The sequence below is a fragment of the Miniopterus schreibersii genome (assembly GCF_964146895.1).
Source record: "Miniopterus schreibersii genome assembly, chromosome: 11".
Classification (NCBI taxonomy): Eukaryota; Metazoa; Chordata; class Mammalia; order Chiroptera; family Miniopteridae; genus Miniopterus; species Miniopterus schreibersii.
Window position 1 is genome coordinate 16,769,501 of NC_138111.1, and position 274,276 is coordinate 17,043,776.

The 274,276-nt window shown below is 39.2% G+C and overlaps 2 protein-coding genes across 12 annotated transcripts; one reads left to right on the top strand and one right to left on the bottom strand.

Annotated features, from left to right (window-relative positions):
* Positions 1–25,113: 25,113 nt before the first annotated feature.
* LPAR1 (lysophosphatidic acid receptor 1) lies at positions 25,114–120,192 on the top strand. 8 transcript variants are annotated; one of them, XM_081152093.1, is made up of 5 exons: positions 26,790–27,079; positions 27,767–28,116; positions 66,820–66,975; positions 78,338–79,085; positions 117,720–120,192. In XM_081152093.1, the coding sequence occupies exons 3-5, from the start codon at positions 66,931–66,933 to the stop codon at positions 118,019–118,021; spliced, it is 1,095 nt and encodes a 364-aa protein (XP_081008219.1). In that variant the 5' UTR covers positions 26,790–27,079; positions 27,767–28,116; positions 66,820–66,930; the 3' UTR covers positions 118,022–120,192. The 8 variants fall into 8 exon arrangements, with proteins under 8 accessions (XP_081008220.1, XP_081008218.1, XP_081008221.1 ...); XM_081152096.1 differs by having other exon boundaries at positions 26,874–27,079; positions 27,767–28,058; XM_081152097.1 differs by lacking the exons at positions 26,790–27,079; positions 27,767–28,116 and adding exons at positions 40,441–40,515; positions 41,346–41,430.
* A 37,519-nt stretch (positions 120,193–157,711) lies between these two features.
* On the bottom strand, positions 157,712–229,589 carry MUSK (muscle associated receptor tyrosine kinase). Of its 4 annotated transcripts, XM_081152099.1 has the most exons (15): positions 229,399–229,589; positions 218,844–218,970; positions 217,947–218,098; positions 215,236–215,363; positions 213,894–214,035; positions 205,015–205,044; positions 195,156–195,185; positions 192,157–192,281; positions 183,930–184,089; positions 170,888–171,158; positions 169,592–169,767; positions 163,923–164,121; positions 163,225–163,416; positions 161,955–162,103; positions 157,712–160,847 (listed from the first exon to the last, which is right to left on the bottom strand). In XM_081152099.1, exons 1-15 carry the CDS (start codon positions 229,475–229,477, stop codon positions 160,165–160,167), a joined length of 2,643 nt encoding a protein of 880 aa, XP_081008225.1. In that variant the 5' UTR covers positions 229,478–229,589; the 3' UTR covers positions 157,712–160,164. The 4 variants fall into 4 exon arrangements, with proteins under 4 accessions (XP_081008225.1, XP_081008227.1, XP_081008226.1 ...); XM_081152101.1 differs by lacking the exons at positions 195,156–195,185; positions 205,015–205,044 and adding an exon at positions 168,919–168,942; XM_081152100.1 differs by lacking the exon at positions 205,015–205,044.
* Positions 229,590–274,276: the final 44,687 nt, after the last annotated feature.

Sequence of the window (274,276 nt, forward strand, 5' to 3'; positions counted from 1 at the left end):
TACAGATGAGGAAATAAAGTGGTTCAAGAATCCATGGCTTGTGTAGAACTGGAACTAGAACCCAAACCCTCATGTTCTTTCCATAGAACACAATCATTCCAACATTCCTTTAGTTATTTAGCCCAGTTTTTGTTTTTCCCCTTTCTCTTACCTGTTTAAGAGAATAGATGTCAGAACTTCATTGTGAACCATTTGGTTTTTGTTTCTTAATTTTACAGCTGAGTTCCTTTCACTGGGAGTCACAAACCACATAACAAAGATAAAATAATGTGTTTGTTTTACTCTTTTTCTTGGTGAAAGATCTTGGCTTATGGGATAAAGTTAGCTTTGTTTGGCAACTTGAGGTAATCAGAAATTGATTACTTGAATTGTTTGAATCTCTTTATCATTTTAATCTTTCATGCAGAATTAAAGATGGTCACAGGTCAGAGACTATATTTGAGAAGCTTGCATTAGATGTTTTTCCTAAAAGTAAAAAGAAAAAGAACACAATCATTGGAAAGAACAAGGCTTTGGAGTCTGGGAGATCAGCATGAAATCCCACCTCAGCTACTTAGCCACTTAACTATTTTAAGCCTCAGTTTTTACAGTTATAAAATAAGGATATTAATAAGTACATGAAAGGGTAATTCTAAGAATTAAATGAAATAAGGAAGGTTCCCAGTGTAGCAACATCATGTAGTTGATGCTCATAGCAACCATCATTATTATTACTATTATTAGTATTACTTTAATACTACAGAGAATCCTGGTGCTCTGAGAGCAATGTCCTAACATTTTCCTCTGTGTCAAATCGTTTTTCCTAGGCTCACTAAAGTTCACCAGAAAGAGAATCAGGCCCAAAGCCCTAGAAAAGCTGCTTGGGCTGAGATGGTGCCCCTCTCTTAGCCTGAAAACCAATAGTAGCTCTGAGCCCTTGTGTGCAGAAGATGTCCTAAGCTTCCATTTCAACATTTATAAAATAAGGGTGGTGATAATAAATGTATGTGCTTACAGAATTAGTTAAAAATGAAAAAATAAGATAATTTTTGTAAAATTCTCAGTGACTAACAACTGCTGAGAACTCCAAAAAGTGCCGTTTTGTGTTGCTTAAGTTGAAGGAGAACCTGGTGTGAGGTGGAGAATGGAGACAGCTTCTCGGTTTTCCACGAACTCTGCGTTTAACTCCTAACATGTGGGGGTTCCCAGCCATAATGAACTAGCTACCCATCAGCTTCCCTCGAATGCCTAGAATATCTTTTCTTTTCTGTTAATTTTTTGTATCTCTCGCGAGCTGGACTGGCTCTCTCTGGACTACAGAGAAGGCCCCTGAAGTTGTAGTAGGTAAACGCAATAGGTCAATGCTATGCAGGGCAGACTGGTTCTGGGTAGAGGCTGTGAACCCCAGAAAGAGAAGGAGGAAACCACTGAGCTAGAAAGTGCTGCCGGCAGAGGCTGAGGGGCGCGGGGCGCAGGCCAGAGGAACCCGGGCCGTGTGCTCAGGGCAGCGGTGGGAGCGGAGGTTCGCAGGAGCTGAGGGTTGCCATGGGTTTCAGGGGAGAAATAACAGCGTGTCTCTAGGCCCGAGAATGGCAACATGGGTAAAGGAACTTGAGGAGGTCAGATGATACATTTAGCTACCGGCAGCCCAATGGGGATGCCAAGTGGGAAACAGAAGAGTCACAAACCGGCCCGCCGCCCAGACATCTCGGGGGGAACCTCCAATCGCTAAGCAGCTCTTATGGGCCAGTTAGTGTCGTGCATATGTCACTTCCCTTCATTCTCATGCAACTCTGTGGGGCAGGGACTGTTATCAAATCCATTTTGAATAGATGTGCAGTAATGTTTCCAAGGTCATGTGACTAGTCAAAGTTAGAACTAGCCATCTTATATGATTCAGTTTGACATAGTTACCTTGCCTTCTGAAATCAGTGGAATAATTTCAGTGGAGATGTCAACAAACTTTTATAATCACAAATTAGATATATGCATATTACTGAATATGACCAGGTCACTAAGAGAGTAAATGCAGCTGACAAAGAGAAATGAGAAATTATGGATAAGCTAGGAATCATATGCACTGTAAATGCCAACATGGAAATAATCTAAAATTATTTGATTGCTTGAATGAGGACTACATGCATGAGAATGGTTTTTAATACAAAGTTTACTCTTTTCCCCCTTCCCTCAACATGAGAGTAATCCCTACTATATCTGGAGTCTTAGGAATCTAGACTTACGGACTTTTTCCTAGAACTCTTAAGGAAACCATATGGTTCAAGAGGCACTTCCCAGAATTTTCCATCAAACTCCCAAGGAGTTCCTGCTGATCACACATGGTGGCCTCTATGAGCTCAATTTCTTCCCTCCATTTTAATCAAGAGCAGGCCATGGGTATTCACCAACTTTTAAAATCCATCCAGATATTTGGCTTGCCTTGGAATCAACTCCTGCCTCAACAAATCCAGCCCAATGAGAGAGGCCTGGCCAAGGCATTCTCTGCTGCCATGTGCTCTAGGAAGTTGGGGGGAATCCCTTACCCCTAAAACTTTTAACAGGCTCCTTCTCTAAATAACTGCTAGTCTGGCAAAGTGACCTCAGAATTGTCCTGAAGCCAGCAAAATACCTCCCAAGAACAGAATTCAGCCCTGAAGTCATCACTTTCTGAAAAGAGGCCACATAGATGCATTGGAGGATCTCTGGGGACCCTTGAAGTAGGCATTTAAAATTTGATCTCAAAAACCTCTTATTGATGAGGCCTCTTTACTTTCTAGAAGCCATGGGCAATGTACTATCATCAGCTCTCTTTTGAAAACTACCCTGCCCCTACAACCAAGTTCATATTTTCTATTTCTATAGTATCTGCCTTTCTCCTGGATCAATTTCCCCAACCATTCTCTAGCTGAATTAGATGTTTCATTAGCTTTTTCATGTCTCTCCGTAAGTGCTTAAACCAATGGGTTTAACTGCCCTCAAAGATTTCCCTCTGAGATGGTTTCCACAGCCACACCATTTATTTCAGGAAGGACAACACTTTCCTCAGTTACCCCTTTCTGCCAGCCATCTCCAAATAGGGTGTTTCTGTTATTCATAGCACTGGGCATTCTCTGCAGTTCTCACTTCTTAATTCTTCCTTGGACAAGGTTATAAATTATCACAATATCTCAGGGTGTTAGTGCAAAGGGAAGTGTGGGGTAGAAACAGCTCTACAGTTCCCTTCTCGTGGGATATTACTGGTCACATTCTTCAGTAACTCCCCCCCCCCCCCCATACCGAACTCATCGGCAGCTGGAAAACTTTCAGAGAAATCAGTTGCCCCACCAAAGTCTCCTACCGGTGGGATTTTGATGTGCCCTAATTTTCCACTTGAGCAAAGAACTGTCTTTCATATTTTCCTATGGTCTGCAGCTGAGAGACTGGAGTTGGGCATGAGAACATTGGGGTCTTCTTCTCTGCAGCAGAGAAGCTTTGTGGAAACATGGTGAGCCTACATTTAGGACTAGGTTCATTCTCGTGCGTGATTTAGCAACTTCTTTTTCTAGGAAATGGGAAGCCATATACTAAGAAGAGTGTTTGGCTTATATAACCAGCTCTAAACATTTAACGAGACACCAGTGTTGAGATCATGAGTGTGCACAGTGCTGAGGTGGTTTCTTTTAGTCAGTGACAGGTCCCTGTGGGCAGGGTTTGGACTGTGATCCCTGGTGAGCAAGAAGAGGAAGTGAATAAGAGAAAAAGCTGATGAGGAGAGAAAGAGTGGTATGTTCCAAATTTCCTCTGTTTGTCTTTCCTTTCCTTTCTTTAGGTCAGGGTGGGAGGGAGGTAATCATAATAATTAAGAAGTCCACAAGTGTTGTTATTATTGAAGGGCAATAGAGAGGGAAGCTTTAAAAATAAGTAAAAATTACCTAAAGGAGATGTCTTTTGGGAATTTCAGTTCATGGGAAGCAGAGATAATTGTAAGATCTCTTTTCCATCTGACCTAAAGTATTCTTTTACTGCCTTGCCCCGCACCTGCCAATTCCTTTAACCCACATTCTAATCAGTGGTAAACTTCAAAGTAAAATTGTTCAAATAAAAAATAGCATAGCAGCATAGCTACAGTCAAATCTGAGAAAGTTACCTTTCTTACATATTCCATGGAGTTCGAAAGAAATAGGCATATAACATTGTGGAAAAATAGATGTCTTGGTATGAGAATAAATTTAACAGGGGAAGGTCACAACCTCTGGGATTTGCTACCTAAGGAGAGGGAAATCATCTGCTGTGTTCATCTCAGGGTCTGGCTCCCCTTGCCAGGCCAAGTGCTTGGCTGTACTTATTTCTTGCTGAAAGGCTGCTGAGGGAAAGGGATCCCACAGTTTTGGAGCTTGGTTCCTAACGGAAACGTTGCCAGTTCAGAGCTTTCAGCAGTTCTTTGTGTGTTTTTGTGTGTGGGGGACATTCCTTTGTTATGGGAGGACCACCACAAATACCTTGTTTGGACCGTGTGGTTTCCAGGAACTCAAGTCCTCTGCTATTCCAATAAAAGGTTGACTTCATTGCGGGCAGAGTTGGATCTTTGCAGATTTCCTTTCCTTTAAGAAAACACTACTTTTCTAAATATGATTTAGTCTACATTGTTATTGAAAATTAGTTGTTATTCCTATGAAGTATGTGTGTGTGTGTATGTTTTCACAGCTATGTACAGGCTATATGTACATGGTATAATATATATTGTTTTATATATAGCATATGTTATAGATACTGTTATATATGATATATATTCGTATATGAATACAATTTGTTTAATGAAAATCAGTTGTCTGCTAGGCCAGTGAGGGGTCAGGAAATTACTTTGCTTATTTTAACTTTTTCTCAAAAGACCCCTAACGAAGGCTGAAATTTCAAGAGCCCTTAGCTTACAAAAAAGGCTCAGAATTTGGCAAATGGTATTGGAAAGTAGAGCATAATCTGGTAGATGTCAAAGATGGGAATGTGGGGACATTGGAATAAAAAGGGTAGCAAGAAACGTAGCCAGAAAGAAATGAAGATTTTATAAGAGAGAGCTGCCTGGCGAGAATTAAAAGGGGGATATTCAGCACATAGTGCTGGGCTATGTGTGTGCAGTGAGCTGTGTGATTTGCATAAATGAATAGGTCTGAACCTTGGAATTTATAATAGAATCTATATTTTAAAGCTAGAAGAGAATTTAGAAGGGAAAAGAACATTTATCAGGCACTAGCTGTGTGCCAAGCATAATGCTTTCATGCATGTACTTTCAGGGGAGGCAAGAGTTCTGAGGCCAAAGATTCAAATCTTGGCTCTGCCACTTTTTTTGCTCTGTGACCCTGAGCAAATTAATTAACCTTTCTGAATGCTAGTTTTCTTTTGTATAACATGGGGAGAGAAAGCCTTCCTTTGCAAGGGTTTGTGTGAATAAAAATAAAATAGTTCTCTGAAGTGCATGGAAATTTTAGCTACCGTGTGAATGTTAATTTTCTGCTATCCCTTTAATAGTGTAGAACACTGAGATTCAGAGATTAGGTGCCATCTTTGAGAAAGAGATTTGGCCAAATTTAGGTTTCTTTTTCTCTGGTCTGATCCCCCACCCCCAGTATAGTTTGTTACCACTCAAGTTTGAATGAACGGCTACCAGGCAGCCTGGACACACTGGGTGATGCCAGGTCATTAGGCAGTTTGTAGGAAGGCAACGACTCCTTTCTGTTTCCTAAAAAAGCACAAAAATTAGCACTATCATGGAGATAGTGAGGCAGATGGCCAATCAACTGTCCCAGAAGGTACATAATTCAATCCAGTGGTTGAGTTAGGGAGAAAAGAATTGTGAGATGTTACACAGTAGTTAATGGCAGCCGCTCAGCAGATCTGAGTGGAACAGTAAAAGTATTTATTAAGGAAAAAGTGTTTCTTGATGAGCCACTGGGATGATAAAGCTAAGCTTTTGGGTTTTCACAGATATAAGATGAAAGTTGTTTCAGCTTTGAGATAATATTTCCCCTGTCATTTCCTGGCATAATTATCTGGACATTAACAAGGCACATGACTGAACTTTGAACTCAATGGTTGGGAGTCACGGCAAGCAGAAGCTCCAAAAAATCTGTGAGGTCTGTGTCTGTTCTTACCTAAGCATTCTGAGGCTCCCAAGCTGTCTTAGTCACTCCGGATAAATTTGAAAGGGCGTAGGCCCAAGCTCCTTCTCTTTCCCCATTTGTTTTTTATAGCAAAATGTGTGAGGGTGATTGTGTCTGTGTATTGTACAAGTCTAGAGCCATGTGACTTGTGGTTTTCTGAACTTAACTGGTAGCTCTTTCCAATGTGTAATATCCACCCTGCTCCTAGGAATACACCCTAGGAGCAGATACGTAAATTTGTTGATGCGCAGACACGAGACACAGGACCCTGTCCTGGGGCTGTGGCCCCGGTGGGCAGATGGGAAATAGACATGCTGAGTGGTGTGCTCTCAGACAGTTCCCTGGAAAGACTGATGTCGTTTTATGGTCCATATTTCACAATAAGGCGCTAAGCCTAGCTCTCTATCGTCTCGGAACTGAACCATGTGCACAAGTTTAGAAAAGGAAAACTGAAAGCAGAACATGAAGAATATGTTCCATTATAAGCTTAGGAGGGAGGTGAAAAGTTTAAGCAAATGAAAAACAGAATCATTGTCAACGGTTGGATATCGTGGTTCAACATACAAACGTACCCAGCCATTAACGAACTACTAACTGTCTTTTTGGGGGCAAAAGAAAATCCTACGTGATATAAGATGGATATTTAGCTCTTTTTCCTTTGCATGGTAAAATGCAGGCGTTCAGTCTTTTACCAACTCTTATATGCTATGGAGAAAGAGCTTTAATAGGGAGTGAAATACCAGACCCCTGCCACAGGGGCACAAAGCTGGTATAATCAGAGGAGGGAAAAGACCGTATTATTTAGGATAAACAAGAAGGGGAGAGCAATTTAATTGGTTCCTGATGTCCCATATAACACAGCCCAGAGCTCTTAAAACCTAGTGGCTTATTTTTATTTGTGAATAGATTTGATTTTTTTTTTTTTTTTTAAATGGTTTTTCCATCTGTGTTTTTGGAATTCCAGTCAAGGAACTCCAATCCTGGCTGCTTTGATCTTGTGCTCACCTTTCAAAGCCATAAAGAGGTCTTCTCTTTCCTTTATGTAAAAGTACTTCCAGCCAATATTTAATATGAAAGAGATGTTTATCAGGCTTGGGATGGGCATATTGAAGCTATTCAGGAGTTGGCGTTTTTCCCCCCCCATCTCCTTTTTCTCATACACACTCCCCCCCCCCCCCAGCCTCTGTCCCTTGACTATATTTCCTGTTGTGAGTTTGTACAGCTGTAGGAGGTATAGGTGGCAATTAATCAGGTTATTATAAAAGTGAGAAGAAAAAGAATTAACGGGGGTTGCTGTGTAAGGGAGAAATGTGCATGAATTCGATCGCAAGGCCTGTGACTGACAGCGGGCCCCGGTTGTTTCGGAGAGCTGACAATTTCAGGACCTTTGCCAGATCTTGATGCCGAGTCTAGACTCAGAGGCGGTATTTGGAAGATAATTCTCAGTGGGCGCTGCGGCCCCTCCCCGCCCCTTCCTATCTCTAGGAAAGCTATCTGTCTGCGAATTATTTAAATTCAGCAATCAAATAGGTCTCCGTGAACTTCTGCAAATAAAATGGAATTTGTTACTTTCAAAACCAATGAATGATGATAAAATAGATCTTTCTTCAAGTGAAAGAAGTTATCTAGTTCCTACGCACAAAGTCTAGTCACCTGAGGCAATTTTAGGGCAAACTAACATTTTTTTCAGTCCCTTTCCCACATTTTTAAAATATGAACGCAATGCCAGTTAACTTTCATATAATTAGCATTGCTTTTGAAGCCCAGAGAATGTGGTTATGGAATTTGTGTTTCTCTCAACATCCAAAGCTAAAACACTCAGTGAGACACAAATGTCCCTGCTTTAAGGAAAATGAGTTTTTGATCAACCTAGATTTGCAAAATAAGACGCAGTAGGGTGACCATTTGCACATCAAAAAGAATTCATTATTTGACAAAAAAAACAAACACCCACTACTGTAAAATTCTTTAAAATGACAAACTCTGAAAATATCATTTAAAGATAACTTTATTAAGCACCCTCTAATTGATACGCAACTTTTAAGTAATATCAATGGCAATCAAAAACAATACATTTCTAGACAGTTTTCTTTTAGCTCTTTGTTGTTAATAAAACCACCACCGCAGGCTTTGTCTGCATCACCCACTTCTGCAGGCAACAGGCTCTGAAGAGAGTTCTTCATTTTCTACGGCCACAGAGCTCTAAAGCCACACGGAGGCACTACGCCTTTTTACACAAGGGCCATAGGCTGGGAGCTTTCTTGAAAAATAATTAGTGAAATTGCGGTGAAGAATAAATGAGGCAGGACAGTGTCAGCTTTTAAATATCCCTTTATCACACATTCCAGATGATGGGAGAGAAATGCTGGAGCAAGCAGGTCAGCTGTTTTCAAGCCTCTCCCTGAATCAAAGAGGGGGGAGGCTTTATGGATCCCAGCTGTGCTTACTTTCGGGTTTCCTGGCTCTTCACTGTTCTGGAGTTTGTAGTCTACGTGTCCAAAGCTCAGGGGAGACTTCAGTCCAGCAGCTTGCTCGAGTTAGTTTTCTTTTCTTTTTTTATAAAGCGTATCAGATACTTGCAATGCTCAGCTTGCTGCCGAGATGCACTTAAGTGGCAGGCCACGGTAGGAGAGGAGGGACAGAGGGGATATGAAGGAAAAATGGAAGGGTTGGAGGAGAACGAAGGAACCGAAGAATCAGGAATTGAGAGGACAGAAGGCCTTTTCCATCTTTGCCTGCCTAAGTTTTGTTGTGCATCATCGCCATCTGGAAAGCGTGTACAATGAAGAATCCCAAGACTTGCTGACAGGTTTTGATTTGTCCGGGGCCTAGGAATCTGCTTTTTTAACAAGAAACATGTTAATAGTCATCATAATGTTGACGGGCAGCTCCTTCCAGGCATTGGGGCCTGTAGCGTTGCCTGAAGATGGGCTAAACGCGCACAAGAAGGTTGCACGGGCAGAAAGAAGGGTGAACGTTTCCCAGGGCAGGAGGGGAACAGGTCAGGGGCGTGCGTGGTGAGCAAAGCAGAAGGGACTGATGAGATGTGGGAGAAAGAGGGTGGAAAGAGAAATCGAGGCGCTCCAGGGGTTCTTTTGCGCTTATAACATCCAGACTTGCTGCAGAGATGAGATGGAAGACAGGAAAAAGAGAGGCAGAAGGTGACCAAGTTGCTGTTTACTGGCCCAAACTGGCGGTTGGGTTCCCGGGTCACGCGGTCAGCACACACCCCCTGCGCAAGAGGGAGCTCGGAAGAAAGGACCATCAGAAATAAGGGACTAGCTGGTCACTGTCCTTATTCCTGGAAGTTTTACGAGGCGCCTACTGTTCGTTAGGGCGGAAGACACAATTTTAAAGCAGCCGAAAGGGAATGGGACCCAGAAGAGATAGGATCTAAAATTACCCATAAAAAGATGGAAGCCTGCTATTCCTTCAGGAAAGGAAACTTCCACCCGGCCGGGTGTGGCTCAGCAGATGAACGTCAACCTAGGGTGTAGAAGATCACGGTTCGATTCCCGGTCAGGGCACATGCCTGGGTTGTGGGCTCCATCCCCAGTGGGGGGCTTGGGGGGCGTGCAGGAGGCGGCCGATCAATGACGACTCTCTCATCACTGATGTTTCTACCTCTCTCTCCCTCTCCCTTCCTCTCTCTGAAATCAATAAAGATATATTTAAAAAAAGAAAAAAGAAAAGGAAACTTCCAAGTTCAAGTGCACATTTTAAGAGCTGAGAGTTCAAAATGGTATCTGGGTAGCCGCTGACGGTTACAAAATTTCTAGGTATGGACTTGGAGGCAGCAGTAGGTTGGAAGGAAGCCTGAGGCTGGCTTTGCATGAGCACTTTGCGCAAGCTGGAGCAACTCAGCTGTTCACCTGGAACAACAATGGGCGATGGAGATTATTGGTGGAGGGGAGGGGCTGGCAAAAGCTATCCCAGACCCTTTTTTGATGAGTCAGCTCTGAGGCTACTACTCCCCGAAGCAGACTCACATAAGGTCTCACTAAAATATCTATTAAACCACAGAGAAAGTGAAGACATGAGTTTTAAAGAGACAGACAAACTATTGCCTGCATCCTGGAGGGGACTCAGCTGACTACAAAGACCTTGAAATAACCTTTGCACATCCTGCCGCCTGAAACGAAGCAGGGTGGGAAGTCCCCACCACTGCAGCCTCTTTGTCTCAACAGCAGACACTCACTGGCCTGCCAGTCCATTCAGTGCCCTTGGGTCATCCCTATGAAGGCACGTGGGGTGTCTGGTTTCCCCGCATGGCACACACGGGCATGGGAAGCCATCTCTCCAGCCGCCTCCTTCTGCTGATGGTACATCAGGGCTCTCACACAATGCTGAACACCAGTCGCCTTGAACTAGTATAGATAGGGCTGCCCTAGACCCAGGGAAGCAGTCACTAGCTCCAGGCTCCTCAGTTTCCCTGACACTTGTCCTGGATGTTTTTTATTGATCTGTACCCTAAGAGGAGGAAAGTGAGAGCCCTGGGATCTGACTACATACATCTGATCTACTCTTTTTCTCCAAAATCCAGTAGAAAAAGAAAGGATGAACTTCCATTTCTTCCTGCATAGCAGGGCCTTTGCTTTCTGAGCACTGGCTTCTTCACACTTGGAGGGGACCCTATGATCGGTAGCGATGATGAAAGTGAGAGCACAAAGAATTTGGAAAATCCTTTTCTCTCTGGGCAAAACCATTTGACACCCAGAAGCTAACCGCTGACGGCTTGCTTTCTCTCGCATTCCTGCTGTTAACAGTTTTAATTGCCCCTGACCATCAGTCAAGTTAGATGGATGCTCAAAAAGGGAAAACCACATTAAAATATTTCAAAAAACATTATTCGGGTTACACAGATATTTCCCCAGATAAGCATTTTGAAAGAGTTGCTTGTTTTTATTTCTAGGCATTTTAAATAGCTGTGTAATTCCCTGATCAAATAAGGGGAGCAGACGGCTTTCTCAGGGCTGTTGTACTGACCTTCCCTCCTACCTGGAATGCCCACCCCCACCCCTTTCTCATTCCCTTATCTGCGTTCCTCAGGTCTCTGTTCAAAGGCCATCTTTACAAAAGGTCTTTCCTGACCATTCTGCCTAAAATAAGTGCTCACCTAAAAACTCTGCATTCCTTGCCCCCTAATCTTTGTAGCACGTATTGCTACCTGATGTATTATTTGCTTATTGGTTGATTTTGTCTCCTCCCAATGGAATGTCAGCTCCTTGAGGGAGAGCTACACTATATTTTGTTAACTGTTGTATCCCTAAGGTCTAAAAGGGGACTTTTCTGCATTTATTAAGATGAATTTTTTTTCTCTTTTAATCTCATTTTGGCATGACTTATGAATGAAATCACAAGTCATTTTTAAACTTATAGAAGTAATTTTTATGTACTTATTTTTGTTATTATTTATTATTTTTTAAATCCTCACCCAAGGATATATTTTTTTCCATTGCTTTTCAGAGAGAGTGGAAGGGAGAGAGAGAGAGAGAAACATTGATGTGAGAGAAACACAACGATTGGCTGCCTCCCGTATGGGCCCTGACCCTGACCAGGGCCTGGGATCAAACCTGCAACTGAGGTATGTGCCCTTGGCTGGAATTGAACCCCGACCTTTCAGTCTGTGGGTCGATGCTATAACCACTAAGACAAACCAGCTAGGGCTATGTACTTATTTTTGAAATCTTAAAATATTTCCACATGTTCTATAATGTTGCTTTTAGAATATTTTCATCTATATTTATAAGCCCAATTGATCTGTACTTTTTTACTGTATTAAAATCTCCTTGCATTTGTAATAATTTTTGCTTTAAATAGTTAATGCAATATTATTTGATATACAAAGATTCATTACTGCATCTTTTTGATAAATCATACCATCTATTCATATGAATTATCCATCTTTATCTCATTTAAATTTTCCCTTGAATGTTACTTATTCTGACCTTAATAATGCCATCCACGAAATTTTAAACTAGCCTTTGTCTAGTATTTTCCCATTCTGCTTATTTCTAAACTTCTATTTTTTGTTTTAGGTCTGCTTCTTTTAAACAGCAGGTAATTGCTATTTTATTTAAACACTCAACCTTTAAAATTTTTTTAAAAATATTTTTCATCAATACTTGTACCCATGTGTATTCTCTGATTATTTAGAAACAATTCTCAGACAATATTTCAATATTTCAATGCATATCTCAAAAAGAAAAGAGCTGTTTTAAAAATAACTGTAACAATATTATCACATCTAAAAATTAATAATAGTTCCTTAATATCATCAAGTATCCAGTGACAATTTATATTTCCCAATTGTCTTATTTTTCTTTCCTTCTTTCTATCACCCTTTACCCGCTCCATGCCCTCTTCCACCTCCACCCAATTGTCTCATTTTTCAAATATAATTTATTTGTTTGCATCAGGATCCAACTAATGTCCATACATTGCAATTGGTCAATGTCTCTTAAATTCCATTTAATCTAAAGTTCCACCTCTGTGTTTTTTCTCCTTACTCCTCTATCCTATAGTCAAATCCCTCACCAAAAACTGTCCCAAGTTGAGTTGTCAAGAGAGTGACAATGAGTGATATTCTTCATGATAGTCTCTCACTTATTTTACATTTCTCAGGTCTCATCAATATGCTGGACTGAGTTGGGTGCAACAGGTAATCCATCCCTGTTGCTTCTGCCATGTCCATAGCTTAGTAGTGGTTTCACTAGACAAGATGTATAATCGGTGGGAATCACATAGTCATTTATGTAAACTCCCTGAAAAATCTTCACCTTCCTACTTTCTCCTGTTAGAGCTGGGGGTGGGGGAAAGGGTGCTGTTAATTGCTAGGGACTTGTGCAGTCTCTTATTATACCGTGTAAGCCCATCCCCACTTGCTAGTTCCTCTCTTTAGAATATGTGCCCTTGGAAACTCTTTACTTTCAGCTGTGGGCCTTAGTTACCCATTTATGTAAAACTGGAAAAGTTTTACTCAACATACTAATAGATACCTGTAGAATTTGACTGTCATATCTCTCCTCTAAGTTCTTTATCTTTTCTGTTAAAAATTCCACTTCCTTGCTTTTTGCTCAGTATTAATAACAATAGCTAACACGTAAGTATTTTATGTGTCAGACATTTCGATTTTGCATCAATTACCTCATTTAGTGCTCATGGCAGTCCATTAAAGGGATTATTGGCTCATTGTTATAGATTCAGCACCTAGAATCAGCACCTCTGATGTATTCGCTAAGGCTTGGAATAGATAAAACATTTGTCACAATAATAGCAAGACCCTGTTCGCATTCATGAGGACTGAACAGAGAGCAGGCAATCTAGTTTATCATGGTTCTCTCAGAACAAGCTGTATTAGTTGGGACTTAACGTATTGTGGAGCGAGGTGGTTAAGACTCTGAAACCTTTATTCCTGGGTTGAAATACTACACCTACCACTCACTGCTTACTTAACCTTAGGTAAGTCAAGTGATTTCACTATTCCTTAGTTTCTTTATCTATAAAGGGGAAATAATTATAGTATTGACCTCTCAGAGTTGATGTGATGCTTATATGAGTTAATATGTATGAAATGTTTAAAATGGTGTAAGAACTATGAAAATAATGTAAGAGCCACATAAGTACACAGCAAGAACTTTGTTAGCGATAATTATTTAGTTTTTCATGAATATTCATATATAAATTCAGGGAACAAAGTGAGGGAAGTGTTATTCAGTAGCAAGTTCCTTGAAGAAACAACCAGAGCACAAAACCCACATTTTCTTTTTATGAATGCTGCCTAAATGATCACATCTGAGTAGGAAAGTGGGAATGACATACTAATGGAAAAACAGGCTAACAAGCCTACCCTAGTTTCACATTCAAGGGGTGGGATAATTTATGGGAAAGCTCTTAAGGCTTCTAAATGCTGCAATCAAATCACTATATGGAGAAAGTTACAAAATCAAATTCCAAACAATGAAAACATCAGTTTCTTAATGGAACAGTTCCAACCATCTGGCATTCATATGTTGTTTGCAGGGGCGGCTATTGTACAGATATAATGACCCAATCCCACCTCTAGGCAAGAAGCTTCATGAAGGAAGTTTACCCTGGCCAGTTGAGGTTAGTAACATTACCAGAAGAGTCGTGTGTGTGTGTGTGTGTGTGTGTGTGTGTGTGTGTTTTTCAAGAGAACACAAAAAGAAGCTTCAAGAATATTTGTAGAGTGCAAGAGAGTGGGCATATTTTAACATCTCAGAAATAAATTTTTTCTTTGAGGCACTTTTAAAAAAAGTAGTGTCCTGTTACATTGGCTGGATACAGTCTTGATGATAATCATTTATCTTCTCTAAACAGATTTAAATTAAATATTGGATAATTTTTTACTACATTTTAAAAACTGGTTTTGAATAAAACTTGGAGCACAGAAAGGAATGACATTTCATTTTTAATTTTTTTTAGTAAACTGATAATTTTGTTAGCATATTTTCTTTTCCCTTTACTATGGAACTTGACTTACAGTTGAAGGTTCATCATTCACTTAAAATTAATTAATCCAACAAGTATTTACTAAACCTCTACTAAGTGCTAGATACTGGCTTAGGCATACCTATTTAATAGAGTGCAAAAAAACAAACTTTTGAGAAATAGGACCAGGTGTGTTATAACAAGGGAGGACTGATCTAAAATGTTTATGGCATGAGAGATTTTAAAAAGATAATTGAGTAAGATGAAAAAGAAAGCGGAAGACAAAAGGAGATGTGTAAGAAAATTTTAAATCCAATCTAAATAAAATATACATTGGAGTGATTAAAAAGAAAAATGCTATGGATAAGAGTATCCATAATGTGGATTTCAGACTTGATAAGGTCTCCTAGGATGCAGGGGGAAAGGCAAAGACATAAAATTATATGAGAGGAACTGAGTGGAGAACAGAGAATAAAGAGCCAATATATGGGTAAGCCTGTTCCTTAAGGGGACAGAACAAATGAAGCACAGGCAACAATTAACTGCATAGTATAAGAAAACTTTTCTCAACTTATTTTATAAAGGTTTATAAACCTATTATACAAAGACCTATTTTTGTAGATTTGAAGGGATTTCTAAGTGACTATATAGTTTTCTTTTTCTGAAAAGGACAGAAACATTCAAAGATATGCAAAGACTATAATATATACTAGCCATAAAGCCTTGTTGAGAAAGGTAAAAGTAGCCCAAGTAACTGAGTTGTGTACCTTGGCTGGGTGGCTCAGTTGGTTGGAGCGTCATCCTTACACCAAAAGGTTTCGTGTTCTTTTCCTGGTCAGGGGTCAGGGAACATACCTGATTTGTGGGTTTGATCACCAGTTAGGGCCTGTTTGGGAGGCAACCGATCGATGTTTCTCTCACTCACTCTCTCTCTCTCTCTTTCTCTCCCTCTAAAAATCAATAAATATATCCTCAGGTGAAGACTTAAAAAAAAAAAAAAGAATAAGTTAATTTAGCATTCAGCACTAGAAACTAAAGAGAATTATAGAATAAACCCAAGGAAATCAGTAGGAAAGATTTGCCTATAAACAAGACAATTAATAAGATACACAGCAGAAAATGAAGAGCATTGATAAATACACCCTAGATCTGTGGAGGTTTTTGTTTGTTTTTTTGTTTTGTAGAGAGTAATAAAAGACCTTTGGCAAAGCAAATTATTAAAAAAATAAAACTAATCTATAGTACTAGGAAAAACAAAGGCATAAATACTGTAACAATTATAGTTCAATAAATTTTTAAAAATTTATTTATTTTTTTAGTTCAAACCATTTGAAAATATCAACAAAATAGTAAGATAAGTTAAAGAGGATAGTTACTGTGAAAGAAACATTACAGACCGTGTTCTCTGGGAAGTAGATGCTGAGGCTGAATCAGGACAGAAACACTCAAAGATATGCAAAGACTATAATATATACTAACCATAAAGCCTTGTTGAAAAAGGTAAAAGTAGTCCAAGAGTTTATTGAGGGGTAACATCTATGACAGGAAAAGGTGGGAAGCAGGATGGGGCAGGGGGAGCTACCAGACCATGACACAGGCCCAAGAAAGTCTTTGCAAGCCCAATATGGATCTTGAGGCCAAAAATAGTCCATTAGAGAAGTTCCTCACTGGATAGAAATGGCTAGGTCCCCGTACCACCCCCTTGTCCAGCCATTGGCCATGGTCTACCATGAGAAGAGCATAATCTTGGCTGTCACTTTGCTCATTCATTGGCTGAAAGGATTTCCTAAGAAGAATGTGGTCTCAGCGCAGAAGCTACATAGGACCCTGAATGTGCTAAAAGCCATAAACCAACAGGTAACCATACTTCTTGCAGCTGGTCAGTGACTTGTTTTCTGAAATGGATCTGAATGGCACATCTCCACGTCTGCCATAGTCCACGCCTTGCTCCATGTGGATCCACTTCTCCAAACTTGTTGAGGTGGCGGCACCTCCCAGGTATCTTGTGGGCCTCTCTTCCTGAGGAAAATCTTAGAAAGGCAATGCCATCCTTATCCAGAATAGATGTCTATTTTTGTGGACATGAACCACAGGCCCTTTTACAGTGGAAGACTCCCAACTGAGTGAACCCGCCACCAAGTTGCCAGTTGGGCTCCTCAAGAAATAGTTCATACTAGGGACTCGGAGTTGGCGCAGGCTTATGTCCATATTTTTGGCTTTGAATTGGTCTCTGTTGCTGGCAGTTTGGACATTCAGAAGCAGCATGAGAGGTAAGTAGCAGTCTATGCTATTGGGCCCATGCATAGCCCTCCTCTCTGCCATGGCGGCCACTTCATTCATGTGTCCGCTGTGCTGCTCACAAAGGCTTCCTCAGTATTCCTGCTTGTGGTGATGAGCAGGAATTCTATCTCTTCCCACTCCTTCCCCAGTTGGAAGAATTATGGAAGGGGGAGGATCATGTTCATTCAAGTTCTTTTTGGAATAGATTATGATACTTAATGTAACTTACACTTGCCAAAACCTATACCTAATGGGCCAGATCCATGCTCTCTAAGTCTAAATTTCTACAAGTCAGTGCAGATCTCTCTGGGAAGAAGTTTCCAGTTATTGCTATTAATCTTTCAGAAACTTAAAGTCCCAGAAATGGGTTTTGAAGATAACTTTTCACAGATATTTTTACAGAGATTTTCTTGGAAATTAGAGATAAATTAATCTCAACAGCAGATTCTATCAAGGTTCAATTGCTGCCACTTTATCCCTCTGATCATACTGCATCTTCCCAGGACTCTTAAAGTGTCCTGTGTTACTGTTCAAACTTCTTACAGTCCATCTATACTCTACAAATTAGCAGTGACTTGTGTGAGGTGACCTCTTGTCTGCATAGTAATCCTACCAACGTTGTGGCCATATCTTGTGTGAAATTGGTTCCTATTCTAGGATTGTAATATTTACATGGTGTAGATAAGAGGTGGCCAAGGGTTCTTAGCAATCATGAGTGAGAACTTCACACTTTGTGAGTGTTATGAGCTGAATTGCATCCCCCCAAAATTCGTGTGTTAAAGTACCTCAGAATATGATTGTATTTGGAGATAGGACCTTTAAAGAGGTACAGTGAGCTTATATGAACAGGTCCGAATCTAATAGTACTGGTGTCCTCATAAGAAGAGGAGATTAGGACACAGACACACAGACTGAGGGGAGACCAAGTGAAGACACATGGACAAAAACCACCATCTGCAAGCCAAGGCCAGACAGAGGCCTCAGAAAAAACCACCCTGCCAACACCTTGATCTTGGACTTCTAGCCTCCAGAATAGTAGGACAATAAATTTCTGTTGTTTAGGCTCTCTGTCTATAGTACTTTGTTATAGCAGCCCTAGCAAACTAATATAGTGGGTTTGAATGTCAGTCAATAAATTTAGATATTCAAGAAGTTTTTTCTAGATTTCAGATTAAATTCTTATCTGAATCTCCCATTCCTCAGGGTTGGTGGGAAAGGATGACTCAGGTATTTTGAAGGTCTTTTCTATTCTTAGGGAATTAATTACACTCTCCTATGTAGATCAGTCACCATTCCAGAGTTTTATATCATGTCTGAGAGATAGAGAGGGCCATCTAGGACTGGTCCTTGGAGGCTGCCCCTGAGATTTCCTTTGTTCAAGTTCACTGCCGCTATGCCACCCATGGGACGTGAGCATCTTACTAAATTAATCTAGGTTCCATCTACCTAAACACTCCTTGCAGTCTTTTCTTCTCAAGGGTCTTGCTGTCTCCCCAGCTGCATTGCCAGGAAGCAGGGCAGAGGGACCCTCTGTTCTTGGGGCACACAGGCCTCTCTCTTTCCCTCTCCCACTCCACGAGTATTGTTTTTCCTTCAGGTGTGTACACACCATTCTATGCCTGTCAATCCCCTTCTCCTAAGAGTTTAGGTTTTCTGTAAAGATTTTTGGCTCTTCCATTTGCTGTTTTGCCACATACGTTCCTAAGCAATGAGCACAGAACATATGACGATTCAACAAAGAGAGAGAGGAAAGTGAAGCACAGGGAGAAGAAAACTTGGAATAAAAATCTCGAAATATAGTTCCATCATATAAGAAGTGTTATATCCCACTAAGGGCAGAAGTAACTATACACTGTTGATGATAGAAATACATTTTATGGTTATATAGAATTAGGATACTTACTAGCTATGGAAAATCACAGGCTTTATACATAGAAATAAATTACTGACTGGTTTATTATAAAGTTAATTTTTCTTAGGACATGTTTATAGTGTGTCTTGGTTTTATATTGGAGTACAGTCATTTTCTGCTCTTAGGTGGTGTAGTGTTTATATGTGCTTAACCACAACAGCAGCCCCCAAAGGATGTATGTGATAGCTGAACATTATTCCATAATAGTTTGTTTTAGAAATAGTATTGTATGAATAGATCCAGGTAATTTCACTTGCACTGAAAAATACATTATTTAGTTGTAATTTACAAACAGTAAATTATACCCATCTTAAATGTTCATTTCAATGAGCTTGAACAATTATGTACACCCATGCTACCACCAGACAAAGCAAGATATAGGACATTTCCCTCACCCCAGGCAGTTTTCTTGCGTGCCTTTTTAGTTAGGCCCCACTCCCTCGGCAATCATTCGTCTTCTCCTAACATCAAAGATTAATTTTGCCTGTTCTGGAATGTCATAGAAATGAAATTGTGTGGTATGCACTGTGCTGTGTCTGTCTTGTTTTGTTCAGCATGCTTTTTATGATTCATCCATGTTGTGTCTATCAGGAATTTGTTCCTCATATTGCTGACTAGTCTTCCATTCATGTCCACTTTTTTTTAACTTTTGGAATTTACTCTGCCTTTGGCAGAGTATATGTTGGCAGAAAAATGGGAGTGGGCAGGGAAGGGGGGTGGCAGAGTCATTCAGTTCAAGGTAATCAGTCAGAGCTTAATCAGGTAGAGTTTGTGCAAAGATGTAACATCTCTAACTTGCTCACTTTCGGTGAGTGCCCCTCCAGAGGGCAGTACATCAGAATCTGTCCTTTGTTCATATCAATCCACAACTAGGGTACATGGTGAGGTTACAGTAAACATGTGTGTGAATACATGTATTAGTTTAAGTCAAGGTAACTGATAGATTCCCACAATTTCGTGGCTCAAGGAACAAGAAATTTTTTTCACATAATGGTCCAGAGTGGGTGTTGACATCAGGAGAGAGGCTCTCCTTCACATGGATGCTTAGGTGTCAGGCCTTACATCTTTAATCATGGCCTCCAAGGTCGTTATATGCATTATCATCACAGTCAACCAGAAGGGTCAAAGAGCCTGAGGGGACACGTGTGAGAGGTTGTTATAGGGAGTCCTAGAATCGGCAGAAGTCATTTATGATCACATTTAATTGGAGAGAACTCCGTTATGTGGCCTCAACTAGCTGCAAGAGAGGCTGGGAAATCTAGTCTAGCTGGTGCCCAAGAAGGCAAGAATGGATATTGGACTTAGAGGCCTCTGATACAGTATATATACTCCACATTTATCAGTGGAGCTCTTTCATAGCTTTAATTAGGTTCTGAAAGGGGTCTACAGTCAAAAATGTTTCAGAGCCTTCTGTTCAGGGACCACTAGTTCAGGGACCTTGCTCTAGAAGGTGTAACAGGCTGTCAAGTCAAAACAACAGAAGGGACATAAAATACACAGGAGTTATTTTTTGCCCCAATAGAGTGGCACAATAGAGTTTGTATTCCTTGGAATACTCATTGCAGGTCACGAGGCAGACATCATATCTACCACTAGAACTCACAATAACTCAGCACATTAAAATCAGCCGTATTTTATTTGAAAGAAAGGAGCAGACTCTTTCCTGGTTTGTGCTTTTGTTACCTCGTGTAAGAAATTCTTCTCTACCCTGAAATGATGAAGTTATTCTAAAATCCGGAAGTTTTACCTTGTAAATTTGTGTCTTTACATCAATAAGAACTGATTTTTGTTGACAGTGTGGGGAAGGGATCCCATGTTGGTTTTTTAAATAGACAGTGTGTATGTGTGTGTATATATATGTGTGTGTGTGTATAGCCAATTATTTCAGCATTTGTTACTAAAGAGAACATCTCTGATGCACTAATTGGCCTTGACTCATCTGTCATTTACATGTGGTTCTGTTTCTGAACTCTCTTTTCTCTTTTGTTAGATTATTTAGCAATCACTGCACCAATACCACATTATTTCATCTGTTGAAGCGTTAGGATATTTTGGTATCTGTAGGGGAATTTCCCTCCTTGTGCTGCTATAGAATAGTCTTGGATATCCTTGGCCTCCTCCACTCCCATATGAATTTTAGAATCACTTTGTCAGGGTGTATGAAAACCCCTCATACAATTTGGAGTAGATTGCTTTGTGTTTATGGCGCCTTCTCCGTGAACATGATGTATCTCTTCATTTACTTAGGCCTTTTTATGTGTTTCAGCAAAGTTTTGTAACTTTCCTTATACTGTTACTATACCTTTCTATTAGTTTTTATCCAAATTGTAATAAAGATTTGTTGCTATTATGAGTGAGACCTTTAAAAATTTATTATCTCTAATGGCTGTGGCTTCTTTGCATATTCATCTTTTATTCAATAATGTTGCTAAACTCTCTTATTTGCTCTCATTCTTTATTGCTTGGATTTCTTAGCAGGCAACTGTATCATCTGTTCCTAAGTTTTAAAGGAAAATGTTTAATGAATTAACACTAGGGATAATGCTTCTAGAATTACATTGTTCAGGAAATTCCTCCCTTTCCTAGTTTGCTAAGATTAAAATAATATAAATGAGTGGCAAATTCATTTATATTTCCTAATATCAAACCATTCTTATATTATGGTATTAACCCAATGTGCTTATGACATATTTTTAAAAAACACATTACTGAACTTGGTTTAATAATAATATTATATGTATAAAACGTTTACTCCTTTTGAGATTGGCCTATAATTTTCCTTTCCATGTTTTTGTCTGAATTTGGTATCATGATTTTATTAGCTCATAAAATAATTTGGGTGCTTCCTTCTTTTTTCTATTCTTTGAAATTATCTGAATAAAGTTTATCTGTCTATGAAGATTTGACATCTTTCCCACCAGGCCTTTGACCCTTTCTGTGGGTAGGTTTAGAAATACAAGTTTGATTTATTTAATGGTTAGAAATATATACATGTTTTAAATTTTTTGAATCAATAATTTTATAATTTACATCTTACTAAAAAGTGTCTATTTTAGCTGTTGTAATTGTTCACAATAAATTCTTAGTATTACAAAAAAAACCCCAACCTACTGAAACTATAATTAAAATCTTACTCATAAAAAAAAAAATCTTACTCATAGTCTTGTGTCTTTTCTTCTCTCTCCCCCTCCCCCCCCATCAGTCTTACTGGAAATTTATCTATTTTATTGTGGTTTTATAGAACTAGCTTTTTGTTTTGTGACCCTTTCTTTGTATCTATGTCTATTTTTGTATCTATGTCTACTTTAGCTCTAAAATTATACACATAATGCACATATATTTTTTGTTCTTCACCCTCCCTTTGTTTTAGATCAAAGCCTTTTTATTTGGGTGAGGGACACCGCAGGATATGCTTGGTCTTCATCTACTTCAGTCATTACCCAGATTATTCATGCAGAAATATGAGGTAAGAAAAAAAGTGAGCACACAGTCTCTCTAGGGTTTACATTTCACTGCCGTCTAGTCCTCAGACAAGGTTGCTACACACACAATCCCCATTCCTGGAGCCTCCCTATGCCACTTCTACCCTGAAGTGTGTTATTTTTTTTTTACTAAATTGGGCTGCCTCACCCACCTCTGCCACTGGCCTTTTAAAATAGAAAGGTTTCCTAAGGAGAATGTTTTCTCTCTAGCCAAGGGGAAAAACACTGGAAAGGCACAAATACCCCATTTAAAAAAGGAAGACACCCATCCTGGTGGGCATCCGAAAACCTTTCCAAGCAGGCTGAATTCTCTTAGGGTATCATTTCACCAGAATATAGTCTTTGAATCAGTCTCTGCATCAAAATGGACTGGAGGGAACGTTTCCAACAGATCTTTTTGCTGATAGTTTTGATTACTCTCTAGTAGAAAATTTCAAAGGCTTTTGCTAGACGGAAGGGGACATGGGGAGGAGGGGAGAACTGGCACGACCAGCAAACCCTTCTGAACAGACAGAGCCCAAAGCAGTGACAACCAGTTTTTCAATCCTAAATGCTTCCCAAATTAGTCCTTGGACCACTAGATAACATCAACAATCTGACAGAGTCCTTTAAGATATTGATGTAAACTCTACTGGAAATGTCCCTCATTAAAATTCTCTCCATTTTGCTGAAAATATTTTTTTCTCACGTAGACGCATCAGCTGTCTATTTGGCTCTGCTGGAGTCATTTGAAGAAACATTGCTTGACAGAGGATGAGACAGGGAGGGTGGGACAGAGAGCGGGAGGATGACTACCCAAGAAAGGGAGTAAAATCTGAATGGCAAGAGGGCCGCAGACAGATGAAAACATTAAAGAAAGTGTACCAAGGTCTCCTTCACCTCTGTTGAAACAACATCATCCACTTCAGAAGCCTGTTCAATTATACAGGGTGTCCCCCAAAAATGTATACACATTTTGAGTGATTATAAAGTCAGAGTTTATTAACATACAGTTCACATTCAAAATGTCAAAGAATCTACAGAAATGGGTAACTATTTTGTCAATGCCTATTTTCAAACGATTGACGGTTCTGCTCCAGGCGCTGCTGATAACGCAAAGCAATGGACTCGCAAACATCAAGAATCATTTCATTAGTCAGAGAAAGACAAGTACCACATGATCTCACTCATATGTGGAATCTAATGAACAAAATAAACTGATCAATCAGAGAGATACAGAGATATAGAACCATGGAGCAGTCGGACGAATTTCAGAGGGAAGGTGGGGTGGGAGTGGGGGAGAGATTAATTAAAGAACTTAGATGCATATACATGACCTATGGACACAGACAATAGTGTGGAGAAGGCCTGGGAGGGGGCGGGTGGATGCCTGGTGGAGGGGTTCAATGGGGGGAAAAAGGGGTACATCTGTAATACTTTCAACAATAAAGAAAAAAAGATAAAAAGAGAATCAGTTCATTGGGTATTTGTGCACCCTCAATTAGTCTACTGTTGCCGGTTTTGTACGGTACATTTTATCTTTTATGTACCCCCATAAAAAGAGTCTAGTGGCACTTCAGGATAAATTTTCTTTGTTCAAAGCTTAGCCTGGCTTCACCCATTATTTCAAAGCAGTTAAACCTGAAAAGGAGTGAAAATTAAGTGAGTTATCAGCTGTTAAAGTGTGTATACATTTTTTGGGGGGACACCCTATTATCTTACTTTGATAAAGACAACTTGGAACCCAATAAAATACTGTACTAGTCTTATTATTCCATTTAACAGATTACAAAACTGGCTCATTTGGAACAAATACTAGTTTTGATGGATAAATCTCTGTGCTGAACAGGATTTGACTTTCAGGTTATTTACCTGAAGCTGGCTGCAGAGCAGATGCCTTTAGACAAGTCCACACTCATGAAAAAAACAGGTCTGTCCAGGCTGACCTTGTTTTGTTCTGCATTTCATTTTAGGACATGGTAGACCAAATAGAGAGGAAATAAAGTGTTTTACAGCAGATAACTCAGGATTCTTTAATACACGTCTTGTGTGGACAGAATTCCTTATTTGATGTTAGAAAGGACCATATAGAGTAATTAAGGACCACAGTTAATATAAAGTCAAAGCAGAAGCAGCCATATACCTTCAGACAGCCAGAGATAAAAATCAATATATTGGAAAATATCCAGGTTGAATAGTAGGAAAGAAACTCATTTTCACATTACCTTTGATTTTTGAGATAGGACTAAACATTGAAATGATTAATTATTAACTTAATTAAAAAATTTTATGTGTTGATATAATTCATAGTAAAACAATAATGTGATTACTTAAAATAAAAATTTAAAGTATTCTCTTCACTAGAAGATGTAGAAGTTTTGGTTTTGAGGAACTGAACAGCAAATAAAAAGAGTGGGTAGTAAGGAGGAGACAGGAAAATCCGCCAAGTGGTTTTTCTGAGTTGGATAGAGCTAGTTGAAATGAAAGCGGTTTTCAGTATATTCTTGTTTTCTTACCAATGTATAGTTTTATTATACTTAGATTTTAGAGTGGACATTTTCCTCTTTGTCCTGATATATTTTTTTAGAGTTTAGGATCAACTCCTCTCATTTGTGAGGTAAGAGCATATGCATTTTCTGCATGTCATACATGAGTATTAGCACTGTGCATATATTCAAATTTCATGCATATTTTCATTGGAGTATGGTAAAATAAATCATAAATCGGTAGGGAATCAGAGAAAGCCGAGTCGTTTAAAGTTGATTTAAAAAAAAAGGGTTTGATAAATTGTTTTAAAAAGCAAACAGCTTCAGATAGTAACTGACCCCCAGCCAGGGCTTAGCCTTGAGCATACTGTGCAAACCACAAGGGGACCTCAGTCGAGGTTTTCAGCAATCCCGGGGGCAGGAGGTGGTGGGGTTCTCTTCACCTACCTCCGGGAAGCCTAAAACTTTCCATCCCCTTCAAGAAGGTTTCCCCTCCCCCGAGGGCGGTTTACGGTCACCTCTCCTTTCTGCGAGGCCCAAGGCTACCGAGTGCCCGCCACCAACGCAGCCCTCCCTCGCCCCTCCGCATTTCTTTCTTAGATGTGGTTGCCTCAGTCCTGCCGGGTCCCCACCACTGTGCTGTCGTGGCCTCTCTGTGCCATTTCAGGCGAGAGTTCACGAAGCTTTTTATTCCGAAGCAGTTACTTTGGGTGCGTGGAGGCTTTAGCCGTGGAGCTAGAGGCAGAGAATTTGCCAACACCCCGGAAATCCTGGGAAACCGAGAGTGAAAGGTAGGTGGGGGGTGGCGCAGCTGGCGAGGCCCCCGACTGGACTGGGGGTTGCCTTAGGGCCTGGGAGAAACTCCTGGTGGCGGGGCTGCCACTGTCCCGAGCGCGACCCCGGCCGCCGCCCCGCGCGCTCCCGCCCACGCCTCCAGGTGTGCATTCCCCGCCCTTCGGGACTCTCCCGAAATTGCTCGTTTGCCCTTGCACCGTGTCACTGGGAAGGCGGAAGAGCAGTTTATAGTCACGGGCAGGGACAGCTAAGGGAGCACAGGCGCACTGGCTTCGGTCTGCAGACCCGGTCAATCGAAAACTCAGAAACAGGCGCGCGGGCACCTTTCTAGCAGCAGCGCCGCCTCTCCGTGCTTTGCAGCCTCGCCTTAGAGGCTGCGCTGGGAGAAACTTTGTGTCTCCTGGAAACTTTAGACGCTGAGTTACGAGGGGCCATACTGCAGGGGTGTTGCGAGCCCCGCGATGTTTTCCAGAGCTCTTCGAGTGGGAAGAGAAGAGCGACGAAATGAAAACGCAGCGTGTGGGGGAGCCCACTCGAGACCCTCCAGCTGCCGGGCGCCGAGGTGAGCGCCGGGGGGCCTGGGGGTGGGGATCCCGGGCTGGCGGCCGCGGGTCCCCCGCCGCGGGTGTCTGATCAGGGCGGGGGCGGCGAGGGGGGACTGGGAAGGTAATGAATGGGAGGCCTGGGCAGCGGCGCGGGAAGTGCGCGAACGAACGCGGGAAGGGGGTAGCCGTAGGGAGGGGCCCGGGGGTGTCACGCCAGGTAGGGGACTGAGCTAGGGGGATGGAGTTTGGGGTGCGGGCGTTGCTGACTCGTGCTACGTGGAGCAAGCTGAAAAGAAAGAAGGCGGGGGAAGGGGGCCGGCGTCTGCGCTGCTGGTTCGGCCCTCCCTCGGCGCCCCCTCTCCGGTGGCCCCGGCCCGCGCGCCAAACCCGAGCAGTTGGGACGGATCTGCGGTTGACTTTCCCGGGGTTGCGACTCCTCTGTCCCGGCGCCGAGCGCTGATCTCGGGCGGCCTGGGTTCCGCCGCCTCGGAGCCCTCCCGGGCTTCCCGCGGGACCCCGGCGGGGTGGGCGCAGGGGGTGGCCGGCGACGACCTAGGGGCGGGCGGAGGGCCGGGCTCGGCTGGCCGCGGGGCGGGGGCCCCGGGGATTGACCGCGCAGCCCGAGGCCAGCCCGGGGGTGGCGGGAACCGGACTCCAGACGGCGGCAGCGGCAGGCGCAGGTAAAGGGGCGGGCGCGGGGCGGGCGCCGGGCGCGGGGGGCGGGGGTTGGGACGGCGCCCCCTGGGCTCGGAGCCAGTGGCCGCTGAGCCACCTAGAGGCGCGTTGGGGTCGCACTGTCCTGCGGCAGACGGGCTTTGTGGCTGCGCGTGAGTGTGTGAGTGTGAGTGTGGGTGTGTACGTGTGGGTGTGCGCGCGCGCGCGCGCTCGCCTGTGTCGGGTGTGGGTGGGTGTGCGAGCCTGCGAGCCGGCCTGCAGGAGGCGAGGCTGGCTTGGCCTCCCTAACCAACCAGTTGACCGAGTCCCGGGAGGGAAGTTGCCGCAACAGCCCGGGCCGCCGGCCCTCCTGTCCCCCGGCCAGGTCAGTGCGTCCCGGGGCCCGCCCAAGTGACACGTAGGTGGCCTCGGGCTACCTGGGGCAGGGTGGGGGCTCGGGAAGGCTTGCCGGGGGCGCTGGAGATTCCCCCAGAGCCGCGCCCGGGTGGCCGTGCACCGCCCGGGGTCCTCGCGCCCCTCCGCTGGGAGCTCCCGCCCCACTCGCTCCTCGCCGACGACCAGGACCGCGGCCTCTCCTGGGCTGCGGACTTGAAACTTAAGTTTCTGTCCAGCCGCTTAGCCAACACGCTTAGCAAGTAACTGGAAAATGTAAGGCGAGGGAGGGACCTGGCTTTGAGTCGGAGGTTTTGAAATCAACGGGCTCGTTTGGTTTGTGTAGGACTAGTTCGTGTGGAATGGATTTAAAAGTTTTTCTCGTCTTTCTTTGCTGCCCCTTGGCCTTTGAAGCGTAAGAAGGACGCATCCAGGACGTGCTGCCTGCAGGCTGGGGCCCGAGATTGCTGCCTCCTGCTGCTGTGTCTGCTCTTTCCCTCTTTTCCTTTTTGTTGAAAGCCACGGAGGTTGCGTAAATGTGGGTTTACCAGCGAGTGCTCGCTTGTTAAACTTTCCCCGTGAATGCGTTGACTCCCACTGAGATAGACACACATTTGCAAAAGTGAATATTGAAAGCATGAACTTGCAGTTATTCGAGCAAACTCCTCTATTCCTTCAGGCCCTAACAGTCCGTGTTTTCCACCCATGTGACTAAGCATCGCTCGCCAGGCAGAAGCGTCACCGCGAGGTGAGCGGTGCAAAGCGATTCTGGCCAAAGGGAGGAGACCCTGCGCGGGGAACACCGATAACGTCTCGGAAGGAGATGGTCCCTTGTCAAACCGAAGAGTGAGCCCCAGTGAAAAAGGGTGTATATCCTGGAGTTATTGTCGTTTGGACAGAACTAAATTCCATTACTCACAACCTCCCTCTCCGCCGGCTCGTCGTGTCAGCCCCCGATCCTCCAGATCCGGGTAGGAGTGAGCATATTTGCCCCCAGCACAGGATTGTTACCAACAGCCAGCATTACAAGTATGTTAAGGCTGCTGCTTTCTTGCTACTTTCTTCCTTAAAGAAGCCGAGTAGCCAGAGAAAGAAGCAGCGGGCGTAGGGCGGGAAGGCGCGGGCTGAGTGGGGGGCGCGGCAGCGGGACCCGGTGTCCCACCCCAGGCCCGCAAGCGCACCGCGCGTCCCCTAGTGGCACAACCTTCGCCGGTCCGGTCAGCTCCTCTGTGTCTCAGGGTCCTCGCCTAGAAAATGGAAGGGGGTTTGATGATCTTTGCAGTTCCTTCCAGCTCCCCGAGTAACTAGAGACTGGTGGGTGCTTATCCGCGTTGGAACAGTGGGAACAGGGTAAGAGGAAGTGTGAAGGGGTGAGTCCTGGAGGGGAGTGGGAGTGAGAGGGCAGGAGGGCCAGGGAGGCAAGGAAAAGCAGCTGTAGGAGTTGCCTGGAGCAGGGAAAGCCTTGTGCTGGGAGTTCATTTTTCTCTTTTTTTCGTTCTTCCTCCACAAGGGCATCAATAACAGTCCCTCCCCCATCAATCTTTGATTACCCTTATTATTTAAAATGTGGGAAGCTGCTTAGCTTTAAAATCAAGGTGATCCCTGCAGCTGACCTCTGCGCCTTCTATTTGCATTATTGCCTCTTAGCAGGTCAGCTGCTGCCCCCAGCTTTGGATACTCAGCCTGGATCTCAATTTCCCTGTGAATGATGGGGAAAAAAATAACAGAGGTGGGGATGTGAGTGGCAGACCTTCCAGCAACTTGCATTTTGAAACTTCCATTTTTCATTTCAAGTTAATGTTTTCCAAAGAGTAATTTGATTAAAAAAATTATACCATAGTATTTTCAAGGTTTGATGGAATCTGTTCTGTTAGACCTACTGGAAAATTCACAGAAAGTAAAATCCTTGCTTGCTGAGTCTTTTTGATACATAATGACATTCAGTCTGATAGTGACTGTTAGGGCCAGAAACCTTATTTCAAATGCATTGCAGGGAAAGTTGCAATCTGGGCAGAATACACTCATTTTTATTGGGAAGCTCCTAGTGTTCAGGAAATCATAAGACTTTTGAAATTTAGTTTGAGGTCAAGATTTTAATGTCTGTACTTGATGTGTGGCCTGTCTTTTCTTTAATTTTTCTGGTACCAGTATACACACTCACTTGAGGAACATGATTTATTTTAAAAGTGAAGTGTGATGTAGTAAAAACTTGAACATAAGCTCTTGGTTTAAAGTCTGAAAGTCTGCTCTGGCCTTGCTGACTTGGAATCATGCTCCTGTTTGATTTCTTATTTTTACTTATGTTACCCAAAAAGTATTAGTTAACTGTTTCATGGAGAACTATTATGGATATCATAAAGTTGTGAGAAAAAAGAGGACATTTTAATTCAATGAGCAATTACTGAATTCTCCTCTAGTGGAGATATGAGTCTGATGAAAAGGAGGAATCAGTCTAGAAGGAGCTGCAGTGGGAGGGAAAAGATGCAGCTAACTTCAGTATAGCAGCTGGATTGCATAACTGGGCAGCAGCTGTAGAATCCAACGACCTTGGCATGCCAGGGAGTGGAAAATTAAATTCTGACTTTGGGGAAGACTTCTGAAAAGGACTTGAAAGATGAAAAAGATCATCTCTTAAAGATGAATGTTGGGGTAGGGTGTGTGTGTGTGAAGATGTGGTTGGAGTTTGGGGTAATGGGGGCTGGAAAGATATAAGGTGGTAAATTACGGGGGAACTTGAAAGTTATTTTAAGGAGTTGTGCTATGTGGGGATGGGGAGGGGAAAGTATTATTTAACCCCAACATGCAGGAAGACACTGAGTGACACATATTGGGGCTTAGTGAGGGGTGACATGATTGAGAGGTGATTGGGCTTTTATCCCATTAAATTCCATTGAAACTCATGGCTAGTGAGTTCTAGGGCACTGCTGCTAGTTTATCCAGCTTATATAAAGACTGCAGAATAAATGAATATGTGGTTTCTTCCTCTAGCCCCCAATTGATAGAGCTTTTCCTACTTTTGAGAAATTTAATTTAGTAAAAATTAATGATGCTATTGTGTTATGTCTGGACCTTTTGAGCATGTGAGTTAAAGTCACTCTCCAGGCACAGAGCTGACCAAGAGGCATTTTGTTTTGTTTTGTTTTGTTTAGGGAAGGGCCTGCTGGTTAATGCTAATTTAAACATGACTCCAGTGGCAACCAGCATTCTTGACCCTGTTTGCGTTACACATAGTATTTAACCACAGTGGTTGACTATTTGCAGCACAGAAGAGAAAGAATTATTATTAGTTTGGAATTGAGGTTAATGCCCTTGTAAAGCGAGGGGTGATGATGGTGGAGGTGGGGAGTGAGTAGCACCCCGAGTACTACGGTGAGGGCTGACCCAACCCTGGAAATCCTCTATGAAGTTTAACCTCCAATAGAAGTAGCCCGCTCAATACTGTAGACTAATACTTTTTAACAACCTTCTTTTTGGTCATCTGCTCCCTGTCCCCCCGCCCAAATCTCTAGCGCTCAGGTGTCTAGCTGATTATCTCTTATATAGGAAGAATGTCTGTGGGATCCTTTTGGGAGAGGTGCTTAGCAGCTCTGTAGGTTTCCTCTCACACCCCAATACCTCTGTCATGGGTAGGAATGGATGGCTTGTCAGGGGGCATGTCCAAGGTGGAGTTGATTTGGATAAATGTTTTTATTGCCCTTGATTCTGGAGATGCTGGGTTACCAAGGAGACAGATAATGAAAGGAGAGTAGGTCAGCTGCTTTTTACTATCTTCTGAATACAATTTGAATGACTGATCTTCCCAGTACTTTGCTTAATCTCTGCAAGGAAACTTGGGTTTGGCTTGTTTGGTCATTTAATTAAGTGAAGGAGCCCAAGGTTAGTATACTGTATTTATTAGAAGGATACACTTTTTTGGAGGGAAGGAGAGGGGTGTGAAGGGATTTTTTTCCCTGGCATTTTTTCCAGCAGGTTAGTATTATTTCAAAGTAGCATTGTTGCCATTGTTATTAATAACTTACAGGGATGGGGCAAAGAAAATTGTTTTAATACTTCAATGGTAGCTACTGTCATCTGTGCTATAGAAATTTTAACCTTGAAGTTCATGTAAAAGTGATTTTTTTTTTTCCAGAAATGAAAGAGGACTATTTTACTGCATGCATGCATTTAGGTTATAATTTATTTTACTTTTGTGGCACTGTTTTTAAAAAGTGGTATAATAGCAGGGCAGACTCTTAACCTTGGTCCAGTGCTAACACAAACATGTGTAAGCCTGAATGAGGTAGATCAGGCTGTGTTCATTGTGTTGAATATGGAGATAAGGGAAAATGATGTCAAAATCAGCCTCTTTCTCTAAAAGAGAAAAAGAAAGTTTAGTAACACTTGATCATGGATTTCTTTGGGGTGAGATTTCCAAGTGGAACTGTTAGTTAAAGGAAATTCTGTTTATTATGGCCATCCTGTGTGCCTATGCCTCTTTAGGATTCACTATACAGAGACTGCTACTATGAACCACTCCTTTTTATTTTCTTTAATTTAATTTTTAATTTTTTATATTTGATTTCAGAGAGAGGAAGGGAGAGGGAGAGAGAGAGAAACATCAGTGATGAGAGATAGTCATTGATCGGCTGCCTCCTGCATGTCCCCTTACTGGGGATCGAGCCTGTAACCAGGAATTGAACCGAGAGCTCCTGGCTCACAGGTCCATGCTCAACCACTGAGCCACGCCTACCAGACTGAACCATTCCTTTTAAAGTCTGCTATACTTAGTTTTCTTTCTCTGTGTTTAAGTGTTTGTCCTTGACCAACCCCTTAATTGCCTCCGTTCTGAAATTCTTTCCTCAACAGAAAAATATCCCTCGCTCTTTGAAAGGAGAAATGACTCAGGGGGAGAGGCAACAGGTTCTTTTCAACCCTAGCAGCACTTAGTTGACTGCCTGCTATATACCAAGCACTGTACTAGGTTTTAGAAGCAAGGAGTGGGAGTGAATAAGGCAGGATTTCTACCCTCCATGAGGAGCTCACAGACATATTAATAGATGATTGCTAATTAGTGTAACAAGCATGATAAACGAGAAAATTATGGGAGCACCAAGCATAGAGTACCTGACCCTCAAGGTCTTAGGGTGGATGTGGGTGCAGGAGTGGGGTTGGGAGTGGGTCAGGAAAGGCTCCTGGAAAATTAGAATCTGGAAGGACCACAAGAGATAAACCAAGAAACCTAAAAGAGACAAAAGGCATCACAATAGAGGGAATCAAGAGGCTTTTTACTTCCAATTTTGCTGTCGCTGAGTAAATCAAAGTTCCTCTCTTTTTGCATCCGTAAAGAAGGAATAAGAGCTAATATTACCTGCTCGCTAATTCTAGTTTGCATTTCATTGCTTCTTAGTTGAATCTTTTATGTGTACATTTATCTCTTCCACATTCAATAGACGTCTGTCACACACCTCCCATTACTGAGGAACAGTGGAAAAAAGGACACCTCGGGCCTCTTCTCTCAGGGAGCTCACATTCTGTCACATTACATTGATAACAGAAGTTCTTTTGAGATCCCCTCAGATCTGGAGCATGTTTGTGGAGCTGCTCTTCAATGTCAGGAATGTTTTGTTCAAACGAGTCTCGGTATTTTCAAGTCAGTTAGCTTTTCCTTCTTGAGGAAGAGAAGGAGACAGAGCCTGGCATTCTCATCTTCTTTATAAACCTGAAATGTTTTCTCTGGTGCCGGCTTTCATCTCATTTGGGATGTTCTTAATTTTGGCCCAGCTTGTGTTCGAACTTCTGTATTCACTGCATGACGTGCTTCCTGGGATCACCCAACTCTTGAGTTCGTGGGAAGCCAGGCCTAGCCTGAGGTCACACTGTCATGGCACTTTGCTTTGTTAATGCATTTCGCTTACCTTGTTTAAGTCACTCGGGGGTATGAACACAGTAGAGAGTGTTCCAACCAGAAGAAGGGAGCTGCATTCACTTATGAAATATGTAGTTTTTGTAATGATTCAAAAATATAGACGTGTCGAAAGTAAACGTAAGAATCTCCCTCTGCCGCCTCAACCTTGCCCGTCTGATGTAACCCTCTGTCATCGAGTTGTCACTTAGCCTTCCATGCTTGTCCTTCTGCCTTGGGAAACCTACACCAACGTCTGTGTTTATACATATTTACATATGTGCGGGATGTGTGTGGGTCTGTTTGTGTGTACCCGTAAGTGTGTTGATCTCCGCCTGCGTGTGTGTCTGTGGGTACCCCCACTCCTCATGCCCCGTTCTGTCTGGTTTGAGAGAGGCTGCTGTTGAGGCTGCCCCCATGGGTCAGAAGTTTCAAGTCCAAAGAGCCTTGGTGGCTCCTCTTTAATTGCTGCGGCATGATGTTACTCAATTGGGAGCCCTCGTCAGAGAGATGAATGTCTGGCTGTTATGAAGAGGCAACAAGGAAACTCTTTCCAGCTGCGTGAGCACCAAGACAACAAATATCACTGCAGAGAATGTTATTTCCACGAGGACTCTGCTTCATCTGGATCTCAGGCGGGGGGGAGGGGCACTTGGAGCACATATTTTGGCATCTGCGAATCTTTTGTTAGGTGGGAAACGGGCATTGGTGGGAGGCCTGTCAACCACTTCTGCAGGGGCAGGTAGGTGGGGTTACTCATTACAGGCAGGTTTCATTGGGGGAGTATTGGAGGACCCCTTAGACATCGGTAATCAGCAGAGGATCGGGACAGAGTGTTCTTACCTAGGGAGAAACAGAATTGCCTTTTGGTAAGGGGCTGCTTTGCCATGTTGGACTATGATTTGTTGGGAGAGGGATTATTGCCATGTGATGAGAATGAGGCAGTCATTCTGTACCCAGTATTTATTGTACCCAGAGCTTGCTTTACCTTCTGAGTAGACACAGAGACCTGAAGGTTCAAAGTCTGGGGCAGGATGACCGACTTTTTCAAGCTCACCACTTTATATGAGACCTTGTCAGTTCAGCTCGATGCGGCTGAAATCGTTGCGTGCTCCTGTGGTTAAGTCCCCGTGCCTGCCTGAGGACACTAAAAAGAAGAAGAAGAGAAACAGCCAAGAAAGGCTGGTCCCTGCTCTCAAGTAGCTCATAAACACGGAGAGCCATGGATGCAAATGCGCAAGATCAGGCAGACACGATGCATGTCACAGACCAAGGTTTAAACAAAATGCCATTGGAGTATCTGAGGATGGAGAGAGTAACTCTGTGCTGGAGTAAAGATTCACAGCAGGATTCTGTCCTCAGTGGACACGCTGGGTGAAAAGCTCATTCCACCAGAAGAGTAATAATTAAGGAAGGCCAAGTGCTGCATGTGAGTGGCAGGTTATAGTTTGTGGCACAGTGGTGGTATGCTTTGGATCAATCTTGAAGGACCACAAGAAGGGTGCTGGAAGCTGTTAGGGACCAAAAAAAGGACATGTTGATGCCATTAACAGAGAGGAGGGACGTGAGAGTAAGGGGATGGTTCCAGTGAGGCATGCGGGCCCAGGTTTTCAGCGTGGAAGCTTAGCGGAGAAGTCAGAGCTTGACAGAACTCAGGATTAACTGTTATATGTCAAAATAAATGCAGTCATGTGCCACTTAACACTGGGGATGCGTCCTGAGAAATGCTTTGCTAGGCGATTTCATCACTGTAGAAACATCACGGTGTACTTACACACACCTGGGTGGTATAGCCCACCACACACCTAGGCTGTATCTAATAGCTTATTGCCCCTAGGACAGAATCCTGTGTAGCATGTCACTGTACTGAATACTGTAGTCAGTTGTAACTCAATGGTGAGCATTTGTGCATCTAAACTTATCTAAACCTGGAAAAGGCACAGTAGGATTACGGTACAAAAGATTTAAAAATGGTACTCCTGTATAGGGACTTAACATGCATGAATGGAGCTCGCAGGACTGGGAGTTGCTCTGGATGATGAGTGGTGAGCGGATGTGAAGTCCTAGGTCATTACTGTATGCCACTGTAGACTTTATAAACACACTACACGCAGGCTATACTAAATTCATAAAACAACATGAGATTAAATCACGTACAAGAGAAAATGATGCAATCAAGAGACACAGTAAACACGAGATACTTGAGGCTGCTTGCTGGCCTAACACGGCATACTGTTTTACAGCAAACTTCTTTTTTTGTAAATAGAGTACTGTCTAAAATATCTTCTTAGATGAGGGAAGACATTAATTTTTTAAAATTTCTGTTTTATTCTCTGCTGTTTTCCTAATGCTAATACAAATACCTTGCATACAGTAAAGCTCAAAATTTTTGTTTGAACTGAAATTTTTTGAATAAAAGTTAATATATTTACCATCTGTTGAGCATATTATGGTAAATAAGATGTGGTCTTGGCTGCATGAGATTTGCGATCTAGTGAGGGAGATGGCCTCTGAACTGGTAACTGCAAGTGTGATTGGAACTGGGGAGACAAGCAGGGTGTCCTGGAAGAAAGAGTATACCAGGGAGGTGAACTTTGTCTGGGAGAGGTGAGGGAAGTTTCTCTGAGAAAGTAGCGTTTATACTGAGGCTTGAAAGATGAAGTGAATTAGTTAAGTGAAATTGAGAGGTGAGGATGGAAGACAAAGGAGACATTGATATAGAAAAAGAAGATATGATTGAACAAAATCAACAAAATAAACAAAAGTATGATTCTCACTTCTTGAGTTGAAATTAGGTCATTTTTTTTAAATGATGGCATTACATAAGGGTAGAAATTGATCAACTTTGTTGGCATTTTTGTTGCAGGGTACTTCATTATCAATAACTTTAAAATAATCAGCAGTGTTTTTTAAATTTTTGAGTCAGTTGTTATTGAGGGAGGAGGAATTTTCATCTGAAAATAGCAATTTTTAAAAAGTGGAACTAGCTTGAATTCTATTTTGTGCTAATACAAATCACTAAAAATAAAAAACAGTGCAGGGAAAGCAAACATTCTTGTTAATATCTGACTTCATTGGGAATACTGCTGGTTCAAGCTGACTTGGCTGAATATTGCCTTATTATAGTCATGTGAACTTTTGTAGAAATTACTGGTTTTATTTATCATGGTAACTGAGTGAGGGTTGTACAATTTCTATTTCTTGTTGATTAAGGGTTTCTGTGTCCTGATGCTTGAAAAATAGCATGATTTTCTCTAGGTGACAAGTACAGATATGTTTATGAATTCAGCCACTATAATAATATCATTCACATCCTCTATGCCCCGATTCTGTACTTGAGCTGTCATAGACTGATAATGGCCCTTTAGTCTCTCTCTATAAATGGCCTTTTGTCAATTTTTTATAGTAATTTTTATGTGTTAACATAATATTAAACACATAAAGGTTCCTGTTAGGCCTTCACTATGGGTTCGTTAATATAAAATAACCCTCTATGCTTTGGAGACTACATTCTACTTTTTTCCTGATCTTAGTGTTATCAATCCTCTCTCTTTTTTTTTTTTTCTCTTTGAAATGACTTCACTCATCCTTCTGATTTTAAACTTTTGGTGTCATTTTATTTAATATATTTTTGCCTGTAAGCAACATTTAATCGATTTTGTTTTAACATACTTCTTATAGGGAAACTTATTACTGTTACATTTATTGTTATAACCATTACGTTTGATCTTAGCTCTTACCCTTAAGTTTTCTCTTTGTTAGGAAAGGTACTATAGCCTTGTGTATAAAAGCACTGGCTTGACTTTTTCCACCAGTATTTGGTCACATGGCCTTCAGTAAATTACATAATGTCTCTAAGACAACAGTTCTCTATTTGTAAAAAACAACACACATACAAAAATATTTAATTAATGCTTTAAAAATGCCTGGCACACTGAATGTGTTAATTGCCGTTTTTATTGTTGTCGATAAGTTCAATGATACAGAATTGTTGGTATTTGACTACTTTTGACTTATAAAAATAGCATTTTCATATGGTTCAATCTAATAGTCTTCCTGGGCTTTTTTTTATTTCCTGTTTTCTTCTGTGTATTGTTTGTTTCATACATCCATAGTATTTTGAAATGGCCAAGTCTAGTGTTCAATCTAGGGCCTTTATGTTTCCAAATACTTTCATAAACCTATGTTTTTCTGGTCCCCAAAGTCAAAGAATCACAGTATATAACTTTTAATCATAATCTAAAATTTAAGTATAGTTTAGATCTTGTAATAAAATCTGCAGCAAATATTTCATGTGTCTGTGATTAGTCTTGACCTTCACTAGCATTTGCATCCGTTTAGGCCTCTTGCTTTGCCTGGCTTCACAGGTGCCTCCCTTGTAGTTGGAGGATGGCCTCGTATTTATCTAATCAGTTGCATCTTCTGCATTTCTGAACTAGACTCAGGATTTTTCATACATTTATCAGAGCATCTGTCTTGTTGAAGTTCAAAAGGTACAATGTACATCTTTCAGATTCATGTGGTCCAAGAATGTGTTTCTTACCCATCCTTTGCAGAGGGTAGTGGAAACAATGCCTTGGTTGTGGCCTTTTCCTTTCTGTCTTTCTAGTGCTGCTGCCTTTTTTTCTTCTTTTTTTTTTTTTCCTTTTTGTGTATCTTCTTGAGCATTTTGATGGGAAGTTCGAGGAGTTGTATTGGGACATTAGTTCATTGGCTTCCAAACTTTTTTCACTGTGACCCATAGTTACAAATGGTCATACACACGTGAATAAAACTAGAGTTTCATGTTGTTTACTAAGTACAGTAAACTCTAATCCCCCCCCCCTTTATTTTTTCTATGCTACTCTGCATATTTTCATTTTTAAAAAGGTGCTGGTCACAACTCAGAAGTTTCGAACACACTGATGTGGTCATGAACTGAAGCTGGGAAAACACTGATCTAGTCTGTTGCTGTTCTGTGTAGAATTAGGGTCGCTTGTTATTTAACATGTCTTCCTTATGTGCAGTACCAGTTCCTGTGCTAGTAGCTGGGAGTAGAGTGGCGAGTAAAGCATCCTTACCACTGGGGCATGAAGCGTGGAGTCTACTGGGAAGGAAGATATTGACCAGATGGTCGCTCAAGCACATATGTACAAAGTGTGATAAATGCTACAAGGGAAAATAATAGGGTGTTTCAGAAGAGATTAAATGGGGAACCTCATCTGACTTTGGGGTGATTCAAGATTTCTCGAGGGAAGTGACTTTTGATTAGGTCTGCAGAATGAGAAGGGGTTACCTCTGTGAAAGGACGTGGTGGGGTTGTGTGTGGGATTGTAGAGTCGTGGAAGAATTGAGTAATGGTAGCAAAACAGAGCGCTGGAAGTGAATGGCAGATGGAAGCTGTCCTTCCTGTTTGACCATTTGGCATTTTTTGGATGACATTTAATGGGCCTCCCTGTTTGTGGCTTTCTAAAAATTTTCACTTGACAATAGTAAAATAAGAATAGAATGCATATTTTTGGGAGGTGAGTCTAGGTATGTGTTGAAGCAGTTTTTTATTAAGCAATTTTGCCTACTGCTGAATAATAATAGCATTCATTGAAGGTTTGCTCTGTGTTAGGAACCAGAGCAAACTCTGGTTTGCTCTGCATGGATATGTAGAAGTAGTTTTGGTTGGATTAAAAATATTCCTTGTTCTTAACAATAAAGCATAATAATCAAATAAAAAATATATACTTAATCTAGTGTAGTTACCAATTTAGTAATTATGTGTAATTTGTAAAAAAGTACAATGCAGAAGTTAAGTTTTGGTAGGGGAAGACCAGATGATTGGGTATTTCATAGCTTCCTGTTAACTTAAAAAAATGGCTTGGAGTGATTGCTCTAGGCTTTTTATTTTTTATTTACTTATTTTGCCATGGTAGGATTTAAGGGCTCATTCCTTTCCCCCACTGTTTTAAAGCTGAGTGAAGAGTTTAAAAAATATTTAAAATTGGAAATTCATAAAGTAAGTCTGAGACTGAATGATACATGAGACTAGTGTTCGAGACTAATGAGACCATGATTCAATTAGTTAGAGACTAATGAGGCCGTGATTCCTGTGCCAGTTTTCCTGCTGCTGCCCGTAGGCCTCTGGCAGTACCCAACCTTTCCAGGCCTTCAGGTCTTTGTCCTAAAATAGGTGACTTAGAATCAATTTGCAAAAATCATTTTCCCCATTGTATTATTCAATGACTCTAAGCTAATTATTTTCAAGTTTGATCTGGCTGTTTAATCTTCAAAGAAATGATGTTCCCATGCCGTTGAGCAAATTCAGTCTAATAAGCTTAAACTAACCGTGGGAGGACTCCAGGTGTCTGCATCCTCATGTGCCTTGTAGTAAGACTCAGATGGCACAGACACCTTCATGTTTTACAACCTGCTACTGCTTCTCCTGGAAACCTTGAAGAGCAGGCAAAGCCCGAGACTTAGCTGGGCAAATACTTAAGACTTCAACATCATAGTTTGTTGAAATCAATTTTTTTTAACCTTTCAGATTCAGTAAAGATGAATAAAATCATAGGTTTATATGCTGGATGCTTGGTTTTAGGGAAATCTGCAGGCTCTAAGTTTTAATATGTAATCCACATTTTATGAAAACCCATTAAACAGTAAGGGATGCTATTTCACAGAGATTTAAAGAGCTAGGGAATCATGGAGGACGCATTCAGTTTCAATGACTATTCTTAGGAATATCTGATAAGGAACGGGTTTTATGTGGAAGGGAATGAAAGGTTCTTGGCAACTTGACTTTTTTTTTTTTAACCAGTGTATTAAATCAGTTGATTCAAATACATTATTTTTTGTAATTTCAAAACTTTTAATCTCTCAAGTTCACTTATTATAATATGAGCACTTTATTATACTTGTTCTTATTTTTGAGGAAAATACATTTGAGGAAAAAAGATGAGATGAATGCTTTTTTATTGAGCTCTATCTAATTCCTCATTCACTTTAGATATTTATTCAGGAGATCTGGGTGACTGTGGGTATTTTACTTATGGTGTTTTGGTGCTGATTCATCAGCTTATGTGCCTTTATTTTCTGTTGATTTTCTTCTTTTTAAGCTGATACTGTATGGAAATCTGGCCAGGACCACAGGCTCCTGATCTTGGGCGAGGCAGGTACCGGTCACAGTGTTTGGGATCATGCTGGGCGTAGGGCCAGGGCATAGGCACAGGCGTTGCTCAAGGCTAGGACTCGAAATAGGTTGGATCAGGAGGAGTTGGAGTCATGGGGTTAGGTCAGGTTCAAGGCCGACAAAGCCAGGAGGTGGCACAGGGTGTTCCGAGACACTTCTGGGTCGCCCTAAGACAGAAGCTGAGTAGCTGAAAAGCTAAAGCTCCCTGGAGAAATTTTATTTTCAGAGTTGGGAGCATCAGTTGAACTTCTCTGCTTGTTCAAGGGAACCTCAGCACTCAAGCAGGCCTTTGTCACCATGACCCTGGAAACACAGTCCTAGCGACTCTTCAAGCATTTGGCCACCTCAAAGCGGGGGACCAGGAATCACAAATCCTTAACCGATTCAGGTATTAGGGACCTCTTTGACTGCTTTCTCTAGAAGCAAGAATTAGGCCAGGTTTCATGTCTAAATATATTTATTATTCCTGCAAGAGATTTATGGGAAAACATATTTAACATTCCATTAATTTGGGGGGGTAAGTACCAACTCTGGCCAGTAGCTGTGGCGACTGAGGCGAGCGCAGTGCTGGGTTTGTTCTAATGCAGGCAGGATGCGTAGAATCACTTACCCCCTTTTTCCTTCATCCCATTTTCATGGTGGAATAACTCAGCGGGCAAAAGGGTAACATGTTTTTCAGTAAACACATCTTAAAGTATTTAAAACGATTTAATTCGTTTAAAAATATTTGTTTCTCTGTAAGAAACTGCTTAGACTATTCTTTAAAATGTTTGAAAAATTATTTTTGAAACCACATTAGGGTAATATTTAAATAAACAAACACATTTGCAGTTCCCTAATGTAATAGAGAACTTTTTATTTTTTAAACATGGTAGCTTTGGGTCTATTTCCTTTATGGCTTTTTTATGGTCTACTTCTATGTAGAGGCAACAAATGTGTTTTGTTCCACTGACCGTTTTTTTTATCTACTGTTATATATGGCAACATAGCCTGGGGCGTTATATTTTTAATAGTAATCCGTTAAGTTGTTAAACTGTTGTTCCTTCAGAGATTGCCTTAGTTTTGGACATCTAGTGTTATTTCTCATTTATTTACTACTTTAAAAACACTGCACCCAACCACATTTTTGAGAGTACTGTCAGTTGGTTTTCAAGTAGATTGAAAAAGATTATTAAGAAAACTTTTTTAAATTGCAAAAGTAATATGTGTTTATTGTAGGAAACAAAGAAAAATATAAAGAAGAAGAAGAAAAAAACCCCAGCTATAATCCCTACCTGGAGAGAGCCATTGTCAACTTTATGGGGTATTTCCTTTTAATATTTTCCCATTACATTTTATATGGCTGAAATCCTACTGGGCCCAATGAGCATCCTGTTCTTTGTCTTCGTAGTACATCATAATTAGAGGTGACCTTAATTCCATCCAGTAGCTCTACCTCCCCGCAGTGAATACCTTTGTGTGTGAAGCTCTTTCTGCATTTCAGATGATTTCTTTAGGATAGATTCCCAGTTACAGAATTTATGCCTCGAAAGCTGGGGATGGTTTTTATGAATAGTGGTGAGAAATGATTACATCTATTTTCAAAACAGTGATAACAGCTCATACTCCTACCAGCAGAATTTGAGAACAGTTTAAAGACACAGATTTGTGTGAATGAAATGTGGATTTGTAGACCTTGGAAAATGATCGGAGCAACAGGAAGCTTTACTACCAACCGGACCTGGATGATACAAGTGGAACTGACCCTACCTCGCTAGTGGACATGCTTCTGCCCACTGCGGCGATACCCTCCACTTCCCATAGCATTATACCCTGAGGGAGAACATCTTCTCAAGGCTTCCCTTGGCCCTCCTCTATCCTTTGTGTGTGCAGATTTTAATATGCCATCCAATATTTTGGTTGTAACTGCACTCACTGTATGAACTGATTGTGGAGTATCCCTGGATAATATACTTCTGCAAAAGAACTGGTTAGCTACTAGAAAATGGAACAAATACTATAAAAATGGATAGCAAAGAATTAGAAACTAAATATTATTTATACCTGTACTTGTTTAATTTGTATTCCTCACATTGGTTCCCATAAGCTTTGTTTTCTTCCAGATGCCATTGATATTGAGGTCAGGGACCACTTTTACTCCTTTGGGGAAATTAAGTTAGGTTCCTAAAGAAGTAATTGACCGTTTCACCCATAACTGGAAGTAATCACATGGGATGCAATTCAGTTTGACATTCAGTTAGTGATCACTTGTTAGACTCTGGAGATAAAAGGTGAGTAAGGTGGAGGCCCTATCCTCAAAAAACTCACAAATAGTAGAGGTGTGATAAAGGCAATGCTGGAAGTTAGTTACTGCGTATTTCCCTACTGAAGATAAAGACATTTAGTAAGCACAGGGGGAAATGCAGGGGGATGAGTGTGAGTTTAAGCAGAGACCAACACTGAGCGTCCACTTCAGGGTCCTACCCATGTATTAGAAGAGGGCCACATACTTCACTGTTTGTTTTTTTTGTTTGTTTGTTTTTTTAAATATATCTTTATTGATTTCAGAGAGAGGAATGGAGAGGGAGAGAGAGAGATAGAAACATCAATGATGAGAGAGTCATTGATCAAACCCACAACCTGGGCATGTGCCCTGACCAGGAATTGAACCCCGATTGCCTGGATCCTAGGTCGACGCTCGACCGCTGAGCCACGCCTGGCCGGGCCACTGTTTTTATTAATAGGGGACACAGTCAGCTGTATGACTCTGAGATCCTCTGAGGATAATGAATAAATCAGGGACACAACACTTCCTGGGGCTGGGAGGAGAGAATTTTATCTTCATTCTTTGCACATTAGATATGTTAATGGGATGAGCAATGTCTCCAAACACAACCTTTACTATGAATATAACTGAGGTTTTAAAAAAATTAATGTTGCTCAATATAGGCCAGTGGCTTGATGCCAAAGCTTATCTCAGAAAAGCAATTCTATAGGAACCCAAGCAAGACAGTTTAGACAAGCAGCTCGTGGCCGGTGTGGCTCTGTCCAAGGACAGACATTCCACACACCTTGTGCAATGATGGCCTCGATACCTTTCATGATATTGCCTGTGAAGGTTATTTCTCACAAAAGAATATTTTTGCTAAGTACTGAGTAGCAGTGAGTTCAAGGGATACAGCTCAACACTGACTCCTTTTCTTGCAGTCAGTGAAGTGGGCATCTGTGTGTAAACGTCAGCCCCACTGACGTGAAGGAGTAGTATGAACAAGGGTCAGCCTGTGGCCACAGGTATTTGGGCTGTGGGAATACCCACAGGCATGTTCTGTAGTCTTTTCATTTCAAGGAGCTGAAGGAAGAGAAGCGCAGGCTCTGGCATTTTACATCTTTGGCTAGAATTTGCAAAACTGGCAGCCTGTGCACCAAATGAATTTGGCCTCATGCTCTTTTTATTTGCTCAATACAAGGTTTTAGAAGATGACATAGCCAGGTTGGCACTATGACTGGATCTAGTGCAAGCAGAGTTTCTGTATCATGCAAATCTAAGATCTGTTTTCACTAGGGTAACTTTATTTATTTATGATGCCTCATTGGTCCCTATGGGTATTTGTGCTTGTGGCACCTGCCACACTGTGGTCACAGTATAATGTGAAGTATGTATAGGTTTCAGAGGCAGCATAGAACAGGTAGTGATTAATCTAGATGGGGAGGAGGGTCCTAAAAGGTTTCATTGAGAGGTGATTCTGAGGCTGGGACTGAAAGGACGAAGTAGGTGTTTACCCGACATAGAGTTTGTGCAAGGGAGGGTGTTCCAGGAGGAGCCACGTGCATGTGCAAAGACAATTGCATGGATCAGCGTTATGTGTTGAGTATGTTCCGAACAGATTCAAAGCACTGGGGCTTCATGAGCGAGGTAGGTTGCAGCTGAAGTAGGAAGTAGCTGGAGGACTCAGTATGCTGTGCTCGAGGAGGTTGGACTTAAGGCAGTGGTGAACCGTGGAAGGGTTTAAAACAGAGCATTGGCATGCAGGACTTCTATTTCAGCAAGATATTCTTCATACAGCCGAGTGGAATGGTGGTAGGTGGAAGGTACTGGAATATCCTAACAGAGATAATTAGGACCTGAGTCAAGGCAGTGATAGCGGGTTTGGAGGAAAGGAGGCAGATGAGAAAGATATTAAGGAGGAAGAAGTGACACAGCAGTAGATGAGCAGATATGGTAAGTGTGGGAGGGGGTGAGGTAATGGTGAATGGATGGTGATTCCATTGGCTAAGATGGAAAAGTAAAGGAGAGTAAGCAGGGCATTGGAAGGGCATGAGTTGCTAGGTCTGCCATCACAAAGTGCCGCAGAGGAGGTGGCTTAAACATGGAAATTTCTCTCACAGTTGTGGAGGTTAGATGTCTAAGATCAAGGTGTCAGCAGGGTTAGTTTTTTTCTGAGGCATCTCTTGTTGGCTTGTTAGATGGTCATCTCCCTGTGTCTTTACATGGTCTTCCCTCTGTATGTGCATGTCAGTGTCCAGATTTCCTCTTCTTGCAAGGACACTGATCATATTGAATTAGGGCCCACCCTAATGACTTCATTTTAACTTAATTACCTCTTTAATGACCCTATGTCCAAAAAAGGTCAGATTTGGAGTTACTAGGGGGTTAGGACTTCAACATATGAATCTTTGGGGGACACAGTTCAGCCCATAACAGGAAGGATGAAGAATGTAGTTGGTGTCTGTTGAGTTTGAGATGCCAGGGAATATACAGGAGGCAGTGGTAGTTCTAGAATGCATTTAGGTATGTGAGAATGCAGCTCAGAAGAGCTGGATAAAGTTGGGAGTGGATAAAGTTGTCTTGGTCAGTGGTACCCAAACTTAGTTTATCTTAAGAATCCCCTGGGGGAGCTTTAAAACTAAACCACATTCAGGGGCCCCTCTTCTAACCAATTGACCCAATCTTTGGGAGAGACACCAGGGCAGCCACATGGTGATTGTAATGAGTCCCCGAGAAGGTGAGCCAGAGAAGATGTCCACAAATGGCCCACATCATAAGGGAGAGAAGGACGGGAAGGGCAGAACTTAAAGAGGAATTTTAGGTTTTGATTTCTCCAGGGTGGCCCTGGAAGTTATGGAGCTTATCTGAGAGGACTAAAGGCCTAGAAGAGATCCCATGAGAAATGGACCAGAGCAGAGAGAAATGACAGCATTAAAACGCCTCCTCCTGGGGGCTCTGCTGAGATGAGAATATATTGATTAGCAGTGACATCTTCATCTCTTCCTTACGTGTTCTCCATGGGGCCTGGACAGGCTGTGAATGGGAGCAGAACAGGAAGTTTGGCGTTTAATCAGAACTGGGTGTTAGAGGGCAGGAAGGAGTGTGGGAAGCACCAGGCTGCTGTGAGGGGAGCTCATGTGATGGGCCATGGCATTTACGCTGGGCGACATGAGAACCGAGGCTGGACAGGGCTGATGAACGGGGAAAATGGAGCGGGCAGGAAGCTGGGTAACTTCACGTCCAAGGGCAGCTCTAGTGTGAGTGCGAACATCTGTACGGATGTACAGTTCCAGTTAGAAAGGGGATTTTGAAGTGTCACGGGCCAAATCTGCTTAACGAGGGGGTAAGCAGAGAGGTCAGGCTTTCAGATATGTTGAAATTGCCCTCACTAATGACTTGCTTGATGACTGAGTTGTTTTGGAGGAGGGAATGGAGGGTCAGGGGGATTTACTAGATAGCCTTTAATGTCCGTTCCAGCCTCATGATTTAGCAAGAGTGTTTTTCTCAGTCACTGCTAACTTTTTGTTGTTTTGGAATCTGGAAAGTTACCGTTCAACAATTCCATTTTTATTGATCCCCTTGTAATTGTAAATGTTTAACAGATTATGGCCTCTTTAAATGCCTTTGGAATCCATTAATGCATGTTTCACAGAGTTTACACAGACTGAAGTCGTACATTGGTCAGAAAATGCTTCTCTGTGTATCACTGATCTGTCTCCACCAAACAGCTGGCTTCTGAGGCCTGTAATGGGCAATTACGGCAGGAAGGAGAGGAGTTACCAAAGTTCTTTTTAAGGTAACATTAATTGGATTCATCTTTTACCACATGCCAAAGGTCATGGTCATTACATTTACCATTTAGGGTTTGGAGTTTAGCCTCTTTATTGTGGATTTGTCGATCCGGGACATTTTTGGATTTAGTTTTGTGGTAGGATGTTTTGTCTGCAGTTTGTATCTGTATTTGGAAACAGAATGAAGTGCTGTTTAAAAAACTGGGACCCAAAACAACGGAAAGAATTTATGGGCGCACTTTGTGTTCAGTGCTAGGGTTTTGTCTTGATATCTGAGGAAATAAATGTGACCCACAATATGCAAATGACTTCTGAGTTTTTGTTGTCGCAGCAAATGCAGACGTCAACTACTTCGACGTTGAGTTTGCCTTTTTGGGGAAGAACATTTCCTGAGTTGCATAAAGCTTCGTATTAATACGAGAAAATGTGAAAATTGAAATTGCAAGAGTGAAACTCCAGAACTTTCACGGAGCCTCGGCTGAATCCAACTAGTGTGTCCTGTACAGTCACAGGAATTCCCCGCTCTGCTGCTTGGGGTTTTCCATCCTTCCTTCCCTCCTCTCATTCCTTGCCTTCCCAGTCCTCTCCTCTTTTCTGGCAGGTTCCTCCAAACTGAACAGTTCCTCAGCTATTCACCACTTATCTGCAAGGATCAAGTGTGAGCGAAGAATTGTTTTAGGTGATTTCTTTTCCCTAATTCAACCTTCTCGAATAGTCTGCTCCCTCCTCATTTTACTACAGCCCCGGTTCTGTTCTTCTCTTGAGGGATAAGCTTGGATTGGAATTAAAAGAAGGGATTACCAGTCCCTGGTTCTAATCCCAGTTTAACCACCAATTGAAACCAACCCAGTTTGTTTTAGTCATTTCATTTCTGCCTTTGTGAGCTGCCAGGAGATAGAGATAGAGATAGAGAATGAATGAATGAGTTTGTGTGCGGTAAAGCAGTAACAGTTTGGCATCATAGAGTAAGGCACTGGTTTTCACTTTTTACTTTGCATTAGAATCACCAGAGAGTATATTTAAAATACAAAGTCTTGGGCCCTCTCTCGGAGATTCTGATTTAGGCAATCTGGGAAGGATCCAGGACTCTGCATTATTAACAAACTCTGCTGGTGGACCATTCTCTTTGCGAAACAGTAGGTTTGGGGACTCTAATTTTTGTAATTCTTAGTTTCATAGTAATAGCATTTTTCAGAACTGGACCCCTTTGAAATGGCTGTTATATCAAACTGTACACTGTATTTCATTATAGTCAGTTCTCTGAACAGTTAAAATGAGAGCAAGTGAGGTGTTGGTTTCACTGTATCCTGGTTGGTCAGAACCACCCAGCAAGCTTGCTGTATTGTGTTTTAGGTGCACCCTTTAAGAATTGCAGTGTTCTCATGGAGAGTGGAAAGGAGTGGTAAAGGATCTGTGAAATAGGACTTATCAGAAAGAGGAAAGAAAGAAACAGGTGACCTGACCTTTATCTTCATCTGCCTGATAAACCTTGAAGTGTTTGAAGGATGAGATTCAACTTGGTTACAGAAGAGCAGCTGGGTCCCTGGGATGGCTTTCCTATCATTAGCTCCTAATATATATTTTAAAGTCACATGAAAGTATGCTGCTTATGGTCTGATTTTTTATTCCTGAATAAATTAGAGATTAAAATCTGTGGTTTCAAGTTCAAGGATATTGTACACAAACACACAAATCGTATATCTGATGTGGATTTTGATGTCATTAAAGAGAAGTGCAGATGCCAAGCATTATTAGCTTTGCCCCCTTTCTCTTGGTTGCCTTGGTCTTTTTCTCTGATGTTGAAAGGCCATAGTGAATGTTGACTTTCCCCCTCCAAATGCCAAAAATTGTAAATTTTAATGTGTTTTAAGATAGGTGGTTTTAGCCCCTGTCTTATGTTCTCTTGCTTCCACCGCTCTGAGTCCCAAGACTCCAAATTGAGGCCAGATGTGTGTCAACACTGAGAAACCCTGACTGGCCCCCTTGTTCTCTCCTTCCCCAGATTTTAATGCAAGAAGGAAACTGCAACACTGGGGACAGCCACTGTTAACATTCTTGTATTATTTCTGCCCGATATTCCCCTGCAGGTTCTTTATGAGATCTGCACATATTTTTGTTCTGTGCTTTAAAGTTTTAACATGTAAAGGCAACACTTTCCCATAAAGTTATAAGTCTCTGAAAACATTATATATAAATATATGGATATGCCGCACATTTGATTTCAGTTTTGATTATTTTAAAATGGGGTTTTCTTGCACAAACTTTAAACCAGAATTCTAGATCAACTGCAGTTGACCCACCTATGTATCCACATGCATATGCTAAAAATATTTTCTTAATTGTGAAATAACAAATGAAATGTGTACAATGTAAGCAATAAAGCAATGAAAATTTGAAAAATACAAAAGTTATAAATCATGTAGTAACTTAGCATCTATAATAAAAATACTATTAATGCTTTTAAATATGAACTCTTTATTCCTTTGTATTTATACATATAATTTATTTGGTCATTGATTATATACTATAGGCAAAAATTATCCAAATTCTTACAAACTACAAATAGTAGCTGTTAACATTTTTAGTATATGTCTCTTCATATACTCAAATACATAGATATGTTTAGTATTATTTTCTTTTAATTTCTAGTAACTTTTTTAATAAAAACGATACGTATACAATTCAGAATCCCTGGAAAAGATAAAAAACATAAATAAAAAATTGACAGAAATCTTTCCCCTTAAAAAAGTAATAATTTAAACCAGTTCTTCCAAGTATGTACACATTCTGTAAATCCACACTTTTTACAAAATAAAAATGACATGAGTATATACTACTTTGTGTGTGTGCGCGTGTGTGTGTTTTACCTTAGGGATGTGTCAAACATTTTTGTGTCAATATATGCACTACTAAATTTGTATCCATGTGGATTTCTTTTTATTGATTTTGCTGTTTCCTGAGTCTGAGGATGTCTACCACCAATTCTGGGGCATTTTGCATCCACTGTTTCTTTGAATAACACTTCCCTCCTGTTCGTTGGTTCTATGGTTCTGAATCTCCATGTAGATGCCTTTGAGACTTTTACTATCATTCCTGCCTATGAATGTCACTTCCAAATTCTTACCTCTGTGCATCTGTCCTCCATTCTGTGTGATTTCTTTGTAGCCATGGTCCTGTTTACTAATTTTCTCATCAGTTGCACTTAATGTTTTAACTCACTCATCGTGTTTTTAATAGTTTGAAATACCATGTTTTTCTTTCCTAGAAACTCAGGTTGGCTCTTTTTCAAAGTTGTATGGTCATTTTTAATATATCATACTTTTAATATAGTCTCTTTTATTGCTACACATATTAAACATTTTAATTTCATCATCTGTATCTGATAATTCCATCATCCGTAGACTTTGTCCCATTCTGCTATTTGTTGTTTTTGATGATGCTTGTATGTGTTGGCTTGCTTCCTCATGTGTTTTGTGATTTTTCTTTTTTTATGTGAGCTCTCGTTTCCAGAAGCTTTTTCTCTGGGGATTATTTGAGAACTTAAGGTGAATCAGTTCAGGAAGAACTTGTATTTGCTTCTGCTGGATGCCTTAAGGGCACTGTCAGATCATGTCTACATCAGTTTAAATACTCAGCTTCAGATTTATGGGGTGACCACACCTATTGTATGAATTCAGGCTCCAAATCTGTTAAGGGCAAGTGTCATGATCTATGTTCTCAGGAGAAACTCTTTCCTACCTACATCCAAGTCAGAGATAGTCGAGTCTCCTTACTCACTCCCTGTGTGACATGGGTCCGTAGTTTTTCCCATGGTCCACCTACTGAGGGTGGATGTCCCAGGTTTTTGTAGAGGATTTCGATCTGCCTTTCACAATCCACTTGATTTCTGCCTGTAGAAGCCACCTGGGATTGGAATATAACCAATTGCTAGGTTTAGTGTTCTTTTACCTCGATTGATTTCTTGACCTATTTTGGCTTCTTAGGAGGTTCATTACTTTTTTTGGTGAACTTGACTAAGCATACACAAAAGTGAGAGGTGTGTGTGTGTGTATGTGTTTTAGATGTTTTTGTATTGGGAGGGTTTTCAGGGTAATTGGTCCTCAGTATTTCCAGAATGGAAGACTACGGTATAATTTTTTAATAGTATGAATGTGTGGATAAAGCAGATTCACTGGTGAGGAAATAAACTAAGGCAGTGGTGAACCTGGAGAAGAAGCAGGTGAGTGTGTTAAGAAAGACAGGGTGAGTTAAGGGGTGTGTTAAAGAAGGTTAGCTATTATGCTTACCATAGGGTCATCCTCCCACCTTGTGTGTATGTTTGTTTTCCTAATGGCCCTTGGGAATAGATTGTATGGGATTTCCTAGGAAGGCTCTTGCATTGCCAGAGTTTGTAGTGAGTTGAGAAAGCTGGGAACACTTTTTGTTACCAGCATGTTGTTTCTTGTGTGGTACAGCATTTTGTGTGCAGTGGGTGCTCAATAAGTATTTATTGCATGAACGTGTGAATAAAGGAGATTCACTGGTTAGGAAATAAATTAAGTTATGTTTAAATACTTTGCACTCTTGGGTAAACAAATTTTTTTTTTTATACTTTAAAAAAAATATATATCTTTATTGATTTCAGAGAGAGGAAAGGAGAGGGAGAGAGAGAGAGATAGAAACCTCAATGATGAGAGAGTCATTGATTGGCTGCAGCCAGCAACCCGGGCATGTGCCCCGACCAGGAATCGAACCCCAATCTCCTGGATCCTAGGTCGACGCTCAACCGCTGAGCCACGCCCCGCCGGGCGGGTAAACAAATTCTTTAACTCATTTTTTATTTCTAGTGGCCATATGCCTACATTAACTTCTCCCTTTGTTATTCAGCAAGCCTTTATTGAGGATTGTTTATAAGCCAGGCATACTGAGCATTCAGATAAAAAAATAATTGCAGCGCTGACTTTGTCCTCAAGAAGTTCAAAGTCCAGTAGTTGCTTCATAAAAGAATAGAGTTTAGTGTAATGAATATTATCTCTTACATGCAAGGTGCAGAGATGATGGCATATACGGGTGCACAACCAACTTGCTGCTGATGGCAGTGTGTGTATGGGTGACTAAGAAGGAGATTGCTGAGGCTTCATCATGAAAGACTAAGTTGTGGATCAGCACTGGAAGAGGGCATTTCATTCAGTGAAAGTAGAATATGAAAAAGTGTGAAACAACACAGTGTTTTCTAGGAACTCCAAGTCTTTTGGTTGGTAAACAATGGAGGACTTGCTCATGCATGAGGCAGAAGCCAGATCATGGGAGGTCTTACGGAGTGTGCAAAGAAATCTGAAGTTTGCCTCCTCCCTCCCAATTCTTGACAATTGAAAGGATTTCTTAAGTTTTGTCAGATCATTATGGGAGGTTAAATTGGAGAGGGAGAGAGAAATGAAATAAGATTAGCAATAGAAACCCTTGCAATTGTCCCTGGGAGATGACCCGAACTAAGTAAGTGACAGTGGGGGCTGGAGGAGAGAGAATGGATTTAAATCTATTGGAAAGTATGTAGTCAACAGGATTTAGTGACATGCTCAGTACAGGAAAATAGTAAGTTGTATTTGGCATATTTTTGAATTTGAAGTTGTTCAATGAAATGCAGGAGTGAGAGAATGTTCTGGAATGGGATGCATATTTAAGAATCATCAGCCTACAGGTGTCTGTGGGGTCCATTGGTATGGATAAGATGGCCTAGGGAGAGTGAGCTGCTGTGGAATAGAAAAGGGCTGAGCCCTCAGGGAGCCCCAGCACTTCCAGATCCTCAGAGGAAGAGGGTCTTGCAAAGACGCCTGAGAAGGAGCGGTCAGAGTTAGTTAAGAATCAAGGGAGCACAGTGTCACGCAGGGCAAGTTTAAAAAGAGTGATTAACAGTGTAACAGGCCGCTAAAGGGGCGAGTAAGATAAGGACCGAGAAATGTCCTTAGTTAGAGGAAAGTGATCTTCTCTCAAAATTTTGAACGGGGAGGCAGAAACCATGTGCATTATATAAGGATGCTGAAGAAACGAGCACAGGCTGTTCCTTAAATATTCTTGGCCTTGAAAAGAGAGAGAGAGAGGGTGGGTGGTGGGCAAGGAGAGGGGGAAGAGGAAGCATTAGTAGTTGGGGTCAAGGGAGTATCTTTTCCTGTTTTCTTTTTAAAATAGGGTTTATAGCATGCTTTTATTTTGAGGGCTGGGAACCGAGGTGAGAACAAAGCTGAAGGTGCAGAAGAGAGTATAACTGAATGAAGCAGACTTGAGTTCAAAGCTAGATAAGGCCAGCTGAGGACCAGGATGAGAGAAATGTCCTGCAGTGTCGGCCCAAACTGGTGACTAATGTCATTGGAAGATACAGTTTTTCGAGGCATGCATTTCACAACTACTTATGGCATGAAGAACTGTGGCCTCTGTCTACCGGGTGTATGACAGAGCCTTGATTATGTCTTCATGGGACAATTGTTTGGGTATTTCCCTCTAAGTGTGAATTGTTGGGACAAACTGTATTGAAATAATGAATATGCCTTTGATATTATCAACACTATATGATTATTACATGTTGCTTGAAACAGTGGTCAAAGAATATGTAAAGAAATTCAGTATTTTTGGATTGTTGCTGTTTAACGTAATTCTGGTTTCCATTACATTCTTGTTTCTGTGAGTCACGAGGACCTGAAGTGCAATCAGAAGTTTGGGGGGCCAGTTACTAGGGTAGGTGGTCCCAGCATCTCGCCTTCACTTCCACAGGTACTTGGCTTAGTTTCCATTTTCCAGTTGTGTGGGCTGGTGCTCTCGGGAAGGAAGAGGGCTCCTCTACCATGTTGCATTGGCATCTAGGTGACTGCTCATTCTGTGATTGCTGCCACCTCTTTTTTGTCCCGGCACCCCAAATAATAGTTTACTTGATGCCATTCTCTCACTCCCCCACCCCCAAACAGAAGGAAGTTTTCCTTTCAGGTAGGAAGACTCTTGAAGGAATCCTCAGAGATGACTACATGTTTATAGAGATAGCCTTTCTCTTTCAATGTGTGATACCTTCTGCTAAGCAGATTGCATTAGGTTTCCCCACAGGATAGACTCGAGGATGATTTGTCTGCCCCCCCGCTGGTCTCTCTCGTGCCAGCCTTTGTCTGAACAGGCACGTGAGATGCTGGTGTGCACATACTCACTCTCTCCTACCTTGGACTGTTCTGGCTGCCTACTGAACTCCAGGGCTGGAGCAGCCAGAGTCTTTCTTTCTGTGTTTGAGAATGAATCTTTGTGGTTTAAATACTTTCTTATTGATTCCACAGAACTTAGGGATTCCCATTCTAAATGGGCTTCTGATGACCGGCCTGGATTCCCAGAGTGCCTGACTTGTGTGTGCAAATTAGGCTTCCTGTAACCACACTTCCATATTTTAAAGAGAAGTCACACACCCCTAGTACTTTAGACTTGGGGTGGACACATCTTTCTAGAGCCTGACTCTTATATTTCTCTTTTACTGTTTTAATTGCTTTGCTCTGTTAGCTTTGGCAGGAAAAATCCTATGTGTATTTATGGCTTTAGATCCTCTGGTTTATCCTGTTTTGATTAGGGGTAAGAGAATGTCCACCTATCCAGCTCTCAAAAGGTGAAGGATATTGGTTTACATTCATCTTCACTATTCCCCCATTGCTCATATTATATGATACCATCCCCCGTTATAAAAGATAAGTTCTTTCTGAAATATGTTCTCACATAATTTCATATAATTATATATAATATAATTATATATCTATAATTTCATATAATTCATATATAATGTCATATAATGTGTGATTAACTTTGACACACAGTAAATATTTTCTGGTAAAATTAAATTTATTTATTTTGCCTCAGGGTAATTATAATAAATATACAGGGTGTGGGGAAATTAAGTTTATAGTTGTGAGTATGCAAAACACAGAGTTTATTATAGTATTATTATTTATTAATTATTGCATTATTTTCCATAGGAATAACTGTAAACCTGCCCCACCTTGTATATATTATGGTGACTTACTGTTTAGTGTGCAGATTGGGGTGGCTTAGAAGTAAGTTTGAAAATTGATTTCTCAAGGGAATTTACTAGAAAAGTATAATAGATGAATATGCCATTAGAACCCTATTTCTTTTTAAGGCATATTACTTAAGACAGACCAGTATTTTCATGTGTTTGATTCTAACATTAAAATTAGAAACACACAATGAGCAAAAAGATGGACTATTAGTGTATTATAACCATCTTATTGCATACCTTGTTCTAGATGCATTTAGTTACATTGCATTCTGACTCCAAAAAGACTTTAGATCTCTCTGGAGACTACATTTTGCAGAAGAAAATAATATCACTTCCATTTTAGTTAAAAAGTGACAAAGCTTTTTCCACTTCATAGTTTTTGTGGCAGCATGCCGGCATTGTCCAATGGAAAGTTTTGCAACGATGGAAATGCTTTATTTTTGCACTGTCTACATATGGCATGTGACGATCATATTGGACAGTGCAGGCCTGGATTTTGGAGTTAAAATCATCCCCCATTTTCCAATCGTGTAGCTCCGGAATGATTTCAGAAGGCTTATTCTTTTGGGCGGGCCCAGCTCCCCACTCAGGCACGCAGCTGGAACAGTGGTGCAGCGTTTGCTAGATTCCAGCCCTGCCTCCCCACCCAGCCAGGTGTTCTCCTGCAGTGAGCCACTGACACTATCCACGAGGACGACCCCCCCCCCCCCCCAGGACCCCTGAGGCTCAGTACCTTGACTGCTGAAACAGGAGAAAACCCTGGTCCCACCCCCAAAGAAGTCTCCCCAGTCAAAGTGGAGCCCATTCTTTCCTGAGCTGCAAATCAGTCCTAAGAGACTTGGCTGGTGACAAGGAAATTCTTCTTGTTAGAATTCTCTCTGTACCCAGATCTTTTAAAACCAGACTTCTGTTTTTCCTTACTCAGGAGGCCATGAACCAGCCAGTGGATTATAGATGGTGCTTACTGATTTATGAAGAAACTTCTTTGCCCGGCACTTCTGCAAGTGCTGGGAGAAGGAGAGTAGTGGGTCCCTGTCTGGTTGCTTCAGGAGGCGGAGGTGCACAGTGCTGGGCTGCTCCCTGCTGCTCTCATTGGTCCCCGCTCTTTATTCTGGAAAAGGAGGCAGTGGGGGGGAGGGTTGAACTTTCTTACTTCCAGCTTTTCCTTTTCAGCAAGCAAAGCATTCATTGGACACTGCTTTTAATTAAGCGTCATCTTCACTGTATGAAATAGATATTATTCCCATGTTCTTATGAATGGCTGGCTGTTATTCTTGGTTTCAGGGCCATTTTGAGTTTAGTCTTTTTGTTTGTCTTTATGTGTATTTTAACGGGAAATTGGGTGGGGAAATATCAAGGGCTGATGTCATCTTTATTCAGAAGTCAGCTTATGACCATTTGCAAGATTTATTGATTTAAGTACAGCTTTGATTCTAATGAAATGTCTGGGTTGAACTGACTGATTTTAGACTTTCATATTTCTTTAGACTAATGCTTTTTGAGAGGATTGATACAGCCATACTGAGAATCATTGTAAATCATAAAGGATTTACCTTTTGACAGAACAAATTTTATTTTCAAATGATGTAAAGTCTAACTGTGTCCACATCTCTCCTCCTTCTTTTAAATTTATAATTTAAATTTATAATTCAAGAAAATCTTTGAGTGAATGAGATATTGCCTTTCTAGTACAGCTATCCTATGATCTTATGCTCATGAGCAGGAAATGAATTTAAGAAGCCTCAGGCCTATTGGCCATTCCTTTTCTTAAAGAAGACCTTGCTATTGACTTTGTCAACACTAAAGCTGCTGCTTTTGGCAAAACCCTTCACCAGTCAGATGGGCAGCATGAAATAGTTTCATTCCATGGGTTAATTCATATAATGATGTGATGGGTACATTTTGCAGCTCTGATTCTTGTGGACACACACTGGGATGGAATCCTGTTCAAAAATAACATGTTCCTAGTAGCTTTGCTAAGTGTGTTATTTTAATGCCCAAGGTTTATAAATGGTAACACAGGCCCTCAATAGTCTGATTCAGTAGGGCCCAGGGATCAGTGGCCCTACTCTTATCTATATGATGCTCTCGGTGGGTTTGTCACATATGGCCTTTATTATGCTGAGGTTATATTTCTTCTATTCCTAATTTGTTGATAGTTTTTATCATGAAAGGATGTTGAATTTTGTCAAATGCTTTTTTTGTACCTATTGAGAGGGTCAGATGATTTTTACCCCTTACTAACGTACTGCATCATGCCTATTAATTTGCATAAGTTGAACCTTCCTTGCACTCCAGAGAGAAATCCCACTTGATCATGGTGTATGAGCCTTTTAATGCTGTTGAATTTGGTTTGCTAGGATTTTGTTGAGAACTTTTGCATTTGTATTCATCAAGGGTATTGGCCTGTAGTTTTCTTTTCTCATCAGGTCCTTATCTGGTTTTGGTATCAGGGTAGCGCTGGCATTGTTATGAGGTTGGGAATGTTCCCTCCTCTTCAGTATTTTTGAAGAGTTGGAAAGGATTGGCATTAATTCTTCTTTAAATGTTTGGTAGAATTCACCAGTGAAACTACCTGGTCCTAGTCTTTTATATCTTGGGATATAATATTTCCATCTACTTAGTTGTTATGTTCGAATTTTCTGTTTCTTCCTGACGACCCAGTCTTGGTATGTTTCTAGGAATTTTTCCATTTCTTCTGGGTTATCCAGTTTGTTGGCATATAATTGTTAATAGTCATGACTCTTGTACCTTTATAACTTTCTATAACCTGGTTGAAACTTGTTTGGAAATGGATGGGGTCCAGAGACTAAGTAAATAATAAAATATCTGCCCTTTGCCATGAAACGAGCTTTTTGTTTGGAGAACCTTTCCCAGCTCTGGCTCAGGGTCTCCTTATATCTTCCTCCATATGATGAATCCATTACAGTCGTCAGTACCCTGGCTGTGAAAGAGTTAATGTTTCCCATTACCAGGCACTGACATAGGCAGTAGGGGAAATCTGGTTCGTTTTGTTTCAAAATACACCATACCTCAAATAAGTACAAACAGCTGCAACGCAGGATTGGAGCCAAAAGAAATCAGTGTGGTGCTACGAACTCCAACTGAGAAGAGTTCATGTAACATGGATCTGAGATCAGGCTCCAAAACGAAACCATCAGGCCCCAGCAGGAGAAGGGTCCTTGCTTGTCACCCAGTCACCCACACAGCCACCACCCAGAGGAGCTGGGGTGGTTCTTCAGAGACGTGGCCTCCTCCCTTTTCCCGTTGGAGCCACTTCTCTGCAGTGGATCCACATTCAGTTTCTTGGAGCCCAGAACTCCAGTAGTGTGATGGAGAATTCCTGGAATATGAAGGAATTATACATATGCTGCCTGCTTATTTGACTTAAAACAGCAATCACATTAAGCCCCACTCTACAACCCACGCCTCCCTTTTCAGGCCTCAGGAAATTCTTGGTAGAAACTGCATCCACCGTCTGTTTGGCTGTCCCTTCTCCCAGATTTTTTAGGTAATGTCAGTTTAGCGAAACTTTTTTTCTCCTTCTGATTCCTTTTATACCAGAATTGCCTTTCTAATCTTATAATGCCTTGTCTCCTTGGGGTGGCCATATAATCCCGTTTCACACTGTTTAGAAGTCTTCTGAATGGCAGTCTCCAATCTCTACACGTTTGGGTGCCCCCTTTCCCCACGCCAGGATTTTCTGGACATGTAGGACAGCATCTTTCAGGCTAGCAGTTATACGGTTAGAAGTCTTTAAAGTGGTGCCTCCCAGCTGTTTTTAGGTCTCCCATTGGTTTTGGGGTCGCGTCTCAGGCATGGGAGCTTTGGGGCCACTTTGTGGTTTTACTCTGTCGTCTCAGTTTATAAAAAGGCTTCTTTCCTTTCCGTTTCTTTTTGCTGCTTTTGTGATAAACAGCTTTCAACAATCATTTTTAAAAGATATCTCCTGTAACATTTAAAACCCTTGAATAAAAGGGAAACAGGAGTTAGAATACCATTCACGAAAGTTCGGGAAGGGCCCTTTTTTTGTTTGTTTTCGTATAGTTACTAACTCATGGTGCACAGAGAGGAGTCATTGAAATCCCTTTGCTTCAACAGGGGTGATAATGTTTGAAATGTTGCTCATAGAACTGTTGTATTAATGAATGAGGCCAGCCTTTTCTTGCTGACCTCTCAAGCTGGCAAAAGCATGTATGTGAATTGTCAGGAAACTATGGTATTTACATATCCACAGCCCAGCTGGGACTAATTCATCCTCTAGCACAATACTAGTTTTCTTTAGATTTCCCTCTGTACTTACTGTTTTCAAGAGATATTGCCATGAGGGACTGCTTAGGGGAAAAGTGCTGCATAGTGGGAGCAGGAAAGGAAATGAAATTAAGTGCCTCATTATTTTTCCCATGGCAAAGCAGATACTAGGATTGTATTTAACAGGTATAATTGTTTCCCCCTCAAAACTCTGGGCAGGATGTACACGTCTAGACTTGGGATGTACACTGATTTTTTTTTTTTTTAAAGCTAACTTATCTCCAGTTTTATTAGAGATTAGTGAAGGAAACTAGGTTTCTTATTTGGCTCTTGAATTTTGAAAATAAACACAACGTTCATATTTTGAATAGCACATTGTGGGCCAAACAACATCTGGAAGAGATTATTCTCACTGCAGGCAGAAGAAATTTCATAATCCACCATCTTCAAAGAACACGGTACCTTTTCACAGTTCCCTGTATCCTGCAAACAGAGGAGACAGATTGCTGGGGCTTCTGCCCCTTTCTTTGTTTCATCCAATGTCAGGGTATCGCTCTATTACTGTCATATTTCTCTAGCTTTTGAAAATAGAGCAGAGCTTGGTGGCGCGATGGTGCCTGCACTGTTTACTGTGGTCCAGACTTCTCCTTTTTCAGAAGACCTATCTGACTCTTGGCAACGTGCCTGTTACACTGTGCGATTTGTCCGAGACGCTTTTCCTGTCTTCTCCGGAATCAGGCACATGTGTGTCTGGGATCAGCACGCATTTTGTAACAGTAACTTCTAACTAGATTAAAACATTTTTTAAATTAAATTTATTCTTGGGCATATCATGTAGTGACACATGAACACACTCTTCTAATGAAACACATTTATTTTAGGTGATAGGGCTTCGTCTCTTGCCCCGGCTCCCCCCACCCCCCAAGCCTTCTCCAAAATTTACAGAAAAGCTGCAAGTGCAGTGCACAAGTCCCGAGAACCTTTTAGCTCACAAGACAATGAAGACTGAATTGCTGACATTGCTCTCACAAACCTCAGATACTTTATACTGTATTTCCTGCTAACAAGGGTGTCCTTCCACATAGTCACAAAACCACCGTCAGAATTAGGAAGTTAACATCATTACCTTACTCTCAGCTGATTTTCACATCCCATTCAGGTTTTCCCAGTCATCTCAACACTCTGGCAAAGGACCTTGCGTTTTATTTGTCATGCCTCTTCTTAGTCTCCTTTCATAGGAAACAGTTTCTCCCTTTTCTTTTTCTCTTATGACCTGATGTTTTGAAGACTAGAGGACAGTTATCCTGTAGAATGTCTCTCATTTTGGGTTTCACCCATGCCTCCTTTTGAATTAAGTTCAGATTTTGAAACTTTGGCAGGAGTATCGTAGAAGTGATGCTGCATTCTTCTCATTGCACCCCATGAGGTGGTGCGCAAGGTTGACTTGTCCCAGTTTCCGGCAATGTTTACTGTGATCATTTGGTTATGGTGGTGTCTTACAGACCTCACCGCTGCAGTTACTATTTTCCCTTTGTAATGCATAAGAAATATCCCATTTCTTGTCAAACTTTTATTAGTTTATTTATATTAAAATGAATTCATGACTTCCTCTTTTATTCAAAGGGTTATAAATTTGTTCAAAGAGTTATAAGCTCAAAAATTTCCATTTAGGCCAAGGGGGGGTGGTGGTGGTGGTGGGGCACCTCCAAGCTAGTTTCCTTGTCCTTTTAACGTGTCTCCTTAATTCTTTGGGTGCTGTTGTTCTTTCTGGCACAAGATGTTCCGAGTCATCATGTACCCCTCTCTTCCCAGCTCTGGAAAAAGACATTTCTCCAAAGAGCCTGGTTCCTTGTAATAGAGAATGGTAGTTAGAGACCAAGATCGAAGTGCTAAAATATTTGTTGTTATTGGGGTGTCACTACTCCTAGCCTCTCACTGAACACACGCACACATGTACTCTTACACCTATTTGTATTTCTGTAGCTATTGAAAACCGTGGCTCTATATCTCTCTCTTCTAAGACTCCTCCATGGGTTATGTTTGTAAGAGTCTGTGTGGTTATAGAGGTTGTAATTTTCTTTTCCCCCCAGAAATCCATGGGCTGCAAATGTTCAGCTTGGCTCAGAGGATTCTTCTTCAAGCATTCCTCAATAAAAATATATCCACCCTATGATGCCTTAGGTGGAACTCTTAATTTCCATTAGTCTTTGCACTGCTCTGGGTCCCTATGCAAATGGGTGAGGGTCATGGCTGCAGATACTAAGCTGATCAAGAGTTTAGACATGTGGACCCCAGCCAACAGAAATAAACAGGGCAGTAGTCAGTCTGTCTCTCATCCAATTCTTCTAATTGTCCTACCTTTAAGAGGATTTTCTCAATCCTTTTATTTAACTCTGTTCCTTAATTCCCATCTTTTCTTGTTATCTCCCTTCGTGATTGAGCACATTCACTTAGTTCATTTTTCTTTAACTCAAAAATCTGTAATTCCAACTCATTCCTCATCCACTATTTCTAAACTACAGATTTCCCCCATTTCCTAAGCAATATAACATAAAGTATCTTAAGATTGAGACTGTTAAGAGTATTGCCAATATTATTCTTTGCCCTAGTAGTGACGTGTTTTACAATTCCTAGTTATTTTGACAAGCTTCAGGCAGGATAGCTTCTCTCCCCATCAGGAACACTGTTCAAAAGTGAAGACTGCATGCCTGTCAACACAGCCTTTGAAATCAGGACAATGAGCTTATTTCAATAATTTTGGCCAGTTTCTTCATTCTGTAGGATACTGGACTCTGAACTGATAAAATACATGTAAAATAGTGAGATTGTGGCACTTGAGTTTCTCTTTCTGCAGGCAGCATGAGCAGGATGGGCTAGCTGCATTCCTTCCTTTGAATGGATCAGCTGAATGCCATGTAGAAAGAATGATAGGCTTTTTAGGCCAAATGTAGAATAAAAGGTCTGATTGGAAAGCCTTGGTTGCTGTGGCTCAGCTGGTTGGGTGCTGTCCCGGGCACTGAAAGGTTGCCAGTTTGATGCCTGATCAGGGCACATACCCAGGCTGTGGGATCAATCCCTGGTGGGGCATGTGCTGGAGTCAGCCCATCAGTGTTCCTCTCACATTGATGTTTCTCTCTCCCTCTCCCTTCCTCTCTCTAATTCAATTAAAGAAATCTTCAAAAAACAAAACAAAAATGAAACATCTTTCATCAACCAGTAAGTAAATAAAAAAAAAGAAAAAAAAGAGAAAAGCTGGAGAAGCAAATGGAAAAACTGATTCTGTGTGTGGAATAGGAAAGATTTAAGAACATGAAATATATTGTCTTCTGTGAGTAACTGCAGCAAGATCTTGGCCGCCACAGGTAGAGATGGTACTTAACAACAAAACATGAGGAAATTATTTGGTTTCCCAAGGGCTTCTCTAATTTCTTTGTTCTAACTGCATGGGAAGCAGATGGCCTCTGAAAGTGAGCACAGCTTGCTGCAGCCCAGCCCGACCCTTTGCCTCCCTGGTCACAGGCCGCAGTGGTGTGGACAGGAAGCTCAGATAAAAAAGGTAGCCTGGCCGTTCCTTTGTCACCCTTTCCCCCCCTTTCCCTTCCTGTCTAGATCTTTAAAGCCTGAAATTCTCTTTTTATCGGCTTTAGAAATAAAACAGTATTGATTGGCTCCTTTTTCAAACGGTGAAAAATTTTTCCCTTTTTCTTACCATTTCCTGCAGTTTATTACACACACGCACATGCATGCGAGCACACACACACACACAGGTGGGCAAAAGTAGGTTTACAGTTGTTCCTATGGAAAACAATACAATGCTCGATCAATAATAATACAAGAATAAACTCTGTTTGATGTACTCCCAACTGTAAACGTCCTTTTAGCCACCCTGTGCATCCAGAGGCACAGTTATGCTGTCAAGGCTGCCTTGTGTCTTCCTACCTGTCCTCGGCGGGTCTCCTTTCACAGCTGGGCCAGGAATTCCCTTTGTCCTTCCTCTGCATTGACTTCCTCCTGTTCCTGCATCACATGCCTGCCTTTTCCTTAGTTTATCTCTGTTTTGCTGAGGCCCACCCTCCGATGGAGTTCCAGGCAGTAAGTCACCTTCCCCATTGCCCCATCTCTTCCAGCTTCCAGGCTGCAGGGGAGAAGTCCCAAGACCGCATCCTAATCCTTTGTTTATGAGCTCCCCCTCACTCTCACTTTCTGATAGTTTAGCTGATTAAAAAAAATTTAGGGTGAGAAGAAACAAAACGCAAAAGAAAACTAAACCTCACGCCGTGTGCTTCACGTGGCTGTATTAAAATCACTGAGGCAGGCAGGTAGGCACCTGCTGGGCCTCTGCATTTCCACAAACGGGGCTTTCCCTCTTCAGAAAAGGCTTTGAGGTAGTTATTTGATTTGCCCTCGTGGGTTTTTTTTTTGTTTTTCCTTTTTATTTTTTTATTCTAGAATCGCTTTTATTTGGCTCTTAGATCTCCTGGACTAGTCCTCTAGCTTTCTCATTGCTTTTCGCTCTACATTTTGGATTTTTACATTTGGAACCTCACATGCCGATCCTCCTGAATTTCAAATGATCGGTTTTCAAGCATTTTGTTTTTGTTTCAGTGCGTCCATGTCTTCTTCCTGATGTTACTATTTTTAAGTCTTTTCGTCTGTTTGGATCCTGGGAGAGAAGAATCTTCCATTCTCAGGCCTCAGATGATAGCGGGCTGGCTTCAGACGTTATTTGGCTCCGGCAGGGAGAAGGGATACTGGGAAAGCTAAGCTATGGCATTGGCCCGCCTGCATCTCATTGTTTTATTTTTCCAGGTTTGGGGTTCAGAGTTTTTTCATTTCTGCCAGACTGTAGGGCTCTCTGTGGCAAATTTCAAGTCTGATTTTTTTTTCTCCTATTTGATATAAATGTTTCTATATATGTGCAACACTTTTCTAAAATTTTGAGGATAAATTTTTCCTTTTCAGGTTTCAGCATTGATGGTTTCTTTTTTTCTCCTTTAGTGGTTTTTGTTCATCTGTTCTGTTTTTGGGATGGAAACTTTAAAATCTTTATCCACGTGGCTCTCTCCCCTATTTCTCTAAGCTCTGGTTTATCTTCTGTTTCACTAATACCATTTTCTGCTTTATTTTTTTATTCTGTTTTCTGCTTTATCAACTGCCTTCATTTAAGTTCATGATTCAGATTTTTTTCCCTTTTGGTTAATGCAGACTCATTCTGATCTCATATGTTTTTAAAGTTTCCTTTCATGTAATACACCTATTTCTTAAGTAAATATTTGCTCTGATCCTAGAGTCTTCCCTTCTCTTGAACGGTAGGAATTTTCATTGGCCTTTGGTGGATTTGGATTTTTTCTCTGTTGCTTATCCTTAGAGAGAAAAGTCTATGCATATTCAGCGTCGGGTATTGCCCTGTGTTCTTTCAAGAGACTGAAATGAGTCACTGTTTGACTCAAGTCCAGATGAAGAGAAAAGGTTAGATTTATAGGAGATTAATCTGCAAGTTAGAAATTCATCTTCCTGTGAGATGGAGGGAAGGAGCCAGCATCAGCTGCAGGAGTGATCAAAATGAAATTTGCCTCAGAACCAGGGATTTTCTTTTGGGTATTTGGGGTGGCACTCAGTAATTAGCCAGGTTATCGTCACTTGGCATGGCTGCCCATGTCAGAAACCAGTTGGTAGTGTTCCCCCCAACCCCACGTGTTTTCTTGTGCAATCATCATGGCCACATGTAAGTTAGAAGTAAATACAACCAGAGATGACTTGCTCAGTTGGAGCCAAGAACCCCTTTTGAGGAGTGAGTGTGTTTTAAATGTATGCCACCTCTCCCTGGCTTTGTTCCCTGCAGCCCTCCTCCCGCTGTACTAGGAATATCAGTATGAATCTGCTGGGGTCTCCTTTACTGATTATCTGTCCATGCACTTGCAGCTTCGCATGAAAGCAATGATATGCCTTCGTTCTGCTATCAACCTCCCATGTTGATTTTTTCTATATACGGGGGATTGGCAAAAGTAGGTTTACAGTTGTGAGTACACGAAACAGAGTTTATTCTTCTGTTATTATTTATTAGTTGTTGTAGTATTTAATTTTTCCATATGAACAACTATAAACCTACTTTTGCCCACCCCTGTATTTCTGGAAGCTTAAGCAATAGTTGGGATTCATCTTTGGCTTCTAGGGCTGACTCAGGATATTTCCTACTCTTATTTCTCTAGTAATCTGGCACAGCGGAATGAGCCTATGTAGCTTTCTCATTTGTCAGTTGTGTTTTATATATCCATTTTTGAATTGTAGGGAGCGATATTGAGATAATTCATATCCAGTGACAATAGGGGAATGAATGAATGAATGGACAAGTAAATACATAAGTGGCAAAGCTCATCTTTTGCAAGTGTGGGGCATTAGGGATAGTTTTGCAAAGAATGGTGTAGATTAGAAGAGATTAGGGATGCCTAGAATGGAAAAAACGGAGGCAACTGGAGAAGAAGACAAGAAGGCAACTGGAGGCAACAGAATGAGCCAAGGGGAGCTGGGGTGAGCGGGGCCAGCCCCCACTGCTTTGTGGTTTCCTGTAGCTGGAGCACAGCCTTGGAGCTCAAGCAGAGGAAATGAGGAGTTAGGATGATGGCAGATGAAAGAACTGCAGGACAAGCGCCCAGGTACTTGGAAGAGTTTGAGAGGGGTGTATTTCGTTAGAACTTCTGTGCAGGTCTGTAGCTGACAGTCTGGGGCCTGGGAAAGCAGGGGACTAGTATGTCAGAACAAACCAGTTTACTTAACTAGAGACCAAAGCGCAGTATTACTTAGGATATTGACTTTTTTGTCGTTGGGTCTAGTTCCCCCATGATTTGTTCAGTTTCGTAAATAAGTTGGGAAGTAAATAGGTTTCATAGACGTAATTTTAAGACTAATTCCAGGAGAGAGCTGATTTATACCCTTTGAGGTAGAATTGCTTAGCCCTTGTATTTTCAGAGTTGAAAACAATACGTCATTTTAAAAGGGACTCAAAATTAGATATATCTTAAGTGCTTTAGGGGGAGGCAGTTAATCTTCCTTATTTTCTTTTTGAAGATATGAAACTAATAATCTGTTATCTACGGTGTATCTCAAGGACATGTAATGTAAGTCAGAACCAGGGACACGTCATGGAAGGTCTGTCTAGATGAGAGCAGTTCGACTGTCTCTGTGTCAGGGTTTGGGGAAAACACTTTGTCTGCAGGACATCTGATTTACATCCTGCTTCCGTCACGACTACCTGAAATTTGTGCTTAAAAGACTCCAAGCACTTTCTCTTCATTTTTGTTCCCTTGAAGGGTTAGTCTATAAAAAACACATGGGCCCTGGAGTGGGTCCTGGTTCAGGTCTCAGCGCCCTCATTTCCTGGCTATTGTGACTTTGGGTATGTTGCACAACCTTTCAAAGCCTCAGGTTCCCCATTTATGAAGTGAGTTAGCGCTGTCTGACTCACACTGTCTATGAAATGACCGCTCCAGTGCTCAGACTCTAGTAGGGTTTCATTAAGCCCCAGTCTCCACCTCTCCCCTTTTGTTATCAGTGGTGATGCCATGTAATATATCTCTCACATCAATTTTTATATCCTTTCTGTAGGATAGGTGCCCAGGATTCACCTTTTGGGCAACTCTATGTACTCAGAATACAGGGTGGAACATAAATAGGCTTACAGTTGTGAGTATGCAAAACACAGAGTTTATTCTTGTATTATCATTTATTAATTATTGTATTATTTTCCCTACGAACAACTGTAAACCTACTTTTGCCCCACACTGCATTGAAAATACATTAAGGTTATATTGCTTAAGGACTTAGCTTGCCAGAATGATATCGGATCTGAGCGCGCAGTGTGTCTTGAAGAATTGAGTCTCACTTGCCTGCTTGTCTTGGTTTTTGGTTGTCATGCTATTTATATATGCCTCTGTTTGCCCTACCTACGATAGAGCAAGGTAACGTGAATTATAAATACATGAGAAGGAAAAATTAAAGAAGTAGGAGGGGCACAAAATGATGCCAGGAATAAGTTCAGTACAAAACAGCGCACTGTGGGGTCCTATAATTTTCTGAGAGAAGCACCATGAAAGAGGTAGACACTCCAACAGACACGTAACCTTTCTCCCAAAACATCTAGCTAGCCTGCAGAATTGAATTCAAACCTATGAAAATCCATCAACTTAATCGGACTTGGACACATGGTACAGAAGTCTCGGCATTGAGATGCTAGGTGCTCTCTCCTGGGTTCCCCTTTCCGCTAGGCTAGTAGGTGGCATTTGGTATCAAGTGCCAAATTTTGATGGCTTTTTGCTTCCTCTGGCAGATGGCACTTCACTCCCATGCGGTCATGCTCTTAGGCTAACTGTGGGTTTTCCTGTCCTTTTCCAGGTGCACAGCCTCTCCTAGCATGACTGCGATCTAATCAGCACGAGAATTTGACTCCTGCGTCTGGCGCCGCAGGGCTGGGGCCCGGTCACTGCCCACAACCACAGAACCGCCATGGCCGCCGCCTCTACTGCCACCCCTGTCATCTCACAGCCCCAGGTAAGCGATTCAGACCAGCCCAGGTTTGAGCTAATCACCGTTTTTGTCAAATATTTAAATCGAGTTTCAGAAAGCCTGCTTGACTCTGGGGATCATGTGTATCCTTCTAAAAATCATATGGCGGCTGTTCAGATAATAGTACTTCTGTGAGCCGGGTGCTGTTTAGTTCAAGAAGCAGCTGGAACCCTGGCCGTTTTGGCCCAGTGGTTAGAGTGTCAGCCACGGGCTAAAGGGTCCTGGGTTCGATTCCGGCCCAGGGCAGGCACCTCTGTTTCGGGCTCCATTCCCAGCCTCGGTCGGGGCGTGTGTGGGAAGCAACCAGTCGATGTGTCTCTCTCACATCGATGTTTCTCTCTCTCCCTCTCTCTCTTTCTCTCTCCCCCTTCCACACTCTGAAAAGCAATGGAAAAAACTATCCTCAGTTGAGGATTAAAAAAAGAAGCAGCTGGAACAATGAGGGAGTGTTTTGAGCGGGCTGGCCTCTGTTTGCAGGGCCTGGGTTTTCAGTGCCTCGGCTGTTGGGCTGTTCCTCTAGGCGCCAAATTCCACATCAGGACAGTCGGAAGTGAACCCTGCTTCTTTGCCTCTCTGGACCTGTTTAAGGTTTAATGAAATATCTCAGAACAGACACAATCTTACAGCCAGTTCTCTGAATGCTGTCTTGTTGTCCTCCTATAGTTTTTACAATTATTTTGCCTTGACCTATTTTAGTACCTTTGAAAAGAAAATGCAATTCTAGAAACTTCTGAACAACGGCAACACGAGTTACTTTTTCTGTCCAGTGAGGAACTGTCCAGTCATACTGAAGGAACACTGTCTTTGTTTGGAGTATTTTACAATCTGATCTGTTCGGGTATTTACTGGACTCTTTCAGTTTCAGCAGGCGAGTGGCTCGTTCGCCAAGGGACTTTGGAGTCATTAGACCTGAGTTCACATACTGATTGCTGGATAAGGCGCCGGAGTCTTGCTAACCTCGCTCAGCTTCAGTTTCTTTTTCTGTAATCACACTTCACAGGATGGTTATAGGGATTAAAAGACAGAATATATGAAAAGAGCACGACTAGGTGCTCAGCAAGTGTAGTTTTCTACTTGCTCTTCCTTCACCTCCTTCTAAACTGTGACCTCCCATCGCATTCATGACAGTCATTTTTAGGCCCAGTTTAAAGGAAAAAACATACCTTTGAGAAAGAAGCATATTGGTTAAAATTTTACTCTTGATGATACAGAAAGTTATTCCACACTCTTTTCTCTGTGCTATTTTACAAGCTGCTACATTTTGTACGTATTTCAAGGAGGGGCGTTTGTATGTGTAAGGGAGGGAAGGGAGAGGGAGCGGGAGAAAGGGGCATTTTTATTTATTTTGCTTTTTTTTAAACCTCTGAGACACCTTGGAATTTTGTCTTTTGGATAAAGTCCTTGCCTTTCTTTACCATTTTAAAGCTTTCGTTATTATTTCCCAGGATGTATAGTGTTATCTCCATTATGTGTATTTCTCTTTCTGGTAAATGGATCATTGTCTTTGAAACACTTCATTTACTTAAGGTGTTTGGTTTCCATTCCCCTCGATAGTGTTTGTGGTGCCTGAGAGACTTGGTCAATGGGTAAAAAGATTCAGCGCCTGTTGCCTGAGGTCACCTTTTCAAAGCCACTGCAGCTGCTCCCCTGCAGTGATGATATGCTCCGCCTTTTGTGAAGTTCGGCTATAGTACAGGCTTTCCCGACAAGGCGTTTCAGTGTCCCAGCCTTGCTCTGTCATTTGTCAACATTTCCAACAACATCATATTATCTACACACCTTCCCTCTTACACAAGCTGCTATCAGCTGGTGAGTAATATAAATACTTTTAAATGACTCATTTAATTAAAATGTTTAACACCACCCAAGGTAGAAAGAGGTCATATTTGATGTAAACACTTGGGGAAACATACTCTTGTGAATTCTCTGTGGGAAAATGAATTGGTGAAGTCACTCTGGGGGTAATTTGACAGTACTTATTAAAATTATATACCTTTGCACATCCCCTATTCCCATCTTGGTATCTACATTAGAAAAACACTCATGCATGAGCCCAAGGAGACGTGCATGAAGAGATTCACTGAAGCCTTAGTTGAAGGCCAAGAAATGAAAAACTTTCTGAATATATGATCGTGGAAGGACTTAATAAATTTAGGCATTTGATATGATTTAAGTACCATGCAGCAGTTAAAAAATGACAAGTCTACAGGGTGGGAAAAGTAGGTTGACAGTTGTGAGTACACGAAACACGGAATTTATTCTTATATTATTATTTGTTAATTATTGTATTATTTTCCATACGAACAACTGTAAACCTACTTTTGCTCCACCCCTGTATATCTCAACACAGCTACATCTCTCCAAGATATCTAATGGAGGGAAAGGAAAGCAAGATGTAGAATAATGCTTACAGGAAGATATCATTAAAACTGTAAACTAAGACCATATGTTTTTGGGGATAAACATATGGTACATTTATGTAAATGCACAGCAAAAGCTCTAGAGCATACTTTATCAAAGGGAATGATATTGCCCCCACGAGGGCAAAAATTGGATCTTGGCTGATGGAAAATCCCTCCAGAGGTTAATCCTACCTGAAGAAATCTTACTCTTTTGTGTTTCATTTCTCTCATTAGGGAGAATTTAAATTTAATGAAAACATTCTCTTTGAGAGTCACCAATGGGGGTGGGAGGAGTCAAGAAATACTGGTTTGGAAGGAGGCACTGGGCTCTCCAATCATACTGCCTGGGCTGGAATCCCAGCTCCAGCATTTACTAACAGCACAAAGGAGTGGGGGTTGGGGGAGAAAGGGTTCCTTCCTCTCCGTGCCTGCATTTCCTCATCAGAAAAATGAGCATGATAATAATAAAGCCAACTTCATAAGGCTGTTTAAGAGATGAAGTTAGACATGTGTAAAACTTAGAACAGTATCTGCTACATATTGCTCAATGCATCTAAGTATTACCATTTAGCCAGCACTGTGGCAGGCCTGGGGGTGCAAGAATAAGTAAGATAAACAGTGTTTTTGCCCCGCCAGAGTTTAGAAATGTAGCGGGAAATAGATAAGGAATCAAAAAGTTGCAATGATGGGTCACAGATGCTATGCCACAGGAAGTCTGGGTGCTCCAGGAGTAAAGCAGAGCACCCAGGAAGGACTTGGAAGATCAGGGAAGGCTTCTTGAAGGAAGACCAGGAGGCTGGGAGCTTATGAATGAGGTAAGGTAGAGGAAATAGCATGTGTAAATGTCAAGTGTCCCAAGATGAGAGAGAGCACAGCATTTGCGTGTTAGTTCAGGATAATTGCAGGGTATGGGGCACGAGGTTGAAGTGACATGCTAGAGCCAGCGCTGCTAGCTCACAAGACCTGGTTCTTAAGTTTTCAGGAATTTAGTGAGCCCATTGACTTCATGCTTGTAGCTTGAAATCAGCCGGGGTGGAGTATTTACATCATGGAAATTGGCAAACACAGTCCCTCACTCCTAAGAGCCCATTGTTATATATTTATCAGCATACTTCTGGCTGTAGAGGCGGCAGATGGGTTAGGTTACAGGGTTGGAGACGATTTTGCAGGGCCTTGCAAGCAAAGGAATTTAACATTAAGGAATTTAACATTAATCTTGAAGAAGCCTGTGTAGCTTTTAAGCCTTAGACCTGGGTTCAAACCCTGACTTTTGACAATGTTGTTGAACAAGTTCATTAATTAATGTCAACCAGGGCAGTGAGCCCCATTTAGTCTTACCATATGTGGGGAGGAGTAGTAGCCTCTGATGGTTGGGGGAACCCAAGTGCTCTTGGAAGGAGTCAGCCGTAAACTGGGGTATTAGGTCCCAGGCAAAGGCAACTTACTCTTGTGGAGAGATGCAGACCACTGGGTCACTTGTTTCCCAGGATCCTCTGGTCGATGGTGGGCCTCCTGATTATATGTCAGCTCTTCACGTGTAATTTGTGCAGTCCACTTTTAGTTCAAGGCTGACTTGTCCTTGCCCCCAAGCTTGTATTGATGTCATCTCTCTTATTATCAAGTTTCCCCCAAGTTCGGAGAAGGTAAAGGTAATTTAAATACAGCTTCTCCTTAGTCAAGGAATAACAAGCAGTTCCTCAATCAGCTTAGCCTGGTATTGTCTGGCACATCAACTTGCATTCTTTTAGGGTGAATTCAGGGACCTGTGTAAAGATAAGCTCACGCTGAAGTGTGAAAGGCCTGACATTTCTTTTCTAAGGCAAAAAATTCTTTGCTAAGGCAAAACAACAATTAAAAAAAAAAAAGCTTTTGGTTTTGTTTGTTACTCCATTCATTTGGTAACAAAGAGCATTTTTCTAATCAAGGCTGCCTAATACTAGATATAAACTAATTAATATGAACAAATAGCCTGTGGTTGTTTCAAACAATAATAGGGAAGAAAGCTTTCATTGTCACCCCTGCTGGGATTGCTATTTAGTTAGTGAAAGATATGGCTTGTGCTTTGAAGTGGGGGACAAGTTTGTATTCTCTGCTTTGCCCCTGCCTAGACTGTAAGATGGATTTTTGTTTTCTCATGCTCAGAGAGCACCTTGTTCCTAGGAGGCAGGATGACTTGTGAGGCGAAACTGGACTAGCAGCAGCAGGAAGGGTGTGTTTGTAGCTGATTTATAGTTCTGCTAGTCCAGACGCTGATAGAGAGCTTCCTTACCCGGAGGAAGCTCCAGGGACTTGTTTGCAGACAGGACCATGCTCATTGGGTTAAGTGAACGTGCTCCTACCCTGTGGATGTGGTGGGGGATGGAGGCGGGATAGGACACCGAAAATTTGCCATCTTAATGACTATTTTCTCTTTCTAGAACCCTGTTTAGAAAGACTTTAATTGTGGTTCATCTAGTTACTGTGGGTAGGATATGGATTAAAAGTTTCATTTTCCTTTTGAATGGAAGGGTCAGTAGTTCAATACATGAATGAGTGGGTTGGCCTCTCTCAAATCCAGGACTGGTATTAGAGACCAGAATAGTTGTTTGAAGACTTCAAGGTATTCAGGTGTCAGACCTATGATTCCAGTAAGGGAGGATTGTTTTCTATCAGTATTTTTTTTTTTTTAACAAGGTATTTCATTCTGTCTGTCATTTGTTAAGTAGCTATCTTGGTTTTAATCCAAGGAAACAAAGACATTTTGATTTCTCCAAGTTCCTACACGATTTCCTGTAGCTTTCATTAAAGACATGAATTTGAGTAGATTTTCAATGTCTTAAAACAACAGATTTGTTCTTCTAGTTGTTACCCAGTGTTCTGATAAAACACAAGTAGGTCTCTACTTATTGTCTGTTGGAAAACAGGTGTTTTTCAACATCATTACCAATAGGTTAGCCTAACAAAATTCATCGTATTTCCAAAATCTATGTTTTAGAGGTTTTAATTCTGATATTAGAGAGTAGATATTTGTGGATAAAGCAATTGAATTCCATATTAAATGGGTTGTTTTTTGCAATTGACTTTTTTTTTTTTTTTAAAGAACTTTGTATTATGGCAGTTTTCAAATGTTCACAAAGATAAAAAGAATAATATAATGACTCCCAATATAGCCATTGCCTAGATTCAACACATAAACATTTTGCCATATTTAACTTGTTTTCTGCTATTTGACGGAGGTGAAGTATTTTAAAGCAAATCCTTGAGATTGTGTCATCTTATCTCAACTTTTATACATCAATGTGAATCTCTAAAAGGTCATTCACTTACATAACATTACAGCACTATTATTATCCTTAACAAAATTTAAAAACTCTCTAATATAATTTTATACTCAGACATATTCAGATTTCCCCAATTGTTTTTCTGAAAAGTGATTTTGTAGTTGGTATGTTGGGTTATCCTTAAAAAACATTGATTGGATTAGTTTGCTCTTCTGCTTAAAACTCAATGCTTTTTGTCAAGGTTTAAATAATGTTTTCCCCTTTATTCCCTAAGTTTGGAAATAGATTGAAATATTAATCAGAATAGTTTACCACTGAAGAATGAAAAATTAGGGCATGCATGGAAGGCTCCAAAGTAAGGGAATGGTTGCAATTGCTAAATTAGGGGTCTCGAAAATAAGGGATCATGGATATATTGATAGTGCTCTCTTTTAGACTAAAGTGTGAACAATTAATTGTGGTATGAAGCATGTTCCCATTGTCACACAATGAAGACATAATATGATTTGGCCTCACCCAACATGAAATTGAAAAAAGAGAACGCATGAGCTTAGGTCCAAGTGGGTTTGGGTTCAAGTGTGGGTTCAAATCTCATAGCTAGGGGATCTTTCAATATAGGTATCTTGTTTAGCCTTATTTTTAAAAAAATCTCTAGAATTTAAATGATACACAGTGTGCTCACAAGTTTAAATGGCAAACTATGTCAGGTGCTCTGTACAGTATCAGCTCCTTAATAGATACCTGACATATGTTAGTTCGTTCCCTTTTCCCCGTAATGATTCTGGGAGTTCTTTACAGGGAGAATGTAGTTACCTCTTCGTGTGGCCAGTGTGTATGCTGTGCTTCTATACTAGGCCAGAAGACCCATCAAAGGAAAGCCAAGTTAGATAAACACTCTACAGAAAACTCCAATGTATTGCCAGGAATAAATGCATGTGGAGATAAACATTGACATTTCTGACTTACTCCATCTCGAACCATGTTTCCATTAGAAGTTAAATTTGTTCTCATATTGCGATCTAAATTCATCTGTGCCCTCTTTTGTGTTTATAAACTCAGATAAAGTTTGAGAGGATATCATATTTCAGAATCTGAGGGCACACTTCGAGTTTTCTATTCATAGGACAAAATTGTACCAGGTACCTAGGGGCAGCCACAAGTGAGACCTTTCACGTTGGTTTCTCTTGCTTCCCAGTTCATCCTTTCTACTTGCTTAGTCTGTAATGATTAGTGGAGCTACCTGCTCCTCCTTCAGAGGGACGTGGCCCTCCCTCTTGCTGCCCATGATGGTGCTGTTGGCCTGTTTTCCTTTCCCCGCTCCTAACTTCTCCAGCTATTTTTCTTTGAACTTCTGTTGCAGCTTTTCCATGAATAAACACTGAGTTGGGACAACGCCCTGCTGTTTTTACCAGCTGAGGAGATCATAATAATAGGGCCCAGGGGATTTATGTCTTTTGAAAACTGTACCTTGCTGTAATAAGACTGTCCTTTGAAAAAATCAACCTTCATCTGCTCTGTGATGATACTGCTATTTGGTAATTGCCTAGCATCAGGTAAAGAACTGCCCTTATGTGACACTTGTCCCATTTCAAAGATGGTTATCCCCGGCAGGCTCAGGCTGGGAGAGAAGGGATGGGGTGGATACCTGCTCAGACAGGATGTTTAAGAAAGGGCCATGGAGCAGATTCGTTCTTAGGAACCACTCAGGACTCTCTCTTTGGAAGTTTGACAAGTATGATGTTGCCCACTTTATCTCAGCCTGTTACAAGGGGCTGTAAAAAATACAAAGTGTTTTCATTGATTTAGAATTTATTTTCCATAGTTTCTTTTCACATAAGTGTACAGGGTGGGGCAAAAGTAGGTTTACAGTTGTTCGTGTGGAAAAAGACATGTGGTTATGATTATTGCAAAAGCTTTATTAACTCTGTGTTTCCTGTACTCACAACTGTGAACTTAGTGTTGCCCACCCTGTACCTCATATTATATATATTGTTACTTTATAAGAACTAACATTTTCTGTATTTTTTCAGATAAACCTTAAAAATCCAGTAGTTGCATATTCTTCAGCTATTTTAAGGATTTTAACTTTAAAACATTTGTAGTTTGAATCAGCATTTCTTAGTTGCCTATTTTCTAGTTGTAGTGGCAAATTATTCCACTTTTAAAATTGTTTCCAATGGGAGGCTATAAAAAGTGTGGGAATTGTATTTCTTGTTAACTGAGACTTAATAGCATTTAATTCTGTGCTGTCTCTTTTCTAATCTTTTTTTTGGGGGAGGAAATGTGTGACGGGTCTGATTGCTTTAGATTTAAGGGCCAGAATTGAAGAAGCCTTAGAGGTGATTCAGACCTTACTTTACAAATGAGAAAGTTGACACTCAGAGCACTCATGAGACTAGTTGCAGACTAATTAGCTGGTGAGCAGCAGAGTCCGGACAAAGTCCTCACCCTGTCCATTGTTGTGCTTGAACAGAAGTGGGAAACCGAGAAGGCTTGATTTATGTCTTCTTACTGGTCCTTTCCCCAGCATAGATTAAAATCTCTCTTTCAGAATGACAGTAGAGTACATATTTACATTCTTATCTAAGTACTTACTAAGTCGCATAGGTTTAATTACCAGTCTGTGAGCCTGTGCCAAGTGTTCCCTTTTCCACTCTGCTAATGAATATGTAATTGTCTCTCAGGAGATTAAAAAACACACTGGGTGGACTGTGAGTGGCTCCACAGCAGGCACTCAGGTGTGTCATTTTGGCACCCCTTGAGGGCACGGTGTAGTGCAATGGCATGCCCCATACCTGGCATTGCATAAGTGTTTGTGAATGAATAGATGAAGTGCGTAGTGAAGAGGAACACCATATGTGATTCTTTGAGTTTGGGCTTCGCAGATTTGTTATGACTTCTTTTAAGATCACGTGCTAGAATGGGGTAAATTTTTGAGATTTGGAACATCTGTTCTGTAGAGCAGCCAATGACCCATGATCCTGAGATGCAATTGGTGGATGTGAAAAGGGCATGAATGTGGAGTTCTCTTTTTAGCTTTGGAGACACTTTAATTTTGCGTTAATCCTATTTTATTTACATCTTTGTTCCTTGGGCAGAGCATATTTCTGTAACTTATTACAGAGAAATTTCTAATTATAGTAATTTGGATTTTAGAATAATAAACTTTAAAAAGTATTTATCATTTTGCCAGAGTATATATTTGTTTTTCCCTAAATTTCTTGCAGTAAATATTAGTTGCTTTCCTGAAGAAGAAAAGAAAATCATTTATAGTCTTACCTATATAAATTTTTACAAAATTGCTATTCTATACATTATCTTTTCCCCCTATTTTCACTCTTTTTATTTCCAGTAATATGAAAAGTAGTCATCCTACTTTAGTATATTAATTACTTAATTTGGTAGTTTTTTAATCATCATATTTAAACTTATTTTTGAAAATTATTGTTACAGTTTGAATAGCTTGTTTTGATTCTTACCTGACTAATAAGAAAATTAAGTTATTTACATACTTCTCATTCTTTTATTTTCAAGTTCTTATTGATACAGTGATTTTAATCCCAGATTATTATTAAATTATTTTTATAATTATATCTTCAAGAATTGTTTTTGCTACTTGCTTTGTTTAATAATCCATGAAGAACAACTACTTAGACTCATATGTTTTGTGGGTTTTTGGTGCAAAACATCTGATGTATAAATTAATTATTTCCAAAGGAAGGCAGTTCGGAGTGGTTACAAAGTCCAGGGTGTGACCATGGGAGTGGGCAGATATGTTGTAATGAAATAGAAGGTCATCAGAGATGAGGTCAAGAAACTGAAAAGCAAGAAAATGAGATGAATTACCCAGAGTAATGGCAAGATTTGGGTGGAATAAAACACTCCAAGCCAAATTCTCAGATCTCAAGTGCATGAGATCTCAAAGTACATAAGATGCCAATATGTGTAGGACAAGGTCTTCACTCCTCCCCTGGACTATGATCTCTAAGAAACAGACAAGTTAAGCTATAAATAATTATACAACATGGCATGTATACTGATAGAAGCATGATTTAAAAGCTATTGAAGTCTAAATGAGGAAAGAGACTCTAGCTGTCTGGATGAGTCAAAAGACTAACCATTTAGTAAGCATTTATACTGTTTTGGAATTTTTAGGGTTTGGTAAACATTTATACCACACAGCCTGTGGGTATTCAGTAGAATATTTGGTCTGAAACAGTGGTTAACGATGCTGCAAACCTAAAACTAATATAATATTAGAACATCAACTGTAATTGAAAAGAAAAAAAAATAATTAAAGAAATAGTGGTTAAAACTGTCCATTTGCTAAGTAATTAATCAAATGCAATACAAAAGAAAAAGGAAAAGGTAGGATGTGAACTGTCTTCAAGAAATATTTTTGCCCTCGCTGGTGTGCTCAGTTGGTTGAGTGTCGGCTCCATGCACCAAAAAGTCTTCAGCTCTGCTCTGGGCACATACCCAGGTTGCAGGCCCGATCCCCAGTTAGGGTGCATGCAGGAGGCAACTGATGGATGTTTCTCTCTTACATCGATGTTTCTCTCTCTCTCCCTCTTCCTTTCTCTCTCTCTAAAATCAATAAAAATATATTTAAAAAAATTTCTAATTCTAGGAGTCACAAGCTAACTTAAAACTTCAGGAAAAGTGATCTATTCTATTTAATGTGTAATTTTCTAATTTCTGTGTTACTTTTATTTTCTAATTTTGCCTTAATAGTTTGATGACTACCTATATTAATCTATTATAAACTTCCTCAATCTTTTTTGGATTCAAGTAAGGTACAAGTAATAAGCAAATATGTTCTAGTTGATGATGTTGAGAAATAAGAAAACACATAATACATTATCACTCTGCATTTGACAAGATACACTTTAACTAATCTAAGTGTACTTCGCATTTTGTAAAGCAGTGTCCAAGTGTCAGCTGCTCTTTGGATATTACATTAGGTAACATATTTCTTGTGTTCTCCAAGAAGAAAAAAGTTCTCAAACATCATGGATTGGTTGACAAACGCTATTCTGGGGATAAGGAGTTGTGGGGGTAGACAGTGCTGCCCACAGGAATGTTGAACAGCACATGCTGGCTTTGGGCAAAGAAGCTTTGATCCATAGTGACCTCTTTGAAATGTTGGCACTGATGGTCCTTGTGGGGACTTGCATTAAAAATGTCTGTCACAGACAGAACATTCTATGTGAGAACAGAAATGCTGAATAATAGGGCAATAACACCCTATCTATAAACCAACTGTGTTTACAGATTCCCTAAATAACAGGTCAAAGTAGATTTCACTATGGTAAATATTCCAATTGTAATGCTCTGCAGAAGTCTCATCTTTCTCATGTATTTTAAGCAAGGTTTCTGGCCCTGTGGCTTTTCTAGTAGACTTCAATGATATGCAACCACCAAACACAGACCTTGTCATTTATTTAACTCCAACTGTCTTTAATCTTGAGAATCTTGAGGATAGTAATACAGTGAGAAACCTTGAGGTTTCAACATAATCATAGAATATTTTGCAGGGTCAGATTTTCAAATTCTTTGCTTTTTTTTTTTTTTTTTTTTGGGCAACATTTATCATAGAAGTCTTGTGTGATCTATATAGTCTTTAAATTTGGACCTGTGGTTTCTTTTCTCTTTTGTTCTCATTTTTCTTCCTCTCTCCCTCAGTTCACAGCCATGAATGAACCACAGTGCTTCTACAATGAGTCCATCGCCTTCTTTTATAACCGAAGTGGAAAGTATCTTGCCACAGAATGGAACACAGTCAGCAAGCTGGTGATGGGACTTGGAATCACCGTCTGTATCTTCATCATGTTGGCCAACCTGCTAGTCATGGTGGCCATCTATGTCAACCGCCGCTTCCATTTCCCTATTTATTACTTAATGGCTAACCTGGCCGCTGCGGACTTCTTTGCTGGCCTGGCCTACTTCTACCTGATGTTCAACACGGGACCCAATACTCGGAGACTGACTGTCAGCACGTGGCTCCTTCGTCAGGGCCTCATTGACACCAGCCTGACGGCGTCGGTGGCCAATTTACTGGCTATTGCCATCGAGAGGCACATCACGGTTTTTCGCATGCAGCTGCACACACGGATGAGCAACCGGAGGGTGGTGGTGGTGATTGTGGTCATCTGGACCATGGCGATTGTTATGGGTGCGATACCCAGCGTGGGCTGGAATTGCATCTGTGATATTGAAAATTGCTCCAACATGGCGCCCCTCTACAGTGACTCTTACTTAGTCTTCTGGGCCATTTTCAACCTGGTGACCTTTGTCGTCATGGTGGTCCTCTACGCTCATATTTTTGGCTATGTTCGCCAGAGGACTATGCGAATGTCTCGGCACAGTTCTGGACCCCGGCGGAACCGTGATACTATGATGAGTCTTCTGAAGACTGTGGTCATTGTGCTCGGTAAGTTTTGTCTTAACTATAACTTACTCTACAGATTCTTGATGTCTTAGGATAAACTACAGTAGTTTATGATAGTGGTAAACAATGGTACGAATATTCATCAGTATATGTGCAGGAATTACAAGGGGATGAAGTACTTTTTATCAGAGCTCTGTGGCACAGTCAGCATACCAGTGTTTCTACAATTACAGAATTTGCTTTAGGGAAATACATGTCTCAGTGGTTTAGTATAAAAGATGACATGAAAGATGTCATCTATGAGTTTGGCTATCAAGTATTGAAAATTCCAGCTTTTGACAGGTTTTCTTACAGCCCAGTTGTGGAATTTTTGCCTTGTGGCCTCTATTACAGATTTTCAGATAGAAAGTGTGTTTTATATAATATGAATATGCTTTCATATGTAGTTACTCTTATGAGTCTATTTCTAAAAACAAAATGGATTTGAATTAATAGCATTCTTCATCTCTATGAAAACTTACGTTTTTTCCCTATTCATTTTCTATTTGTGGTAGTAGGAGTTAATTTATATTTTAAAGCCAGGAGCAAGTTTTTCTTCTCTTATGTACACTCCAATAACTTTTGCCTTTAAATAACTATTGTTTTTTCTGGATGAGAAATTCATGGTAATGATCAGGAGGAATGTATTTATTTCTTCACTTAAGTACTCAGAAAATTAAAGAACAGCTAAGTTCCAGGTCCTCTTCTGACCCCTGGGGATTTACCCACAAGGACACACACAGAACATTTCTTTTGGAGCTCAGAGTGCCTCGTTTAAAAGTTCACCCAGTGAGAATTTGTTTAAATAACTACTCTACTGCATTACATTTTCTTCACAGACTATATTCAGAATAATGTTTGATCACGTTTTTAAAAATATCTTTTAGCATTTCAGTTTTCCCCATGGAAATTCAGTGGAAAGTTCCTTAGTGCTCTTTGCTCCAACTTGTGAAGCCCTGCTGAATGAATGTAACCTGGGATTGCATGGCTCCTCTGAAACTCCAGGAGTTACATTAATTTAGTCACTAGAAAAAGATAGCGCCCTAATCATCACTAAATAAACTACCATCCTGGTTGAGGCATTCGTCCCATTTATTTTTGATTAGGGCAGTTGCATGGCAGAGATCATATCCGGGTGTCCTGATTGAGACCCTCATGTAGACCTTAAGGCCAAGGACAAGACCTTGGAGTTGCTGACACGACTAAAGCTCTCTCTGTAGCTAACTGGACTCAGATAATATTCCCACCGTGGACCCAGCCCCTCAGCTATGAGGTTATCTAATTTCATCCAACAAGGCTTAGCAGAAGTAGAAAAATGGTTTCCCTGTATGTTGTCACCAAAACTCTTGAGCATACCTGTGCCACAAGGACATATTTTTCATGATATGGACGAAACTCATCTTAAGGGGGCATTTTTTCTATTATACCTCAAGCGTTGCTGCTTACAGTTCATAGAACCACTAGCAGAAAAGGCCCACTGAACTTAGAGTATGAACCTGCCAGGCTCTTGTTTTAATTTTGACCTTTGTGTAATATCTAACAAATTCTGGCATGCGGTATGCTTAAAGACTCATGTAAGTTAATTTTATGTCTCATTGGGTTGCTTTGCAGGTTATGTGAGAATTATTTTGAGGGTTTATGAGGCAACAGTTTCTGTGTACGCCTGCCTTAAATGCCCCTTCCACCCCAGCACACCAACCCCAAAATTGAAAATAACAGAAATAATGTTGCCTTCTGAGGTTTAAACTTTATATAGACTCTGCAAAGATTGAATACAGATAACTAATTACCTCTGGAAAAAATAGCATTATTTCTATCAGTAGGTAATGGAAGAAGTTTTAGAACATGGGTGATAGGTAAAGAAATTTTGTGAGAAAAGATGTGTATGTGACTATAACATAGGAAGGAGAGTTTAAATAAATGGACTGTAGCCTTTTTGAGAGAAGCAGCAAGGATGGGAGAATGCATGAGGGTGGGTGCTTACAAGCTTGAACAGGGGATTCACAATCCTAAGCTAATACTTGTCAAGGTGACGCCTAATACCTTTCATACAGTGCACTCCAATGTACTCCGCTGCTTGAATTCTTTGTAGTCATGATTGCATGCAAGAGATGGGTTGGTCTTGTAGGAACAAGAATTCTAGTCTACTTGAAGCTCTTCTCTCTTCTTTTTAATGGCTTCATTAAATCTACCGGGGTCACATTGCTTAATAGGATCATTTAGGTTTCAGGTGTGGATTTCTGTTACAAAATCTGTATAGTGCACTGTGTGCTCACCACCCAAAGTCAGATCATCTTCCATCACCATATATTAGCCCCCTTCGCCCCCCTCCCAGCCATCCCTGTCCCTCTGGCAACCACCACCAGGAGCTCTTCTTATTGTAAAGCAGTTTATTGACAATGGGGGATTTTTGGTTCACGTTTGATTTTGAATATCCACCTTCCCTGCCAGATTGTGAGCTTTGTGATGATAGGCAGGGATTGTAATGGTTTGTGGTCCATTTTCTCCACATTACCTTTCAATCAAAATACAACAGGTTAGAAAGTGACTAGCTACATGGATGCTCAATCAATAATATGTTTATCTTACTTTCATTTATTTGGGGGGGGGGGTGATTTGTAGTTTGATTAATTGTGTGTAGGGAACCTTCAGTTTCGATTTTACCACGTCAGAGTGACCTCTGAGTTTTAGGGCTGTTCAGTCCTCATGATCAGGAAAAGGATTTGTTGGTCAACAAGGTGAATTCCCAGGAGTCAGCATATAATAAAGACATTTATGATCACAATCCCAGTATCAGTTCTTAAGTACAGGGTTGTATATAAGCTGCTTTTGCGTGAGTACTGGGTCTTAATATTTTTATTTGTCAGACTCTTACGTAGCATTAGTCATTTGCTCAGTACTGTTCTACCATAGAAATTAGTATTGGTAAATACCAGTAGAGGTACCATTATCTATTTGTTATCCTCATCTTTCCTAGGTGAAAATGTAGGCACAGAGAAGTTAGGTAACTTGTGCAAGGTCACACAGCTAGGTAAGTACAGGAGCTGGAGTTCAGGTCAGGCACTCTCCCTTCCAGGGCCCAAGTGTTTTTCAGATCCATGCTATCCTGTATCTCTGTAATAAAAACAATCGTCAGCACATGCTGTGTTCTGTTGTGAAGTTTGAACAGCGCCTTGCTATTAAGTTGAGACATTGTGATCCCATTTGTTCCTGTTGATACTGCCTAGCTGCCTGTGCTTTGTTTCCTGGGCAGGAGAAAGATCGAAGGGAGCATTCCTTCCCTCTTTTTGTTTCCAATGACTACGCTCAGGACTCGCACTTTATCAGCCCTTTCCCACTGTTTGCAGTTGCAGCACCATAACTGACTGCTTATGATTGAGTGAGTGTTTTGATACAGGTGGAGTTAAGTTGAGGGTTTATTGTCCCAGCATGAGGTCATGTAATCCTTCCCCAGGCTTGAAGTCTCCCCACTTGACATTTTACCAAGAATTCCTTTTGCGTTCGTTACACAGTTGAACCGGAGTGGCAGTCAGGTTCTTCCTTATTTGACCACAGTCTGTCTTGACTTGCGAGTCCTTGCCTTTCCTGCTCTATTCCTTGTGATGACACGTCTGTTGGGGATCATTAGAAAAGAGGAAACCCAGGATTTAGAAAGAGAAAATAGTAGTGACTGTGCAGGTTTTTGCACCGGAGCCCTGGGACACAGTGAGGGGCATAAAGCAATATACATCCAGGTGGGGCTTATTCTGTGGAAGAGGGAGGAGACACCCTCTTTCTATTGGATGGGTTCTGGCTGGAAATGATCACCACCCTTATTACCTACGTTCCCTGTGCCAGGGCCGGTACTTGGCACTACTCTCCATGCACCGTTTATAACATTACACCAAGGAAAGCCGTCTTTCTCCCATGTCATTCTGGAGGAGCTGAGCTAAGATAGGGCATGTATCTCACCCAGGATCACTTTGGTAAGCCGCAGAGCTGGAATTCAGCTGCAGGATTATAGTAGATCACGACCTTCCGTCCCAGGGGCATACCATACAAGTGACTGTTACTGGTGGTGATGACAGCGGTGGGGCCAGATGAGCCGAAGTCCGTTGTTTTTTGGTTCACCCTGATGAAAGATAATTTGGCCAATATCGTGCTAGCAAGCCATTATGGACTTCTCTATTTAATTCATCAAACGTGTTGCTGAGTGCTAATTGTGTGCTAGGGGATGGAAAGGTTGAGTAAGAGAAACGCCATCCTTTGCAGAGCTCGTGGTGTAGTAGAGGAGACCGGGAAAGAGCTGCAGGGCGGTGGGCCCACGGGCTAGCAGCGGTAGGGGCAGAGTGATCCCGAGTGCAGGGGAGGGAGGGCCTCCCACGGGGGGCAATGCCGAGCTGGCTTAGTCTTGATGAATGTGCAGACCTTGCCATCCCGTGGGGTGGGGAGCAGCAGCAGGAGCAAGGGTGCTCACCCTGAGGAACTGAGAGTAGCCAGCTGTGATTAGCAGACAGCAGTTATGTCTGATGGCATTTTGACCGAAGAGATCAGCATCTTTGTAACGCACGAAAGAGTTTGGGCTTTTGCCTGTAGGTGATCGGAGATGCTAAAGGATTCCCCAAGAAAATTAACTCCAAGTCCTTATAGGGCTAACCATATAATTTATCATCCAAACTGATACACTTTTATTAGGGAAAACAGGTATTAAGTGGTTGGGACACTGGGGAAACAGGCATAAACCAAGAATGGTCTGGTCAACCCAGAGTGTGTGTTACCATCTTTGTTGGCTCTGCTTTCTCCTTGGTTGTTTATTAATATTCTTTCTACGTTTTCTTTTGGCATTTTAAGTGCAGAGCTCAATGCTGACTTGTTCCATTGTGTCAAGATGGTAAATTTAAGAACTTTCTTTTTTTTTTTTTTTTTTAAAGCAAGGGTCTGTCTAGACTTAGAATTTTAGAGCTGAAAGGATACTTTAAAAAACACACCATCTAACTCATTCATCTTACAAATAAAGACATTGACGTTTCCAAGTTAATTGAGAAATTTAAGTCCGAGTTCATTGGTGGCCCAAACTGAGATCCAGGTTTGCTTCCTTCCAGGAGGTGCTATCCTCACGGCCCATGCATCCCCCTAGTTTAGTCCTACCCACACTTTCCATCGTTTTCTTCCTTGTGAGCATAACCGTGTATCGATGCAGCGAGCCAGGATTAGGTGTGAGCGCTGGCTGTTGCGGTGCCCAGCACCCGCAGAGACGGCCTCCTTGAACTTGGCCTTGTTATAACCAACTGGGAATCTCTGTAATGAATCTTTGACAGAAGTCAGTGGAAACTGAATTCCTTGTACATTATGTAGTTTTTAAGCATGCTAGCTTCCTGCTAGCTCTCTTAATAACGCTGTTGTATTTATTTTTTATTCATCTTGTTTATTTATTAAGTTTACGGCTTACCCAGTGTGCGTGTGCGTGCGTGTGTTTTCTCGTTTAGAGTCATCGAGGCAGAATGCCTCTGGGATGTGCTCCTGACTCCGCCATTAACTGGGTGATTCTGGACAATTGCTTTCTCTTTGCATCAAATTCTCTATACCATCATCTGTAGGAGGAAGTTGGCCAATTTGATTTTTAAGATTATTTAGAACTCTCTTTAGTGCTCTGTAAATAAAATGATAAGGGCATAGCTACTGTGGATCAGCCACATAGAATTTTCTAGTGGAAAACATCAATGGAATTGGAATAAAACAAGGGCCTATGATTTTTATCCACACCAACTTCTTTTGTAGTTAGCGTTAGATGTATCCCCCTATTTCAGGGAGTGGTGCATTTGTAGAGGGTGGTCTCACAGAAGTGAATTTCTCGCTGTACTCTAGGAGAGAGCCGTGTGGCAGGAGGGGAAGGTTGCCCAGTCGGTCCTGTTGCTAGGGGAAGGGAGAGGGTATAAGACTCTCTTATTCCCTGGCCACAGGTGACCAGCTGCACATCCTGTTGATCTGAAGAGGAACCAAAGCTACCCCGAGTCCCCTCAGGTCCCCCAGGATTCTCACTGAAGGCCTCTTTGAGGGAGAACCTGAGAGAATATTCATGAGAGCTTTCATTGTGTGGCCGGTGCTGGCTTGGCACCGCGGGTGTGGGCAGGAGAGACACCCCGCGGAAACCCCGTAGTGCTGCCCAGGCCCCAGATCGTGGGCCGGTCAGGAGAGAAAACAAGTTTCAAATACCAGCTCTTTGTACCCTTTTGTTGCTCCACTTCAGTCAAATATTTTTACTCAAAAGAAACTTTAAAACAGAAACAAAAACCAAAAATACCACATTAATCTAACAGAGTTCCCTTTGAGGTGTGGACAGAGCTGCCAGCACACGGAGCCCTTTCGTATTTCAGGCCTGGTGAGAGCCATTCGGGCCTTGTCTCGCTGCGGCTCCTGTCAGTTTCAGCATGCGTCGCGGTCACTTCTCCCTGCCTTTAAAGGTCATGAGAGATGCAGAGATTCCTTGAATGAATTGTGATCACTGGAATCGCTGTTGCATGGGGCTTGAGAGCTTAGATTTGGAATAAAATAGGCCACAGCTTGGAATTTGAATTCTGACCCCTCACTTGCTAGTTTCATAACCATGAGGCAATGACTTAATCTCTCTGCTGAGTCTCAGTTTCAGTATTAATGAAACAAGGACAGTAGGACCTTTCTCATCAAGCGATTGTGAGCCTCTGATGAGCTGATTCATGTAAACCACACGGGAGGGACCTGGCTAATATAAAACACTTATTAAACGGTAGCAAGTATTACCACTGCTTCTACATCTCCTCCTTCCTTCTTTCTTTCTCTTTCTGACACACCCACATTTCCTCCCTCCCTCCCTCCCTCCCTCCCTCCCTCCCTCCCTCCCTCCCTCCCTCCCTCCCTTCCTCCCTCCCTCCCTCCTTCCTCTTTCTGATATGCCCCCTCCCCCCACATAACAACATACATAAACAGTGAATTTGGTGGTTGAGATGGTGCTTCATTTCTGTGTCGTGGTGTAAAAGTACTATTGTGTTTTAGGATCTTTAGCCTCTAATAACAGGCTGTACATTTTATTGAGTGACTTTTGCTTTTCCAGAGATACATCAGTACTGCAGAGTTGCCAGTATCTTATTTGTTGGGCCTCAGCCCTATGTATGAAAATTCCTATTAGCACCACAAGGAATGGCGTTTTTGGCCTGGTAACTCCCTGGAGATGATTAAATGGTGTTGACCATTACAATGCAACAGGCCGTGTTGTCAGTATCTATTAGAAAGGGTCATCGCTCCTTCAGACGGACCAGCGAGGCTTAGGACACAGCTGGCAGCCCAGTCATCATCAAGGGAATCATTCTCTTTCCTTTTGATTCTCAGTGAAGGACCATTTCTGGCAAAAATGGAGGAAATGGCACATGGATGGGTTCTGAGGCTTTATTGCTGTTGTCCAGTTGGTCTCAACTTTACAGTGTGACTCCGTTATTCTTGGCTCCATCACTGTTCACATAGGAGGAAAAGGGTATTTAACTCCTCTCCTAACCTCTCACTGCTACTTCATGAATCTCTTTGGAGCATCATTATGGACATTGCATGATCTCTGGGCTTTATCTTACTTCCCAGCACTTAGAATAACACCCAGCACTTAGCATAGTCTAGATATTTTTTGAATAAATAAATCTTTTATTCTGGGTGGAGTTTTACAGGTTCCCTGGTAACAATAGACATATATCGGTATAACCTGACATTCAGTGTGATTTAATAATGAGTCTCATTCAAAGGAATATTTGTTATAAGGTAGTTCCACATCTTGCCTGTCAAGGACATTTTTTCAGACGCAAGTTCCAATGTGAACTTGTTAGTAATAGTTATTTTGTCACCAAACAGTTATTGAATGTCTACTAGGCCCTCTGTTAAGGAGTAGGGATGCCCAGATCAGTGAAAACATGGACCTTGTTCTGAAGGAGTTCTCATTTTAGTAGATCATGATAGATAATTTAAAGAAGTAAGTACAATATAATATGGTAAATAAAATATGCAAGATGCTATGGGAGTGCTGTCTTCTGCTTGGGCAGTGTTAGGGAAGACTTCATGATGATGTTGTTTTCGATGATGTATAGGAGTTTGCCATGTAAACGCAGGCAAATAAATTATTTCTATTAGATACTTTCGCACTCTGAATTGAGTTCAATATTCAATTACTTCCTTATATTGCAATTAATATGTCACTTAGATATGATAGTAATTCCTGTTAGGCGTGCATATCTCATGTAGATTGCTGGGAGTGGGAGAGGAGACTTGTATAATTTTAAGGTAATATTGTGTTTATGATATTTTTGCATGCATTTTACACTGGTATAATACATTCATTTTTTAAATTGACCATAGTTAGCAGATTCCCATAATCAAATTGGTTATAAAATAAATGAATTTGAATAGTTACTAACCTACAATAAAAGTGATGAATTTCTACATGCGCAAATTCACATCCTGTGGAAAGTAAGAAAGGTTCTGTAGAGACAGTGTATAGCATTGAAATGTCATTGCCAGGAAATATTGATGCCTACATTCACTATAAGCACACGCACACACATGCAAATTGCCAAATTTAAGAAATAATAATAATTGCATGGGACCAAGTATACTAACAAAACTATTCATGTCTTTTCTGAAAATCAAATTTAACTGGGCATCATGTATTTTATCTGACAACCCCAATACACATGGCATCTATTGTTGATTAATAGCATCTTAGATGACAGTCAACTCCGTATATGTAGATTTTCCTCTTTCTCTTAGAGGTTTTCATAATATCCTGGAAATCAATTTAAGTACATAAGGAGTTTCACTTACTTAATGTTTCTAATTTTTATGTTGAGTTGCCTGGAAATAAAATGACATATCTGGTTTATAGAATCTTATATTTATTTCTCGGAAATTATGTATGCTTATGAACAGGTAATGTATGCCTCCAGTTCAAAACTGAATGATCTCCTTTTACATATTCTTTATTGTGCACTTTTAAAACATTTTAACGAAATCTGTTTATTATTATAAACAAAGGATTTTTTCTTGTTTTCTTGTGTTTCTGCCTGTGATTTTTTTTTTTTTTTTTTTGAGGTCTAAACTGGGGCCTGTGCCTCTGAGAAGCTACTTTCTATTCATGTGTTTTAGTGAAGATGATAGTGTCTAGACTGAGTGTGGTCATGGCTTTACTTAAACCCTGGCAGGTCTCCTCCACCAATAGAGGGGTTGTTGTAATGATCCAAAGCAAATATGACATTCTAGCAGGGTGACACAGCAGTAACAGGGTCTTTTTGAAGAAGTGGGATTTAATCTGGCATCGGGAGACTGGAAATTCATGGCTTCACCTATTTATCCTGCCCTGGTTGACTTTTGTTGACACAAAGAACGCTGCATTTTAAGTAGGGTTTTCCATGAGTTCATTCTAAACAGGTATTTCTGCACTTGAGAAAGCTTCCCTTCATGTGGCAGGCATGAGTTCATTGGCTCGAGTTATTTTCCTTTCTTTGGGGAGAGAGAAGATAGCCCTGAGGAGCCCAGCCTTGCAGGACCTGCACAGGAGACTGATGAAGTGAAAAGTTGACAAGCTTTGGCTGCAGCCAGCAAGTGATTCACTGGGTTATGCTGGAGGGATTTGCTTTCCTAACCTTGCTGAGCACGTGGTACCTGGGAATGCTTCTTCGTATATTGCTCCAGCCCGAAAGGAAAAGCTGAGCTGTAAATCGAGGAGCTGGAATTGAGTTTCTGAAGGAAAACAGGAGAGGTTGTATTTGGACAGCCTACAAAGTACCTATATATTGATCAAATAAATAACAGTTGGAGAGATTAGAGCACTAGCTCTATTTAATTTGGCAAATTCTAATGTCTTTTGCGGGGGGAGGAAAGATGTTTTTGTTAAAAAATACTATTTCTAAGGCACCAGGCATATACTCTAGCATATTTCCGAAGTACCAATACATAGGAACAACTTATTTGGAATGGAAGAGAGTGCTGTAGAATCCAAATTTGAATAGTAAGTTTAACTGTAGTGTAAATTATTACATTGCTATTGCTAAGATAAAATTGACATAATTTTATAATGAAATGTCTTAATATTTTAGTTCAATATGAATTGGTTCTACCACTTCTAAGGCAAGAAATCTGCCACTAAAGCGTGCATAAATTTAAAAGATATTAGGAGCAGGAACAGAAAATTCATTTATATTTATTGATCTGTCTATAGTACATTACATAATAAATGATTTACTGCTCCTACATTACTTTATATATGTTCAATCAGTTGCCCCTCAGCATGTTATATGTGGCCTTATTACTATGTAGCTTATTTTGGTTATGGATATTTTGGCCCATTGTGTAGTTTAGACTTTGAAGACATTATGTAATAATCTTTATGAATATAGATATTTAAGTCAGCAGAGTAACATTCCGTTTTTGTTGAGAAGGTATCTACTTTAATCCTTTCAACAATTTACTACATAACAATGAAAACATTACTAGTTTGCTACATTTTTTTCAGATTTAATTTAACTGAAATTTTATGAGGCTCAAATGTTTTTGTATAGATTATAAAATGAATACTTAATTTATCCATTCGTCTTTTCCTGAACATACCAATTTGTAACCAAGTGTTTACCATTGGGAGTTTTCGTTTTTCCTCTCATATTTACTTTCCTTGGCCTTATTTTATAGCTAAATTTTATCAAAATATTTAATTTTGGGGTTTTTTTAATATGTAGTAAGTTTTACTGTGTACAGTTTGAGCATTAATTTTATTTTACATTAATTTTATCTACCAATTTTAACTTTTCCTGGCTCAATATTTATGGTTAAGAGAGTTTCTAAAAACATAAGAAGGGTAATAATGTTAACAGTTGAGTGCTTACTAGTCACCAAGACTCACCAAGTCCTACTGCTTTGCCCCAAATATATCTGATAGAAAATTTTAAGCACGAATCTTAATCTTCTGAATCTCAGTTGCTTCATCTGCCAAGTACCGACAATACAGTTTGTGTGAAGATCATAAATGATAATGATTGTGAAAGCTCTTTTTATAGGAAGTGTCATGTAAATGTAAGCTATCACTGTTTTTGTAGCTGCTTATAAAGTAATAAAAAAAAGTTTGGAATGCTAAGCACGAAATGTGATATAGTGCGGTTGCAAAAGCATCAACTATATTCTAATTCCTTTTTTTTTTTCAATCCTCACCTGAGGAAATTTTTCCCATTGCTTTTCAGAGAGAGAGGGGAAGGGAAGGGGAGAGAGAGAGAGAGAGAGAGAGAGAGGAACATTGATGGGAGAGAGACACATCGATTGGTTGCCGCCTCCTGCACTTGCCTGACGGGGGGCGAGGAGTGAACCTGTAACTCAGGCACATGCCCTTGACTGGGAATTGAAGCCTCAACCCTTTGGTGCGCAGGGCCATGCTCTAACCACTGCGCCACACGGCCAGGGCGTATTCTAATTCCCGATTTGCCACTTACTGGTTGGGGTGACTTTGGGCAGTGTACTCAACCTTTACACCAATGCCCTCATCTGTGCCATAAAGGGCTTCACTACTCCAGTGCTCCTCCAAGTGTGGTGCACGGCCACCCACGCCTGAATCACCCGAGATGCCTGTTACACAAGCTGACTCCTGGGCCGCAGCCGCGACCTGCTGAAGCGGAACCTGTGTGCTGGCATCCAGGCGTCCGCCCTTCAGTCACATAAACCCTGAGAATGACAGCGATAGGAGCCTCTGGCCTTGGTTTGAACGACATGGCATTAAACCTGTCCTTGCTCATGTCTAGTGTCTGTTTTTCACCTTTTTCAAAATGGACACATTATTGATAGGACTTAAACAGCGGGTGAGGACCTGGGATCGCCTCGACACGTGCGTGTGCGCACCTGCTCTGCAGGGGCGAGGGTGCGGGGAGGAAGGCAGAGCAGGTGGGGAGGGCGAAGCTCAGTCGCACGTCCGAATGGGGGCCATGGTGTAATCACCGGGCACTGAGCGCCTCGTGTTCTCCGCCTGCCTGTCTCTCTCTCTGTGCTGTTATCAATAAAACTGCGATAAATATTACCTAATAGGATTCTTTACTTTCCTCACTGAGGCTTAATGAGTCTTGATTACATATTGTTTAATGTTCTCCAGAGAGTTTGTACCAATTTATACTCTTGCCACAAGGGAATGAGAATATTTAGTTACATTCATATCAATGTTGGATGGCTTCTTTTTTCCTCTTAATGGTGCATGTTGTAACCATTTACATTATATTTCTCCATGAGGATAGACATTGGCAAACCTAGGAAAGAGGTGGAAACTTTTCCAGGATTTAGAGTCTAAGAATAAACAAAAGTAGAAATGCGTCTAGTCCCATTTAAAGGCATGTACTACTTGAAGTACTTTTTGTTGCATGGAAAGGTCTAATGTATATTAGTTTCTTTAGAAACCTAAAGGCCTAGCGGCTGAACAGGCTAGCCTGGGAGGTCACAGTGTTTTGCCCCGGAGGTTCCGACTGCCTGGGTTCTAATCCTGGCCCTGCCCGTGCACAGTCACTGCGGATGGTGTATTCAGTGGCTCCAAGCATCTGTTTCCTGGTCTGCAGGATGAAAGGCAGGGCAGAAACTATAAAACCGCAAAAGCTTAAGTGAGATGTAAGACATCAGGCATGTAAATACTTGGTAGACACTATTACAAAAGACGTAAGTTGGCGTTTTCATTGGCTGCTCACACTGCTGTGTTGAGAACTCAAGTCCCTGGATTCACCGTCATGCTAGATTTTCCTTATATTGTGAGAAGAAGGGGCAGGGCAGAGGGATCGGGACCCATCTCGCTTCCCAAACTCAGCAGGACAGGTTTTTCTTGGCCTGGATGGTGTTTCCAGGTCAAAGGATCCTGAAAGACTCTGAAAACGGATGCACAAAACTCACTTCCAAGATCCCCCACTTTTCTGTCTTCCCTAGACGACTTGAATCCCTAATGCAGAGCTTCCCATAATTGCTCAGTGCCCTTATTATTTCAGTCATTTTTTCACAGTGCCTTTAGGCCAAAAGAAATACATAACAGTTTCATTTATTAAGTGGTTAAATCAATGTAATAAGTACATAGGTCCTAATAAATTAGGAACCATTTCATAAAACAAAACAAAAACACATAAATTGGAAGAAATGTTTTTATCTAATTCTTAACAGCAGTTATTAAGGGCACTGCAGAACTTCTCAAACTTAGACTCAGATTAGACTCTGCTATCTTTCCACAGTGAGTTTTATGCAATACTCGGTTTTTATCACTAAAGACATTTTGCAAAGATATGACGTCATCGACAGGGATATAATGCCATCTAATGTTGCAACTGTGAACTACTTCAGGCTAGTAGTTCATGTGGCATCTGATAGATGAATATCACTGTTTCCTCAAATGTAAAATTCAACAGTGTTCTTTTAAAATTCACTGTGGAACCCGAAGGTGCCTCAGGGCCCAGTTTGGGGACCAGGACCCTACTCTATTCCTGGTTTCTGGCTTTACTTCAGTTTTGTTTTGTTTTCTTCTGGCTAGTTGACTCTCTCGTTTCCTAGTTCCTGTTTTTATTTATCTCCTGGGTCTAGCTATCTAGTTTCCTTCCCCTTTGCCAGGGCCATTCTCTGTCTTGTCTCCATCAAGCAGGGCAGTGTCTGTTTCTACTCCTGGACCCTTGCAGACCTAGATGGAGCCCTGGAGGCCCTGAGATGCTTTGGTAGCTGGCTGTAGGTCAGTCACTGTGCTCTCAGTCTCACAGGACTTCTCCAGTTCATGACTCCAGGGAGCATCTTTTCCACTGTAGGCGGCCTACATGGTATGCCAGTGATGTGGTTTATCTGTAGGTCTCCCTGCGGGGTAGATGGGCATGCTCCCCACACGAGACCTCCCACTCACTAGGGGCACTCATTCTTTGCCTTATAGCAACAAAGACCTGCCCAGGCCACATCTCATTGCCGCCGTTCTTGGCACGTCAACCCAGAAAACGATCTGAGGCAGTCGAATGGCTATTTGTGGGCTCTGGACTCGACTACTTGCTTTTCTATCCTAGGTTTACCACTTATTGCTTAATTTCCTGAAACTTCAGATTCCTCAGCTGCAAAATGGAGATAATAATAGATCTTACTTTGTGTGAGAATCAAATGAGAAAACGAAATGAAATAAAATGTGGTGGCCCCTATCATAATGCCTGACATTAATGTTACGAAAGTACTTATACTATTTTTTTCTGTTTATTCTGAAAGCAACTATGAAATTTACTTTCAAATATTTTAATTTTGTTAGAAATAAAGTAACAAACTACTCATTTTTAGAATTTACTATCTGTCTTTGCCAGTTTATGAAAGAAAGTATCAATATTAAAATGAAAAGGAGCCTAACATTCATATAACATTCATTTTATATATACTAAGGTATCTTCATAGACATGTAATCTTTTAAGATTTGTAGACAAGTATATGTTGTATAAATATGACACTGCAGATGTTTCCCCCATTTTAGGGATGGTAAAACTGAGGCTCGAGAGATTATGTAAATTGCTGAAGGTAGCCTGACTGGGCGTGGCTCAGCAGTTGAGCATTGACCTAGGATCCAGGAGATCGTGGTCAGGGCACAGGCCCGGATTGCGGGCTTGATCCCCAGTCTGGGGCGTGCAGGAGGCAGCCGATCAAAGACTCTCTCATCATTGATGCTTCTATCTCTCTCTCCCTCTCCCTTCCTCTCTCTGAAATCAATAAAGATATATTAAAAAAAAAAAAATTGCTGAAGGTAATTTGCCGGAGCCCATACCCCACTCCAGGATTGGTGATTTCAGTGTCAGTGCTCCATACTTGCTATGTTGCTACCTTTTAATATCTCAAAAGTCAAAATGAAAGAGGACAGGAGGAAAGGACAGATGATTGTTATTCTCTTTGATTTTTGTAAGCAATGAACGTTGGCTGTTTTGGCTGCCGTCTAACACACTTAAACGTTAGAATAGTTTTAATTAGTTTATAAGAATCGCAACACTTTGAAAAAAATTGCCAATGCTTTGTTAGAAATATTTGCAGAGAGAATATGATTGGCAGCCTTTTAGCTGCATGTCAGAAACATTGTATGCATCACTCAAAAATAGAATGCAAGAATTTCCAAGTTCAATTTCTGAATGACAGAAAAATTTGATAATTCAGTAAAAAGAGAGGCAAACTTTCTCTTCCCTCTCTTCTTTTTCCCAAATGTTCACGTGCCTAACCCTTTCACCGTGCTAGAGCCTTTACTGCCTAACCACAATCTGGGCACAGTGGCATGGAAATACATCATCAGGGCATAATTTTCAGCACAGCAGAAAGCACATGCTATTATGGAACCAAGTCTCAGCTGAGTAGCCAGGCCTTAGATTATGTTTTGACCTCCGTGTTAGAATGGAAAGGAAACCTTGGCTCCTTCTTGCAGATCCGTAGGAAGTTTGCTGTCCCATGCTCGTTTGGTGGTTTTCGTGCCCAAATGGCAAGCGAGGGGAGAATCAATGGTCTTGGAGCTTTGGGGTTAAAGGCACTGACTTGAGTGTGCTGAGTCACTGTAACAACCTAAAGATGTAGTTTGTTTCTCTGTTGGCTGACTAGAAAACTGGAGGTCACAGGCTGGCCAGGCCAAACATTTTCTGGCCTACTGGAGGCAAATTTCAATGGGTGAGCGAGCCCTGAATCCTCCCAAGGATACTGTATGGTGGTCCTCCAGTCAAGCATTATGGATATGGTGGCAGCGGCTTTAGTTTAAGAATCTGAAACATTTCATGTGGGAGAGCTTGGCTAAGTATGACATAAGCTATTAAGAAAAATGTCTGATGTCAGTCATACCTCGATAAAGTGGTACGAAAATAAACATTAAGGGTACCAAAAAATGTAAATGATAGAAACTCTTAAAAAATAAAAAAAAAAGGAGTCTGAAATTTTCATTCCATTTTTTTCTGTTTAGTTAATATTATAAGACAACTCCCGGGCAAGTTGACAGTATTAGTTTTCTATGCTGCATAACAGGTTCCCACAAACTTAGTGGTCAAATGTTCATTTACTGTCACACAGTTTCAGAATTCCCGGCACTCCTTAGAGAGTTCTCTGTTCAGGGCCTTGCCTGGCTGCAACCATTGTGTTGACTGGGCTGCATTCTCATCTGAAGCCTAGACTGGGGAAGAATCTGCTTCCAAGAGCTTTCAGGTGGTTGGCAGAATTTATTTCCTTATGTGGTCAGACTCATCACATCTTGCTGCTTCTAAGTCCGCAATGAAGAGGGAGGGAGAGAGACAGAAAGAGGGAATGAATATGGTATCTGTGCCTTCCAGTCTCTGGCCTCTGGAGTCTGTTTAAGAGGTTCCTTGTTGAGGTTCCTTGTTTAGGTCCAGCTGATGCAGGATAATCTTTTTGATCAATTTAAAGTCAATTTAATTACAGGCCGCAGGATTCCTTCACCTTTGCCATTGAACTGAACCTAATCAAAGGAATGAGGTCCTGTAACCATCGCCATATTCTATTTGCTAGAAGCAAATTACAGGTTCTTCCCACACATAAGAGTGTGATTCACTGGGGGTCACCCTAGGGCATGTCCTCCACAAGTGTGCCATGTGTTCTGAGTATGGTTGGAAAAGAAGATCGCTTTTGAAAAGCACCATTTTAAAAGAAATTAATGTTATTAGATGGAAGACTAAAGGATGGAGTTTTATGCATTTAAACCTACATTTGTTACTTTTAAAGAATTTGCCCCAGAAATATTTGTCTTTCCTTAAGGAATGAACCAGGTAACACTTCCTTCTTGAGGTTTTGTCTTCCTTTGGCATTGAGACCTTACTCTTTCCTAATTCTCCTCCCCCTTGATTACTTCTTCACTTGCGCTTTCTCCATCCACCCTGCTTGTTTTCAAAATCTCACATCTCTAACCTGACAGTCCCTTTGGTCGGGGTAGCTAGAAGCCTTGTGCCCCGCCGGCTTAGCTCCTGAGCACAGTGGCATGAAAACATAATCGTGATGTAATTGTGACCCCGCAGATAGCCAGCAACGCTGTTGGGACCAGGTTGTAATCTGAGTGTCTGCTGAATGGCCTGTGGGTGACAGACCTTAGACTGTTTGGATCTCACTGTTAAAATAGGAATGAAAATTTATTTTCTCTTTTTTGGTCAGTAAGAGACATGCTGGTTCTTGGGTGGTTTTTATGTCCAAATAGCAGTATCGCCTAAATAGTTTTACAGACATGTGCAGAGTCCGTGCCTGTGTTTATTTATACTTACCCTTGTGCAAAAAAAGAGGATTTTAGGCAGCTTAAAAAGATGCATACAGTTCAGAGGACAAAGTTGAATTAAAAATAATCAAGAGAAAGGAGGGAAAGGGAAAAATAAATGGAAGAAAGTGACATGGAGTCAAGGAATGCTATCCTTTCTAGCAGTTAATGCGACGTAAACACAGTGAGATGCGTGATTTGGTGGCCATACGGTAGGATCAGGAGAAATAGCTCCTGTGAGTGCCGAGCCCAGAGCCCTTTCTCCCGCGTGTCTCCGTCTGTGTGGCCGTGTCGGCCGTGGCGTGAGGTGCTGAACAGCTCTCAGCGCTCAGCACGTGCAGCGCCGTGTCCCATAGGTGGCTCCTATAACATTCTCCGTGCAGGCTGGTGGCCTGCTGCCAAGAGCAGCCCCGTGAAAGCATTTCTGTGGGGCTTGACTTTCTAACACACTGACCGCCTCCATCTAGAATGAACTGTAGTGTAGTTTTACAGACATGGGCTGAGTATTGCTTAGTCTTTTTCACACTTATTGCCCTGCTCCCCAAAAGTTTAAGAAATTTAAAAAGTTTTTATTTTTCATACCTTGGATTATGTTTGAAAAAGAAGTTTGTTTTATCTTTCAACTATCAAGGAGTCAGTAAAAATGCACACACAGCACTAGGAGGTCTGTTATATCTTCTCCCAATAGCCTTTAAGACTCTTTATTTCAGCCTGTTTAGAAGAATGAATTATGCAGTTTGCCATGCATTTTATAGTGCTTCTTTCGAGGTTTTTTTTTTTTCTTCCAGATTGTATTTCCTAACATGTGCATACTCCATGATAAAACAGTTTGAAAGTTAGGGAGAAAGTTGCATAAGAAGACAAAGGGTAGTATGATTAGAATTGAGCATCGGCTGGGAGTTTGTGGGTTCGTGGGTGTGGAGTTTGCTTTCCTTGGAGAAGAGGTGTCTTTTGAGGTGATGGCATCCTTTGTGGGCAGGAACTGAGGGGAAAAGGCAGTGGGGAACTTCTCCTTTTTGCCCCGCATCCCTGCCAGAGATAAAGGGCAGTGATGCTTGTCAAGCTTGGACATGTTTCCTTAATACAAACTAATAACAGCAGGCCTCCCACGGAGAAATATAGCAAGTGCCGAATTGAACTCCTTGGCCATTCTCTCTACTTTCAGCAGCTCACCCTTTTTCTGTGTTCTGCAAAATAGTCGCTTTGATCTTTGTAATTAACAATCCAAATGGATCCTCACTGCCTGAGAAGGAAAACTGAAATCTCTCACACTTTTGTTGTTGTTGTTGTTAATTCTCACCTGAGGATTTGGCTCTAGGACAGACTCGTAATAGTGTAAATACCACCTTTGTAAATCTGTACTTAATGTAATAATGGCTGCTCTAAAAGTCTATTTTCTGTGGGATGTGGTCTGATGGAAACATGCCTTTGAATCAGATAGTTTAAGACTTTGTTTCCATAAAGACAGATAAATAGAGAGAGATAGCACCTATTATATGCCAGATGAATTTCTAGGTCTGGGAATACAATGGAATATCTGGATTTGAACATAGACCTCACATTGCATGGTAGCTTGACAAACCCATTGAATTCAACTTTAGGTACCTCATCTGGGAAGTAGGACAACTGATCCTGCTTCATACATTGTGGGTCCTTGTTCAGTGCCCATTGACCTCCTTGCATTGTTCCTGGGCCAGACCTTCTTGAGGTAAACAGTGTGACTCTCCCAGGTTTGACCAGTTGCTCATTCTAGTTGAGGTCAGCCTTTTACTAATAGGGGCAATCCCAAGAGAGGCAAGATTAGCAGGCCCTTCTCACCTCGAGAGTGGAGAAGGAAGGACAGAGTGTCCTGATGACATCTGGATTAGCATCTCTAGCCCTTTCCTTTGGACACAGTTTCTGAGTAATGAAAAAACTGACTTTGAGACATTGTCTTCAGCAAGAGACATATGCCCATATTTTAATATACTATTTTAATATATCTAAATTTGGTTCACATTTAGACTCCGACAGTTTCTGTAGTTGATAAAAGCCTGAATATTTAAACACTGGGTCCATTAAAAAATTTCAGCTTTCTCTGAATGTTGAATATCTGAGATCGGGTTTTGCTGTGAAAGAAGCAGCTCGTCGAATCTTTCCTCTTCTTTCTTTGCTTTTATAAGTAAAAACAGTTAAGGAAGAACTCTGCAGTCAGAAAAAGGTCTGTGACCTCTCTTAATTCTTTTATTTCGGCAAACTGCCATTAAAAGACAAGAGGTTTTCTTTTTCAAAGTTTTATATTCTACCTCTGTGTCTGGGATCAGACATTTGTGTCTATAAAGAAGTCCGGATCACCTTTGAGGGAGGGAGATTCTTGGCAGTGTCCGTGTTTCCAGGCTCCAAGGTTCTGCGGCCTGAAGTTCTAGTCACCTTCATGAGGGCGAGGGGTCACACAGAGGAGGCCTAGCCTTATGGGTGGTCATAAGTAGGATGTGTGTGGAAAGAAGTCGTGTTTTTCTTTCCATTTTCTATTATTAAGTATTTAAAGGCTGTGATTTAACTGTTTTGTTCCAGCATTGCTTTTGTGCTTTCCTCTCTCCCTTCTGCAGTCCTCAGTGACCCAGATTGCTTTCCACCTGTCTGTCCACTTCCTCTCTCACTTGGGGTTTTCTGCCTCTGAGGTTTTCTTTAGACTGAGATCGTGTCTCCCACCCTTCCTGCTTTCTCACTGTCCCTTGTACAAGGACCCAGACCTTTTGTATATTATCCAGTGTTAATTTTATTATCAACTGAGAAACAGAAGGTAATAGAAATATGGGGAAGGTAGAAAAAGGGGTCAGGATCATACAAATCTTTTTTTTTTTTTTTTTTAACATATCTTTATTGATTTCAGAGAGAGGAAAGGAGAGGGAGAGAGAGAGCTAGAAACCTCAATGATGAGAGAGTCATTGATCGGCTGCAGCCCGCAATCCGGGCATGTGCCCTGACCGGGAATCAAACCCTGATCGCCTGGATCCTATCCTAGGTTGATGCTTAACTGCTGAGCCACGCCCGGCCGGGCAGGATCATACAAATCTTGACCACTCTGGGAATCTGTCTGTAGTTCTCTTGTCCCTTCTGAAATGCAAATTGGAAGTGCCATTGAACTTCTGTGTGTGGAGCACACCAACTCTCCTGAAAGGACACTGGGCACGCCTGCCGTTTCTTTCAACAAGGTTCTTCCCAACACCAGTGGTTTCCCAGCTCCCTGAGGAGCTGCCTCTGAATTTACAAGGCTTTCTGGGAAGTTGTGCCCATGTCAGGGAGTTTCTGGTCCACAGAAGAGAAGGCATTTCTTCATAGTGTCTGGTCAACCCCAATACCCAATGAATCTCTCTCTGAGAGACTCGAATGTTCTATTCAATGCAGTTACTAAAATGTGGTTAGCCTGTTAGTTTATTATTTTACTTTATATTTCCATTTGGGTTTCTTTCAAAGATATATGGTGATAAAGCATTAATTTACATAGGAGATTCCTATTTTAAAACTTTAATAAGACCGAATTATCATCATTTAGGTATTTTAATAGTAAAAATACCTATCTAAAATTGTTTATTAATATTTTATTGTGTTAATAAATAATTATAAAGTCATTTTCAAAAATTTTAAAATATTTTAAAATAGTTTACTTAATGCTTTTAAATATTTAAAATTAGTAGTACTTTAGTTCCTAGCTTAAATGGAAAATATTCTTAAAATATGCTTGAGGGAAAAAAGAAAATAAGAAAAGCACAAATAAAGAACAAATAGACAGGAAGCAATTGATGGGAGGCTGAATTAATTGGATCAGAGGAGAGCTTAGCCTTTATCTACTATAGTATAATTTTCTTATGAATCCATTTTCGCTTTTTCCTGAGGTCAGAAAAGGGGTGTGTATGTGTTTGTTTTAAGGCTGTCTTTCTTTTTTTGGTATCAAAATTTTAGCACAATTAAATGGATATAAATCAGAAATCTTAACTATTTTTTGAATACCTTTCTGAGCACTTTCAGAGACATTTAAATCATAGGGAATAGCACAGAATAGATAAGAAGAATGAAGAGCTATCATAACATAGAATAATCAAAGTTTAGCACTGGAAATGGCCCAGGCTGTCTTATAGCCACTTCTGTTTTAAAGATGTGAAAACCGGGGCCCAGTAAGGTGGTGATTATACTCCCAGTTAGAGTCAGATCCTGCTCTAGTCTAGATCCATTCCAGAGTGGGGTAGCTCCCAGTCTAGGACTTTTCCCTAAATGGCTTTATGCATTCATATGCATTTAGCTCTCTAATATGCAGAATCCCAAGTAGATATTTGGGGCTTTGAGGATTGCATCTTGATTTTTACAATGCTTTTGAGTGTATCTCTTTGTATTGTTTTCTTACTGGTTATTCTGGGTATTATAATATACGTATGTGACTTATCATCTGTTGATATCAGCATTTTATCACTATGAAGTGTGGAGGCTTTACTTCTGTTTAGGTGCCTTTACTTTCCCCACTTTTAAATATCACTGTCTTCACTTCCACGGTTTGTATTATCTGGGAGCAGCAGGAGGAAAGAAGTCTATGCTCTCTTGCCTGGACCAGAAGTCTTGTTCAGGGATTTTTAGAGAGGGAATGAAAAAACCCTTCCAACTACCCATAATAGAAAAAAATGAATTTGGTCAGTGACTTCGTGTGAGTAGAAAGTACTTCATTCCTCTGCATTTCTCCCTCTCATGGTTCCCTATAAACAAAACCGGAGCGCAATCTACCATCCTCTCTTCAGACGCCCTTCCTGCAGCTCTGTCACGCTGCCACCGTCGGGGTCTGAATGGGAGTCCTTGTGTCTTTGAGGGTGCAGGAGAGTTAAACTGAAGCCTCAGTTTTGGTTTGCCGCTCTTTGTGGTGGGAGGGTGGGACAGGAAATAGGCTGTCCTGAGGCCACTACTTCTCCCTCTACCTTCCTCCTCGTGCCTCTTGTCAGCCTCACCAAGCTTAACTTCCAAAGAGACGGAAATGCACTTTTAAAGACAATTAATCATATCTTGTACAGCAGACTCAAAAAGGGAAAGAAACCTTAAGTGTAAATGCCATCTGGCTTTATTTACTCATAATCACTTATCTCTTTCAGATCCAGCTGAGCAGATGCAGGCTTTTACTCTAAAGAGTAGTTTATAGGAACGGGTTGAAGAAAGGATTCGTTTAAAATATTTTTAACAATAATTGAACTTAATTAACTTTGTCACTGATTGTTCTGAAATTGAAGATGCCCCAGCCCTTGGCACATCTGGACGGCAATCTAAAAAAAATAAAAGTAGCCCGGCTGGGCGTGGCTCAGCGGTTGAGCGTCGACCTGGGATCCAGGAGGTCACGGTTCGATTCCCGGTCAGGGCACATGCCCGGGTTGCGGGCTCGATCCCCAGTCGGGGGCGTGCAGGAGGCAGCCGATCAGTGACTTTCATTGATGTTTCTATCTTTCTCTCTCCTTCTCCTTTCCTCTCTCTGAAATCAATAAAGATATATCTTAATAATAATAATAATAAAATAAAAATAAGAATAAAAATACAGGGAAGTTACTGATGAAGGTTTTGGATCCTTTCACTTTTAAGGGAAATAAAAAATTTAAAGAAAGTTTAAAGAAGTGGTAAATATAACTACTATAGTCTGAATGTGTTCCCCTCAAATTTCTATGTTGAAACCTAACCTCTAAGGTGATGGTTTTAGGAAGTATTTAGGTCATGAGGGTGAAGCCCTCATGAATGGAATTAGTGCCCTTATAAATGATTCCACTGAGCTCCTCTTACCACGTGATGATACAAAGAAAAGTTGGCAATCTGCACCCAGAAGATGGCCCTCACAAAACCTTATCATGCTGGCACCCTGATCTTGGACTTCCAGCTTCTAGAACTGTGAGACGTAAATTTCTGTTATCTGTAAGCCACCCAGTACGTGGTATTTTGCTATAGCAGCCCAAAAGCACTAAGACAATAACTGTAAACATTTATAAATGGAGTTCTCAAATTCTAGGAAAAATCCAAAGATTAAGACATGAATAAATTTTCTCATTTGTTAGGTATTAAAAATGTGATTTTATACTAGTGATCTCCACAGGGTTGGGGAGGCATGGGGTGATTCATGAGCTCTATAACATTAAAAGCAGAAAAACTTGAATCTTCCTTAGACGAATTTATGTGCAAATGGAAATGCTGCAAAATGTTCTCAGGAAAGTACTTGAAGCATATAATAAAATCATAATTTTATAAGACTTTAGGGGAAAAGCTTTATTTTAAATTATTTTAGGTATGAAATTATTTACTGCTTTAATTTTTTTTAAATACTGTAGCAGTGAGAAAATGGCCCACCAAGGAAATCCATATCCTTCTCCCTGGAACCTGTGAATATGTCACCTTACCTGGCAGAAGGGACTTTGCAATGTCATTAGGTTAAGGACCTTGAGATGTGGAGATTATGCTGGATTGTTGGCTTTGGAGAGGGAGGAAGGGTCCATGAGCCAAGGAACCCAGGTGGCCTCTGAAAGCTGGAAAAGCCAGGGAAACAGGTTCTTCCTTAGAGAGCCCAGAAAGAAATCAGCCCTGCCAACTCTGATTTTTAACCCATCTCAGACTCCTGACCCCTAGAGTTATAATAAATTTGTCTTGTTTTGTTCATTAGATTCCACATAATTTATGATAATTTGTTATGGCAGCAAGAGAAAACGAAATTACCTAGGTTATTAAAAGGACGTTGTTGTTTCTGTCATATACCTTTCTATATATAAAAGCTTTATCTAGACCAGTGGTTTCCCCAGCCCCAGCCACCTGAGGACATTTGCCAATGTCTGGAGACATTTTTTATTTTCATGACTAGAGTGTACTACTGGCATCTAGTGGGTAGAAACCAGGGATGCTGTTAAACATATACAGTGGAAAAAACAGGCTCCCCACAAGAAAGCAACATCCAGTCCAAAATGTCTTAGTGCCTACGTTAAGAAATTCTGAACTAGGTTGATTTACATATTCAAAGTATGTAGGAAGTCAGGAGCCAGTTAAAATAAAAAGACCACAGAGGACTGGAAAAATAAGAAAACAGTATGGAGTTTCCTCAAAAAATTGAAAATGGAACTGCCTTTTGACCCAGTATTTCCACCTTTGGGGATATATCTGAAGAAACCCAAAACACTAATTTGAAAGAATCTATGCACCCCTATGTTCATTGCAGTGTTATTTTCAACAGCCAAGATCTGGAAACAGCCTGAGTGCCCATCAATAGATGAGTAGATAAAAAAGCTGTGGGACATTTACACCATGGAATACTACGCAGCCATAAAAAAAGAAGTAAATCTTACCTTTTGCGACAATATGGATGGACCTGGAGAGTATTATGCTAAGGGAAATAAGCCAGTCAGAGAAAGACAAATACCATATGATTTCACTTATTTGTGGAATCTAATGAATAAAATAAACAAACAAACAAAATAGAAACAGACTCATAGATGCAGAGAACAGACTGACAGCTGTCAGAGGGGAGGGGAATTGGGCTGCTGGGTGAAAAAGGTGAAGGGATTGAGCAAAAAAAATTAATAACACATAGACACAAAGAACAGTATGGTGACTGCCAAAGGGAAGGGAGATGGGGGAGGTGGAAAAGGCAAAGGGGAAATAAATGGCCGTGGAAAGAGATTTTTGCTTTGGGTGGTGAGACCATGATGCATATGCAGATGATGTGTTATTGAGATGTACACTTGAAACCTGTATGGTTTTATTAACCAATGTCACCCCCATAAATTCAATAAAAAATCCATAAAAAATATTTTTAGAAAGACTGGAAAAAATAGCAGCTGCCTAAAAAATTAAAGGTTTATTAAAGGGAAACTATCTGTAGTATTTCTGAAAATGGAGAGCCCTAGAAAGTATCAGCAGAGTTTAAAACCTTAAATGGTAACAGCACTTAAATATAAATTAGTCTTGAAACTCTTTATTAATATCACATCCTTGGATGAACTCGAAAAAGTCCATTTCTCTCTCCACTCTAAACTGGAAGCAGATGTTCTACTAACAGCTTAGAGCTAAAGGTAGGCAAGTGAATCAACACAGCTTATATCTTCCCTAACGAAATTTTTCTCTCCGTAAACTTGATTATATTAAAGTCTTTGATTAAGAAATGTATACAAAATGGGTGGGTAAATGTGGCAAGAAAAGCAAGAGAAATGTCTGGAGTGGTCCAAAGGTTCCCTTCCCATCCCTTACGAAGCAAACATGAACCCCCTTTAGGCTGGATCTGGTTCTGTGTTATTGCTGCTCCATGTCTTAGGAAAATTATTTTTTGCTTTATCTCTGTGTGTGTTTCTCCCTTTAGCCAAAACGAGGCTGCAGTGGAATTCTCTCAGCACGGCCCTCTCCCGGCAGCCCAGCTCTTTCAGGAGGGTGGTGTCCAGTCCTACAGAGGGGGCTGGAATGCGTCCAGCGCTGAGCACCCCACTCAGTGCTTGTGCCGCCTGACGAGTCCCCACCATCCCTTCCTGAGCTGTGACCTGTGAAAAACAAGTGTGAGGCCTGTGTCCACTCCCTGAAGAACTTCCCTCCCTCCTTATCTGTTTCCCTCAACCATCTCAGCTGGGTCAGCCCTGCCTCTAACAACAAGTCCGTCTCATCCAGTTTCCCAGGGAGGAAGAGCTCAGGCGGTGGCTGGAGGCATGGGGATGGGGGCTCAGTCCTGCATTTCTTGGTAGTGGCACCCACACTGCCAAGTGGCCAGGCCCCAGCATCTGCGCCAGAGAATGAAACAAGCTGCCCAGAAACTCCACTGGCTATGCCTGGACTGTGGGCAGCTGCCCACCGCTCTGAGCACGCTCAGAGGAGAGTGCCACCACCCCAGAGTCCCCAGGCTTTCCAAGGCCAGCAGGATTCCATTCTTTTCCAGACGCTAGGGTAGCATATGGCAGGCTGAGGTGGCCCATTCCTCTGTAGAAACTGCTTCCCGCTGCCCGAAGCCTAGTACAAAGATCATGTAAGCGTTTGATCAATTTGTCTCATACGTCAAGTCCTTATTCAAATGCTGTAGGGTCTAAAGTAGGAAAGTAAAAGGAAATACTCATTTTATTTTCAACTTAAGGCAGAAAGGGGACTGACCCTGAAATTTGAGAGCTCATCAAAAAATGCTGGGCCTGGCCAGTGTGGCTCAGTCTTCAGTGTTGACCCACCAAGAGGTCGTGGGTTCGATTCCCAGGCAGGGCATATCCTGGGTTGTGGGTTCAATCCCCAGTGGGGGGTATGCAGGAGGTAGCTGATCGATGTTGATGCATTGATGTTTTTGTCTCTCCCCTCCTCTTCCTCTCTCTCTGAAAAACAATGAAAAAGTATTTAAAATAAATAAAGAAATGCTGGTGGGTACCTTCAGAAGTTTCTCAAATTGAAGGATGGCCTGATGGTCACTGTGTGGTTAAGGTGAGAAAATGACAGGGAGTGCAGCCCCCCAGTGTGCCATCTCTCAGTTGGGAGAACCAATAATATGCATGTTTCTTGTAGATTTATTCCTTGGGTTTTCCCTGAAGAAGGAAGAAAAAGAAAAAAATGAAGGGGAGCATATTAGGTGCTTTATATTCTACCAGTGGGGTCTCATTCAGTCCTCATGGTAGTTCTGAAAGTAGAGTGTATCCCCATTTGACAGGAAATTGAGGCCCAGCAAGATTGAATAGCTTTTCCAATGTCAGATAACTAGTGAGGGAAATAAACAGTATGTAACCTCAGGCCTGTCTCTTTCTTCCTCTAATATATGAATACATACTCTTAAAACCCTGCAAATCACACAGCCTGGGGGGTTAAAAGAAATTTGATCTCTACAGAACCTCAGTTGTCTTTCTCCCCAACTAGCCTCTTGAGTGCCTATGGGAATAATCCCTGAATATAGCTATTTCCTTAATTATTAAAGTGAATTTAGATAGAGGGGGGACCTTTTACATTTAGATTTTGCCAAATAGACCTCCAGAAAGATTGTCAAAGGACTCTTCTATCAACAGCGTATGGATGTGTGCATTGATTTATTACTCATTCTATCATTAATAGGAAGACTTTAAATCTTCCCCAATTTGCTAGCTATTCTTTTTAAGATAAAGATACCGTATTTAATACTGATGAACTTTAGTACTGAAGCCAGAAGGGGCTGCTGACATTTCATTATGGGACCAAAAGACCGAGCCATTGTTGCCAGTGCTTGTTTGTGGACTTATTGATGGCAGCCATTCTGACAGGTGTGAGGTGATATCTCACTGTGGTTTTAATTTACATCTCTCTGATGATTAGTGATGTTGAGCATCTTTTCATGTCTGTTAGCTATCTGTATGTCCTCTTTGGAGAAGTGTCTGTTCAGGTCCTTTGCCCATTTTTTAATTGGATTGTGTTTTTGGTGTTGAGTTGTCTTCTGTTTGCTCTTGAATTTACTCCAGTCAGGCTTCCATTCTCCACTGGATTGTCATCAATGACCTCCTTGTTTCTAAGTCCTTTATTTTAATTGCTTACAGGTTTCCTTGACCGCTCTCTCTCCCCCAACATCCAATCTATTAGCAAGTTATATCAGCTTTACCACCATCATCTCTGTTATAACCACCTTCTCATGTTCAAAGCCACTATTATCTGTTGTCTGGATTGCTGTATGAGCCCCTAACTTCTCTCTTATGTAAGTTGCTCTCACATAACCTTCAAATACTATCCCCCACTAAAATATAATTTTATTTATTTATTCTGTTTGTTGTCTCTCATATCCCTCCTAGAACCTGAGCTCAATGAGGGGAGAGATTTTTTTCTGTTTGATTCACTGTGGTGTCTCCAGTACCTAAAATAGTATCTGACATATAGCACACACTCATGTATTTAGATGAATAAAAAAAAAAAAGGAAGGAAGGAAAGGGAAGAAAGGAATGAAGGAAGGGGAAGGAGGGAAAGAAGAAAGGTTAGTAGACTGTAGCCTCAAGGCCAAATAATTCAGCTCCTGGCAGTTACTAAGAATCAGTTGTTTTCCCTCCTAAAGCTGTTTATGCCAGGTTATTATAAAAATGATGTAACTAGCTAAATATTACATTATCTAGTAAAAATGAGTACAAGAAGAAGATATTTCTGGCAAAACTAAGGTGAATCCAATGAAGGCAAGTTGCAAAAAGAAATTGCTTTCGATTTTCTGATGAGAACAACTATAAATTTGGAGAAATCCATAAAAAGTCTACATTGTTTTTGTACTCATATTGCCTTACAAGAATCTTAAGTTCTGACTCCACTTTTTAGGAGCCAATTTGGAAAGTAGTATGTGATGCTTTATTGGTGTGGCTTTGCTTGGAAGATCTTGCAGAACTCCAGTTAGCAGACCCATATTCAATTTTAAAGCCTTGGCTCTGTACTAAAAGATTGACAAATGAATACAAATTGCTATTTTAAGTTCAAATAAAATACTTAAGTATCATTTTTATAATTTCATGTTCTAAAATTTTAGAAATTATTAGCTTCATTTGGGGCTTATTCTAGGGCATCTGTGATTGTGAGTACACATGCTTTTTTGATTGGTGCTGTTTTTAAGGCATAATGATAGCATGTTATACATGCATGTATTTGTCTATATCTTGTTCGTTTTACTTGGCACAGTATATCTTGGAGATCATTTGGTACCAGTAAGGATAGAATATCTTAATAACTTTAGAAAGTTGAATAGGATTCCACTTTATGAATGCAACAGTTTATTTTACTTCTCTACCAATGGTTACCTAGATTATTTTCAATTTTTAAAAATAAAAAATGCCACAAGGAACTCTTTGCACACACGTAATTGTGTTGTGTGTGAATACAGCTGTAGGATAAATTCCCAGAAGTGATACCGTTGCAGTTAATTTTGGTGGCCTTAGAACTGATTGACTATTGTTAGAATTTGCTTTGTGATGTTTAGTTTTACTATTGTTAGTTTTGAGTAACCAATATTTTACTCTAAACTTGTAGTTAAAATAATTGAAATTCATGTAGAAAAACATGCTTGTGATTTTGAATCTGGAACTCTTTAGCCTAAATACCCACTTCCCAATTGAGTATTGCTTTTGTAACTTAAGAAAAAAAAGCTTTCTAATAAAAGTTTTTGATAATGGGAGATACCTTAGGCACACAGCTATCATATGACAGCAGAACAGACTGTACCTCCCTCCTATTCTGCCAAGAATCTGTGCTTCATGAATATCAATCCAGGACATTTGGAGGCATAGCTGATCTCAAGAAGAGTGATCATATTTACAGTTTCTGCTGTTCTTTTATGTCTTTGGCTATTAAAAAGTACACACACACACACACATAATTTTTTAAATAAACATTTTTGGGTTGCAGGACTATTTCACAAATTTATCTGAGTTAGCTTTTGGATTCAGTTAAAAAATTTTTCTCCATTATGTTAGTAAGAAAATGAGTTATAAATGAAGTTTCCATTACGTTTCTTTGTCCTTGAAGTTTGTCTCCTGAGTAATACATGTCTTGTTGCTCCAGGCCAGTAGTTCATGAACTGCACAGAATACGATCCACAGGATTCTGTCATCAGCTATATTCTGTGAGCATTTTCAGCTGGATTGTAGTATTTGTTTAGATTTATATCATTTTGGGACTGGCTAAATTCACAGCTGAAAATTAAATATGTTGCAAAACCACTTATAAACTCCCTGTTTATGTTGAACCTTCGCAAGGGAAAAATTCTGGGGTGAATTTCATTTATCCTTTTAAAGGGATAAATATTATTCAAATCACCTTGGAAACAGCTGGACCACAGTCATGCAATAAGTTTAGTATCATTTTCTGAGTTAGATGGGTGTTGGTGTAAAGTTGACAACATCGATTTTCTGTGAGATTTAGGAGTTATTTTTAAAATAAGGGGGAGAATTTGCTTTTAGAAAATGTTGTGTCTATCACTAGGTTTAGGAGTGCTTTAAACAGATTTAACTATCCTGAGAATGGAGTGTTATTTTCTATGTGAAGATTATATAAGTGGCACTATCCTTATTGGTTGGGCTTTATAGTCTACTGCTTGTGAAAGAAAAGAAATCTCACTGTGTTTTTGGAGATATTTAAATGCAGTGACTATTCTGAATGTGTGTGAGTATGGATATATATAAAGGGTGTCCCCAAAAATGTATACACTTTTTTCTGTTAGCTCATTGAAGTTTCTTTCTTTTACAATTTAACCCATTGGAATTAATTATTCAGTGTGTATATGTTTTTTGGGACACCTTGCATATATATGCTTATACAAATAATACATGTGTTATTTATACCTTTATATAGTGTTTGTGTGTATATATGTGCATAGACATAAATTATATTTTTTTCATAAGTTTAAAATGTATCTCCTTTGAAAATGCTAGGGACCTATAAGAAAATGCTTTGATGGGCATTTGGAGTAGCACTGATTTTTAGTTCACCCTAAGACAGAACTGGGTAAAAATCAGGAAACATGTTTAGGGACGAAAGGTAGAGACAGTGACCCATCTGAACATGATTTAACATGTTTTGGTTTTGTTGAAAGTAAAGTTCAAGCATTTCCTGTTTTCTTTGCTCTCAGAGACCTAGGGGTCATATATTACGACAGAAGAACACTGGCTGCGATTGGAGTGCGTGAGTGTGTGTACGTGTGTGGGCGTGTGTTTGTAAGGACGTATAACTCAGTGCATCTTCAGTATGCTTGCTGCCTCTTGAGATCTTAGAATTTGGAGCTAATGAGGTGGCCATGGTACTTGTATATTATTTGAGCTTTATCACAATTTCATTTTCTCTCATTATAGGTAAGAACTTTCAGAGGGCATACCTCTCCCCCTGTAATCGTCTAATATAACATTTTTCCTACTCATTAGTGGGCATCTATGGATGTTTTGGGTATAGGAGAAAGCTGTCTTTGGTGGCAATTGACTATCCTGTCCTCTCAGGGAGTCTCCTATTCAGGAAAGTCTCCTGCAAAACGGGCAGACATTCCCTGAAACACGATGCCCCATGCCTGCATCGGTATGTAATACAGCATGTTACATGGAAACAGGTAGATGGGGGACACAAAGCAGATTCAAATAAATTATAATTAACATCCTCACAGATTCAAGAGGATAGTGTATTGATCAAATTAGGACATATTGCTATAGAAAAACACTGTGAATCAGAACAAAAACGTGTTCCTGAAAATGAAAAATTTGATTGCCTGATCCTCTCTTACCTATCATTAATATACAGTCTTTCAATGTTAATTTTATATGTAGTCAGAAAAAAGGCACACATTTAGAAATAAAAGCAGCAACATTTTAAAAGTGCAAGATCATATACTAAAGTATCTCTAGACTGCAGTACAATATGTGACTTTTAAAATTTTCTATTTATATTTGTCTGTAGTTCTCAAACTTTCTATTGGAAAAAAAGGCCTAACAACTCAAGGAATTAGCTTTATACCATCATTTAGACATGAGTCACTGAAAGGAAAGCAGCTGAAGACCATTCTGGGAAGAACACTGGATTAATGAGAATTATCCTTATCATCTGCTCATAAATTATAAATGTTCCTTTTAAGTAAACAGTATTACAAATTATCAGAACATCAATACATAAAAAGAACCCACCAATTTGAGTCTCTGAAAAAAATGCTGGTATCACACTTGAAAAGTCTTATGAATATTCAAACTTAATATTATAGGTGGACAGTGATTTTGCTGATAAATTATTGGAACTGTCCTTTATATTTTAAAAAGTGGCCAACCATTATATGCTGGCTGGCAGGATATATCCTTTCTCCCAGCTCTCTGGTAACAAGAGCATGGATATGAGACTTCATCACGGTCAGTCTGATGCCCCTGCATGGAGCTGAGAATCTTGAGGGATTAACACAAAGGCGTGCTGGGTCAGTTATTGATTTTTCCAGGCAGAGACTGCAGAATCCAGGGTCTGATGGGGTAGCCTTATCTTACTGAACCATTCCTGTAGCAGCAACTTGATTTATCCCATGGCTGCCTTCATTCCTGACCCAACCTGCTTCTCCAGAATTTAGTAGATTCCTCAGATAATCTCACACCCATCAGTATTAGTAACAATAGGCTAGTTTGTGCTACAGTAACGAATGCATATTTATTGAGGCTTTTGCCCGGAGGGCCCACCTCATGCCCCTTCGGATGCCTCGTAGCATCCATTCAAAGGCCTTGCCCCCCTTGTAGGTGTTAATGTTTGTTTTCTAAACAGAATTTAATGACTTTTCTACGAATTAATTTTTCTTGTTTTGGATATGTCCATTAGGAAGTTAGCTGTGACTGGCCAGTTCATTCAGCAGAAGGTAAATCACTGTTCTAGATGCTAAAGATACAGACATGAAAGAGAGAGCTTTCCTTCCTTTGCTAAGCTTGTGTTCTCATTGAAGGGTGATAGAACATAAACATGTAAACCAATAAATAAGATAATTTGGGGTATAGATAAGGGATATGAAGATGATAAAATGGGATAATGTAATGGAAGAGGGGGGGCTGCTTTAACTAGGATAGTCAGGGGTAAGTCTTGCAGTAAGCAAAGTAGATATGAACATCTACAGAAAGAGTGTTCCTAGGTGATGGAACCATAAGTGCAAATGTCCTGAGACAGACATGAACTTATTTGGTGTGTGTGGTCAGAACCTAGTGAGTGAGGGGCAAGTGGGAAGAGACAAGATTGAAGAGTCTGGCAGGGGCCAGTCATGTAGGGCATGATGGACCACGTAAGGATTTCAAGTAGGAAGCCTTTGTAGGTTTTAAGCAGGAAAGTGGTGTCATGTGAACTGACTTACACCTTTGAAAGATCATTCTGGCTGCTCTGTGCAAGCTGGGCATTAAGGGAGAAGCATGGAGGAAGAGGAATTGGTTAGGAGCCTGTTGCAATAGGCAGATAAAAGGTATTGCTCACTTGACTTGTAGCCATGGAGAAGTGGTTTCTACTGGCTATTTTCAAGCACAGATATTCTTCTGGAAGAGGCAGCACTAGCATGGAAGCCACTTCAGCGTGTGCTTTCCAATGTGCAGTTACAGGATGCGATTTAGAGTCTGTAATAGGACATGGAGAAGGCATGTGTATGATGCTCACAGCTTCCTGTGAAGGAGAGGATAAAATGCCAGGAGGCAGTCTCCTGTGTATAGGAAGGCCAGCATTGTGATCAAGACAGTGTCATGGGGCTGAAACATGCACCCAGGAATATTTAAAAGAGAACATACTGAGTGTTCTACTCTGCTTTGGAGAGCTGTGTATTGTTAATGCCCTTCTCTAAAAGATAAATGTTGCTATCAGGAGTGAGTGATAGAAACACTAGAACACATCACACAATGAATAAAATCATAAAACTTTAAAGGTATGAAACATTTACCATGACCCTGAAAAGGTGGAAGTGTTGGGCACTAAACTAAATGAAGTAAAATTGGTATTAAGAGAGAAATGGGTTATGGTGGAGCTATCTAAGCTGCATTAATTTTATATTCTCCATGTTCTAGAAGACAGATAGATTTTATAATCAATCTAGGTTACTCTTTTAGGAAAAAAAACCTTTCATCTCAAAAAATCATTCACATAAATTTTCATTACAATCACAGTTTTACTAGGAATAAGCTTTTTAACTGGTCTATTATCTAACATAACCTCTTTTAAGATATATAATGTAGAAGGATATCCTAGCTAGCCTAGTTTTATATGTGTAACTTAATAGCAGAAATCACAATATAACTAGAGAAATGAACTAAAATTAGATTGGATTCTGGGATACCAAGGTGCTGCCCTGAAGAAATACACAATTTAGGGGCAAAATAAAAAGTTGTTTGTGTATTTAAACACTTATTTCCCTTCGTTGATCTCTACCCCAAGACTCTGAGATCCAGATGCCTGTTTCTGAGATCCCATTTGAAGTTTGAGGACAAGGAGGGATGGACTTGGACAAGGCACCAGTGTAGAATTGATTTACCTTGTTTTAGATGTCTGGGATGCCTGCTTTTTTTGTAAAAACACAATTTGCCAGCCAGACTGGAAATGCTTTCTGTTTTTTTCATCAAAAATCTTGGGCTCTCTCCTTAGAAGTCTTCTCTGTCAAAGACACTTTTTCTCTTTAACTTTGGTTCTTATGTTCCTTAGGTAAATGAAGAGCAACTAGTTAGGAAAAAGTCACTCTAGAGAAAGACTGCAACTGTGAGATCAGACGGGCAGCATTAGTTAGCTGGTGGGGTTGTGTAGATGCAAGGGAAGGTGTAGCATGATCTGGCTCTGACCTGCCGTTCCCAAACAACCTCCTTCCTCCCTGCTTTTTGCGTCTACATTCCAAGGCCTCTCCTTCCATCTTTGTGGGCATTGGGGCCCTCACAGATTGGTTTGACAGATGTGAAAGAAAGGAATGAAGCTTGCTCTAGGAAGAGCAACTTCTGCTATTTATTCCAACCCACAGATATTTTTTAAATATCTGTCTCTCCATGTTACTTGTAATATTGGCAAATCATGCAAAATATAACTACTCTTGTCTAGCACACTAAGAGACAGTTTCCCAGGATTCAAATTGCCATCAGCCCATCACGATGCCTTTAAGGCTTCTCCATCTGAAGTCTTGCAGGTACCTCAAGGTAAAGATATATAAAACTGAAGTCATGATCTCTGTTCTCCTCACCTCACCTCAGAAAACATCTACCCTTTCTCCTGTTTCTTCCTTCAGTGGTAGCACCATTCTTCCATTACCCAACTGAATAATCTAGGAGTCATCATACTCTTGTATCTTTCCTGCCCATTTCATGCAGTCCATCTCCTAATTACTTTTCTAATCCTTCAATACTTCCCTTTCCTCATTGTCACTGCCCCAGTTCAGGCTCTCATGGTTTCTCCTTTGGAATTTGGAAACATCTGATGTTTTTGCCTTTATTTGCATGCAGATCATTTTGTTCACCCAGTGTTGTCTATTAAATGAGACTCTGACCAATGAGGTGAGTGAAATTCAAATCTCACAGGAGGATGGATAGATGAAGATCGTTACTTCTTGAAGCTCAGCAAGCTGTTGTAGTGTGTGGCTAGGGTTTAGAATCAATGAGGGACTGGAGAAATTTCTAATGTCTTAACCAGGCCATATACAAGGTCTTCACGACCTTGGACATCTTATCTGCTGCCACTTCTGCATCTGAATTCACAATAAGTAACCATGAACGACTTGTGCTTCCTTTTACTTTCATGCTGTTGCATACCATTCCTTGGTTCTGTGCCTTGGTCTGTGGGGATTCGTCCATCAGAAATGTTCTGGAACTAAAGCACTGTTTCTGTGGAGTACCATTTTATTTTATTCCCCATCTTGGTACATATTGAGTTGGCTCGTGAAAACCTCCAAAAATGATTAGGGGCTTCTGTGCTTCTCTGTATTTCCTCTCTTTTCCTTCTCTTTATCCTTTTAACGTCCATGTAGTTCATGCAGTCAGACAGACATGCAGCGCGTCGGGGGCTTTTACATGTTGTTTCTCAATTTAATGCTCACCACACCCTATGGAGTAGAGCAGGGACCTGTTACTTTTCCACTTTACAGATGTAGAGATGGAGGTTCTTTTTATTTTTATCAACCTGACTTAATACATATACACTTAAGTCTCTGCAGATTATATGTTGACAAGGGTCCACAATGTACTATGACCTGTTTCAATTACAATTAGCTACTTAATTACTAAAGGGGCTTGGGTGTAGTTTTTGTTTCTAGAAGCTTGTTGGTAAATCCATAATTCGAGTAAACCTAATTTCATAATATTCACTCACTATTGTTTAGAAGCCTAATCACCTTGGAATTTTCCAGGCCCCATTTTCCACTTATGTAGCCCACCATCATCTTTTGGTCAGTTTGGTCCATGGCACCTCTGCGAGAGAGAAGGGAAAACCTGTATGGTTGGTTTTAGATGTTGATTTTTGAAGCCTGTACTGTGAGTCCCTTAAATTACTTGATCAAGTCTTGAAGATCCAAATGTAGTGTTGGGACTGTGCGGTTGGGCCTAATCATAGTACTAAAAACAGTTCTTTGCAGTGAAAAGAAGAGAAGAGGACTTTGAGTGCCTCAGTGAAGCGGTCCATGTAGATTAGCCCCTGTCTCAGGCCATGGTGTTTCCCACTTCCTGCCTCCAGTCTAGCAAGGCTCCTTGCATTTTTATTTTATTTTTTATTTTTGTCTGAAAGTTAGGCCCATCGGACTAGTTTACGAGACCATGGCTTTTATTCAAAAATTTTTGCTCTTCTTGAATTTAAAAACTAGAAGAAATTATCAACAGCAAAGGACTGTATTTGACTTCTGTCATTTTTGAACAAAGTCACACAGTTTGAGCAGATCCATGAGAATAAGGATTTCCCTTCTGCTGCCTGGAAGGAGCAAAAGATCATTTTATTTAAAATAAATCTGTTGAGATACATGTTGCTGATACCTAATCAAGCTCTGAATTTGAGTTCAATCAGAGCTTTGATGAAAGAAAGGGGAAAGGAAACTTGAAAGAATGCTGTCCCATTCATGAAGAGCTTGCATGTTTCCAGCTTCCAAGTAAATGGAATAATGGCTCCATGCATTTCCATCCAGGCATTTTCCACCCTGAGAATAATGCCCTTCCTGGCTTCTCAGTGAATAATGCATTATTTCTGAAACTCAAGAGGCATTCCTTTCATTTTCCTTTATGTTCTCTTTCTGAGTGATTTTCAAGCAAGAAAATTCAAGGACTTAAAATAAATGCTTTATTAACATTTTTACTTGAAGTTCCAATAGCTTCTTGGCTATTATCTCCTGATGTTTGAAATATTATTTTTTTTCTCTCTAAGGAAAGTCTAAGGTCATTGTATTTATTAGAAAATAAAGCACCTTGGACAGTCTTCAAAGTGAATGGCAGTTTAAAACCAATACACATTTGTGTTTTAGAACAAAGAGCTTTATGGGGGTACTTTTTTCTTTATTTTCATTTCTCTGCTGAAAAGGTTCAAAAAAGAAAGCTCACATTAAAAAAAACTGGGTTGCTTGGAAGCTAAATCTTGTTTGTTTACATTTTGTGAAACTCATTCCTTGAGGCTAGTCCAAATTCACCACTCCAGTCCAAGTCTGCATTCACCTAGGCCAGTGCCATTTAAATCTAAAGATTCAAAAGCTCTTCTGGGATCATCTCCGTTTGCTGTCTCTTCATTGCGTAGCCTGATCACACATACGGGGTGCGATGTAATGGGACGTGACAGCGCCCACCGGTTCTATTGGCTCATGTTCTCTTAGCTGAGGTAGGGTAACACAGTGGTAGATTTTAATGCTATTTCACAACCTTCATTTTCCTTGGGAGCTAAATGAGTGATTTCAGGAACTAAATAAGCTGGAATTAAGAATATAATCTATATTTTCATTCCTTTTACAGTTATAGTAAAATCTTACTGTTTCGGAATAGTTAGGGAAGAAAGAGAACAAAGTTGATCTAAATTTGTAAAACATCCAAAACATAAAATTTGGTTCAAAATATTTTATTAACTTCAAGAAGTGGGAGTATAACAGTATTTTCTGGAGTGTGGACTCTGGATCTAGCCTCTAAAAGCAGAAACTCTGGGGTCTGTCTTCTCTTTGCCATTTTCCAGTACCATGGCCTTGAGCAAGTTATTTAACTTCTGGGTCTCAGTTTCTTTATCTGCATGATGGGATAATACTTGCTATCTCATATGGCTATTGTGCAGATTAAAGGAGTTAATATTTATAAAGCATTTGGAAAAGCACCATTTTAGTGATTGCTGAATAAAAATAAAAGTAAACAAACATCGTTGGAAATTGCTGTTTTCAAATAGGCTCAGGCTACTGAGCAGATACTAACAATATTATTGTTGTTATTGTTACTACTACAATAAACCGGGTGATTATTTTGTTAGCACTCATTTACTCCTTACAACAAACTTAATGAGGTAAATATAATCATTCCTTTTTTTTCGATGAGAAAACTGAGGTATGAAAAGTAATTTGCCTAAGTTCACCTACTTCATTAAACAATAAAGCAAGGATTTGAGCCCAGTCAACCTGAATCCAGAAACTGTGCCTTAACTAAATATTAAATGACATTTGTCACAGTACTTATCTTTTTGCCTAAAAACACTCTCATGCTATTAAAAACCCTAACTCTATAAGTATCAAAGTGTATGTCCTGAATGAAGTTTTTCATGTCTCATGCTTCATCTATGTCTCATAAATACTCAATGTTAGTAGAGTCTGAATTAATGAGGTTTTATTACATTGATTATTTTATTGTCAGTAAAACTTTTTCTGATTACTTCAGAATATGAACATTTTCTTTCAAACGGTGATCTGGTGGCTTTGCATCTCGGTATTTTATATGGAACTGAAATAGTTTCACCTTATGGTTGTTTGCTTCATAATTATACTTTTTGTTCTCTCTTTTAAATCCTTCCGACCCCTCGCCCCGGCCTTGTAGGTGCCTTTATCATCTGCTGGACCCCTGGGCTGGTCTTGCTGCTTCTGGACGTGTGCTGCCCGCAGTGTGACGTCCTGGCCTACGAGAAGTTCTTCCTTCTGCTGGCCGAGTTCAACTCTGCCATGAACCCCATCATCTACTCCTACCGCGACAAGGAGATGAGCGCCACCTTCAGGCAGATCCTGTGCTGCCAGCGCGGCGAGAGCGCCGGCGGCCCGGCGGAAGGCTCGGACCGCTCGGCCTCCTCCCTCAACCACACCATCTTGGCCGGAGTTCACAGCAATGACCACTCCGTGGTTTAGAAAGGAAACGGAGGGAGGCCAGCCGGCAGCATCTGTTGAGGGGTGAAGAGCCTCCCCCCACCCAAATGCCAGGGCAAGGTGTGGGGGCGAGAGAGAGGGGGAAGCGAACTCATGTACTTAAACACTAACCAATGGCAGTATTTGTTCCTAGACCCAACAAGACTTGATATATGTTGAAAATTAGCTTATGTGACAGCCCTCATCTGGATCCCCATTCCTTCTGGAAGTAGCAAGTGGAGCTCTTAGAATGGAATTCGTAAATAGACTCTGGAGTGTCCATTTAGATAGAAGACAGCAACTAGACTTCCAAAGATCTTGTGTGGTTTGGTGCAAGTCAGAAGAAACACTGACTAATTGAATCCACAACTTCATTTACATACAGGCTTCCCTTTTTTATTTTTAAAGGATACATTTCATTTAATAAACATGTTTATGCCTATCAGTATGCTTGTGATGGATAAGACGATAGACTGTTTTTAAACTACCGTAACTTCATTTTTTCCCCCTTATATAGGAAAACTGTAAATTAGAGTTATTTTTTTAGAAAGCATGCATGTAATGTATGTATGCAGTATGCTTTACTTAAAAAAGATAAAAGGGTATTGATTTTAAATCTTCTAGGAAACAGGAGAACCTGGATGTTAAAGCCAGTATTTGTTTAGGTTATGAAACAAAACAATGCTCTAATGACAATATTACCTTTTTAAAGTGTCGTAACACGTATAAAACAAAAAATGGGATCTAAGTTTATTACCAAAATAATATGTACTCTAAAAAAGTCATAGAACAAGGAGCTTAGTAATATTGTTCCCACATATTTATGATACCCAAGTACATTCTAATTATTAGTACATCAGAGGAATTTTTAAATAGCCTGTGTTTTTCTGTATTATGAAATAATACATAGTCATTGTAGAAAACTTGAAAAATGCAGAATGTATAAAATAGAAAAAATAATTACTGATAATATCACAACCCAGAAGTAACCACCATTAACAGCTTTCCCCCGTGTATGCCTATATGTATATTATATACCTTTTTATATAATTGGGATCATACTATAAACAATTTTATAACCAGTTTTTTTCCACTACAGAATTGCCACATTTTCCTATGGCATTAAAAATTTTACAAAAACATAATTTTTATGGCTATATAATATTCCATTTAATGGATGCAACTCAGTTTATTTAACCATTTCCATATTGTTGACTACTTAGGTTATTTCTAATTTTCATTATTATAAATGATGTTGAAAAAATTTTGTGTACATAAGACTTTGTCCATATAATTGATTATTTACTTAGGATATGTTCCCATGAAGGATTTTTTTAAAATGTGAAATGTCTTTTTATGCTCATACCTTTTATAAAAAGGGATTTCCTGCTTTGCACCTCATGGGTGACAATTGTGAGGAAAGCCAGTAAAATTACCTTTTTACAAAGGAAGTTCAGTGGTTAGTGTAGTGACTTTTTTTTACATAACAAGAAGGACTAGAAATAGTCAACTGTCACAAATAACCAGAATACCTTATTAAAATGTCTAGCAATTCCAAATTTTGTTTGAGGGACCAATTATTAAGCTCTTGGTAGCCACAACTGTAATGTAGAATTCAAGAAAATGCAAAGAAATACAACGTGCCAAGTGAATGAAGGATCTTCATATTAAATATCTTGGGACCCTTCTGTAGCCAATTGGTTGAGCATCAACATGTGACTGGATACTGTGTATTCTCTAAGAATCACCCCAGATAGTCTGCTACCATATGAGGTGACACCTGTTTAACTCACTTTCTAGGTAAACTAGGAATTGCACGTTTGTTGTCATAAGTAACCAGTCAAGTCACAGTCATGAAGCAGGTATTGGAAAGTCAGGAGTAGGGTTTAAGAGAAAGATGTCCAGAAGATGGTTGTCTAGGGAGGAGGGAGTCAGTGCATGGTCACCATTTGAACAGAGGGCTGACTAGTCATGTTCCCAAAGTGAAAAGAATATGGGGAACCAGTTAGCAGAAAGGTGTTCGCACATACTTCATACAATATACAGAGCATTCGATGTTGGAAGTAAAATAAATGAACCTGGAATTTTACTCATGTGCATGTATTCTGAAGGCGATGTGGACTATTTAAAATGAAAAGCATACTAATTGGACCTTAATAAATCATTTTCAATCAGTGTTTGGTCACGTGTGGTTGTGGTCAGTGCTGTTTCTCTTGCTCAAGCTTTCGGTTTGCATTGCACGGTGCCTTTCTTCTTGTGACCTCCTCTATTTCCCTGCCGCAGGGGCTTCTGAGTTCTGTGGTGAAGCCACCACCATATGCTTCCCCAGCTCAGAACTGCTTTTTTCAACGTGAGCAATAAGTCTTTCCAGTGTCCCAGAGATGGTGGTTTATGTTGCATTAAAGGAGGGATAACATCTTCGGACGATATAATACTTTGACAGTATAATTGGCAGAGTAAATTTCTTTTGAAAGAGCTGATTTGATCAGACCTTTATTTTGGCTTATGAAAAACTCTCACTAGGAGTTTATAAAGTCACAGTGGTCTTTGTGCTTATAGATTTAGTAACTAAAGATAAAAATGACAGGTACCTTCCAGTGATATGCTAATTATATTCTTTTCACTATATTGCTAAGATGTTGGAAAAATACATATCATGTTTATTCAAATGAATGTCTCAATGACCATTTGGAAGAGAATCCTGTACCTTTAAATTGAGGCGGATGCAAGATTTTTAGAAATCGAAGGTCTTAGAACTCTTTATGACTTATTCAGAGCTCACAGACAGCAGTCCCCTCTTCTCCACGGTTTCAGTTCCCCATGGTCCACTACGGTCTGAAAACACTACACGGAAAACTCCAGAAAGAATAAGTTTTAAATTGCGCGCTCTTCCGAGTAGCGGGGCGAAATCTCGCGTGACCCGCTTCGTCCCGCGAGACTGTTGGGCGTCTGGGCGCGGAGGCGCTGCGCTGCGGCCCTGGTGGCCATGTTGGTTCCCCGCGGGGCCGTCACAGGCCTGCGGTGGTGGTGTGCAAGTCGCCCTCATTTTGCTTGGTAATGGCCCCAAAGGGCTAGAGCGGCGATACTGTGGGTGCGCCACCGAGAAGCCCCAACGTGCTTCCTTTAAGCGAAAAGGTGAACGTTTTCAGCTTAATAAGGAAAGAAAATCATTTGCCGAGGTTGCGAAGATCTACGGTAAGAACGAATCTTCCACCCGCGAGATAGGCTATTTTGAGAGAGAGAGAGAGAGACCGCGTTCACGTGACTTTCACTACAGTACGTTGTTGTAACCGTTCTGTTTTATTATTAGTTGTTAATGTCTTACTGTGCCTGGTTTAGACATGAACCTTTATCATGGGCGGGCCTGGATACGAAGCAGCAGCAGGTGGGGGGGGTTGGTGCTGCCTGTGGCTCAGGCACCCGCCGCGGGACTCGCGGCCTGTCGGGGGTGAGAGGGCTACTGTATTGCCCTCTTTCGTGTAGTAAGACAGCAGTTTCCAGATTCATTTCGCTTTGCGCAATTGTCAGTCTTAGCGGTTTCCCATTCTCTTTCCTAATTATTGCTTTCGGCTCCGCTCTTCATCTTCTTTCTAATTTCTTCCCTTGCTCTCTCAACGTCTGGGCGTAATTGTGTGATACTTCTAGCCCTTTTTAAACCCAGAGTGTGGTTCATGCTAGATAAAAGCTGTAGAAACAGGTATTTATCAGGTCCCTGCGGACCAAGCAGCACATTTTTATGTAAAGACCTTTGGAAACGAATTTCTTATTTTTTAACGCCAAGTGAGCCTCACCTGATCCCAAACTCTCAGGAGGATTAGGCTTCATCTGTGTGTTGGGATGGGTTGGGATTTAGGCACCATCGGACAGAAGAAGTGTGTGTAACTAGGAGCCAAAGTGGGCTCCAAAGCAGGGACCGTTCGTTCTGTAATAGTCACCTGTACCTTGTATAGTCTGCATATAAAACTCTCTCATTCTTCCTTTAAATTTATAATGCTCATATTCACAGATTATTCATTAATAATCTGTGTAATGGTGTAGCATGTAAAGACCATTTTTAAATCTAAAGTAGAGGCTGGATAACTAAGACCTATTGGCCAAATCTACCTGTTTTTTTATGACCTATGTGCTAGGGGTGGGTTTTACATTTTTAAATGACTGGGAAAAAGAATATTTTGTGATGCATGAAAATTATATGAAATTCAAATTTTATCATCCGTAAGTAGAGTTTTATGGGAACACAGTCACACTCACTAGGTTATGTTTCGTTTATGACTGTTTTTGTACTACAACAGTGGAAATTAATAATTGCAACAAGACTGTTCTTCGAAATCTAAACTATTTACTATCTGACCCTTTGCAGAAAAAGTGTGCCATCCTCTGGTTTAGAGAATTCCACTTTCAATCATGCCATCCTCATTTTACTGTATGTTTATTAGAAGAGGAAAGAAAAATTGGGCACACTATGATCTTTTAAGCTCTAGAGTGCAGAGAAAATCACAAATGCATTTTTATAATAATCAATTTTTATTTTGAAGTGATCTCAAACTTACAGAAAAGTTTGCTGAATTTATAGAACATTTTCCCTGAACCATTTCTAAGTTGCCAACATGATGTTCCATCACCCTTGATACTGTGTAATTCTTACGGACAAGGACATTGTCTTCCATCAGCTCAAGGCAATCATCAAAATCAGGAAATTAACATGGGTACATAAATTACCATTTAATTCACAGATCCCATTCAGTTTTAATCTCTTTTTCTAGTAATGTTTCTTATAGCAAAAGAATCTAGTCTAGGATTCCTGGTTGTATTTAGTTGTCATATCTCTTAAGTCTTCAATCTTAAACAGTCCCTCAGTCTTTCCTTGACCTTTATGCCCTTGACATTTAAAGATCACAGGTCAGTTATTTTATAGAATGTCCCTCAATCTGAGTTTGTCTGATATTTCCTCATGATTAAATCATATTATTTATCTTTCACAGAATAACATGGTGATAAGTGATAAACTAGATTCATTAAAATGTAAAACATCTACTCTGTGAAAGACACTGTCAGAGAATGAGAAGACAGCCCACAGACTAGGAGAAAATATTAGCAAAGTACATATCTGATAAAGGACTATGATTAAAAAAATATACAAAGAACTCTTAAAACTCAACAATAAACAGTGCAATCAAAAAATGGGCAAAAGACCTGAACTGGCACCTCACCAAAGATGATATATAGATGGCAAATAAACATGTAAAAAGATACTCAACATCATATGTTCTTAAGAAATTATAAATTAAAAGACCAATGGGGTACCAGTATACACCTATTAGGATGGCAGAAATCCAAAACTCTGACAGCATAAAAGGCTGGCAAGAATATGGGATAATTGGAACACTTGCCCATTGCTGGTGGGAATGCAAATGGTATAGCACTTTGGAAGACAGTGTGGTGGTTTCTTATAAAATTAAACATCCTCTTACCATGTGATCCAGCAATTGTGCTCTTTGGTATTTTACTCAAAGGTGCTGAAAACTTATCTCCACACAAAAACCTGCATATGGTTGTTTAAAGCAGGGGCAATAGTTTTTAGTTTTTTAGAAGCCTTGTTATTTGGATGGTTCTTAGAGGCACCAACTTAGATCTCTCTGAAATCTGAAGAAAATATTTTACAGTTAGAAACTTAGTTTCCTCTTTAGAGCATGTTTTCCTGACAGTGCCCTTAATTTGTTCTTTGCCTGAATCTGTTTTTTTACTTCACATCATTTGCCATTTTTAGAAATTGACAACTTTCAAACCAAACAGTTCCTGGATCCTTTATATTTAACATTCTTCTCTTTAGCTCATCTCTCTCATGCTGCATTTTACTATAAATGGCAAAATGAAGACAGACAAAACCTCCAAAACTGTACCTGGAAATCTCCTTTGTTAAACCACCAAGTTCATAGGTACATTTTCTACTTTCCATGTTACTGTGAGTGTTAAGTTTTCATTTCTTTGGGGTGTATACTTAGGAGTGGAATTGCTGGATCATAGAGTAACTCTATGTTTAACTTCTAAGGAACTGCCAGCCTGTTTACCAAAGCTGCTGTACCATTTTACATTCCAACCAGCATTATGTGAGGGTTCCAGATTCTCCACACTTGTTATATACTCTGCTGGAACCTTGATTTTGACTTTGTGAGATACAAGCAAAGAAATTAGTTGAGTGCAGTGGACTTCTGACCTACAAAATAGTGAGAAGTAAATCTGCCACTGTTTTAAAAGGACCTGCTTTCCTCCAGTTTCCAATACCAGTTTTCTCACTTTCTTTTAAGTCTTTACCATAGCAGCAGCCTTGAAGGCCACATTTATGACTCTAGCTTGGAAATTTCACGTTGTCACTTCTGTGGTGTTATTAGAACATATTACTGAATAACTTTTGCTGGGGTCTCCCCAAGTTCAATCCTGCTCCTATTCTGTTCGTACCTTTTCTTACTAGGTACTTTTATCTATTGCCATGATTAAAAAAATATCTATAAACTCACAGCTAAATTTTTTTCTGTGACTGCTGCATGGGCTCTGGACCCCCTACACTAAGGTTTCTCACGATGTAAGAAAAAAATATAAAAGCCCTAATTTGTTCTTCAGGTTTCTGTTAATCGCAGCTGAATGCATTTCTACTTACATATTCATCATATTACATATCTCATGTATATTTATGTATATTTTGTATTTCAAAACTAGGATTATACTTTACCTAGTGAAGCGTTTATTAAACATATATATGCTATGTTAAACACTATGCCGCATATTTGATAAAGAGTGGTAAGAAAGAAAGATATTGTACCTATCCTCACAGAGCTTACAGTGTAGAAATATTACAGTGAGGTGAATATTATAGGGGATTTAACCTTGTCTGAGAAGCGGGAGTGGGGCAGCAAATAAGGCTTCACCGAGAAAGTGATTTTAAAGTTTACAGCTGAGGACTGTGTGTTACCTAGGTGAAAAGGTCATGGGAAGGTTGATGCAATGTTGTGTGTATAAGTTTTAAAGCATAAACTGGAGTACTGGAAAGATTATGTACACAGAGCTTGAAATAAAGGGGCTAGAGCAGGGATGATTATTAGGCAGAACTCTCTAATTCACACTAAGGAGTTTTTTCTTTATTCTAAGGACAGTGAGCTCCTCAAGGGTTTCAAGGCAGGGAGAAAAATGATGACATATGCAGGTTTGAAACTTCCTAATTGGATAATGGTTTTGATGGGGACATGAGTGGATAAAAGGAGATCAGGATGCTACTTATGGTGAAATGATGTTACTTTAGACTAAGGTGTTGGTGGTAGAGATGAAAAATGTGGGAATATTTTAACTATATGTAAGAGATTACATATAGTGAGACAAAAACCAACCAAGACTTAGTAATATGGGCTGTGTGTTATAAGGGAAAGTGAAATAATACAGAAAATTTTCTTGCCTCTGGCTTAAGCATCTGCATGGTAGTGGTACCATTTACTAAGACAAGAAAATTCAGAGAAGGATCAGATTTGGGGTGAAGGTAGGGAGGAGACTATGTGCTCATTTATAGATGTGTTTGGTAGTTGCTACCTCTGAAACATCTATGAGACAGTTCAATTTTGGTTCGATTTTGTCTAATTTAAAATTAATTTATTGTAAAATTTAAATTATTATTTCACATATAATAGAGAAAGGAATTATAAATTCAAAATAATCATATAGATACACATATATATAGTGTCCCCCAAAATGTATATACACACTAAATAATTATAAAGGCAGTGCTTATTAAAATACATTTCATTTTCAAAACTGAGCTATCAGCTGTTAAAGTGCGTATCCATTTTTTGGGAATATATATATGTGTGTGTATAATACACACACACACACACACACATATATATATGTGTAGCCTAAAATTATGTGGATAAATTGAGTATATTTTATTTTTTTAAGTGCTATGGAAAATAAGAATCATTAAGTACCCTAATTATTCACTGCATTAATTTATACAAGTATATTGGAGGAGAACTGGCATAATAGACTTCAAGTATCATCTATACATTAATGAGACATTGGCCCCACCCAGGACATTTAATAGGAAGTTTCAGGACTCCTGGGGAAGTCAAACCTAACTAAAGCTCAATGTCACTATCTCTACTAGAGATATTTTCTCTCCTTAATGACCAGAGCACAGGTCTCTAGAAGAAGCAGAATAGTGTAATTCAGTGGCTTTCAACTCAATATCAAGACCAGTGCCTACCTTTATTAACAATTTTTTGTTTAAAAAAGTATTATTCTGAAATGAGATTCTAATATAATACAACCTACCTAATTCATAATTTAGAAAAATATATAGCCTGACTGGTGTGGCTCAGTGGTTGAGTGTCGACCCATGAACCAAAAGGTCACCAGTTCGATTGCTGGTCAGGGCACATTCCTGGGTTTTGAGCTCCATCTCCAATAGGGAGGGTGCAGGAGGCAGCAGATTGATGTTTCTGTCTCTCTCTCTCTCCTTTCCTCTTGCTCTAAAAAATCAATAAAAACATATTTTTAAAATATATATATATATATAAAATTCTCTGATTGTAATATAATGGAAACCATGAAAAGAAACTAATTTAGAGTAAAATGATGTTTAATATATAAATGCTCAAAAAGCATAGAAACTACAGTAGAGGAAATAATAATGAAGCAGTCAGATGTTTGTACTATGTATGCTGAATAAGTTTAGATTTCAGAGAGACATTTTCAGACAAATGCAGTAATTTCCACCAGTAACAAAATCAGTGAGTCCAACCAATTTAATTACATTAAGTGCAGGGTCACATTACTTAAAGGTCCATGGCTAAGGCAAATGGCAAGCAATGAGCCTACTGAGATTTCCTGGGGTTGGTTGTGTGGGCCCAGACTATCTCCTCCCTACTGTAGTTTGGAGCCTCCTGGTGGCAGTTGCCCTGCTTCAGCTTAATATTAATGAGAAGAATTCGAGATTCTGCACTTTCAATTCTCCTTGAACTGAATTGTAACATCTTACTAGTTCCCTCATTAATTAATGAGCCAAATAAAATCTTTGCCATGTACTCATATAATTTTTGTATGAGAGTCATGATTTTCTCTCTTTAAAAAATAACCACTTAGCACTATCATCTCCCCCAAATAACTTGTTTTACTGTACAAATGCTGAGACCTTGTGGGTGACAAGAGGCTCAAGGTCTGGGATGGGGAAGATTAGAATGTGCATGAATTCATAGCCTGAGGACATGTCAGGAACTATAGACAGCAGCAGTGCATGCTGCAAACACACCAAAGCAAGGCAGGGCCTGCTACACCTGGGCAGAAGCCAGTGTCCAATCCTTGGATATGAGCTGGAACAAACCTGGAATCCTGGGGAGTCTCAGTGATAGGCCACACCTCCTCTTTCCAATGCCATGATATCCATGAGCTTCTTCCTACCTAGATGCCTCAAACGAGGAGAAAATGTAGTGAGGAGAAGTTTCCCAGAGGAAACTGAGTTAAGCTTCAATAAACTAAGGTTTAAAATAATTTTCGAAGTTACCCTGCGTAAGTGAGATTGATTTTTTTCCTATTGAAATAGGACCTCAGAAGATTGAATTCAGTTATGAAGAAATAAAGTAACACTTTCTCATCTCCAAGATGTACCTATAAATTTCAACCACATCATGCACAAATGGGATCATGGCATTTATGTTGCATTGTAATCTTTTCCCCCCTTTGGATACATTTCGTTTTTTATGGTTTTTCCTTCATAAAAATGCTGGGATAGAATCTTATATATCTTCGTGCACTTGTCTGATTACTTCCCTAAGATAAAGTTCTAAAAGTGAAATTGCTGATACAACAATTAAATATGTCTATTCAATTTTGATGCTACTTACTGGATGTCCTTGAAGGTTTCCGGTTATTGGAGAGCCCATTTCCTCTGCCTTCATCAGTACTGGTTTTGAGTAATCTTTTGATTCTTAGCCAAATTGGTATGTATTTATCTGTTTCTTGCTCTTATTTTAATTTTTTGTTTATTGGTGAGATTGAGAGTTTTTTCATAAGTTTATTATTTGTCTTTGTATCCTTTTTCTATTTTTTTTAAATGGGTTATTGGTAATTTTAATTTGGAATTTATTTGTTTTACTAACACTTTGTCATATATAAGGTAAATGTTCTTCCCAGCTTTGATATAATGTCTGTGGCTACATAAAAGTGTTTCGTTTTCCTTTATTTAATTCTATATTATTTTCATTTATGTTTTCTGAACTGTGTGGTATGAGAAATGCTTTGCCCGCCTCCATTTTATAAATGTGTATGGCTATCTTTTATTCCATTTATTTTGTGCTGCTGTTATTTTTAGTGGTTAAATATTTGATATCACTGCAGTTTACTTAAGCGTATGGTAAGAAGTGGAGATGCACCTTTGTTTTCCCCCAAGAGGAAAGACAGTTTTTCTAACACCAGTCATGGAATTATTCATAAATATACCCATGGGTGTTATAAATGTATGTGCCTATGGGGAAAGAGCGAGGATAAGAAAGAGACAAGGTAGTCTGTTGATTCCAGCTCTTTTAGTTTAACAATTTATATAATTTAATATTTATTTCAATAATTTAATATTTATTTTAATTATTACAGTGTTAAATGTTTTAATACAAGACATGGAAACTTACCGATACTATTCCTCTATGTCAGTATTTTTGTAAGTATTCTTATACATTTGTTCTCTTTACAGTTTATAATTAATGTGTCAAATCCCCCCAAATTTGTGAAGTATGAGAGTTCTTTGCTAGATATACAGATGTTTTCTTCCTAATAAAGTTTGTGATTGTCATATTTGATATGTCATAATTTATTTTCTTCTGCTTTAGGTATCAAATTAAGATTGTGAATTTGGCCAAATTCAATGCTTATGGCTTAGAGGGACATGGTTGGACATTTTTTATTCACTTGATAAAATAGAGTTCTTTGTTTGCTTAAATTTATACTTCTATAAATGTTAGTCTTTCCAGGCCTGCTTCTTCCTTTTTAAATTCATTTCCCAACTCTACATTGCTTTTATTTTGGGCAAGTAGCTTATAAACATCAAGAAGCTTCGTTTTGCTTTACTGTTCATTCCGCGAGGCTTTGTGTAATAAGATTGCTTAGGCGTTTCTTTTTAATTTTCTTTATCAAACTTTTATATGTGCTTATTTTTCTTCCTTCTAATTCTCCACTTCGAAATTACTTTTCTAGTTTCTTTGCTGTTATACATTTAAAAGTGTTTTTCAAAAACATTTTAACCTCTGTCAATAAAAACAATGTGTTTCCCTTTTTCCAGTTTTCCTTCCTATTCTTTTATCCAAAATTCCTCATATATTAAAAAAAAAATCTTCATATTTATTTTCATATCCTTTTTTTCATAATGCAGTTTCTTTTGGAAGGACCTTTACTAATATATGCCAACAAGTCCTTAGATAACTGCTTTGCTGGTTATCTAGCTCTTTAGTTTTCTTTATGCCACACCTTCCCCTTTCTTTACCTCTTTATGCTGAATCATTTTTCTTTTGGCTCCATGAATGTTTTTTCTTCCAGAAAGCATACTTTGTATGTGTGAAAATATATTTCATTTTTCCTCTCACATGAACATTTTTTTGACCGAATTGATAATTCTTGGGTAATAATCTCTTTCTTAAGGAATGTTTGAATGTTGCTCAATTGTCTGTAACAGTGAGTGTTGTGGGAATGATAAATGATGTCAGTCTGATACATTATCATAGTGGAGGATTTAACCTTTATTTTGGAATTCAGAAATCAGAAGTTTCTTAGTGTCTATCTTCCTTCTAAATGTCTCTCGTAGACTTGAGAAGAACTAATATTCTCTGTTAGATGTAAAATTCTGTATGTTCTTATTAGATAGGCATATACTCACTATGTTATAAAATCTTTGCTATTTTGCTGTTTTCTGCTTTTCCTGCCAACAACTCAGAAAGACAAATTGAAATCTACTTTGACGGTGCATTTGCCGTTTTTTCCTTGGGGGTCCATGAATTTCTACTCTATGTAGAAATTCTGAGGCTATTTTATTAGAAGCATTCATGTTTAAAATGATCTTCCTAGTGAATTAAATCTTCTATCATTATGTAGTGATGCTTATCATATCAATAATACCTTTTAACATAAGTGTTTTAAAATTTGTTATTAATATAATTGAATGTTTCTTTACTACTACGCCTCAGGACTCAGTGAGTCTTTTTGGTGTAAACTTCAGTCAGCTCAGAGACATTTTAATTTGTTATTTATTTTATGTACTCTCTAGTCCTTCCGGAAGATCTAATTATATAGATGTTGGATCATCCTGATCTACCATTCATATTACTGATCATTTATCATTTACATTAGTGTCTCTTTTTACTCTAATTTCTGTCATAATTCCCACTAGAATGAAAGCTCCATGAGAGCAGGGGTTTATTTGCTTCATGTGTCCCCAGTGTCTGGATGTGAGCTGGAAGGGACAATAGAGGAGATACTTAAATAATATTTATTGAATAGATGAGTGAGTTATTGGTGTACTTGCTCTAATTTATTTTCAGCAGTCCAATGTTTATTTTACTATTTCTGGCCTCTATTAATTTTTTACTGTGTAAATCATCTTTATCTCTCATACAAACTCGTTATTCTCCGATTAGTCCCTTTCCCATAGCACCATACATTAGTTTTATGTGTCCTAGTCTACTAAATTACAATGAAAATGCACAATGTAATTTTTAAAAAGTTTTTCCAGTGTTTGCTATTGACTCTTTCTCTGAGAGGAGGAGTTTTGGCACTAAGCTAGAATATCTTTTTTATCAATAAAGGATACACTTGATCAGTACTGGAGCTGATCCGAGCCATTTCAGCAATTGAGTATGTCATTTTTTGGTGTCCCCAGTATGTCTCAACCTGACCAGCTACTGACTGGAGGAATCTGAGAACAAGCTTTCCTCTGGGTATGGTTAATGGATGGAGATTACAGAGTTCACGCAGTGTTGATTTACAATCAGGAATTCTTAACAGTATTGAACTTCACTGTTACTCTGAAGACCCTCGAAGGCTTGCTGTGGGTGAAGAAAAATAGCGTTAAGGAGAAAAAGATGTCTACATTCAAAGCTTTGGGGCACAGGATTTCTTAATGAAATTGAGAACTTTTTGCCAGGATAGAGTACATAGACACAACTCGTCTCTTCAAAGATAGAGCACCTGACAGAGTGGTGCCAGTGGGAATCTCTAAGTCAGTTGAGTTCTGACTTTGATTTGCACTTCCATTTCTCACTGAGAGGCTCTGCCCACATAGATACTCTTTCTCCCTTCTGGTCACAGACCCCAAGGTGGGGGAGTAGAGACCTAATCTTTTGTTTAGGTTGAGGGGAGCAGGGAGATCTAGTGGTAGTCTGCAACTGGGAGGATTGTTAGGGGAGATAAAACTTCAGTGTCAAAATTCTGGGACAGAGCTCCTGTCGTGACATCTGATTAAATATTGAATTGAGTGCATTTGCTTCTCAAGAATTTGCATATCAGAGTGAGGCATCAAGTTTAGGAAGGGCTGAGGTTGGCTGTGGTTGTCCACCTGGAAGATATCTAGAAGCACATTACAAGAACCATTTCAGATGTCCCTAGTAGAAGAAAGGGGAAAGGCTAGACTACATAAAAAGAGCTCTGGGATCCCCACTTAATATAAGAATTTTCTCGTGTGTGTGTGTGTAGGGGGGGACCTGGGGGTAATTTTGACTAGAGGGGCAGGGAGACATACTCAAAATTATTAATCTATGTAAATCATTTCAGCATCTTACCTTCCCCAAGAAAAAGCTCTTTTCCCACCTTGGCTATTCCCTCTCCACTGCTCTCTGAGGAGCATTTTTCTCTGTCTCACCAGTTCCTGGAAACGGAAAAGACAGAGAAAGCCCTAATTGGAGATGGGAACATAAAGAGGGGAAAGCAACTCGGGAGAGACATGAAGTTGATCTCATAGTAAGTCAAAGGGAAGACAAGGGTTTTGAAATATATTAATAATTATTATTTTGGAATTCTTCTTCAAATGTGACATCACCTAGGAACCAGGTCTACTTGTGTCCAAGATTCATAGTGGTCACAGTTTCCGTTCTTGCTGCCATATCCTCACTGCTGCTTATTCTTAACCAGAGTTCAGAATTCTGACTCTTTCCTAAAATGGCTCTTCAGGCTTCGACTCATGAACATCTGACTCTGACCTCTCAGCTTCCATCACAGGAAGAACCTGATCCTTGACTCCCCATTTTATCAACTCGGCCCATCTCCAAACTCTTCGTGACAAATCTAGTCGCTGATCCTCTCTTCGGATGTTCCACTCCCAGTATTCCTGTTCAAATAGTTATCAGCACTGCAGAGCAGGAGGCATGCTCCTGTTCTACTGTTTTGTAAAACTCTATGTTCCCTTGCATTGGTTCCCAAACAGAATCTTTTCTAAATAGCACTCCTGCCATTTGATGATTCCTGTAGGAATCTCATACCAGTCTCTTTGGTGTTATAAACTGGTGGTTCCATAAGCAGATCATTTTCTAAGCTGTTATTTAGAACAGATTTCTATTAAAAGATTGTATTTATTGCATACCGTCATGCATATTTGTGATATCCTATGAAAAAATTATTTTTCTTTTCTTGCTTCCTCTCCCCACCCCACCCTATAGTCTGCTTTACATTATAGGCAATGCTGGGGATATTTGCACCAATAAAAAGTATTCCTTTTATATATCTTCAGTTTGATACCAATGGGGAAATGTGCACAGGTATCCAGAAAAAAATTTACTTTTTCCCCCCTTAAAAACAGAGCCTCAGAGGTAAAGCCAAACAGAGCAGGTGAATTAATTGGAATTACTAAAGCTCACAGACAGTTTTAACATCAAGTATGTGAAGGGTTGCTATGAACAGGATTGGAACCAGCTCCTTTTATTCACACTTGTTAAAAGCCAAACAGGCTGGACCTTAGCTTTGCAGATGAGATCTGACAGTTCATCCTTGGAAAATGAAATGAAAATGAGCCTTCTATGCATATAAACAGCCAAAAAGCCGACTACTTTTGCTGATGAAATATTTCAAAGCCTCCTGCAAAAGACCAAGGTATGTCCACATTTAATCAAGAAAACCTGTCATGAGTGTATGTGAGTATATAATTCAAGTGAACAGTAATAGTCTCAGTTGTAATGTGTTGGAAGGATGGTAGCCTGTGTGGAGTCCAAAAACCCCAGGAGCCAAAGAGTGAGTCATTTATCTCCAACCCAGTTTGGAGAAGGGGCTGCACAGCTTAGAATGAGGAGTGGAGCTTTGATAGGACTATCTCTATGAGGACATGCCGGGGAAGTTTTCACATGGCTTCGTTCCGGTTCAATGCTCACTGGGAAACCTTTGGGGTTTTTTTTCTTCCTCTTTCAGTTTTTATTTGTAGATGCTATTTTATGTGAGGCATTTATTATCTTCATCATAAAATTATATTTTTACATTGCATATTTTAAAAAATAGAAACATTTCAAAAAATCACTCTTAATTTCACTTAGCTAAGAATCATTTTTGACATGTATTTTCTTCCAGTCTATTTTCTAGGAATATGTCTTATAATAATAGTGTACAAGCAATTTTGTTTTCTGTTCTTTTTTCATTTAACATTCTATCAGAAGCATGTCTCATATAGCTCAATCATATACATAATCATCACTTTTAATATAGCTGCACAAGTATCCCAAGGATTGTCTGTATATACAACACAAAAGAATTAAATATAAAATTTCTGTGCCACCATGGAAAAGGTTTACAGTAGAGGCTGTGCATGCCAGCATGACTTACCTGAGCCCGAGGCTGCACAGCTCCCTAAACAAGTGCGGTGGTATCTTTTCATGAGTCTAAGAACTAGGTACCCAAGTTGCCTGTCTCCAGACTCACAGTGTGACTCTCTGTCTGTCTATTTGTCTGGGTTTGGTGATGAGTTTGAACAGTGGGCCCGTCTTCTTGATTTAGCATCTTCCCAAGACAATGCCTTTCAGCTTTCTGTTCTCACTGACTAATCTCTCTGACTTGCCATCATCCTTGCAAAACATAGGCTTTTGGAATACGCACTGAGCCCTCAATGGAGCCCAATGCCCAACACCTTACCTTGTGGCAAAGAAAAGCTCAGACAAAGGTACTAAGAAAATAAAAGTATTTTTACTTGCAAAGTTTTTCAGGTCACTCCACGCTTCAAGAGAGCTGGGCTCCCCAAATAACAGAGGTTAAAGTTAGCTTGTTAATGGCAGGAAAACATGTTTATGCACATGATTGCCATCTATGAATAAAGGTTCCCACATATGTGTAGGCATCAGTCTTATAGAAAAGGGTAAAATTCTTTCGATTAGAGAATTAAGAACTTAAGGGAAAGGACTCAAGGCTTTATTTATTTGGAGGAATAGTGTTAGGCAGGGCGTTCTTGCCTTTAAAAAAAACCCACAAAACCTTATCACAATACAAACAAGTTTTTTCCACTCTGGCTAAAGTTTGTGATGTGCTTAGTAGTAATGGCAGCAGGGGAGCATGCCAGTTTGATTTCTCATTTGTCTTGGAGATAAACTAGACATGCAAGGTTCCTATGGGAAGACAGAGAAGGAACAAATAAATGTCCTTGGCTATATCAGTTAATCTATTGCTACAATATACCACCACAAACAACCAGAAAATGTCAGTTGCATATAGTAAGCATTTATCTCTCATGTCTGTGGGCCCTCTGAGGGTCAGCTGATCCAAGCTGGACTCAGTTGGGCCTGCTCATGAAGTTCTGCTCCGTGAGTTTCTCATTTTTCTACTGGGACAGGTCCAGATGAGTTCTTCTCATAATGACGTCAGAAGTTTGTTTAAAGGGACTTTGAACTGGCACTATTATCTCTGCTTCTGTGCTACTGGCCAAAGCAAGACACAGAGTTGAAGTGTGGGGAAGTAGACTTTGCTTGTGTTGAGTCCATGGGAAAAATGTAAATGCAGAGAATGGCAAGGAATTGTAGCCACTAATGCAAACTCTATTACACTGAGGATAAAGGAAGACTTGTCATAAAAGGGACAATGAATAGATCCTAGCAGGATGAGAAAACAGTAAGCTTAGGGGTTTGGAATGGCATTCCAACAGAAGGAAGGGAGAGTAGGAAGGAAAAGGTACATGGAACAGTATGATGTGTTTGGGAGATGAGAAGTAATTGATTGAGGTGCAAGGAATGTGGAAAGGTGATTGAAGATGAACGTCTAGAGATAGGATGAGGCCAGACCATGAAGGGCCTCGTGTATAAAACACAGGAGCTTAACTAATTTTAGAGCCATGGAAAGCCTTTTAAGAGTCTCAGATTTGCTTTTGATAAAGGTCATTAAGGGAGAAATATGTAGAAAAAATTGACATAGTCCAGAAAGGTATCAGGGAGATCAGTAGAGTGAGTAGAGAGGCTACTGAAGGAGATGTCATAAGATCTTGAATTAAGGCAGTGGAGGTGGGGACGATGATGAGGAAAGGGATATAAACAAGGTAGAAGCCACACATCTTGACTGTCTGGTTGTTGGGATTATGAAAAGGAGCCTTGCTTCTGAAAGGAGCATCCACAGAGTGGTAGCATCAACATCACATGAAGAGCTCATTTTGTGATTTGGACAGTGTGGGAGGCATAGGGGTAGATGTTTATTAGTTCAGTTTGGGGCTGACTGTGTTTAGGTCTCCATGGTTTGTTCCAGGGGAGATGTCCAGTCTATTGTTTCAGGTCTCAGGATAAAAGTTTGAACCTTGAATTTGTGGATTTGGATGAGGCTACCCATGGAAAGTGATCTAAACCCATCTAAAGTGCCGAATAATTGAGTACAGAAGTCAGATCCTAGATGTCAGGAGTGAGCTAAGGAATAAGGAGAATCGTCTGACAGGTAGGAGGAAAACCAGAAAGGTGATGTTATAAAAGTCCAGGGGGTAAGGTGATCAGCAAGGTCCAAAGGCATAGAGAGGTTAAGTGAAGTTTTTAATAAAAGGCTCTATTGGACTTGGGAACCAGCAGGTTAAAGCAGACCTTGATGAGGCTAATTTTAAGTAAATGATGGGTTATGTGGTTCAGCCAAGGTCACATATAATATTCAATTGAATAATTTGGGATTCAGACCAGGGTTGTGACTCCATGTTAGTTTTCATTTTGTACATCTCAGCTACTGATCTATTTCTAAAGATAAATTAATATATTGACTTCTTAGCCACTGAAGGCTTTGTGAGAGGGAGGAGAGTAAAGATGCATAAATGAATGGTTTATCAAAAAATATCTGGTAAGTTTATTAGGTTAAAGTCTTGGATATACTGATAGCCTCTAGCTGAGCAGATACGTTTGGGCTCTTGGATATACAAAGCTGAGGATTCCCTTCGGCCTGGATCCCTGGTGACTCCAACAGCCTGCAAGACGATTCATGATGTTGTCACTGTAATTTCCTCCCAGCCACATGGACATGAAAGGACTCAGCTTTCCTTTCTTTTTACTCCATGCAACTGGAGGTTTTGACTAGTGGTTGATCCAGGAGTAAGGGAATTACAAATGTTGGTCCTTAGCTTTTCCAGTCTCCGTTTTTCTGTGCGGGCAATAAATCCTGTAACTAATAAAATGTCAAATCACTGTAACCTAAAGATCCAGGAAAAATCCTCTCCTCTTCCAGTTAAAACACTGACACACAAAAATAAACTATCCATCCAACATTGTGGTTTCAAGTATTCTTCCAGGCAAAATAGGCAGGGGAAAAGAATGTAAAGAATCTTAACTGGTATGCATTCTTGGGAGGTGAAACAGGACTCGATGATTTCCAGTTTATGGGGACTGAGCCACCTGAAAAACAGTTTTGAACTGTACTCCCCACTCCCTCAGCCATTCCCACACACATTTACTTTCTTGTGTAATTTTTCACAGTCCTCCATTCAGTTTCTTAGATTACTGGAATGTTGCACTGCTGAAAATGATCTTGAATTTGACTTTCTAGTATTTTTCTATTTATGTAATCTTTATATGGAAATAATTATTTTGCATTTTTTAAGGGAAACCTCATATTTTTCCTATTTACTGACTTATTGCATTGGTTGAAACTTCTAGAGTAAATAGAAGTTAGGGTAATGATGATGAACATGTTTTATTGTTTATTACTTATGTATGGTTTCACTGTGTCACTATTAGGTATTACAGCTATTTGAGATAGGTGTGTGAGCCTATTTCAACTCTTGTTCAGCATTTTTTGTATCTGTTTTTTGTTTTGTTTTCTTTTCCTAGAAATAGATACTGAGTGTTATCAAATGCTTTTTGGCATATGCTTTTTTGTTTCATCTATTGATACGATATATCGAATTACTAGCTTTATTCAAATCAAACCATTCTTACATTCCTCAAATAATTTCTACTTGTTCATAACTTTCAACTTTTGTAACATAATGTGGAGATAATGGCATGACATAGTATCTTATTATATATTCAATTAAGAAATTATAAGCAAAAAAAAAAAGAAATGAACCCACAAACCCATTGTTCTGAGATAGCCATTGTTATAATTTTGGCGTGTAGGTAGCCTTCTCACTCTCATTTTCTCTCTCCCCAGATAAATATGTGTGCATATGTGCTTTATTATATATTATAAATTGAATATGTATATCACCTGTAATATATCTAATACATCTAATGCAAATAACACAATCTATAGGGATAATTCGTAAAATAGAGTTATACTTCTCATACTGCTTTATTACCTAATTTTAAAATTCAGTGATACATTATCAACCCCTTTTCATATTATCTTCTAATTCTTTTAATAGATGCACGACAGCCCATGTAATTTACTACAATTAACTTAAGCAATTTCATACTAATAATTTTAGGATGTTTCCAGTTTATATTCTTGTATAACACACTATAATATATAGCATATTACTGCTTAGACTATTAAAAATTAGTTTACTTACAATGAATATCTCTACATTTTGTTCTACTCTATAATTTGGTTCTTCATATGTAAATCATCTGAGGGCTATTTTGGTTTATGTGAATTGGTCTAAAGCACCTCCTTGCATTGCACACTCTGGAAAGCTAAAAAACCTGCTGTTCTCATACATCTGTGCAAGTAGTGTTTCTGATGTGATTTAGGTTTTGTGAGTCAAACGTATTTGTGTGAGACTTGATTTGCAAGTGAGTTGAATGGGGAGAAACAGGGTGGAGAAGACACTTATTTCAGTGATACAGAAACTAGCAAAGGCAGCATGGTTTCAGCTCCCACAGCTGTAGAAGCAACTAAGCAATTTGATGCCAACTGTCATAGCCCAGACCTGCCATGTGGCTTTGGGAGTCATTCCTGGAAGTATAACCTGTAGTCTATTTTGTTGTTGTTGTTTTTCATTCCTTTTAATGATCTTATAAGCCATTTAGTACCATGTAATAAATTCCTTTCTGCTTTAACTAGAAAAAATACTGAGTTTTTGCAACTGAATGTGATAGAGGTATAATGGTTCTAACTTTATTTTTTTCAAATATAACTTATTAACTAATAGTCTCTTCCCACTGATTTGAAATGCAAGCTTTATTATGTGTCAAATACTTATATATATTTTTGTCTGTCTTCGTGCCCCCCCCCCCCCCCCCCCAGTTTCCCTCTTTATTGATCTCTGGCTATAGCAGGGTCCTAGGAGACCCAGGGCTGGGGCAAGTCACATGTGTTTTTGCCCTTTGTTGTTCTTTAATTGCATTTTTTTGCTGTTTATTCTACTGCCAATACCATACTTTTTTGATTACTGCTTTACGATAATCTTTAATATATGTTTGGATAAGTGCCCCCTATTAGTTCAACATTTTATAAACCTCATGGGCTCTTCTTCCAGATGAATATTTCATCAAGTTCTAAATATATCTTTATTGAATTTTGATTGATGAAATGAGTAGATAACTTACATCTGATAATATTAATAGTTGCATCTCAAAACACATCTCTCAATCTAAGCAGTCTTTTTTTCCATACACAGAATTTAGTTTCTTGTTGCTGCTATTTAAGATCTTACAGATTTATTTTCATGCCAGTTCCAAGATATTTTATATTTTTCTGTGATTGAGAGTAAAATAATCAGTATTATATATTTTAACCAGTTTTATATAGAATATGTTGATTTGTACATGTTTATGTAATTTATTTTTTATCAGCATCCTTGAACTCTTTCATAAGTTCTTTAATTTTTAGTTACTTGTAGGCTATCAGAGTCTTCAGTCGTATCTGTACAATAGCAGTCTTTCCTCCTTTCTAATACTTACACCTCTTATCTTACTGTGTAAAGTTATAATCAATGTAGTATGGTGAATTAAGTATCCTTTTGATGGGTCAGCTTTGGACATCAATGGTATCCTGAGAAAAAGAAATCCTTTTGGGTTGGGCAGTTTTCTTGAGACTGAAGAGGTGTCTTCTGTGTCCCATTCCTCCTAGGCTATGATGCGTCACACACTCAGCCACCCTGTGTCCATTCATTCCAAGATTTCCTCACTTAGCATGATCTTACTATCCCATATTTAGCCACAAATGATCTCATCATTTTCCCAATGGAAGATAACACAAATTTATATCAATAGGAGTATTTGTTCCCTGCGTCCAAAATCTCTTCCTGATACCCATTCCTTCTGTGTTTCTGTGGCAAAGCTGTAGTGTGCAAGAGCTATTTCTGAGTATTCCAGCCATTGGAATATAAAGGAGAATTTGTAAAGATGTGAATGAATGGAAATACCCAGAGTTAATAAGAGTGGAGGAAAACAGAATGCTGTTGTTGGGTAAATGAATCCCTATGAATTTTCTGGAGAACAACTCAGCAATCTTTATAATGTGCACATGTTACTTTAATTAAAACTCTTTGGTTGCAAGCAACAAGAAGCAACTTGTATTGATTTTTAAAAAAGGGGGGTCAGGGATTTATCAAAATACAGAAGTATCAGGCAATTCAAGCTCAGAGTTGCAGTTGGGCCTTAAAACAAGTGTTAGAACACGGATCTCAGAGTTGTTAAGAGCTCAGCTCTCGAGTCTTATGTCTCCCTGATCTCTGCATCTGTTTCTTTGATCTGTACTTGTCTGTTAGTCATGTTTGTTCTTGCTATGGAGTTTAATTCTCAGAGGTCCTGTGCATGGCTTCGGACATACGCTCCTCCAAGTTCTGTGTCCTTGACCTTCCATGTGCCCCTTTGACCATGGCACTTAGGCTTTCCTATATGGCCACTTGGTGTTCTGAGCTCTTAATTTTTGACTTCAGTCTAGCCTCAGCTTTTGCTTAACATTTATATTTTGCCATTCTATCTTCTCCCAGTTGTCTGACCTTGATTTCAAGCTTTGTTCCAACTGGTTTAGCAATAAGCTGTATCTGGCACTTTATCACTAAAGTAGCTAAAACTACTACTTCAATGTGGAGATAAGTGATTTTTATAACTTTTTTTCCTATTACACATTGATTATCAGAATAAATTACTGGCCTTCTGTGTAAGTAGAGTAAGTGTCAGAACAGACATTTGATACTGGTTTTGATGTGGGGTCTACTTGAAAGTGAAAGAGAATCTACTCAGGCATCATTCTGGTTTGGGGCTGCTAGTTTTTGCCCCAGGATAGTAAGGACACAAGCCAGCTGGATCTCTCATTTCATCTTCCTTGGTTTATAATAATGAAGTGACTCAGCTTGGGATTTTATAAAACAGTGAGTCATCCCAAACTATGTAGTAAAGTATAGCTCTCTTATTTAACAACCTTAGTCATCACAGCCTACCTCCCTCCTCCTTTCTGTCCATATGCATATCTATGATATGTCTCTATTGTTAGTGACTAATTCTTATTATTAGATTATTGGTTAAACCCTGAGCCTGGAGTGATCACTACTAGGCTGGTCTTCCCTGGACACCGTGTCACATGGATATACCATATTAGTTCTTGATTTTAGATGAGAAAAAACTATTTTCACAGACCAAAGTTTGTAACAGACCAACAGACCAAAGTTTAGTCTTTAAGGTAATTTCTGTTGTGACTATGTGATTTCATCCATTTTTTGTTCCATTACTTTGGCTCTTTTTGGCTTCTTTTTGCTATCTGTGAAATGTAGGGATGCTGGAATTCTGTCTGTTGTATGAGGTTAATGGTTCTGGGGGGAAGTTAGGGGGGAGAAGCATTCTAAAAATTCCTGGAGCTATGGTGGGAGAGCGTTTAGAGACTTCTCTGTCTTTATCTTTCAAATTGGATGTTTCCTGAAAGGCTTGCTCCGTTAATCAGAAAGTCTTTGTTCTATGGTTGATATCTATTTACAAATATTTAACAGCCCCTTGGCAGCCAGAGGAAAGGTTAAGAGCTGTCTACTTGTAGCCTTTCTGGGATAATGCTGCTGTTTTTCTAAAAATGAAAAAATTCATTAATTAATGTCTAACCTATTATGGTTTTACTCATTGTATCATTGCATGGGTTGATGTCTTACATGATAATATGTATGGCGATATATATTTCTAAGAAACAAGACAGGATACTTAATACAGTGGTAATAATATATTTTATGCATCAAGGAGCAAGTGGATATAACAATTTAAAGTCATTAAAATGTTTCTCATTTATTCTTGATAGGTTTTCCAAAAGGCTGTTAGTAGTTAGCCTTGTTTGTTCAGTAAAAGGGCACTTAAAGAAATAAACCATCCCTCTCTTTTAAAAATTGGCTCTAATTACCAGGCTTTCTTCTTTTTTTAACCAAACAAGTGAAATTTTATAATGTCAGTTATTTTGGTTAGTAGTTAACTTGCCATTTGCCATTAACAGATAAATTTTTGTGTGGAAAATTAATTGCTTTATTCTTTCAGCTAGCATTATCCTTCACAGCCTGAACATTTTTAGGTTTTATTTTTTGGTTTTGGTGAACTATTCAGTACACATTCTCTCCTAATCTCCTCATATGTGTGTCAGCTGCTGGTTCCTATCCAAATGTGGAATTCATTTAAGGAAGTGCTGCCAGGGCCTTTTCTGTGGGATTCCCCCCTCCCTCCCATTTCTGGAGACTTCTATTCTTCCTGAACGCCCCTGTCTGGGAAAGATTATCTTGGCAGAGAAGAGGGACATTGGGAAATAAGAGAGGGCAGCTCTTTGTTGCCAAGCAGAGGTTGTGCCTCACTGACTTCAGAGAAATGTGAGTGGGAAAAGTGGGCAGCTTAGAGAGCCTCGCAGTTTTTAAGAAGTGTAAGCGATCTCATTCTTTCTCTTAAATTACTTCAACCCCATAAAGCAAGAGGGGGGCCTTAGAACTTGATGTTCAAGCTCATCAATTGTCTCCTTTTTTTTTTTTTTTTTTTTTTTAACATAGCCATGGAGACCCTGGTAAGGGATCCAATAATAGCAAAATATGACCTGGGGGTGCTAAGATGATACCACTGAGCACTCAAAAATTAGTCATTTGATGTAATAAAGTCCCAGGCAACCCAGCAGTTAAAATTTTGGAATACTTAGGGATCCGCTGGATCTTCCCTAGGTCCTTTAATGAAAGTGCTATTCATCTGGCAGGAGGGGGCCTCCAGGCCTCCTATGGATGGTGACCTTTCTAATCTGTCAGTGTCTGGGTCATATCAGTTGGCAAATATTTTTACTATCGCTTCTAATAACCAATCTTCTTTTCAGTTATTCTGTGTGCCAACCTATTTATTTATATTTTACTCGTTTATTCAACTAGTAACCGATGATATGCTAAATACAAGGCATTGTTGTAGATGCTAAATAAACACTGGTGAATGACATGGACAAGGCACCTGATCCTGTCGCGTTTTTATTTGAGTAGAGAGAACAAACAATAAATATGAATACAGAGATATGAGAAGGTCATTTCCATAGTAATGGTTGGTGTGAGGTGTGTAAAGCTAATGAGATAATTGCCAAGGAGGTGTTTGCTAGGTGGAGAGGCCATGGAAAGCCTTCCTGAGGGGCAGTGTTAGCTGAGACTTTAGTGGGCACTTCTGATTTCTAGTGGCTCCATCTCTGCCTTCTGGAGCTCTACTCCACGTGTCTCTTGCATATGTCCAGAAGCTTCGCTTAGGCATTTCTAGAACAATGGCAGAAATGGAGGAGAGGGAGCACATTTTTCAGATTCTGCCTTTGTCACATTTGTTAGCATCATTGGCTAAAAGAAGTCACCTGGACGAACCCAGCCATAAATAGGGGAGGATACCACAACGTTAAACAGCGAGGAGTGTGGATAAAGTGAAGGGGGGAGAAATGAATCATTAATGAAATCAAGTTGACACTACTCTTTCAGCTAAAATACTAAAAATTGTAAAAATTTATTGTTTCTCTCTTCTTTTCTATAGCAATCTGTTCTTACAGTTTTGGATGCAGTATCTCAGTTGGATGCAGTATCTCAGTATCTTCTAAAACTTCTCTGAGAATACGAATTAGAATATGTTTCTCTTAGGTCTTTTCAGTTCTATGAGAAATTGCTTTTTCCTCAGGCATCATCATTACTTTTTGTAATTTGCTCATCTTGGTCCCTGCCGTTGGTCCTGTGGTTTGTCTCAGATGTTTGTGGATGCTTGGGTCTGTGTTCCTTTTTGTGAAGGACTGGGTTGATTAACATAAGGTACAGCCACATAAGGTGTGAGTTTTTCTGTAGGTCTTCCCTCCAGTTCAAGTCTTTTGTGAATGGGCAGGCTGACTGCGAGAATGGTAGGCTTTAGTTTGGAGAGTAAAAGTGATAGGCAAGCAGGCAAATGACCAAAATGAGGATCATTTTACTGGGAGGTACCAGTGTTCACATGAGCAACCTTGTATTTAGACATGGGTATTTTAGAGAATAGCCTCTAGTTTTTCTTGCGGATTAAATGCTGGTGCCACCCATCACTCTGCATGGTCAGGGGCCCGGGGAAGGAGTGAATGGCTGAGAGAGCAGCTGTCCCACGGGCAGAAAGGAATTTCTATTTTTCCTTTCCTCTTCACCCTCTGTACCTGCCTCTGCCTAGTTGGAGCGTCTCAAGGGTTTAGCAGACAAGAATGGCTTTTGCCTTTGCTGAACTGTTCTCTGTTTTCCTGTGCTCTGTTATCTGTCAGTGTGACCTCATCTGCTTTCCAACTTCCAGAGATTTATCCCATCTGTAGTCTACTGAGGCCCCAGATGGAGAGACAAACTCATGTGTTTCCTCTTCCATCTTGAACTGGAAGCTCATCTGAGCAGTTAAAACCCCACCATAAACCCCTCCCAAATTAAGATGGCTCAACATGAAATCCTCAAATTAAGGAATATAAGTAAATTGATTTATATTAACATTGTCCAGTTTATATTGCTTATAAAACATTTTCATTCAATTTTTTCTTTGTAGCAAAAAAAATGCTAATTTTAAAGATTTCCTATCAAAAGGCATATACCCATAAAATCATTCTTGGTTGCCTTTTGGTGCTAGTTATTCCAGGAGCCAATTGCCTGTAGCAGTTACAGGTTTATCCTGATTTTAACTAAACAGTCTTTCCCTTTAAAACTGTTGTAACAGTGCCTAGAAGCTTCTTTAATCTATCTGGAAAGACATGGTTAGACGTGAATGAGGATTGTTTTGAAATGTCTCTGCTGAAAAAAAATCTCAAGTAAAGTAGACTTTTCTGTCCTTCCCCCCAATCCCCCTGCCCCAACCTGACCCCAGCAAAGACATTTCCTGGAGATAAACTGTTCTCAAGCCAGTGATTCTGCCCAAGAGATTCCAGCCTCACAAGTGCTTCAGGCAAACTGCCCACCCTGCACTGCTGGTCAGCTGCCAGGGGTTGTCCAATAGCACAAAGCTCTGGCTTAGTTGCCCCTGACTTTGAGATTTAGGATTTAGGGAGGGTGAGCAATTCTTTCATCCCTTTGCCTTGAAGTTTTGGTGGGAGGCTTCTTCCTTTGGCCTGGCTTGGAGAAATGAAAAGAAAATCTTGACTATATATACACAGTGTCACTGTAAATGGTTCTAAACACGTTCATAATAGCATGCCCTTTTTTCAGTACACTGGAGAACTTATCTCTGGCTGGAATTTTCTGTGACCATTGAATCATGAAAGGCATATAATTATAATCCCTAGATCTTAAACAGAAAATGTCTTGGCTTGTTTTGGAATGAGGAAGAAAAGAACTTCTATCACACCAATTCAACCCTTATATGCACATAGTACTTGCAACATAGTTGTGTACACTTTTGTATGCTAAATATCTCCCAACAATTGAACTATTTCCAATTAAACAATTTTAGTTTTTATTTTTATTTAATTATTTTTGGTCTAAAATAGGTATGAGGTAGAAACTTTGGGATGAGGCCAAATGACTTGTCCCCCCCACATCACCACTCTTGAGAGTATCTTGTAGTAAGTTGCTCATAGGTGAAGAGCCCTTTTCTTTCTCCCTTCCTTCCTTCCTTCCTTCCTTCCTTCCTTCCTTCCTTCCTTCCTTCCTTCCTTCCTTCCTTCCTTCCTTCTTTCTTTCATTTATTTAAAATGTCTTTATTGATTTCAGAGAGAGGAAGGGAGAGGGGGAGAGAGATCGGAACATCAGTGATGAGATTCACTGATTGGCTGCCTCCTGTATGCCCCCGACTGGGGATCGAGCCTGCAAGCCGGGCGTGTGCCCCGACTAGGAATCGAACCTCGATCTCCTAGGTTGATGCTCAACCAGTGAGCCAGGCCAGCTGGGCCCTAGTCTCTATTTCTGCTTATTCTTTTATGAGTGGCCAGAAGAGACTACCCTGCTCTCATTTGATTTGCTTGCCTGTCTTGGACCTATCCTTTAATTATTTCAGGAATCATCTTCCTCAGGAAACCCTCCCTGACCCCATAGCTTGAGTCAAGTTCCCTTGCAGAAAACTGCTGTATAGCACCTGATACACCCTGTTGTTATCATTAAGCAAGTTGTTAACGTCAATAAAATTTGATTTTAAAAAATTCCACAAAATTCTGATGCATGTCAAATTTACCCAAGCTGGAAACTCACAGAGGGATAAAAAGCTATACTGGAATGGTGAAATGGTAGGAACATAGATTATGGAACCAGGTTGCATGGGTTCAAATCTTGGGCCCACCACTTACTGTGTGACCTGTATCAAATCTCCCTGTAAGTATATATCCCATAGGGTGGTTGTGAGGATTGTGTGTGTGTGTGTGTGTGTGTGTGTGTGTGTATACATATATATATATGTATATACACACACTCAAGACAGTGCCTGCCACATAGGAGCTCTACTATTGTCTGAACTAAATACTATTATATATAGTCTTCAGAGCCTTCAGCTGGAATGTGATGGTGTGGGAAGAGCTTGGCCCTGGACCATCATCCTTTTCCTATTTCTGGGTCTGCCCAATATATGAAGGATCTTTTGCACACATTGGGGTTCATTTTTCTCATAGCAACTGCCCTTGGCTAGCCCCTGATCAGGGAGATGTGCACAACAGAAGAATTTTCCACTCCGGGGTGGAGGGACTCAGGAAAGGCCCTGTGCCATCACTGAAATTCTGGGGTCCCTGATACCTAGAGCATGGTTTAAAAGGAGGGATACAGCTCTAGGTAGACATGTCTCCTTGGCTCCTTCTATCCCTTGAGGAAGGTCATGGCTGGAAAAGGACCTCTAACTTGTGGAACCCAAGTCAGGGCCCCCTCCTGCCTAGATCTAAGATTGGTACTGGGCTGTGCTGTGGATTATTCCTTCCAAGGGAGACTCACTGGTGCCGGGGGACAGATTGCATTGTTTAGTGCCAAACTTGGAAATTTCCTTGCTGAGCATGTCCTTTTGTGGCATTTGGACAGTGTCAAATCTGCTTTGAGAACTTTCTCAAGGGTGAGCTTGATAACAGGAAGAGTTACAGTTTACCAGACTAACTGGAACACTTCCTCTTTTGCATTTCCAGCATGTAGGGGCACAGACCTCCAGGAATAGTCTTTATCAGAGCAACAAAAAAAACCTCAATTTCTTCTCAAATGCTGAGATCCCAGGTTGCATCCATGACCGAAGGCAGGGATGTGTGACAGTTTGTAAATATTAAAGATGACAGAAGTTGTTTCTCTGCTTCTTCTCTTTCCTCCTTCCTGGTCTCTTCTCGGCACTTGTGGCACTCTGAGGACTCCAGCAGCCCTGGTGAATGAGCACTGTTCGCAGCTCGTCATCAGTAGCAGCTTCCCTGGGAGAAGAAGACTTAATTAACAGGCCGAATCTGTGCTGTTAGTACTGCATAGAGAGATGGGGGAAGAGGCCATTTCCATCTCATTTCTTTTGTAGCCAGCTACAGTTGAGTTTGGAGTTTTTTCCCCACCTGAAGTTCAGCTGCTGCTTCAACAAGAATGGAAGGCAGGATCCTGGACCAACCTAAAAGATTGATTTTGTTACTTTGATTTATGCCATGCTTGCTAGTAGTATTAAGGGAAGCATCCAACATAAAACACTAATGTGTCATGATTCTTTAACAAGATGATTGCATCCACAAATATAAACCCTAGTAATAAGGAATAGTTCCAAATCGACAGTTCAGGAAGTCAAGAAAAACAGACATTGAATTTCAGATAGTGGTTTCAGCATACCATTGAGCTTTTCAACGCCTTCCTCATTCCAAATTTCGATTGATTCAACCAAAAAAATTCATGAGATAGACCACTGTATTAGCAATGGAAACAGGAAGGGTGTCATCTACAAGTCAGAAACTTCAAGGATTTTTTTTTTTGCAAGTAGATGAATATGGATTGATGATCCATGAAGAAGACTGTCTAGGAAGTACATGGAAAGGACCTTCATCTAGCAGAATTTTCTGTAATCCTTTACCCTGGAATGGCAGTGCTGAAAACAACAGTGGTATAAGCAGGTGCTTTCATGCCCCACCCAGATCCCCTTTTCTAGGCCTGGAAACTCATCCCTCAGTTGCTACACCAACATCCTTCTCTAGAGAATTGCCCTTCAATGACAGGAGCTGTCTCATGTGGCAATACCTGGGTGGTTGGTTACCTGCCCCCCCCCCCCCCCCCCCCCCCCGCAGGGAGAGTTCCTAGCACAGGCTGATAGTTCAGTCTCCCTTACCTCTGGGTAAGACAACCTCTGTGATACGATTCATGCTCCAGAAATTCCCTGTGAGATCAAGATGAACAACAGCTGAAATCACCCCTTTGCCCATCTTTTTTTGCTGCACAATTCTGCTTCCTTCCCTCCCTAAGGATTTCCCCTGAGAACACTCCCTCAATAAGTCACTGGCATAGGAATCCTCATTTTAGACTTGACTTCTAAGGGAACCTGTCCTAAAACAGTGACTTAAAAGTGGTCCCAGGAAGCATGCTCTAAAGATGGGATTCTGGAGTCGCATCAGTTGCTGAGGGCGACAAAGACCCTATCACTTGGGGTAGGTGGAGCATTGACACCTTTGGCATGCTATAGCAGAGCAGTTGCTAATGGATTTATTTGTGATGAGCTCGTGGAAGGAAATGCACTAGTTTGTGCAATGTCTCTGCCTTCACTGTGCTCACTGTACTATTAATTATCTTGTTTATATCCTTGTTTTCACATTTATTTTTTGTTCACTAGAATGAAAACCACCACACCCACGACCTCGTCCATCTTGTTCACTCATATTTCCCCAGCATTCATAACAGTACCCAACATTTAGTAGCTGTTCAGTAACTATTGGTCAAATGAATGAATAAAAAAATTAATGGATGGGTTGGAGGAAGGAAGGACTAAAAGGATTTGTTATTAGGTGTGATAATCAAAATATTTACTGATATGGCCCGGGCACTGACAACAGAAAGATCATCGTCCATGGGCCTGAGTTCCCGCTTTTACCAGGTAATAGCACTTTAGTTAGTAAAACTAGTCTTTATTTAGCCTCTCAAGGGTTTAGCCAAGAGGAATGGTTTCTACCTCTACCGAATCATCATTTTGTTTTCTGTGTTCTGTGTTCTGTCAACATGACTCCAATTGCTTTGTATCTTCCAGAAATGTATCAATATCTATAGCCCACAGAGACCCCAGCTGATCGGACAAACACAGGCACTTCCTCTCCTATCTGGAACTAGAAGCCCATCCAAACATTACAATCCCACAATAACTAATGTAATGGAATTATAAATTTGTTAGGGCTTAAGCCTCCCATTTTATTTGTTGCTTTGTGTTTGCTCTTTCTGTTTTTGGTTTCCCTGTTTTCTTTTTCCTGACTTCCTGTGGGTTAAACATATTTTTAGAATTCATTTTATCAATAGTGTTTCTAAGTATATCTCTTTGTATAGTTTTGTTATGGTTACTGTAGGTATTACCTTATATATATATGTAATTTATGTTCTATTGGTGTCAACATTCTATGAGTTCCAATGAAGTGTAGAAACTTTGAATATAATTGCCTTAAAGTCTTCCTCTGCACACATTTAGAACCCAGTGAGCATGAAAGTCTTAGCTCATGACTCAACTTGGACTTTTCTGATACCACTCCTGAAGGAGTTTGAACACCTATTATAAACATGTGAGGGTGGAAATTCAGCCTTTGCTGGTCTGGGTGGGGTGGGAGTCAATTTTTTCTGTGGTGTTTGGCTGGAGAAGAGCAATTATTGTCTCAAAGTTTACGGTCTTGCTAAGCTGCCCTTTTCCTGGTCCTTTGGCTAAAAAGAGCAGGTTTTAGTTAGGGTTTTTTTTGGTTATATATCCATTGGTATTTCTGAATTGCCAGCTCCTTAAGCTCCAAGTCTGAGATATTTGAGGCAAAAGGGAAATCCATGGAACTTACCACTGTGTCATTCCTTGGGTCTGTCTGCTTCCTAGCTGACCTGCCTGCTTGTCTCCACCCTCCATAGGCTCCTTGTATTGGGTTTATACGTGATATTCAGGAGTTTTGGTTGTAGTTAGTTGGAGGAATAGGGAAAAGCACTTCTCCATCTTCATGGAAGCAGAAGTCTGCAGAGCAGATTTATATAACTTTTGAGTGTTAACTCAAGTGAATATATTACATATTAAAAATAATTAAGTAAAAATTAAAACAAAACAATGCATCAGAAATAGTAAAAAGTGGATTGGAGCCCTTAGATAAGAGATGTTATGAACTAGGGTAACTGTTTTCATCTGATTTTCTGTCTCAGAGCAAAATGGTATGAAGTTAATACAATGAAGGTAAAGATAATGAATGTGAAAGGCAATCCAGCTTCAAAAAAACTCGAACTGAACAGATAAAGAACAATCAGTAGGAAAGAAGTAGAACACACTTGACATTTCACAAAAAGAACCAAAAACAGTTGTTAAAAATATGTGAAGAAAATCCACAATGTCTCCAAGAATAAAAAAAAAAAATTAAAGCAAGAGATAAAGTTTCTCCCTTATCAAGCCAGCTAAAATTGAACTTTGACGGCATTCTAAGTTAACCAGAGCAGGAGAAACAGGTACCTTCATAAATTGCTACTGGTTGTGTACGTTGTTGCAAGATTTCTGGAAGGTAATTTTGCAACATACATTAAAAGTCCTTAAAATGTTTATTGAGTCTGACCCAATTATTTCAGATCTATTACTATATTCTTGAACATCTTTCTACCATTTCCTAAGGATAGAGGTGGCATCTGTCTACATAATAGCAAAAATTAGACGCAATTATATTAGCAAAGCCCTTGGTAGTATTTACTATGTATCAGGCACTTTCCTAAACATTGTCCACATATTAACCCATTTGATCCTTCCAGCAACCTGTGAACTAGGAGTTACTATTATCATTTTATAAATGAGGAAAATTGAGGCATAGAGGCATTAAGTAAATTACTGGGATTTGAATCAGTGCCTGATTCCATGTTTTTCACCACTCTATAGGCTGTGTGTCTAGATAACACTTATGAAACATATCATGGTTTAGTATACAACCATTAAAATTATTTAAGTATTCATATTTAAAATAGGAAAATATCTTCCAAATTTACTGTTAACGCATAACTGTCAGGTTACTAAGTTATACAAAGCAATCTTGGGGAAGAAATCGAAGAGTAGATTTTTAAAGTGTAGAATCTAGGTATAAAAGATTCATTTCAAAAGATTCATGGTTTTTCCTCTATAGCTGTAGTGTCTTAGAATCATCTTATTGATTGTGCTATAGACATACCGATTTACCCAGTAACAGTAAATCCTGGGCAAGTGCCAGGTAAATTCACATTTTCTGCAATAAGGAAAGAAGTCTTTCATAAGAAAAACTGAATTTTCTCCAAATTTCCCTAAAACTAAATGAGTGGCTACATACTTCCTCCCAGAATTCTTGTGTTTAAAAGTTGAAAACTGTTTTCATAAAAGCCTTGCAAAACTGATCTCATAATTGGAAACTGGGTGTGTCCGCCATAAAAACTGAGATAACTGTTTTCCTGGGAAAAAAAAAAAAAAGGCTTATTATTAAAAATTATGCTAAAAATTGTGACTCCTCAGGCATCTCCTGCTCTTTTTTGCTGCCTTCTTAAAAATTAAATTTACTTGCGGTTTCTCTCTCAACACAACTAGTTTTTCTCTCCATTCTATTGCTCACTGCCTGTCACTTCTGAGAGTACTTTGGGGAATGGCCTGAAGTCAGAGTGGTTCTTTGTTCAGGTTGCCATAAACAAAGTGACCTGGGCAGAATGATGTGGGACAAAGTGATCTTTAGAAGCTCCTGAGAAGATGATCTCTGAGTGGGAAGGTGACTTAAATGAGCAAAGATAAAATGAGTGAATCCATGACACTCAATGGGCTTTCCTTAAATCCTTAAATATAATACATTCCAGTAATTAAAAAAACAAGATAGCAAAAATGGAGTTGACATTAAATCATATGTTTAGTCCATGCTGAGTACAGCATCCATTGAAATAAAAAGGAGCATTATACTAACCACTATGGTGCTACATTGCTGGAAAAGCAAGTCAGAAAGCAGTGTTCAGGCCAACACTTCTAATTTTAATCACAGCTCTAAATAGTTAAGCGCACACCCAGAAAATGATAGTGTCTATCTAAGTCTGGCCTTTTCTGTGGTTACTGTCTCTCTGACATAACCTTAGTGCAGGTGGTTTCTCCTCTTATGGGCATGATTCTAAATATGGTGTATGCTTTACAGAGGCTGTGGTTTGAAAGGAGAGTCATGATGGCTACTTGTGTAATTACAGGTATGATGACAAAGCTTATAAGAAAAAAGCATCCCTTTCGAACCTCTTAAAAGTTTTTAATTAAGAAGGACTCAGGAAGACATGTAAACGTTTACAAGTCATATAATTATTTTCCTTCACCTTTATTTTGCTTCATACTCAGATGATATGATCTCTTAGAAGGCATGGGAAACATCTAGGCACGTGTAGCTTTGTTTGTAATTGTAAAAACCGTACTGGCAAAAAGTTTTGTTTTTTCATCAGATCCTTATGCCTGTGAGTCTTTCCCACTGATGTAGTTTCTGACCCTTCGGTATATGTAATGATCCCCTAGCACTGAAAGCCGCTGAGTGAGAGGTGCATTGTTTTTATGGTGATCTGTACCAAAGTATAGACTTTTGAGTGCATGTATCTCTGTGACTGTGCTACTTAAATAGACCTGAAGCAAGAAAAAGAGTGGTGACCTGAAATGGGTTTGTTGTAAAGATTTGTATCCACAAGGACAGGGCAACATCGTCTCCACAATAAGGAAAGCATAGTGTCAAGTTCTCCCCTCCCAGTTTTTCACAGGGTGACATGTAGACCATGTTAAAAAGGGACATCCATATCAGTACTGCGAATCAGGAATGGATAACAGGTACATGAGAAAAACTGGTGAGTATCTACTCACTGTAATGGGAAAGGGAGAGGGTATTGGAAGCTGTTAAAATGGATACAGGTGCACTCTTGAGAGGCTGTATCTAAGCCAGCAGCGCCTGGACAGCCTCTGAGACGCTTTGCTCCTAGATCAAGCATAGAAATAGAGCAGAGAGCCTGGCTCTGGGGAGGAGAATTTAAAGCTTTGTCTGTAATGGGTAGTTAGAAATATGCATATGAAGCTGGGAAGAGAGGTTTGAGCTAAAGATAAAAATTTCAGCACATAGGTGGTATTTATAGCCCTACAACTGGATGAGATGATTAAGGGAGTGTATCGATAAAAGATAGATTCTGCCTGAGGACTAAGCTGTGTGTAGCAAGTTCCAACATTAAGAGGCTGGCAGGAAGAGGGAGGAAACAAAGCACCAACAATGAAGATTAAAGATGAGTGAGCAGATAATTCCTAAGCTATTGCAACTATTCTTGATCAAAATGGTAGACAGAAACCCTTTCCTTTTCACCAAAATTTCACTGTTGTGACAGTAAATGTATACAAATAAGAAGAAAGTTATGTACATGCTGGAACCAATATAAGTGCCATGAGTTTGACAAATATTTGGAAAGCAGAAAGTATCTTAATGTTCTTATTCATGACTAATGCAGGACACAGGAAATGTAAACTGCTAGCTGCAATGCCATGAGCCAGCTGTCAGGGGAGGTGGGAAGTGACTTCACATGAATGAAGACTCCAGGCTCTGAGTCAGCAGAGAGCAGGGATGGGCTGTGGGTTGTCAATCAGGGTGGCAAATGAGAGGCTTGCATATAGAACACGTGGACCAAAAGGTGTTGCTACCAGCTGTGGTGCCTGAATGCTCTCTGAATAGATAGGAAGATTTGCCTGAGAAGGGCCCTTGGTGTGAGTGGTGAACTTAGGTAGGGAGGCAGAGTAGACTATGGGGAGAATGCTAGACTCTCACAGGGGATGGAAAGGATGAAGGAATAACAGCTTTCTCTAGGAGTGAAATAAGTGAAATATACAGAAGTACTGTATCCTTAGAGTCTTTCATCATGATGGCAATTTGGGGGGTTCTAAGTCAGTCTTGCCTATACCCTTCCTACAAACCACATATGCAAAGCTCCCAGGGAGCCATCCCATTGAAGAGAGAGAGGTCCTGCTGCATAAACATTGTCACCAAACTGTGAAAGAACCCCACTCCTCCTACCAGTATGAATCCAAACAACTCTCATTTGTAATCCTATATGGTAAATCAAAGATCACCAGATATTTTTGGAAAAGTAAAGCATGAAAGAGGAGAAACAGGAAGGAGAAAAAAGTAATATAAAAAACAGAACAGAGCATAAAAATTCTGTGATATTTTAAATGATTTTTCATCCATGAAATAGGAGAAATAAAAAAATGGAGATTCAAACATATTATCAAATTAAAATAAATTGCATATCATTATTTACTCGGAAACATAAATATTTACATAATCACACAATTATAGATATTCTGCATCTTTTTTTCATAATTAGAATCAACCTATAGTTAACACCCAAATCTTAAATTTTTGCAGAAATAGGTGTCTAGCTGACATGTAGAGTGTAGGGAAAGGGAAAAAGTGGTAGAAGGAAGTGTAAGAGCTCGAACTATATCTTACCTAGTCCAGGATCAATGGATAACCTTTGTTTAAGTATATTTTTAAAAGTTATAATGATAAACAATATAACTGATAAATCTCAGGAAATGGAGAGGGGGTTTGAGTGAAAGTGTTCTATCATACCCACCTTTTAGGAAGGGAGATATTGCATACCTTTTTAAATTGATCAATTCAGAAAGAGATCAAAGCGTGTTTGTTAGCATTGCAGTGGTAATCACCAGAAGAACTGGAACCAGAAATGGGTGAAGTGGTTTGTACTTAGACTGGGGCCAGAAATGAAAAGGAAGAGAATTTTATTTTTTTATTTGTACCCTTCTTAGTTTTTTTTTAAACCATGTGTATGTATTGCTTTTATAAATAAATAATAATTTAAAAATCAACTAATCAAGATCATAGAAAAGAAACTCCTAAGTTTTGGGAACTAGCATAATGCTGACACCAAACTCTAATAGAGAAGAAATGATAAACTTTTAATTTTATAAATATTGGTGCAAATAAATGTTAATAAATCAGATTTGGTATTAAGTTAAAATACTGATGTGACACACTCAAAGAGAGATTATTTCCAGACTATAAAGATAGTTCAACAATAGGAAATCGATTCATATACTTCTACATATTAACAGATCAATTAAAGAAAAAGCCACAGTCAACAGACTGAAAATTCAGCATTCTTTCCTGATTAATAAAATTAAGGTAAAAGACAAATAGAAGAATACATTTTTAACATGATAAAAGTAGGTGAAACATGTATGAGAGAATTTCACTCCTTAATATATAAAGTGCTTTTACAAGGCAACAACAAAAAAATATATCCAATAGAAAAATAGCAGTAGGAGGTAAATCATAGAGTAAATAAATTATCCCCCAAAATTGAAAAAAATGTTCAACCTTATCTTTTTAAAAGAAATGTAAGCATATACCACAAATAAAAATTTTAAGCTATTATATTGGCAATGATTAAAATGCTAATGCTCAGTATTGGTGAGGTTGAAAGAACAGACTCATTTGACTAAAAGTTGTATACATTGATAAAATAGTGGGAGGTAATTTCTCAATATATTAAAAGCCATTAAAAGTTTATATACCTTTTGATCTAGAAGTTCCATTTCTAGGAGTTACATCTAAAGTAATCATTTAAGATAGATGCTCACAAAATTTAGCAACAGGATTAATTTCCACTACATATTTTATAATGAAATATAGAAATAAACCAAATGTTCAACAATAAAATAAAGTTACATTAATTGATAAATCCATATAATAGAATACAATTTAGCCATCATGATATGGAAGATATTCATGATATATTCAGTGATAAAAGCAAAGCTTGAAACAATATAACATTATGATCTTGCTTTTGTTTAAAATTATCTATCAGTCATCTCCTTACCTACCGATCTACTTATCTATCTAAAAAAGGCTGAAAGAATATTTATCTTGATGTTAATGTTAGTTACCACTGATTGGTATTTTTAAATTTTTCTTTATTATTATACATTGTGTATATTATTGCTTATTATTTTTCCTTTAAAAAAATAAACAAGTATTGCTTTTGTAATAAAAATATACAGTTACCCTTTGGACAGTGTGGGGGTTAGGGGCTCCAACCCTCCCACACATAATTGAAAATCTATGTATAACCTTTGACTTCCCCAAAACTTAAATTGTTCCTCAGTCTCAGTCTCCATGAGGGGATTGGGTCTGGGAACCCCTGTGGATATCAAACTCTGCGGATACTCAGATATCCTATAAGAAATGGTGTAGATCAGTACAAACAGTCAGCCCTCTGCATCTGTAGACTCCCAACTGCTGATAGAAAACAGTATAGGTATTTACTGAAAAAAATCCGTGTGTAAGTGGACCTGTGAAAGGTCACCTGTGAATGTTATTTTAAGGTAAATGTATGTATATATTTTCTCCATGTGTAAAGTAGAACAAGAGTTTATAAAATCAATTAGAAAATGAACAACACAATAGAAAAATGGGCAGTGGATGATTCCCAAAATAAAAACTATGAATGACCTAGGAACAAGAAAAGTTCAACCTCTCCTAATTTTAAAAAATAAAATGAGATATTTTTCTATAGTTAGACTAAAGTTTTCTTAAAGATAGAGAATTAATTCTCTATGACAGCAAGTGATTAGGGCTATGAGATCTCTTGTGCAATGTGGAGATGAGAACCCTATTTCCAGAGAATATGACAATACATAGCAAAAGCCTTAATACTGGGCATATTCAAATACAGGTGATTATTACAATATTGTTTATAATAGTGGAAATTAGAAAAACTCACATCCTAAAGATTAAGAGATTAACTATATTGTGGTGTAGCGATAAAATGGAGTATCATTCAGAAATCAAATTGGACTTTTTTAAAGAATATTTCTTGACATGGAATAGGTTCATAATATACTTCAAAGGGAGAAGAAATATTCTTTTTCTGCTCCCTCACAGTACCAGAAAATGTTGGGGGTTTTTTTGGTGCTATGTGATATACTCTGGTATTCTTGCCATGCTTGATAGTTGACCACTTAAAGATGACATGGTGTCTTACTGGTGTCTGTTCTGACACTTGTTAACAACAGTACTATGAGTGTCTCTCTCTCTCTTCTCTCTTTTTGAATTTATACAATGATTTTACAATGGGAAAAATCTTTATTTAAAAAGGAAAACAATACTGGTAAATAATGGGTCCATGTTCCTCAAATTCAGAACCTTGGGATGAGCACTATGGAAATAACAGGAATCTTAACCTAACTTGGGAATACCTTTAGAAGTAACAAAAAGATAAACACGCCCTCTTCTTGACTTTCTAATTAAACTGATGATGCCACAATATACTTTATTGCTATTCAATATCAAGACTTGGATATGAAATTAATAATAAAACGGATATAGTGTGTGCTCTGAAACCACATGCAAATTACCAATCACCTCCATAACAGTCATGGAGGTTCAGTTGTTTCCTTTCCAATGAACTGACGCACCACAGTATGGTGGTTGAGATCTCAGCCTCTTTTGGTCGTAAACTAGGCTCTTGTTGCTCTGTGTGCTTGGGCCGGTTACACCGTCTCTCTGTGCCTGTTTACTCACCTAAAATGTGGGCATAATGATAGTACTAATGACACAGGGATGCTCTGCATTTTAAATGATATATTTAGACTCCTAGAATATACATGGTAAGCATTCAATAAATGCTATCAGATAATATTATTTTTATTATAACTATTACTATAATGGGAGTTGTACTTGTTATTTTAGGTGCCAGTTATTTTAAATATTTAATAAAGTTGAGTGGCTCCATAATATTTACTTGCTTGCCCACTCATAGTATTTACCTACATTTCTATGATTTTTTTTTTTTTTTTTTGCTTTAATTTCTTGAATATCAGAGTCTAAAAAAACACAGAGATCAAGAACCTGAGAGGCTACAGAAGCCACAAGAAAGAGACAGGAAAGCCAGGGCACTCATTCAGCAGTGGGGAGGGAAGTGGACAATAGCTAAAGTGGCAGATAGTAGAACCGAGGCTGTGGAAACCTGGCTCAAGCCACATGGCGGGTGCTCTGCATAACTCTGTTGACCTCCTTTTCTGTGAGTAGCTTTTCTGATTGGCCTGACTTCCATGTCTTTCTTTTATAATAAAACTCTCAGCTGATGAAACCTGAAGACATCTTTGAAGTGTACAGAGCATATGTGACACACATATGTGGCGCATGTATGTGAACCATTTAAACTATGCTTTGGAAAGCCACATGAAAGTTCTCGACTTGTAGGTGGCCTCTCCAATTTCTCTTTATTGGCCTCTTGGCTTTCTGTTTTGAACTCATGTTGCAACTTTAGTCTTTTGGACGACTGTCTCCATTTAAACTTACAATTGGGACCTTTAGGTAAAGGACTTCTCTACTTAAGTCTCAGTCCTGACTTCCTCTCTCCCTATTTATGAATCGGAACTACGAATAAGCATGTCCTTACATTGTCATAGCCCATGGAATCTGCTCTGGCCTAAGAAGGGAGGAAGATTAGATAATAGACCAGTAGGCAGTGATAGAGCTTGAGTATCGTCAGTCAAACTGAAGGGAGGGAGTGTGAGCTGGAGGATTTTAGAAAGTAATACTGATAGAATGTCTGGGGTGAAGGAGAGGGCAAAGTCTCAGGTAATTTCTGTGTGTTTGTCTTGGTAGCCTGGAGTGACTATGAATAAGAAATGGGAGGTTTTCCAGCAAAGATGACAAGTTGTGGCATGAAGGTGGATTTGGAGATTGCAGGTGGGGCCTTCCAGCAGACAGTTGAAAATCTGCTTTCAAGAAGTCAGACCATTTCGCCTCTGCCTAACTACCAATTAGTTTAAATTAAAGTAAGCGGGTATGGTGTAGACTGCTATTTTCTCTTCCCTGTTTATTTGCTTTTCAGGAGAATTTAGGTTCATACTTGTATTGTTCATGTTGGTCTTAGATAAAGACGTATCAAGGGGAGATCCGCTGAGAAATCTGGTGCACCAGGAATCTGAATTCTGTAGTATTTTTTTAAAGAATCATACAATGTAAAAAGATAGGTTATCATGCAGAAAGTATGTAAGCAACCCTATATTAATTCTACTTCCTCTTAAATTGGTTTTTAAAAAGAAAAAAATGTCAAAGGGCACAAAAACATCAGGTTTGAAATAACTCAAAGCCACAAGAACATCTTGTGAAATCCCATATTATAAACTATGGTTTAAGAGATTTAATAGACTGTGGCAGTAAAATTAATGAATGACAACTCTGAAATATGTGGCTTCAAAAGTAAACAAAGAAGCAAATGGTAATACTTTGCAAAAGGTATGTAATATCAGTCCACAGTGTTATTTAGAAAATTATTTCAGCCAAAGTGCTTATCTTATACATGAAATAAAAGGGAAAATAGCTAAATAATTGAAAAAGGACAAAAAGTCCTGGAAAGAGGAAGAAAGAAAGAGTAAAGCAAAGGAAAAGGTACCAATAAAAATTCCAAAGAAAAAGATAATGAGACAAAAATATTTTTTCAGAAAAACTTTAGGAACAAAATAAACAGATTAAATTCATGACAAGTACATACAAATGAAAAACTTCCAAAGGAGAAAGAAGCAGCACAAAGGGAGGAGGGAACTAAGAATTCCGGCAAGAATGAGGCCTTGCTGACTTGTCATTTTATTCCTTAGACACCCTATCTGTAAAGTAAACCACCACTCCGTAGGCCACAGACAAGTTTAAAAGTATGCATCAAATGCTAGAAAGAAGTTCAGTAAAAAGCCAACACCCACCTTTGGGTAGGGAGACAACTAATGGAGTTTCCTTCTTTTTAGTTTTCTGTGCCTACATAAATGTCTTATTTGAAACTACACTGCTTCCATAATGGACAGGATTTAACTCTATTAAAAGTGAAGCTCTGTATCACATTTCATATTAAAATTTAATACAGCAGAGTCTTACTCCGCTGCCAGCTAATTCAGGAACTGAACAGATGACATTCTTTCCTGTACAGTATGTAATCCAAAGCAAACTTTTCCCATGAGGAAGAGTAGTTATCTCTGGTTGTCTGTGACGGGTTCCTAGCCTGCATTTCCAATCATTAACTTTGAATAGATTGGCCTACTATCTGAGTTCTGCAGTCTTTGTTTTTCCGGAGAAACAAACAACAAGCTCCTCACGTCTACTATTATTCCTCCTATCTAGGGTGGGCCTCTCGCATTGTGTTCCTCTGGCTCACAGAGCCTGAGAGGAAAGGGCAGTGTTTCATTTGCACATGTTCAACCTTAGACACTCACAGCTCCATCTGCCCTCTCACACATGCGTTCCAGGATTCGGTGAATACTGGCGAAACTGGGTCTGTCCGCAGGCAGCTTGCTCCAGCACAGCCGCATTAGGTTGTACAGCTCCAGGGGGCAGTTCTCAGGGCAGGAGAGGATGTTGCCATCTCGCACATAGTAAATGACCTCCTCATGGGCCATCCCGTAGTAGGGCTGCAGGCCATAGGAGAAGATCTCCCACAGGACCACACCGTAGGCCCACACGTCAGACTCTGTGGTGTAGCGGTTGTAGAAAATGGACTCAGGTGGCATCCAGCGGATAGGGATGGCATCATTCTCATTAGCTTTGTAGTAGTCCGCTGAATAGATGTTCCTAGAGAGGCCAAAGTCAGCAATTTTCACCACCATGTTCTCTCCCACCAGGCAGTTCCTGGTGGCTAAATCCCGGTGGACAAACTTGCGCTCTGAGAGATAGGCCATGCCGGCTGCTACCTGCCTGGCTATGCAGAGCTGCTCAGCACAGGAGAGGGCCGGGGGCCCAGGGCTGGAGACCTGAGCCCTCATGGACAGGTCGCTGTGACTGAGGCTGCACGCGGTGTGAGGAGACATGCTGCGGAGGAACTCGTTGAGGTCACCATAGGCCATGTATTCGAAGAGCAGGCACATGGGTTTCCCCACGGCACACACACCTGCAACCAAATAGCATCCTTTGTTAGGGTGGATTTCCAAAGTGGCACACTGGAAAGAGCACTCTAAAAGCAAGTGGCCAGATCAGAAAGTATGGGGCCCTGGCTTTTTTGTTGACAGCTCCCTTGTCAAATACTGACCCTATCTCTTTGTATAAACGTCTATTTACCTTTTCAGATGCAGTGTATCTATCACTCCTCCTAGGCTGCCTTAGCTCCTGAGCCTTTCAGTGTCAGATTTTCCTTCTGTCATTCTTTAACCCATTCTTTTACTATCCTATGTCATAAATATCCATTTATTTGAAGTCCCCCCCCCAACATTTTAGCACCTTAAAAGTGAGATTATGTGTTCTTTAAATTCTGCAAACCAACCATGTCTGGCAGAGCAGGTACTCAGCATTTGTGGAAGGAATTTATAAATGGATGTCTGCTTTATAATTACGTTACATATGTGACGTAATTCCGCTGTGCTTCTGCCACTTCTCTGAAGAAGGATAATAAGGAAGGTGTCGTATGAAATTTGGAAAGAATAACAATCCAAGATCTCAGATGAAGTTTTCAGGTTGCTGCAGAAAAACATTCTGAAATTTACAGTGTTCATGCTAGAAAGGAAACAATGTTAATATAAGGAGTTTTAGATTTAGTTCCAGGAGGATGTTTGCAAAGCTTAACATCTTGCTATATTTGAGAGGGAAACTGGGCAACTTGGAATATTAGATCATTTGAGCACAATTTTACATCACAATAAAGAGAGATTATTAGATCTATTTTTTTCCCTCAGGCAATAATTAGAAGTCTATGTTATTAGAAGAGAAATAAAAATACTGTTATCTTGGCTTACTTATTTTAGGGTTAGTTTTTAATTCCAGGGACTTTAGCAAACAGTTGTATTTATATGTACTAGAGAGAAAATTAAAGAAATGACAACATACTACTCTGGGAATTTTATAAACTGAGGTGATTTAGTGAAATGCCGCACTCTGTGGTACGAAATATATTATATGGAAAGAAACAGACATTTCCCTGGTCAAGGCGTGAAGAAAAAAAGCATAAATGAAGTATGAAGGAGGCAAAACTTGGAACACCTCTGTTTTCTGAAACGATAAATACCTAAGAGCTTCACAATGTTAGGGTTGTCAAATTCCGCCATGAGGGCCGCCTCCCTCTGGAAGTCAGCTTGCATGTCTGCCGAAGCCTCTTCCTTGAGCATCTTCACCGCCACCATGGTGAACGGTTCATAGGGGAGCAAGCCTGGAGCCCTGCGAGGTATGTTTATTTAGAGAGAAATCGGAGATCAGGAATCTTATACATAGTCACATTATATCTATCTATATTATACACATCCCCCAATTTAAGCAACCTTTCCCAGAATCTCAGAATCAAAGAGAGATGCCAATAGTAGATTGTACTTAAAATTCCTTGACTTCAATTAATAAAAATCACTGGGGCTATTTTCAGCATAGATTAAGTTTGAAAAGTGCATTATTTTTAAATTATAGGAATTTGAAAGTACACAGACCCAATGGGATTATCAGTACCATCCTAACCCGGTAATTTCTGGCCAGAATCTAAATTCCAGGAAGGCAGGGACCATGACTTGCACATTTTTATATCCTCAAAGCCCCTAAAATGATACCTTGCATATTTTTGGTTTTTAATAAGTATTTGTGTAAGATTTTCATTAATCATGTAAACTTCCTACCAGGGCCACCTTGAGTGGACATAATGTCCTGCCCAAGAGCACCAGGCCAAAGTGATAATAGGTGTCCACATTCTCTGGCCCAGCAGTTGTGTGGAGCTGCATCCATGCATGGAGGGTATTTTATTCCAGTTTACACAAAGGGCTGGCATTGGGCCTAATGCATATTTGTTTCTCGAGTTCATTGTTTTCTGACATTTTTGCGTTATTTTTTTCTTTTCTGTTTTGCCATTCTGTGAACATCTACTTAGTATCTACACACATCAGGCCCCGAGTTCTTAAACTGAAACACTAGATCAAAGTAAACTTTAAATGAAGTGGAGAATATAGCAATAGAAAATGGAAGAGAAGTAAATTTTGTAATTATTTAAAACACTGCAAGAAAATATGATTAAAAATGTATGTCAGAATTCTTTTCTAAAAAGGAAAGATGATTAAGCTTTGCAGATTCCTTGTAATTTGAACACTGTACAAATGAAGATTTTCCCCATATACACAGCCCTATTTTCTGACACAGAGGGATATTATTTAGATTCAAAGTATAGCACTCAATACAAGTAAGGTTAATGACATGAAGAATTAACTAATTTGATAATAACTATTATAGATACTATATAGAAATCAAGGTAATGGTCTGGTAACTTTTCAGACATAACATATTTCAGTGGAGAGACTTTTTACCTTGCCTGAAAGACCCTTCCAAATGCTCCTTCTCCGATATCCCTCACATATTCAATATTATTCCTTGGATACTCCAGGCTGAGCAATTTGGGATTCAGAAGAAGTGGCATCCTCTGGTACATGGGGTTGGGATGAAGTCTGTCTAGCAGGAGCTCAGAAGGAAGAGTAGTGAGGGTCACTGCTGCCGATTCTCTGCAGGTTAAGGCAGGTAAGATCAGTAATGAGCTCAGGATCAGGCGAGATCTTTGTACTCAGACTTACGGTTCTAAAGAGATGTGGTGTTTAGTAGGAAACATTATACTGAGACAGCCAAAGATCATTCAGTTTTAGAGCAATGAAGTATTTTGTTTGGTCTGGAGTCAAAAGTGACATTTTCTCAGGAATTTTGTTGCTATACAGTCTGGCAGTGGCAATGGAGATGAATGGGAAGATGGGGAACAGGAATAGTCGTAGTCTTCCAAATTATTGTTTAGCTTCTATCTTCTGTGAAAAGTTAACCTGAGGACATGTGATCCTATGTGGAAAGTTATTGATACTTTTAAAGATCATGCTGGGGGTGCTTAATTTTAAAGCAATATAATGGATGCCATAAAGAGATTGGCTGTTACATGTATTCTGCCTCCCATCCCGCATTCCAATATTAAATATGTAGGTTTTAAAACATTACTACACATGGTTAGATTGAACTAGAATCTCACCTTTTCTTATTTTTCCATTGTCTTCGTCTTCGGCAGCAATAAAGAGTAGTTATGGTAAGAAGCGCAAATACTGCAAAGCTGGACATGATGGAGATGATTACAGTCATGGAGTATGTAGGCGAGGCAGAGGAGGAGGAGGAGGAGGAAGGCACATTTGGAATGTCCACACTCGGCTTTGAGGACGTCATTGGTGGGAATGCTGAAAGGAAACAGTAATTCTTTTCATTCAGTCTTAAATTTTTAAGATGCAATTTTTGTATTCAAGCAATCAGTAAACTAAATTTAATTTTAAGAATATGTTTTTGTGCATCAGGTTCTCCCTGGTTATACACCTATAAGTCCAATTGTAAGAATCCAGTGAGATCCAATTGTAAGTAAATCCAGTTTATAGAATCACAGAATTTTAAAGATGAGACTTAGAGAAAAAAAAAACATGTTTGTATTTTCACAACAAATGCAGACCCTGGGCTAGTGCTCTTTAGACTGCATCATATTGTTTATGACCTGACAACAATCATGGAAATTAAATTATTAAATAAAATGCTTGAAGTCAGGATTGTCTAAAGCTGAGCTTTTATGCTGTTGATTTACAAACAGAATAACATGGATCGAAGGAAATGAAAAAAAATGAAATATTGGGACACAAATGAGCGGAAGTTAGTTCATCTAAAAATTGACTCCTCTCAAACTCCTATTAAAAAGGTCTATGCAATATAAAAACAAAGTGAAATCTGCATTACTGCTGGAAACTAAAAGATGCTATATTCATATTACTCTGTAGAGTGCAAAGTCCATTATATATCTATAAAACAACCATATTAATTATATTTTAAATCCTTTTAATTGATTGAGTAAAGACAAAAACATGGATAATAGAGTATTTTAATAATCAACAAAAATGTTTCAATAGTAAAGAATGAACTTTGCACCCTAAAAAAAGAGAATAAACCTTACTTTAAAATGATGTTTTCGGAATAGTGACAGACATGATCTGTTGTCTGGCCACCAAGGAAAATCTTGATAAAATTCAAAAGCAAAAATTATGCAGATCTATTATTTGACCAAAATGTAATTAATAGATTAAATAAAATCCAATAGAACTCTAAGAAAAGAAAAAAATTCAGTATCTTTTCAACCAGAGAGTAAAAAATAGCCATTGTTACAGATTAGAAAATAACTTCCTAATAGGGTATATGGAATTTGGCCAACACTGTGCTGAATGATAAACTCATAGCGCTATCTCTTTTCATTAGATTAAAAAAAAAGAAAGAAAGAAAGAAAGAAAGAAAGAAAGAAAGAAAGAAAGAAAGAAAGAACTAAACATTTAACTTAAGATTTTGGAAAGGAAACAATAACTACAGAAAACAAAGGAAAACAGATGATAAAGTAACAGCCATGTACAAGCAGAAATTAATAAGTTAGAAGGCACATACCACAAATGATAGACTTAAAAAAGGTCAATAATTGGCCTTATAAATATTATTAAGTAGACTAATGAGTGGAATTTTAATTTTAAAAACATAGGAAAGACAGAAACAAATTAGGAATGATAAAGGAATTAAGACAATAGATTCAAAGGTCAATAAAAATAAAATAATGATGCAGTTATATTTTTAAAATCTTAAGGAAAATGATAATAAATTATTAAATTTGAGTAATAAGAAAATCTGACTATAGCTAAACTAGGAAATTTAAAAATCATTGTAGAATTGTGGATATATTATTTCAGTCTTAAAAGAGATAACATTTTCATATTTTATAATATGTTCCAGGAAGAGAAAAATCTTTCAAATTATTTTAGGAAGTTATTGTAAAACTAGTATCAGAACCTAACAATGTTAGCACAAAAGAAAAGCACATTCATAGATTATTAAACATAGATTTAAAACATCTTAAATGAAATATTAGCAATTGACTGTGACATGGTAAGAGAATAATGATTTAATATAAGGAAATAAATTAATATAAAACATTACAAAATCAGAGGAAAACTTTTATTGCAGTAGATGCCTAAAGCCATTTGAAACAGGACATGTAAAAGCAAAGATTACAAGGGATGCCAATATATGACTTCTTCGCCTAGAAGTGGACACAGTGATTATGTCCTGAGCACCCAGAATTAAGAAGGTGGTTTTGAAGCCTGTGGAGACTACCTTTGGTCCTCATTGTGACTCAGGCTGGCACCTGGAACTGAAATATGTCAACACAGCAGTAAAACATTCGTGCAGGACCAGTGACAGTATTTCTCATCAAGCATCACAGCAATGGTGAACTTAACAGACTTCCCAGGTTCCTCTATGTTTTATCTGAAAGCCAATCTAATTTTCTTTGGACTGAGTGACCTGAAGGTTTTATTTTTACTCAATCCAAATGGGGGGGGAAGGGGGACCTAAATTAAAGAGTGAAACCTGCTGCTTATAATAAAGAATAAGCAATCATTAAAAGACAGGGAGAAGTGACCATTTTTGTATCTGGATTTTACAGAGCACGTCATACCATATTTAACGTGAGGGAATGTAATATAATTTATAAAATTTGTAGTGTAATTTCATTAGTAAATGTAAGGGTAATTTTTCTCAAAAATATCAGAAAATAGAATTCAGTAGCTTATTAAGAAAATATTCCATTTTAATTTAGTAAGATTTATTTTTAAAATGCAAGAATTGACATAGTTTGAACAATAATTTTGTTTTATAGATTTAGTTACTTATTCCTTTTGGGATAGTTTTGTATTTTGTCGATTATTGTTCCTGATCTGTTTGCTCTGGTCTTCCTCGGAGTTACATTAATTATGTCTTTGGATTCAAATGATCAGTTTGGATCTCCAGTTTCTTTCCTTTTAAAGTTTCTCTTCTCATCATGATTTTATCTCTTTATACTTTTCCTCTGAACATTAGGGGAGTTTTATTCACTCATTCGTCCATACATTAATGTATTCCCTAAATTAATATTGATTCTTAGGTATCAAGACTACTGTGGTGAACATGACACATCTTCATGTTAAAGTACTTAACTGGGAAACAATGGGTAAACTGGTAATTACAATAAAATGTAAATAGTGTTACAGGAATGGTAAGAACAGGATGCTTGTGAACATCCAGGGGCAGCCCACTCCAGGTCTAGGCATACTGGATACGTTTTCTAGATAAGTAACTGTTAAATATAAAGGGTGAATCGGCAATACTGGTTGAAGGTGTACGTGCATATGGAGGTGGGGAGATAGTATTCATAAAGAAGGAATAACGTGTGTCAGGGCCCAGACCAAGCAGGTGTGGTGCCTTTCTTACTGTCAAGCTGGAGACTGTCTATAGGTAAGGCTACAGATATCAGGTCTAGGTCATAAAAGGTGTTGTACACCAAGTTAAGTAATTGGGACTTTGACCTGTAGTAAGTGGAGAGAATCATTGGAAGGGTTTAAACAGTGGAGTAGCATGATCAGCCTTTTGCTTTAGAAAGATCACCCAGCTGCCACCTGAATTTCATGGTATTAATACCCCCATCACTGCTGATTTCACGTTACCAATAATGAAGTCCTGGATGTGGAGTTGGAAAGAGATGTTCAGTAACACACCATTATATAAGATTTCTACCCTACAGATGACCAGGATAAAGTGGAAATTTATGTTTTTATCTAGACAGAAAGAACACATTACTTGTGTATTGCATTGTGTGTTTACCACCCAAAGTCAATTCTCCATATATTTGACCCCCTTTATCCTTTATGACCTCACCCCAAAACCCTTTCCTTTTAGTGACCACCAGTGTTGTTTGTGTGTGTTAACTTTTGTTTGTCTTGCTTGTTCATATGTAAAACATTTTTAAGAATAGAAAATGAGTGTTTTGTAGCTCATTCATGCCCATATTATTATAATCAGCATAAAAGGCAGAAATGCGGGTGCTTTCTGTGCGTGTTGCTCCTGTCTAATCTAGGATTAAAGGTCAGTACCTTCCACACAGTAAACCCTCAGTGAACTGCTTGAATGGATTGAATGGGTAAACAATTGAATAACAAAGACCACAGCCAACAACTAAAAGTCCACTCAGAGTAAACTTTGGCTGCTTATATGACGAAGAATAAAAACATTTCTCTTTCCTTCCTTCAAGTTGGGAGTAACAATCTGACAGGCTTTCAGAATAATAGATTCTTTTGGTTTTCCCTAACTGCTGTTGTTTACAAACACTGAGACATTCAGTGGTGACCAGTAGCATTCTTTCTTTTAATACTTGAAGGCTTAGTTCTTTAAGTAAGCTGATAAAATCAAGTGCTGGCACTTAGCCGAGTGCAGAGGTGATTAGCTTTGGAATATGTATCACAGAAAGTGAATCTGAGTTAAGCCTCAGAACACTCAAATCAGAGGAAGTTAACTGACGTGAAAACCTTTTCCAATACCATTCTGAAGATTTCGGCATTCTTAGGTCAAAGCACTATCTGATACAAGTTAGTTTCTGGGACATCCCTTTGCAAGCAAACTTTTTGAATTCTTTTCCAGGAATTTTGAAACAACCATTTTAAAATCATCTGACTTGTCTCTGCAAATTTTTTATGGGAAATTAGCTGTCTTAAACAAATATCTATCTTCCAAAAGAAGGATCTGTTGTCACAAATGAAGATTGAGAATTGGCTCCACGAAGAAAAATATATTTGTTTTCATCTAAATAATTAGCTGATACAAAAAATCACAAGTGCAAAGTCAAAAGGTGACATTTTCAGTGTGACTTATTTTATAGCCATATAAGGACCAAGCAAGCTAATAACCTTGAGGTAGGAGATGTCATTTATATCATTCACTAAACAGGCTGCTCTCCATAGCCAAATTAGAAGCTATATGCGGAGATCTGCAGTGATTTTCCTTCATGTGCTACCCTGCCTGGGTGGCCACATCTAAGAGGAGCTGTACATTCCGTTCTGGACAATATGAAGCATGAGTGTAAATGAGCATGCAGGAGTCCATTTACATACACAGAAGGTTTCAAGGGCACAAACAAAATTACTTACTTGTTAGGTTTTCTTTTTTAAAATCTGAGGGGGAAAGGATAAAGATTTGTTTTAAGTGAGCATCCAGATATCTCATATTCTGTGAGAGAGCTAAGGACAGCAAGTTCTCTTTCAGCTCTTCAATATGCAACTGGAAAACATTCTTTGCATTAAATGGGAAAGGGCTGCTTCTTGGAAATTAAACCAGCTGTTAGACTTCCTTACAAAGTTCATTAAAGCAGCATGCAGGGATTCAGCTTTGTTTTGAGAGGTCAGCATTTTCAAACATGTGGCTTATTTTTGCATGCTTAAAAATCTGCTTCATTGGCTAAGAGAGAGGACTCAGTTCCTTTATTCCATTCCTCCACAAAGTATGAGAAGTTCTTAGCCATTTCTCTGCACATTCCAGAAAATATTACAAGCTCTCATAAGATCCCCATATGAAATAAGGTCAGCTCTCAAGCAGCAGTTAAAAGTGCTCTTTAATTTCTTTGAGAACAAATAAAGTCAATCCTTATGCTAACCTGTGCAATTAGGATAGCAGTAGGATTCTGTTATTAGGTATCCGAGGGAGGCAGAACTAAAAAAAAAAATTAGAGATGCCTAGAAATATTAGGAGATTTAAGTGCACACCTTAGTTTCTACAAAATCAGTAAATGATTCAACCTCCAAAGTCTTGAGAGGCTCCTGTTACCTAAAAATGGCAGTCTGGTGCAGGCCAGCGGGTCCCAGTGCATGCTGGGGAGCTTGCTGCAGTCAGGCAGGGAGAGCAGATGTGGCCCTGGTCTGTAGAGTCCCCTGTGGGTCTTCTCTTCCAGTGCCAGCCATTCTTTTGCACAGAAGAGCTCCTGTACCGCCAGGCAGTATTCTCTGAAATAGTTAATGAAGAACAAAATTTGATGAGCCATGGCATGTTAACCCCAAGTTTGTGGCGGCGCCTAAATTCTTTATTTTCAAAACATCATTATAGGACATTGTTCTCGCAAGAGGGCTTTTGAAAGGACTGTTTTATTGTAAATAATATGAGACTTAATGAAATATCCTGTCAGATGAAATAGTATCTTGTTTTGTTTGTAAAACATAATTAATGCTACTTTAAAAGTAAGATGACATGTTAAGTATGTTTTTCATGGGAAAAATAAGAACTTCTTTAAATTCAAAAGGTATTAGATTAGGAATCTGTGATCTGTCTTCTCTCAACTTTATATTACAATAACTACAAAGGTACAGAAACAAGGTACACAGAGCTTTTAAAACACACATACTAAAAGTTACAGATCATTGTCAGTCAATTTCCAGCCCAGGAGATCTCCCTTTAATCTCGGGGCTAATGGCAGGGCCTGAGAAACATGCTTGTCTTCTAAACAGAACAGCACCACCTCCCTGGCAGGTTATAGGAGGGCACATGGAGCCCTACCCAGCCCTAGCCCTGCAGAAGCTGAGGCCTGTCCCATTGCTGTGTGTGTTTCCCTGCTTCTCTCCCCCACCCCCAATATAAGACAAGAGTGTCAGTACTTCAACTAGAATAGTGGGTGGAATGTATTATAAAATATATACATGTAATATAAAATAATATTCTAAAATGCTCATCATGACCTCATATTTGTTGGCAAATAGTGCTGAAACACTTGAAATGTAGTTATATTTTTCCTTCTCTCTCTTGGCTTCCTAATGAGATCTGTGTTAGTTTAGGATTTTTTAAAATTTCATAGAAAGCAGAGATATTTATGAATGATAATGTGAACAATAACAAGGGCAATAGGATATTATACCATTTATGACATTTTTTCGAAGCTCAGAGTCCTTGTATTATAAGGTATCATCAGTGATTTACATGGTAGGAATTTTGTCCAATTAATTGCCTTCTATTTTGGACAAAAGCCTATTTTTTTTTCCTTTGCTAAAACACATGACAACTGCCTCTTTTGAAAACTCTTCCTGTTTGCAGACAGTCAAATACATTTTCCCATTTATTTAATTTTAATTTTACCTGCAAATGGGTATGGGAGTAGATACTGCCCCAGGGTTGCATTCTTGGAAGATGTGGTTACACAGCAAAGCCTCAGCAGCAGGCCGGCAGAGCGGGCTCACTGCCTTCAGGTCACTCCAGGCGGTGTGGACAAGCAGTTCTTGGGCCTCCTCAGGGTCAGCGTAGGAGTTGTTGAAGAAAACAAGAGCATCGTTTGCCAGCACAGCATTGCACACCTCCCCTCTGTACTGGGCACAGTAGCCTTTGCTATCTTTCTGTGGTTTACTGAAAGGAGCAAGAAACAATGTTCCCAGTCACATGCTATTTCTTAGCATTCGGTCTGCTTTTTTTTACATCTGCATCACAGAAATAGGAGAAAACTGCACCAGTAAATTGGTTGAAATGCTCCACCTGAATATTGTCTTCATTTCCACCTGTAGTTATATCACCTCTAGCTTCTCCAGAAGGCTATTGTGAGGATCAAATGTGATAATGGATGTGGAAAACTTTGGAAACTATGGGTATCCTTATTATTTACATTATAAATATAATTTGAATGCTCTTAGTTAAATAGCCTGAGATGCTTCTTACAAAAAATAAAAATCAAAAGAAAAATCGGAATCAGTTTTGAATAGAAATAAGATTTTGGTTGCAGTTTTGGTTTTTCTTTCTATAAAGTTAACTAGCCTGTGCAAGCCCTTTGCATACTGGGAAAAGCCATAAAATACAAAGTATATGGTTCTTATTACTTTTCTATGTCTCTGTAATATTTCTGGGAGCATTAAAGTCTGTTTCTAGAATTAGCTCTAGGAGGTAAGAAATAATATACGGGAGCAAATATATACATGTTTTATACATATAATACAGGGTGGGGCAAAAGATTTACAGTTGTGAGTATACAAAACAGAGTTTATTCTTGTATTAGTATTAATTATAGTATTATTTTCCATACAAACAACTATAAACCTAGTTTTGCCCCACGCTGTATATATACATATAAGTGGACAGAGACATACTGTCCAGTTATAGTTTCAGAGTTGAAACAAATTCCTTTTTTCTCTCTTCTTATGCAGACTTATAAACCTCAAATTTTATGCAGTTATCAAATTTTAGAGGCAAAACATGAAGGCAAATTGGGATATTTTGTCCCTCAACCTCCCAACCCTATCACTTAAACAAAATTCAAAAGGAGCTCACAGCAAAAATTGGGGGACAAGATAAATGCAAAGAACTGCCTTGATGTCTCCTGTTGTCTTTTGCGAATGAGGAGACCCCTCGCTGTGCAACTGAAGCTGCGTTTCTCTGCAGGCAGGAGACTGCCGATGGAGCAACACCAGAAGCAGCTGGTCCTGTTGTTCATTCGAACAGTGGGGCAGAGGTCACAGGGATCTGTACACAGAATGCTAGTTATTTTGGAATGATCTGCCGGACTATCTCCAAAAATGCAAGTTAATATTGCACATGGAGCCAGTCCCTCTCTTGCCTCCTGACAAACTAAATCTGGCTGATCTTCCTTTCTGTAAAGTTTCTCTTTTTAGAGGCAACAATGGATATTTAATCCCAAGTCTCCCTTTTAACTTCTTTTATAACAGACAACTCTCCTTGGTCAAATGGAATATTTAAAGAATTCTCATTACACCCTTCACTCATTTCTCTCTGCATTAACATGTATGAGTCATGTATTTAAAAGTGATCATGCAGTTCCTATGAGGGAGACCTCCACGCCCTTTGAATAATGCTCGTCCATGCAGACAGTCCACTGTGATTTGTTTGAGATACGGCAACCCAACTACTCCATTGGAAATTCTACCACCTTTTCCAGCTATCCCTAGGGGTGGCACACTTGTACCTTCCTCTGATATGGACAGATCTCCTTTCCTGATAGACCAACTGTCTAGTCTCCCATTGTACTTGCCCAACAAGTTTTATGACCAGGTTCTATGCCACTTCCAATCTCCAAAGCAAACTTGGAATTTTTTATTCGTTCATGCCTAGTGTCTTTGTATATGATTCATTCTCTAAGGCAGTGTCAGTAAACACAACCCACAGGTCAAATTCAACCTGCTGCCCATTTTTATACTGCCTGTGAGCTAAGAAGGATGTTTACATTTTAAATGGTTGGAAAAAAAAAAAAGTGAAAACTTTATGAAATTCCAATGTCCATGTCCATAAGTAAAGTTTTATTGGAGGAGAGCTGTGTTCAATTATTTATGAATTGTCTATGCTGTTTTTGCCCTGAAACAAAAGAGTGGAGCAGTGGCAACAGAGACCGTATGGCCCACAAAGCCAAATATATTTAATATCCAGCCCTTTACGGAAAAAATTTGCTAACCCCTGCTCTAAGACATAGATCAGATGTCATTTTTCTGAAATGCCAAACCAGTGTCCTCAAGCAGAAGGACATGGCCTCCTCTGAAAAACACCTCTTGTGTTTCTTCTGACTAAAATTACTATACTACCTGTTTACTCTGTAAAACAGAGTGATATCAAGACAAAATTGTAAATATAAAAAATCTTGAAAATTTATTATATTAGCCAAATATATATATATATTTTATATATTTGTACATATGTCAGTTATCAGTATATATATACATAGGCACAACACATATAGTATTACATATATATGGTATAAGTACTATATGTAGTATACATGATATATAACTTTTATAAATATGTTTTTATATCCTATGTTTTTACTTAGCATGATCTAAACATTCTCCTAGCCCTATGCCATCATGTTTTTCAAAAGCATGGTCCTCAAGTCACATCAATTTATCTTATTGGTAGATATTGAAATTGCCCATACATTTCACCAAATTTAACTTCTACCATGTTTATGTTGTATGTCCCTCCCGTAGCTATTCAGCTTCACTGTAGAATCCGTAAGGATCGGAACTCTGTCTCTTAGAACTGTGATAAATGAATACATTAAAGCTATATGAATTGAGACAGGATAAGGAACTAACCAAATTTTCTCATGCAATGTATTCTTTCATTCCGCGGAATCAGAAGCAGTGGTTTCTGGTTTAGGTCCTGCTCAGCTACTGTGCTGTCTGGGTTAGTGTAGAAGTTACCAATCTGAGTTCTTGCGTCTGTCTATCTGAGATCAGATTGAAACTTTGTAGTTTGCTATGTGGTCCTGGCAATTTTTGGTGCATCAGATTCTGCATATAAAAACATAGCGATAATAATAGTTCTTGCCCCATAAAGTTGCTGAAATGTTGATATGAGAAAAGTGGTGATCATAAATATACCACAAAACTTAGCTGTTATTATCATTATTACAATTGTTAATTAATTATTCTTAATCTCAGTTTCATCATTTGTAAAATTAGATAAAAATAGTTGTCACACTTCATGGAGTTTTTATGAAAGTCAGCTTTACTGCAAATGAAACTCTAAATTGCCAAGTGTTATATTACAAGGTGATACTTTCTTATCTATAGGATAAAGCAATAAGGGAGAGTTTGGGGGAGTCAGTGCTGAGTTCCATTTCCAAGCCTATAATTTACTAGCTCTGTAAGTCACTGCACTCTCCATTTCAAAGACACTCTCTTAGTTTCTTTTCGGTACAATAGGGATAATAATAGTACCTATGTCATAGGGATTTCCTGAGGATAACTTTCAATAATGCACATAAAGCCCTGAAAACAGTGCTTGATACACCATAAGTATTCAATAGATGTTACCTATCTCCTTTTTCATCATCATCTTGTAAGAGTATTAAAAGGATTCGAAATTAGAAAGTTTCTGAAAGATTACAGTGCTCAGCAAATAGACAATAGATGGCATGTCAGACACAAATTAAAACACAACAAAACAAAACATTGATATAACAACAGTATCTTACCTCCATTCTTTTCACCGGAAAGGAAATTCCCACAGGAAATCAAATTAAAGGGGAAAAGAAGCCAAAGTTAGTACATTTTCATTTTATGGTTTGTAAGAGATAGCTTTCATACCTCTAATTTCTTAAGTTTCTGAAAAGTTCTCTGCTTCTGCCAGGAAGCCTAATACTACAATGACAGGCAGATTTGGAGAAGGAGATTAAGAAAATATGGACCATCTCCAGGAACTGAATTCTTTTCAAGTTGAAGCAACCATGGACACCATTAGTCCAGACAGTGTCATAGCTCTGAACATTCCTCTGTTAGCCACCCAAGGACTTTGCATCCAGAAAGCAAGATGTGGAGGTTAAGTGGGAAGAGGTGAGAGAGGAGGGTTGGAGGAGAGATGAGAGAGCTGTTATTTCCACAGACCCACTAGCTTCATAGTCCTGTGACCTGTGCAGCCACACAGGGTCATGTACCCAGAAGAACCACATGCTTAGTTTAGTGCACTGCTGTCACCGTCTGAAAATATTTCATGTTTTAACAAAAGCCCCCACATTCCCATTTGTGAGGGTTGGTGACTGAGGTTTTTGTAACCTTGAATGTGTGAGTCTTTTGTCTTTTTGGGCTTTTTATTAAATGAGCCTGATGATGAAGCTCAGAAACCAACCTACGTGAGGCACCACCATGACCCAAACCTCATGCCGATCCTGCCACTGTATGGATAGAACAGGTGGAGGGAGACATCAGGAAATTCTTCCAGAGAAAATGGTATGTGATTTAGAGAGGTAAAGACAGATTCTAAGAGCAGCTGAGCAGGGAAACCTGTTGAAACACGAGGAGGCCAAGGTTATGTATATGAAACAGCCCTTAGTTTAAGATGTAAGAGGAGGATTCAATATCATGGATATGTGCCAGTGCCAAAGAGAATCCAGGCATAGTACTTGGGAGGAGATAATAAGCTTAGATATGCTTCGATTTCAAGGAGAAGTGAGGAAAGAAAAATGTGATTAATTAAGGGTGCTTGGTTATCTGAAGAATATTAAGAAAATCTGAGGATGCCCTCATATACTGGGTTTCCCTATGTTTCGTATAGAAATTTCTCCAGTCACATTTTCTTTTGCCCGGGGGGTGGGGAACAGGGAAGGGATCCAAGAGCCTTGCAATCATAAACAACTGCTTTTATCTCAAATAAGACATTTTAAAATTTCAAAAATTTCCAACAGTCATCAATATTTGTAGTATTTTTTAAATTATCTGGAAAAGTCAGCAAAAGTTTGGCTCTCTTCTAAAACATAGAGTGACTCTAATATAAGAAAGCTGCTTGATTATAAGAAGAATGCTCAGCTCTTAGGCCTAACTGCAGAACAGCTGGTAGCAATTCAGTGTGGCTACTGGCTGTTACTCATTTTTTCTTCCCCCTTTTATTAAAAACAAAACCAAAACACCTTTAGTCAATATGAAACCAGATAGCCAGGTGAGTACTGGAAATATTGGGGGGACCACTTTGTAAAATATATATGATTGTCTAACCACTATGCTATACACCTGAAACTAATACAAAATAATATTGAATGAAAAGTGTAATTGAAAAATAAATTTTTAAAATGTAACCATATAGAGCAGCCATGAGGTGCCAGAGAATGATGCCTGTTTGGTTGATAAGAATACTCTCTTCCTGTTGTGGCTGAGCAGCGTGTTCCTGCTACATCACCACATGTCTCATAATTGAGGAGATTAGGGACACATTGGGAGTGTGACTCTTAGACTCGTAAACATGAGAGAGCATGAAACATGGTAGTACAGCCCGGCCGGGCGTGGCTCAGCGGTTGAGCATCGACCTAGGATCCAGGCGATCAGGGTTCGATTCCCGGTCAGGGCACATGCCCAGGTTGCGGGCTCAATCCCCAATGACTCTCTCATCATTGGTGTTTCTCTCTCTCATCATTGGTGTTTCTATCTCTCTCTCTCTGAAATCAATAAAGATATATTAAAAAAAAAAAAAAAAAAAAGAAACATGGTAGTACATTCAATCAGCTATATTGATTATGAAATATAATTCAAAGTTCTGTTTATTTCTGTAACAGTGTGAAACATCAACTCCTTTAAAATATAGAAAATGAAACTACAGTGGTCCCCTTTTATCCACAGTTTTGCTTTCTACGGTTTGTTACCTGCAGTCAACTGCAGTCTGAAAATATTAAATGGAAAATTGCAGAATTCAACAATTCATGAGTTTTTAGTTGTTTGCCATTCTAAGTAGTGATGAAATCTCGCAACATTCTGCTCCATCGGGCCAGGATGTGAATCACCCATTTATTCAGTGTCTCCACACTGTAGACGTTCCCCCAACTGTTAGCGCTCTTGTTTATCGGATCAACTGTGGTGATGCTGCAGTGCTTGTGTTCAAGTCACCCTTATTTTACTTGATAATGGCCCCAAAGCCCCAGAATAGTGATGCTGGCAATTCGGGAATGCCAAGGAGAAGCTGTAAAGTGCTTCCTTTAAGTGAAAAGCTGAGGACTCTCACATCATCTCCAGAAGGGTGAGTGCAGTACAGTAGGATATTTTGAGAGAGAGTGACCATGTTCATATAACTTTTACTATAGTATATTACTATACTTGGCCTATTTTGCTAGTTATCATTGTTAATCTTGTACTGTGCCTAATTTATAAGTTAAACTTTATCATAGGTAAGAATGTACAGGAAAAAATGTAGTATACATAGGCTTCAGTACTATCTACGGTTTCAGGCACCCAGGGGGTCTTGGAACATATCCCCCGTGGATATAGAGGTAGTATGGAGGACTCCCATACTACCACATCATATTTCTCCCTACTGCCCAGTTTTGGTTTTGTTACAAATATTCATTTGAGCTTTAAATTTTATGACCAGAAGTTCCAGACCCTGAGGTCAGTCCAAAGAAGGGGCATTGCAGAAGTGGGAGTGTTGGTAGAATGCGAAATTGCTCATTTTAGAGAAGGGATGTGACCCAGGCTCATTCCTGTACCCTGAGGCTGGATAAGCACAGAGACAACTTTGGACATCACCCTCCCAGGAAGGGCCTATTCATGCCTTCGAGAATGGGAAATACAAATGTGTATTTTCTTCTCCTGAATCCCTGTCTTTGTTTTTCCCCAGCTTTACTGAGATATAATTGACATAATATTTTATAAGTTTAAGGTGTACAATGTATTGACTTGATACACTTACATATTGCAAAATGATTACCACGATAGCATTAGCTAATACCTCTATCATATCACATAATTACTTCTTTTTTTGGTGAGAACATTTAAGATCAACTCTTAGCTACTTTCAAGTATATTATACAGTATTATTAACTATAATCACCATGCTGTGTATTAGATTCCTGAACTTAATAATCTTATAACTGGAATTTTGTACCCTTTGATCAACAACTTCCTATTTTCCTCCACTCTGAAGCCCTTGATAACCACCACTGTACTCAGGGTTTCTATGAGTTAGGCTTTTTTAGATTCCACATATAAATGAGACCATATAATACTTACCTTTCTCTGTCTGACTTATTTCACTTAGCATAATGTCCTCAAGTTTCAGCCATATATTGTCACAAATGGCAAGATTTCATTCTTTTTATGGCTGAATAATATTCCATTCTGTATATATACCACATCTTCTTTATCCATTTGTTCATTGATAGACACTTAAGTTATTTTCCTATCTTGGCTATTGTAAATAATGGACATGAGAGTGCAAATATCTCTTCAATATCCTGCTTTCATTTCCTTTAGGTATAAACCCAGAAGTGGAATTACTGGATTAGATGGTGGTTTAATTTCTTGAGGAATCCCTATGCTATTTTCCATAGTGGTGAATCAATTTCCATTCCCACCAGCAGTGCTCAAGAAGTCCCTTTTTTCCATATCCTTGCCAACACTTGTTTACTCTTATCTTTTTGATGATAGTCACTCTAATGGGTATGAGGTGATATTTCATTGTGGTTTTGATTTGCATTTCTTTGATGATTAGTGATGTGGAGCACCTTTTCATGTATCTGTTAGCCATTTGTATGTACTCTTTGGAAGAAAATGTCCATTCAGCTTTTTTAAGTTGTATGAGGGTTGTTGTTTTTAAAGCATATTTTGGATATTAACTCCTTACCAGATACATGATTTGCAAATATTTTATCCCATTCCATATGTTGTATTTTCATTTTGTTGATGGTTTATTTTGCTGTGCAAAAGTTTTTTAGTTTAAAATAGTCCCACTCATTTATTTCACTTTTGTTGCTTGTGCTTTTGATGTCATATTAAAAAAAAAATCATTGATGAAAACGATGTCAGCGAGGTTGCCACCTATGTTGTCTTTTTTGTCCTGATCTTAGAGGAAAAGCTTTCAGCCTTTTAGTGTTGAGTATGATGTTGCTTGTGGGTTTGTCATCTATGCCTCATATCGTATTGAGTTATGTTCCCTCTATACCCAATTTGTTGACCTTTTTTAATCATGAAAGGATATGGTATTTTGTTGGATGCATTTTCTATATTTATTGAGATGATCATATGATTTTTATCTTTCATTCTCTTAATGTGGCATATGACATTTATTGATTTGCATATGTTGAACCATTCTTGCATCCCAGAGATAAATCTCACTTGATCATGGTATATGCTCCTTTAATGCGCTATTGAATTCAGTTTACTATTTTGTTCAGAATTTTTGCATCTGTATTTATCAGGGATAGTGGTCTAAAGTTTTCTTTTCTTGTAGTGTCTTTTTCTGCCTTTGATATCAGGATAATGTTGGCCTAGTAAAATGAGTTTGGGAGTGTTGCCTCTTGGTCAGTTTTTTGGAAGAGTTTGAGAAGGATTGGTGTTAATTTTTCTTTAAATGTTTGGTAGAATACCTGTGTCTATTTTGATGGCCTCTGGCTCTTCCAGGATTCTGCTCATTAGAGGGATCATGGGCTGTCCCTGGTGTCTTGCTTGTCTCTGCCTCAGGACTGAGGATTCTGATGACAAAGAGAAGGCATCTTGCCAACTGTCCTATGATTTGAACCTTTTGGAGTTGTGACTGGAGGGGAAATGCAACTTCCTGGTTCATAGGGAGAAGTTCCAAAAGTTTTTCTGACTCCTTTTGATGACTAACAACAAATGTAAATGAGTCAGAAAGAAGTATATCACGTTTCTTAAACAATGCATAAGGATTTGGGCAAACACATGGAAGAGCTTTGGGAAAATGAAGGCTGATCTTTATTTTTTTTTCTTGTCCTTAAACAGTGGAAGTATCATTAGACTTAATCCTAAGCACTAGACCAGATTTTTCCATTTCCAGTTTTCCCGGCCAGGATGAGTAAATAAACAGATGGAGTAAAAACTTCAAAGTGAGACACAAAGAATGTGACAACGGGGCTGTTGAATGCAGAACACTAGGGGAGGAAGGGATTGACTGAAATGAGAGAAAGAAGAATTTGGGCTAAGGACATTGCCAGAATGTCAAGGGGAGGCACCATACTGGACTCAAAGCTCTGGACCTCTGGCCAGCCCCATCAGAGTCTAAAGGAGAGAGGGACCGAAAGCAGAAATAGAGAAAGCAGATGTCATGCCCAAGCTCTGGAATATCTGGGCAGCATAAGTCCAGGTTTCTTTGAAATGACTCTGAATTAGAGTAACTCAGTGGATTTCTTCTCACCAGAGCAGCCTCACTTCTCTACAACATTGTTCCAGGGAGCACCCCAGAGTTGGAAGGTAGATTCCTCAATGATGGCAGAGGGACCTTCATGAGATATCTAGCAAGTTTAACTGAAAAGAACGAGTCAAAGCAATGAAGAAAAAAGGGCAGATGTCTCATGGTTGTTCAGAGGTCCTAGTCCATTGTCCCATTGAGACACCCTGATTGGATCTTCCTGGGGAAATTTTAGAAAAAGTAGGGAAGCTTCAAATCTCCTTATAGTCAGTGAGACCCAATAGGAAAACTGATCAGAGGCTGAACAAAGGGTCTTGTATCTTTTTTTTTTTATTTAAATGTTTTTATTGATTTTTAGAGAGAGAGGAAGGGAGAGGGATAGAGATAGAAACACTGATGGGAGAGAAACATCATCAATCAGCTGCCTCCTGCATGCCCCCTACTGGGCATCAGGTCTACAACCTGGGCATGTGCCCTGACCGGGAATCGAACCAGTGACCTCTTGGTTCCTGGGTGGACACTCAACCTCTGAGCCACACCAGCCGGATGGTCTTATATTTTTTTATGAGTTAGCAACTTGAGGGCATTCCTCTTTACCCATCTTGGTGACTTTTTTTTTCCATGTGCAGAAGGATTCAGATTTATTGGTTCAAGTACAGTACTTAACACTTGATCAACATGCATTTTCAGGCTTATTAACCAAAGTAAAGTCATTGCTGGTTCCATTGCCCCTACTGAGGACACTGCTTCCCCTCTCTGCTGCTATGTGCCAATCTATGTGTTGCTTTCACCATCTCTTTCCCCACATGTATTCTAGTGCTATTTGCCCTGGGCTCTGTTGCTGATTGCCCCCGCCCTCACTTTGGTCTAGTCTCAACATTGACTGCTTTGCCCTGCACCCTGGGGCATTGCCTTTCTATGCTACTACAGGAGGAACCTTAAAGGGGATGAGCCAGCCAGGAAGGACCTCTGGATTCTAACCGAGCCCAGAAATGAGATCATAAGTGTTCCAGCTGTAGACTTCACTAGAGACCAGGGTGGGTCCAGAGGATGCCACTGCATAAATTTAAGTCCCCTTCTCCTTCGCCATCTAAGGAAGGGATGGAAGGAGGAAAAGAGGAAGAACCTCACAGGGAATTAACCTTTGAATGACTTCATAATTACCTGACATGAGACTCTTTTAAGATTAACAATATTATTTCTTCTCTTCTGCCCAGAGGAGATGTAAATTGAACTAGACCAGATCAGTTTGTTTTTTCTCTTCTCTCTCTCTCTCTCTCTCTCCACACACACACACAAACACAGATACATATATATATAGTTTAAACATTGGGTTTTGATCAAATATAAAATAAAACATAAGATAATGAGACTAGAATAATACCAAGTAATTAAAAGGCATCAAAATTTTTAATTTTTTTTTATCTCCTGAACCTTCTCATGTTCTTATGTTTTGCTTTGTTTTTATCTATTATATTTTGCCCTAGACACATTCCTCAAAATCTGATATATCTTAACTTATTCTGCTACCACATTGCCACATTCAAACACTTTTAAATCTTATTATTTCTATCCTGATAGCTCCCATGCATCTCTTCTCGTCTCTCTGTACCAATTGCTACCGCTGTTGTTTAGACCTTTTTGACATTTCTAGACTCCTCAAATAGCCTCTCAAATTCTTGCCATGCCTCCCAAACTTCTGACACCCAACATTTATTAATTTGATAAAGGCTGTATCTGACCATAATGCTTGTCACCTCTAAAATAATTAACCCTTTGCGGTCGTTTGTCTACTCTCAGCCACCAAAGCTTTTTTACCATTCCGGTCGTATGTCTGCTCTCAGCCACCACAGCAAGGAACTGTACAAATCTTAACTCTGTTCGTTCATGCATCAGTTCATAATTTCTCTGAAAGCTCTTAATTCCGACCAGTACGACACCCATGTCCAAATTTAATACGACCGCAAAGGGTTAATTGACTTCCATTGACTGAAGAATACACTCAGCCTACTTAGGCTCTTCATAACCTGGCTAGAGCCCACATTTCAAACTTTTTATTCCACTCTCCCCATCACCCCCAGTTCCCAGCATGCTCTAGACTTACTGTTTTCTGAATACACTTTCACTTTTTCATCTCATGTCTCGGCTCCATTCCTTTAAAAACAGCCTTTTTCCCCCTGCTTTTGTACTTTTTTTTTGCTTTTGCCATAGAACATAGTCTGTGCCATAATATATATGGCTGATTAACTTCCTTTCTAGATTGAAAGTCCCTGAAAGGCAGGGACTCTGTTGTTAATTTTCCCATTTGTTAATTAAGTTTGTATCCTTTACCTAACACAATGGCCTGAATCCAGTGTATGTAATAAATGCTTATAAGAGTATTTTATAAACAACAAAGTGCTATGTAACTACTAATCATTCTATTATTTGTTAAATTGAGTTGAATTTACTTTTAGGATTCTCACCCATTTTCTCTGGGAGAAATGATTTCCTATCAGTGGAAATGTTAGAATAACTGATATGATGTCTTAAGACAATATAGGCAGCTATATTCCTGGAGAAGAAGACAGAAGGGAGCCTTGGTTTTGGAATCTTCTCCTTCCTTCACCGGCATGCCTCAGAGGTCCAGCTTTGCCCATTGCTCCCTATATATTTTTCTGTGGCCTCTGTTTACCTCGTGTTAAAAATCACAAACATTACTGGAAATTTCCCTATCAGCACAGATCAAAGAAGTGGCACTGTAGTAAGAAATGTCCGGCTCTGGAAAGCTGGTGCTGGGCACAGGTTCTACCGATGCTTGAATTACATGTGAGCGCAAGCATCTCTCAGCTGACCCTTGCGCAGTAGACATGCTATGAATATAACATGCTGGGCATTTCCTGATACAGGGATTATTTTCATCTCCAGGAATTCCACAAATGTCCTCAGAAGCCCTTGGGACATATAAATTTTAAAAATAAACCTTCAAAACCCAACACAAATATCCTAGAATTCCTTGTGTCAGCCTTTTTCCTTGAAACACCTATAAGTCTTGCTATCACTTGCATGAAACAGGAAAGGGAAAGACCACAAGGCAGATCACATACTCCTAAGTAAAAATGCCCTCAAGAAATAGCCATGAAGAAATGCGCATAACCATGGTAAATACCTGCCAAACTTACTCTATGAGAGCCTTGGAGAGTTAGATAAAGGCAGAGAGAGAGGAGGAAGGAAGGGGAGGGAAGAGAAGGGGAGGAGAGGGGAGGGGAGGGGAAGGAAGGGGAGGGGAGGAGAAGGGGAGGGAAAGGAAACAGAAGGGGAGGGAAGGGAAGCAAGCCTCTGGAAGCTGTCACCCATAACTTGGGTAGGTAGCTGAGGATTTAGTTTTTGTGGCAATAAATCAGCAAAATCAGCAATCATCTAGGTCAGCCTCGGGAGTTCAGCATGGAAGACAGAACAGGTCAAAGGCAGCTGGAGTAAGTGTGTATGTGTATGTGTATGCTTTCTCCTAGTGTGGTATTTGTAGTAGAGCGCCAACTCTTCCCCTCTCCTGGAGCGACGCAGTTGTCAAAATCCCTCCTACCTCCTATACTGACGGTGGCTGCAGCCTTAGCAGTGGTGAATTTCTCTCCATGCTTATTGGTAGCTACGCATGTGAAGAGTCCTGGCTTGGTGATAAACAGCTGCAGTCTTGAGTCAATCACTCGGTCTTTCACTCGTTCTTGAATGGCCCCGGAAGAAACCTGGTGGAGTAGGGAGAAACAAAAAAATAGAATTAGGTCAAAGGTTCCCTAATTTGCTGCATCAGTAGGCTTGAAAGAGAAAGGATTAGGATTATGATCAAAAGGCATGTAGTAGATTGTAGAAACATAAAAACGTTTCTGTCTGTATGCCCATGATCTTGCAATGTGACTTTGTAGCTCTTCCCTCAAAAGGTAGCATCTTTCTTCATGCTTTGACTACAGATTGGCCTTGCGACATGATTTAAAAAGACAAAGAGATTTGTAAAGTTCTTGCACAATGTGTTTTGCTATCTTGTTGTTCTTGGAACCTGTGACCTTCTGTGAGCAAGCCAGAGATAGCCTGCTAGAAAATGAGGCACACATGACCCAGTTATTCCCACTGTTCCAGCTTGGAGCCAACAACAACAACCTGATGTATGATAAAACCATTCTAGACCAACCAGCACCCAGTTAACCTGCCAAGCAGAGGAGCTAGATCAGCCAAGATCAAACAATCCTGGTCCAAATCAACAAAACTACCCAGCTGACTCGCAGACTCATGAGCATTGATAAATGGTTATTGTTTTAAGCCAATAAACTTTGGATGGTTGTGATACAGCAATAGATAACTAATGAAGTGAAGGAAAGATATACCGTGTGGACTCCCCAAGATGCGTTCTCTGTCTTTTGAAGATAGAGATAATTAAGAATGAGAGGTTGTATACTTTTGGATTTATTTTCCTAACTCCCGTTCAGTTCCCCACAAATGCACATTGTATATTGGACGGTTACCAAGAAGAATGGTTGTGAAGCCGATTCTGTTTCTAAGGCATGACATACATCATGCCATACAACCTAAGTCAGAAAATCAAATGTCCTGGAAGAGGCAGGATATTCATGCAACATTAGCACATAATTGGCAGGTTAGTATATGTAAGTGCTTATTCATTAGTCACCATCATTCCAACTCTGTGGGTGTCACTGCCCAGCACATTCTATATGTTGCAGAGTTAGAATTGGTACCCTAGTTTGTCTGACCCCAAATTCTGTGCTTTTATCATTGGTATAGTGCCTTCCCTAGTCCTGCAAGTGAGAACAAATGAAGAGTCATTAGAAAACAAGAAAAGTAACAACAATAATCTCAACAAATCAGCCAAACATGAACAAAACCAATTTCTGACTTATATGCCATTGTTAAGGTGGTGGCATTTTTTCAAAATGGTCATTTACATTTTCCTTCAGCAGTATGCCATCTTTTTAATAACTATTCTTTAGTTATCACTGCTTATATGAGGGGAAAATGCCAGTTTGAGGGATATTTGAATGGAATGACAACTAAGGAATTAGGCTTTGGTTTGCCTTGACCTTATGTTGGACCGGGGGAGGTGGGTTCCATGAGCCTCAACATACATCTCTCTCTGTCCAGAAGAAGGGAATAAGGCTAGGAATGTGAAATTTGGAGCCAGTTATTTTACTGTTTTGCCTGAAGGGGGATTTTAGACTAGTAGGGGGTGAGACCAGCGAGTTTCCTTCCTTCTGTAGCCAGGTGGCTGGCTGGCCCTGGGACCAAGCACTCCCTGTACAATCAGGCAGTAAAAGCTTGCCCAATTAGCTTCTTAATCTTTTTATTCTCTACTTGCACTACTAGTGTCCATCCTTCTGATAAAAACTATTTATGTGAACATTACTTTACCTTAACTGGGGAAATGTCCCAGGTCAGATCAAGTATTGTGGCATTTTCCCCAGATAAGCAGCCTGTACTCTGAGAAATTGACAAGGCGGAGAGAAAAGTATCTTTAAGAGACATACCCTCAGTTGGGAATTCAAATCAAAATAATTATTGTATTTATCAGAAATGCAACTTCTTATGAATCTGAGTGTCCAAGTTAGATCAAAAGGATTGAACAATTTGAAATACAATTTCGGACTTTCCCTGAATTTTAATACAAAGTGACAATGAGAGAAAAGCTAAAGACCTCTGTGCTTAGTCAACATGCCATATGCTTGCTATAAGGATATTTCGTCTGTAAGTATAATTCCTTTTTAGTTTGTAGACGTGAAATCTGTGGAACAGTTACCTTCCTCTGCAAAGTTAGTCATCTCTTTCAAGAAGTATAATGCCTTGGAAATAACTCAGAAACGAGTAATTCCCCAGTGCTGACTGAACTCCAACTATTTTCATGTTCACACCTAAGACAGTCATTCCCAAACACCTCCTCAAGGTCAATGAAAACATTCTGGGTAGGAAAATAAGTGATTTTTAGACTGCTCGACCTCCCTTCTCCTGGATTTCATCCAGGTGTTGAAATAGTTGCACGAATAAACCAACAAGTTACGAGGCTCCTTGCTTGGTTAGGATGTGGCTCCTAAATGCTTTTCCTCCTGTTTCCAGAGGCCTGGCTTGATCCAGTGATCCGGTTTGTGACTCATGCACAGCAGGCCTTGTTAGTCATAGTTTGAATTTGTTTTTCTTTCTTTATGGATCATCCTGACCAACAGTTTAGTATTTTTGATGACCTAAAAATAAAAACAACCCTTTGCCCTGCATTTCAATCTTTTTGCCCTTCAGGTTTAAAAGATCAAAGGGATGAGTTCAGATTATTGCTGTGAGTTTTGATGGAGGTTTGCCTGAGCAACACCAAGACCTTAATTGAGGTGATTCTATCTGGTGTTTACAGTAAATACGTTATTTTCTCCAAGTCACCCAGGCATGCTGACCTGAAGGAGCTGGATAAACAGCTCTCTGCTCTGTGTGTGGTGTTCTTTCTGAGATAGTGACCTCACAAGGAGGCAAACAGGAAGCTCTATTAAACAGACATAATAGGTCACACCTGAGAAAATGGACATGAAACCTTTTAGAAGGTGGCAAAGTGATATAGACCTGTAGGATATTTAAATATATCATTAATATATTAATCATATTGTTCTGAGAGAATCGGCCCACAGTGCTGGATAATCTCATAGCTTCATCATGATTTGAATTTAGCATAAGACCTTTGAAAGGTATTTCGGTCTCAGTGGCCCTGCATACCTCAGGGAATTGTTAGGATGTGGTCCAGTGGGTCCATGTTCAGGGACTTGTAATAATGCCTGTCTGTGCATCATAGAAAAAGAAATAATAGACTGAGAAACATTTCCATAATGTTTCTGAGCAGCATAGCCATAAATATTGCCCTCTTTCAGACGGGCTAAGATATTCCACCAAAAATTGATATATGTAGTAACTTTGATTTACACAGCCTTTCCTGTGTTCTTTGGCTCTAACTGTTCAGGGTGTTAGTTTACTGGTATATTCACAGCGGGGGAAGAAATGAGCATGCACATCTTTTAGAGGACCCGTTGTACTTAGCAGTGTTAGTGAAGTTAGTTCACTAACTTGTAGTTAGTAAAGATCCACAGTTCAAACTCCGTTTTATTTTTTCTGCGCCAAATAGCTCCTGGGTATGCATTCATCTTCATTCAGTCCACCCAAAATGATATCAGGACTGTGGGCTCTTTTGTGTTCTCCTTAATAGACTTTCTGGTTTGCTACTTGCACCACATTCAATGCCTGAAATTGTCTCCATTTCCTGTGATTTGCGTCAGCACAGGCAAAGTCATCTCGATTTCCATTTGGACTTGGAGAGTATCACCAAGAACAAAACTTGGCTGTAAGAGCAACACATTCTCTCTGACCATGAGAACTACAGATGTACTTTGCTTTCTTCCTGGAAGAAAGTCACTATTAGTGTGTTTTAGAACCTGAGGCAATGGATCTATTTTGCCTTCTGCTTTCTGTGAATCACATCTTCACTGATTAAGTCTGGATCTCAATAAGACCAAAACTAACGCAAACCATCCGACTTTTTTATTACTCTTAACTCCAACAAATATAATCACACATTGCCCAGTTCTAAACTAATAAAGACTTTTGAAAACACTGGATTCTTTTCTTTATTACTATTTTTGTGGAGTAAGACAAACTAGTAAAGTCATGTTGTCAGCCTCCCAGTTTTTTTTACTGCGTATCTTTACCTGACTTGAGAGGCTTAAGACAACTACAACATCTTCCACAGAAAAGCCACAAAACGTATTGCCAAATAAAATTCAAATGACACTTGAGATTTAATTAGAGGACTAAAGAACAGAACTACAAGTTACTTTATTGTAACTTAACAAAATTAGAGAACATTAGCTCTGATGTCATATTGGACATCATCTCCAGCCACCTGACATCTCCGTCATTATAGACGGGGGAAAAATCAATGTCTGAGAGGTGAATGGACTCCCCTAAAATTACTTTAGCTGGAGAGGAGCATTTACAACTTAGGTCTTCTGACTCCCCACCTAATTCTCATTCTAGCTTCTTTAAGTTACAAGCTTATAAAATGACATCAATTTATTTATTTTCAAGAGATGGATGGTAGACCTTTAGAAAAGCTGAACCAATTTTAATAACAAATTATGAGAAAAGTCTGTTTGTTTTTTTTCAAGTATTAGAAAAGGGAAAAAAAAACCCTTCAGCAGAAACAATAATGAAAACAAAAATAAATATATTGTAAGCTTTAGGGGTGCTAATGTAAAATGACTTTCTTCATTAGATGGGGTAGCCTCCGAGTGTGGCATCTTTTTCTTGGTTTACAGCATGCACCCACATTTCACACACTGACTCACTTGGTTTTCCACAGTATCCTAGTTATTCTCTTTTCTTTCCTCTCCTCTTTCTTTTATTTATTTTTTCCTCATTTGGAACACTCCTTGGACTTTAAAATGCTATCATTAATATATTATAATATGATAATATATGGACACTGCAGCCAAGATACCAAAAAGTTGGACAGAGACTATGCCTGCAAACATGAAAAATGAAAACAGCTGAGAACTCCTTCCATGAATCAAGGTTTGGGTTTGGGTTATTCATCTAGATTGAGAGCCATCCCCACCCTACCCGGAGGACTGGATTGAACACACACCCAATTTCCTTAAGACATAAAAGAGGGTCCTCAATAGGACCACCTAGAGAGTCCATATATGTCCCTTGTGGTGCAGTAAAAGGGTTAATCATTAGGTTTGAGATACTCAAACCCTGCACCTTAGAAAGAACTGGCCTTTGACTTTCTCCTGAGAGATAACCTTATCCCTGGGAATAGCCTGTCTGATAAGCATGTCTCTGTATACTTGAGACCTTGGGCCATGCCAGATAGTTCATGTTAACAATGTAAATTGTGATGAATATCTCTTTCCCTTTACCAGGGACCTTAGGCCATGCTGTATCAATTTGACCTTTGGATGGGGCTGGAGATTAGCTAAAATCAGTCCTGTGAGCCCTCCATGCCTATGAAACTAAGCCTTAGTAAAAACTCTGGACACCAAGGCTTGAATGAGTTTCCTTGGTATAATAATTTGTACATGTTGTCACACATCATTGCTGAGAGAATTAAGCAATCTCCATGCAACTCCACTGGGAGAGAACAACTGATTTTTTTTTTTTTTAATGTATCTTTATTGGTTTCGGAGAGAGGAGTGGAGAGGGAGAGAGAGATAGAAATATCAGTGATGAGAGAGTCATTGATGGCTGCCTCCTGCACGCTCCCGACTGGGGATCAAGCCTGGAACCCAGGTATGTGCCCTGAACCGCATTCTCCTGGATCCCAGGTCGATGCTCAACTGCTGAGCCATGCTTGGCCAGGCACCCTTTACTGATTTTAGCCTGTATCCTTTCATTGTAATAAACTAGAACTGCAAGTATAACAACTTGCCTGAGTTCTGTCTTTCTAGTGAGTCATCAAACTTGAAGGTGATCTTGGGGACCCTGACATACCTGCAGCTTTTTGACACAGCAGACAATTCCCACCTGTAAAATCTTAGAGGCAGAGTCAGGCTACCTGGCAGCTTCAATGGAGGGAGCAAAGAGGTAGTAGCTCTGTTCAGTGGTCTGGACCCCAAAGTTTGTACTGTACATACAAAGGTTTTTAAAAGATCTGAGCTGGAGCCATTTTCAAATCTTTCTAAAGGACCTTCAGAGAGACTCCCCATCAACTAACAAATTGAGGAATAAGAGAGCAATAGCCATCTGAGGAAAATGCGTCACCGGTGTCATCTTGAATATTTCCTGACTTCTGAAGAGTCCATTTTTAAATACTTGTCAGGTACAGGGTTGGAAAGCAAACTTAAAAGTCAAGTTAGACTTAACTAAACTTAGTTAATTTTATTCAAACTTAACTAAATTAGAAATTTTCCACTCTAATTACTGCTCCTCCCTTCTTCCCACCCCAAATGTGTTTGAGTCATGAAAAGTAGTTAGGAAAGGGGGGGGTGATGAATGAGCATGAGCTAAGAAGCCAACCACAAGACTTTTATGGAAGGCAGGTACACACCTGCTAGAGCCCTATGAAAGAAAGGGAAAGCTCTCACCTGTGAATGCAATTGGAGACTCTGGTTATTACTTGGGATTAGACACTTAAAATGACTCAGTTGGTATGCTGTTAGTGGATTTAAATCACCTGAAAGTTACCAGAAAAATCATGCAGGCCTCAGTGGTGAAAAAAGAACTTGCCCTGCTGAGTAAACTTAAAATGGCAAAGAAAGTATTAAATAAGGTTGTATTACATGCATATCATGGTTATTCAACACCTGAGTTACAATTATAATCTTAGTCTACATGTTAAAGCCTTCCTTTTCCATCTGAACTCCCAAAAGAGAAATAAAATCGTAAATGATGAAAAATAAAGTACCTTTACCTAGACCTCAAATTAATCCCTGACTTTTTTTTTTTTTAATCGAAACAATACACAGTAGGTAGTCAAAAAGAACTAGGCACATAAGGAAACAAAACACAATGAACAAGAGTCAGCAGGAAAACATACAACAGAAGCAGGTCTTAAACTAAAATAAAAGCCAAAACTGTTACAATAATCTACACAAGCCTATATAATCCACAACCGCTAAAAGCACCGTTTACCTGTTTCCATTTTGCTCTCTCACCTCGAGCCACACTGTCGTACCTGCTGTTCTTCTCACATACCACGTGCACCCTTATTCAGATTTCCCCCGGTTATCCCCAGTTATCTCTGTAGCCTCTTCCTTTAGCTCCTTTAGATCTTAGCTCAGATGTCTTCATCATAATGAGACTTCCTGACACTCTATTGGAAATGCTGTCTTTCTCCTAATGTTGCATGTTTTGTCTCATTTTCTGGCTTTGCTCTTCTACGTAGCCCATGACACTGTTCACATAGAATATATATTCTCCTCTGTTTTCTTTTATGGTTTGTCTTTCCCCATCAGAAGGTAAGCTCTTTGAGGGCAGGAAACTTGTTTTGTTTGCTCCTGTATTCACAATGCCTAGAATAGTGCCTGATGCCCAGAAGATGCTCAATATGTATTTGTAGAATAAATAAATTAATGCTTATATGTAAAGTGCTTAGAAAAGGGCCTGACTTATAGTAATCACTTAATATAACCAGTATAAAAAAATGAAAGAAACAGTCTGTTGACCTGACAGATATGGGTTCTAATTATGGATTACTTTCATCAAAGGAGATTCCAGCAGTGAACGAATTCTTTTTTTTTTTCTTTTAATGTTTTTATTGATTTTAGAGAGAGAGGAAGGGAGAAGGAGAGAGATATAGAAACATCAGCATCTCTCGGCTGTGGCTGCTTCCTGCACGCCCCCTGCTGGGGATTAAGCCCAAAACCCCAGCATATACCCTGACTAAGAAGCAAACCAGTGACCTCCTGTTGCATGGGTGCAATGCTCAACCACTGAGACACACTGGCCAGGCTGAACTAATTCTTAAGTGATGAGTTTTGTGGAATTATTTTACTTTTGTGGAAAGGAATTGCTAACACTTCCCTTTTATACAAAGGCATAAGGAAAGAAGTTGATTTTCTACTATTCCACATGATGCAAGGAAAGAAGTAAATCCATGGTGTTCCATTTCTGTGGCAGTGACTTCTAGGATGAAAATATTAGGAGGCTCTGAAAAATGGGGGTTCAGGGGGCACCAATGACAGAGATCAGGGTAACTCTACAAATATGTGGTCTGTCCTGAAACTCACCACCAGTGAGTCTTCCCCAGATAAGTCAGTCCCCACACAGATGGCACTCACAGTATTCCCGTTTTCAATCCAGGTGATGGTGGGGACGGGGATGCCTGTTGCTGTGCAGCGCAGGGTCACAAAGGAGCCAAAGGTGACATTGTGGGATTCAGGAGCCCGCAGGATTCTGGCAAAAACTGTTAGGAAAACAGAAAAGGTGAGTGACTCTCCCATGTGGAATGGTCAAGCTAGAGTGGCTTTTAAAAAATACAAATCAGATCCTGTTCTCTTGCATAAAATCTTCCTTGTTTCCTCTGTCGTAAGGATTATACCAGATGCAATGCCCTGGCTTCTAAGTCATTCATGCTATGACCTTCCATTTCTCAGCACTCCAGCACATGCCAAGCTTGCTCTTATGCTTGCCTCATCCTAGAGCACTCATCCCCCAGGTCTTCAAGGGGCAGGTTCCTTGCCCCATCCAAGGGCCTGTCTCAGTGTCATTTGCTCAGAAAGTCCCTCCTTGATCACCCAAAATTAAGTGGAACCCTCCCCCCATTCACTTTTTCATCACCCTATTTTATTGTCTTTGCAGGCCTTACTGATATATGAAATTATTTATTTTTATCTATTGTTTATCTACCCCCCATAGATTGTGAGTTGTCAACAACCAAAAACCTCCCCTGTTTCATTCAGTACCTAGAAGAGTGCCTGACCAAAGTAATAATATTTAACTGAATTAATGAATAATTAATGTTTTACACATTCAACTGTATCATACAGACAAAATCTGTCACACTTTTCAGGGTATGAAATGAGCATACTGGGCCAAAAAGAAAAGGAATACTTTAGGCAAAGTGTGGACAGAAAAATGAGTCATTTATATTCCTTTCTGAGGCTGAATCCCTGCTGATTTGATAAGAGGAAGTTCTTTAGATGTGAGAAGAAATTTTACCTGTATCTGAAGAGTGGAAATGAGGCTCAGAATGTACAGCAGATTGAAGGAGACTTAGAATCACAAAATTACTAAACTTGGAAGAGCTTCAGAGATCAGCTATATTCCTGCTCTTATTAAATGGACATAGAAACTAAATCCCAGTTCATTTAAGTTGCTTTCCCAAGGTAATAAAACTAATGGGTGAGAAACTTGAACTCAAGTCTTTTGACTTCAAATTCAGTGTTCTTTAAACCATTATGGAATCTTTTAAACTGCCCATTATATTGTACATATAATATTTTATGCCCTTGCCTTTTGCTTTCGTAGACATAGTTCGGTAATAAACTCCCATTATTTTAGTGGTAGCCACAAACTGAAATTACATTCTAGGTCATTAATTTTCAAAGTCATGTGATATGTTTCATATCAAGTAAAATGTCTACTGAATATTCCTACTTGTATTTTATTTGCATGAAAGACAATATCAAAGTGTTTTTGTTACATAAACATGCTGCTTATAGGAGTATGACATAGTAATTTGGAAAGTATCTGCAACTGTTTTGGTATGGCTTTTGAAAGAAAAAAATTATCTGGTCTTCTTTCAATAGCGTTATCCATCTTTCTCCAGTTCACTGGGAGCTCTTTCCCACTTGCTTTCCTATTGTTCATCCACAATGTGGAAAATAGACACAGGCTATCGATCCCTGGGTTTTCTCTCATGGTATCTAGCGATGAGCTTGGGCCTTTAATTTCTATTGGGTAAGTTACAGTGCTAACTGCAGGTTGAGAATCTCATACTCAAAACTGGGCTTAAGCAGCCAGTGATTCCAAAGTCCCCTATAATATAACCATATCATGTTCTCGCTTTCTCTATCCCTCTGTCTCTCTCTCCATCTTTCGAAGCACTTTCAAATACATAAGTTTTATTATTGATTACCACTGTCAGGGGTAACTTGAATTTGTAGTCAGGAGATACAGCCATTATTGACTCTGAAATTGTACTGGTGGCGCAGTGGAAAGCTAATGGACAAGGGACCCAAATTAAGTCCTGAAATTAATGAGCATTTGGCTTGAGATGAATGACCTCTCTTTTCCCAGTAAGGGAGTAAGACCACAGAAACACTTACGTCCCACATACATTCTGTTTGAGCAATTTTTTCAGAGGACACAGCAAGCTCGCATGGATTTCATTTCCTTTTGTTTTCTTTATCATTTTCTAGTTTCCCTTAAAGAAGTTTTTAAGGTTACTTGATTTAAATAAAAAGTGGCTGATAGGAATAAATTGAAAGCACAAACAAAACTAAACAAAAAAATTACACAGGAGCAAGTGAAACGATTTTATCTAAATTTAGTTGTAAACAGCCTGATACTTAGAAATAGGACACAGCTCAACTACCTAATTGAGTTACTGAGATATGGAGGTGCCGTTTCAAATAATACCAGCTAAGGTTGATTCCTAGGGCCAAACTGCATTATATGGAAACTTGTGAATTTCATCCAAAAATATAAAAGTTTAGGTTAGAACAGCACACAATTTGAGTCATAATCAAGACAGAAGGTGCTTGCTTGGAAGGAAAACTCTTGTACAATAGAATGTTTTTTCCAAACAAATTTGACTTTCAGCCATTTTCCAATATATATACACACACACACACACACACACACGTATGTGTGTGTACATATATATGTATGTATATATACCTGTGTACAATCAAAAATTGATTTACATTCAATTTGGTTTGGTTTGGAACAATTGCACCCTACTTGTCCTCTTGAAGTAATAACAGTAAAAACCCAGAAGCACCTTGACGCTTCTACATTTCTTCAAAAATTGTAACACCTTCCAGCCCCCAAAAGGCTTTTAGTCAGAGGCTCCTTTCCTTTCCAGTCTGTGTGAAATCAATAGTCTTGTGCTGATTGATGCCATTTCACTTAGTATATTAAGTCAATAAGTATATAATAAAGCAACCCATCTAATAATAACGCTTTGTTAAATGCTAACTTAACATTCCCCATACACCGTTGGTTATTTCTGTACAAAATAAGGCACTTTGAGTTGTTTACAAGCTCAGCAGAAATAAACAATTGAATAGAATCATACATTTCAAAAGAAGCAGTGTAGAAAGAGAAAAAATACCTTTATTATCTTGCTCAGGTTCACTTTCCTCTATTAGAAATAAGACAAAACAAACAAAAACAACACATCGTGAAAAGGGAATCTCAGTTGTGCAACAAGATTAATTAGAATCCACTTATCTCTTATTTCAATAAGAAATAAATGTAATCAAGGGAAATTGCTGACCTTTTAAAAGCAAACTTTAAATGATGTAAACTTTCCAATTATTTTAGTCAAGCTGTATGACACAGAAAATAAGCTACAGCATACCAACAACATAGCTCACTCATGCATTTTTATTTTAATGTTGACAATTACCCTTTCCTTCAAGGTAACAGACTTGCCTACTCTGCTCTTACAAGTTGCGCTTCTTCTTGTTAGCTTGGCTTCTTCCCTTACGAGGCCTTCTGTGAGGTCAGTGATGTTGAATCTGGGATCTCAGCTATCATTTCTATGGCAGTAGACTCATGTTGTGGTAAACAGAGGATTAGGGGGTTTCTGCAGCACAGAGCCTATCACCAACAGAGATTCTCTGTCTCAACCCTCAGAGGCTGCTCAGAGAGTACAGAGGGTCAAATCATTATTCCCTAGGAAACCACGGGTGAAGGAAGCTACAGAGAAAATGGAAAAATGACTAAATTGGATACACAGAATTGGGAATTTATTAAATTTAAAAAGCCCTAGAAAAGATATAATTAATTGTTTCAAAGTGTTTAATATAAGCATATCAGATCTAGCAGATCTGAGCACACATGGAACTCTGTTTTTCTTTCTGGGAAGGTTTATTTATTCATGTTGGTTTAGACCTTTCTTCAAATTGGTGGTAAGCTAACTGCAACATATGTTTATAAGTGTAAAATAGCAATGCTGTTTTAACTACTTTTGATGCTAAGAATACATTGTATAGTTCTTCACAGATTATGGATATTTTCAAACATGATACATAATCTCATTTAACCCTGACCATAGCCCTCTGTACATAATTGATACTATTCAGCCCATTTTCCAGACAAGGAATCTGAGACATGGATTTGCTGCAGGTGCAGAGCCAAAATTTCCAGCATCATGCCTAGCATCACAGTGAGAAGGCCTCATGTCTACACTTAACACCCAATCCTCTTACACATAAGTGAATTTATAATTTCCCATTTAAACTTTTCTCTGTCTGCACCTTTCCTATCTCCACCAATCAAGTCAGTGTCATACTCTTATTTTATTTTTTAAGTATTGAAGTCAAAGACTACTTAAAACTTTTGTGGACAAAAAAACCCTTATGTAATAAACCTGGCTCAGGGGGCTACATGGCAGCCCTGACAAGCTCAGTGACCGAGAGTAACCACACAGGATGGTCTGATCATAAATTCCTGACTGGGCAGACCACACAGGGAGTCATGTCCCAGGCCTGTAGCTTCCTTAGTAAAGGTGAATCTACCTTAAGTGAGCCCTGTCCACCATTCTCATGCATGTAGGATAACATACCTTTGAAATGTCAGAGTAATTTTCTTTTCTAAATTCCTGGAAGGCACCACTACAGGTGCTGAGCATAAGACCACCAGAGCAGGAGACCACAGAAGCCCTCATTATTTTCTTGTTCCCCAAACACCATCTCTGTGCTGTAAATGTTAATTATTAACTATCCTCTACCCACCAATATAAATGAAGTATGTGCTTCTCCATTTTGTTTTTTATCCATTCCTAGAGATTTCCCTGCTTTGCTTTCTCCAATCTCCTTAATCTACCACTAATGGATTCATGAAACTTCTTTACGATTTCTCCTTTGATTCTAATGCATAAAAGGAACTGGAAAACTGCCATCTTCAGAACATTTTAAAAAATCCATTGAGATCTTGCTTCCGGGCATATCCTAAAAACTTGGCTCAAAAACACTCTGATAAAACTTTTCTATAGGTTTGGATATTCTTTTGTCAACATGTCTAAATTGAATAGATTTATGGTTAAAAGGAGATGTGGCAGTTGTCTGTCAAATGTAGCTCTAAACAAAGCAATTAATTTTTGTTTTTTTTTTACAATATCCCTAACAGGTAAAGCATAGTTATTAGATACATATGAGTTTTCCCCATACTTAAAACTGGTCATCTGGACACTTGAAAACTGCAGAGATTCCCTGTTTGCAACAGACCTCAGTCAGAATAAATAAATGAAGGTCCTTGGTTTCACCAGATTAGGCCTGAAAATTTTCATTCGAATGCTTTCGGGCTGGGCATGTCTTTCTAGTTCTGCAGCACAATTGTGCTTATTTCCAAGGTTGGAAAAAACGCAGTAATTTTTTTTCATCAGCAGAGTATGTGTGAGTGGCTGAGATGGGCACAGGACTTCTCCCACAGAGGGTGTCTTATTTCCTAGCTGCTTTATCTCCCAACTTTTATCCCACTGGAGTGAGGCCTCAGTAGGTTTTGAGCATCTTATTTACGCATTCTTTTTTGCCCTGACACTTCCCTTCTTTGGGTTCTGGAGCAGGTGAGGTACTTTCTGACACTCCTTTCAATTTTGCTCTGGTGATCTCTGACTGGACTGTACTCAAAGTGCGCTCTGCGGATTTTCCTTTGCTCTTTTTCACTTCATTGTTACTGTTGTGACTGTTGTTCGTTTTGCTTGAATTTTTTGGAATTGGGAGCAGTGCACAGTTTTGAAAGAATGCACTCATTTCCTCCACTGCAGATCTATAGAACCAGCTCAAGAGGTGAATGTCTAAGAGTTGCCATTTCCTAGAGTGAGGTTTAGAAGTTTTACCAGAAGTTACATTTTCATATGTAGACTCTAAAAATTCCTTTCCATGCATCAGTGCAAATACACATCTTTATACATACGTATTTGTATATGCTTATGTGTTAATATACACACATGTGCACACATTCACACACAATTGAGGTTACTTTAAATTAGAGAAAATTATGCAGGCATCATCTGCAAAATCTATTTAAGCTTAAGTACACTCCGATTCGGTGTCTGAGACTGTCATTTCAAGGGCAAACTATAGTCCTGTTTTTTCCATGTAGCCTACTTGCGTAGACTACTATGATTCCCCCTAACTTCTGAAGTTACTGTTTTTACCACTTATCAGTTTTAAAATTTCCTAGTTCGTGGGCCTTATTCCCATTTGATTGCTAAATTCTCATCCAACTGCTTTACGTGTAATGCATCTGTGGTCTTTTCTTCCAAATTGATTTGCAATCTCTTTTGGGGAGTGGGGGGAGGGAGCAGCATAGCCTACTTTACTTTGTGTGTGTATGTGTTTTTTCCCCGTAAAGTCCAGTATAATCTCGTAGAAAAAAAGAAAATACTTAGAAAAAAAGAGTTGAATTAGCAATGCATTTTTCTTCTGTTCTTTCTTGGGATTGTTCAGTCAGACATTTAGAACAGAGAATCAGACACTTCTCTTATTGGAATAATCTGAGGTTAATCAACATCCAAGTTAAATAGTATATCAATTTTCTTGAATACTTTGATATATGGGGAACTAAGTACTATCAAACCAACGCATTTTAAACAACTCTGTTTAAAAAATGCTCTAAATCAAATGAAAACCAGTCTCCTTATAATTATCACCTGTAAGACCTAGTTCCTACTTCGATCCACTGAATCAAAAAAATTTTATAAAATACTTTTATTTGTCCAAGCATGCTGGCCTCAGTTCACCATCCTACTTGCCCGCTTTTGAGCCTCTTATCTTATCATCTTAACCTTTTGGAACTGAAACTAACAAACACATAGAGTCTCACAAATTCAAAGAATGCAAGACTCTTTCTAAATACTCTATGTCTATGAATGTAACTTTGCATAAGTTTTTATTTGCCCTCATATAATAATATAGTTAGATCATTGAAAATAATGAATATCCAATACTCATTTTTACACTTGCTCTTGTGAAGGCCTAGCTCCTCAATTTTGAATGTGAATCTGTATTTGATTCCTAAGAAAGATAAAATAAGTTTTTCCTACTCATTTCACTGGAATTTGGTGGGGAAATGTATTGTTATATAGGAAGAGGGAAAGCCATGAAGGTTCCTTGGTAGAAATAAAAGAAATACAGTTAGTAAAATTATACTGGTTGTATAGACCTTCTGGAGAGAAAGAAACAACCTAGAGAAGAAAACAGGCACAACTGTGGGATGGTTTGCATTCTTTTGACTGCAAGAGTGAGGAGTGCTATGAAGATAATAGGAATTTAGCCACCTATAGTAGACGTCTCACCGAGGTGGAGACAGCACACGTTTTTGCTCTTTGTAGGATGCCATTGTTTACAATTTTCTTCGTAGTCAATATCTTAAAGAAATCCCTGACTATATGGTACTCTAAGAACACCATTGTAGATATTTTCTAAAGATGTACTCAGAAATTGGGAAATCAAAACCAGATTCATAGGATTGTTTCCTTACAGTTAGTCATACCCAGTACCCTTAAAACAATCCAGGCAGGTGGACCTGGGTTTGAATCCTCATTTTACTGCTTACTAGCTGTTTAATCTGGGCTACTGTAGTGCTCAATTTCTCTGAACTTCATTTTCTTAATGTAGAAAAGATAGATAACAACTCCCAACTCATAGAATTATGGAGAAGATGAGATGATTTGTATAAAGCAACTCTTACAGCAACTAACACACAACTAGAAAGTACTGAAGGCAGGTCTTCTGTCCCCTCCCTCCCTTCCTTCCTTCTTCCCGGAGGTATTTTTATCTCTAGAATGTCTTCTGGGCTCATGAAAGCTGTTTCCTCCACCTGACTTTAAAGAGAAGTATTTTTATTTTATTTTATTTTTTCCGTTCAGTCTGTCTTAGCTGGCTTCATTGCAGATATTGATCATGTTGAGTACCCTTTCTGTAGGTATTAAGCGTGTGCTTAAATCCATTCTTCAATTATCGAAAAAGAGAGAGAAATCACACTGTAGAAAGGGAAATCCATTCCTCATACCTTGTTATTAAAACATGGACACTAATCAGTGCTTCATTTTAAAAATCTGTTTGTAAAGGCTACATTTGTCTCATCTAGCATCCTATTTTAGAAAGTATTGAATTGGGATGCCTGTTAGAAGACAGGCATCACAAAGAACAAAAAGAGTCATTTCAGTTGTTTTTATTTTTTTACTTAAAAGAAAATTTGGCCCAGGGGTAGTTGAAGAGTGATCACATTGAGGCTCTGTGGTACGTGGCTTCTGAACTGATTATTCTTGTTTTGTTTTCCACTCATTAAAAGAAAACCTGATATACATAACGATAAACCGAACTCAGTACCTGGTTTTCCTTTCCTGACTTCTTGGAAGCTAAAGCAAACAACCCAGACCCTGGTGAGCACTGCCGTTTACATTTCTACCCCCTTTGAAGTAGAGCTGTGCTTGAGGAGGTTTATCCTCTGGGGCTCCATCTAGAAGGAATCCAAATGCAAGTCCCTTAGAAAATGGAGGCAGCGCCCTCACAGACAGCCACTCTGCTCAAAGGAGGCTGGCCCTTCTCTTTGACATCACCATCCTCTAAAGTGGCTTGGGTTGGAAACATTTCTATGGCCTTTGACATAATAACATTTTCCTAGCTTGTAAATATGGGCGGTGAATAGAGACTGCAGGCACGAAGTGTTTACCAGTTAGTTCAGGGACGAGCCACACAAAGTTAACTTTTTTTCGTTTCAGTTTCAGATGTAGATAGACCAACTATTTTTTTTTTTCTTTCTTATTATTATCATTTTTTAATTTCTCTTTATTGTTGAAAGTATTACAGATGCCCCCTCTTTCCCCTCAATTGATCCCCTATACCTGATAGACCAACTGTTAAAAATATTTTTGTTAAAGTAATTCTGAAGATTTATTAGTGGTTTAACCACTAATAAAATATTGGTTTTATTGTAAGCCAATAAAAATGTTGGACTTCAGTTCCAATTCACTTTTGTCATTCTTTAAAAAAAAAAATATTTTTCCTGGTTTTAATGGGAGGAGATGCTAACTTGCTTAATTACCAGTACAGAAACCTTTTTTACTTTACCCTTTTAAAAGGTTTTTATTAAGAAATACTTTTAGATTTACAGAAGAATAGCAAAGATAGTATAGAGAGTTTCCAGGTATTCTTCATTCAACTCCCTCTAATACTAACATCTTATATAATCATGGTACATTTATCAAAATCATAGTGTATTTTCAAATAACATTTTTTACTTACTTTCACAAAAAGAAAGATACCTGAGCTGTGACAGCAGTCAAAAAAGCTAAAGTTTATTAAAAACCAGAATTTATTTTTTGTTAATATTTTATTTATTTATTTTTAGCTAACCAGAAATTTTAGCTGGGAAAAGAAGCAGGAGCCATAACCTTGATCACATGGGACACCATAGTATCCTGGTTGTCTAAAGTGGCTTGAATTGGGAACATTTCTGTGACCTTTGAGATGGGATCTAGATGCCCAAATAGGGCCACAGGCCTCCACATTGTAGGTTCCCCTGATGATGAGATACTAGATATAAACCCATTTAAAAATTATATCCAAGACCTTTCTATACCATAGAGTATAATCTCAGTGGGAGCCTGTGAGTCAAATCACAGCTCACTCTGGTTTTCATAATACCACTGTCCCAAATTCTCTAGTCCTTCCTTTTCTCCCTGGTTATGAGTCAGTGTCAGCTGTGCTTGCATGATAAACCTGCATTTTCCCTTCCTCATTGTGATATGACCTGTACTATGAGCTGGTTGCGATTCATCAATCAGAGCCCTGTTGGACCTCACCTTTCTGAAGCTTCCCCTGACCTCTCACTATCTCCCTTGGCCTGTGTGTGTATTCTGTACAGACTTCCATCATTGCAAATATAGTGAATTACTTCCTTGCATGTCTATCTTCCTCACTAAATAAACCATGTCTCATTTATCTCTGTATCCTTAGAAGTTACCTCATTACACGGAATATAGTAGGTACTCAACAAATGAATAAATTTGAAGCTATCCTGACATTTATCTTACTAATTATGGGTAAGCTAATTTTCTCCTTAAATTTTTAAGCTCCAACTGGAATAAAAACATTCCAAGTAGAAATCCTTGTTAGTGTTTGTCAGAATGTGGTTGATAGACTACCTGCGTAAGAATCATTTAGGACGTTATTAAAAGTATTTAACACAGACCTGTCAGACCTGAAGCTCTGGGACTGCATCTTGGAGCTATGCTTTTAAATAAGAACTGCACTGATGTTTCAGAACTACTGCCTTGAAGGAAAAGCTCCATGAATCCATCAACTTTGTCATTTTTATCTCTTTCCATACAGGTTTTGAAGTGAGTATAATCAATAAATTAAATAAAATAACACATGAGTATCAGGGAAAAGGAAATTTCTGATTGGTTTAGTGTAACATACTATAACTAAGCTTCAAATTGGATTCTGAGTAAACTGCCTGAGTTTACATGCCAGATAGGGCAGAAAATGACATAAAAGAAAATAAACAGTTCTCATTACAGGAAGTAAAACAAAACACCATTTCTCAAAAGAGACCATTTTGTTCCCCAGGCACTAAATTTTCAAAGCAACTTCTCACTTGAGATTTACTGCAGAACAGTGAGTGATGGAATGATCAATATTTTCAACAAGATTTTTGCCCAATAGCTATTTATGTAGTGAGTAACATATGATGTTAAGTTCAGGATATGTGCTAAGGTCACCTCCACTTTCATGTTGTCATACTACTTATTTATTAATTTTTTGGACAGGTTGGCTCTAAACAGCTCCTTTTCAGTTTTCCAGTAAAGGCACAGTTCACATGGCTTCTTAGATACGCTGCCTCACATCACTTGTCACAGTGGGGCCGCAGCAGTTATAATCTCTTACAAGTACCAAGAATGCAGGTACAAAGCATCGCTGCTTGAGGGTAGATTTATGATCTTTGGAAACAAGAGGAGCAGTTGGTAATGTTGACATTCTGTTTATGAAATTCGAGAATCCTAACCAGCAATATTCTCTGGGTAGAAGTCATCCAGCTCTAAAACAATGTAAGCAACAGACAGCAATACCAGCAACAGCCAATATTTATCAAAGAGCTACCAGGTAGGCACTGGATGTATGCCATCTTAGTCCATTTTAAGAGCCCTGTGCTCTAAGTGATACTGCCCCCATTTCACAGGAGAGGAAATGGACTTGCAGAGGTTAAGTAAATTATCTAACCTCACATAACTAGTAAGTGGCAGAAACAGGATTAACACCCAGGTTTATCTGATGCCAAAGCCTGTGAACACTATGGAGTACTGATCTGCACAGCATAAATGTAGAGAAAGGAAAGACAAGAATGGAGTAATGGAAGATGTCCTGGCCTTGGAATCAAGACATCGAAGCTCCTTGCTAACTTGAGTAAAATCATGACATTTCTGGTCTTAAGTTTCCTTATGTGTAAAGTGAGGGGTTGAGTTATATGACTTCTAGGGTCCTCTCCAGATTTAAAGTCTATGGCTACTCTCCTGACAGAACCAAAGTTAATAAAAATCAACTCTACTTTAAATAGCAATTTTGTTTTTGCCATTGAACTTTATAATTCTTCTACCTCAAAGATAAAGATGACACATGGAATAAAGAACTGTAATTGTCTTCACAAGTGTTTAGATCATTCCTTTTGTTACACAGAAGTTATGTTAGCCCTAGAACTAACATTGACAACTATTATTTAGTGATTATTCTCAGCCAAGATTTCTTGTAAGAGCTTTAAGTATATTAGCTAAGTTTACCCCTCTACAACTTATGAGGTAAAGTATTATTAACCTCATTTTTGCATTTGGGGAAGCTGAGGCACAGAGATTGAGTAACTAACCTACCTGAAGTTACACAGGTGGTAAGTAGTGGAGCCAGGATTTGAACTCAGGCAGTTTACTCCAGCCTCGGGAGCCCAAAGAGTGTTCTCAAGAGTTTAGAGTCCATGTTATTAGCCAGTACATTAAGTTCCCTCCAAAATTTATGCCTTGACTATTGATGAAAATGTGTATTAATTCATGGAAATGAATATACTAATTAAAATGTGAAAGTTATTTCTGAAGGAAATAACTGAATGCAGATTATTCAAATTTCATTTTGCCATAGAGTTCTAATAGCTTTCCTTGATATCTTTGCATGATTCAAATTGTTACATTTTGAAATTAAGCCCAGTGAATGCCTGGCCTTCTCTGTCTTGCACAGTGCCTGGAAAACTACTCCATGAATCTTGGTTGGATGAATTAATGCATGAAAAGACAAAGAACATTTCCTCTTTGGTGTATATATATATGTTTGTATATGTTTGCACTTGTGCATCTCATTTTAATACCTAAAAAGTGAAAATAAAAAGCTTACCCTAATTAGAGTATGCATATTTCAGGTCAAATAACTTCTCATTTCAAATAATATAATACAAACATTATATTAAACAATTCAATTATCTTAAATAATTTAAGACAAATTTTTGAAACACATTTTTTCTTAAAATCTGCCATGAAAGAGGGCCTAACTCTTCCTTAATTTGAACTATTATCTGTTCAGTACTATAATAATTATATAACTTTTTTTCTTAGAGGCCTTTACTGACAACTCTTCAACCAAAGGACCACTTTAGCATTGTTTCTCCAAAGCACTAGAGAACTATTTAGATGAGAATGCAACATAATATCTCCTAGAATCGGAATGCATGGGCCAAACTTTCCTTTAGAGCATGCATCCTATTAATCATGCACATTTAATTTTCCCTTGATAAGCCCCAGGGATAGCAAAGGGTTATGCCTTTTTGTTTGTTTGGCTTTTAAATACACAGGGTACTCATGACAGCAAATCAAACCTGTTAGTGGCATCAAAAAGTAGTAATGATGCCTGAAACAGGACCACTGCAAATTTTATTAAAATTGCAATCACTGAGAGCACAGCACACACTGGAGCTTTAAGTACCTCTCTCTGTGGCATTTGTCATATTAAGAGCTGCAGCATAAACAAAGGAAAAAGCAAATCAAATGTGTAAACATTACATGATTGCTTCCGCTTTTCTAGATGCAGCAAGGAATCTGATTTCTAGGAAAGAAGGCAGCCAGAGTTTAATATTTCTGAAGTTAGTCTTGATCTCGTCTAGTTATATTTATTGACATTTGCACATATATATATATGTAATTTATTTTGGACTTTTGGAACTTTACTTATTGTCCTATGTACTGCATATGTCTGCAAAAGTCCTTCAAATAAATGCCTTTGATAGAGCTAGTCAGCCCTAAGAGGACGTGGTGAAGCCTTTCAGACTGCCGAGCAATAGACTGACAGCGCTCAAGTGCCCTGACAAGTGAAGGGCACTCATGCTTTGAGGCCACTTACATTTACCACATGGCTGGCCTTCCATCCTCATTCCGCATGCTGTCTCTCCCAAGTGTTGATGCAGGGCTCTGCTTTGGGACCCCCCTGCAGATGGGAAGTTGTTTAAACCGTAGGGAAGCCTGCAACAACCCCCTGCCTCGAAGGGTTCTAGTTCTTGTCCTCAGTCTGCTTCTGGGGATCTCAGCTTGGTACTGGTGTTAAGCCACCTCTTCCCACCAGTACTGCTGACTGAGAACCCTTCCTTGGTTCTAGCTTCACCTTTGCCCAATTTTTCCTTAATGGCTTAAAGCTCCAAGGGTAAACAAGATAATAATAGAAAATGCAACCAACAGAAGCCCAGTACATTCCAACATCATCTATCATAATTTGGATCTCAGGTGTTCTACACTCGACCAGTTTCTGTACCCAAAACAGGATTCGCCTGAATGTAGTAAATAATTTCATAATAGGTAAGCCAAAGAATAAAAGGAAGTATAAGAAAATTAGATATTTGTAAATTTTTAAATGAATCTTTCCCAATGATGAAAAAACTCATAACAGTGACCTCTTCAGGTATAAAAACAACAATAATTAAATTATCATATCAAAAGCACTTAATTCCTTTGATGTAGTGTTTATTAAACACATTTTTTAAAAGAGAGAGTATCTCCCTGGTCAAAAACAGAAAGGTAAAATAAGAATCTTGCACCTCAGAGGTCATCTAAAGCCTCCAAGATGGAAGCCTCTCCCTGGAAAATCCAGCCCTACCACTTATCATGACATTCCATTGTCATATCGCTCTGCCACTGAGTATCTGCCTTCCTTAGAGTACTCAGGAGAAAATTGTTTCAGTAAAGATATATAAGAGAACCAGTATGGATAGATCATTCTTTGGATACACACCATACCTAATAGAGAACATAAAGCAGATTGAAGAGACAGATGGACTGTCTCCTGACTTAAAAGAAAATTCATTTATTAGGGCACTGAAAAGTCACTTTATCTCTATTTTCAATCTAACAAAACTAATATGCAGAAAATATAAGTGTTAGGGGTGGGGAGGTTACATGGAATTATGCTACTGAACATGATGCTTTTATCTAATTAAAAGAAATTATCTCAAGCAGAAGAAATATCTTTAGTAAAATAAGGAAATCTTTATGAGCCAATATAATTGATTTATCTTTGTTTTATCATTGTATATTCATCCTCATATTTGTAGAAAGCTAAGGAATGATCTTAGCTAGAGGAAGAAGCCACAGACCAGGTGATTGCCTTTAAGACCAGTAAGACAAACCTCGATTTCAGAGATATTAAAATGCCCAACAAGGAAACAAACAATTAGCCAATGGTGATTGTAAGAAACCAATGACTGAGATGCATCCCAAATATGGTAAAAGATTAAAAAATGAACATCTTAGATCTATGAAATATATAGATTTCTCTGGCCCTCATCACATCCTGCTATGAAACCATTCCTAAAGTCCATTTTCACAAAGATACCCGAGACAGAGTTGGCCTTTCCAAAAGAAGAGCCTCCACAGTTGTGAAGCTGACAACTCTTTCCTGCATTCCAGGTGACTACGGAATTTCGGAAACCACAGCGTGCTTTGCTTTTCTGTGGGAATTTACCTTTGTTTTGCTTTATAAGTCAATAACACCCAACAAAGTATAGAAAGTGTTCATGGAGAAATCAGAACCCAAATTGAATTTGTGGTGGATCCTCCAAGCCAGTATAGAACCATAAGTTCCAGGCGTCTACCCAAAAGTAAGGAAGGCGCGTCAGATGGGGGACTCCACAGTCAACCTCAGTTCTTCAGCCAAGTGCTGTGAACACCTAATCAACATAGGGATCAATTGCCTTTGACAAAACTTTTCCCATCCTTGAGTTTGTTCTAGAGCAAAATGGAGCAGCAGAACTGCAAAAATAATTCATCCAATCAGTGAACAGAAACATTGATGTCATTATCAAAATAGTATAATGTTTGGAGGAAATCATTTTTCCAAAGTATAAATACAGGTGTTAATCCTTCCTAATTATAAAGGTCTTTTAAAAATTTTCAAAAAAATATAGAGCTATGTAAAATATATGGGTAGAAGTTAGCTCCCCATGTAATGGTGAGGCAGAGATGATGACTATTAACCATTTAGTATATATTCTCTAATATATGTAGCATATTGTTCTTTAACTACTTTTTCACTTATGAATGCATTAATATTTCCAGTGAGATAATATTTCTAAAGAAATAGGACAGTGCCTTGCACATGGTAAGCACTATGTAAGTACTTATTAAATAAATAATTTGAACAAACAGATAATTTTGTGGTGTTGACAGTGTGCCTACATTAATTCAGGTTATCATTGCAACAACATAAGAGGTAGGTGCCATTTTTACCCCTGTTTTGGAGATGAGGAAACTGAGGCTCAGAGATTGGAGACAGACCCAAGTCACATCTATGGTGGATAATTTTAGAAATCACTACATATAGATCAATATGCTTTTTAATGGCTGCACGCAATGTCATCACATATTTTGTCAGTTTCTTATTGATGCACATTTAAATTCTTTAAACATTTTTATTATAAACAACTTTGTGATAATTATCAACATATACTTGTTAATTCCTTTAGATAAATTATTAGAAGTTAAATTATTGAGAAAAATCTATACACTTTTTAAAGTTTGATTTTTATCTTTTTTAAAGAACAAGACCTTTACTAGGCTATCACAAATTATAAGAAGAGTTGCAAGTGCTGGCTTCTCCATATCCTTTGTATTGCTCATTCTAATGTCCTTTATAAATAATCTGTGTGTTTTTTGCTAATGTAACATCACCTCTTTGTCTTTTATATCCGTTCTGATGCATCTGGGTGTGAAACTATTTATATATCTGGTCTTTATTTTACTGATTGGGACTTGGTGTGCTTCTCATACTTGAAGACAACTTCTTCATCAATTTTGGCAAGTTTGCGGTCATTATGTTTTTGAGTGTAGCCTAATGTATTTTTTCTGTTCTCTTGTTCTGTAAGTGATAGCCCTAATTATTTCTTAAATTCAATTTCATCTTTTCCATCCCCCTGCACTGAATTCTAAATTTTGAAGAACTGACTTCTAATGTATGAATTGTTTCTTTATCTCTAATATACCATTACTTATCCTTCCTAATGTATTTTTCTTTGTTTTTGTGTTCCTTTTTTTGTGTCTTTAATTAGTTTATTTTATTTTAGAGTCTCTATAATATTGTGTTATTAACTGAACTTCCTAGGCTTTAATCTCTTTGTACATTGTGTCAGCTAACTCTCACTCAAGGCAAGTTGTTTGCTGTGGATGCTATAATTTTGCATTGTGAACTCATACTTAGTATGGCTTTATTATGAAAAAATCCTATCTAACTTGGGTAAGATATTTCTTTTTCTTTTTTTAAAAAAATTTTATTGATTTTTAGAGAGGGAGGAAGTGAGAGAGAGAGGAGCGGGAGAGAGAGAGAGAGGGGGAGAGAGAGATACATCCATCAGTTGCCTCTCCTATGCCCCTGACCAGATTAAACCAGCAACCTGCCATGACCTAACTGAGCCACACCAGTCAGGGCAAGATATTTCTTTTCAGAGCTTTTTTTCTGTTGTTAAATTTTTTGCTTGGGATCAAGTTTTATTTTAATTTCTCCAGCTGGGAATTTTCAGTCTGTGCTGGCGTTATGAGTTTGATATCAAACCTATGTGAGATGTAGTCCTGAGTGTTGAATATTCATTCATAAGAAAATCTGTCTTGCCTTCCCTCAACGCCTAGAGTGCAGGTAGAGACAGACAACTGTGTTGTCTTTCTGTGCCTGTCTGTGGATGGAATTTTTCTGGCCTATCTTTTCACGTGGGTGATTTTCAGTTGTATGCAAGGGCTGTGATGCTAACCTCTACTTCACAGGGTCCCAGAACCTTGTTTACTGTCCCTGAAGAGTCTTAAAACCAATATTCTAGGTTGTAGAGATGGGCATGTCTCTCATTACCTCCAGGACAATTCAGAACCGGCTCATGAGCATCCTGCTCTGTTTTTAAAATTCCTATTCATTCCTGACCTCTGAAGACTTACATTTTATTCTTATGAGTTATAAAACCAACCCATCATTTCTGAGTGTTTATAGTCAGAAGGTTTTCATATTATCTTGTCTGTCAAATTGCTGGAGCTCTAAGTGTTTAATGTGAGGCTTGTGTTATCTGGTACATAAAGATTCTGTGGCTCATTGCCTTGACTATTCTCTTGTAGTAGTCTCAGATCCTTTGCCGTTTTATTTTGCCTTCCTGGCAAAACTCCAGTGCTTGATTCTTGCATTTAGAGTTTGCTTTCTACTTTTTCTTTTCTTTATACCTTTTTAAAAAAAACTTTTTGAAAATTTTTATTAAAAAAAGAAAACAAAAACACAGACTTCTTTCACTTCATTGCATTTTCCAGATCTTTCTACCATTTCTGAACTTATACCTGTAATGCTGAGCTACGCTGGGGGCGGAAACCTGCAAGTAGACAAAAACAAAGAAACAAACAAAAAAACCACTCCACATTCACGTCCCATTCTCTGTTTAATGTTGCCCAGGAATCCTGGTTCCCCTTGTGAGTCATCTCTCCCATTCCCCACAGCTATTTTAAAATCTACTCTCCTCATCCCTCTGCCGCCCTTTATAGAAGTATTTTCCGAAGATAACCTTACTTTCTACTTCCTGCAGAAAAGAGAGACCATCAGAACAGAGTGTGCTCAAATTCTACCCACCAAATGCATCACTGGAATACAGCCCTTTCTCCTTTCTTCCTGTTACAATGAAGGAAGTTTCCTCTTTCTGTCTAAGCATGGTGATCATATAATTTATCGTTGAAGCCTGGATACTTTTAAAAGTAAAAGAGGGACTCTATTAATAATTATTCCAGGATAACAGGTGTAAGCCAGAACGTCCTGGGAAAACTGGGACATGTGGTCACCCGCTGTTTAAAGTTCACTGCATCACTTGTCCCCTGAATACAACCCTTTTGCCTTCTCAAGCACCACCAGTATTCCCTTGAATATTGCCCCTCTCTCTTGGATGTTCAAAATTTCCTTCTCTCTGGTCTCCTTCTCATTAATATTTTAACATTTTTCATCTGTTAAAAAGAGAAATTCTGCAAAACAACACTACCTAGATGCCATATACACCTCCAGCTACTGCTCACTTTTTTGACTCTGCCCTTCTCTCTGCCAAATTTATCGAAAACTTTGTTTATACCCAACTGTCTCTCTCTATTTCCTATTCTTTATTTACAGAATTCTAGCTTCTTCCCTGATCCCCATTCTGACACTATGCTGGACAATGTCACTCATGGTTATCTTATCCTTTAATGGAACAGACAGTATTCAATGTTACTTGATTTCTTAGACACCTCTATCTGTGTAGTCTTGAGTCAGTTATCCTCTCTATTCCTCAGTTTCCTAAAATAACACAGTGAGAAACCTTTGTCATAGACATTTAGTTCAGATTAAATAAAATAATCCACAGAAGGCATTTAGCATTTTAAAATGTTAGACATACTATTGCTTATCCTTTTAGAAAAACACCCATGTTTGACCATGCTTGAGTTAGAGTTCCATCAGTAATTTTGTACGTCACTGTCTGAACCTTGTAAGATAAGACAGAAATGTAGAATATCTTTGCATTGCCATTCCAGAGATCCACAGCCTGAGGATGGCAATCTAAAAAGATCCTGCTTCTGTGATGAAGGGCGTTTCTCTGTTTGGCACCTAAGACTTAGCGAACTCACTGTACCAAATCCATGGCCCAGCACGCATATCCTCATTGGAAGCTAGCAGTGGCGCACAAAGCCCTGTCTTTGTCTGGCATACTCACTTGCAGTAAGTGTAGCTCGGAATCCAGTGGCACTATGGAGTTCTCCTGATTTGCTCAAACTAAGTTCCAGAATTACTGACACAATATATAGCAAATGCTCATCTGCCCTGACTGACTGTGGCCCAGATTCATCTTCAGCCCTCACTATTGCCAGCCTGGTAGGTATTTGTAGGCACTTTGGGGATTCTTCCAGTTGCTTCTCAGTTTCTTTTTCACCTGTTCCGAGTTGTTGGCTGAACTGGTCCTTTCTTTAAATAGGTCATGTCGCATTATAACTTGTGGAAATGCCTCAACTATTTCTTTAAGTGGAAGCCAGCCTTTCAGATCTTCAAGAATCAAAACATTTGCTGTAATTTTTATGTTCTAATAGTAATAATTATAGTTAATGCCATTTAAAAATGCTTATTATATACCAGCGACTGTGCTAAGCATCTCACAAATTTTCATGTATATCAGCTATTTGTTATTTATTTAGTTTTAATCCTCACCCAAGGATATTTTTTTCATTGCTTTTTTGTCTTAGAGTAGAAGGGAGGGAGGGAGGGGTGAGAAGAGAGAAAGAAATATCGACGTGAGAGAGACATATTGATTGGTTGCCTCCCACACGAGCCTCAACCAGGCCAGGGATTGAACCTGCAACCCAGGTACATGCCCTTGACCAGGAATTGAACCCACAACCCTTCTGTGTGGGGGTTGATGCTCTAACCACTTAGCAACACCAGCCAGGGCTACATGGACTATTTGGATACATCCTATTTGGACTAGAATGGAGTAGAAGTAGATATGTGTGATAAAATGATCATCTTACCTACTGTTAGAATAACTTTAAATGATATGATCAGCTTTCAATACTGGCAAGTTTAATAAAATCTCTCACATATATTAACTATTAAAGCAGTGATGAGCATTTAAATGTTAGGAAGAAAGAAGAGAGTATTAAGTTTTGCTGATAGGTGTGATACAAAATTGAATGGCAAGGTAAAACCAAACTGTGTAATTGGACTCCAATAATTGAGATTTTTGATAATTTTCTTTAGGCCAAAGCTAAAGAGAATCATTTCAATGTGTATGGAGACAGTGACCTGAAAAATCAGCATCATATATGATAATGTAGAAGCTCACATATTGAGGAGGTAAATCTTTATGATAGTGTATAGAAATGGATAACATTGATTCTGTATCATTCTACATATAGTTCAAGGAAACACTGAATCCAGGCAGATATTCAGTGTGTCTAAGTGTGCAACTGAGTGTGCCTGTATGTTTATTTTTCACTGAATATTTAACATCAACTTGCTGTTGCATACTGACCTTTATATAGCATTGATTATTTAGAAGATACTAGATTATAGCAACTAGGCTGAAAATATATCTTTTATACATCTGACAGCCACTATGCTCACCAGGTGCATTCATTTTCATGAGGAGTTCATGGGGATTTTATGAGCAGTTGATGCAATAACATAATAAAAATGTTATCTCGAGTAGAAGTAAATGTGGGAAATGAGATCATTAGAGCTGCAAGGGGAAGATCTAGCTGGGAAATAAAAATAATCTTAAAGGAGCTAATAATAGCAAACGATGTGACTGAGAAGGTAGAGAGGGGGGAAAGGTAAATTTTGGCTTAAGAGCAAGATGGAATCAAAGTCAGCTATGGGGAAGCCTAAAAGTCTTCCCCAGTTGCACTAGAACGTAATTGTGCCAAGTATGTGATAGTCCAACCACTCTATCAATCAGGTAAGAGAAAAGCAGAAAAATAGCTGGCGATTCTCATAGTCGGCACGTACTGAGGGCCTGCTCAGGGGCAGGCCTGCTGAATACTTTCAGTACCTCACAGAACAATCACAGCAGACCCCACTGTACTGGCGAGGCACTGGGAACCTGGACAGTAAAGCCATGACTTGTAACAGGGAAGAGCTGGGAAGAATTTTGTACTCAGTTTGCCCACCTGGTGCAGGTGTGCTGATAGTTTCTATTTTTAAGCAGAACATGATGTAATTTTAGGTCAAGAAGGGTCCAATGGCCCAGTGGATAAAACAAAGGCCCTATCTGGGTTCTGATTTCTCAGTGAAGGACTTTCACAAGCAGTTGTTGAATTGGTTGACTGTAGAAGAACACTTTTAAAAATGAAAAAGTATTTTTACAGTGTAACTCATAGAAGTAAGACTGGTTTTGGTTATACAGTCTGAGTATTTTTTTTCCCAATCTTTTTTGACAGAATACAGTTTGAAAAAACTAATTTTTTTCTTTTGATAACATTTTAAAAGTCATGTCTACACACTGTAAAAGAGCAAATGTCTTCAAATTTATAAACAAGGAAGACTTGTCCATGCCTGTCAGACAATCTAAAGTAGTATCCTATTGTTTTAGTATCATAGTGAATTTAATCTGTTTTGGTCAAAATTACCAGCAATTGTAGGCAATAAATGACCTATTGTTCCAGTGAAATTTTCTCGCTCTTTTTAACTGTTTCTTTCACAGTCTTGACCTTGTAGTCTAATACCTGGAACAGTTGAAGGAACCGGACTACCTTCATCTCTGCTTTTGCCAGCTACAGTGCAGCCTTCACGGTAGAACGTGAGGCCCTCTGACAACACTCAGGGGAAGGAATACGGCTCCTTACCCTCAACTTCCAGCTTCACCAATTTGGAATATGCCGTCCCGAGGCTGTTTTTTGCCACACATCGATAATGTCCTGCATCTTCCTTTTGCACATTATGAATCCTTAAACTCCCAGATTCAAGAACTGCAATGCGGGAATTTTCCTGCCAGGGATAGGGACATGAATTTTAAAAGGCCCATGGCTCTTTCAAGGACACATTTGCCACATTTCAAGTTATTGTCATTATTGTTATCATCAAGAATATCATTTGAACATTTTTATTTGGCAGTTATTGTGTATAACATATGATATTAAATGAGATAGTACAAGATTACCTAAATTAATTTCAATAATAATCCCATAAGATCAGTTTATTTTCTTTTCTTTCATCACATGAGAACACCAGGCCTATTTGATTTCCTAAAAGTCACATCCAAGTCTGTTTGATTAAAAGCATTGCTTTTTACTACTATATTTACTGCACTCCCTATGTAGTATCGTTAGGGGAATGTATGTCCTTTGAAAGAAATGGAAAGTCCTACAAATAATGCAAAAATTGGTTTTTGAAGTTAAAATATTACATTTATCTTCTGGGACTCTCAATTCAATAATATACATGAGCCACCCCTCGCTTCTATTGTTGGAAATGAACCAGTACTTATGACAAAAGGAAAGCCAGAGAAGTATATAGATTACCATAAAATAGTTAACATTACATGTTTTATTTTAAATTTTAAAAAGCTAATTGATTTAATACTGTATTTCAGTTCTTTAACCTATATAATTATCTATGTATTCCCCATGTATTCTGTTATGTAGGTATACGATATGAAAGCAGTGTGAAGTACACTTGTGAGTAACAATTTTGACGGTTCTTCGTGATTGGGGTACTTGTCAAGCTATTTGCTTGTTTATCAGACTTGAGTCTTCAGGTTCTAACTTCACTCCAAAGTGTTCTCGTTCCTTTTCTTCTAAACCTCTTTTCTCTCCCTCCTCCCAGAAACTATTTGTCAGGTCTAAAGCCTGGGTTTTAGTTCCATCTTTTTTTATTTCCTAAGTCTGTATGATTCAGTGTTGAAAAATGTTCAACCAGCCAACCAAACAGCCCATGGCTTTGCTTTTGCTCTGCCTCCTTTTTCCTCCCTGACACTACTGGTTCCCATCCCTTTGTTCCCTAGCCTGCCCCAACTACAATGCCTTAAAATTTGCATATATGGGAACAGAAATATTTAAGTTTGGTTGAAATGTTGTATGTGGAAAAAATCTTACAATCACAGTTCGTAAGTGTGTAACTGAGATCGCAATGGATTGTTGTATTTGAAGGCATGTTGTATATACATGTTTTAACATAACAGTCACTTACCCTGAGAGCGCTGTCTCCCTTAATCCATGACACGGATGGTTTGGGATTGCCCATTGTAGTACATGGTAGAACTGCCTTTAATCCTTCTATTATTTTTACATTTATGGGAGGACGAGTTATTTTAGGTTCTAAAGGGAAATAAAAATTCAAAATTAAAAAGGCAATATGGCTTTATTAAACTTAGAGTTTTTAACTTTCTATTTAATTCTAAATATCCATTTTAAGAATAATTTTAGGCATATTAGAGTGTAAAATTCACCAAGTGCTAGAACAGGTTTTTAGTGGATAACAAACAGAAGTCATTTCTAAAACTTTAGGTTATCTCTGTGTTATTAATAACTTGAGAAACACAAATTTATGAATCATATTAGGAGTCTGAAGTTATAATATTCTTCACTATAAAAGATATCAATGCATGGGTGGGGGGAGGTACATCTGTAATACTTTCAACAATCAAGATAAATTTTTTAAAAAGAGAGTTAATAAAAAATTGATTAAAATACACTGTCACCATAACAGTTCAACATTACTTAATTCATAGACACAGACATGAAAACATTTGAAAACAATGTTTTAAGCTTATATTTTTTATATAATTCTGAGTTATGACCGAGTTTCCCTTTAGTTTCCATCTTCATTTGACTATTAAATATTACTTTAAAAAATTAGGTACATTTATCCTCTAGAAAGTAAACCAGATGTATCACTAATCAGATTCTGTCATGTAATTTGTGGTTAAACTACTCTGCAAAGCAAACTTGGGTAATTTATCATTTTATGAAATACTCTTAAATTAATTCTTTCAGAAGAAATAGTTTATGTCAGCTAATTTTTAATCACCAAGCTTTCAGAGGAAGAAATTATTAAATCTTATACATAGAAGATCAACAGCAATGAATGCCTGCTTTTAGACAATGTCCAGACACCTCATTTGTGAGCTGGGTGATCCTATAACTGCTGGCAAAAGCTTAGCTTAGGAGTTGATTTTCCTATAATACAGTCAAAGAGAGTGTTAGCCATTTCTTCTACTAGTTTCGATGTACTGATCCCTATGGCAAGCCTGATTCACATATAATGCCTTAGGCATTAAACCTTTGTTTAAAGCAAATAAATCCTGTCTTTTCAGGGAACTAGATCTGTTGGGTGAGAGGTGAGAACTCTTGTGGGAAATTGAACATAAAGTAAACTAAGAATGAACTGAGTATTAATGTGGATTCATGGATTCCCTATTCTAAGAGAACATAAGCCATGAGCACTGATGAATCAGAATTTGTCATCTTGTTGAAGCAGGATCCATAATGAAGTTAAGAGAGGGCACTCCTGTGGGAGGCCCTAAGATAGTTGGAGTAGTGATGGGGGCAGGGACCTTGGGGTGGGAGTCTCTCCTAGGAAGCAGCCCTTTACCAAGCAGTGTGAAAGCGTTCCAGAATTTTAACAATTGAGATGGTCACATGACCATGCTGGTGATAGTGTGTAGTGGGAGTAAGGGAGTGAGAGAGGTAGACTCTGTTCTTAACTGAGGAGACAGATGAAGATTGTGCCTTCTGCCTGACGGGCGTGGCTCAGCGGTTGAGCACCAACCTAGGATCCAGGAGATTGTGGTTTGATTCCTGGTCAGGGCACACACCCTGGTTTTGGGCCTGATCCCCAGCAAGGGGCATGTAGGAGGCAGCTGATCAGTGACTCTGTCATCATTGATTTTTCTATCTCTTCCTCTCTCTGAAATAAGTAAAGACATGTTTTAAAAAATAAATTTATTTAAAAAAAAAAAAAGATTGTGCCTTCTATTTGGAGGCATATAGTGAGTCTGGGAAACTGCTTCCCTCATGAAGCAGAGCTGGAAACATAAGTGTTCATGTTCAGGGTGTGAAATACTAGAGTCTAAAACTTTCAATGCAGTTCATTTTCAGGGGTGACAGGTCATTGATTGGGTCGGCTGATAAAGAGTTAAGGCAAACGCCACTGGACTTGTGGAAGTCAAGGAATTGTAAGCATGAAGTGGCTGGTGGTTCCGTTTAATGACTGTAAAATCCCCTAGGGTGACAGCAAGAGTAGGGGTGGATAGAAAGATAATAAGTCTGGAATCAATGTCTAATAAATACAGGGAGTGCCTAGAAGTGAGTAGGTGACTTGACGGGTAGAGTTGGTCAGATGGCGTAGATCCTTGGGAGAGGAAAGATTTTGCACAGGAATGCACAATATGATGGCTTAAACGAGGGCTAGGAGATCAGCCATGAATACTTGCAAGCCTTGTGGCCGGGAAGTGAGGGGAAAATAAACAGCCTTCATGTAAGTAGAAAAGTCACTCAAGAAAGTCAAGCTTGAAATAAGTCAAAAGGGTAGAAGAAATGTTTGTTAAGAGATTAGAGATAAAAAAAGAAAAGAGGGCAAGTGTTTGGTCGTAATGGAACTGTTCTAAAGGCAGAGGGTAAAAAATTAAGAGGGAGGTTCCTCAATGAAAGTCCGGGTAGAGCAACTAAAGAGCTTGTAAACGCAAGAACATGGAGAGGACAGGAACTAAGACTTGCCTCTAGGGTGGTGGTGGATGGTGGGAATAAGGGGTTTGCAATGAACTGTCTCAGGGTTGTGTTTTGAGCTTGAACTTGTCTAGTTTCTGAACCTCCAGGTGTGTGGGAGGCTCTATTTACTGCCTGCTCCAAAATGTACCTAGTCAACTTTAAAATCAATAGATGATTGTCTTTCTCACTCACTCATCTTCACTTGCAGAGCCCCACAGCTCTCCGCAGCTCCTCCTATGCCATTGTCGGCTATGCAGCAGTAGATGCCATCATCACTGTCTTCCACACTCAGGATGGTGAGGAGCTGCCCGTTCTCCCGGATGCTGTACCGGGTATCGAAGAGCCTGCAGGTCACAGAGGAAAATGCCAGGTGAGGGCCTCACCTGTGACTCTTTGGCTATGGTGAACTGATCAAAAGGGTGACTGGTCAATGAGGAAGTAGATTAAAGGTAAGAAGAAGTTTGAGTGAATTCTGAATAATAAAATCTTATTTAGTAGTATAAAGCTAACATATTCTGATCTTTGCTAGGCTACAATAATCAAAGCATGATTGAGTCCTTGAAAAATGCTTTCAAAAGGGAATGTCTACTGATAAGATGAAACATAAGGTTTACGTTATTCAGGAAAGTATATTATTACCAAGATATAGGGTCGTCTTTCCACAATTACTGGGAAATAGCAGCTGGATTATGCGCGCGCGCACACACACACACACACACACACACACACAAATGTAACTAGCAGAAAGGGTTAAATATTTATAGAGTAAATTAACTGAGTATTTATTCATTCATTAAACAAATACTTGGTGGCTGGCTAACATGTGCCAGGAATAGTTCTAGGTCTTTGGATACATAAGAAAGCAAATAGCCCTGACTTCCCCATGTCAATTAAATCACTGTTTTGCTTTGAGTGATTCCCTCAACCTCACTGAAGCCCAGATCTTACATTTTATAAAGGGAGGACATTTGCATTTTGTATGTTATAGAAGGTGAACTTTAATACTGCCAAGAGCTGTGGTTGCATTCATGTCAAGATAAATCGTAAGGCAGCATTGGCATTCTTACCAGAAAAAGGCAGAATACTTACTTAATGAGAATTTTATTTCTCGTCCAGGAAATTTCAGGCTGGGGATAGGATTCCACTGCACACATGAAAGTAGCCACTTCTTCAACTAAGGCATCCACTGTTTCAAGAGGAGTGGTGATGACAGGAGCTAACAGAAGAGGAGAAACAAAATGAGAGCTGTTTACTAACCCCTGTAAGCAGTCAGAGGCCACCACATGCCTGAATGAGAATTATATTTTTACATAGCATACATTTGCCGCAAAGAAGGAAAATTTTATGTAGGGAATTTTGTTTCTAATTCCAAACTAGGCATTTGAGAATCAAAAAAGAAGACTCTTAGGAAAGTAGGACGTAGCATTTATTATATATGAGTAGGGACAGGTCCAGGTTTTGTAAAGCCCAAAGATATATAATTTGGGTGCCAAATTATGAATATAAAATGTCTGTGGCCATCCCAACACCAGTCAACTTGAATGGAAGTGTGACTGAAGGGAAGTCAGAGTGCAAAGAGATGGCAGTCTTAACAATTGTTTAAAAACAATTTCCTCCACATTTTATAAAAATGTGCTTATATGAACACATTCTTAGAGTCCGCTGAGGGTCTTAAAAGAGGGTTCTGCAAAAAAGAAACTCTGAAGTTCAAGTTTCAACAGATTTATAGAGAATTCACATCTGCATATGAGTAGGTTAAAAAAGATTCTATAGTAAAAAGATAAATAACCCAAATTTAAAAGTGGGCAAAGGATCTTAATAGACATTTTTCCCAAGACTATGGACAAATGGACAACAACAACATGAAAAGACACTCAACATCATTAGCCATTAAAGAAATGCAAATCGAACCACAATAAGATACCACTTCACACTCTCAGAATGGTCATACTCAAAAAGAAAGCAACAGCAAATGTTGGTGAGGACATGGAGAAATTAGAATATTTTGTGCATTGCTGATGAGAATGTAAAATGGTGCAACCCCCCCTGAAAAACAGTGGTTCCTCGAAACATTAAACATATAATTATTCTATGATCCAGTAATTCCTCTTCTGGGTACACACCTAAAAGAATTGAAAGCAGGGACGCAAACAGATTTTTGTATACCCATTTTGATAACAGCATTACACACAATAACCAAAAGGTGGGAGCAACCCAAGCGTCTGCCAACAAATTAACAGATAAACAAAATGTAGTTCATCCGTATAATGAAATACTCTTTTACAATAAAAATAAATGAGGTATGGTACGTGTTACAACATAGACGAACCTTGGAAATAATAAGCTAAATGAAAAAAGCCAGCCACAGGAACAACTTATTGCATAATTCCATTTCTTTGAAATGTCTGGAGTAGACAAATCTATAGAGACAGAAAATGTATCGGTGATTCCTTAGGGTTGAGAGGAGGCTGGAGGGGTTGGGGGAATGACTAGAAGCAGAACAATGTGTCTTGTAAGGGCCTGCAGTCTCGAAGGCAAGGTAGGGTAGACACATAAAATGACCAGCTGTGATAATCAGTTAGGCCTACTATCCTGTTATAATTATTAACAGTACCCCTTTTGCTCCAAAAATATCTTCGTTTGGACAATAAATTAAATGGTCATTTTAGATGAAACATAAGGTGCCTATGAAAACCAAGTAAGCAGTGTGAACAATATTTGAGATGTGGGCTAGTTGGTGACAGCCTAACGAAACACCAACAACAGGCACATTGACCATAAAAGACACACCTACTATCTAATAACACCCTCCCCCTCCCCCCCAGTAAACTCAAAAGCAAACTGATTGGCTGAGAGTGAAGGAAAATGGAAAATGGTAGTTGGGAGTGTTTCACTTAACTCATATCTCCCTTGTTAATGTTATTATTTTCTTAAAATCCTGTTTAAGCATCATCTCCTCCCAGTTTCCCTGATTTGTTAGGTAGAGCCAAATGCCCTTTTCCTTAACCTTAGTTCATCCTGTATATGTCACTTTTATAGGACTTGTCACACAGATGCTATTAAAATGATCTGTTTATGTCTTTGTTCCACAATCAATTATAAAAACCTTGAGCTTTCTATCCCCAGGTCAGCACATTTACTGATATGTTATTGAAATAAGCTAGTCTATATTTCTGAGGCCTTTATAAAGGCATATATTTTTTTAAAGGTTGAAAGAGAATAGCTGAAATGAAAGAGCAGAAATTTTAGGTAAAATGACATATATAGGTCATTTCCAATTTTCCACTGAAATAACCATTAAAATATAGAGAACGCGGTACAAAGAAATAAAGAAATGAGAGGTATTAAAGAATAGTTAAGAGACAAAAAATATAGATTGATAGGCACTTCTAATGGAAGTTCCAGAAAAATAAAACAGAGGGAATGGCCTAGAAGCAGTTTGTAAAGGGAGACATAGCTCATCGTTTTTCAAAACTGAAAACAAAGCATGAATATTCAGATGGAAAGTTACCCCAAGTGTCAAGGCAGATAAAGAAAAATAAATTCATCCCTAGATATGTTGGATTAAATCTATAAAAAAATTTAAAATAGAAAATCTTAAAACCTACTAGAAAGAAAAGACCAATTACTTTAATAGGAATGCCAGTTAGGCTGACATGAGATTATTCAGCAACAATTGATACCAAAATGCAATGGATGAGATAAAATGACTATTAGCCTGGAATTCTATAGCTGGCTTAGATAATAATTTTAAAATGAAGACAAAAGAAAGACACAGACAAATACTGAAATTGTTTACCAGTCATAGACCTTCTGTGAAATGGTGAAATAGATGAACTCAGTAAGAAATAACTTGCACCCAAAAGAAAGGGATAGAGAGAGAACAATAGTAAACTTAGATGGTGGTAAAATATGATTGCAATTTTAATTCACTATGGAATATTGAAAAAACGAAATGCTAATTTTTGTGTTTAAAAAAGAATGAAACTAAAATTACAGATAAACAATTATAAGATGAAAGATCAGGGAAGTTCAGTGGATAGTTAAAACACACTAAGCTCCTTACTGTAAACAGAAAGGTGATAGGAGTGCTGAGGAACTACAAACACGGGGAGACAAATGCATGGTTAATAGCATGTGTTAAAATTTTAGTAATGTTTGTTTGTCTGTTTTGTTTTGTTTTTTTAGATTTCACATGGAAGGGAAATCATATGGGATCCATACCTAAAAAACAAAATACACGGAGAAACGAACTCCTAGATTCAGAGAAGGTACCAATGGCAGCCATATGGGAGGGGTGGGAGGGTGGGTAGAATGGTGAAAGGGAGGAAGAAATACAGATTGCCAGTTATAAAAACAGTCCCAGGGCCTGGCCGGCATCACTTAGTGGCTGAGCGACGACCTAGGATCCAGGAGATGGCAGTTCAATTCCCAGTCAGGGCACATGCCCGGGTTGCGGGCTCAAAGTCGGGGGCGTGCAGGAGGCAACTGATCAATAACTCTCTCATCATTGATGTTTCTATCTCTCTCTCTCCCTCCCTTCCCCTCTCTGAAATCAATAAAGATATATTAAAAAAAATAATAGTCACAAGGGTGTAAAGGACGGCACAAGGAATATAGTATAAAGTAGTATTAATGGTTACCACTAAAAGAATACATTAAAAAACAAACTTCCAAAAAGGAGAGACTTTAACTGTATCAATCAAAAGGAGGAGGAAGAGGAAGAAGAGAAAGAAGGAGAGAGGGAGCGGGGGGAAACCAGGATAAGTGAGCCCAAGAAAGGCATGGTGAACAGAGGACACAAAATAATGTGGAAGAAACATGCCTGAATATATCAGAAATCACAGTAAATGCCAATGGTATAAACTGACCTATGAAAAGGTAGATATCACACAGTATTTAGAAACACAAAAGACGCACCTAAGTAAATTAAAACAAGTGTTGGAAACAGAGAAGGAAAAATATGTAAAGTAAATGCTACTTGAAACAAAGTGATAAAGCAATAAACCAGTTCTAATATAAGAAAAAATAAAATACAAGGTGATAAGCATTTATCGAATGAAGAGAAATACTACTTAACTGATAAAAGGAACAATTCAGGGGGAATACACAACAATCATGAAGCTTAATTATTAAAAAATAAAGACCTAAAGCAAAGCCGTAAACATTACAATGAAGTTATAGGTGCCTAAATTTTTAAAGAAAATTGTGCACGTGGGTGGGCGGAGACACACACACACACACGGGTGGGGGGGGGAGAAAATGGAAGAATGAACACCAAGCTGTTAAAAGCATTTTCTCCTGGGGGGTGAGCATTATGTATAATTTATACTTTTGCTTTGCTGTATCTTACAGCATTACTAATGAATACATATTATCATTGTAGTAAAAGGTTATAACAAATCTGAATGCCACAGAAATGTTCATTTTCCAGTGCAATGAAAGCAAAATTGTAATTGATAAATTTTGAGAAAGTCAATCTCTTAAGAAAAAAGTATACATTTTTTAAACAAACTGAATAAAATAATCAGTTGTATAATCACATAGATATTAAGAGATAAAAACAAAAAAATATCAAGTTTGTGGGATGCAAGTAATGATGGGCCCAAAGGTGAACTGATAACATTAAATGCTTTCATTGTTTAAAAAGAAAGACTATTGAGCCAGGTAGGCACTGAGAGGCACTGAAGCGCAGGGTTTGAATTAAAGTTCCCACTCCATCCCTTCCCTGCCCCATCAACTCACTTATAGTGCCTCTTCAACTATAGATGGAGACGATAATAAAACCACCGTATGGGCTTGTCATGAGGATTAAATAAATGAATATATGTAAAGTACTTAAAATTGTTCTTGGCCCATATGGAAGCCTGTGTATTATTTGACTCTAATTTAGAAACAGAAACCTGAACTGTTCAATTGTTCTCATGGTCTCTGGATTCCATGCAGATTTACCATTAATATTTACTTCTTGGAATCTATCCCAAGAAAATAATCTCAAAATGAGAAAGTATGTAGATGACTTTCACTGCACAAAACAGATTAATTATACTAAATTGTACTAACTTTATGAAAGTGGGAGGAGAGGTAGGCACACAGCTTTGTCTTCTAAGTGTGGTCTGAGGGAGCTGGCTTGTACTAGCTTGCAAGAATCAAGCAATAATTTTTAGAATTTTATGAGGCAATTGTTAAATATAGCCATTATTAAAAACTGTTATATAAATTTGTAATTGAATTATGTTAAAAACAGAGTTAATACTCAAAATGTATCACTTTCTAATTACTATTATTTGTGTTCTTGAGGTTATTTATGTCTAATGTTCTGTATGGTAGAGAGAGTATATAAAGGCATGCTTTTGCACATCTCTTCCCAATTCGGTGTTGGTAGCTTGAAATTAACTGTGGTTGGAGTATTTACACTACAGAAATCAACAAATGCAACAAATCAGGGCCTTTTATTTATTTATTTATTTTGGTGTAGAGAAACAGATATTTAACATATACCAGCAACTCTTATCTAACCAGAATGTTACAGTCACTGCAAATGGTATTTTGAAGAATATTGATAACATAGAATGTGCTCATGGTCTAGTGTTTAGTAAAAGTGGCAAGCAGCAGAATTGTAAAAACAATTCCATTATGATACATTTTTTTAAAGATATATAGAAAAAAGGGAAGAAAATATACCAACATGTTAACAATCCTGTAATTATGGGTGACTTTTTCTCTTTTCAACTCTTGTATTTTTGTGTTTTCAAAACCATTCTTAATAAGCATGAATTATTTTTATTTAAAAACTTCATTCATTAGTTTTACTCAGTACACAGTGCAGAAATGACTGAGGTAATAGACATATTATTATCTTTCCAGTGGGCTAACACAAACTCTGTGGAGATCAGTTAAGATCAAAGAAGTAAATGTTAGTATGTCTTGACAAACTTAGGCATGGAGAAATATGTGAGGTGTTAAGAAATTTATTGAGTTAACACCGTCCCATAATGTTCTGTGGTATGACAGTTTTATGTGACGTTTGACCCTGTTTTTAATAATTTTAGCCTCTTAAATGGATTAAGAACCTGCTATGGACCATGCATTATATTTTTCATTCATTATCTCATTTATTTATCTCAATAAACAAAAACAGATGCATTATTCTCATTTGCAGATTAGAAATGGATGCTAAGAATGGTTAAATAACTTATCTAAACATAACAAAAGTACAATGTGATAGAGCTGAATTTCAAAGTTAAAATTGATTTAAAGTTCCTGTCTTTTAACTCAGCTCTACCATGTCTTCGGCACAGTACTAGTTACTCACAGATGAGGGGAGGATAAGATTTACATCAATATCAATTTCTTTCAGCAGAATATAGTTGGTTAAGTCCATTTTGCCCATATTCCAAAATTATCTAAACAAATCTGCTTTCAAAATTTTACTGACACAATCACATAGTTGTACTTAATGGTACTTGTTGACTCAGCAGACTGTCTCTTGTTTACTTTCATTCTACTACCCAGCTTTCATCTCAGCCAGAGCCTGTGTAAACTAGGGCACTATTTCTTCCCTCAACCCAAGGACCACATGAAAACAAATACATGAAAATGAATGCAACACTTTTCTGGACCCAAAGAGTAAGCTAACTTGAACACTAGCTACTAGATGAGAAGAATATACTATTACCCTTTCACGGGATTTAGCATATGAGCTCTAGTCACTGACATACCAACTTTTTTGACTGAATAGTTGCTGATTAACATGACCAAGTGATTAAGTAAGCAAAGAAGTCAGTTGTATTTGCTCCTTTCTGTTTTAGTAAAATTTGGGCTCAGACTTGGAAAATATTCTTGTTTTTCTAACATCAAGAATACAGTATTGTTTTCTCAGTATGAGAAAACACTTTGATATTGGAAATTTTCCAAAGCCCCCCAAAAAAGGATATTCAGTATTGCTCATCACTTGGCATATCTTGGAAACTAATTCGTTTATTCTACTGGTGATGTAATAACATATAAGTTATTTTTTATTATGTCTTCAGAACTTGTAAGGTTTATTGATAGTCTCAGTAATCACTTATTAATGCTGTATTATTAATTCTTTGTCTCAGAACACACTCTTGGTCCTTCAGGAATGACATTGGACAAAGGCAGGTAAGAATTCTGGCTCAGCCTGTTAGAATTTCTGAAATTGCTTCTCCTGGGAGCTTTCCTTTTGGTTAAGACATAATCTCCTAGGGATGCATCTAAAATGTGCATGTGCCAAGGAGTGATCCTTTCACCAATCACTGACAGCCCTTAGCATAGTACATAACATCATATGCCGAATGCCGGCAAACACTTCTCCAGGCCTTGAATGTCCTTGTTCCACTTTCTTCATTATTCAACCTATACCTCATAGTATGCTGCCATAGAATCTCAGCTCTCTTACTCTGTAGTCCCTTAGCTGCACTGACCCTGGAGCACCAATCTGGAACTAATCCAGCCAGCTGTCCTTGCAGCAACTATGTTCATGTATTATTGTCGGATAAAGTGAAACCACAGAACAGATCAGAGCCACTATAGAGATGCAGTCCCCAGCCCCAGCTGGGTTCTCAGCATGGCCCAGGTAGTCCTTCTGCATTCTCTGGTCTACTCCTCTCAGCTCCCTGAGTGGGGCCACTTCCTTCATGTCCTCTGGTCACCCCTCACTTGTCACTTTTCCCCAGTGAATGGCCAACTCCTATTTCACTGCAAAGTTGCCCACTTCACCTTTGGAAATATGGTAGAAATCTTGACATTTCCACATTTTCTTTCTCTTCTTTGAGGTCCGTAATATTTAAAGCACCTTGTGTTTCCCCAAACATGCAATGAGCTACTCGTACAATGAACGTCAATATTAAACATTCATCCAGGACTTGGTGTCCTGGATTTCAATGACAGCTGTGCCCGCTCTGAATTAGTCATATGTCAAGCCTGTGAATCCTATCCCTGTGTGCATACGATTTAGAAGAGGAGGGTACTCAGATATCTCTAAAGCAAATCACTCAGACGGAAAGATTTCTAGGTATGCTAGTAAATGGGGAAATTTTAAAAATGGTGTTTAGACAGGAGCTCTTTGTGCATTTGAACAAATTCAGTGCTGCTTACATGAATTCCTGTACCCCCACAGTTAAATTCTGCCGTACACTTAATGCTTCATGATAAAGCATTAAATACTTTTGAAGCATGTTGTTAAGGTGAGCAATTCAGTGAAATGTTAGCTACTTTCATATATGGTGGTTTGTAAAGTTCTCCTGCTTGTGGGTTATGATATTGAGCTCATCATTGAAAGTATCACAAAAAGGTAGTGATTTTTCTCATCTTTTGAGTGTTAGCATCTAGATTAAACTGAAACTAAACAATAAGCTGTTAATTTCATGAAGTTGGTTATTAATTCTATTGAGAAAATAGTATGCTGACAGGAAAGAGTCCACTGAATACCTTTGCACTATTTTAAATCTGTCAGCCTCTTTTGTAGATATTATTTGGGAAGGTCCCCTGATTCATCCATGATAAAGGACTTAGGAAAAATGGATTCTATCTAAAAAACTTTAAAAATTGCCTTCTGCCAGGAATAGAAAAAACAACTATGAAATGGTTTGTGTGGAACATTTTTATCACTTTGAATAATATTAAAATAATAGTGGATTATTGTGTTTTCTTTGTACCAATGTATTCTATGCATTTCAACATTTACAATTTTAAGGGCTATGTTTTCATGATAATGTTTATTCTCAGGACTGGGGTGTGTAGTTAATAGATAATTGGGCATGGTGTTTTTGGCTTAAGGTTGATGTTAAATGCATATTAATTTATATTTTACAATAAATACAGAAGACTAGGCAAAAATACCATTTTAATTTTTGAGTTTCACTCTAATGATAGTAGCACGTAAATTATAAATGAATAAACAATTGGATTAACAACTTGATTATTTTATTTGAAAGCCCAGATATTTGACTTTGTTACCTTTATGCCATCATATTTTGAAGATTTCAAAATAGAGATAGTGTGAACTAAGGGCTTTACCTGTAAAATTTGGGAACTGAAAATCATTTCTTTCTAGAGTATAAATTAGGAATTGCTCATATGAAGAGATTGTTACTGTTTTCTATGAATCATATTCTAATTAGAACCATCAAAATCAATGGCCCTGCTCCCTATAAGACTGAATTTCACTAAATTTTAGCATTTAATCATGTCATTCTATGTGATTCTGCAGTTTAGAATAGCACAGATTAGACATAACAATCCATAAGTCCTGACATCCAGGTGCTGTCTTACCAGACATCCGTTGTATGATCAGGAAGTATTAAAATAATCTGAAGCCAATGTTAAGTCTTCCTGGCTATTATTAGCTGTTTGAAAAGATCTAGATTCTTTTTTATCTGGAGATACCTCAAAGTATTAGTTGACAATTAAATGTTTAAATGCATTTGAAGATATCATTCCACTTATGGGAAAACAAAACAAAACAGGACAAGTCTATGAAATTAGGCTATGAAGAAAGCTGTATTTTGTTAGTGTGTGAATCTTGACCTTGTGGCTCCAGAAATTTTAGTGAACCACAAAATCTAAAGGTATATTTCCCATCTACATACAGATACCACCTTCAATTATCTATACAATGCAAGTGTGTTCAGTTCTTTGATAAAGTAACATATAAAGGGAAAATAATTTAAGTGTGTCATAAAACACAGAAGTCTCTTCATGCTACTATAATACATTTAATTTGAAAACTCTTTAAATGATACCATTCAATCAGCCTTCTCATGTGTTTTTAAAAAAGATTTCAATGCAGCCCTTAGTCACTTTGCAAAGTCACTTTGTCCAGTCTTTCTTCCTGATTTGAAATATATTAGTCTCAGTTTCATAATGCACTGGCCAGAAACCATATCACTGTGGACATTCTTGCTACTGCAACAGGTGTTCGTCAGTTTCTTAAGTTGCTTTCCTTTCCTCTGAGGTGGTGTTATTTCCGGTACATTCCAAAGGCTCTGAAAAAAACTTGCACAGTCTTTGCCAAGCCAAATCATGACTCGGCCTCAAAGTTACTGAGAACCCATTGTCTTCCGGCTTTGATTAAGTGGGCAAATTATGTTCATCTTTCTCTAATTCTGTTTTTTTTTTAGGAACTAAAATATTTATGAAGCATTGTATAAAATTAAAAGTGAAATGGAAATGGTTTTTTTGTTCGAAAGCCAGCCCTCTGGATGTCTGGGAGTAGGGTTGATTATATTCCCGAGTCAGAAGGTTTTCATCACCCATTCAGACCACCCTGAAGTTTGACGTACACATAAACAAAGCAGATCTTGATAACATGCAGTCTAATGTTCCTACCTGCTAATGTTTCCTCTACCAGTGAGGGCTCTGCCGGCACTGTACGGCTGAACTTCTTATTGTAGAACTTAAGACAGGGAAGGATACCGGTAGTAAGGAGACCATCAATCAATTGCTTTTTTATATAGCTTTCTCCCTCTGCACACATTGCACCCCTGCTTTACCATCTAAAACCTAAGCCCACCATGATATGAATCAGTCGTGATCAGAGCACACATACACACATATACACACACACACACACTTTAGACCTGTGACAAGGCAACAAGAAGACAAGATTGCTCAAACCAACCTTTTGGAAGTTTCTCAGTCCCGCTGAAGGCAACCAAGGTAAGAATATGTACCAGTGGAATGTTGACGAGCTCTCTCATGATTAATCCAGGCTCAGGCAGGAGAAAGTTCCTTCTGGACAATGCAAGGAAAATGCCCCACAGTTTACATTTTAAAGCATAGTTTGTTACAAAAGGGTCATCTGCTAATGACCGTTTGTGTCAGCAGCTCCACAGGCTCTGAGTATAATCAGGAATTCTCAGACTTGGCTGTAATGATGGACATGGCCAGCTGGTGAGTATCCACTTAGGCCAGTAACGCAAGTGTAGGGCTGGAGGAACAAGGGAAAGAAAATCCCTTTAGAATCCCTTTTAAGACAGTGGCAGAAGGACAATACCAGATGCCTTTTGCAACCGTCACTGTATTCCCTGAGGTATAGGTTTCCTGATCTTCTGACTCATCTCGCCACCTCTCCGCACTCACCCCGGAGCCCTGGGTGTATCTAATTGTGACTCCTCCCCCTCCCACTCCCACTCCCAGCCCATTACCAATACCTACAGATTGTACCAACTCAGTAGTCCTTGATTTCTTCCCTCCCTTTGGTTCCAACTAGTATGCTATCTCAGCCTCTTTTTTAGACATTCATTTTCTCTGAGTGACAGTGATAGCCTCCTGTCTGTTCTCTCTGCCTTGTAGGTCTTACCGTCCTCTAATATCCTTTCATATAGCTTCTCCTGCTCAGAAGCCTTTAGTGGCTCCTCATCACATAAAAACATGTTCAAACCTCCCTAATATGATATAGGAGGCTTTGCTGGACTCTGCCTACCTTGTTAGCCTCATCTCTTATAATCCAACCATACTTATTTTAATACTTAGCGAACTGCTGATGGTTCCCTGTATGTATAGCTTTCTTGCCTCCATAAATTGTTCATGCAGTTCCAGCCCCTTAGCATGCTTTTCCCCTCCTCCCCACCCAGTTAGCACCTACCTCAGCTTGAATGTCATCTCCTCCTGGGAGCCATCCCAGACCCCAAATTCTGTATTGCCCCAAAGTTGTGTTAGGTTTGCCGCCTCTGGGTTTCCACAGCATATTCTGCGCATCTTCATCACTGCACTTGCCACGCGGCTTTAAGATTTTCCTCCCCTTGCGTCAGTGGCGTCCTTGCCCTTTGGCCTCAGGCGTCCCCTGAGTCAGCAGCTGTGGACTGTCAGCCACATTACACCCTTTGCTGCAGGTTCTCCTGAAGGCGCACCTCCAGTGGCTTCCAGAACTTGCCACTGCGCATTGCCTTTTTCCACTGAACAGTGCGTCTTGGCGGCTTTGCTGTGTTATGTGCAGCACTACCTCCTTAGTTCTTTCGGCTGCGTTGCCTTCTAAGTCATGGGTGTGTGATGGTATATTTAACTGCTCCCCAGCAATGTATGAGAGAATCCATTTCCCACACGCTCATCAACACTTACCTTTAAATTTTTACTTTTAAATAAAATTTGTATTTCATTTTTAAATTTATGTTTATTATACTGAATACTATTGGAAATGAGAATTTTCTGTATAGACATTTTTCTCTTCTGTGGTTTTTGTCTATTTTCCTCTTAGGTCATTTTAATTTTGATTATTAATTTTTAGGAGTTTTCTTAATATTCTGGATGTAACTAATTTATATTATTTGCCTGTTATATGTATTGCAAATGTTTTTTACATAGAATATCTCTACTACCTAGCTATAGTGATTGGTTCAGAAATGGGTTTATGGCTCAAGCTGGTCAGTTCAGGGTCTCCCTGGTATATTATTGGACCTAATGCAAAATAAGCTCTTCCTTCTTAGGCACCACCTACGAGGGCCAGGTAGTCCAGGGCTGTGGGAGGCTTCCATGCTCCATTAACAGGAATCATTGTGCAAAGCCAGATCTACCCATTGGAATTCCTTATTTAAATTTATAAGCCCCCCCCCTTTTTTTTTACTTGGCTAATATTAGCTTAATTTCTTAAATTACAATCAAAATAATCCTAATGTAATTTTAATAGAAGCGATACAGATTTGATCAGATTGCCCCCCGGGGAATATCCTGCAAATGCCACATAGTTCATGGGAAATTTAGACATTAACAAGAGGAGCTCATTTTTTATGTGAAATTCAGGACTCAGCAGGATGAGTCAGTAGCTACTTCTCAATCCCATAGGTAGCACTAGGCAAAGCACAGTGTTCTGGAAATTGGGGTGACTATAGGCTTGAGAGCTAACGTTTAGCTTAGGATCAGGAGCAGCCATCAGTGGAGGGCAGTCCAAGGCGAGCCAGTCCAGGGGCCTCTTCATTCAGATGCCCAGGGGCTTTGTGCAGGAGCACTCTCCACCCTCTTCTCCGAAGGGAACTGTGCCCTCTGGACTCCCGGCCCCAGGAAGTTATTCCCTACTCCAAATTCCATCATAACCTGAGCCTGAAGGTGACAGTAGTCCTCTCTAAAGCTCACGGAAGACAAAAGTCTGCTGAGGGAAAATGAAGCCAGAATTTGAGGGAGAGTGCTGGTTCCCCATGAATCCTTCACTGGCCGAGAGAGTGTGGCTTAGGCATGATCCCAAAATGAGGCAGCTGGAGGCTGTCAGCCAGTTATGTTCTTTGCTGCAGTTTCTTGGAACTTGGCTACAAAATGGCCTTCTACCCTACGATACGAGCAAATCTGTTTCTTACAATAGTAGACTCATTCAGCCACAGAGAGTGGAGACAGGGTGTCGGCGAGTTATTTGGCTTCTTTCTGGGCATGTGGAATGTATATGGGTTGATGGTGAGTCTTATCTTTAATAAAGTCAGTCATCAATGAAGCTTGCCTTGCCACCTCTAGTATCTTTGCTGCTTCATCTCAGAAGCTGACCAAGACTCTTGGGAGTAGGCTCAGAGCAAGTAGCACTGTTCTGAGCCACGTCTAGAACTAGACACCAGAATTCAGCTGCACAGCAGCTGATGAGGCCAGCCCATTTCTGCTGGAGTCAGCGCATCACCAAGTAAGCTGTCCTGGTCTGCACCATGCTCTCATACATCTGGTGAAGCTTGGCAAAGAGCCCCTTCTAATTATCACAAAGGGCAATGACCTAATTTTCTGCCTCACTGGGCAGTAGACAGCAGGTCAGAAATGCCACGTGGATTGATTGCCCTTTCCAGAAAACTCCGGAGGAGTCAGAAAGATATTCTGGGATTGTATTTTTTAAAAAGGATAGAATCTCCCATTAAATATAGGATAGTGATTAGAGATGTATCAGTATTTTGGAGGCCTACAAATTATAAAATTAAGAGGGGATCTTAGAAAATGTTTGTCCAATGAATGAATTATATTGAGTACCTACTATAAACCATGGAGCTTAAAGTCTGGTTATGGGGTAAATATTATACAATTACATAAATGGTTAAGTATAACATGGAGAGACATATACTGTATGGTAAAATTATATAAAATTGAACCTAGGCTAGTCTGAGGGCTCAAAAATAATGCTCTGAGAAAGTGTCACTGAGGATATGTCCTGCAGGATAAATAAAAGCCAGACAGCCAAACCAGGGAGGTCTGGGGGTGGACTGTAACAGGCAGTGGGAGAAGAACTTGGAAACGACCAGGAGGTGAAGGAACACACTGATGTGATGGCGATGAAAGGTCCGTGTGTTTGGAGCACAGGAAGTGAGGGTCAACGCTGCAGGGGCAGGTAGGGAGGGTGGTTCAGGATCTCGTATGTCTCAGGAAGAACATCATTCTAATAGCAGTGAAAAGCCATGGGAATGTAATTGCAATGAAAGCTATGAAAGTGAATCAAATGAGATGTGCTAAGGAGCAACTTTAGAAGGAGAGGAAGCCCTAGAAGTGAGCCATAAATCATTCCAAGCTTTAAAAGTCAGTAGTAGACAAAGCTAGAAAAAGCAATTGCCAAGAAGCAGCTAGTGAGATAGAAAAAAAAAAGTATCGCAGGAAGGAAAGGGTAGGAAGAAGGTGTTTCCAGGAGAATGTGCTTCGCAGGAGCCTGAGGAATGCTACTGAAGAGGCTAAGCAAGAAGGAACTGAAGGGCTGCCATTGAAGTTAGCCACTTCGACGAAATGCATGACCTGGTTAAAGGGCAGTCTCAGGAAACAGAAGGGCATGAGGTGAGAAAGCAGAGTGGTATATATGGATTGAAGACACAGTGGCATGTATGGAATGGGAAGTAAGTGAATGGAGACAGTGCATGGATATGATCCTCTCAGGAAGAGTAATTGTGAAGGGGAGGAGAGAGTTAAGTCGCAGCTGAAGGGAGAAGTTGGATGGAAGCAGAAATTACTTATTTTTTATTTATTTCAAAGGCATGCTGTAAGCGATCCCAGAGAGAAAAAGAGGTTCAGGACATAGGAGGGAAAAGAGACTAGATATAGTTCAAGGTCTCAAGGAAGGCGGGAGAGCCAGAGTCCTGAGCATAGGACCTTGTAAGATGCACAGAAGAAGGTAAGGAGATGACTAGGGAAGTTTGCAGAGTTTACTGAACCTTCATCTGTTGACTTACATCATCTTTACGGTGGAGAAGGTGAGTTTGAAGAGGATTTCACGATTATTCTGAGGAATGAGAGAGCTCGTAGTTGAGGTTGCTCACTATGGGGTTAATACTGATACTGAAGTTTTCTCTCCAGCACTTCTCAGCTTCCAAAATGACAGATGTCGAATGGTTAGGGTTATTTGGGGGGGTTGGGGTGAGGAAAGTGTATTAGTTAGTGATACATTAGTCCAAGGAAGCAGCATTCCAGAAGAGAGAATGAACTGTGATGCTAGGAAGCAAAGTGAATATCAAAAACAGAGAGAGTCGATAAACATGTTACTGGTAGGATGAAGGTAGGAAAATGGCCAATGGGAGCAAGGGTTGTAAAGGGAGGGATTCAGCGAAATAGGTAGGTTTCAGCCAGTTTAGGAGTTCACCCTAGGAGTACAGCCCATGCTGAGATCTTGGCCATGGTGCTTGCCACCAGACTGCCTTTGGTTCCTGCCTGGGTCTCCAGCATTCCCCAGGATTCCACAAGCTACCTAAAATTCTTCCATAAATTCCTTTTCTCCCAGCTTGCTTAGTGTTGGGTGCTTAAATCTATGCTTTTGGCAGAGAAGAAAGATTATGTTCTTTACCCAGCTCACTAGGGGGAAATGGTAGGCAGAAATTCTGGGCGTATTCTGTGTACAGGAAAGGAGTGAATTTGGTTTGGACATTCCTCGGCCTTTGTCATTTGGGAACCTGAAAGTGGTGGTGAGCAAATGTCCTTCCTTGATTTCTCTCATAATAAAACCGGTACCTGAGTGCCCTGAAACCTCCCTCCCATATCCTCATCTCCTCTGCTTCCCTCCATCATAAACCTCATCCAGACTTTCCCGAGGCCTGAGGAGACACAGAAGTCTAAAAGTTGTCAGCTAAGCCCCTTCCAGGATGACAGATCCATTCCACTCTCTCACTGCCTATTCCTACCTCCTTCTTTATTAAAATACCTAGAGTGTTCCAGGTTTCTACCACATACTTCTCAAAAATATTGTGGAAAAGACAGGAAAACACTAAACTAGATTATCTCCAAAGGGAACATCCCATATTATGAGCTGCATTTCTCAGTTTAGTCCCAACCGTCAGCACTGTTTATATACTCTGACCATGGCTTAGAAACATACAATTCAGTTGAGTTCAGTAGGTCATTGCAGGCCCTATGCCAGGCACTGGAATCCAAAAGAAACATCGACAACTGCTTCCACTAGGCCATTTGGCAGTGTCAGGAGAGAGTCTCTTGGCAGGGCTTGGAGCACTGCAGGAGGGTCAGAGCAGTCCTTGCCAACCTGCCCTAAAGTGGTGTGGTGGTTAGGCAGCCTCTAAGATGGCCCTCAAATGTGGAACACCTTGTGTTGTCCCCTTTCCTTGAGTGTGGTGTGGATTTAATGACTCACTTTAATGAGTAAAACACTGCAGAAGTGATGGTGAGTCACTTCCAATATTGGGTTATAAAAAGACTGCTGCTTTATCTGAGGTGAACAAGTGGACTTGGTGAGGCAGATGGAGGCTAATGCTGAAGATTGGATTAAAAAAACAGTTTAAGGAGGAAAATGTTCTTAGTCATGATTTTGGATTTGGGTGTGAAGTTTAAGTCATATGACATCCAGCTAAAACCATCTTCTGAGCAGGTCGGATTCAGGTCTGGAGTTCAGAAAAGAGCTCTGCGCTTAAGTATCAATGTGGGAGTTTACAGCATGTTGATAATTAATCAACCCTGAGACAGCAGAGCTTGTCACAGCGAGTATAGATGGGGCTCAGCTGAGCGTCCAGGACTGAGCTCTCAGTAACACCACTGTTTAGAGGCTGTGTTGAGGAAGAAGGGCAAGTCAGCAGGTTACTAAGCAGTGGAGAGCGAGAAACGTTTGTCAGAGAAGTGAAGGGAAATCAAGGCACATGCGTTCCTGTGGGAGGGAGGAGGAAGTTCCTCTGGGAGGAAGTGGGGGGCTTGGTCAGAGGCTGCTGAGGGGGCGGGATTTAGGAATGGGAGGTGTCCATCTAACATAGCCACTGGTGGTTACTGGTGACCGTGACAGGGATAGTTCCAACTTGCAGATTTAAGGGCTAACATGAGCACAAAAATACAAGATTAGAGACAATGTTTCACATGATGACTGTTTAGGAAATCTCTGCTTCTACTAAATTTCAACTTGATTTAACTTGATTTATGGAATCTTCATTTCAGAAAACTAACGCATAATATTTTTGAACTGTTAACATCATATTTAAAGTAGCTTTGCAGATCGCTTCCCAAAATTACTAGCCCCTGTTTTTGCCATGTGATTGGAAGATCAGAAAGTGAATCAACTCTCTCTTCTCCTTACTTAGCAATAATTTCGATTTGCGCAGATGGATTATGAAAATGCTTCTTTATGTGATTGAATGCAATAACCTTGAATAAGTCTAGAAGATGCTAGATGCTTCTTCTGTAACTAGCTCAGTACACTTATAGTGGCTATGCTAGATTAATAAGGGCTCAGGAAGTGCACTACTGCGAAGGATGCCTAGAAAAGAATTTCCCAGTTTTGAAAATATATCACCTCAGGGAAAGAGAATCCTTAACTTAGCCCTCAGCAGCTCAGCAGCTCAATAGTACAAACTAACACTAGGAAAGTTACACTGCACACTGAATCAGTATGACGTAGTCCATTCGTAGTCTATTTTTGCAGTGATCACGTAGAGCTATGCAAGGATTAATAAATATGGTTTATGCATAACTCTGACACTCTCAGGAGACTTAATTTAATAAAAATATAAACCCACATATAAGTGTTATTTTTGTAATGTCCTGGTAACCACCAGGGTTAGGATAGGCAAAACAACCGTGCTTTTGGCCCTTTCTCAAAGCCTGGTGTGTGGCCTATGGACGAGCCGAGAGGTTGCTTTAGGTTAGCCCAGGGCAGGGGCCAGACTGAATGTGCTGACTCTCAGGAGAGCAGTAGAGATTTTGAGTTGTGATTTACACAGGCTTTTATGTGTTATTATAATATGTACTCAAGGGGACATTTTCTGTGGTTTTCCATCTTCATGAGCAAAGTATGATTTTTGAGATGTTTCTTTGGCAGTAGTCTGATAAAACAGTTGTTGGTTGCCTGTCTCTGGATTAGGAAATATTTGAGGACTGCAATAACTAATATGATTTTTAGGCACTCTTTGTTCTCTGATATTTTCTTTTTAAAAGTCTTTTTCTGAATTTAGCCATTCATTGTAAAAAAATAAGAACAAAACAAGCACAAAATATTAACAATAAAAACAGTAGTCAACCATTTAACAATAGTACCCAAACTTAGAAAATAAACATTATTTCCATGTTTGTACACTTCTCAACTTCCTTCATATTAAATATATAGAAAATGTGTTAAGTAAAATTGAAGCACATTGCACATGGTTTTGTGTACATTTCTACCATCACTGGTCATTATAAATTTTATTTTTAATATACGGATATACTATTATCTGTGTAATCATTCACCCATTTTATTTATTTCTGATTATTAACCATTAGGAATAAACTGTCAGCCTCTCATTAATTTTATTTCATGTGACCTTTTAATTATGGCCTTCAGAGAAATATGAGTCAAAGTTTGTGAATATTTATGAAGCCCCTGGTGTGTCTTTCCAAATTTCCTTCTATTTGTTTTCACCAAAATATACTCTATTGTGCCATTACCATGTTTTATCTATCTATAATTTGATAGATTAAAAAAGAATCTTGTGTTATTTTGTTGTCAGTGTGAAATGTAACCTTTTGCAATATATGTATTTGCATTAATCTCTTATAAATTATATGAGTTTGTTCTGTCTATTTTTCCTCTAGTATGTTTGTTTTTCCTTATTTAAAGTATCTTTATATTTTAGGAACTTTATTACATACGATGCACTCTCTCTAGCCCCAACTTTTATAGTATATTGTGAGAAAAGATAATATTCACCTCAATTCATCTTTCTCTGTCTGGCTTATCTCATTTAGCATAATCTCCTCTAGTCTCATCCATTGTCACAAATGACTGGATTTCCTTTTTTTTAAAGGCTGAATAATGTTCCATTGTGTGCATATACCATGTTTCCCTTATCCATTTGTTTACTGATGAATACTGAGGTTCTTTCCTTATCTTGGGTATTGTGAAGAATGAGGCAGCAAGCATGGGAGTACAGATATCTCTTTGATATCTCAAAGACAGTGGTTTTGTTTCCTCTGGCTATATACCTAGAGGTGGGACTGCTGGATCATATGGTAGCTCTATTTTTAATTTCTTCAGGAAGCTCCATACTGTCGTTTATAGTGGCTGCACCAATTTACATTCTCACCAACAGTGCTCAAGGGTTCCCTTGTGTTCACATTCTTGCCAATACCTGTCTTTTTGATGATAGCCATTCTAATAGGTGTGAGGTTATATCTCATTGTGGTTTTGATTTGCGTTTCCCTGATGTTGAATACCTTTTCATGTACATATTGGCCGTTTGTATGTCTTTTTTGCCCATTTTTAAGTTGGAATTTTGGGGTTTTTTTTGCTGTTGAGTTGTGTGTGTTCTTAATATATTTGGGATATTAATTCCTTATAAAATACATGATTTGCAAATGTTTTCTTATATTCCATAGGTTGCTGTTTTATTTTGATGATGGTTTCCTCTGCTGTGTGGAAACTTTTTTGTTTGATGTAGTCTCACTTGTTTATTTTTGCTTTTATTGCCTTTGCTTTGGTGTCAAGTAAAAACAAAAAATCATCACCAAACTGATGTCAGGCTTTTCTCTTATGTTTTATTCTAGGAGTTTTATAGTTTCAGGTCCTACATTTAAGTCTTAAATCCATTATGGGTCCAATTTCATTCTTTTGCATATGTTTATCCAGCTTTCCTAATACCATTTGTTGAAAAGACTATCTTTTCCCCCTCATGTAGTCTTGGAACCTTTGTGGAAAATTAGTTGACTGTATATGCATGGATTTATTTCTGGGCTCCATATTTTGTTCCATTGATCTTTGTGTCTATTTTTATGCCAATACCATACCATACTTTTTTTTATTACTATAGCTTTGTAATATAGTTTGAGATCAAGAAACGTGATGTCTCCAGTTTTGTTGTTCTTGCCTAAGATTGCTTTAACTATTTGGGGTCTTCTGTGGTTCTATACAAATTTTAGAATCGTTTTTTTCTATTTCTGTGAAAAATGCCATTGGACTTCTGACAGGGATTGCATTGACTCTGTAGATTGCTTTGGGTAGTCAGGGCATTTTAATATATCGATTATTCCAATCCATGAACATGAGATTTTTCCCATTTATTTGTCTTCTTCAGTTTCCTTTACCAATGTTTTATTGTACGTTTTGTTTGTCTGTTTGTTTGCTTTTTTAAGGACATCCTAGCAACAGATGAATAATTGTATAAGATCTTTGAGTTTGGTCCAATTCTTAGATTCAGTACATTGGTTTACTCTGTGGGATATTCATATGGACACAGACTAAAATCTTGTTTTGTGGACTGAAAACAGCAGAACCCCTATGTGAGAGAATAATTTGGGGATTCCAAGCAGAAAGGAGATGGACAAGTTAAACCTCAACATAGAAAGGCACATCTCAGAAAGGCCTAATTTTGGGTTTAGTACCACAATGTCCTTAAAGGTAGGGAAGAGGTAGGCTTTGACATAAATGTATTTTAATTTCAAGTAAAAATGCTCAGTTGTGCCTGAAAATAGGCTCTTTGAATAGCAGCTACAACTAATGGTTGAAGAACACACTTTATGTGTATATGGGGTGAGGAAAAATCACTGCTTCAGTGCTTGCTCACTTTGTCCCAGTCATTCATTGTTCCAAGTGTTTTACGTCCACTGACTATGTAATCCTCATTAGAATGTTATAAAGCAGGCACTATCACTGACCTCATTTTACATATAAGGAATCTTATTTTGTTTTTTATTTAAGCTCACACAGTTATTAAGGGGCACAGCCAGGATTTCAATTGAAGCCTGAATCCAGCACCTGTGCTCTCAGCCTCTACCCCATGCAGCTCCTGGATGAGCATTCATTTAACAAGTATGTACTGAATGCTTGCAGATGTGCCAGGCACTGTGCTTGATACTGAGAACCTAGTGGAACTCAAAACAAACATGGTGCCTTATGTCCCAGAGCTTACAGTGTAAAGGTAGACAGAACGTAGAGCAACAGATAAATACATGAGTATAAATGGAGGCAAGTGCTATAAAGGGAAATTACAGCATTCTCTGGAGTGTACAGCCGGAGCCCTTTCTTAGATCAGAAGTCCAGAAAAGGTCTCTCTTAAGAAAGTGATAATTAAACTAAGAGTAGGTGGATTAGTCAAAGTCAGTGAAGAATGGGGAGGGAATGTCCCAGGCTTTGGGAAGAGCATGGCCAAGTGTTTCTAATCCCTTTGACAAGACCTCAGAGGAAGATGGACATACCAGGCTCTCAGCGCCACGAAAAGTAAATTTCTCTGTGTCCCCCTGTTACGACTTTATGTTCACTAAACAATCTTACTCTGATCTGGCTTCACATGTAGTTTAACAGCATGAAGAGAACATGCTGATTGTGTAGACTTGTAGTATTATGGTCATCCTAAGAGTCCTTTCTCCTTGTAAATTAATAAATTCACATTTGTATCAATCTCCAGTACATTCTCTTCTTGTTACCAAATTTGTCAGCCTCAGACTCTGAGCCTTCAAAGCAGAAGACCAAATCCTCAAATGGTATGACCTGGATTCCAACTTGAGTCCTTGCCCAACCGGCCTTTCCTTTGGCACTTTAAATGCTTATGTCTAATCCCGCTCGTTTGTGAAGTTGTAGTAATATGCAGTATTTAGTAAAGTAAAAGAAAGATGAATGCTTTAAGAAAAAGATGAAAAATAGATTTAGTGAGCACATGATCCATGATTATCCAGATTAGTTTTACTGAAAAGAAAGTCCATCTGGGAAAGAGTCTGAATGAAATCATGGTTTGAATATTTAGGGAACAGAACAGACACCATCTTGTCTTAGCAGTCATGTGCTGAGTGAGTAATGCTGGTATTCTTTTACGAGATTGTTTTAGCATAAAACTGTAGTAAATTATGCTAGTTAGTGTTTCCCCACTACAAGCATGGAAACGAGACTTACTCATAATATTTATTTCTCCTCCAGAGTGCCTTTGCAGCCCTGAAACATCTGAACTAACAAAAGGCCTCCAACTTATAATATAACACAGCTGCTCTGAAGGATAGCGTGCGGGCATATGTGTGTGTGATGGGAGGGGATTTCCTAATATTTATTCATTTATGTGCCCTCTGGAGAAGGAGCAAGTTTAGTCCAACTGGAATTCTAAGTGCCTTTTACTGGGCATTTGTTGGATGTAAAAAGTTGGCTCATGTCAAGAGTATCTTCCAGGCAGTGTGCAGCTGAGAGCCATAAAAGACAAAATTATACATTGTTTAGGGTCAGTGATGCTAATGGGTTGCATTTCACAGTGAACAATTAGTTTTTCTACCAATGCAGACTAGTGCATTTATTATGAAGAAATGGGAATTATATAGAAACTCTTATCAAAGATGTCTTTATTTACTTATTTGCTATCAATAATTATTCACAATCAATGTTAACCTCTAACGAATGCACTATGCTTTTTCCTCCCAACACCCTCTCCCACCCCCTCCCCCACACAGTAACCACACTGTCTGTGTCCTTGAGTTCTTTCTCTATCTTTTTCTTTGTTGCTCAGTCCCTGCCCCGCTTGCCACACCCCCACCTCCCCTGCCAGAGCTGTCTGCCTGCTCTCTCTCTCTGAGTCTGTCCCTCTTTTGCTTGGTAGTTCATTTTGTTCATTAGAGTCCACATATGAGTGAAATCATATGGTACTTGTCCTTCTCTGCCTGGCTTATTGCACTCAGCATAATGTTCTCCAGGTCAACCCGTGCTGTCGCAAAGGGTAAAATTTTCTTCCTTTTAATGGCCAAGTAGTATTCCATGGTGTAAATGTGCCACAGCTCTTTTATCCACTCACCTCACCCCTGTGAGAAGGGCTGTCATCAATAAATCAGCAAACAACAGGTGCTGGGAGGGCGCGGGGAAGGGGCGCCCTCGTGCGCTGCTGATGGGCACGGACAGTGCAGCCGCTGTGGAGAGCAGTGTGGAGGTCCCTCAGAAAATTAAAAATGGAGCTGCCCTATGACCTAGCAATTCCACATCTTGGAATTTATCCAAAGAACCCCAAAACACGAAGAATACATTCCCCCCTATGTTCACTGCAGTGTTATTTCCAACAGCCAGAATCTGGGAGCAACCCGAGTGCCCGCGCACTGTGCTTTGAACAGAGCACAGACAAAACTGGTCATCAGCTCTCAATAATCCAGCTTTTTCTTTCTTTGTCCTTCACATTTGTTCTCCCAAACTGGTGGAACGAAGCACGAGAGATCTTAAATGCTGTCAACTTAGGAACAATCTAGAGCTTCCAAGGAAACTTTCCTTCTTGTCTTTTCTGTCTCTTGTCCAAACCTGCTCGTTCATTTGACTAACTGAACATGACCCTAGGGAAACAGTGGCGAGTAGGTCTGTTAGGGAACGGACAATCTGGCCGGGGATCTGGGTGAGCACATCAACAACGGCCAGGAGTCAGTAAGTGATAGACAGGCATGTTCAGAGCACTCGGCGGGGAGAGTATGGGTCCTTACTGGGGGCAGGCTGGTTGTGAGGGCAGGCTGACATGACTCCCCGGAGAGGGTAACATTAGAGCTGAGCAGTTGTTAACTATGTAAATGTTAGAGCCGGGAGAAGAGGAGAGCTCCCGGGAAACAATCTCTTCAAGATGTGGGGAGATGAGGAAAATGTGCTATTTTCTTGCCTGAATCATTTTTGCCTCATGCCTTCCTATGAATGAATGCCAAGAGAAAGTAATGAGACAAGCATTCAGAGGAAGAGGTGCAATAAAACATAAAAAGAACAAATGTAGATCATGTTGTGGTGTGGGACAGCGGTTACTTGACAACATATGTCTAGCATGTCCCTTCTTAGTAACTAGTGAAATCAACCAAGAAATGGGGAAACAATTACATTCATATAGAAAACTGGGGAAGGGCACCATCCAAATGCTCGAATTTCTGTTAATTACAGGACACATGGGACCTGTTTAAAGAAGGTTAATCAGAATTGATTTGCAAATCACTTGCTTAGAAATTAGAGCCTTTCAAAAATTTAGAAGAAATTACAAATGCTGTAAACATACATTAGTTTATAGGGCCTAGGGCCTGAGTTGGAAATGGACCATCAGATCCTAGGCAAACCCTCCTCCTGAAGGGCCTTTGCAGCTGCTGCTCACCAGACTTTCATGGTATAGGTGGTGCCTTGGGGGCGTCCAGCAGGATTCAAGAGTAGCCATCCTGAGAGGTCTGAGCCACCGGCGGCTTTATCAAGTCACTGGCTGCTGGTAGTGATGACACTGTAAAACTTCTGTCAGGCTTAGGCTGTTAACTATTCAGAGCACTAAAGTGGGTGTGTTGGGGGCAGAGGTGGTGAATGGCCTCCTGAAGGTGGCACATTTACATCAGGTTTCTGTGACTTATGCCACACCAGGAATGGGGTCCAGCTATATAGGATGTGGCATCTTGTATATAAGTTTTGAGAGATACAGATGAGAAACTCTCCAGAAAAGAGATTTACTTGCCAAGACTGCCCACTCTCCCAGATCCCTCTCCACTCAATTTGGACTACTAGGTCAAGGAGCCAGAGATCAGTGTACCTTAGGGAGATCCAGGGGGATCTAAGCACCTTATTTCTAGGGAGGTATACCAGGCCCTTATCAAAAGAATGAATAAACAAAAGATATTTTTTCACTGAAAGTGGAAAAAAACACTTTAAGAAATATCCTTTTAAAAACCAGATTTTTATTACATAAGAAACAAATATTCAAAGTTAAAATTTCAGGTGTAGAAATCCATTCGTGATGTATTTCTGTGTGTGTCTTTTCAAGTCTTGCTAAGAAGTCAAGACCCTCTTATATTAAAGAAGTCCAAGTTTCCTTATTGTTCCCAAATGCCTTCAAACCCAGGGCTAGCCAACCAGATGCTTCTGATGAAGACTATGCATCTTGAGTGAGTCAGCAAAAGCCAAAGGCACTTAAGAATTCATTCACCGTCAAGGTGCTCTGCAGAGTCCAGGACAGAATTGCTGGTGCCAAGATGTCCCCAGAGCCCAGCTGCAGCTGGAGCATGAGTTTGGCACAGTGCCTCCCGCCCAACTTTCGTTGGCTTTTACCCATTTTCAAGTTTGAGCCTCTGGTCTTCCTATTGATTCTGTGAGCTCCGTGATATTCTTCCAGTAATTACTTTTTAGCCTAAATTAGGCAGAGCTGGTATTAATTAGTGCCATTTAATATAACAGATCAAGAGTTTTTTTAAAGCTTTGCCTGATGAAGAGATATATTTGCCCTCTCTCATGGGCATTTAGAGTTTTCACAGATATAAAAATGTGAAAAGTTATTGTCATAACCCACGAAGGTTCAGTTCTGGGATCCCCTCCCAAGGTAATATCCTACTGATTGGTACTCAGCTACACTGCATTCATGCCTGTCCTGACTGGTGTCTTGCTACCCAAACACAGATCTCCTAGGTGATACCTGCTCTCTCAACATACTCCCTGGTATCAATTGCCTTCAGCATTCTTAGTTGATGCTATATTGCTCTTATCAAAAACCCTAGTTCCAACAGTTTTCATCGTCATGACTTAAATGCTAGGCCCTGGGCTACACCTCACAGCTCAATCAGGTTAAAAGTGTGACCTCATTAATTGTGTGGAACAAGCAGGTCTAAATTCTCTTTTTGAATACAAGCCAACTGTATCTCTCCCAAATGAGTGTCATAAAAGCTTTAGCAAGACCTGCTCATGGCTCAGAGAGAGACATGCCTGATTTATGATTTCTTGATAGCACTTAACATTTTATTTGGATTTAGAGATAACTCTAGACACATCAATCAAGCAACTGTTTTCAAATCTTTCTTCTCAGCTGTTCCTGGTGCCAGATTGTCTAACAAATAGAGGCTTAAACAGATGTAATTTGTGATTGGTGGAGACCATTCCGTATCATGCAACAGGCCAGCTGGTGGCACAACCCACAGTATAGTCCATGGCCTAACTCACAGGTGGTAGGTTTACCACTCCTCGTATACATGAACATGTTTAAATAATAAACTCTTATAAAATAATGAGAGTTTACTGTAGGAAATTAATTTAAACATTTGTTTGCAAACTTGACAGTTGAAAATGGTATCTTTTATTATACATATATTCACATAATCAGGTCGTGCAAAGTAGAACTTTCCTTACCCAACTAAAAAAAAATGTAGCTATTATAATTGAAAAATAGAATTTTGGCAAAAGAATCAATAGGATGTATAATTGACAGTCCAGAGATACGACATATACTAATATGTATGTAAACATCCATGCATATATATGCATATATACATATACATATGCTATGTATATACTCACATATATGTATGTGTATATATGTACATACACATATGTACGCCCATATACATATTTGATATATGATGATAAAGTGATTGTAATTTTGCAAAAGTTTATTTGAAAAAGTTGTGCCAGTGTTTCCTTAATTATTTGGAAAAAGAAATCTTCACATCATGTACATAAGCTAATTTCAAATGGATTCAAATAACATATAAAAGGCCAAACTATGTAATAGCTGGTTAAAAATAGAGATAACTCTGAATGATCTTAGCATGGGAAAAGGTTTTCTAAGGATAAAAGCAATGCAAGAAAAAAGTAAAGCAGCAATAACTTGACTTTAGAAGAATGTTGAGGTATTTCATTAAGAAGCTAACATCAAATTATTGGACTTCCAAGGTGCAATAAATAGTAACCGTCTACTCTTTCCAACTTCTGAACCCACTGAAAAGTAAAGGAAATGAGTCCGTAGCTGGAGGACGGAGTGTCATCTTTATCATTGTTATGAAGCGAATGTTGGAGATTGTTGTGAGACAGTGGTAGGTGGTGAGTTTGCTAATACAGAGCCTGAGTTAGGCACATAAGCCCACATACCATATGGGGTTGGCCCCTGTTAAATGTACAGCATGAGAGGGCAGAACAGAACTTGTCCCTTTTATCTAACTGAGGGGAAATTTGCTCCCAAACTAGAAAATACTGCACCAGTTCTCCCAGAACTCAACAATTGGATCATGATGCTACTTCTCCATCAGAAAGAAGTGATAACAAGGTCAGAAGTACCCAGCAATCTTATGCAAATGAGATTTACACATAAACATCGATGATAAGGTAGCACCATTCTCTGCATAATAGAAATTAAGGATAAGCATTTGGTACAGCAATTAGTTTATTTAAACTAATAAAAAAATTTCAATAGAAAATGCAACCAAGGACATAAAAATGTACAAAATTACAAATACCTATTAAAATTACATAAAAGCTTTCAATAAACATTAATATGAATATAAAGTTTCTTAGAGTTATTCCATCTTGGGAGATGAGAGAATAGCAGAGTCTCTTAGCTTCTGTGCAGCTGGTATCATCATAATAAAGTACAAGCAACACTCTTGTACCAGTCAGCCACCGGTAACTGTAAGAATGCACTAATTCTTGATGTTATTAAGCTTTATCATATCAAAGAGTTAATCAAATGCACCAGGAGGAATTGGTTTCCTGTTACTAATGAGCAAATTGTAGAAGAATGTTAGTTGATGAGCAGCATTACTATACCATGCTCCGAACTCAAATCCTAACTTGCTTTGTTCCAGTCTATATGGTGAATGGTATGATGATATGACATGTGCTCAAGGCTAGAAAGATAAAGTCATGGGAGGGTGGTGAATGGGATGGTGGAAAGTGGGGCTGGTGTGGTGGAGGAGTGTGTGCAGTTAGGATGTAGACAGTTTATTTAGATAATGTATTAATATAGAACCTAACTCTTTGCCTTCTTAATCAATCACATTTAGCCCAGGGAAAATACCCCAATTTGAATTTCTGTAGATGACACAGGGTCTAAACAGAATAAAATATGATGTCATCATTTGCCTTTAAAATTGGAAAATTATATTTTCTAAGGATAATTATTGCTGTTGATGACATAGATGGACACTCATACATAAATGGTGGTTTTATAAATTAATTGGACATTTTTATCAAAAGCTTCAAAGGGACAGTATATTTTGATCCACTAACCCCACATTCAGGAATCTATCCAAGGCAGAGCTATAAAAGATATTTATATCTATGTTTTATATATAATAGCCCCCCTAAAAGTAGAAATGATCTAAAGGACCCCAAAGGGAAACATTCTGAAATTATAGGATATGTATATAATATAATGTTATGTAGATATATTAAAAATCACATTTTTAGAAATGAAGACTATTAGATTTTGTGCATCATTAAGTTTTTTAACGATAAGAATAAAATTTGCTTATATAGCATGGCTTGCAACATGTGTATTTGTAACAGGAGGGAATACATGGAAATAAGATTTTTCTTTGTAGGTAGAATTACAAATGATGTTTTTGTTTATACCTTTTTTTACTCCCCAAATTATCCACCATGATTCTGTATTACTTTTTAATATACATATGCATATATAATTTTATAAATAAACATATTTAATGTTCACATTTATGTTCAGTTTTATAGATATGTTTACAAGACTCTTTAGATAACTGTATACATTATTTATGTGCTCATCAGTTCTTATTGTAACCGAAACCAAGGTTCAGCTGCTGGCCACTAGGAAAGCCAAACTCTTGAGACAGGTGCTGGTGAAAAAGGAAAGAGGTTTATTTAAGTGTTGGCAACCTGAGAAGATGGGGAACTCGTCACAAAGCTGATCTCCACATCTCAGTGCAGGCAGAGGTTTTTATAAAGAGAGAGAGGGAAAGAAGAACAAAGAGATTAAGGGAAGCGGGGTGCAAAGTTCTTTGTGTGCAGACCAGCACAGTCCATTCTGATAAGGACCTTGAAACTGGCCAAGTGATGGTCTAATATGGGTAATCCTGGTTTTCGTCATCCTGGTTTGATGATTAAAGGTCCGCAGTTCTCCTAGACTTTGGATGACTGAAGGTCGGAGTATGTATCTTCTAAATTTAGTTCCTAGGATTCTTATACAAAAACGCTGATTATCTATAGCTACATATTCGTCAGAGTCAGCGTTTACAGGAACAATGCCAGAAGAATGGTGGGGTGGATTACAACTCCCCACTGTTACATTATGTGTCTCAAAATCACCTTAACTTGTGAATGTTGATTCATTTTTCTACTGAGTAAAATATTTTTTCTTTCTTTTCAAGAAGGATACATAGTAGGTATGTTTTCTGAGGCTTTGTATCTACTGAAGGCTCTATGTGTAAAAGACAATGGATTGAGTATGGACTATTCTTCATTGTCTGGCATTCAGTATTAAATGGAAGTTTGAGACATCTAATTTTTGTGGCACTGAAAGTCACTAATTTTGTTTTGTTTTTGCTTAGTTACTCTAACAGAATTTCATTATCATTAAAATTCAAAAACCTCTGGGTCCATTTGTCACTAATTTTACTCATAAGACAGGGGCTTGTTTTAATTTAAAGGTCAGTGTCACCTGGATATGGGGAGTTCTGTGGTCACCCTTGGTGGCTGCACCAAGGCTATTAGACTTTTGTTTTTCCTAAGATCACACAAAGCTCAGGGCAGTTGGCTGAGCTAGGGCTGCAACCCTGAGATAAAATTATAGGTATTCACTCTGACTAATGTAGTAATCATCCATAAAAAACTATGGTGTGTTATCCATGAGTGATTCTTTTTAAGTCCTACCTTATCTGTCCTCCAAGCCTTAATTTTATCATTTGAGTTGCTTTGGTGAAAAAACTACTAGACTCAGGATCAGAATAACTAGACCTAAGCCATCATAAAGCATTGCAGGCCAGGTACAAACTATGGCTGTGCAAACCAGTCCTTTGATTTTATGACTGTAACTCCTGCCAAGTGAGTTACATTGTCTTTGCCTTCTCAATACAGCTTCCTCTACGTATTAGAAGAATCCTTTATTTTTCTAGGCCATACTAGAAGATGGGTAACAATAGGGCTATTTGTCAAGAAATAAGTAAAATTTTTTGCTTTCAGCTCTACCCTGTCATGTGGCATCTATTATATTCATTGAATGTCCCCAGGGTGTATATGTGTGTATGTGTGGGGGGTGGTTTGCACTGAATTCACATCTGAGTCTAGTTGATTACCCCCATATTTGCTATTATCTTTTGTTCTTGCACCAGCCCCTTTAATGAGGCACCTTGCCAAACCTCAGCTTTAAGAGCCCCTCATCACTGTCACTGCTTCTATTGCTAGCTATAGTAATGTCACCAGGCCTGCCAAATGGACTGTCTTTAATAGTCCCTAAGCTGTCAAAACAATCTCCACTGTGGTTGCCTAGGTGCTGCACTGGGCACCCCAGACACAGTGCACCAAGCAATACTGTGTCACTCACCATCATCTTACAGAGTTTTAAATAAAATCAGCACTTTCAGTTTTTATTTGCAGGCCTCCCTTTCTCTGGCTTGGTTATAGAAATACTAAAACCACAAACTCAGATGTTTTTATTGTGTGAGTTTGAATCCTGTATGTCTTACCTTGGCAAGTAACTTAAACTGTTTTTTTCATTTCTAAAATGTTATAATAATAATGATAATAATGATAATTACTTCATTGAATGTGGGTAAATAGACCTGTCCTTTGCTCAAAATTTTTAAATTATTCCTGAAAGCACTGTCATTGAGTGGACATTACTTTTTAAAATCCATTAATTTAAGTGGGAAATATTCTATTCCAACTAGGCAGCTCCTTAAACATTAAGCACATAAAAGACATTCACAACCTCTTTAATAGCATTTATATTGTAGAACTCAAACCCTGTTAATCCACGGTATATGATGACATGGACTTCTACTAGGGCTACAACTTGAAGGAAGCCATTAAAAAAACATGGGAAACAATGTGAGTAAAATATTTAAAGCTACTGAAAAATCAAACTTTTCAATCACTTTAAGAGCATCTAATAATTAGTATATTAATAATTTACTAATTGGTACACTAATTAGGAAGTATACTAAGTGTAATTTGAGTTTTTAAAAAGGAAGAAACAACTGAAATAGGGTAAAGAACTTTTTTTTAAACCAAAATGCAAAATCCACAATGAATATATGAGTCAGAAGCTTTTATGCACCAAATAATATAATGATAAAATATATTATCATTATATTACAAGTATGTAGAAACAAGTATAAGTGAAAAGAAAAATAATTGTCAGTAATTCAGGATCTCTTCATGAAAAAAATCAAGTGGTTAAAAATAAGTAACATTATATAGAGAATTTGAGAAATATAACAGGATTATAAAATTCTATGTCATACAAATACTGCCCTTTTCATAGCCCCTTTGAGACTTTCAAAAAGTTTAATCATAGAATACTCAAAGGGAAAGTTCAAAAAATGTTAAAAAGAAGAAATAAAATATATTCTTTCTAAAGTAATGTAATGTTCTTCTAAATAATTATTGGGTTAATGGCATTGGGATGTACAGGATAACCTTAATGGCAGTGAGAACCTTAATTTATAAAGAGTACTTACAAAATAAGTAGGAGAGTCATGAATTATTTTGTTTTTAAAAAGAGGTAAATGACATGAATGTGAAATTCACAAAAACAAGATTATAATCTATAAAAAGTTTGAAAATATTTAATCAGTTTTTAAATTTACATTTTGTATCTGTTTTGAAGCAAATGATTTTTTTTTAATATGTCTTTATTGATTTCAGAGAGAGGAAGGGGGGGGAGAGAGAAACACCAATGATGGGAGAGTCATCATTGATTGACTGCCTCCTGCACGCCCCCAACTGGGGACTGAGCCTGCAACCTGGGCATGTGCCCCAACCGGGAATCGAACCTCGATCGCCCGGATCCTAAGTCGATGCTCAGCCACTGAGCCATGCCCAGCTGGGCAAAGCAAATGATTTTTTGATATAATATCCAGTGTATGTAAATCAAAGGAAAAAGGAGAGTGGCCAGTAGGATATCCTTTCTTTGGACCAATTTTAAAATAATACTTTAAAAATATAGCTATGGAGAGACAACAAGATGTTGGCATAGGTAACAGTGGTACTTACCACCTCCCACAACCACATCAAAATTGAACAACCATCATTCAGAACCTCCTGAAATATAACTGAACAGAAGTTCTACAACTAGGGAACTGAAGAAACACATCGAGACCGGGGACTAGCAGCTCTTCCTAATACATAGAAACAAACACCAGGAAGCAGCCAAAATGTGGAGGCAAAGAAACATGTCACAAAGGAAGGAACAGAAGAAATCTCCAGAAAAAGAACTAAATGAAATCGAACCAAGCAAGCTACTAGATACAGAGTTCAAAACAATGGTTATAGGGATGCTCAAGGATCTTAGTAAAACTGTTAAGGAAACTAGTGGGATCATCAATGACATAATAAAGTACCAATCAGAAATGAAGTCTACATGAGCTGAAATGAAGAATAGTTTACAGGGAATCAACAGTAGAGTAGAGGACGCTGAGAATCAAATCAGCAATTTGGAATATGAGGAAGCAAAAAACACCCAACCAGAAGAGCAAAAAGAAAAAAGAATCCAGAAATATGAAGATAGTGTAAGGAGTCTCTGGGACAACTTCAGGAGGCCCAACATTCGTATTATGGGGATGCCAGAAGGAGAAAAAAGAGACCAAGAAATTGAAAACCTATTTGAAAAAATAATTACAGAAAACTTCCCCTATCTGGCAAAAGAAATAGACTTACAAGTCCAGGAAACACAGAGAGTCCCAAACAGGAGGAAACCAAAGAGGCCCACAGCAAGACATATCATAATTAAAATGCCAAAGGTTAAAGACAAAGAATCTTAAAAACAGCAAGAGGAAAGCAGTTAGTTACCTACAAGGGAGCACCCATACGACTGTCAGCTGATTTCTCAATAGAAACTTTGCAGGCCAGAAGGGAGTGGCAAGAAATATTCAAAGTGATGAAAAGCAAGAACCTACAACCAAGATTGCTTTACCCAGCAAAGCTATCATTTAGAACTGAAGGTCAGATAAAGAGCTTCACAGGTAAGAAAAAGCTAAAGGAGTTCATCACCACCAGACCAGCACTACAGGAAATGTTGAAGGGTCTTCTCTAAGAAGAAGCTAATGAACAAAAGAATCGGACGAACTAAATAGATCCAAAGACATTGAAGCATGCAACAGACTGTCCTATCTCAGAGGAAAGAGGGAAGAGGGGTGAGGGGTGGGAAGAGATTAACCAAAGAAGTTATATGCATATATGCATAACCCATGGACACAGACAATGGGGACACAGGGGTGGGGATGGGAGTGAAGTGGAAGGGGTCAGTGGGGGGAAAAATGGGACACCTGTAATAGGTTCAATAATAAAGATAAATTTAAAAAAAATAAGTATAGCTATAGCCCAGCTCGCGTGGCTCAGTGGTTGAGTGTTGACCCATGAACCAGGAGATCGTGATTCGATTCCTGGCCAGGGCACATGCCCGGATTGCAGGCTCAGTCCCAGTAGGGGGTGTGCAGGAGGCAGCAGATCAATGACTCTCATCATTGATATTCTATCTCTCTGTCTCCCTTCCTCTCTCTGAAATCAATAAAAACATGTTTTTAAAAGTATAGATATATTTTAAAACAAAAGTTCTACTTCTAGGATTTATGCTGTGGAGACAATTAAGTATATGATCCCATAACTAAGGAATTAGGCACAGAGATGTTCATGACAGTTTTATTTATAAGAATAAGAAATTGGAATTAACCTAAATTTCAGACAATGTTGTTAGGACAAAAAATGTTGCTGAGAAAGAATTCGTTACATGGCAAATTGTTTATAATATATTGTTCATTTTAAAAATCTGGTTACTAAGTTCATGTAGGATATATCCCATTTTTGTTAAATATGAATATAAAACTTGGCTATGCACTGAATGTTAATAGTAATTTTATCTGCAGTTATGAGTGATTTTAAATTTCTCCCATCTGCTTAACTTTATTTTCTCATTTTTCTGCAATACACATGTGCAATGAAAAAATAGTGACTGTTAATAGTTTTTAAAAGTTATGTCTCATTTGCTTTTTTAATACATCTAGAAACTGGTTCTTCAAGTTAGCAGTGCCATCTGCTGATTGTCTGGGAGTGTTTCTGCAGACCCCCCCCCCAAAAAAAAAAAAAAAAGTCAGATATTAGGAACGTCAGTAATTACAAAAATTAAACATTATAAAATACTTAAGAAAAAAGAGAAATGTGTAAGAAGAAATCTTGTGAAATTTACTTCATTTAACTCATATGTATGGTGCCATTAAAATGGTTGTCCACATCTGAATATGGACTTGACCATTCTTTAATCGCTTCATTTTATAGTTTCATCATCTTCAGTTTATAAGCATCCTTTTCATAGAAGTCACTAAAGAGAGAATATTAATTCTAGCCGAGTGTAGCCAGCAAATTGTAATAAGTAATTGTTCCAAGGTTCAAGGTAAAGTCATAAGTAGAAAAATAAATCAGGTCAGAAGTTGGAGTAAAAACCATGAAAGAAATAAGGAAAATTTGTTTAGGACGTGGTAGTGAAAATAATGGATTGATGGACCTCTCTTACGTGAAGGAGTGAATATCTGGCACAGAGATAGGTCTTACAACTTGGAGGAAACAGTGATAAATGGATGATATAACACAGCCTATATTTTTCCATTTTGTTCAAAAGGATATAAAGATTTGTCAAATGTGTTCTCAATCTAAATATATTTACAATAATTCCCAAGTCTATCCATCCAGTCTACAAAAGTAGTCTAGGTAACCTGATAGTATTTCTTTGCAATGAAGCCATGTCCAACTAGTGGTTTATCTTAGCAGTTGCAAACTTCTTTTAAAATAACTATTCTATGATCCTGTTTAGGCTCAAAATCAAAATTTCTGTAAATATCTTACATAATCCATCTTTCACTTTGTGAAAATTTTAGTATTATTTACCCACTTGCAGTATCTTTGCAACTGTCCCATGTCCCCTTGATATCTCAAAGATATTAGTGATTAGTGGTGATTCTGGTATCTCAATTGAAATTTCTCTTTGAGCACAGGCCTGATCTACCAAGGTAATTATGTCCAAGAAAAATGCCAAGCCTGAACATTCATATTCCCCTAAAATAAGGATCTGTGAACAGAGGCACTCATTTTAGTAGTTTCCGAGTTAAGCTTGTGAGCCACTGGAGGGCAGCAGAGACAGAATTTTAATACACAAATATTAACATTCATTGACCAATTAATGGGTTTATTCATTTAACATAAGATGAGTGCCTACTATGTGCAAGGCATTCACCTTTTATTATGACCAAAACTATATATAAACTTTTTCATTAATTATTTCTATTATTAAGGAACATTTGACAACTTGAATCCTTACTATATCCAGTATAGGTTGAAATCTGCATATTTTTGCATAGTACAATTGAGAAGTTATAAAATTATATTACTTTAAGCTGGTAAGAAATTTGCAGAACACTCATATCTACTGATCTCTCTCTTGAACAGTGTCATCTCTTCTGCTCTTTCCTGTGTGCAAAAAATGTTTCTTGGTTTTCTTCTTGGCCTGCTCATTGTCAAATTTAGGAAAATACAGAAAAGTTAAAAATGAAAAAAATGCAACCAGAGATAATTATTGTTAGCATTTTGATGCAATTCTTTCCTGTCAAAGATGCCTATATGTGCTTTTATTTAGTTTACAGATTTGATCTTGCAATCTATAGACATAGTTAAAAATCATCCTATAATACTAGAATGCCATGTCCCTATCAGTAAATATTTAAAGAAAAGATACCAATGAAATAAAACTTTGGAAGTTCAGTACTTTTAATGTTATACCCTGCTAACCAAAACAATTTATCCACAAACACAGTTCTCATCTTCCTACTAAGAGCATATTTATTTCTCTAGATTGTTAATTTTTCAAAAATTTACCCTGCTTTCAAAAAAAAAAAGATTTAAATTTATTTTGAGGGTGCCTTGTATTTTAATTCATTATAATACATCAAAGCAAAAGTGAGTCACTTAATTTTCTCACTAGGAAAGATTGGGACATTATTGATTTCTGCACAAAACATTTCAATAATGAACCGGAATTAAAATGTGTGAAAAAAGAGAATATGTTTTTGTGTATGCATTTAGCATCAAATGTTTCAATCCATGTTGTTGAATAGCAAGGGTAAGGATGATTTCCCTTCCCTCGCCCACTTGCCACTATATAGTGACCTCACCCAAATAAATGGGAGGGGTGCATTATTCAGTTTTCCACGTACTCATTAAACAAATTATCACCAAAATGTGAAGGCACGTTTCACATAATGGCATTTCCTGAGCAAACCAGGCCTATTTCCTGTCCTTGAGGGGTTTACGGTCTAGAAGGAGAGGCAGACAAGTAAATCACTTGCTATGTTTGGCTCTGCATAGGAAGATGGAGTGTTACTTGGTTCCTAAGAGGCTCCCTGGGGGGCCTAGATCAGGGGTAGGGTATTGACTGCATAGGAGGCTCACACCTGGCCAGGCTTTATTCCTTACAGAAGTTATAGCAGGGGAGATGCTTAGGCCAGAAACTAAAGGGCCAGGTGAAAGAGCCAGACCAGGAGGGGGGGACGCGTTGGGGCGATGGAAACAGCACGCGAAGGCAGCCTTCTCTGGGGACGCTTAATAACTCGGTAGGGCCGGAGAGCGAGGTGAACCACCAGGCTGGAGAGGTGGGCACGCGTGAAGCTGCAGAGGTCCTTGTAAGCCATGTTACAGAGTTTGAACTTTAATATAATTTTAACTTCACAAAGTTAATTCTGGTTAGTATGTGGAAAATAGAATAGAATAGAAAATACTGGGGGGAGCGAGTCCAGTTACATCTATACCACGATGGATGGATTTTATATTAATTTACTAAAAAGTTATTGATTCGTTATAGAATCTAATGTAGAATCTAGACACAGAAAGTGTCTGATGTATATTGAATAATTACTGAAAGGATGAATATATATGTAAAAATTGAACACCTGTATTTGGACTTCCCTGAGGAGACTATTCCGTCTACCAGAATTTCAGCATTACTGTCTTAATACTACTTATTTATATTTTTAAATCAATAGCAAACTGGGAGTGTACGCATTGAAAAAGTGAGCCACTAATCCTCCATTACTGATGTCAAAATTGGAAAAAGTCTGATATATATCTAAGCGTACACTTTAATCTCATAGAGGAAGAATCAATTTACTTTATTGGATTTCTTTTACTGGTATTATTGCTACAGTCTATCAGCTTCCCTTGAAGAATTTATTTTGGCAGCGTAATCATTTGTTAAATGTTTATCCATAAAGAGGATGAGGCAGCATGAAAATCCATCACTTTACAGTTCAAATTATAAAACCAGGTCTATATATTTTAAAAGAAAATTATTGCACAAATTATTTCAGATGATGCACACAGAAAATACAATATATTGTTTCCACAGACCCAATATAGCCATAGGGTCAGAGGGAAAATGTCTGATGATAAAACATTTATGCAGCTCTGTGTTTCGTAAGTATTTGCCTGCTCTTTGTTTAAAAACAAGCTAGGAAGGATGTAAATTCTTTTTCCAGTTTATTTTCTTTAAGAAACTTTCATGGGGGTATTTTAAAAGTACAGTCTGGAAATGAAATATTTTAAGCATGCCAAAATATTATAGGAACAGATGGAACTAAAGATTTTTTTTTAAAATATGAAAGAAAATCACATCAAAATAAAAGATAGTCAAGGAAACATATGAGTGCTCTACAGCTATTAATATTTTAGTTTGATCACTTGACACCTGTGATGTTCACTCGGAAATGCTGAAACATAAGCCTCCACAAATCTTCCACTTGAATTGTGAGATGTAATATGCTGTCTGAAAAATAGAAAAGAAAACAAATGTAGTAAACAGCATTCCTTAAAATAATTTTTCAGGACCCAAAAGTAGTTTTCATATGTAATTATTAAAAGCACATTATATCTCCAAAACCCAGATGGCCTGAGCAAAAATATTAATGTTTTCTAAGCCAAACTTTTGGTAATTTCTCAAAAATCATTGGGATTTTTTGAAATTATTTTTAAAAATATGTATCTTTATTGATTTCAGAGAGAAGAAGGTAGAGGGAGAGAGAGAGTTGAAACATCAATGATGAGAGTCATCATTGATCGGCTGCCTCCTGCGCGCCCCAGACTGGGGATTGGGCCCACAACCCGGGCATGTGCCCTGACCGGGAATCGAACCCTGATCGCCTGGATTCTAGGTCAGTGCTCAACTGCTGAGCCACGCCCAGCTGGGCGAATGGGATTTTTGTTATGTAATGTGTAATGGTATTGAAATTATAATTGAAAACATCCTTCAAAGTGGCTCTTTAGTACTAAATTTTTTCTCACTATTTTTATAAAATCATATTTTAATTAATGAATTCCCCACTCTTAAGAGTTGACTTCCTATGCTCTAATTTTTTGTCCTATGAAGTGCAGTCCATGGATCAGCAGCATCAGTATCACCTGAGAGCTTATTAGAAGTGCAGAATCTCAGGTCCAAGTCCATGTATACTGAGGAAACCTGCCTTCGAACAGAGTCTCATGCACACAAAGGTGCCCTGCAGTGAAGTATGGCCTCCAGAACAACAGCTTCAGCGGGGAATGTGTTAGAAATGGAAATCATCTGGCCCTACCAACCTACCGAATCAGAAACTCAAGCCATCTATGTTTTATCAAACTCCCATGATTCTGATCACACTAAAGTTTGCTGCATAAAAGAGTCACTTTGTTACACAATAGTCACCTAGGGAAGAAGTGTTTGAGCCCAGGTTGCATCTCATACAAGTTAAATCAGAGTCTTTGTGGGTGAGACATAGGTATCAGTGTTTTATAAATTCCTTGGGTGAGTCCAGTTACATTCACATTTGAAAATCAGTGTTCTAAAGAAGAAAGACTAAGCAAATCCATTTTATTGATTACACGCATGGCCTGTTTTATTGTGCTTTTGCATCACTGTGCCCCACAGGTATTGCGTTTTTTGCAAATTGAAGTCAAGACCCTGTACCAGCAAAAAAGATAATGACTTGCTTTATTGCGCCATTTATTTATTGCGGTGGTCTGGAACCAAGTGCGCAGGGTCTCTGAGGTATGTCTGCTCAAACCGGCTATAGTTCTCAGAATTACTGTAAATTAATGGGTGATCTTATGTTTATCAGGAAATAATCAGTGACTGGCATATTGGTTTATCTGTTATAGGAGAGCTTCCTCATTCCCCACTACACACTCTGTCTCTGTCTTCACTTAATCTATAAATCCTCTGGTGGCATTCATGCCAAAAATGTGGAAAACATTCAGTGAAAATCAAGCCCTAAAGTTAACCCTCCTAGGGACTTAGAAAGGGAAACAAGGGAACCTGAAACTAAAAAAAAATAATACTGAATGTAAACTGTAAAAAAATTTCAAAACAGAATAAAGAGGGAGTAAAATCTCAGATGAAGAAAAATTTTAAAAAAGAAAACACACGTCTACAGAAGGCGCAGAGCAGAAAGAACATGGTAATTATGTAAAACAGACAGGGGCATTCAGTGCCTGCTAGCTGCTGCAAGGTAGGAAAGAGCGGAGTAGGAGATACATTTTCCTACAGAAGCAAGGTTAGCACATGCCACAGCTTCTGGCTCTGTAAGAAAAAAGAGAGAGAGAGAGAGGCGAGTGCTCAGCTCAGAGAAGGGTTGGCATCAGCATTTCAATGCTTCTGCAAAGCTGGGGGTCACTTCAGTAAGAAACTGGTAGCCAACATGAAGCTAAGAGGAGCAGTCCAGTTTGGGAGAGACCATAAACACCATGCCCTCCAGGTCTCAGTGAGAGGGGAGGTCCTGGATGGGAGTCAGAAATCCCAGGCACTGTGGGAGAGGAGTAATGCCCAGCTTTGGTGGTTTAAAGAAATCCATATTAATTGTGGGGATGACTCTTGGGAGCTTTAAGCATTGTAGTTTTTTGGCTTAACTAGTGAATCTTCTGCACATGTCATTGTTTTGCACTCTCTCAAAGTATTACCAGGAAAGCACCTTGTCGTGCCTGCTGAGGTACTGGCAAGTGGTGCCTGGGAATATATATTTGTATTAGTTTGGGGATGCCACTCCGTAAGTATGAGGAATTGGTAAAAACCATTTAATCACTTTCAGACAGAGGTGAGAACTATGTTTTTGGTATATGGATTTTCCATCTTATAAACTAACACAAACTAACTGGAAAACTGACAAGAGAGGTGGGGCGCTAGATGTTAATCCATAAACCAGAATCTACAGACAAAAGCTGTACAAAACACAATGAGGTCTTCATCGAATTAGAAAGGAGAGCTATAGCAGATGTCCTTTCAGTGTCCTAACCTCGCCACTGTTATTTGGGCAAGGAGCTCAGTGCCTCTGAGGACTCCGTTGGTCCTTTAAAGCAGGAAATAAAGCATGTATAACAAGCCACATGCTACTGAAAACTGGTTGATTTGGGGAGTAGTGTTGCTGGATGAAGAAAGGCCCTTGATGGAGGGCTTGGCCACGTAGAGAGAGCAGGCAAGTGCTTTGACTCTTCCTGAATGTGCACGAATCCAAAGTACACAAATCCTGTGGAGAATGTTTTGGTGGAGGGCAGTGGGGAGGGATCCTGGAAAGACAGGCTAATCAGACATTCTTCAGAAATTTTCTGCAGAAGCCTAAGCTGTCCAAGGTTCCTGAAGGTTATATCAATTCTCCTCTCAATCAAGATGGTCTGGGAAGGGGAAAGAGGTGGAATGAGATATTTCTAGGAAAAGGGATCGACCAAAGAATCAATGAATGGCCAAGTTTAGGGACCAGGCTTTGATGGGAGCTGGAACTGTGGAGATGGGAAATCATCCTGAGGCTGGAGAAATAGTACATGAGAGCAGCCAATGGTCCTGAATAAAGCTTGGAGTATCTCCTAAGATAAATACTCTCAAGTCACCAAAATTTTGGTTTGGGGTGACTTTTGGTACTTTTTAGTATTCAAGGAACTGACCCATCTTAGTTAAGTTGTTGAATTTGTGTGATAGAGTTGTTTCTAATATGCCTTTATTCTTTCTTTTCCCCTTTATTGTTTTTGTAATGTCTATGAGGTCTGTAGTGATGATATCTTCCCTTTCAGTTCTAATGTTGACAATCTGCATCTTTTCCCCCCATGGCCTGTCTGGCTAGAGTCTTAATCACACAACCACTCTTTGGTTTCGTTGATATTCTTTATTGTTTTTCTGTTTCCTTCTTTGTTTATTTCTGTTCATATGTTTAGGGTATATATGCTTTTTATAATATATACATTATTTCCTTCCTTCTGTTTGTTTTGGATTTAATTTGTTCACTCATTTCTAAATATGAGGTTAGGTAATTAACTTGAGACCTTTCTTTGTTTTTAATATAAACATTTAATGCTATAAATTTATCTCTAAGTACTGTTTTAGTCGCATTGCACACATTATGATGTTTTATATTTTCATTTTCATTCAGTTAAAAATATTTCCTAATTCCTCTTGAGATTTTTCTTTGGCCCATAGGTTGTTTAATTTCCAAACGTTTTGGGATTTTCCCAGATGTCTTTCTATTATTGATTTCCATTTTAATTCCATTATAGTGAGTACATAACTTTGTATTATTTCAAATCTTATATATTGATTAAGGCTTTTTTATGGCCCAGGATATGATCTGTCTTGGTGAATGTTCACTTGAAAGGAATGTGTATTCTGCTATTGTTGGACGAAGTACTCTATAAATGGCAATTAGCTTTTAAGTATTCTATAGCATTGCTGATTTCCTGTCTAGTTCTATGGATTACTGATTACAGATATCTCCAAATATATTTGCTAATTTATTTCTTCTATCAGTTCTCTCGGGTTCTGCTTCATGTAGTTTGATGCCTGTTAAGAGCATGCACGTTTAGGATTATTATGTCTTCTTGGAGAATTCACGCCTTTATGAGTATTTTTTTTAATTCTCCCCTGAGGATATTTTCCCCATCGTTTCTCAGAGAGAGTGGAAGGGGGTAGGGAGAGAGAGAGGGAAACATTGATGTGAGGGAGCAGCATCAGTGGGTTGCCTCCCGCACTGGCCCCAGCCGGGGCAGGGAGAACCTGCACCCCAGGTCTGCAGGCTGAGGCTCTCACCACTGAGAAGTCTCCACCTATTATTTTTTCAAATATATGTACTTTTGCACCAATACCTCCCTCCTCTCTTCTGGGACTCCAATGACACAAACATTAGAATTTTGATATTGTGTCACAGGTGCCAAAGACTTGGTTCTTTTTTTATGTCCAATTTTTTTCTCTGTCTTTCATATTGGATCATTTCAGTTGATTTATTCTCAGGGTCGCTGAATATTTCCTTTGTCATCCCCTCCTGCCACTGAGCTCATCCAGTAGTTTTTAAAATTTCAGTTACTGAATTTTTCAGTTTTCAAATTTCCTTTTGATTCATTTTTATAGTTTCTCTGCTCAGAACTTCTACTTTCTATACATTTTAAGAGTGTTCACCTCTACCTTAGGGAGCTTGTTTATAATATCTGCTTTAATATCTTTGTCTGATCATTCAATATACCGAGGCCATCTTAGGGTTTGCCTTCATTGATGGTCTCTTCCCTGTGAAAAGTGATCAGATTTTTTTTTCTTTTAGTAATTTTGAATGGTACCCTGAACATTTTGAATATTACATCATGAGATTCCAGGCCCTATTAATATCCTCTGGCAATCTCAATTTTTTTGTTTGCTTCTGTTTGATTTTAGCAGTCAACAAGCCAGTTAAGTTTAGACAAGTTCTGTCTCTCCTATGGATGTCAGTTCTAATGTAAGTTCCGTTTTCAAAGCCCTTTCTGTGCTGCTTGAGCTTTCTCTGCAGGTTTTAGAAACCCACATTGCTACTGTCATGGCAAATTACCCTAAAACTTAGTGTCCTAACCCAACAAGCATTTACTATCTGACATTTCCTATATGGTTCAGGATTCCAGGTGTCACTAAGCTGGGTTTTCTGGCTCAGGGTGTCTCAAGGTTATAGTCATGGTATTACCCAGAGCTGCAGTCATCTCAAGCTTGACAATGGAGGGTCTGCTTCCAAACTCACTCACATCGCTATTGAATTTCAGAGGTTCCCTGTCAAAGCTCACTACCTGACTGTTGACAGGCTGCAGGTCCTTGTTGGCTGCTGGCCAGAGATATCAGTTCCTTGCCCTGTGGCCCTTCCATGGGGCATTTTACAACATGAAAACAGGCTTTCCTCAGAGCAAGTGCAGGAGAGAGTGAAAGAGCAAGTGAAACAGAAAACACACTTTTTGTAACTAATTTTGCAAGTGACATCCCAACCCTTTTGTCATATTTTTTGTTGTTGGAAGTTAGTCATTAAGGACAACCCATATTCAAGGGGAAGGAATTGTAAAAGGACATGAATATCAGGAGGCAGGCTCATTGGGGGACATTTCAGAAGTTATCTACCACTTTCTTAAATAAAATGCCCAGTGTGCATGATTTTTAAGAGCATATTGCATATCTTCAGACTTCTCCATATAACATGGAAGAGTATAAAATACTGTTACATGTTTTGTCTTTTCTTTCCCGGCAAACATAGATTCCATCTGGGTTCAATAGAAATTAAGAATGTTGAAAAATGGCAGGCAGATCTAGAAAGAGCCAAGGGTATGGAAAAATAAATGTGGGTATGTTTGGTGCATCATTTTAATGCTAGAATCGTTTCTTAGTCTGAATATTGTTAGGCGAATTAAGCATAAGAAACATCTGGCTGGAGGAAAACAAGGCACGAATTAGCAGTATGAACAGAAGTTAGTGGAGTATGTTACTTCATTTTAAACCGTTCAAGTTTCCAAACATTGTTAAGTCTGAGATCAACTCACATTCCATCAGGGATAAATTAAGCTACTACAAATTGGTTCTTTATCAATTAGTGAAATAAGAGAGACATTCCTAGTTTTTAGCTTTTAAATTAACTTAAGACCCACTGGGTACATGAAGCTCTGTGAGGAATTAGAATCCTTGGGTAGGAGCCTGGCAAGTTGAAGAATAGGTCGGAGATCCCTGAAAGTGACAGATTTGCTTCTAATATTAAATGGCAGGGTGTATTTTCCAAAGACATCCATAATAATATTTTTCATTCTACATGATCTCCTGTGATCTGATCTCATGAATTCCCTATAAAGAGGTAGAGTGTCTTCATCCCCTTGAATCTAGGTAGGCTTTGTATCTGCTTTGACCATTAAAATATGGCAAAAGTGATGCCATGCCACCTCCAGGCATCACTCTTAAAAGAGCCAGCAGCTTCTGCTTCTTGCCTCTTGGAGCTGGAAGCCACCATACTAGAAGCCTGGGCTGTTCTCTTCAACAGAGCCACATGGAGATGCACTGAGTTTCATACATATGAGAGAGGAAGCCATCCTGGCCATGCTGCTCAGTTGAGCCTCTAGGTGACTCCAGCCACAGTCTCCATCTAACTGTAATCACATGAGAACCAAGAGAGACCCAGTCAACTGATCCCAGTTAACCCACAGGACCCTGGAAGATAATAATAAATTGTTTTAAGTCATTAAGTTAAAAGGTAGCTTGTACACCATGATAGATCATTGAAAACCATTGTTTACATAAAGCCAGAATTCAAAAAAAAAAGTCTTTATATTATACAGAGATATTTTAGGAGGTTTATAATATTAAATTATTTAACCATAGGTTACTACTGATAAATATGTACCTCATAATATTTATCTTGTTGATTCACAAACTCAGGAACTTCCCTGGTGAAAGATGAAACTGGCCCCATACACGGAGGGCAAAAGAGAGACCATAGAAAGAGGCAGAACACTCCAGATTGGGAGGTAGCAGGTGCGATAAGCACGGAACTTACATAGGAGGCTTGTCTGGACAGCTGCGAGGCAAGCAAACCCTGCATGTGCAGGCCGGAAATTTTACAGTTTGTACAGAGGCTTTAATGGGGTTCAGTCACGTACCACCCAGATGGTCTCAGTGACACATTGCTCTCTCAAGGCCGAGTCTGTGAAAACAGTTTCCGCGGTGAAGATGGGAGGCAGAACCTGTGTTCTAAGAGCAGGAGAGAGGGTGAGGAGCCTCTGAACGCCTTGGTCCAGCTTTGAATCACTGGCGGCCACATTTTCTCAATGACCTCCTCCAACACTATCTGGACATGGATACAAAGGTCCATTCTGTAGCTTAAAGTATAATGAGTAAAATAATAATAGCAATTGCTCCACCCTAAGGTAAACATTATGACTTTTTTTTTCCATTATTTTTTCTAGTGCATTTTGAAATAGTTCATAGTACATGAATATGTTTTTCCCTCCCTTCACAATTTAATAGGATATATTGAGTATTTTTATATCATTAAATGTTTTGAAAGCATAAGCATAATGCCTGTGTATGCGTTCAATATGCTTTATCCAACCATCTCTTGTGGTTATATATTAAGATTGTTTCCAATATCCCCAACACTTCACTTTTGTATTTAGTACTATAAATTCCAAACTCATATATAAATGTGTGTGCTCATCTCTGATTATGTCCAAAGAAAGGATTCCTAGCTAAGGATATGATCATTGTCAGACCTCTAAAAATCCTATTATTGAATCAGGCTGCCAAGGACTAGCCATGTTGAAGAGCTCCACTTTCATCAAGCTTTAGAGATGGCAAATGGGTTCCATCTGGAGTACCAACGTCAATTAATTAGCAGTGGTGACCTGTACCTCCTGGTGAGAAGGCTGCAGGACCACATCTGGGTCCAGCAGCACAGAGTGCTGAGATAAATGAGTAATGTTGAGCCTTAGCGAGGATGGAGAATGGAAGCACATGTGCTTCGTGTCTGCCAGCCCAGCCTCAGGCAGTTCTGGGACTGAAGATATATTCATAAATTTTTGCCAATATGAAATGCAAAAAAAAAAGTTTCTTGTTTTTGTTACAATGCATATTTCTGCAATTATACATGTGGTTGAATGGTTTCTCGTATGCTTGGTGTCCATCTAAATTTATTTTTTTGTGAATTGCTTTCCCACTATCCTTTGTCCATTTTTCCAACTGTCTTGCTAACGTAGACTTACAAGAATGCTTTATATGTAAGGAAAATAAGTTCTTGCCTGCCATTTTCCAATTTTTCTTTTAATTTGTTTATAATGTTTTATGATGAATAGAAGTGTTAATGGCTATGTGGTCAAATAAATTAATGTTTTTCTTCATGGCTTTTTTGTTTGCATGCTTAAAATGTTCTTTCCTCTCCTTACAATTTTATAAATGTTTATCTATATGTTCTTCTGGTTTATTATGATTTAATTAATATTTCTCTCTTAAATTCATCAGAAATCAAAGACCATTAGCTTCCTCACTCCCATGCTCCAAGGGCCCTTCCTTTGCCTCTAAAACTTGTTTCTTAAGCCCATTTCTTCTAGGAATTATGTCTTCTACCTCTGTGACTTACCAAATAAATGTTCTCTTGCAAAAATTTAAAAAAAAAGAGAGAAAGAAAGTAATCTACTCCCAGTGCATCTCAGAGAAAGGCAGATCGAGAAGGGGATAAACGACTGAGTAAGGAAATATCAAGCAAACGGAAAACAGTGATGTGGACGGTGATGCTTATATTAATTATTATTATTATAATAAAGTTTAAGTGCCATTCAGACATAGTGAAATTCAAGATAACTCTATTAAATAAATAAAGGCTAATATGATGATGTTGAACTTATGAAGTTACCTTGTTAATAAGTGTATCTTTATTCACAGAGATCATATAACTATTATGAACATTTATGCATAAAATTTAATGTATCACAAAAATTGTAAGTGAACCCTAAAAATACAAATTGTCAAAGAATGACTTTACCAGAATTAAACATACTTTCAGTCTTGAACAGATGGAATATATTAAAGAGGGAATAGAGCATTTGGCTAATGCATACAATAAAATTGATTTATAAGATAGAAGAATTTATATCTTACAACCAAAAATGCTTACTTTTCTCAAAATCGAATGGTATGTTTCACTGTATTCATATATTAGGTCACAAGACATTTCAGTAAGAACAGAAGATGTACAGTCCTGTTTTTTGACCTCCATGAAATAAACTTGGGAATTAATTTAAAAATAGGTTAACAAAACATATAAACACTGGAGTTAAAATAATAACATTAAAATAAAATAAATCACCTCCTTCAATAATTTCTTGGTCAATGAGGAAATAAAAGTCCAATTATATGTAGTTTAGAAAATAATGATACTACACGAGTATTAGCTAAAACTATACTCAAAAGAAAATTATATCTGTAAGAGCTCTATTTAAAAAACAAAATAAATGAAAACAAGTGAACAAAGGATTAAGGAACTACAAAGTAAATTGTTCAGGATAAAAGTGTAAATTAATGTATCAGAAAACAAAGGGTACAAGTGTTACTTCTCTAAAAATCATGAAAAAATAGATAAAATTTCCATGAGAGTAAACAAGAGAAAAAAAGTAAAATTACCAATATATAACATTAGAAAGAAATTAAATAATACCATACATATGGAGAAGCATATAATGATTGAAAATGTATGCTCCTTAAATCTTTATGTTAATAAATTTAAAAATCTACATTTAAATGAAAAACAATTTCCTAAGAAAATGTAAATGACTGAAGCTTTCCTAAGAAGTATAAATCTTCACCCTGACCGGTGTGGCTCAGCTGGTTGGAGTGTCCTCCCGTAGGCCAAAAGGTGGCGGGTTCGATTTCCAGTCAGGGCACGTGCCTAGGTTGCAGGCCTGGGGCCTTACAGAAGGCAGCCAACTGATGTTTCTCTCTCACATGGATGTTTCTCTCTCTCTTTCCCCCTTCCCCTCCCTCAAAAAAAATCAATAAAATTTTTTTAAGTATAAAACTTAAAGTGAACAGATAACCTTGAAAGCATAATGGAGGAAAATGAAATTATTTAAAATATGAAGTCATGACTCTAATTCTGAGTAAGATGGAATAAGTGTGCTCTACTCTGTGGTACTGAATGCAAGTGTAAAATCTGTACAGGGGCATGGAGCCGCTATTTGAGGGCTCAGGGAAGTGAATAGGAGCAGGTAGCGTGGGGAAGAAGATGGGAATCCAAAATGCCACTGAGCCAGTGGATTTACCATTTGTTCCCCTCAAGGGCACCGGAGCTGAGTGTGACAGTGTGAAACCCAAAAGGAGGCCAGTGCAGGCAGGGCGCTTCGGCTCGGGCTCGGGCTCAGGCTCAGAGAGGGGGGCTTAGAGAGCGGGGAGGAGCGAGTGCCTGTGCCTGTGCCTGTGCCTGTGCCTGTGCCTGTGCCTGTGCCTGTGCCTGTGCCTGTGCTCGTGCCTGTGCCTGTGCCTGTGCCTGTGCTCGTGCCTGTGCCTGTGCCTGTGTTTGTGCTTGTGCCTGTGCCTGTGCCTGTGCCTGTGCCTGTGCCTGTGCCTGTGTTTGTGCTTGTGCCTGTGCCTGTGCCTGTGCTTGTGCCTGTGCCTGTGCCTGTGTTTGTGTTTGTGCTTGTGCCTGTGCTCGTGCCTGTGCTTGTGTTTCCTCTCTGTTTTCACGCTCTCCAAGCCCAGGCAGTCTCTTGGCAGCAGCAGGGCTGGCGGAGGCCGCCAGGTGACAGGAATCTCCGGGAGGCAGGACTTGGACAAGGAACCATTGTCATCAGTGGACTTGTAAATCCAGGAAGACAGGGCAAAAAGGTCCTGCCCTGCTTTCGACCCCAACGCAGTCGCAGCATTTCCAGGGGAGTGGGGTAAGGACGGTTCAGCTTTGGGCAGAGGACTGAGCAGCGGAACCCCGGATGACTGCGGAGCAAAGGTTTGGGACTCCGGAGTGGCTCGCACGTGCAGCTGGTCCTCACCTAGCACATGGATAATCCGCCGAGCAACCAAGCGTTCCTGAAACAGATGGAAAACGATTCTTCCTAACAGAGATACAAAGGAGAACCAAACGAAAATTTCCAACGGAAAAATATAAGCAATTATGAACTTACTGAATTGGTTCAAGAGTAGACTAGAGGTGGCAGAGAGAGGGGAGTACTCTCAATCTAGGATTATACAGACTGTAGCTACGCTGTACACAGATGTGCGTGTGTACACACTCACACAGCAGCGCCTCTGGAACCCTCATTCATTCTTCCGCGAATGAGCAGTGGTACCCACGCCACTCTGGAAAGCAGTTTGGCAGTTTCTCATAGCATTAAACATACTTTGCCATACAACCTAGTCATCCCACCCCTGGGGATTCATCCCAAGTAAATGAAAACTTAAGTTCACGCAAAAACCTGTACACAAGCTTACATGAACCTTAAAGTTATTATGTGGAGTGAAAAAAGTCCAAAAATTATATACTGTGTGATCCACTTAGGTGACGTTCTCGAAAAGACAAAACTATGGTGATGGGAGACGGGTCAGCGGATTGCGAGGCGTGAGGGGTAAAGGGAAAGTGTAACCCGAAAGGGAGTCTTTCGGAGCGATGGGATTGTCCTGTATCCTGATTATGGTTGTAGTTACAGGAATCGGTGTATGTGTTTGAACTCGTGTACCTGTACACACGAAAAAAAGGCAAAAAGTCATTTTTACTACATGATAATTTTAAAATAAAATTTGTAAAGTAACTATAGCTCTAGCTATCTCCAGATGGAAATGGCAGGGGCCTAGTTTGTCAATAGGAAACTGCCTTTACCGGTCCGCTCATGTTTCACACACCAGTGGGAGAAGGAAATGGGATAAAAGTCAAAAGACTGTGCCTTTAAAAACTGATTGCTATTATTTGTTTTTACAGTAGTGTTCAAGATCACAAATGGAGTTGGGTTCAAGCCTTCACCTTGAACATAATGCCTGGAAATATAGATAATACTGTTATACTTTTTACAGGTTGATGATGATCGAAGATGAATACATGGAGCTCCTGTTTCTAAGTGGACACAAAGGCTGGTCCTACCAGTGAATCTAAAGGGCCCGTCAATGAATGTCCTTCTGAAAGAGATACCATCTCCCACAGCCCAAACTGGATCACAAATTCAAGGATACAGGTAACATTTGGGGCACACTTCTTTGTGGATGACTGTTTCTAAGGAGGTAAAAGAATGGTCACTATGAACATAATAGCCCAAAGAGGGTCAGCTCACCAGGCATTCTAGAAACTATGGGTGCTTTTCAGTACCACATGAAGGCACTCAATCCATGTGCCTTTCACCAGTTCAAGATGCAAGTCCTGCTGAGTTTAGCCGAAGATAACCCCAACTGTTGTTTGGAAATGTGCTCATGGTGTTTAGATCTCCTGGATAAGAACAGCTGCTTTCCTGAAGACAGTGTCTTTTTATGTGAAAAGGGAGGCAAACAGAGTAGATGCAATGTTGGGTCAGGGCATGATCAAGACAACCCACCCCGGGGCGTGCACCACCCCAACACAAGGCAGAGGGGATGGTGTGGTGTGGCCTGTGGAAAGCACATATCTTGGGGCCATGTTTTTTTGAAGTCACATGTCTGAAGAGATGCATTTCACTATGAAAAGCGATCCATTATTAATGCTTGTATGAGACAGATGAGGGGAGGGGTATCAGGAGTGGTTGCAACAGGCTGGCACACCCTCCCATTAAGCCAGAAAGGTGGACTGGTTGGATGATAATTTCTGAAACTGGATTGACTGACACGGTTGTGTGGAGTAGACCATCAGATCTGAATGCCCTTGATTACTTTCTCCAGGTTTATTCAGAGGAGATCAGTAGCCAAATTAGCTGAGGCAGTAGGTACATCATAGATACAAATGCAGGGACTGACACACATGATGTGTGAATGCACCACCTTCACTGCAAGGATGCATTATTAGCAAAAGACAGAACCTTGAACATGCACTTCAATGTAATAGCTAAACATGTATTTCCAGACTTTATGGCCTCAGAGAGCTCTTTCTTCACCTGTGAAAATGGAGTGACCATTATATTTATGTCAAGATTTATGGCAGGATTAAATGAAAGGAACCACATAAAATGATGTGTATTTCTAAATTTATATGTCTCTAGTGTTAAGACCAGATTTACAACGTTCATTTTTATTTATTCCTTTTAAATTATATTCACTATCATCACTGGGCTTTTCCACCATGAACTCCATCTCCAGGTAATTCTACTTAAAGAAACATACAGGGTGGCATGTTTTCCCAATCTCTGTACATGGGGGGAATGTCTTAAATTCACAATGGAAAGATACTCTTATAAAGTATAGTCACAGAGAGACCTCTTCCTCTTGTCAATACTGCTTGGTGCTATGATTCACTAACACTGTGTTGTAGATTTAAGAGCCAAGCAAGACTGTTTCCAGCCTCTGCTCCCATTTCCTGGACTTGATTCTTGACACCTCAGAGCGCCTTTGCCAGCACCATTCTCTGCTTTCTCCCTCAGTCCCTGCATCTGTCCCCAAACACAAATTCATCCTATTCTTTTACAGAACCTGCCTTAATGTGGAAAGGTGGTTGCATTGAAGGGTGGGGCGGAGGTAGGTGTCCTCTCGAACAGGTCCCAGGGAGTCAGTAGGCCTTCAAGTTCAGATTCTGGTTGATCACCTCTGAGACTCTGAATCAGGGTGTTGCTGGTGAGAATATAATTGTAACACACCCCCTCCCCCTGCCCCACCAAAACAGCAGTACCCCCTTGTCTGCGGGGCATACAGTCCAAGGCCCCTAGTAGACATGTGAAACCACAGACAGTAGGGAGCCCTAGTTTACTCTGTTCTGTCCCTTATATATACACCTTCTTCCACAAAGGAAGCACTTTATGTCTTCTCTTAAGCATCTTAAAATTGCTGGTAACACCACGCTCATGCTTTAGAGCCACTATTAAGTAGAGTAAGGGTGACTTGAACACAAACTCTGCGATACTGCGACAGTCTGTCTAATAACCAGGATGGCTTCTAGTGACTGATGTACGCTGGACAAAGGGATGAGGCATGCCCTGGGCAGGATGGAGCAGGATGACACAAGATTTTATCACGCGCGATACTCAGAATGGCGTGCAATTTAAAACTTATGAATTGTTGATTTCTGGAGTTTTCCGTGTGATATTTTTGGACTCCAGTTGACTGTGTGTAACTGAAACCACAAAGAGTGAAAACGCAGATAAGAGGAGACTACTGTACACATTTCCCCTCCCACAGGAGTCTTCATTACATGGGATGAAGCCAGGGTCATTTTTCCAATTCAGCTTCATGCTGTCATTTTACTACCTTTAGATCGCTTCGTCAATCCTAGTTTTTGGAATAGTGGAAGTCTGTCCTTTTTTGTGTCTGCTATTTACTGTGGTAGAGGCCAGGGTTTCGGACCTCAGCAATACTGACACGTTGCACTGGATGATTCTTTGTTGCGGGGCCTGTGCAGTACATAGTAGGATGTTTATTCATTCCTGGCCTCTCCAGCAGAGGCCAGTAGTGCCTTAGCCCCACAGATGCCTCCCAACATTGCCCAATGTTGGCTGGGTGGGGATGGGTGCAAAATCACCCTCTCTTGAGAACCAGTGCTTTAGACTAGAAATTACGGTGGACTAGAGATTGCTGGGGAGCAGTGTGAAGACTGGAGCAGCAGGCTTCGTAACATGCAGGCAAAGCTTCTCTAGGTCCTCTCTCTGTCACCACGAGTACAATTAACGTAGGCCTGACTGCTCAGCGCACTGGAAGTGCACAATGTTAATTACATTAGCCTCATGCACTAACCCCTAGGGATGTTTCAGAATTATCTAGGAAGCTTAAAATGCACCTAGACCCGTGGAAGCTATCTCAAAATACAGGGTGTCCCCCAAAACATACACACAATTGTCTATAGAGTCTATTGAAAAAGAAATATGTTTTAATAAACACTGCCTTTATAATTATTCAAAGTGTGTATACATATTTTTGGGGCACACTGTATTCTTTCCATCACTACTTTAAAAATAAGGCGTTTACTAAACAGTTGATAAATGATGAGATGTTATGTAATGTGATCATGAAGAAGTATCTGCATTACTACATGACAAGTTTAGCTTTTAAAAATATTTTGATAACAGTATTTTAATATAATTGGATGTTTTTGTGCCAGAAAAGACAAATATTCCAGAAGGGCTGCAATGAAAAATGAAGAAAGGACTAATTTAATCTAATCCCCACAGCTGGTCACTCACAAACTCTTGCTAGACTCAAGCACTATAATTCACCAGGGTTATATGTAAACATAGTATGTTATGTAGTAAATATAAACTTACTCTCTCAAACTTAAGATCATAAAGTCCTTGTAGAAAGTGATTCATAAATCTTCCTACAGGAATCTCCTAAATTTTACGTCAGACTTAGCTTCCCAGGGTTTTGTCTCTGCTTTACGAACTCAGCGGTCTCCCCATTGTCATATGACTCAATATGGTAATTATTTGTGTTCACCAAATATTTCTAGCTCTCTGCTTTCTGGGAATATGGTAGAATTGTACTTCCCTACTTCCTTTGGGGTTAGACATGGTCATGCAACTTTCCTTGGCCAATGAAATGGAGCAGAAGTGATCTACATTGCCTTCGGAGGTAACCTCAGGAGGCAGTGAGCAATTCACTATGTCCTGTTTTCTCTGCCATAGCACTTATGAAAGCATATACTGAGAAAATAACCTCCCTGGCTACAGGTGTGGGTTTATTAGCCAGGATCAAGTTCAGCTGAGTGTGACAGAAAGACTCAATATAAAAGGGATAGGTTGGCAATCTGAGATGAGTCTAGTAGTTCTGCTCTCCGAAGTCTGTAGGAACCCAGGCTTTTTCCAGCTTATTACTCACCTATCCCTAGAGTGTGACCTTCATTCTCAAGGTCCAAAATGGCTGCTAGAGTTCTGCCATCACATTCATGTTCCAGGTGGAAAGAGAGAGCAAGGGATAAAAGGGAAGATACGACAGATAAAAGACAGCAGCTGCCTTTTAAAGAGGTTTTCTGGAAGCTGCCTCACAAAACCGGCACTTACATATTATTCCCCAGAATCTAGCCCCATGGCCACATCCACCTGCAAGGCTGGCTGAGATGTGTAGTCTTTCTCTCAGGCCTCTTTGTGCCCAGCTAAAATGCAGGAGCTCTATTGCTGTTCAAGAAGGAGGAACCAGAGGTGGTGGGTAGGTGACTAGGTGTGTCTGCCACAGTGAGTGTATGACCTAAGTTAAGACAATTATAATGGCCCATCCCCTCAACCCCAGTCTGGGTTAAGGAACAGGCATCTAACCCATGCCTGCTCTAGTGGAGTTCTTCAAGGTGGTGGTACTGCTACTGCTACTGCTGCCGGTGGTTTTTGCTAATTTTTTTAACTTGAGCTCATGAGAAAGAATCTCTCCTTCTCAGATCATAAATCTGAAGACAGAGACTAAATCTAACATACAAAGAAAAGCAGAAGCAAAGACAAAGAAAAGCCCTAAGTAGTTCTGATTTTCTTTTCCAGGACTTTTTGAGATCAGTCTAGCCCTGCCCTTTCTCCAGTTTAGATATGAGCCAAGAAATCCCTTTTTCTTTACATGAGACATCGAGTGTCTATTTCTTGCAACCAAAGAGTCCTGGAGCAATCTACCTCCCTGGGCTTTCATGGGGAACACATGAGCAAGTACATAGTCGTTGCCATGGGGCCCAGCACATAAAGGTTCCGAAACATTCGCGCTTGACGACGTATTTGAAATAACACAGAGTAGATGAAATTTGAACAAACTTTCTCCTTTTTTTAAAGTCTCAGCTCAAATGAGGCCTTGCTCACTTCCCAGGAAGATTTAAACCTTGCTTCCCTTCCCCTTCCTGCAGTCATCCTACTGCTTTGTGGTTGTTTGTGAATCTATGGTCTCTTCAGACATCCCTTGAACCCCTGGAGGACTGGAACCAAGTCTTACTCGTCTTTAAATCATCAGACTCTAACCCTCTGGCACAGTAGATAGTCCATAAATATTGTTAGAAAAATAAGGATTTGGAGAGCATTCATCATTAAAGGTGGCAAAATAGCCACCAGCATTTGTGGAGTACATGCTCTATTCCAAGCGCCGTCCTAAGAACTTTATGTTTTTACGATTAAATCTTCCGATAACCCTTTATACACTATTACTATTCATCGTACAGGTAAGCCACCTGATGTCACGTTCATACAGCTAGTGAATGGTAGAGCCAAGATTTCGTCCCAGTCAAACGGATTCCAGAGCCCTAACATTTCAACTGATACACTGTGCTCTCTCTCATTGAAGGAATTTCATTAAATATAGATGGAGTTAAATCATCTTATAGTAGAGACAGGAGACTGAGATCACTGAATTCCATCATGAAATAGATGCGAAACTGTA

Excerpts from the sequence above, each read along its gene's own strand:
- LPAR1 (XM_081152094.1), top strand. The coding sequence starts at position 66,931 with ATGGCCGCCGCCTCTACTGCCACCCCTGTCATCTCACAGCCCCAG. Across the intron at positions 66,976-78,337 it reads CTGTCATCTCACAGCCCCAG|TTCACAGCCATGAATGAACC; the intron begins GTAAGCGATTCA and ends TCTCTCCCTCAG. Across the intron at positions 79,086-117,719 it reads GACTGTGGTCATTGTGCTCG|GTGCCTTTATCATCTGCTGG; the intron begins GTAAGTTTTGTC and ends CCGGCCTTGTAG.
- MUSK (XM_081152099.1), bottom strand. The coding sequence starts at position 229,477 with ATGAGAGAGCTCGTCAACATTCCACTGGTACATATTCTTACCTTGGTT. Across the intron at positions 218,099-218,843 it reads AGAAATAAAATTCTCATTAA|GCTCTTCGATACCCGGTACA; the intron begins GTAAGTATTCTG and ends TGTGACCTGCAG. Across the intron at positions 169,768-170,887 it reads ACTCCCATACCCATTTGCAG|AGAATACTGCCTGGCGGTAC; the intron begins GTAAAATTAAAA and ends TAACTATTTCAG.